Source organism: Natrix helvetica (assembly GCF_964273705.1).
Source record: "Natrix helvetica genome assembly, chromosome: 6".
In the NCBI taxonomy this organism is placed as follows: domain Eukaryota; kingdom Metazoa; phylum Chordata; class Lepidosauria; order Squamata; family Natricidae; genus Natrix; species Natrix helvetica.
In genome coordinates this window covers 25029083-25317440 of record NC_138553.1, presented here as the reverse complement: position 1 = coordinate 25317440, position 288358 = coordinate 25029083, and the positions used below count along the sequence as shown (strand labels likewise).

At 38.9% G+C, this 288358-nt stretch overlaps 4 protein-coding genes across 11 annotated transcripts; 1 reads left to right on the top strand and 3 right to left on the bottom strand.

Moving 5' to 3' along the window:
- Positions 1-11780: 11780 nt before the first annotated feature.
- On the bottom strand, positions 11781-12766 carry ASCL4 (achaete-scute family bHLH transcription factor 4; the record flags this gene model as incomplete). Its single annotated transcript, XM_081956740.1, has 1 exon — positions 11781-12766. One exon carries the CDS (start codon positions 12764-12766, stop codon positions 12197-12199), a length of 570 nt encoding a protein of 189 aa, XP_081812866.1. The 3' UTR covers positions 11781-12196.
- Positions 12767-17094: 4328 nt separating this feature from the next.
- On the top strand, positions 17095-35712 carry PRDM4 (PR/SET domain 4). 5 transcript variants are annotated; one of them, XM_081957650.1, is made up of 13 exons: positions 17095-17524; positions 18893-18972; positions 20374-20507; positions 20867-21043; positions 21478-22263; positions 23700-23849; positions 28201-28248; positions 29117-29235; positions 30152-30237; positions 32854-32981; positions 33166-33480; positions 34055-34223; positions 34793-35712. In XM_081957650.1, the coding sequence occupies exons 3-13, from the start codon at positions 20375-20377 to the stop codon at positions 35100-35102; spliced, it is 2421 nt and encodes an 806-aa protein (XP_081813776.1). In that variant the 5' UTR covers positions 17095-17524; positions 18893-18972; position 20374; the 3' UTR covers positions 35103-35712. The 5 variants fall into 5 exon arrangements, with proteins under 5 accessions (XP_081813776.1, XP_081813777.1, XP_081813775.1 ...); XM_081957651.1 differs by having other exon boundaries at positions 17095-17539; XM_081957652.1 differs by lacking the exon at positions 17095-17524 and adding an exon at positions 17600-17618.
- On the bottom strand, positions 35345-56910 carry PWP1 (PWP1 homolog, endonuclein). Its single transcript, XM_081957654.1, has 15 exons — positions 56717-56910; positions 54507-54565; positions 53227-53405; positions 53008-53093; positions 52071-52167; positions 50563-50673; positions 49295-49422; positions 46670-46740; positions 44374-44470; positions 41739-41800; positions 40578-40689; positions 39558-39648; positions 37556-37677; positions 36628-36733; positions 35345-36524 (listed from the first exon to the last, which is right to left on the bottom strand). The coding sequence occupies exons 1-15, from the start codon at positions 56780-56782 to the stop codon at positions 36412-36414; spliced, it is 1500 nt and encodes a 499-aa protein (XP_081813780.1). The 5' UTR covers positions 56783-56910; the 3' UTR covers positions 35345-36411.
- A 15391-nt stretch (positions 56911-72301) lies between these two features.
- Positions 72302-288144, bottom strand: ABTB3 (ankyrin repeat and BTB domain containing 3). Of its 4 annotated transcripts, none has more exons than XM_081958354.1 (18): positions 286600-288144; positions 133740-133889; positions 125715-125919; positions 114091-114243; positions 106671-106836; positions 103626-103715; positions 99318-99419; positions 95653-95746; positions 95417-95552; positions 93146-93184; positions 92597-92817; positions 88863-89041; positions 84372-84477; positions 82528-82630; positions 81354-81435; positions 78930-78998; positions 78368-78481; positions 72302-73174 (listed from the first exon to the last, which is right to left on the bottom strand). In XM_081958354.1, exons 1-18 carry the CDS (start codon positions 287783-287785, stop codon positions 72965-72967), a joined length of 3405 nt encoding a protein of 1134 aa, XP_081814480.1. In that variant the 5' UTR covers positions 287786-288144; the 3' UTR covers positions 72302-72964. The 4 variants fall into 4 exon arrangements, with proteins under 4 accessions (XP_081814480.1, XP_081814483.1, XP_081814481.1 ...); XM_081958357.1 differs by lacking the exon at positions 286600-288144 and adding an exon at positions 134903-134987; XM_081958355.1 differs by lacking the exon at positions 93146-93184 and having other exon boundaries at positions 95408-95552.
- Between the last annotated feature and the right edge of the window lie 214 nt (positions 288145-288358).

The window sequence follows — 288358 nt, the reverse complement described above, 5'->3', positions numbered from 1 at the left end:
AAAGCAAGCAAATATTTTATAAAATTCATATGTTTGGTCATCTCCTTCCTATTTAATAATACAAAATGGAGAAAACTATAAACTCCATTCCTGAAACTTACTCCAGCCAATATGGTTGAATTCAGTGATGTGGTTTCTCAGTATTTCAAGACAAGAAATACTGTGATAAAAGTCCTAAAGAAGCCAAGTCCATTCTGAACTATGGCAGTATATAAATAAAATAGTAAAACAAACCTATCATTGTTTAACTATAGGAATATATTGAAAACTACCTACAGAACTACAATTAATGGAGCAATAAAAATCCTAGCCCAACTATGTTTATAGCATGGGTCCATAACTTTGTATCATCAACCTATCTTGGTTCTTTTTGTTTCCTTTTTGGCTGGTGTCCATTGCTCCATACTCCCAGGGTAAGTGTGGCTTTTGGCCTACTAAGATGTACCCTGGTTTACTTTCTCATTACCAATATTGTTCTTAACCACCTGAGGACTAGTTTTATATAGCAGATAAAGCCGCAGGCGAAAAAGCAGGAAACTGTGAGTTCTAGTCCCATTTTACAAAGCCAGTTAAGTGACCTTTAGTCAATCATTCTCTCCCAGGCCTAGAAAGAAAGGACAAGCCACTTCTGAAAATCTTCTGAAGGCTCAATTCTTTTTTTTTCCCCCTTAACTATCTTCCGTCATCACTGATGATTGTAGATAAATACATTATACTACCAATGCAGTAGCTTTTATTATCTGAAAGGCATACAAAAATTGGGGAGGGGAAAATGATTTGATGTGCTTTTGGAGAAAGGCTTTCTGCTGAGAAGGTACTTCACCTTTGCTTTGAGTTCTCAATAGATCAAATGGAAATTTTCTTTTTTGAAGTGAAATTTCTTTTTATCTTCCCCTTCTGAAAGGAAGATGTGGGGGTGGGGTGGGGTGGGGAATCCCAAGAACTAAGTTCACTTTCATTTGTGTGTAAATGATCTGTTACTGTTTACTGTCTAGAGTTGGCAAAGGTTGTTCTCCATTTCTTCTTCAAATAGTATGTTTGTGGTAGGCCACCACTGTTTCTGAACTTTTAAAGTATTCTCATGATAGCTTCTAATGAAATCCAACTTAAATGCTATTTGTCTATGTTGGACTTTGCTCTTTCCCTTGCTCTCTCCTCATCATTAGTGTTTAAATTCTGTCAATGCACACAGTGATTGGAAAAGACCCTGATGGGAAAGTTTGAAGGCAAAAGGAGAAGGGCACAGGAGAGGATGAGATGATTAGATAGTGTCATTGGTGCAATGGACATAAGTTTGGGCAGATTCCGGGAGACAGTGGAGGAGAGGGATGCCTGATGTGCTGTGGTCCTTGGGATTGTGAAGAATCGGACACAACTTAGCAAATGAAAAACAACAACAATATACACCGAATGCATATGTCTCTGTGTTAGCATCAGTCTTGAGATCAGCTTTAATCAAGTATAACTTAATATGCAAATTACCTCTATTATACTATCATTTGTTCAAGAGGTTGGACACGTTGTAGGTTAGGAAAATGCAAAACACACCATTTCAAGGATAGACTTTTTTATCTGGGAAATTCTACAATAATCTTTCTTCTTCTTTTTTAAGTGTACCAATCTGGGTGTTCCATTATGGTCCCATAGTTATACTGAGATAAATTTTCCAGTACAGTGAATGGCTGTATTCCAAATTTACCTAAAGATGAGGTTGGGTATTAAAGGATATTATGGGAGGTCTCTGCAAGCGGATGCACTGATGGTTCAGACTGTCCCAGACTGCCTTCCCTGATCATATGTATTACTCCATAAAATTGCATAACATAATATTTGAGAATTCTAGTAGCTACAAAGCCAAGAGATTTTGAGAGTGCTTAATTAGAAATGGATGATATAAAATTAACAGAATAGTCCTCCACCGTGCTCCCTCTGGAGAGCCAATCCTGGTTCTGAGAAAACCATATTGGAGGATCAACTTTTCTTTCTCCTTTTCCAGTTTAATATTACCTCAGTTCAGCCACCAGAAAGCTAAAAGGTTGCTAAGATTTTGTCTGAAAATATGAAAGGTAATTAATTTGTTTGAAAGCAGAGAGGGGACAGACAGGAGAAGATCCAAAAATGGAGGAAAGGGGTAGCTATGTTTTAGCTTTTATTCTTGTTGATGAGATCGAAATGAACTTTAGATAGAAGTGGTTTAATAGATTTGGAAAAATGCTAATGCGCTGAAACAGAAAATGCATTGATTGAGTTCCTAAGCGGGATCAATTGCATTAGAATTCTTGCATAATTACCAATTGTGTACATGAGGAAATTTCCAAAATATTTTTTTAATGGCACAATCATCCATATTGGCACTCTACAATCAGTGCTTTCAAGCATTTAACCCATAAGGTGACCCATTTTAAGAAATCCAGAGCAGCCTTTCTTTCAATAAATGCAGTAGAAGAACTTTCACTGCTTTTCCATGGTTCCAGGAACCAATGCAAGGCAGATATTTTCCTTGAATCCTTAGCTCATATTGAAGAGTTCAGGTCAAACATTTCATGGTGTGTCCAGTGAAGAATGGCTGACTCTTTGGGGCAGCTCAAATTCTATGGTTGCCAAAGTATGTTGCTAAAGCACGTGGTATACAGGAACCTTTGCTGAATAGCTGAAGGCTGGTTCCCAGTTTATGGAATTTCAAACGGATGTAATTATGACTTGGATGAGGTTCAAGACTTAAGAGGAATTGCCAACTCTTTCATGAAGGAATAAATCCCTCCCAATGAGAAACTGTAGAAGATGAGTTTGATTTTTCTCTTGTGGGTGTTGCCTCAAAATTCTCACAGAGTAACACATCTCATTGTGCATTATTTAGCATATATTGAATAACCAGCTAATTAGCTAGTTTTTTGTCATTGATAATTTGGCTAAATCAGCATTCCATTCTTCCAAAGCTTTCATTAATCCTAGAGACTACAGTATATACCTATTGCTTCTGCCCATTTGCCTTATTGGTTAGGATTAATGTAATTTATAATTAAAAACAACTAGAAAGATGTATTGGAGAAGCTCATGGTAAACAGAGAAGAATAGACTGTTCCAAAAAAAAAATAACATTGTGGGATAATTCTAGGCATGTTTCAAAAGAAGTAATATGCCTGATCTGGCCAGAATGATAAAGATTTAAACTCATTATTAGATATTAACACAGGCCACTGTGGTTTCCACTCCAGTCCTCTGTTTATGTGGGAACAGAGATTCAATCTGATTGGTTCAGAGGTCTGACAGCTCCCTATAAAAGGACAGCTGTCAGACCTAACAGTTGCTGGATTGTACATACTTGACTGTTGAATAAAGAGCTGTTGTTGCATTAAACCTGAGTCTGCCTTCTCATTGCCCTATCTAACACTCATGTTCCAGTGTTCTTGTTATACCTATCACACTTCAATCATTGTTCCTAGCTGTTCCTACTTTGCTTTTGAAGTTTATATTGGAAATAATTTTTAAACATTGGTTTGAGTTTTGTGGTAAGCATGTGAATGCGTGAGAATAATGTTATTATATAATATAGTGTCTAAGTAGAGCTGGACTTGGTTAAATCTGAATGAAGTTAGGGATTTATTGTTGCTATTCTGTTTTGCTTTTGAAAGCCAACACTTTTATTCTCTCCTAATTGCCATGTATTCCATATCACCATAGATATATTCTTTAAATTTCAATATAACCTCAGCAAACATTTTTATTTCATTTCTTAAAAATAGGGAAGTTCTGGTCTTCATGATACAAAAAAGATGCTGAGACCCTACCCTGTTTCCCGGAAAATAAGACCTCCCTGAATAATTAGCCCAATCGGGCTTTTGAGCGCATGCGCTAAAATAAGCCCTCCCCAAAAATATTGCAATGCAGCAGCAGCCATGAGGTGACCATGCTCGCCGCCTCCTGCACCTCAAAAATAATAAGACCTCCACGAAATAAGCCAAGCACTTATTTTGGGGGTTAAAAGAAAATAAGATCCTGTCTTATTTTTGGGGAAACATGGTAAAAAGAGTGCAGAAAAAAGCAACAAAGATGATAAGGAGCCTGGAGGCTAAATCGTACAATGAATGGTTGAGAGAACTAGGTATGTCTTGTCTAACTAAGAAAAAGACCAAGAGTGATATGATATTAGTTTTTCAGTACATGAGGGGCTCTCACATAAAACAGGGGATCGACCTATTATCCAAAGCACCTGAGGGCAGGACAAGAAAGAATGGGGTGAAACACCATTAAATGAGATCCAACCTAGAACTAAGGAGAAATTTCCTGACAATGTGAACAATTAATCAGTGGAAGGGCTTGCCTCCAGAAATTGTGAGTACTCCATCATTGGTGGTTTTCCAGAAGAGATTGGACAGACATTTGTCCAAAATGGTATAAAGTCTCATGCTTGAAGAGGGGATTAGACTAAATGTCTTCCAAGTTCCTATCCAATCTTGTTACTTTATATTCTATGTTCTAAATTGAATCAATTACATCATTTCTCTTCTGTAATAATATTTTACTTTCTATGGCCACCAAGCATACTATTGAGCATTGTAATGTTTTTGTTTAATACACGATTTTTTAAGATGGGGTGTTGGTTTTAAATGTTTTTTAGTACATAACTTTCTGGAAATTGTGGCATTTGATAGTCTATGTAATACTTGCCCATCGCTGTTGGTTATTTTGGCTGCATAGGAACCAAATTTAGAAAACTGATTGTTCTCTATATAAGTAAGATGACACCATAATCTTTCCCCTAGGGAAGTATTAATGTATATATTATTAATCTGTTCTGGTTAAGGTAATTCACTTATTCTTTCCCTTGTTCTCTTGCCCAGAGTTCTGACTTAATTGTTAATCCTTAAACACAAATATGTACATTTTCTTTATACCTGGGAATTTGAAGTAGTGTGTTTTTATAATTAGCCATATATTTTAAATTGCATGTTCTCAGCTATAATCTGTTATTTTTTTGATGGAAAATTGTTGTTGGGAGCAATCTGCTCTCATGAAATTCCTGGATAGCAGGAACTGTGATACTTCTGATATAATATTGTGATGTATTATTGGAATTATGATGCCTCATGTCTTGAAGTTATCCAGAAACAGAGATTCTTCCAAATGTGAATTCATTTTCTTTTGAGCCCTTGTTCCTTAATTCTAAGGTATCAACTTTTGTGTATTTTATTTAACTTGAAAGGAACATTAGTGAAGCTATTACTGGGGGCTGGGGAAAACCAATTTAAATGAGCTATTAGGAATTTCCAAACAATCATGTGACTTGGATTATACACTTTAAAAGTAGTGATAGTATCAAAGTGCTTGTAGATTTGTAATTTAATGGATATTTTTCTTTGCCTATGTTTGTGAAGTATTTTTATAGTGATCAGTAATCATGTCACACAGGAAAACATCTCCTGGTCTTTGTATTTATTCAAACATTAATTAAAATATGTAATATTGGATCATTATCTGTTTTCAAAGTTTAATAAAATATACTCCACACTAAGTTGAAATAAACATTTGTCTAGACAAAAGAGAATATAGGCAAAGACTAAATTATATATTTATATATAATTTATATAGATATATATATTTGAAACTTGCTAACTTCGTCAGCAAACAATTTTGTGATCTCAACGTCTTCAGTTATTGAAATTTTAAGTTTTTATCCATGTTTAGTATTTCAAATAACAAAAAGTAGACATATGACAGAAATTAGAAATAGTCAACACAATATCTCTTTGAAAGCATGGGATTTTATTTAGTTAGTTAGTTAGTCAAACATTTACAAGATAACAGGTATAAATATAAATATGGACATGAACAAAGGAAATGAGTACAAATAAATGGGGACAGTAGGACAGGGATGGTAGGCACACTAATGAGCTTATGCACACACCCTTTATGGACCTCTTAGGAATGGGGTGAGGTCCACAGTAGACAGTTTAAGGTTGAAGCCGTGGGGGTTTGAGGATGTAACAACAGAATCAAGTAGAGCATTCCAGGCATTGACCACTCTGTTGCTGGTTGAGTTGTATTGAGTTGAATTGATTGATTGTTGCCATGATTCAGTTGTAGCTGTGTTCAATAGGATCAAGTGATGACTCCCAATGCTACAGCAGATTCCCAAACTAGATGCCCTCCACATATGTGGAATTTCCAGAATTTGGACCTAGCAGAGAATTTGGAACTTGCATCCAGAAATAAGGGAAATAAGGGAGATAACAATGTTTGGGGAAATTGTAATATTGTATATGAAAATTTAGTCCCAGAAAATATTAAAATGAATCCAGAACATGGATTCTGGAGTCCAGAATCCAGAACAAAACTTGTCCCATCTCGGTTTTGGGTCGCCAGATTGGGAATTGTACTACTAGGCTTCGGTATTTACATGGGTGAAAGAATGGATCAATTTGAAGCATAAAAGACTATTACCTTTAGAAGGACATAAAAGACTATTAACTTTAGAAGGACAACTAGGTTGGCTTGCTTTTTTATGATATGGGAAGAATAATATATATAGTTACTTTCAAAGACATCATGTTAGAAATGCACTGTTATCAGTATGACTTAAAATTAAAGAACAACACTATTTGAAAATACCACTCTGGCTTTGTACAATGGAAGCATTAATACATCCTAATGTTATTAACATGGAAAAAATTGTAAAATATAAAGATATTTTGAATGAAAAGGGGGAATTAAGAACTAAGCAGGAACTTAGCAGTCAAGGGATGGACATCGCATGGTGGCCACAAATGCAGATACACTCTCGATATGAGAAAGATGCTAAAACGTACGGTTTCAATAAAGAGTTAACAGAATTGGACCAGATATTAGCCAGAACGGATGAAAAACTGATAAAGAAAATATATGATACTTATTAGGGATCAAACTTGAAAGTGAGCAGGTAAAGGAGACCAATGAGTGTCTGGGCTAAAAATTTTGGATCTGCAATAGAACTAAACAAGTGACAAAAATTGTGGGATAGAAATGTTAAATTGACTATGTCAACTGCATACAAAGAAAATTTGTATAAAATGTTCTATAGATGGCATTTTGCAATAACAGGACTGGCAAAAATGAATAAGGATAGATCTGCTAAATGTTGGAAATGCAACCAAATACCTGGTTCATATTACCATATGTGGTGGACATGTCCAAAGTCCAAAAAATACTGGACAAAAATGCATACTTGGTTGGAAAAAATGATAAAACAGCATATAAACATGAAACCAGAAATATTTCTATTGGGCATTCTGCCGGAAAGATATGACAAAGGGACATTTTACATGTATTAACTGCAGCTAGAATTGTATATGCTCAACAATGGAAGTGTGATGAGATCCCGATAGATGAGAGTGTAATAAAGAAAATATTAGAATGTGCAGAAATGGATAGATTAACACTTACTATTAAGGACAAAGAAGAAACTGAATACTTTTTGACATGGAATTTATTTTATCAATGATTAGACAATAAAAACAGAAGTTAGAAACGCAGGGACATAAAATGGATAAACATTAAAATGGAAATTTGATAAAATAAACAAACAAAATATTATTGTTATTATAGCATCAATGTTATTGTGATGAATGTTATTGCAAACATTTTGATTACGGTTGCCCAAAAATATCAGACAACACACTGTTTGATTGAAATGGAATTTTTATGTTATTCAAATAAAGTAAATAAAATATGAAAAAAAAATCTTTGTCCCATCTTATCCTATCTTACCCACTTAAAAATTTCATTCCTCTTGCCTGAATTATATATGACTACTTTTCTATTGAATGAGCAACAGTCAATATATTTGGGAAACTTAAACATTTGCTTGATAACTATCTTTGGTTCTATTGTTGTCTTCTTGCTAGATGTAAATGCCTAAAGAGAAACTGAATTTCATCAGCTGGAAATATTCAGCATAAGCTTCTTAAAAATGCAAGAAACCTGAAATTGTGCTTATTTATCCAAAAGAGGAGCAATATTTTTTGAGTAGTGAAACATTTCTGCATAATATGTTAGAGGTTTTATGGTGATGGAACAAGGAGTCCTAAAAACTACAGTCAAAAGGAGGCAGTGGTTCCAATTTTCCTCTCTTCCAAGTGGTAGGCCGAAGGAAAATTAATAGTTGGAAGGGGCAGATGTTGAAATTAGGTCTAATGTCACAAGTAGCCCTCAGGCAAAGTGCTGGTTCCACCAAACTGTGTTTTAAAAGTTTATAGAAGGGCCAAAGAGTTATCTTCCTATGTTCAAGTACAAGTAATATAGACCAGGGATGGGTTCTGCTGGCATTACTGCCAGTTTAGTGCATGTCGATTTGCTCTGTGCACGTGAGCAGTTGCCTATAAATAGGTCTACGTATGGGCACAACATTAGTAATGTTTTTAAAAGATGTCATGGCATCCAGGGAACTGGTTCGGGGGCATGGCAAGCATGCTGTCCCTACCGGTTCGGCAACCCAGTCACCATTTCCACTACTGATTCCACTGAACCACTGCGAAGCGGTAGGAACCCACCTATGTGTGATATCTCCTCTTAAACTGATTTTAAAGAATTTTCATGGTCATTAAAATGGATTCAATATAAACAAGTTATAGATTTTTATGGTAGCTTCATTCTGCCTCCACCTCCCTAGAGAATATGCCAAAGAGTCAAAGGCTCTGCAAATGGACTACGTCAGGGGTGTTAAATCTGGCCCATGGGGCTGCCCTGGAAATAGCAAAGGACAGGTCCACGGAGCCTCCGGAAGCCAAAATGGGACACTTGGGGGCCTCACGCAGCACTCTGCGCAGCCAAAACAAGGCACAAAGGAGGCCACACAAAGCCCCCCCCCCCCCTGTGCTCTGTTTTTGCTGGCAGGGTGCTGCAGGAGGCCACCCAGGCTGAAAATGAGGCACGGGGTGCTTCACATGTGCCCCCACCCGCACCCTGTTTTTGTCAGCAGGGTTCTGCAGGAGGCATCCATCCCATCTCCCCCATCCCGGCCAGCCCACAGAGGAGAACTACAATGCTGATCTGGCCTCAAAGAAATTCAATTTGACACCGCTAGACTACATTGTCAAATGGAAGCAAAAGAAGACCCCAATAATTAGGAGGTTACATTATTCATTTAGCAAAGCTCTGGACAGAACAAATGCTTCAGAAACCGAATTCTTGTTTCAGAAGGATTCAGTTTCTGCCCAAACGATAACCCATTCTTAATAGAATCTCTAAAATACAATGTCAGGGGAAAGGATCAAATTAATCTGCTCTAGCTTGCTCAGTTCCACCTACCTAAATCTGGATCCATCCCATTATATTTAGCAGTTTGCTCTAGTTTCTTTTACTGTTAATAGTAATATATATTATAATTATACTTGTTTAAAGCTTTTCATCTTCATGGTGCTTTACTACCAATTTCATTTCACAGCACCCCTGTTGTGTTTCTGTGTTAATGTACATTAGTCATAGATATTACTTTTTTGAACTCTGCGTTTAAATGACTTTTATTACAAGACTACAAGGCTTGCTGCCATGTAGACCATATTACTCTTAATAGCAAGTATGTAATCATGAATATAAATTAGAATCCCTTTTTCAGATATAACACATGTGGATAATGATCAACATTTATTCTTTGGCTGCTAATTAATTACTGATAAAATTGTTGAGCATGTATCTAAGGGAATCTGTGAAATATATTTATGGCAAACGGTGATCGTGTCATATGGGGAGACATCTCCTGGTCTTGTTTTTAATTGAAACATTAATTCAAAGAGTGTAAACGTCTGATCATTAGCTGCTTTCCATAACAAGAATCCTATTCACTTGCTACTCATTATAAGGATTAAAAATAATTCCAGCATGAAGCCTACTGAAAATGAAGTTGGGGGGTTTGCTGCAGTTGTTTTATGGCAGGATATTAGCAATATTAGCCAGAATAATATTCAGTTAGCTTTCATCCTTACCTGAAAAGAATCTGTGATGGAGGTGATTGGGACAGAAGTTGTTTTCAAAACTAAATACTATTATATATAGTAGTAGTAAGGAAGCATCTACCAAAGGTAAAACATTGTGACTGAAATCTCTTCTATATTTTTAACTAAAACTAAAAGAGCATTTTTGCAGCTGCATGGAGCTCTTTCAAAGATACAGGTCTCTTGGCTATTCCAGAACTGGACTAGTCACTGGATAATATCACACAACCAGTTTAAAATGTATCAAGAGTATTAAAGTATTTTGTTCTCTTCCAAAAGTCCAAGATCAATATAAGTTGAGCTTCTGAACATTCGAAAACCCACACATACCATAGAATGCATACCTGAGTACAAAGAATAAACGTATAAAACACTCCACAAAATGTAGAAGGTAAATGCCACCACTTTCCACCCAGTGTTTGATTTGGCGCTCGTTTCTCACAGTTTTAATCCCACATCATTGGAGTTAAAATTTGTTGGATCAGAGTATTTTCCCTGAAAGCAAATCCATCCTTTTGAATCATGGGTAGACAAGGAGCTGTAGCTTCACGCTCTTGGCTTCATCCTTACACCACATCCCTTGATTAATCCTATTTTCAGCATGTATATAGCGCAAGCAATTTCAAACATTACATCTGTGTGCAAGTGTCTATGGAGAATTCTCAGTCATCCAGGTCATGGTTGTCCCAAAGGTGCTTTTCAAAAGGCAACTGGACTTTATTTTTCCAAAGCCCATTTGCCTTTTGAAAAATCACCTTTGAAACATCTGTGTGCAAGAGACAGTTGTTCTCATGTTTTCTTTTCATAAGTATTCTTTACCAGCAGCTTGGTGGACTATGATTTGCCCAATATGTGCTATTAGGGCTATTCTTCCTTCAGTGTCACATCAGTGCATGACTATATGCAAAGTAATACATGAATGCGGGTAAGGGAATTATCATGATAAATACATAGGCTTGATAAACTAATCATTTGGCTTATTTTAAATTAGCTTTCTTTGTTATGATGCCATTTGGCAAGGTTTGCAAAATAATTAATTGACAGTAACGGGAATGCATGGAGCAACACCTCCTCCCTTTTTAAGACAGACTCCGATTCCTCTCGCTTAGTAAATACAACTAAGTTTTGCACCTATTCTCTAAATCCAATCAAACATACTGTTTGCAAATCTGGGGATAAGTGCAAACTTTGTCATTCAAATCTTGTATTTTTTAGATTTTATTCCCTTCCCCATCACACTGAAATTATGTATCAGTCATTTCTTTATCCATATTTTTTCATCATTTGGCATTTTGAAGATCACCCTTTATTGTGCCTGTATTTATTTTGCTCCTTTCATTTTGACCCATTAGTATGTATACACATGAAACCTACATATATCATCACCCAAATGCCATAGTAATTAAGTTTATATGAACATATAAGTTGGTTATTAACAAGCAAGACAAGAACATCAGAAAAAATGTGTTTCATTCTTACATTAGAGCTACCTAAAATGAAATTACAGCTAAACACATTTCATTTATTTTAGCCATTATCTGGCACATATTAACATCACATATTAAAATCACATATTAACAAAAAATGAAGGTCTGTTCACATTTTTCAATCTAGCACATCCTAAATGCAAACCCTAAAATATGATGACAATAATCTCATTGTAAACTGTTAAACAATTTCAAAACAATTTAATTTAAATCCCATTAAAGTCAAGATAATTGTGACTTAATCCCAAGTTTCAAAACATTCCCAGGGGTGTAAATATAATTCACTTTATTTAGAGATAATGCTCTACTAATTATTAATATTAATTATAGCATTATTGCCCAGTGTCCACTAAACCTGGACAGTGTCTTAATAAGCAGCGTTATTACAAGAGGGGGGGAAAACCCATTTGATTGTATTATTATCTTCAACTAAACCAAAACAAGACAAAAATTACAAGTCAATAATGTTTCCAATTTTATGACTGATAGCTCAGTCATAAAATATTCAATAACATAAATACGGAAATGTTAGGAACTATGTTATATTTTTCTTACATAAACACCTGAAGATTGCCAAGAATGACTTATACTGGAAACAGTCTTCTCAATATCTTTTTCTACCGTTTTGCTAGAGATGAATTTTTGTCTTCCAGGTGATCCATGAAAGATTGGAAACTTTTGGCTTTTTTTTTTTTGGAAAGAGATTGATGGTCTTCGTGTCGTTTGTTTCTATGGACTGTTTTCCTAACCACAAACGTCCTCAAATTCACTGTAAGGAGATGACGCCAATGAAGTTTTAGATTCTCCATCACTGTTGCATTCTCTTCTTAAACTAGGACCAGAAACTCCCGATGCATCTGTAGCTGGAATGGCTGTCTTATTATTTGTTCCTAAAGGGTGATATTCCAGCAAATTCTGGAGGTGTTTGATGTAAGTGATGGCAGCTCTCAAAGTCTCCACTTTGCTGAGACGCTTCTCAGCAAGCTCTTTGGGAAGATGGTCTCTGAGGCGTGCATAGCCTTCATTTACACAACGAACCCTCTGCCTTTCCCTCTCATTTCTTTTCCGAATGAAAGCAGGCTCAAATGAGTAGTCATAAACTCCCACATACCCAGAAAAGGGTAAATAAGAGAATCTTCCTGAATATCCATTGTAAGGTTGATGGTCCCAGTACGTTTGTCCAAAAGGAAGAGGGATGCCAAATGGTTCTCGGAGTGGTAAACCATGAGAGCTGGTAACATGACTGCTTCCAAGAGATGCTGGTCCAGAACATGAGATCCTGTTCAAGAGCCCATCATCTTTCTTACTTCCCATCTTAGAAGCAATTCAGAGTCTAATTCCAGAATAGGCTTTCTGGAATATATCCATTGAAAGAGAGGTCAAATAGGCCAGATGTTCTGCTCCACAATTGGTGGTGATCAGAGAAGTTGGCATTGGCTTAAGGTCCATGGCAGTAAAAATGACCCCGAGATTCCGCTCTTCTATCCAAGTATCAGTTCAGTTCCTTAGTCTGTTATTAGTGAATCAGGATGCCTTCTAATTTATAAGCAGGCTTCTAGGAGCATCACTCCACACTTTAAACCCAGGTTTTCCTCTGATCTTCATATTTCAAAAGATAATGAGAGGGTTCCCGTGTTTCTTTTCTTCAAGCTTGGATGTGTGACTATAGAGATAAAACCAAACGTAAATAATCTTCTAGGCTGTAAACACTTCTCACATATTGTAATCCTCAGTGCCCTTTGATATTACCTGCCTCCAAAAGGATGGATAACTTGAAAAGTTTGCAGGCATTTGACAAGAGTTGCCAAAGCTCCACCTCTTTCTCAAGAATCGAGGATCTCCTGTCAGCTGAAAAAATTAGCCAAGGGCTTTCTTTATGGAAATCCAAAGCACAAGGGCAGATTTTGCAGCTTCCGCTGTCCTAAAATAATGGCATCAGTCAGTTAATAGAGGTTTGCAGACTTAAACTGCATCTGACAAGTTGTGATGCGATGCGTCTGTGTGTGTGTGTGTGTGTGTGTGTGTGTGTGTGTGCAGAAATGTGAGATATAGACTGTTAAGGGAAAGAGTGCTCCCTTGTGGTTGAGAGTATGACAGATGAGGGGTGTTTTCAAACATGGTTGGTAGGAATTGTCTAGCATTCTTTAAGATGTGTGCAGCAGCAAAAGAAGGTACTTGTTAAATTCAATATATGCTACTGTAATAAGGGCATTTTATTCATCTTCCATTTAACCATTTTCCAACCCTTTCTCCCTTGTTCTCTCTGGTGAATTATAGATATAATGAGTCTTGGAGCAATCATCTTTACTTCGAATTATACTATATAAATTATGTGCACCATTGTCACTACTAAATTGATCATTTTAGTTCCACTATAATTATTCCTTGTTTTATATGCATCCCTTATGGCAGAGTTCTACCCCACATTTAAAAATACACTTTTCCTAGTTTTTTTTTTTAAAGCGATTTCAATCTTTTCAGGTAAAGAAATGAATTCTGTTTGAAAATGTTGTAACTTGGGAGACTTTAAGAATGGTACTGTTCATGAAATAAAAGGAGATGTAAACATTTTCCACTTCAAAACAAATGTATTTCACAGAATAAAGTATCCTATTGCACATGTCCTATCTTGCTTACGAAAAAGCAATAGGATTTGTTCTTCAAACTGTAATATAAGAAAATATGATAAATGTAATTGTGTTTGATACTAACCTAAGCAAGTTGATTCCGTTTCTAGGTAGGTATTTTTTTAAAATTCCTTTTTAAAAAGATATCCTTTAGGTTTCCCCCAAGCCATTCCTATTTCTCTTTTCTCCACATGGAAATGAATATAGAACTGGAAGAATAAATTTTTATTTCCTTGTTCCAATGCTGCCAATGCTTCATTCACAGTTTTTTAATGGATTACTCTATTTTTTTCGTTTTTGGGTGAAATCCTTGTAGTGTTTAACAAAAAAAAAGTGTTTTATGAGTCCAACTGAAATTTCTGCTACTTGGATCTACAGAAAAGGCATGGTATCCACAGAAAGGGCAGGACAGACGAATGGTAAAATTATCATGAAAACATATGCATGCCCTCATTTTGGGGTCATCATTTTATGCAGATGCTGCTGACTACAAAGTTAATATTATCAAGTATATTTAATGTATTTTGTCCCTTCTTTTTCTCCATGTAGAAAATTATGACTTCTCCTTTGCAATGTTTGGGGTACAGCTTTATTTGTCCCAAGAAAATATTTATTTAAAAAGCTCTTTACAGTAGCATTGTGTTTCTCCATTTTATGCACATGGATGCCTTTATATTATTTACCCATTTTTCATAGTGTTTAAATATTGTCCTTATAAGAAAGAAGCAGTAGAGCTGACCATGTTTGGAATTTGTGAAAAAGTCTTGATTTCCTGAACCGCCTGCAGTTCAGCAGTACAGTAAAATAACTTTATTTTTTACATATCTACACTGGGCAATTTACAATAATGTACCTCAAAAGAAACTGGTCATTTAGGAATGAAAAAAAAGTTGGATTTTAAAAAATGAATCTCTTTGAAAGGATTGATACCAGGAGTCAATGCTTGCTGGTCTCTTCCTGCAAGCACATTTTTCTCTGGCATTTGCCTTTTGCCGGTTTGACAGCCGCGGATAGAAAAACATTAGAGAGGGTGGTGAGCAGAGCACAAAATATACCACTAGATGAGATCGCTAGGACTTGCTGCCTTAAAAGAATGAGGAAAATCCTCAGGGACAACTCACTTCTTTACCCTCCTTCCATCGGATAGGAGCATAGGCTGGCTATATAGAAGCGTAGCCAGCTGCACGAACAGGCTGCAGAACAGTTTTTATCCGTGGGCTGTCAGACTCCTGAATGTGAAATAACATAACGAAACTACGTGGTACAATGGACTTTCAGGGCTGGTGCAATGTGTAACATGTTCATGCTGGTGCAATTGGACTGGGTGTTTGTTAATATAATGTATTGGGTTAGGGATTTTCTGTCTTCACTGTGAATTGTATTGTGTTGTGGGGTGCACTGAGAGAGCTCAACCAATCCCATTGTACATATGTTGTGCTCTATCTATCTATCTATCTATCTATCTATCTATCTATCATCTATCTATATGTCTAATCTATCTATTTAATCTATCTATTTGTCTGTCTGTCTGTCTATCATCTATCTATCTATTTAATCTGTCTATCTATCTATCTATCTATCTATCTATCTATCTATCTATCTATCATCTATCTATATATCTAATCTATTTAATCTGTCTGTCTGTCTGTCTGTCTGTGTCTATCTATCTATCTATCTATCTATCTATCTATCTATCATCTATCTATCTACCCTCTATCTATTTGAAACTTCAAGGACAAGCCGGACCAGATTACAACAGGACAAAACCATGTTCAGGGAGAAACTGCTGTTTGATTCTGACTGAAATGTGCAGATTTTGTAAATAAAGCATGCAGCTTGTATGCATGTGAGATAATTGCTCATAATATGCAAAGAAACTCAACTCCAGGAAGGTTGACTCATTATACATTGCTGAGAAATCCACTATCCTTTCAGCTATCAGAAGAGAGAGATATAGACATTTTGTCATGCCCTCTTGTAGTGGATTTTTTTTCCTGACAACCACATACTCTTTTTGGAGGAAGAAGGGAACTGTTTTTCCTATCCTGGGTGGTGATTTCAGTTACAACTGGCGGTCAAGGTAGCTAGTTATACTATTGTAATCTTTGTAAAATATTTCTGCAAGAAACCGTTGGGTTGTGGCTTTCTGATCTGGCCTTTTAGTTTGACTGCACTCTGGATCTAAAAAGCACATTCAGCACCTGATTTTCCCGGTTCTATGTCAGGAGACTATAACATAACACTATCCAATGTAAGTATTTTTTCTGAAATGTGTAAGAATGTATTTGCCTAAATGTCTTGTAAAATTCAAAAAAAGTATTTTTTTAAAAAAAAAAGTCCTCTTAAGTTGAAGCCATCCTTTGTTATTATAACTGAATTTGGTACAAAAACAACACATAATTGTAAAAAAATAGCTTTCTTTAATTGCAATCAGGCTTTGCTATAACAATTAACATAGCATATAAACTAAATGAAATTGAGCTAAGGTGTCCTGGGGTCTTATGTGATAGAAAAACCATAGAAACCATTTTAATTACATCATAGACCTAAGAGTTTCATGTCTTTAAAACAACATATAACTTTGATTTGTACTTTAAAGCAGTGTTTCTCAATCTTGGCAATCTTAAACTGTGTGGACTTCAACTCCCAGAATTCCCCAGCCAGCCAAGCTGGCTGGGGAATCCTGGAAATTGAAGTCCACACATCTTAAAACCGCCAAGTTTTAGAAACTCTGCTGTAAAGAACACACCAGACTGCCGGTTTCACTCCCATTAACTTTCAGTGGAACTTAAACCGTAGTATTACATTGCGCAGATTTCGTCAGATTTTTCCGTATTTTCCGTATTCTAGGCAACGCCGATCACGTTGGAAACGAAGATCTGAGGAGAAAACCCAGCAGAAATCAGCCGGCCAGCATAACACAAAAGTTTACGCGAGCGGCGGGCAGGACGTCGCGTCTGCGTTTACAGCAAAGGGAAGATGGGCTAGTTAGTAGCGAGAAGAGCAGCGGCAGGGGGCGTTTCCAGTTTCAGGACACAAACCGGAAGTGATCTCTGTACCGCTTTTGATCCCGCCCCCTCCCTCTCCAGAGGACGAGCCCGTCCACAGCTGCACAACCGCCCCTTCCGGAGGGGGGCGCTCTGCGCGGCTGGTGCTCTAATTCTTTCTGTCCCCCGCCTCTCCTTTTTTTCTTCTCTCTCCGAGGTCCGCCGGGTACCTGATGAGGCGATTCTGGTTCCGGCGGTGGGCGGTGGCGTGTCCGGGGCCTGGGCTCAGGTGCTGCGGAAGGTGGCTGGGTCCGCCTTAGACTGATGCTGGAAGCTCGGCGGTGGAAGGTGCTTGGAGGACAAAAGCTGGAAAAGGAGAACCAGATGTGGAGGAGGAAAAGAAGGCCGTCGCCACTCGGGCCCTCTTAGGCCCTGCCTCGCCGGCTGATGCATCCCAGGTGGGATCATTGCATGTGGGTATGACTTCGTATAAATGACCAAATGATTCGGGGGCTTATCCCAGGAATCTATTTCTGATGCCTTAGTTTTTAGGTGAGTGTCTCTGAACATGTCTAGAGTTCTGTCATGAATGACTACACTCTGAGGGGAAACAGGAATTTATGCAGATCATAAATTATTCTGCATCTAAACAGCAGAAGTCTTTAAAGGTAACCATTTGGCATCAACAATGTCATAGTGGCAATAGGCTTTGATGAACCAGTTTTCTTCAAAGATTAAGCAGCTGCTGTTATTTTGTAAATAAATCATATATATCTATATATCTATATATGCCAAAGTATATGTAAATTGAAAAGACCTGTAGCCAGTAGAAACACAGTCAGATTTTATTGAACTGTCATATAAAATATGATTGACTAATCCTTTTTTATTGTGGATATTGATGTATAAATACCTCATGAGGATACTGATAAAGACAGTGTAGACTGGAGCAGTGATGCTATTCAATGTATTAACTCTTCCATTTCACTGTAAGTGAAGTGATCTGTCTGTCCCCATACTAAAAATGCTAAAAACGTCGTAAGAAGGCACTGTTGAGATTGGGAAATATAAAATCTTCATATTCTATCTGCAAGCATTATTCCCTTTGTAAATGAAAGCTGTAGTGGAAAGAAGATTTAGTCACAAACTCAGGTCTAAGAAAGTGAGTTGATAAATTGTTTCCCCCCCCCCCCCCCCCCAAGTATGTTTCTCACAGCAAAGAAGAACATCCTTCATGTGTGGGCGGAGCAGGATAATGCTAGTTGTCATTTCTCTTTACTACTGTTATATAGTTGCCACAAACTCTGACTTCATTTTGGCATGATGTGTGGCCATCAAGTTCCTCCCTGGTAGGAAAGGGCCTGGGACAATTGAGATTTCTCTAGCGTTATGGTACACAACAAGGGGCTCTTACTCATATCCGGTGCACAAATGATGGCAAAATATGTCCATTGTACAGCTTAGGCCTGGACTGAAGTTCTTTTTCTAAACTATAGCTCTCGGAGCCTGTGCTTCTCTGTATTCAATAAAAGGACAAGTCCTTTTTAAGAAAAGAAATAAGGGGGGGGGGAGAAAATAATCTGTCCCTGAGAGTGGTTAATCTCGGGGATGTTGGGAGTGGGATCCTGCCTCTGAGAAAATTTGGGGGTACATCTCTACTGGTTTACTGTTTGTTAGCTTTGGCTGGATGAATCTACATTGCTGTATTTAATTTGGTCAAATTATAATACTGATTCATGCTTGTTGCAACAAAATTATCTGTCTTTGGAAGAGGTCCATTTTTGCCTGAGGGAATCACTGCTGTTAATTTGCTTTCTTTCAAATAGGAGGTATGCTCAAAAAAGGGACTGGTTCAGAGTATAGTTCTTGTGTTTCTGTTGTGTGAATCCAGGCAATGTTGATCAGAGTAAGTGTCAATTAAAAGCCTAAATGAGTTAAATATTCATTAAATGAACAAAGACAGGGGAAGAAAAAACATGTTCTGTATGCTTAACTCTGATTAGATCAGGGTTACAAGTGTTTTGCTGACTTACAACTAATTTGCAGTGGGTTCTAATGTGTGGCACTAATAAGGATAAAATTCATGAATATCTTTTCCTTCTAAAATAATTATAGTTCCAATCAGTCTAAAAAGTATGTGATTTTTATTTGTGCTTAGTTATTTAAATAATCAAGTGACATTTTAAAGATGGCAGTTAACATGTAAGAATTAGAAGCATGAAACTGCTTTTGGAATTGCTGTGATTTGGTGAATTAATGCCTGCAGTATTTTGAAAATTACAGATTTAACAGATAATTCAGGGGTGGAGTGTTAATTCCCAAATATCCGTTTAACTTGAACAATGTCAATCACAGTGATGTACAGTATTTGTATGATAATATAATGACATGAATTGTGTAAAACCATGTCACAATGTACATCATGTAGATTTAAGTATCTTATCTGAACTGTTTGGATTAATGAACTTGTCTATTATGTTGAGGAATGCCCTGATAAAATGTTCATTGCATCCGGTACCCATTAAATGATTTTTCTTTAAATCAATGATTTATATTTAATACAGAATTTATTACGGGTACAGGTATTACTGGTACTGAATTTATTACAGTTTAGTTTTGGTAAACTTTAAAGAAGCACACAGAAACATGAGAAATTAAAACGTTAGCAAACTCTTAAAGGTTTTAACTTATGGGAACTTCCACATTTAGCTGATTTGGAATTCCAGATTGCTTTTATAGAGTATGAGGATATTTTAAAATCTCAGTCAATTTTTTCTTGTCCCATTGCACTTTATTTGAAATCGGAATACAGCTATTTTTTTTCTTTGCTGTGTTGTAATACTACAGCATTTGTGTGGCAGTCTGGTTTCCCATCGAACCACCCTGTTTCTCAGTTCTTTGACTCTATCCCAGTTTCACCTCAGCTTCTTTGGAGTCTTTTATTAAATGTGCTGAAGGGATAGAAAAGATAAAGGGAGGGGAAGAAGAAAAGCAAAACAGCATGATCTGTTTTTGTATACCAGATGTACATTCCCTAAAACCTCTCCAGAAATTTCCAGAGAATGTTAATTTTTATTATATGAAGAGATATTAAACTCATGACATTGATTATATTTATTAATAGTATTGAAATTACTTATTTAAATAAATTTAGTTTTTTCCCTTGACTTTCCATGTTAGAGTGCAGCCCCTTGTCATCATTCAAAAGTGGTAGGAACCTGTTACAGTGTTCTGTATGTTTGTTAAATGCCAAACTCATGCTTGTCTGAACTATTGTGTACATTTTAAACATCCTTTTTTTGTCTAGGATGAATGAAATGAGTCTGAGCCCTGTGGGGATGGAACAGCTGGCAGCTTCTTCTGTGAGCAATGCCCTGGCTGTTGCAGGAAATCACATAGCTTTGACCTCCTCACCCACCCATAGTGCTATATCAGCACCAGGTAACGTATCAAGTTAGGATAAAGAGACATTTTGTTGATGTCTTTCTTTTTGTGCTCAACTCGTTTTGCTTTAATACTTTTTCCTCAGTGTTTTGCTATTGCCTACAACCTGGCTCTTAGATGTAATTTTCAAGAACCGAACATCTTTCCATTATTACAAAAAAGTCAGTGTCAACTTGCAATATAAATGTGACACAGTAAGAATATTGTGAACAAAAGTGATTGTATGCTTTAAGTCGTGTTTACTCCATTTAAGTTGAAATCGAATTCTCTAACGACCTTTCCAGATTTAATCTCTGTGCATCCAGTCTCCCCAAATGTTTGATCAGTTGTAGACTAATTATTTTGTTTTTTATTAGGATTACCAGTTGCAATTCCAAATTTGGGGCCCTCATTACCGTCTGCTTTGTCTCTGATGCTTCCAATGGGCATTGGAGATCGAGGAGTGATGTGTGGTATACCAGAAAGAAATTATACCCTACCTCCACCACCTTACCCTCATCTAGAAAGCAGCTACTTTAGACACATTCTACCTGGTATGTAGCATGACACAATAGACTTTGTTTAAATCTTGGGATCAGTAATATAGGGCAATTGTTAACACTTTACTGTAAGTTACAAAACCTTAATTGAATAGGTAACAGTATATACATTTTACAGGTAAATAGTGTTGAACATTCTCTTCCAGATATATAATTATGTTTTATTTATTGGACAATTATTACAAGAATAGATATGATCTGGAATTGTTTGGGTGAACTTGTGCATTTCTTTTTCTTGTGCCTTAATAATTGTTTACATTACAATAACTCTTTATTTGCAAATCATGAGAGGTGTAAAATACTGAGCCTTAGGTTTATTGGATGCACTAGTACAAATTGATTTTCCTTGTGTTCAGCAATTTAAAACTTGACTTGTTAGTATGAGACAATGTGTTTATTTTTCCCTTTCTTTCATTTTTCCTCTTCAGGTCTCATATCTTACTTAGCTGACAGACCTCCACCTCAGTGTATTCACCCCAACAATATCAACGTTGATAGTAACTCAGCTTTATCTGTCTCCAATAATCCTTCAGACTTAGATCCCTACCAGCCCAATGGATCTGTGGGTCTTGAAGCAGGCATTGTCTCCATGGATTCTCGTTCAGTGAACGCACATAACACTCAAAGTTTGCATCCCAGTGATGGCCATGATGTAGCTCTGGATACAACAATTACCATAGAAAGTGTTTCAAGAGTTACCAGTCCAATCTCAAGTGACAGAATGGCTGAAGAGCTTAGGATGACTGATGTAGGTGGGGATCATTCACAAATTGCAAATGGCAGCCGTAATCATGAGCCTCTAGCAGTGGATGGTGGTTTAGCCTCAGAAACTGTGGGGCATAATGGTGTCATGCCTATCCATGGTAGCAGTTTGGAACTTCCTGTTGTTATGGAGACCGACCACATTTCAGGCCGGGTCAATGGGATGCCTGACCGAACACTTGGGGACTCTATTCATACAGTGGCCATGAGCAGCAATTCTGTGAGTGTTGCGCTTTCTACCTCACATAATCTCACTTCCCTGGAATCTGTCTCATTACATGAAGTGGGTCTCAGCTTGGAGCCTGTGACAGTATCCTCCATTAACCAGGAAGTAGCCATGGGACAAAATCATGTGGATGTCTCTTCAGACAATCTTGCTTTTGTGCCATCATCATTGCAGATGGAAGATTCCAATTCCAATAAGGAGAATATGGCTACATTGTTTACAATATGTGAGTATGTGTCACAGTATGTCTTTCCAGCTAATTCAAAAAGTTTAACTTATCCTGCTTTTAAATGTATATACTTATGACAAAATCCAGTGGAGTTATAGAAAAAGTTTCTAGAAGGTGCAGAAAACTGGAGCTAAGCTTTTAACCAATCACTGAATTTACACAGGACTGTAAGCCATTATTTAACCCTGATTAAATCCCAATTGGCATAACTCATTAAGCCAAAAATGAACCAATTATAATTTGACTTAATATAGAGAGGAAACCCATTCTGGATGCAAGGGGAAAGCAATGCTTCTTCTGCATGGTTTTAGTGAGACTTAAACATCAGTCATTATAATGAATGGTAACAATTAAAATGCAAGACATTTGAAAGGTACTAATTGTCTGTTCCTGTTACATATAATAAATATCCCAGTTAGGCTTTCTCTTTTCTGACTACAAAGGAAGATTTTTTTTTCATTTAGGATGGATACAGATAAACAAAAACTAAAGAGGCTGGGGATTGTTTCAGTCATTGAATAGATCAATTTTCACTTCTTTCCTTTCAGTTCACAGAAATTGGCATGTATATAAGCCTCTGTTTTTCACATGTCTTGAATGCTTTTACATTCAATGTTTAATTATAATGATTCAAAATACATACACCAATTTTCATTTATTTACTTGTAAATAAGTAAAATGAGAAAATAAGAAATAAAATAAGAAAGGCTGAGCACCAAAGAATTGTCCACACCTTTCATCAATCAGTACTGCATGTAAATGAGAGAAAATTATGGTTGTAACAGCTGGACTGTCATAGTGGATGTTTCCTATAAAACTACTTGTTTCTTACTTGCAAGTTAAATGTGCAGAAGAATATATTTGTATAAGAAAATTCCCCTGCAATTACGTGACCTGTTTTCCTCATGAAGGAATCCATATCTCAATTTTGCAAATAAATTTTCTTCCCATAATATATGGATTATACTCAATATAGTCCATAAAAATATTTAACCAGTTTTAGTTGTCCACTCATGCCCATATTATAATATGTCTCTAACCCTGTTCCCCATCAAAAGCTAACATTTGTACATTTTCTTTATCATGTCAAGGCAATTTTTATTTGACACTGGCATCAAACATTTTATAAGCATAGGTCTAATAAATATTATTGTGTGAGGTTTTTGTTTTTGTACCCTCATCATGCATGTATGTTATAGCAGCATTCCCAAATTTTTCTGGCTTGGCGGGCCTGCGGAGATGTGGCGGTAGGGGAAGAGGGGATGGTTTCATGTGCATGCGTTGCCACTTTCACAAATGGTCATCCACCATTCCTGCGGCCTGGTCCCAAATGAGTTGTAGCCAGGCAAAGGGCCGTGAACCAGAGGTTGGGGACCCCTGTGTTATAGTAACTGACAGAAACAATTCTCTCATTCTTTTTTCCTTATCCTCAGGGTGCACCCTCTGCGACAAGGCTTACCCATCAGATTGCCCAGATCATGGGCCAGTGACTTTTGTTTCTGACACGCCAATAGAGAGCAGGGCCAGACTTTCTCTCCCAAAACAGCTTAATATCCGCCATGCTGTCATGGGGCCTGAAGTTGGTAAGTTGTTGTTTATTTCTTATTGTATATCCTCATCTTGAAACACAATTTGATAGAAGAGCTGGATAATAAAAGCCACTATTGTACTGGGGAAAGAATGTGAATCTGGACAGATCTTTATTATTAAGCATACAGTACAATGCAATATGTGTGTGGCAAAACACATCATTTTTTGAATTTGTATGCAATTACGGAGCAATTTTTACACATTCAAAAAAAAACAAACCCAGTGAATATTGCAGATGCAGATGTTTTGGAGTTTTTTCATTCAGTATTTTGTATAACACTTTTGTTGTGATCTGCCAGCAGAGCTGGCGGCAGACACGGATGATGAGGAGGTTGGGGATGAACCTGGGGCAGTCCTGGAGTCTGGGGAAGGCTCTGATGGATGCTCTGTGTCGGAAGCAGAGATAGAGCCAGGATCCTCCGACATTACCCAGTTGCCTTCGGAGTCGGAGATAAGTGGGGAAGAAGAGCAGCAGGGGCCTGTTACAGATGCGCGTATGTGCAAGAGTTGTCAGGAGAGGAGAACAACTGAGGAACAGGGGCCGACTCGGGAAGAAAGGCACACGAGGATGCTGAATGGCCCCTCCCTGGCTGGGGAATAAATAGAAGCTTGCCAGGAATTAATTTACAACTTTGTGACTGGAAACTCTCAGCCTGGCAATTATCCAAGGAATGATAAGGTCTGTTACTGCAATTAACTCTTGGAAGGATTATTGCCTGGACTTCTGTGTATGAATGCCATGAATTCACAGTAGCTAAATAAAGAGGGAGTTTATAACTTGGGGATTGTGGCTATTCCAGAACTCATACCTTCTCTGTTATGTACTTTATGATCAGTTTGGAGGTAGGTTTTGAATTATTGATTTACTGAAACATCCAATCTCTTCACGACTCTTCGCTGACCTTATTTAGTGTCTATACAATACATAATACAATACAATAGCAGAGTTGGAAGGGACCTTAGAGGTCTTCTAGTCCAACCCCCTGCTTAGGCAGGAAACCCTATACCATTCCAGACAGATGGCTATCCAACATCTTCTTAAAGACTTCCAGTGTTGGGGCATTCACAACTTCTGGAGGCAAGCTGTCCCACTGATTAATTGTTCCAACTGTCAGGAAATTTCTCCTCAGTTCTAAGTTGCTTCTCTCCTTGATTAGTTTCCACCCATTGCTTCTTGTTCTACCCTCAGGTGCCTTGGAGAATAGTTGGACCCCCTCTTTTTTGTGGCAACCCCTGAGATATTGGAACACTGCTATCATGTCTCCCCTAGTCCTTCTTTCTATTAAACTAGACATACCCAGTTCCTGCAACCATATGTTCTTCATATGTTTTAGTCTCCAGTCCCCTAATCATCTTTGTTGCTCTTCTCTGCACTCTTTATAGAGTCTCCACATCTTTTCTACATCGTGGCGACCAAAACTGAATGCAGTATTCCAGGTGTGGCCTTATCAAGGCATTATAAAGTGGTATTAAGACTTCACGTGATCTTGATTCTATCCCTCTGTTGATGCAGCCTAGAACTGTGTTGGCTTTTTTGGCAGCTGCTGCACACTGCTGGCTCATATTTAAATGGTTGTCCACTAGGACTCCAAGATCCCTCTCACAGTTACTACTATTGAGGAAGGTTCCACTATACTGTACCTGTGCATTTCGTTTTTCTTGCCTAAATGTAGAGCTGTACTCTTTTCACAATTGAATTTCATTTTATTAGATAGTGCCCAATGTTCAAGTTTGTCAAGATCCTTCTGCATCTTAAGCCTGTCTTCTGGAGTGTTGGCTATTCCTGCCAGCTTGGTGTCATCTGCAAATTTGATGAGTTCCCCATTTATTCCCTCATCCGAATCATTGATGAAGATGTTGAAGAGTACTAGGCCTAAAACAGAGCCTTGGGGTACTCCACTGCATACTTCTCTCCATGTAGATGCAGTTCCATTGAGGACTACACGTTGAGTGCGGTTGGTCAGCCAGTTACAAATCCATCTGGTGGTGATGCTGTCCAACCCAGATTCTTCTACTTTACTTAGTAGTAGGTTATGATCTACCTTATCAAATGCCTTACTGAAGTCCAAGTAAACTATATCAACGGCATTCTTCTGGTCCACTAATTTTGTCACTTTGTCAAAGAATGCAATAAGATTAGTCTGGCATGATCTGTTTTTGACAAACCCATGTTGGCTTTTGGCTATTACTGTGTTTACTTCTAGGTGTTCACTAATTCGTTGCTTGATTATCTTTTCCAGAATCTTTCCTGGTATTGAGGTCAGGTTGATAGGTCTAGTTTCTTGGATCTATTTTTTTTCCTTTTTTCAAGATGGGAACCACATCAGCTCTTTTTCAGTCCTCTGGCAGTTCCACAGTGCTCCAGGATCTCTGAAAGATATAGTTCAGTGGTTCTGAGATCTCATCTGTCAGTACCTTCAGAACCCTGGGTGTAATCCGTCCGGTCCTGGTGATTTGAACTCGTCTAGGGTAGACAGTGCTCACTTACCATTTTCTTCCCTATTGCAATTTGTGTTCCTAATCTGATTTTTGTGGTGCTGTTTTTGATTGGTTGGACTGTTTTATCTCTTTGTGTAAAGACAGATGCAAAAAATGAGTTAAATAGTTCTGCTTTCTCTCTGTTACTTGTTACCTTGCCACTTTCTCTCAGCAATGGACCAATTGTTTCCTTAATCATTTTCTTGTTTTTAACATGTTGGAAGAAGCTTTTTTTGTTATTTTTTACTTTTGTGGCAAGCCTTTCTTCATTGTGAGCCTTAGCTTTCCTTACTTCATCTTTACAGGCTCGGGCTATTTGCTGATATTCTGCCTTAGTTATGTCTCCCTCTTTCCATTTTTTATACTTAACTTTTTTGTCTTTCAATTTGTCAGAGAGTTCTGTATGCAGCCATGCTGGTTTCTTTTGGGAGCTGTTATTTTTCTTCTTCATTGGTATTGTGCTAGACTGAGCTTTTGTAATCTCATTTTTCAAGCTTCTTGAGTTGTTTTCCCCTTGAGGATTCTTATCCATGGAATTTTTCCCAAGCTCTCTCTAAATTTATTGAAATTAGCTCTCTTAAAATCCAAGACTCTAGTTTGACTTTGTTCTACTACTTGTGTTTGCATGTTGAATTCCAATATTGCATGGTCACTTGCCCCCAGGGTTTATGGCTTCAACACCTTCTATCATTTCCTCTCTGTTAGTGAGAATTAAGTCTAATATGGCCGATCCCCTTGTTCCTTTCTCTACATTTTGGGAAACAAAGTTGCCTGCTAGATTCGTTAGGAACCTGTTGGATCTTCCACTTGGTGCAGAGTTTGTTTCCCAGTTGATGTCAGGGTACTTAAAATCCCCCATTACTATTGTGGTGTGCTTCCTACATACCTTAGTTAGTTGACTAGCAAAAAGTTCATCTACTTCCTCTGCTTGGTTGGGTGGCCTGTAGTATAGACCTATGGCAATGTCCCCCCAACCTTTAATATTGACCCAAATGCATTCAAGATAGTTCTCATCATTGTTGTGCTCTATTTCTGTAGAGACGTAGTTATTTCTTATATATAGTCCAACTCCACCTCCTCTTTTATTTGGTCTATTTCTTTTAAATAATTGAAATCCTTCTAGCTGTATGTTCCATTTGTGGGTTTCATCCCACCAAGTTTCTGTAATGGCAACAATATTGTATCTGCTCTCATTTACTTGAATTTCTAAGTCACCCTGTTTATTCCTTATACTCTGTACATAGGTGTATAGACATTTGAGTCCATTTTGATTGACCATGTGTTTACTTTACTTACTGCTATATGTGCTGAAGTACAGTTGAATGCATTCTTCCTTCTACCAACACAGTATTTCCTGTCCCACTTACAGATGTTCATATATAGAATTGTCTTATTCTGATTATAGACTGCATAGATTTTACAAATAATTTTACAATAAAAAATAGCTGTGAATTAACTGAGAATTCAAAGTTTTGCACCTGCTATACCCACTGTTTTCTTATTTAAAAGCAACTACACATAAATCGTAAATATGCATTCAAATTTCCTGAAATACATTGTACTTAATTCATTACCATGTTGAAGTTGTGTTGCCTTTTGTTCACTTGGGAATTCATTGAAACATAATGCTTGAATGGGAATGTCTAACCTTTGCAGGTAACTTTATTCTTATGAAAACAGGTATTAGAGTCATAGCAGTTATGTTAAAATATTTTCGTAAATTTGAAAAGCCTAACAGTTTCTGAAAAAAAGAGATGCTTTGAAAAAGAAAGTTGAAATTCTAACACCATGTTTTATCTCCCAATCTAATAGCAACATTTCCTATGTGCAAATTAATGGTAATGGAGAATTATTGCTTTCTTTTAGGTGGACAATATTGTCAATTATCAACTTGCCTTGGAACTCCTTCCTTAGGTATGACTATTACCTTTACTTCAGTAATGATTCTTGGGTTAGCAGTGAATGGAAATAGGCTTAGGTCAGGGGTGTCCAAACTTGGGGACTTTAAGACTTGTGGACTTCAACTCCCAGAATTCCCCAGCCAGCCATGCTGGCTGGGGAATTCTGGGAGTTGAAGTCCACAAGTCTTAAAGTTCCCAAGTTTGGACACTCCTGGCTTAGGTATTCATAGAAAATAATATACAGTTGTGCTTGAGTTTTTATATATGTTTACTATATATTATTTTATATATTATTTATAGTCTATTACATTTTACTTCGCTAGATTGGTTTTCAGAAATACCCTTTTCTTTCAGTTACTCTTATTTAGTTATTTTTGGTATTATTTCTATTTTTAGATGAAGCTTGAATATAATGTGATTTCATGACTGCTTAATCAAACATTGTTACTGGGGCACTATTCATAAGAAGCTTGAAGCCTTTGTTTTAGTTACATATTAATTTTAAGCACTGCCTATCTCACTATTTGTCATTTATTGGGTTTCTTAGAGCACTACTTTCTGAAGATGAGAATGTTATAACAAAATAGTATGGAGTTCTTTTTTTTCTGTTTTTGCCAAAAGCAGTATGAAAGCAGTATGAAGTGCAAGAAATCCCAATCTCACTTTCACAAGTCATTTTAGTTACCTCAAATGAATTGATATTAGAATAAAGTTGATCAATGCAATATCATTTATAGGTTTATCCACAAAAATATAATAGCTTCTGTGATTTCCATTTTGTTTTTGCTTAAGCAGTGAAACTTATGCTATATTGCTTGTTATAACTGGATTTGATTAAGTGTAATCAGAGGACTACAATTGTTTCCCCCAATTGCTTATAGGTGTGTGGACTCGGGAAACTATTCCTGTCCGTACCTGCTTTGGACCACTCATTGGTCAACAAAGTCACTCCATAGAAGTAGCTGACTGGACAGACAAAGCAGCCAATCACATTTGGAAGGTCAGTTTATATAATACTTTTTAAAAATAATTCCCAAGCAAAAAAAACCCCACAACTTGTTGCACTAGGCTCTTCTTCACATACAAAATTGGAACACTACATTTATTACAATAAGTGATAAAAGTATTTTGTTAATAAATATGATTATGAATAAAATGATTATGGATTTACTATCCTGTTCTTATACAGACAAATATTTTCCAAAGACAGATGAAAAATAAATAGTGCTTGGGATAGTAATGTTATCTTAAGCATTGCAGAGCAAAATTAGATTTACCACTGTGGGCTTTGCTGCTGGTGTCCTCCTTCCATCAACTCATTACCAAGTACCAGGGTTCAGAGGATGCCCTTTGGAAATTGAGGGCAGAAGAGAATGTACCTTGTTACAAAGTACATAATCCCCTGGCACAAAAGTTCATCCAAATGTCTATATGCATTGCTCTGATTTTTTAAGTGATAGTGAGTGGAGACCAGTGGTGGGTTCCGGGTGGCTGTACCGGTGGTAGCTGCAAGCAGCGGCCACTGTACCGGAATGGTGGCTCATTTGGCCCACCCACCCGCCTTCATTCTTTACTGGTTTTTGACGGAAACGGCCCAATTGCGCATGCACGCACAGCATGCAGCACCTGCATGACCTCCGCCAAGCAGCTGAGTGTCGCGGGGGGGGGGGAGCGGCGTGTGCATGTGTGAGCAGCGTGTGTGCCCAATGAGAACGCCCGGCTCCGTGCGCAGCATACCGGTTGTGATGGGATCCGGAACCCACGACTGGTGGAGACTGTTACCATATGTTTTGTGCTTATGTAATTTGCCTGAAGGAAGTGATGACTAATCAAAACAACTTCATGTTAAGGTGCTCTCTTCACTTAGTAGGAAGATTTTTTAACCATCTGAGATGGCTCTGATTATCTTCTTTCAGATGTATCACAATAATGTCCTGGAATTCTACATCATCACAACGGATGAAAATGAATGTAACTGGATGATGTTTGTGCGAAAGGCCAGGTGAGAAAAGGATAAAACTACAACAACAAAAACCAACAACAAAGATTTCTAAGTAATTACATGATAATCCTACTATATCTCACTAGATATTTTATAACATAATATTGTCTTTTTTTAAAAAAAAAAGATTAAATATTTATTCCTCAATATTCTGGATTTGAAATGGGTGGCCTAGCGATGAACATGCTGGCCTCCTACTCAGAAGGTTGATAGTTCAATCCTAGGTAGTGGCAGATGTTTCTCTCTTAGGGCGCAGAGAAAAGATATCTGCGGAAAACTCTCTGTAGGCGTCAGGAAGGCCAGTAAATGCTCATCTAGTCGCCCCAACTTTAACCCAAATTAAGGGACTATAGAATCGTAAAAACAAAATAAAAAGTCTGGACTTGGAATAGGGTTGAGGTTTTTTGGTTTTAATTGCATTCAAGTCAGCATTGATTCCTAGTGACTGCCTGGACAAGTCCCTGCAGTTTTCTTGGCAAGATTTTCAGAAATGGTTTGCCACAACCTGCTTTTTAGGGCTGAGAGGAAGTAACTGACCAATCTGGCTTCAAGCCTAAGGTGGAAGTAGAACTCATGGTCTTCCTAGCCTGATGCATTTAACTACTACACTAAACTAGTTCTCTGGAATGGTTTTAAGAAAAATCATTTTATATTTCAACAAAATCTACTATTGCAGGATTGGATTAACAGTCAGATGTTTTGTGAAACTGATTCAGCGTGTGTTTGCATTATTATTTTGCTAGATCATTAGGTAGATTGAATGTATTATAATTAGAAAAAGGCATCTGTGCAGTCTTCAGGTATCTTAATATCTTCATGATATTTTCTTGATTTAGCAACTTATCTGGAGCCATTTCAGTAGAATTTTTTGCAGCTAAGATGCCTGGCTCATAGACCTGTAGAATTGGAAGACATCTTGGAGGTCTTTTAGTCCAATGCTCTGCCCAGGAGAAGAGTTTTCATACCATCCCAAACAAACCTTTGCTTGAAAACCTCCTATGACGGAACCTCCAGAACTCCAGGAGGAAGTGCTTAATAACTGCCTGAGTCAGGACCTTCATTCTTCTTTTGAGTTGGTATCTGGGCAAAGCTTCAACCCATTGTTTTTCACCCTATCCTTGGGAGCCACAGGAATAAATGCACATTCTCTTCCTTGTGACGGCCCTTGAATTGTATTGGACAACTTGAGATTTGAAAAGCATTTTAAAGCTAAACTTGAACGTACAGATCTCTTTTTAAAAATTTGCCTAAGGTGATCTTTTTAATATTGTCATTCTTAACTGTACCTCGTTATATTTTGAAAAATCCTTTAGGTGCCCTTTGTAAAGAGATGGTAGATCATCTATTCTATACTGTGAGACAGAATGGCTTCATCTGGAACAGGGATGTGCGGTCAATTGTATGCTTTGGCCTGCACTCTAAAAAGTGGGTGGAGTTAGACAAAAAAGTAAAATAATTTATATATAGTTGATGTCATTTTTCCACATTCATGTAAAATATTTTCCACTCAGCCATATTAAAATTACAATTGTCAGCAATGATGTTGGTATTTTGAAGCTACACATGACTCTTGGGTCTTAGATTAAGATTTAAAATTCAGAAACTTAAATATTTCATTCAAAGAGCAAAAGAACTGAGTAGATTCTTTTTATTTTTGTGAATATTTGATACTTCGTGTGGAAGACATTTTGTTCATCTTTCGTTGAAATTATAAAGACAAGTAATGCAGCATGAATGCTGATTAGCATCTTCAGAGGAAGAGAGTATGGCCTACCAAAACTAAAGTGTTGTTTGTTTTAGTAATAGTCTCTGGAACAAGTTTTAATATTCACATATAATATATGTGCACACAATAAGACTAAATAACCACTAGAGTACTTTAGCAATTCAAGAACAGAACATCAGACCTTTAGCAAAATAGAAAAAAGTGACAAAAAAAGAAAGAAATGCAGGTCTGGTAGCTGATCAAATACTAAAATCTACAAGTTCATAATGAAGGTAAAATAAGAATGGTCTCTAGGAAGAATTTTTTTAAAAAAACCCTATCATTTCAGCCCCCATCAAAGTTGATGATTGCTTTCTTCTACCTGAACAATAAAATAGTTTTAACTGTCAGTCCCTTCAATTGAAAATAAATTGTTTCCGATAAGTAAAAGATGAGTGAACCTTGTAGTTCATTTGTTCAGGCCTTTTTGATTCTTTGCAGCGCGAAGGACCTAATATCAGGATTCTCTTCCAGTAACTGCTTTGAATTCTTACAACCTTGTGCTTGTGTAACCAGGGAGTGTCTAGCCACTTTGTCTTTTCGGCTTCTTTTTCAGTCTTCTCCAAAGACTCTTGCTGCCACATGACGTGTGCAGAATATTTTTGTTTCAGTGTTACTGTTCTCCGTCTACAGTACGGCTTTACATCATCTGGTTGGTTCTTATCGTTCCAATGTTTTCAGCAGTTTTCTCCAGCACCACAGTACAAAAGCATCAGTTTAGTTTTATTCAGTGATGTTGCTGCAAATTGTTTTAGCATTGGCTTCAGTGAAGAATATTAAATGATTTAGAGATATTTGTGATAAAAATCATATAGATGATACATTTTAAGATTTTCCTCTCTGTGAAATAGGAACCGGGAAGAACAGAATCTGGTAGCCTACCCTCATGATGGAAAGATTTACTTCTGCACCTCACGTGACATCCCTCCAGACCAGGAGCTCCTTTTTTACTATAGTCGTGACTATGCCCGGCAGCTTGGTAAGCAGTTAATTTAAGCATTCTCCAAAAGTAGTAGTAGAAAGTATATTCCCTTTCTTCATATTTCAACAAGTACAAGATTGAAGCTTATACCTTTTAAATTTATAATGCTTATTGTTATCTTCCTATTTATTTGGGAGCTTCATACTTTCTGCTGCATCATAAACAATTACCTCTCTTAAAGGTGTTCCTGAGCATCCTGATGTGCACACTTGTCACTGTGGAAAAGAATGTGCCTCCTATGCAGAGTTTAAGGTCCATCTGAGTAGTCATCTCCACAGCCACTTCCCCAGTCAGGGACACAGCAGTAGCCCTGGATCAGGACACAGTAAGGAAAGGAAATGGAAATGTTCTATGTGTCCTCAAGCTTTTATATCACCTTCTAAGCTTCATGTTCACTTCATGGGACATATAGGTATGAAGCCACACAAGTGTGATTTCTGTAGCAAGGCCTTCAGCGATCCTAGCAATCTGCGTACCCATCTTAAAATTCATACAGGTAAGTGAGGAAGAACAATGTTTAAAATTCTTTTTCCAAACAAATATTTAGAACCAATTGCACTATTTTGTCAGTGAAGATTGGTCTTGTTTGTTCCTTCTTAGAATGGAATATTGTGTTGCCTTGTTACTTGCATGTTTATTTGCATATATATGACATACAATATTTTAGAGACCAATTGGATTTTGATTTTGGATGAGTTCCCAAATTTTTAGGTGATTGTTTATCACTAGGAAACTATTTTTCTTTCATTCTTTCCCTAGAGATAAAACAGTTGAAGAAGTATGAAATTAAAAGAACCTAATAAAGAGCATAGAATCTTTAGCAATTTCAGAAAAGCAACTTGGGAAATCTTTAGAAATTTGTAGTGTTGTGTGTAGTTTGTTGTCTATAGCAGAACACGAGATTCATTCATATTCCATGCCATTAGTTACTTGTAGCATTAAAATCTATTATATAGCCCTACTGTAATATCAAACTTGTTTGATAGCTTGGAATTTCAATCTATATTTACTATTCTGTGGATGGGATGGGATGAAATAATCTTATGTAAATCTTTTTGTCTTATTTTCAGGTCAAAAAAATTATCGCTGTGCACTCTGTGAAAAATCTTTTACTCAGAAGGCACACCTAGAGACACACATGGTTATCCACACCGGAGAAAAAAATCTGAAATGTGATTATTGCGATAAACTATTTATGCGGCGTCAAGATCTCAAGCAGCATGTGCTCACCCATACACAGTGAGTCATTCAGGAGACATTCCAAATTATTTCTGTGTGTGTGTTTAATTTATTGCCCACAAACTAAAGAGGTCCATATTTAGAAGACTCATGATAGTGATAGGACAGTTCTCAGAAGAAACCCAGTTTTATCAGAAGAAAAATGTATTATGGTGAATAGTGTCAAGATGAAGGCTGATAAGCTGATATTTAATTCTCTTATCTTATTTAAAAAAAGCATATGAGGCATAACCCATGATGAGTGGTAGAGATTAATGTTGACTACTGCGTATATAAGATTATTTGGAACAGAAGATAGGAATTCTTCCAGGATGAATCTGTAACACTGAAATTCTAAGTATGTGATGTTGAACAAAGAGCACTTCTAGGTTATTTCCCACCGAGTGTTGATTGGATGATGGCAAAGCCTATGCATGCAAAAGTGTTTGCTAAATGGGAAATTTAAGATTAGAACTGTGTGAAATCTATGTCTCACAAGCCTTCAAATTCAAAAAAACTCTCAAATATTAAAAAATTGTTTTCATGTTCTCATGACTAAAATGCCCTCTCTCTTCTCCATTCTTGTTTAGAGAGCGTCAAATCAAATGTCCACAATGTGAGAAGCTATTCTTAAGGACAAATCATCTAAAGAAACATTTAAACTCTCACGAAGGAAAAAGGGATTATGTGTGTGAAAAATGTTCCAAGGCTTATTTAACAAAATACCACCTTACTCGCCATCTAAAAATTTGTAAAGGACCAATCTTTAGTCTCTCAGCCCAAGAAGAAGAGGAGGAAGATTCTTCAGAGGAAGAAGAATTGATAAATTCTACAACAAATGAAAATTGCCAACTCAGAACCACCATGTATGTGACAACTGATACACTTTGTCACAAATAAGACAATTCCTAAAATTATTGTTTGTTTAAATTTATACTCAGTGGCCAAATTCTCATCTATAATGAAAATGGCTTATCTGTTTTCAGAGTGATTGCCAGGAACATTAAAATAATATAATTATTATGTTCATCCATTGAAATGGTATCATTGGTAACTTGATTGATGCATGATGGATACAGCTGAAACAGCATCAGTTGTCTCTGTTAAAGATATACTTAATGTGAAAGTATGCACAAACCAAATTTTTTTCATTACAGTAAAGTGTTTTTTTATTGGAAAAAAGTTTGTAGCTTAACTTAGTTCATTAAATTGATATTTGTTGTATATCAATGAAATATTTGCTCATTTGTTGACAACTGAGCATTCCAAAAGAATTAGAAAACAAAAATATAGTATGGGAATCAGAGTAAGGCATGCTAATGCTTGTGTTTGAAATGCAAGCTTAGTTTTAGCATGAATTTTACATGTAAAGGTTATTCATGTAACTCTGTCTATACTGCAATCGATAACCACTTATTTTGAAAGGGAAATTCTGCTGCTAATATATTTATGGAATGAAGGTATCATTAAGATTTGTTTTCTTACAGAAAATTAAAATACTGCTTTTTAATGTGTGTACTCTTTTTTTTCTCCTTTGAATTTTTCCCCAGTATATAAAAATTGTTTTTTCACCATAGCATTTTTGCTTTATTAAACCATTCGTTTATCTATACGTTATGAACTTCAGCCAATATTAACTATGCTGACATTGATAGTTCTCCTAGGTAAGAAGTATATTAAATGAATGGTCTGAATCAGAGAGCCGAGAGCCGTGGTGTAACAAGGCATCAGAAACTGGGAGACCATGAATTCTAGTCCCACTTTGGGCATGAAGCCAGATGGGTGACCTTGAGCCAGTCTCTTTCTCTTATTATACTTATATAAGACCAGCGAATCATGCTCTCACAAGTTATCAAATCCTGGTTAATAACAACAACACACTTTAAACCTTCCACAATATAGAGAGCTTCCTTTAGATTCTCAGAAAATTGTTTTTTAAATAGTAGCTTTTTAAGCCAATGTCAAAGGATTTAAGTAGATGCATCAGAATGCCTACATTTATCTTTCTTAATACAAATGAACAAATTAAGAGTAATTTGTTATATTATTGCTAGTGATTTTGTGTTTTGGCATATTCCAATTTCTAGCTGGTTAACACCTCAGAAAATGTTTAAGATCAAGACCAAATGTCATGGTAACATGACCTTAAAAGCAAGTTTTAAAAAATTGGTTTACTTAGAATGTTAATTTTTAAAAAAATAAGCTTATTTCATGATTCCATTGTAACTCCTCCACAGCTGCTACTGCTATTTGCAGAATTACTTGCTTCAGAACTTGACGTGGTAACTGCTAGCCTCTGTCGAGTTCCAAAAACATCCTTCACTGTAATGCCAAAAAGAGAGAGAAGTTAAAAACTCTAATTTTAAAGAAGAAATTGACCTTTTTCTTAGGACTATGTAACTAGTAAATGAATGAGAATAGTCACCTGCGGAAATTGTGCTTATGTCCCAGAGTTGTAGTCCCTGCTTTTCTCCTCCAAAGGCATAAACAAATGGCAGATCTGGACAGCAACCTGCACAAAACAGGGCACCCTGTGGGCAGAAGACACATTCTCTTCTGATTTTCTGCTGACTCAATACAATACATCTCAACAACACATTTCTAATTCAAATCAGTGAACTAAAATCAAAATTAGCAGAGGTGGTGCATATCCAATGTCTTTAGACTTTTATGTAATTAGAGCAGTGATGGCTAATCTTTTTGTCCTCGCATGCCGAAAGGGTGCTCACACCCATAATGCAATGTGTGTGCAACAAACACACCCCACGCACCCAACCCCCTGTGCATATGTGTGCGCCCCACCCCCCGTGAATGCGTGTGTGGCCACCCCCATGTGCTCCATTTTGGGCCTAGCAGGCCTCCCTGCAGCCTCCTGGGACCAAAAACAGGTCACCGGGGGGCACACCGTACCCTCCACGCCCTGTTTTGGGCCTAGCAGGCCTCCCGGGACCAAAAGGGGGCACGGGGAGGGCATGCAACTCCAGATCACCGCACAACTGGCTCTAACATGCGCGGCAGAGACCCGAAAATGAGTTGGCCGGCGAGAGGCATGCACACATGTACAGTGGAACTGAGCTGGGCAACAGCTTGCGTGCCTGCAGAGGGCTCCGCATGCCATAAGTTCGCCATCACACTATTAGAGGAAATACAGTTCATAAAATGCAGGCCATTTGTCTCACGTAAGTATTAATGTAACCAGTATACTCACAAAATAAATATTACACACAATATTAATTTACTAACCCTCAATACTAAACAGACCAGGATTCCCACCAATTTTATTCTGCACTCACCCACCCACCCCAAAAATAAGGCTCTATAGGTATAGCTGCAGAAAAAAAGACTAAAATTACCATTTTCATATCTCTGGAATAGACTAAAGAAGGCTTGTTTCCTAGGATGTCCCAAATTTTCACAGATTTATCAGAAGACGTTGTGACAAGACATCCTTTGATTTGGCTACTTAACTGTAGTCCTGGAAAACATAAGCAGGTGCTTTTAGTATTAAGTCGGGAAGAAAACAGAAGAACACTCTTGCTTACAGGCCTCATTCTTTTAGGTTAAGGGGTCTCTGATTTAAAGGAATCCCACATCCATGGTGCAGGAAAGCCAATTGAAACGCATCTTCTTCCATTGCCATTGGTAAAGATAAGGATACTTACAAATCTTTCATTTGTCAAAAATACTCAAAAACAAGATCTCCATTTAAGTTATTAATTGATATAGTCACTAGGCTCATGAAATATAATTTTGGGTGGTCTACCAACATAATAACAATTAAAACCATATAACACACACACCCCAAATTGCAAAAACAAGAATATGGAAGAACAACAACCAGTTGACATTATATAATCATCTTGCAGGCTCATGGGATTCCAAAGTCAATGGAAAGTATTAAGGGCCTTCTGAAAAGTAAGACAGGGATGGGGCCAATCTCATCTCAAGGAGAATGATGTTCCAGAGGGCAGGGCCTACAGTAGAAAAGGCACACCATCTGGGTCCTACCAGTTGGGATTTCTTTGCCGATGACACCCAAAGCGCGCGTGCGCGCGTGCGCGCGCGCACACACACACACACTGTTTGATATGATAGGTTTGGTAGCTATAATCAGGGAGAGGTGGTCCATCAATTAACTTGATCCCATGCAATGTAGAGCTTTAAAGATGAAAAGCAACACCTAAAATTGTGACTAAAACAAACTGGCCATCAGTACATCTTGCAGAATAAAGGTATAAATGTTCATCTTCCCGGAGTGGGGGGCATGTAACTGTCCATGCAGCTGCGCTCGCTGCACTTTGCAGCGGTTGAAGCTTCCAGATGATCTTCAAAGGCAGCACTGAGTTACCGTGATCCAATTTGGAGATGAGCAGAGGATGTGTGACTAAGCAAAGGCTTATAGTCCAGGGACAGGCAAAACGGGGGCACAATACAAAGCTGTGCAAAGGTCCTCCTAGATACGACGTAACCTGCTTCTCAGGCAGGACAGGAGTTGTGGTTATAGGAGGAGCCCCAGATTGAACACAGGGTCTCTCTGGAGTATCACAGCCCCATCCAGAACCAAAGATGGTAAAGTTCCAAATCCAGGAGGCTCCAAAAATCTAATGTCGCTCAATCTTGTTCAACTGAAGCCTATTGTTCCCCAGCCAGACCTCAACAGCCTCAGACATTGGAACAAGGCATTAGTAGTACTGCTGAGAGATATGGATATCATCAGCATACAGATGACATCATGGCAATGAATGATCTCACCCAGTGACTTCATTTAGAAGTTAAATAGAAATGAAGAGAATACCAAGCCCTGTTAAACCCGCAGAACCTCTCCTCTCTCAATCACCACCAACCCAGAAGGATACCACAGTTGATGATATCAAAGGTTGCCAAGAAGTCAAGAAGAGCAAGAACATATGCACTTCTGTCCTGCGGCCACTTAGAGATAATTCAGAAGTTTGGCCAATGCCATCTCTAGCCAATGACCAGTCTGAATACTGACTGAAAAGGGTCAGATAATCAACTTTATCCATGGCCCATGGAAGCTGCTGCACATCCACGTTCTCCACAACCTTCTCTAGAAAAGGGAAGTTAGATACTGGGTGAAAATAGTCCATCATGGTGGGATCCAGCAATGGCTTCTTGAGGAGAGGGCAAGACAATGCCTCCTTAAAGGGCAGCAGAACAACCTATCTCTCAAAGGCTTAACTATCCCTAGGATACAACCAAATAAGGCATGCTCTTTATGCACTGTAGAATGGCAAATATACGTTTGCCTCAAAAATATGATATACGAGAACTATATAAGATACCTGACTAGAATGGGATTTCCTTGGGATCTTGACTGGGAAAAGAAATGCTTACCAGATACTTCTTCATCATGAGCTTTCATTGTGAATACTGGTTTATGGGAACGAGCATCAAGACAGTATACAAATCCATCTTCCGTGCTAGCCTACAACAAATTATTTCCAGAGATTTTAAAAACAAAATCAAAAGGCAGGCCACCTTTCTCAATCTGATGATCTTTCAGAGGTATGAACTTGAAATCCCCTCCAGCCTGAAGGGTCATTGTAGAAAATTCTGGAAGCTGAAAGGACGGTGCCGAAGTTGGGAAAGACTGCACACAGAACTAGCAGATGGATGTTTGATGGCCAACTCTAGCTACACAGGTGCCGTCATTCCTGATTTGATAGCAAGCAACAGATCAGAATGATCCATTATCTATGGCAGCATAACTTGCCATATATGAGTAAATTTTAGACTTCACTACATTACCAAAGCATTTCTTAATGAAATAAAGGTAGCACTATCAAAGTGCAAAGCAGCAAGACTTCCACTTATTAGGAAGTATTTTAATGTACATAGACTATTTTATATCTTAAAATATGCTGGCTGCCTTGGAAAATCTTGGATGATATATTAGGGCTATGCAACAGATTATAAACGAAAAAGATGTACCAAGATGTCCAAGAGTACACAGGGACACCTGTTGCTAGGGCCACTTACTGGAAAATGCTATAATCAACTTTTTCCAAGAATCGCCCTGCAGTTATAGCAATAGCACTTAGACATATATATCGCTCCATAGTGCTTCATTCCATAGAATTAGCCTGCAATGCTGCATTCTAACCACTATGCCACCACAGTTCAGCAGAGGGTAGATGATGCCGTTAGGAAAAGGTGCAAATGCAATGCACCTCACCCCTGTTCCTGTGAAGCATTTTCTTTCTATCTTACTTACTTAACAGGTTTTCGGGCTGCCTAACTCAAACAATGTGACTCTGATGGCATACAACGAATTGAATTGAAATGCTGCATAGCCTGCATAAATGCATACAATAGATTGGAACAGACAAAACGCAAAAGCGCTACTGTACTTACTAAGAAGTGGTGGGGTGAAAAATGATTCCAAGTCACTCTTTCAACTTGTCCACTAAATCTCCAGGTTCTATGGTTCTGCTGTGGACTTCTGCAGTCATATAAAATGGCTGATCTGAAAAGTATCAATAGATGTTTATTCAAATTTGGCCCCCGAATTTTAAACATTATAAACTAAAATTAATTTACCCATGAGACACAGAGAAGTCTTTTTTTTTTCTAACCTAATAAAATACTCCTCTACTCCAGCTGAGTCATTAGTAAAAGTCACAGCAATCTCACTGGTTATAAAAGTAATAAACAGTGAATGCATGCCTATTAAGTGGAATTACTGGCTTCAAATGGTCCTGTTTCTAATTAAGTCTGCATAGAAAGCTAATGCAACCTGATGCTAAAATCAGGTTGACCATTCCTGTTGAGGATACACAAGAAAGCACTTCCATAAATCATACCAAAAGTATATAATATGCTTTAAAGAAAACATCATTAACAAAATATTATCTTTGTCAAACACCTTGTGAAGAAAATACAGGTAGCCCTTGACTTATAACTGTAATGGAACCTACTTATAACAGTGATAAGTCCTAATAGTTATAAAATGGGTCACCTATACAATGATGTAAATTGTGGTCTTGTGACTACAGGCTGCTGAAAAGGGCCATAATGCAAGTTGAGTGTTTGAAATGCTATCACATGACTGGTGTGTGTGGGGGGGCATTGAAGGTTATTAAGTATCTTTTTGGGGGGGTTGTTATAAAAGACTTTGAGGACTACCTGTATTACATTTTATTATTTATCTCTGCATTCATATGGTTTATATATCACCTGTACTTTTATATCTATGGAGATTCTCAGTCATCCAGGTCATAATTGTCCCAAAGGTGCTTTTTTTCAAGAGGCAACTGGACTTTCTTGTTTTTCTTTGAAGACACAGATAAACATCCAGGTGACCTTAACGGCCCACTAAAAGGATGCAAATGACCAGCTGTCTGCAAGGAGTATAAATCCTTCCATTCCCCACCATCCAGTCAGAGCTGAAGAAGCTTCTTGGATGAGAAGAAAAAATGTCTTCAAAGAAAAACAAAGTCCAGTTGCCTCTTGAAAAAGCAATTTGGGACTATACTTTTATAGTGTGATAGAAGCAATAAACAAGCTTGTACTTACTTGTCATAAGAGCCAGAAATTAGAGTCTGTGTTTCAAATGGATGAAACTGCAGTGTTTGCACCTAAAAATAATAAATTAGATTTGAAATATTTTTGCATCAAAATGGTAGTTATACAGTGTACATGATTTTAAATAATTCCTACTATAATTCTTTTTATTTTTTTATTTTTATTAAAAGAGTTTTGTACAAACAAATTTTCCCCCTTTTCACCCCCCCTCCACACAATATAAATCTCATACAACCTACTATAATTCTTTTCACAAACAGAAAGGAGTGTTCAATGATCTATTTAACTACCTTAACTAATTTAAGGTAGAGTAGCTTACAACCATCAGCATGTAAAATTTATGTTAGCTAAAACTTCATTATGTAGAACAAAAAGTCTGGAATTTCTAATTGGTTTTAACATTTATAATTAGATGTTATTTCTACAGAGCTCACTTCACTAGAATGTAAACATCTAAAGTAATAGCCATGGAAAATGAAGATCAAATCTTATTTGAATAATTATGTTAACTAGGAGTTGACATTAATTTCTCCCACTGGGCTATGATTGCATAACTTTTCACAAAATTAGCCAGAGTTAGATCTAAAATTTAAGAGTGTTTTTCTCTATAGATTTACTTGGCTCATCAAACTAGCACTCTAATACTGCTAAGCCTGTACTTAATAGAGCTAATGAATGGTAAGTTGTAGAAACATAAAGTGGGGGGATCACAAATGCAGTTTTTCATCCCTAAAGCTGCCTATCAGAACTTTTTTAATAGAGTCTATAAAAAAGTCCATCCTTCTTAGTACTTAATCATTTGGTCTCTTAGAATTCAAAAACAATTTAAATTGAGTTTTTGAACCTAGATTTGCTTTGATTTATACATACATGCATGCATGCATGCATACATACATGTTTTTAAATTCAAAGTCCAACACTATTTTAGTTATTTATGTATTTATAAGTATCACATTTAACAAAGCTCTGGGATGGCTGCATATTACAATGCTCAATCAATGCAATGTCCATATCTCAACAAACCCCTACAAGTCTACAGAGCTGTGGTTATCCCTTCATTTCTATATGGTCTACAGATGACACATCAAACAACATTAGAAATTTCATATACATACTCCCTGGTCCATTCTTGGCATTCATTGGGAAGACCATGTCTCCAGCCTCAAGGTTCCACCAAAGTCCACCAGCATTGAGTCTCTGATTATCAGAGCCCAGTTGTGGTGATGGGATACATCATCAGAATGGGCAAGCAATAATGTGCCTCACCAGTTGCTCTCTGGTGTACTAGAGACTGAGAAGAGACCCCGAGGTTGTTTACGCAAGCACTACAAAGTCACTGCAAAGGAAACCCTACACCACTGTAACATCCAAACGGGAGAACTAGAAACTTGATAGATAGAAACCTCTGGTGAGCCTGCGTTACAAAGTTTCTACCAGCTTCCGGATAGCCAAAAACTGATAGAAAACTGTGAAGGGTGTTACATTGTTATTGCAACAATGAATTTCTAGTGCCCCCAATGGTGCTAGACAAGTTGAGATTGCAGCACTATCTCCATGTTCACACATGAACTGCGCAACAGCATGGCAATGATTTGTTGCTTCATAAATCCTCATTTAGTAAGGCTCTCAGATCCCCATTCTCTCTTTTTCCTAGCTTATTAAAGAGTAATGACCATCTGAGGGAATGTAAAGGTTTCTTAAAAAATCATATACAGATTAAATGACTTAAAATACTTTTTCTTATATGGCTTATACATGGAATAGGAAGATGATGTTCCTGAAATTAACACTGAAGTATTGAAGGTCTTCCAGGGAGGGGTAAGGAAAATGAGAAGTTAATTTTTCTAGTGGCAAGTAGAATAGATACAAACTCTCTGACTGAAATTGGCTTTTTTATATTTCACCACCACCCCCAAAAAACAACCAGTATCAATCAATCAATCTTTATTGATTAGCCCTTGGGCCATATCAAAGTACTAAGTTCTAGAGACAAAAACTACAGTTTAAAATAAGATTGAAATAAACCACAATTTAAAATGTAAATGGAATAAAATACAATTTAAAATATAAACAGAGTAGAGTGCAATAATTTAAATTACAAATTAAATATGCTTAAAATTATATCACAATGTCACCCCTACGTCTACCCCGTCAAGTGATCTTTCCTACAATCTACCACGTTCTGCTGCACCAACTTTGTCCTTGTTTCCATCAACTTTACAGTAAATTTGGCAATCCATTTCACCAACTGCAAATTAGTACCTAACAAACAATCTTGCAAAAAGTGCTCTTTGGACTTAGGAGTACTGGTATAAAAGATCCCACCCAACTGGTGTTCCCTCAAATCTGAGTACAGGGAGAAATCAAAAATTATGCGGGATAAAAAACAATAACAAGCACCCAGTATTAGAGAGAGAAAAACAAATTGTATTTGTTGCAATACATCTGTATGATATTCTATTGCAGGGGTGTCCAAACTTGGGAACTTTAAGACTTGTGGACTTCAACTCCCAGAATTCCCCAGAAGTCCACAAGTCTTAAAGTTCCCAAGTTTGGACACCCCTGTTCTATTGTTACTTTGCTGCAATAGATGAATGGGGCTATGCTTTCAGAATCATCAACATACCTTGTCTGTGTGAAGAGAAAGTACTGCTGCTGTTGTGCTCCTGGACATGTCCCAGAGAATTACAGAATGGTCAGCTGAGGCACTTGCCAAGACAGATCTAAAAGAAACAAGCATATTGATTTGCAAACAGCATCAATGGCAGGTCTTAGATCAGGGGTGTCCAAACTTGGCAACTTTAAGACTTGTGGACTTCAACTCCTAGAATTCCCCAGCCAGCCATGCTGGCTGGGGAATTCTGGGAGTTGAAGTCCACAAGTCTTAAAGTTGCCAAGTTTGGACACCCCTGTCTTAGATCAAGTCATTTTTTACCCTTCTTGTCCAAAGAATAGTGATGAATACCTGAAACAAATATGTTGCTGAGAGAGAGAGAGAGAGAGAGAGAGAGAGAGAAAGACAGAGAGAGAAGGAGGGAGGGAGAATTATTGCTTTTAAATAAAATCTAGTGACTTTCTAACTGCTTAGACATTTTTGTTTTAATTGAGTGACAGATAGACTGCCCAATGAATTAAATGAATAAATATAAGGTAAATAACCAAAGAGTTTCTGAAAAAGTATTTGCTCTTTTGAATTTTCTGACATTTTGCATGTCCTTGCTATGGATTGTTATTGAACCTTGAAATGGTCCCACTGAATGAAAAGCTATCCCTAGGATTGGTGCCTGTTTCATTCATGTCACAGATGAAGTCACCTCATGGGTTGTGCCAGTGTAATCCCACTGCCCCTTTAAGATTCCGTAACTGGTTGCATCATCTTTAGCTGCAAGAACTGTAGCCAAACACTTCCTGATCATCAGTACCTCCGATTGCTGTATAGGAATTTTTGTCCAATCTTTCAACTTAGTCACCTGCTGGTTTCAACCCATGTCACATTTCTCTGGGATTTAGGTTTGGACTTAATTTGCAACATGTTTTCTTCTGAATAATATATTATTCATGATCCATTCTCCTGATTGTATATTTGGATTCTCTTTCAACATGACCTGCTTGATTTCAACTGATACACTGATGGCATGATATTGTCCTGCAGAAGTGTCTCATCCAGTGTGAATTCTTCCTTCCTTCAATAATGTAACAACTTAATTGTAGCTTGAAAAGTTTCATTTTTGATTGATCTGCCTATAGAATATTGCTTGAGAAGCCTATAAAATCAGGTGGGGTTTTTGTAAACTTGAGGCAAACATCAAACTTCTTGTGAGCCACTGTTTCCAGAGTTGTTTTTGTGAGCCAATGCTTTCACTTTGGTACACTTGGCTTCTATGAATCTGAATTTTCCCAAAGTGCTTTCCTGAAATCATTTCCTTCAACCAAGGTAAGAGAAGCCTGTAGATCAGGGGTCCCCAACCCCTGATCTGCGGCTGATACCTCTTAGGAAAATTAACTGCTGCCCAAAATCTTTACTTCAAGATATGTCCCTGACTCAGTGGTGGGATTCAGTCAGTTCGCACCACTTCGGGAGAACTGGCTGTTAACTTTCTGAGCAGTTAGGTGAACTGGTTGTTGGAAGAAATCATTACGGCCGAGAACCGGTTGTTAAATTACTTGAATCCCACCACTGCCCTGACTGGCCCTTGAGGTTTACAGCCTTTTTTGTCCTGATAGATCTCAATTATTTTTCTGTAGAGATCTTCAAAAAATTATTTCGAGTTGGGGCACAACATGCTTCAAGATTCGGTGTGACACAAAATATCACTGTGACGAGAAAAGCCAAAGTTTGTGAGGCTATCCCAAATCAGCCCTGTTTAACTGCTTACATAACTGCCTGAAGATCACGCTACACATTTGCACATCTGCTAGTTTAGTCATGAAATAAATAAAACAAGCACCACGCTTATTTCAAAACTGTATACTTAGATACTGTCTAATATAAGTGTTTGTGTTTCCACGTGAAGTCTTGGTTACATTCAGCAGCAAAGATATGCAAGGCTTTATAAAATCCAAAAAGTAACAAGTATTTAGAACTGCATTTTTGAAATATGCAATGACTGCCTTTAAGCCAAGATTGAGAAATAGGTATTCTGCTATCTAAAATCAATTTTGTGGCTTCCAACAGTAGTTAAATTAAGCCACACAAATGAATAAACCTGCATAAGTGAAAAGCATATTTCAAAAATACGTCTTCAGAAAGTTAAATAAGATGAAATAAAGACCAAATTTCACTATCTATGGCAATTGCCCTACAGGTATCTATAATTATGACTTACTTCGATGTAGTGGAACACAACTTTCATTGTGAGCTATAGAAATATTTTTAATAAAACATAATTCATACTAATTTATCTTTAAATAAATATTTTTACCTGAGATTTTTATTCCATGAAAGATCAAGCACTGCATCAGTATGCCCCTGGTGGTCTTCTTTGGATAAATTCTTTATGTAAAAAGATTAAGAACTTTTTAGTTTCTAAATATAATAATAAAAGATTGTAAATTCTATAACCCTTGCACAGGTTTCCAAACGTGAAAGGCAATCTTTTGCCCTTGCTCCTTTACTCTACTGTCTTAAATAGTCTCAAACCTCTAGGGTCATTCTAGTCCAATATTTTCCACAACAGCTGGCAACAACTGTTCTGAGAATCTTAATCCACTGATATTTTTTAGCAATTAAAATATTTGTAAATATTAAACAGAAAATGAATTTGAAGATGTGCTATGTAAAAAAGAATAGCCAATCTTTCTATCTCCGAAAACCACGTTGCAACTATCCAGATCAGCTTTGGACCATGCGCAGACACATCGACAGAGAAGCCTTTCTGCGTGCACTTATAGTTTTCTGGAGGCAACTTACAACATTCTGCAACCAAACAAGACAGACACAGAGTTCAGAGAATAATCAGAACTGGAGAAAAAACAATTACTACCAACCTTGCCTTCCACTGAGGACCTGTAAACTGCACGAGTCAAAAAGAGGGCCGTGAAAATATTTACAGATCCCTCGCATCCTGGACATAAATTGTTTCAACTCCTACCCTCAAAGTGACACTATAGAGCACTGCACACCAAGACAACTGAACACAAGAACAGTTTTTTCCCAAATGCCATCACTCTGCTAAACAAATAATTCCCTCAACTTGGTCAAACCATTCGCTAAGTCTGTCTTGTCTTTTTATGTACACTGAGAGCATATGCATCAAAGACAAATTCCGTGTGTGTCCAATCAGACTTGGCCAATAAAGAATTCTATTCTATTCTAATTTCCAAGAGTAACATGATTAGCTCATGTACAGTTGCAAGAAAAAGTATGTGAACCCTTTGGGATTACGTGGAGTTTTGCATGAATTGGTCATAAAATGTGCTCTGAACATCATCTAAGTCACAACAATAGTAAAACACAGTCTGCTGAAAATAATACTACACAAACATTAGATGTTGCCATGGTTTAATTGAACATAACATGTAAACATTCACAGTGCAGGCAGGAAAAAGTATGTGAGCCCCTAGCCTAATGACTCCTCCAAGAGCTAATTGGAGCCAGGAGTGAGCCAACCTTGACTCCAATCAGTGTGATGATATTGGATTTGTTGCTGACAGCTGTCCTGCCCTTTAAAAACACACACCTGTTTTGGGTTTACTGGTTTCAAGAAGCACTGTCTAATGTGAACCACGCCTAGCAGAAAAGAGCTCTCAGAAGACCTACGATGAATTGTTGACTTGCATGAAGCTGGAAAGGGTTACAAAAGTATCTCCAAAAGCCTTGATGTTCATGTGTCCACGGTAAGACAGACTGTTTACAAATGGAGAAAGTTTAGCACTGTTGCTACTCTCCCTAGACGTGTTCATCCTGTAAAAATGACTGCAAGAGCACAGCACAGAATGCTCCATGAGGTAAAGAAGAATCCTAGAGTGTCAGCTAAAGACCTACAGAAATCTCTGGCACATGCTAACATTTTTGTTGACACATCTACAATAAGGAAAACATTAAACAAGAATGGAGTACATGGGAGGACACCACGGAGGAAGCCATTGCTGTCCAAAAAAAATATTGCAGCACGTTTGAAGTTTGCAAAAGAGCACCCGGATGTTCCACAGCACTACTGGCAAAATATACTGTGGACAGATGAAATCAAAATTGAGTTGTTTGGGAAAAACACAACACTGTTTGGAGAAAAAAAGGCACAGCATACCAACATCAAAACCTCATCCCCACTGTAAAACATGTCGGAGGGAGCATCATGGTTTGGGGCTGTTTTGCTGCCTCAGGGCCTGGACCGATTGTTGTCACTGATGGGAAAATGAATTCCAGAGTTTATCAAGACATTTTGCAAGAAAATGTATGACCATCTGTCCGCCAACTGAAGCTCCGCAGAGGATGGGTGATGCAACAGGACAATGACCCAAAGCATACAAGTAATTCAACAAAAAAAATGGCTTCAACATCACAGAATACGCCTTCTGGAGTGGTCCAGAGTCCTGACCTCAACCCGATTGAAATGCTGTGGCATGACCTTAAGAGAGCGATTCACACCAGACATCCCAAGAATATTGCTACACTGAAACAGTTTTGTGAAGAGGAGTGGTCCAAAATTACTCCAGATCGTTGTGCAGGTCTGATCTACAACTACAGGAAACGTTTGGTTGAGGTTATTGCTGCCAAAGGAGGGTCAACCAGTTATTAAGTCCAACGGTTCACATACTTTTTCCTGCCTGCACTGTGAATGTTTACATGTTATGTTCAATTAAACCATGGCAACATCTAATGTTTGTGTAGTATTATGTTCAGCAGACTGTGTTTTACTATTGTTGTGACTTAGATGACGTTCAGAGCACATTTTACCAATTCATGCAAAACTCCACGTAATCCCAAGGGGTTTGCATACTTTTTCTTGCAACTGTATATATGACAGAGACTGAAAAGGCAAGCAACTTTCTGCTATTATTATTGAGAAAGTTTAAACTTTATTAATATGAAATTTGCTCATACTTACCTTCTTTTGTTTCTTTTTCTTTACTTTACCCTTATGTCCTAGTGAAAAAACTGGCTCTAAAGAGTCCACTATGTCAAGATCCCATATTTCAATAACAGGATTCATCGTGCCAACAGCAATATAATTTCCTAAAGAAATATCCAAGTTAATCATGTGTAATCTCATATATATAATGGCATATATATATATTAAAAACTGCTTGCCATTACCTAACATGTAGAGATGTGTAGTAGCTCCAAAGTAGGCAAGGGAGCCTTGGATCAGGGATGGACACCCTTACTAAACCTGCTATTCTTAGAAGCAGATATTACTGTTTCATTATTGTCATAACCATGAATGGTCATTAAATGAGGCAGTTACTAAATAATGTATTGAGTTGAGCCAGCTCAAACATATATTTTCTCAGGCCCAGGAACAAGTTGCTCATGGCAGATCCAAAACTATGCATACTCTTCTAATGTGAATTTCTACTAAATTTATGTTATCATGACTCTTTAAAGAATACATTTTATTTTGTTACTTTAACCTTTTTTGAATTAGAAAAGGTCTTCCTGTTTATTGCAAGGTGTGAGGTTGAGCACATAGAAGCATATGAATCTGGAAGGGGAGCCCATTCAGCTACATTCAATACTGGATGAATACCTATTTGATTAAGCTTCACTTTGGTCATCTTCAGCAATTTAATTATCAAAAATCTCTCACAATGTTTTAACTTTATCGGTTTTCCTTGGATTCAGATGGAAAGGAGATGTTGTGTGCTTAGGCACCGAAGCTACGCATAACTTCTCCCATTACATAATAAGGAACACAATGATAGCCTGAGAGACTTTATTTCCTCAGGAAAAACATCAGAAAACAGTGCCCTGAAATCTATTTAGCCAGTTGTTCTAAAAGGTTATCACAACAATTGGAAAAACAATATGATCATTATCATTAATGCTGGATACTAAGATTCCCTAGTTTACTATAACATTTAATCTCTTTCCCACAATCCTACAGGGCAATGCTTAGAAAAATCTACTTCTAAGTTACACACTTTTAGAAGAAAAACAATCCAGAATGAAAACAGGAAAGGAAAGAGTGGTCACTGAGGTAAAAATATAAATGCTCAAACAAAAAAAAAAGAAAAAGGAGAAGGACAATGTGGTAGAAAATAAGAAAAAAAATTGTCCTCAACATTTGTTCCCATCTGTCTCTCTTTGCACTTTCATACCAATGTCCGCTTACAATGTTAGTATCATTAGAAATAAAATAGTACACTAACTTACCAGCAGAATCATTGGAACTAGGATCAAAGTTCATCCATTCCACGCTTAAGGGATATGCAGATAAAATAAGATCATGATGGACATAAAAGGAATCTTCTTCATGATTATAAACTGAAAGAATTAAATAACTTCCTTTAAGTAAATTTTAAAAAATCATACTCCCACTGCAAAAGCATACAGAACATATGCATACGCTTGTAGAGAGAAGAATAAAATTAACATTACCACTATACTATATCACAAATCAAAAAACGAAATATGGGAAGATATTTCTGAGTTCCTTTATAGAGGCTATATTTTTAATCACAAAAACGTTGTCAAACACATATTGTAATCTTCCCTCTCTCCTACAGTTTACTGAGTTCTAGACAAGCAGAACTCAATAAAAAAAATGCAAGTTGAACAAGTCCCCCACAGGTTGACAATATTAATACTAATCATATTTGATCTACTTATTTACACCTCTGCATTTATTAATCTTATGCTATAAAAGAGAGCATCCAATAAGCAATACAAGAAACAGTAGAGCTCAATGATGGTAATAAAACATGTGAAGACTCCAAGGAACTGGTGGTCAAAGCAAACACAATTCAACCAAATGGATAAATAGCCTGATCTAATATAAGCAATATTTCAATGTTATCCCAAAGGTGCTTTTTTCAAGAGGCAACTGGACATTCTTAGCTTTTTTTCTGTTTGAAGACATTTCGTTTCTCATCCAAGAAGCTTTTTCAGCTCTGACAGGATAGTGGGGAATGGAAGGATTTATAGACCTTGCAGATAGCTGGTCATTTGCATCCTTTTAGAGGGTCATTGAAGCACTTGGAGGTTTATCTGTGGCCTCAGGGTCACTTGAGCAGTGCTCCTGATTCCTGTAGTCTGCAATTTTTTCTCTCTGAAAATCCATTCCCAAAGAAAACACCTATGGGGCAACTATGGCCTAAATGACTGAATCTCTACAGATTTTGATATTATGTTTCAATATTATGGAGGATATATAAATTATTCCAAAATATTGACAAGAAATTGTGAGGAAGTACAAGGCTATAAAAGTGAGTTTTATTTTCCCACCAAATGCATTAAGAGACTATGGAGAAGTGATTTACAAGAAACGTCATGATTCTATGAAACAGATTATAAACAAATGTCGCTTTACACAATACTAACTGATCAGTCTGTAATAATAAAAATATTATAACAAAGCATTCATGTTCTTATTTTTAGGGAAGGGTATGAATCACATGATCAGGAAAAAAGAATCTGACAATAACACATAATACATCAAGCTCAAAATGTAGCACCTCAAAACAAATACAAAACAAACACTTGAAATTGTGCTTTTACAGCAATTCATATCCTGTAGAAAAACTCCTTTTTGGAAAGAGGGAGAATTCAAGCATAGAGTTGACCATTATGAATAAATGCAATACAGGAAATCAACTTAATGAATAAACCATCCATATCTTCCATTATTCTTTTTTAAAAGCCAAAAGGATTTTAATACCTACCATGAACTTCTAGGCTGCAGTGGTCCTTATCAACTCTGCCACATATAACAAGACTGTCACTTGACTTAATCACAAAGTCTTCTTTCTCATATTGATCCTGAAAGAATACAAGCTTGAATATGATTTTTAGTCCAATTTTCAAATCCTTATTTTATCACTGCACTTAACAGATACCATGAAACAATTTTAGACGCATAAAAATATTTGGGAATGCTTCATCTTTTAAAAACTAACTGAAACCAGTCGTACTTTAAAAGACAATTTGTCTTGTCACCTAAAAAAATAACATTTTTAAAAAACATTTTCTTAATGTTTAAGAAAAACCATTTGTGCACTTCTTCCAATCTCAGACTAAACTTTCACAAATGTGAAAACAAAAGGTATTCAAACACAGTACATGAGAATAACTGAATGTGTGAGGGTACAATTAAAATAATTATAATGAAAAGACAACTGGAAAAAGTACTAAATTATGACGATGCATTCTTGTGCTTAAAAGAGAATCTTCAATATTAAGATAGCCAAAATTAATATATATTACCAAAGTAGTTTATATCAAGTATGTTGTTGAAACAGAAGCCTAGATATACAATATAAAAAGACAGATGTTAATCAAATCATTTTTTTTCAAATTGATTAATTGAAACACTTCTTCAAATAACACTTATCATTAAGTGTTATTAAGAAGTGACTATCACTAAGTGTTGTACCTTATGATTCTTGACAAATGTATCTTGTCTTTTTATGTACAGAGAGCATATGCACCAAAGACAAATTCCTTGTGTGTCCAATCATACTTGGCCAATAAGGAATTCTATTCTATTCTTTATGCCTACAATCCCAAACCATTACAGAACGTTATCTTTAGCCAATATCAAAATTATGCATTTAAACAATGCAGTGTTAAGAAACAAAGCAACTATGCTTTAATACTCACAGTATCTTTAATAGTGATATATGGATCATTTTCATTTGTTCCATATACGGCAAGCCCTGCAAAGATTTCTCCAAGGCCCTCAGTACCTATCATATGACAAAAATTGTTCTTGAGCAGACTCATAATTGTGAAACAAGTAGCATATTTTGTAAAGAGACACAATTGCACATCCTTGAATAGAGAAGCTGTTTATGTACAGCAGGAAGGAGAGATAAATACCTGCATTTTCTTCATCATAGTTATCCAAGTCATATTCTGCCAATTCATCATCATCATCATTTAGCTTATCAGTGTCCTCATCTTTGGGAGCAGAGGTGGCTACCTCACCATCAACAACATCCATGGCACCTGAGGTTTCTTCTTGTCCACTTCCATCATCCTCATCATCATCCCCTGTCCTTCATGTAAAAAAGAAGTTAACAATAATGCCACTAATCTTTCATCGCTTATACAATTCCAAACGGTTTCTGTGCCAATAACTTTGCAGGTTCCACTTATCTCACTGTATGGTAAAGGTAAAGGTTCCCCTCTCACATATGTGCTAGTCGTTCCTGATTCTAGGGGGCGGTGCTCATCTCTGTTTCAAAGCCAAAGAGCCAGCGCTGTCTGAAGATGTCTCTGTGGCCAGCATGACTAAAACACCAAAGGCACATGGAACACTGTTACCTTCCCACCAAGGGTGGTTCCTATTTTCTTTTACATGCTTTTGAACTGCTAGGTTGGCAGAAGCTGGGACAAGTAACGGGAGCTCACTCTGTTATGCGGCACTAGGGATTCGAACCGCTGAACTGCCGACCCTCTGATCAACAAGCTCAGCATCTTAGCCACTGAGCCACCGTGTCCCTCACTGTATAGAACCCCAGATAAATATGAAGATGAGTTGTAAATCTGACATTTTTATGTACTTGGGAGATAAATTTAGAGCAATGACACAGTTGCAATTCCATAAAGATTTATCAACAACCTATCTCTTTTAGCTGGAAAATACTTATTTGTGGAAAAAACAAATCACATTCTGTAGCAGTCTCATCCTCACAAAAAATATAGTTTCAATGTATTGAATGTATGTTAATGCATGTTAGTACAATTATAACACTTTATTAGACATCAGCATTTTAAATATGTAATGACTTTATTATTTTCTATTCAAAAATTCTACTATACAGTATTCCAGTTTTAATTCTTTTTTTTTCTCCCAAACCTGAACTAGTCTGTTTACTTTTGGCAGTTTATGTCAATAGAATGTATTTAATCACAAATATTTTTCCATTACTACTTCTATGCTAAAAATTTCTTATATCATTTTCATATATCACTAACACAATTCCCACCTATTAGACTTATGCTTTAGATCACTCAATCCAGTTTATATATTTTCATTGGACAACATTAGACATAAACTAGATTTTCGCTTGACTAATTATTTTTAAATTGAAGAAATGCAGGTGTTTTGCTGTAAATTGACTTTTCACTCTTGTTCAAATGCAATCCAAACATACTGCAATCTCTCTTTAGCTTCAGTAATTAAACGCTTCAGTTCTTCCTTGTCAAGTTGTACCTGCAAGATAAACATGGAAAATAAAACCACCTATAATTAAATCATGACTGACTATTTGAAAAACAAAGTCATTTTTAAGCAAGTTTTATCCAACATATTTTAATTAGGACTATTATATCTAAGTTGTAAAACAAAATAAGAGTAGAGCTGGAGGTTTTTTAAAATATCGCTTTAATATTGTCTCATGGTTGCCCACATTCTTGGTTCTAAGTTATGGCAGCTCTACTCCAATCAACAATCCATTTTTGACAGAAAATAAGTTGTAAAACTCTATATAAAGTCAACTATTAAATACAAAAATTGTGCCCAGGAAACGTAAATGAAGATACTTAAATGCAAGAGGGACTATAGAAACAAACTTAAATTGAATAGTTAAAGTATCACGTATAAAGTAATCCTGGTACATTATAAATTAAGGGAACATCTTTCAGAGATGACAAACCTAACAATTCTATATAAAGTAAAACGCAGAGAATTACATATAAGTATTATATTGAAACATGGATACTACACTGGAAAAAGTAATGTGCGCCATGAAAACTCAAATCCAACCTTATTACTGTTCTATACTGTTACATTACTGAATTCAAAATTGTTTTGCAAGGTCGCTCGATTCACTCCACATAAGATACCATTAGCTGGCTTGATGAACGGGGATAAAATATTATTCCTTTGCAAAATGCAGAAGAGCAATGTGTACTCTACCTTGCAAAATTTAGTATTACCAGAAACTGACAGCGTGTCATTTTTTTCCTGATTTTCAAAGGAAAATACGCAACCCGTTTTCTTAATTTAAAAGCCTTAAATTTAAATCTCCTCCCACTTATGACTGCATGACTGTAACTTTGCTGCTTGTGCCCTTAGGATTTATATTGATAATGATTGTTTGCTGATTGCTTATTTGTACCCTATGACTATCATTAAGTGTTGTACCTTATGATTCTTTATGAATGTATCTTGTATTTTTATGTACACTGAGAGCATATGCACCAAAGACAAATTCCTTGGGTGTCCAATCACACTTGGCCAATAAAGAATTCTATTCTATTCTAAATTAGCATGTGTGTGTGTGTGTGTGTGTGTGTGTGTGTGTGTAAGGGTGAGCAAATACTTTTGGCACTATAGTGTGTGTATGTGTGTGTGCGCGCGCGCATGTGTATGTGTGTGTGTGTGTATGTATGTATGTATGTATGTATGTATTTATTTATTATTATTTATTTATTTATTTATTATTTATTTATTTATTGTGATAAAGGAGGAGAGCCTGTGGCTAACACATCTCCCTAATATGTAATACAGCCCAGGTTCAAATCCCAGTAAGGGTATGGCTAGCTGATGAGAGCTAAATAGCTTGAAATAGATCTATACTAGTCTCCCTTTATTTATTTATCAGCACAAATACAACACACACACACACACACACACACATATGTACCCTATTTATTTATCAGCACAAATACAACACACACACACATACCATATATATATGCTGGTCTTGTTGTATTCCGGTCTTTTCCCATGAAAGATTGAGATTGTCTTCACATTTCAGCGAGGTCTCACTCGCCATCTTCAAGAAGATGGCGAGTGAGACCTCGCTGAAACGTTGCCAAGACAATCTCAAACGGGAAAAGACCCGAATACAACAAGATCAGCATACCTATACCCGTGAAAATCTACGAAAACAAATATATATATATATATATATATATATATATATATATATATATATATATATATATATATATATATATATATATATATATATATACATATACATATACATATACATATACATATACATATACATACACACATACACACATACACACATACACACATACACACACATACATACATATATATACACACACACACACACACACACATATACACATACACATATACACACATACATACATACATACACACATGAAATATACCCTCTTGAACTTGGTTGGCCTCATTTCAGAGATGAGAAAAAGTGGAAATTTATTCAATTACCTCCCCTTTTTTTCGCTTTCCACATTGCCTTTCTTTTGCATAAGCGACTAATTTAGCGGAAAGCATCCACTGCTTTGCTACCCGAAATGTCTGGTAGGAGCTCAGAAACGAGGGGGGACTCTCTGGAAAGAAGAGGGACGCGTCTCTCACCTTGTCGGGCGTCTCCTTGGCAACACCTTGGGGCACCCAGGCAACACAAGTTACGGGACGACTCATGGCTCCAAGCGGGGTACGGAGCAGCTGAAGGCGGCTTCCCCGTACGCAGACACGTGCGTTGCCGACTTCCTCTTCCGCCCATAGAGTCTCCCTGCTGACGTCTCCATGAAGGCCAAACACCCGCCCTATTGCTGGTCAAGGGCGTTACAAAAGGCCCTGGGGGACTGAGGTCATCAAGGAGCGACACGCGAGTCTCCGCCCCTTCGCTATCAAAGAAGAGATCGCGGCAACACCCCTCCCACTCCGCGACGTCACTGGTAGACATTTGAGCGGCCGGAGGGAAATCCCTTCAAGTCCAACCTGAGCGGGCAAATGTCTAGGGAGCGACTCGCCTGCTCCTTTGTGTATTGTGCACGTTTCGACTTCTTACCAGATTGAATGTTACTCCAATTCAGGGGTCCCCAAATTTGGTAACTTTAAGACTTGGGGACTTCAACTCCCAGAATTCCTCAGCCAGCTTTGCTGAAGTCTGGGAGTTGAAGTCCTCAAGTCTTAAAGTTGCCGAGTTTGAAGACCTCTGCTCCAATTCTTACACCCCCACCCCCACAAAGGGAAGGAATTAAATAAAACTCGTGGGAAATCTCATGTCTAGATTACCACTATACTTGGGGCTGGTTTCCGTTTCGCTTTCTGACCTATAGGAAGATTGTTTTTACACTTACTTGTTTTCTTATTAAAGCATTTATGTGGCCACCCAACTCAAATATGACCTGACAGGTGGAAACATAATATAACAACAAAAAATACTGTATAAGGCCAACTAAAAACAGTTGCAAGAATTGGTGAGTGATTAGGGACTTCAGTACTTGGCGATCTTTGGGGTTTTTTAATTTAATTTGAAGTTGCCGTTGAACCGATTCTTAATTACAGGTAGACTTCGACTTACAACAATTCATTTAGTGACCAAAGTTACAATGGCACTAAAAAAAAGTGACTTAAGACTATTTTTCACACTACAGTTGCAGCATCCCCATGGCCATGTGAATTATATTTGGATGTTTTGACAAGTGGCTCACCTGATGATTGCAGGGTCCCAGAGTCAAGTCCTCACTTTCTGCAACCTTCTGACAAGCAAAATCAACGGAGAAACCAGACTCACTTAACTGTTGCTAATTTAACAACTGCAGTGATTCAGTTAACAAATATGACAAGAAATGTCTTAAAATGGGGCAAAACTCACCAAATTTCTCAATTAACAACATAAATTTTGGCCTCCACTGTCGTAAGTTGAGGACCACCTGTATTTATATGTGTGCAGTATTGTAGTTTTATTGGCATTTTTCATAAGAAAGTTTTGTCCCCACCTTTTAGCTAAGATGTTTGTTTCTAATAAAGGCACTGCACAATCTTGAATGCTGAAATCTGATCTGACTTCCCGGGAGACTGTAAATGTCATGCAACTACTGTATCTAATTCAGAAACCGAAGAGGTACAATATAGTTTATATGCAGAACATTGTTATGGCAAACCCAGCAAAGGGTCTAATTTTGCGGAATGTTAGTCATGGAGTTGCAGCAAAGGTAGTCATGGAGGTCTGTTGCAGACACTTATGGTTCGTTAGAAATTGTGGTGAATAAGATTTCAACTTACCATAGCATATCTCATACTAATATGCATGGTGGTGTGAACAGACATAAAGTGGTTTCTTCCTGAAACTGATATTTAGCTTACTGTGCACTGCAAAGTCAGCCAATTATACCACAAACCAAGGCTTTAAAAATGGCTGTGTCTGTTTTCCTGCTTCTCTTTCTTACTTTTTCTTCCTTCCTTGTGTTTTCCCATTGTTCATGTCTCCTTTTGTGACTTCCCTTAAAAGAGTTCTGAATCATGAGAATGTGTTCCAATTCCTTTCACTCATTGGGTTAGCCTGTGTTTTGTTAAATTATAATTTAACCATGATATCTAGGATTGACATGGCACACTAAAGTCACAAGCCAATGTAAAATGTGTCTACAGATCCAATGAAAATGAAAATATTTTCTATCTTTTGTGAAACTGTAAAATCAATAGCTAACATTGAATATAGGGTTTTGCTGTCTGAACACACAAGACAAGTTTATCCATAAAAACATATTTTAATTCCACAATTAATTAAAGATCATATATCATTGTTGCTCACAACAGTAATATACAATTCGCACAAAACATGGCTAATCTGACAAGAATGTTTTGCAGGCTGACTATATGTGTATGTGTGTGTGTGCGTGTATAAACAGATATATGGTAAGAGATAGATATCTTTCTTAAGGAATTTAATATAGCATGTCATGCAAATAATTTTAGAGCAGTAAACACAATAGGAGCAATCACTTGTTGACACTACCAAAATCATTCAATACAGAAACTGTTAGATTGGGTAATGGATAGGCACACACAGGCTTAACGGTAACAACAGCTCTTTATTAAGTACAAGAAGTGAGAACAATCCAGCGAAGGTTGTCTGACAGCAACCCTTTTATAGGGAGCTGTCAGACTCTTTGACCAATAGGATTAAACCTCTGTTCCCGCCAGAACAGAGGACCTTAGTGGAAACCACTGAAGTTAGAGCAAGTATCTAACACCTCTCCCCTCTTGGATGGAACAATTCTACTTGTTACGTAGTTACGCAGGTAGGTGGGCTTTTGGGTAGCTCTGCCTGACCTGCGCAGTTCAGTAGGAGGAGTTTCCTTGGACAGGTTGGACGAAACTGTTTGCTCCGCAGCTCCGCTTGGTGGAAGCTCCTGGAACCTTTCACAGGCCGCGGCTGGAGCTTCTAGAGCCAGTTCACTCGGAGCTCGCTGCTGGCCTGCAACAAAACCAGATAAGTTTCCCAATACCCTCGAGCTTGAGCTGGCCGTGGAAGGAGTGAGTGTTTGCTCCATTTGGGTAGGGCTTTGGCTAACTCGTGCAGGAATTACCTCTGGTTGTCTAAGAGTGGAGTTGGAGAAGCAGCCACGGAGTTGGTCAATATGACTTCTCCAATTCCTACCATCCTCAAGCTCTAGGAGGTAAGAGTGAGGGCCAGTGATGCCTATCACTGTGGCAGGAATCCACAGAGTTCCCCCAGCGTAGTTGTGGGCATATACCAAATCCCCTACGCTAAATGTCCGAATCTTGCTTATGGAGTCTGGGGGCGATGAGGCAGAATAATTGGGGTGTAGCCGGTCTAAGTGGGACCTTAGCTGGCGACCCATGAGAAGCTCGGAGGGGCTTCTCCCTGTAGTGGCACTGGGTGTGATGTGCTGAATTAGCAAATAGTGGTAAGCCCGTGTTTGCCAATTTCTCGGGCCCATCTAACCATTTTGAGTAGGCGTCCACAACTATGAGAAATGTCTGGCCATGAACTGGGCCAGCAAAGTCAATGTGCACCCTAGACCATGGTGCTTGAGGTCGCTCCCACTCCTTAGCGGGCACCTCTGGGGGAACTGTCTGGACTCCTGGCACGGTGTGCAGGTAGCCACCCATACTTCGATCTCCCTGTCCAGGTTAGGCCACCACACATAACTCCTAGCCAAAGACTTCATTCATCCTGACAATTCCAGGATGCCCTACGTGTAAAGCCTCTAATACTGCAATGCGCAGTTTGGGTGGAACAACAACCGGGTCCCCGCACAGTAAATAGCCATTTACAACCGATAACTCATTGCATTTGGCAAAATACATTTTGAAATCACCACATAAAACCTTCCTGTTGCATTCATATTTTAAACAGCCATAAAAATTATGAGTTTAATCTGTGTTACAGGAAATGCTAACATTACAGGAGAGCATAAGATACATTCGGGGGGAACAAATCAGTTCTTGTGCAGTTTTTCACCTCTATAAGCACCAGGCTGCTCTGAAGCTTTTGAGTTCTCCTATAATTATTTCTTTGCAGAAGATAAGACTTCAGAGTAAACCATCAGGTCCTGTGCAGCAAAGAAACTGATTAGAAAAGGCTCTCATCACTACAAAAGTTGAAAGGCATCAATTTAGAAGCATTCCCTCAAGGATCTGGAACTCCTTCTGTAGCGCACAGCACCACCAACAATCAATTCAAACAGGACAGAGGATGCATATTAATATAAGCAAGGCGGTTTTTTTTTTAAAAAAAAAATATCAAGATTCAATGTATTTTATTCTTTTATTACCCTGGTGTGTTCCAAACAATTTTTTGTTCTCTGCTAACTTTTATTGCAAAATCAGTATATGTAAGATCTATACAGCAATTAAGCCATCATGCTAAAACTTGAAGCCGACAAAAAAATAACACTTTTGAGGACAGCTATAAAAGCTTAACTCCTTTGTGCCACAACACCATTGACATAAAACAAACAGCTAACTATTGACCTAGATATCAGTGCAATCCTTGGCAACAAACCCCATAGTTACAACTAATACTATTTTTTTTTACATGGGAGGTTGCATTGACAGAACAACAGGTGTCACTAAAACCACTCATTTGATTTGCTGATGTAGGTTAACTAAAATGAAAGGAAACAAAAATATTTGTGGTTAGAAGGAAATGGATTTTCATGCTGCTTTGCTACAAATAAGATTGGAAAGAAACGGGTTTATATAATCCTTACATATCAATTTAAATTTCAGTCAAGAGGTGGATCAAATTCTATTATATGTCTTATCAGTGATACAATTTAGAACTGATCTTCTCTTTCATTTTCACTCACAAGTTACATGTACGTAACGTTGTTAGTTGATCTGAATTCATTAAAAATAATTCAGTCAAAATACCAACATACTCTGAATCAAGCACTGTATTTCTTTTAAAATCCGTTTGTTTTAAAATTCATTCCCCTCCTTCAACATCTCTCTAATCTTCCACAAGTGCTATTCCCCCACTGTTTCCCATAACTTTTAATAAGTGGGATGTTGATTTCTCAAAAGTCAGTATTTCTCAATCTCAACAACTTTTAAGATTTGTGGACTTCAATTTTCCAATTCTGATTGGGGAATTCTGGGCATCTTAAACTTACTAAGGTTTAGAAATATTGCTCTAAGCCATAGGTGTCAAACTCAAGGCATACAGACCAGATTCAGCCTGAGGGGTCCTTAGATCTGGCCCACAGGACCACCATGGAAACAGCAAAGAACTGGCCCATGGTGCCTCTGTCAGAGAAAACAGAGCTCAGGAGAGCAAATTCTGTTTTTGCCGGCAGAGGGTTGCAGGAGGCCATTGCAGCCAGAAACGGAGCTCAGGAGCCTGTTTTTGCTGGCAGAGCACTCAGGCCACTACACGAGTGATGTTGAGCTGGCCATGCCCACCTCAACCATGCCCATCCCAGCCCCCCAAGGTCATACACAACCCTGATGCAGCCCTCAATGAAATTGAGTTTGACGCCCTGTTCTAAGCTGTTAAAATATGCCTAAGTCTGCCCTTTTACCCATCCCCAACAAGCAATGAATAGGCTCAATGCACTAAATCTGCAGGTTCTCTGAAAAGTTCTAGTAGCTTCAATCTGTAACATTTAGTCAGCTTCAAACCTCATCACTAACCCCATGGCTAGTTCAGAATAAGTTTATTTATAGACGGAAAATGAATACAAAGTCAGAGCTTTTTTTCACCATTATTTGCTGGACTGACTTGGCAATTCAAGTTTAAACCTCTGCTCATGTTTTTTCTCCAGAGCAGGATTACCACATTCTTATCTTGCTATTCCCATACCATAGTACCTAACAGAACAAAAGTGCATAAAAAGAATAAGGAGAATCAGGACAACAAATCATTTTGGGCTCTGATCAAAGCAAAGGTCATATTTTGCTGTGTATTGCTGGTGAAGAAAAAATGTCTGGTAATATATAGCTTTACTCTATCAATTTAGATAAAGACTATATACTATAACAATATTTCTAAACCCTCTTTTGATCATATAAAATTAGGGAAGGAGTGAATGAATTATTTTCAAGTGTTTTTTGTTGTGCTTTCTGGAGTGCAAAGGATAGAGTGATACAAGATTTCAGCACTGGAAGTAGTGGGGGAGAATCTGACATATTTGGAGTTGAGGGAATTTAACTGAAATGCACTGAATTGAGGCTTTTGGATGCCTGTATTGTTCTTTTTGGTGAAAAAAATAATAACAGAAAATACCATGCAATCGCCCTTCAAATTATTATGCCTGCTGGAATATAATGTTATTGGTACCATATTAATTGGCAACTGTCTGGTTCAGAACAAGGGCAATAAGCCAGATGAAATCTTTGCGTGAAGAATTTAAAGTATAGTTTGTTTGTTTTTTCAAAAGAAAACAAAGTATCTCTGATAAAGATCTTCACTGAGATCATAATGTTGTAAATAAGTCAAATATACTTTCCAGTTCCTAGTCAATTTGCTTTGTCATTTTTCTGTTGGTATTGTAAGCAGATTTATCTTGGAAATACGCTGTAGCAATGTTAGGAGCGTCTTCTCCACAATCACTCAAAGCATCAGAGGAGTATGCTAAAGATGTTAAATCACATTATATATGCTTACTAATAAGGAGTTTGAATAAACACCTGCTAGATCTCAAGGGAATATAATCCTAGTTTTATTGGTTTGCTGTCACAGTGAGCTATTTTGAAAGTTGCAAGATCCCATTTTGAAATTGAATTTTTAAAAAATCTATTTTTTTAAAAAAAATCTATTAAGGCATTATTTTAAAAGGGTACACATTTTAGAAAAGGAAGCATTCCACATGTGCTTTCAATTTTTAACTTTAGATCAGGAGTCCTCAACCCCCAATGTGTTGCTCTTCATCGGTCCACAGCATGCCAGAAACCAGTCCACGCAAACAAATGAAGCCCCATCCGTGGGATGCAGGCAGCATGAAAAACCACTCCCCTTCAGTCCACAGAAAAACTTCTCTCCATGGAAATGGTCCCTGGTGCTCAAACGTTTGGGAGCCACTGTTTTAGATCCTTCATTAGAATCATATATTCCCTTTGCAGTATATTGCGTGATTCATGAGTTTATTGGAATACTAGATGAGCCAACCCACTTTAAAGCTTTAACATCTGCAAAGTAGGTTAACATGCTTACTCGTTGGGGGGGGGGAAGCATTTTAGACTCAATTGAGAAAACGCTGTGTTTAATGTTTCCCTTTTTCTTTTTCTTCACAGATGACACTTTTTTTTTTAAGGAAAAAGTTCATCATCTACTGCTTGGCCTCTATCACAACATTTGAGTTTTATATGACTGCCTTACATTGATTGCATTAGCACATTATAGCAACCTGTAATCTAATGTTGATTATATCAATTTAGCCAATGGCTGTAAAAAAAAATCTTAAAGAATATCTCAGTGAGATGTGTACAGTAAATTGATAAAACAACAGACTACTGGTCCATCTATTTGGCCCTCTCTACTTTAATCTCCCCCAGCCTCTTGCCTCTCAATGTGGAGCCTGCTTCCACTAATCCCAGTCAGTATGGCATATAGACAGTGCAGGAATTGGAGGGCAAGTGGTTCTCCATGATCTTAGGCAAGTCTTTTTAACTTAGCCTCAATTTGCCAACTTCAAAGGAGGCAGCCAAGATGATCTGCTCGACGACTCAGGATGCAAGGGTGATAGTGTATTTTACTGAACTGCATCTGCTTAAGAGGGACCTCCAGGTCCTCGCTGTCTGTAGAAAACAATTATTCAATGTTAGACCATATTCCTTTTTGTTTGCTGTACTCTCAAACTCTAAATTTTATGGTTTGAGCTCATTGTAGGGCGTTGACATTTGAATCCTAGACTGATAGAGACCACTCTGCCCTATTTCCCCCAAATTTGCAGATATTCTAGGCCTGTTTCTAGACTCTAATGGCTATGGCTGAATTCCGCAGACCTTGGGCTCAAGATCACTGAACTATTGGCTTTAACAATACAATGCAATAGCAGAGTTAGAAGGGACCTTGGAGGTCTTCTAGTCCAACCCCCTGCCTAGGCAGGAAACCCTATACCATTTCAGACAAATGGCTATCCAACATCTTCTTAAAGACTTCCAGTGTTGGGGCATTCAAAACTTCTAGAGGCAAGCTGTTCCACTGATTAATTGTTCTGTCAGGAAATTTCTCCTCTTCAGTTCTAAGTTGCTTCTCTCCTTGATTAGTTTCTTGTCCTACCTTCAGGTGCTTTGGAGAATAGTTTGACTCCCTCTTCTTTGTGGCAACCCCTGAGATATTGGAACACTGTTACCATGTCTCCCCTACTCCTTCTTTTCATTAAACTAGACATACCCAGTTCCTGCAACCGTTCTTCATATGTTTTAGTCTCCAGTCCCCTAATCATCTTAGTTGCTCTTCTCTGCACTCTTTATAGAGTCTCCACATCTTTTTTACATCGTGGCGACCAGAACTGAATGCAGTATTCCAAGTGTGGCCTTACCAAGGCATTATAAAGTGGTATTAACACTTCACGTGATCTTGATTCTGTCCCTCTGTTGATGCAGCCTAGAACTGTGTTGGCTTTTTTGGCAGCTACTGCACACTGCTGGCTCATATTTAAATGGTTGTCCACTAGGACTTCAAGATCCCTAGTGGACAACCATTTAAATATGACCTCTAATTAAATATTAATCTCTAATGCTACCTTAGCTACCAGGCAAGATCTCACCTTCCCTTTACTTCTCCTGATCATTTGACTATTCTAACTGTCTTCTTAATTGTTTTAATTATAACTGGTTCAAAAGACTAAGAAAAAAAACCTTACAAAACTTGCGGTGTGATTGCTCAATCTAGGACAGGACAGAAACACAGCTGAAAGTGGCCCTTTTGTTTGATGAGGGTCAATGATGTTATAATGGCATTCCAGAGAGATATGCTGGAGGTTTTTTTTTAAAAAAAAATCCAACCAAATATAATGCTATCAGCCTGGTGCTATTTCTACACTACTGACAAGTTTGATTTTTCTATTAATGTGAACATAAAAAAGACAAAAATACTTTTATCTGCATTTTTCTCTCATCCAAAAGAAAATATGGCTTTTAAAAGGCAATCACAGAATGCTTCTACTACAAAAATAAAATAAAACAGAGCGTTGCATAACTGTTTTCAACTTTTCCTTCATAATAGATTTTGTTGATAACAGAGGATGGATGTCTTGGTGGAAAAACTTTGAGGCACCCAAATAAAGGATGACATCATCAGAATCCTGCACACAGTTCAAAAGACAAGAAAATTACAGTTTTATGCTGTACATTCATGCTCCTGTCATGAATATAATTTACATGAACTTTCAAGGGGGAGAGGGAATAACATTTTTTATATGTGCTCTCAGTTTATATTCTGGAATTTAATGACACACCTGTACACCGCCCCGAGTCCCTTCGGGGAGAGGGGGCGGTCTAGAAATACTGAAAATAAATAAATAAAATAAGATATCACAACAGAAAAAACACTTCCTGGTTCTGAATAAATGTCACTGTTTAATTAAAGGGACCCAAAGTGTGGGTCTTCTCTTCATCTCATTGGGCAGAGGCTAAACCACACCAACACAACAGTAGTTTGGGGGATATCTGCTTACAATTATTGTTTGTTTATTGTGGCACTTCTTTAATATGGTTGACACTGTGCACACTTATCAGAAAGATTGGCCCCAAATGCATTAGGTCTATTACATTTTTAATATGAGAAGAAGATTGGCCAGGAAAAGTGCAATGCACCATTATTGATAATAGCATGTAATACCCAATTTCATTTTGCCATAACAATTTGCAATCAAGAATGCATGTATTTGTGATTGGCCTTGTTATAATTGAGCTTAGCAGAGAAAAATCCAGTCTAGGACATACAAATTCCAGGATCTTGGTGCTCTCTGAGTTTGGTTGTTTTCTTGTAGAAAATTTCATTACCCAACTAGATAACATCATCAGTGCACTCTGTTCTGTGCAGGTAAGCAACCTAGAACTAAGGAGAAATTTCCTAACACTGAGAACAATTAATCAATGGAATGGCTTGCCTTCAGTTGCGGTGCTCCATCACTGGAGGCTTTTAAGAAAAGACTGGACAGAAACTTGTCTGAAATTGTATAGGGTCTCCTACTTCAGCAGGTGATTGGACTAGAAGTCCTCCAAGGTCCCTTCCAATCTGTTTTTCTGTTATTCTGATCTATGTATTCTACATACAGTACATAGAATTGTAGACATCTAATATGATAATCGTTTAATATTTTAGATTGCAATGTATTGGAGAAAATCTCAGTTTATTCAAAGAGTATCCAAATATCCAAGGAAAAGATCTTTAGCATTCTTCCTAAAGATACAGTATAGTCACTTCCTAAGATACTTCGTAAAGATACACTATAGTGTATTTATACACTATAAATACACTATTGCTATAGTGTATTTTTGGAGCTTTAAGACTAGACTGTACGTAACTTCAGAGAACAGGGACAGAAAAACAAGGAGCGAGATCTACCCAGTCAGCAGATTTGAGGTATCATTACCTCAAATATTTCAAAGTGTTTATTCTATTTTTACTGCCAGGAAAAGGGAGAGCTTTGGATAACACGGACCTTTACCAAATTACTTCACCCTCAAAACTATACTTTGAATGTAGCCAAAACTGTATTTTGAATACAGCCACAATGAGGGTTTCAATATTCTACAGCATCATACTGTAGTATGAGATAGGAAATAGATAGAATCTTAAGTATGGTGTGACAGCTATGACTGGAGTTTAGTCTTATTTTGATTACTTTATTCTCATCAGTTCTTTAGTGTGCCATTTCCAGTCATCTCTATTCTAACCCAGCAAAAAAGATATCTCAGAAATGTACAATATGTGTGTGTGACATTTTAAATGTGTACATAGCCTGTAATGGCTGGCTAATATCAGTTTCTGAAGAAAGGAAATCAGATATCCCACCTTTACACATTACTTGTATTGTGAAGATATGTCATGGGTGTTTTAAACTGCAGGCGTTTGAGCTATTGAAAAATCTGAATGCTGGATTTTAAAGTCTATTTCGAAATGGCAGAACTGATACCTGTAGCCACACCAAACAGAAGGTGCTGCAGAAAATATGAAACATCCATTTCATTGTCTATCAAAAGGCAGCTCAACGAAAATAGATAAAATTCATTTAATTACATGCAGATTAAATTCCCTACCAGGAAATTAAATTTCGTAGGAAAGGGGAAGAATGAATAAACATTGCTTTGACCAAAAAATGGCAGTTGATAAATTTTTAGAAGCTTGAAGACTTAGGAAGAATTCACACGTTACTCAAAGGCAAACGTAACTTTGCTACTCAACATAGATACAGCCGCAAGCTTCAACTTATCCCGATACATGTGTTAAATGTCACATGAAGAGGCACTGGGTGTCAAAAATGTCAAAATGGTGACTAGGATTGTAGAAGCAAAGCTTCATCTTTTTTTACTTGTGTCATGTGGTACAAATAATTTGATCGAGGTTTTCTTGACTTTATAGGCATATCCAAGTCACATTTCATATTTTATATGCGTAGTTCAGATAGATTTAGCGTGTTCCTAAATATCCGACCTTGTGAACTGGGGTTCAACTTATCGAACGTGTTTATCACCAACTATTCTGCAGGGTTTCATTGCTTAGGCTTTTTCCTACTTGACTGTGACTTCTGCTTTCATTCTTAAAAAATAAGTACATGCCTTTTTTTTTTCTCCTCAGTACAAACTCTTTCTCAATGTGCCATATTCTTTGAAGTCCCATCTTACAAAAACAGCCAAAGGGATGATTTCAGAACAGGAAGGAAAGAAGCTGAATAAATGAAGCTATTCACTAGGCATTTGGACAAATCCACTTTTTCGGTGGTGATGAGATGATAAACTGAGTTTTCATTTAATATTGGGAGTTTGTGGGTGAGAATAAATAACATATTTATGTGACTGGAGACAAGCAAAAGCCAGCCACAGTTCTTTGTAAGAGGATGTAGGTTCCTGCCCATGTAAGTTTTGTATTTAATTTCAGAGAAACCTTTCCTGTTAATTGTGCCAACTCTCTATCAGATCTATGACAGAGAATGTTTGAGTTTGAAAATTGTGCTTAGAAATTACAATTGTTGTGTCATAAAATGGATAACGACATGGTCATCCCACTTGTATGTCCTTTTTCGAAGTGGTCATTAAGCTAACATGGTGGTGATTGCTAAGCAAATCGTTATCCACTATGTGCTGGATTTTGCCAGAAACCACAAGTAAAATGCTGGTTTCTGGCAAAAGTGTTGTACATTGCAGTTAGATGACCATGGTCATATTTGGGCTAGTGGTAGAGTGCCCAAAATGCAGTCATTTGATTATAGGGGGACGCAATGCCAGAACTTTGAAGCCTAGTTTTAAGTAGATTTTTTTGGGGGGGGGTCTATCATAACTTTGAATGGTTATTAAGTGGTCATTAAGTCAAGAACTAACTATACTATACCAAAATATGACTATTATCCTCTCCAACTATTTTACTCTTCTAACTTGTAATACTGTCCCATCTGTATGTATGGACTTACTTTTATCTCTACTAGCCTTCCTACAATAGGATGATTAACGGTAACATACAACTGATGAGTGAAAATTCAATATTGGGAATTCTTTTTTGTAGAAAGTAGTCAAAGACAAAGATAAGGTATCATGTATGGCTGGCTTGTTTGATTAATACATATCTTTTTAAAAGATACTGTACAAATGTCTCCTGTTGGAACTGTACAGCAAAAGCATATACAACAAGAGTAACAGCAGATGTTAAATCATTATTAGTTAGATGATCTGATCTAGGTCGTCTTTTTAGTTATCGAGTTATTTATTTAATAATATGTAGGTTGCATGGTTAGCACACAGATGGTTCCAGAAGCTTGTTATTCAACACTTGAGTCTTTGCAGAATGATAGGAAATAGGAACTTGGATGAAAACAATCTCTCAATTAGGAAATTGCAGGCACAATGTTATCTTAATAGTAAACCAATACTATCTTGATTCTAAATCCATCAGTCACTTTGCAACTTCAATAAAACGGTAAGTATACTTTAAATTTCAAAGACATGTAAATGTGGACAATAGAAATCTGACACTGGAACATGACATCAATTTTGGAAGAATAATCCAAATAGTTGTTGCTATTAATTTGCACTGAAAAGAAATAAATAGAAAACGTCACCGTCTCTCTCTTTCCAGCAGATAACTGGGAGTCCCAGATCCTAGGAATTTATGTGATAATAAGACAGTGGCAGAACACCGAAAAGCCGCAGTAATATAGGTGGACAAACCCTCCTCTAATTGTAGCTATGCAATTTTAACTTGCTTGGTCTTGCAGCATGCTCTTCCTCTCAGAAAAGGATGAAAGAATGTAATTGCTGCAATCCATGTCTAAGTAGCCCAGAAAGGATCTCACTTGGCCCCCTTAAACATGGCAGCACTTTTGAAATCTCTCCAAGGCCCTGGGTCAATAAGAGGGGAGAAGCCATTGGCAGCCACACTGGAAAAAGCAGAGAAGCACAGGTAGTCCTCAACTTATGACCACAATTGCACTCACAATTTCTGTTGCTAAGTGAGACAGTGAGCTTTGCGCCATTTTAATGACGTTACTTGCCACACTTGTGAAGTGAATTACTGCAGTTCTTAAGTTACAATACTTTGTTAAGTGACTCTGGCTGCCTCATTGTCTTTGTCAGAAGTTCACAAGAAGTGATCGCATCATCCTGGAACACTGCACCTGTCATAAATATGAGTCAGTTGCCAAGCATCTGACCATAGGGATGCTGCAAACGGTGGTAAGTGTGAAAAATGGGCATAAGACACTTTTTTCCAATGCTGTTGTAACTTTGAACAGTCACTAAATGAACCGTTGTAAGTCGAGAACTGCCTGTAGCTTTTGTCCCTTTATATGAGAATCCAAGATTTGTGCAACAGTCTCTGTGATTCTGGATTTTTACATTTCTTATCAAGAGGATCCATCTACAAGCTTTTTTTCTTCCCTGCCCCAGGTCCTCCTTTGGTATTTATAGGCCAGTATCGCTAAGATGGACATACATCCTTAACTGTTTTCACAAATGCCATTTAACTTTCCTTTTTCCTTTCAAAACAGAACAAGCCCTCACGGTTGAACAGAACATGCACAGAGTTCAAAAACCATTTGTTTTGTTTCTTATATTCATAAACGTTACGTCACAATAACTGTTTAGATTAAATTAGATTCCCGTTACAAGCTTAGCTCTAAACCTGACATCACAAAATAAATGGCTGGGTTCTTATAACATGCTATGCCCAGACAAACCACATTGTGGCTCATTGTGTTGGTCTGGTTCTAGCATGTTGTGGGAAGTTGGCTTTAGGATGCAGTTTGTATAAAAAAAAACAAAAAAACCATTCATACACTTTTAGTGCTGCATGGTCCTACATTCTGCACCACTGTTTGGCAACTTGGCAATTAACGCATACAGGACTTTCAGGTGTGATGTTATAACAGCCCACCTGCTGTCTTACTAGGAAGCACAGCCATAAGGGAAGGACTGCAAGCAGACAGTCACAACAGTGGTCAATTTCCTGCCCCTATAATAAGCATTGCAACATTCAGTGAAGGGAAGATGCTAATTACAGACCACACAGCAGGGGTGGGCGAGACTGATAAGTCACTATTCAGTCACCAACCGTGTCTCTAGAATATTAAGGTAGTTCAGGCACCTTTGCTTACAATGGTTTAAGTAGCAACTAAGGAGGATTGTCCAGAGCTTTCTTTTGTTACCTTCTGTTACAAAAATTGGATTCCTGTATATTCCTGTATATATATATTTATATATTTAAAAAATCTTTAAACGAGAAGTAGCACCTTTATAAAAGAATATAATTGTTCTTTTGCGCCATCATCATCACAAATATCTCAAAGCTTATGAACCAGCCATAATTCATTTCTATCAAAGGAAAGTTAGCATGATAAACAATTCTGATGGAATCTAGTGTACCTGCAGCCCACAAAATAACAGCTGATCCAATCAACGTTGTTGAGTTTGTGTGGCACTTATTAAAGTTGTCTTAAAAATATTTATCACTGAATAATCCAAGACCTGGTACAGGCTCTATAAGCATATAGTTGACTCATTCTGAATTTATGGCAAGAAATCACTCTATAGCATATATTTAATATATAATTAAAATAAATCATCTTGATCATAACCTCTGCCTAGTAACAAAATACCATCCTTTCCCTTAATAAAGACCCAGGATTGAACTAGAAATCTTCATCTTTAAAACGCTACTCTGTGGGAACTGTGTGCATCCAGAAAATAAACCCTGAAATTATATAACTTCACAAATGGAATTGACAGTGAACTAACATTGCATTGTCATTTTTTCTTGGAAAAATTAAGCACAAGCATAACATTTCACAAGTACCATTACCATGCAAATGCATGTTGAATTTCATTGCTGTTTTAAGTCCCAAACCACAACTAGCATGCAGATTTTCCCCCTACCCCAAATATTAAATTCTTGGTAATTGCACCTCTTTGGTGTAATCAGAACATTTGGGCAAGATTATATCAGTTTTAAAGAAAGCATATGAACTGAACCATTTTCATATATATGTTTACACAGTGCATGTTTCACCAATAAAAACAAAAGAGTAACCAAACGTAACGTATTACATTCAATTTTAAATATATCTTTTGGGGAAAACAATTTAGAGCCATCCAATTTATTTAGGAACCATTAAAAAAAAACCCACCACTAACAAATTGTGAAAATACATTTTCACATTTTTAACAGTCTTATCATTTTTTTTAAAATTTTGCTAATATGCAAGTAATCCTGTCCTATATTTCTTAAATGTGTAATACAATGGACTTTGAAAGTGGGAAGTATTACAGGGCTCTTCCCAAACAAGAAAATAACAAACAGAACAGAACATTGTGTAATAAAAACCTGATGTGTTGGTTTTGTCAAAAAATTGTTCCATGGCATTCTTTTTTTTTTTCCAGGGCGTCTGCTGTTTACCAGCACTTAGTCCATCTTCTGCTGGCGTTAGCTACACAACAGCACTTCTGCATCCAGAATGTGAACAACATTCATTGGACACCAATGCACCCTTGTAGTTCCAAAAATGCCCAGGAGTCACTTGTACCACAACATCTTGCCCAAAAGAAGATTCAAGTAAGTGGCAGCACCTTTGGCCCATAACCGCAATGTAATATTCCAGTAGGAAAAGAATTATATATTTGCTCAAGATAATACAACAGCAATATTTCACGTGCAGCGTCTCTGATGAAACTTCAAACACTTCCAGAACTTTATACAATGGAGCCTTTTGAGGATGATAAATGAATCGACTGGATCCGTGTTGCCAACGTCCTCTGTAAATCTTTTAGAACATTTTGGCTGGGTGAATCTCCATTTTTGTCATACAGCAACTGTTTGAAAGCTTCGTTTTCAATTAAGACCATCATATTTTTTAGAAAGTAACCCTCACAAAAAGAAGCTAGTTCGGTGACTCCAAGAAACTGAAGATGGATAATGAAGGGTAGGAAGAGAAAAAGAAACACAAATAAATATACAAATTTATACGGCAATTGCTCACTGAAGCTAATTCTTCAGCCCACAGTGCTCTAGGCTTATACAATAGTATCCAATATCTCTTGGCAATATAAGGTAGAATTAGATGGATAATACTGTCTATGTACGACCATGGTATCCTGTTGCACCGGCTAGAGGGGCTGGGAGTCAGGGGCACCGTTTTACGGTGGTTTGGCTCCTACCTCTCTGGCCGGACGCAACGTGTGTTGGCAGGGGAGCAGAGATCGACCCGGAGCCCCCTCACATGTGGGGTGCCACAGGGGTCGGTGCTCTCGCCTCTCCTGTTCAACACATACATGAAACCGCTGGGCGAGATCATCCGTGGTTTTGGGGTGGGATATCATCTGTATGCTGATGATACTCAGCTATACATTTCCACCCCGGACCACCCCAATGAGGCCGTTGAAATGATATCCCGGTGTTTGGAGGCCGTACGGGTCTGGATGGATGGCAACCAACTAAAACTCAACCCTTCCAAGACGGAGTGGCTGTGGCTTCCGGCCTCCCGGTTCAACCAGTTGCTTCCATCTCTGGCCATCGGGGGCGTGCAACTGGCCCCCATGGAACAGGTGCGCAATTTGGGCGTCCTCCTGGATGCCCGGCTGTCCATGGATGACCATGTAACAGCCGTGGCAAGGGGGGCGTTCCATCAGGTTCGCCTGATGCGCCAATTGCGCCCCTTATTGGACCGGGATGCCCTACGCACAGTCACCCATGCGCTAGTGACGTCTCGCCTGGACTACTGCAATGCTCTCTACATGGGGCTTCCCTTGAGATGCACTCGGAGACTGCAGTTGGTCCAGAAAGCGGCCGCGCGGGTGATTATGGGGAGGACTAGATACTCCCCTGTAACACCTCTCCTGCGCGAGCTGCACTGGCTTCCTGTAGTCTACCGAGTGCGTTTCAAGGTTTTGATTATGATCTTTAAAGCGCTTCATGGCACAGGACCTAGTTACATGCAGGATCGCATCCTGCCCCATACATCCCTACGACCAATCCGCTCACACAGAGAGGGACTTCTTCGGGTGCCGTCCGCTAAACAGTGTCGGGGGGCGACACCCAGGATCAGAGCCTTCTCTGTGATGGGCCCAGCCCTGTGGAATGACCTCCCCCGTGACATCAGGATTATTTCCGATCTCCGCTCCTTCCGTGTACAGCTGAAGACCCACCTCTTTCAATTATCTGGCCTGGCTCAACCGTAAATTTTTTCTTATTCCTCCTGACAGTCCTTTTAAATTTTTTAAATTTTAAATTGTGTTATTATAATTGGGGTATTTTAATGGTGATTTTTAACTGTCTAAATGTGATGTAATTTATTACCTCCTCCGTGCATCTATGTCTTTGTATGTGTGTATGTTTATGTGTTTGTACATATGTTTTATGTTTTATATGTTTTACTGTACGCCGCCCCGAGTCCTGCCTGGAAAGGGAGCGGCTAATAAATTCAAATTTATTATTATTTATTATTTATTATGTGACAAATATCTCACTTAGAACAAACAACATGGAATTTAATTTGCCCTCCTGATACTAATTTACCAGGGGAAAAAAGCATTTTTATCTTTCCTTCTTGGTATTAAATACTTCTGAAAGGGAAAAAATTATTCTGAGGATTTAAGAAGTCCCAATACAGTAATGATAATTTGGACCAAGTTTGTGTCCAATAGATTTTGTCTGTTAAACCCAAAATCTGATAGACTAGGATTTAGTTGTATTAACAATATCTAATGTTTGTCTCTTGTTATACAGAACATTAAAGGGCTGAGTGTTCTTCCTAAAATTGAACAGAACTGAATTTAAAAAAAAAGACAATGAAAAAAATCTGGAAATGGCTTTGGACACAGCAATAAGAATTGTATTGTAGATTGACTCACAAATGTGTGGAACTAACTAATGGGAAATATGAAAAAGGATGCTTTCTGAATTATGAAGTGAAAGAAATAATGGATAAGAAAAATATGTAAGACAATGATACCTCAAAAAATGAAGCTGGATGATACTGTACTGATGGATGGAATGTACATGGAATACTTGTGGCATTACAGCAATGTGTCCTTTGGGGAATGCATGTATGCATATTATTGTATGCAAACAATGTCATGCTGTAAGCTTAGAACCAAACTATTTATGATCGTTATTAAGAAGACTATGTGATCCAGTCAGTTTGATATAGTGATTAAGGTAGCAGACTAGAAACCAGAGACGGTGAGTTCTAGTACTGCCTTAGGCACAAACCCAACTGGGTGATTTGGGCAGGTCACTTTCTCTCAGCTCTATAAAGCAGCTAAGTGCAAACCACTTCTGAAATATGGTCAAGAAAACTGCAAGGGCTAGTCCACCATCAAAGGCACCAAATAATATTAATAATGTACTGAAGCTAGTATACCAGGAAGGCTGACTGAGTACTGAAAATACCAAACTGATCTACAATAAAGACCAAATGAAGAACATAAAAGAGGCATGGGAAGACAAAGCATTACATGGCCAGTACATTAAAAAAAAGGCAGGGAAAACTGATAATAACAAGACCTAGCAATGGTTAAAAGCAGGAAAGTTGAAGAAAGAGATAGATGAGCTAATTCTGGTGGCATAAGACCAAGCCTTAAGAACAAATGCATAGAATTCCAGAATTGAGAAGATAGCAACAGTTAGCAAGTGCTACCTTTGCAAAAAAGCTGAAGTAACAATGGGCTGCCTGTTGCAGAAAGCTACTGCAAGATCACACAGACTGACGGCAAACAATGTCATGACTGAGTAGCAGCAAAAGGACGGGAAGATCTGCAAGAAATACCATTTGCCTAAAAACAAGAACTGGTGGGACTGTAAAATAGCAATAATCATAGAAAATGAAGAAGCTGAAGAGCTCCAGGACTTTAGAATTCAAACAGAGGCACCTGCCATAAAACACCTCAGACATAATTGTCAATAAGAAAGACAAAAAAGTCTTTGTTGCATCATTTGGATAGTGGACATGACAGTACCTGAAGCAAGAAGAAGAAAAAAGAAAAAAAAACTGGAGAAGATAACAAAGTACAAAAAACTGCAAACAGAATTAGAATAATTGTGGCATAGGAAAGCAAAGGTAAAAAGCAAAGGCACCCAAAGCACCATCAGTAATGATAGTCACTTTGGGTGCAATCCCAAAACAACTGGAGCACCATTTGAACATCATAGGCATTGACAAATTCACCATCAAGTACGGTAGTTGTAAAAGGCAGCTCTGCTTGGAACAGCTTACAGCCTGGGACAATACCTCTAATATCTGCCTATCCCAGGTCTTTGGAAATGATTCAATAGGTAGATAAAAATGCCAAATCCAGTCTGAACATCTGACTGACTGCGTAATAAACAACAACAAAAATGATGATGACGATGATGAAAATGATGCAATGAAAAGCACAGACCTTGTTTAACAGAGAAAATGGACAACTGCAACTTACAAATTCAGTAAATAGAGTTTTATCAAAAATCTATAATGCTTTCATTTTGCATACCTTGATAGAAACTTTACTAAAGCAGGGAAGATGGAAAAACATTAAGATGAATATTGCTAGAAAAATAATGGGTAGTATCTGGTCTATTTGGTCTAAGCAACTGAAAATATCTGTATAGAAGTATATGTTCCTGCCAAACTGTTTTATATGTAAATGAAAATAAGAGTGTCTCAGGGAAAAAAGAAAATAGCTTTAGCACTTAGACTTATACACAACTTCATAGTGCTTTACAGCCCTCTCTAAATATAAATGGGTTATTAAAGAAGACCTATGGAATTAATGAATAGCAAATTAAATCAAACTGACAAACTAGTATAAACAGTACCCTTATATGATTGATCAAAATGGGCAACTCTTTTCATTAGAAATACTGCCAAAGTATTAGTGGGTCAATGCTATCTTGTTATCTGCCCAGAATCTTATCCTTTTTATTTATTTATTTTTTATGGGAAATTTCTATTAAACACTGTCTGTAATTTTAGCACCACTGTAATTTTTCCTGCTGCTGATTGTCTCTGCATGTAAACACCTAAAGTTATGACTGGTTTATGTCTCTTCTCTTCCTTATTTTTAACTGATTTTTTAAAATATGTCACTTGTGAAATTACTTAATTTTTCAAAGAAGCAGGGACTGTTTTTTCTAGTCACATACTTGAAAACTAAAATAAGAGAGGAAATGGCCCTTTAGAATTCCTTTTATCATCTTTTGTTCCTGCTCTTTGCTGGAAGGCAAGGCATCTGTTTTATAGGTTGGGGTTAGGAGGCCACCAGGTAGAGCCATTCTCCAAGGAGGGCAGGTGGTGACAGTGATAAACTATGACAGGCTGGTAGAAGGTGGGCCACAAGGTCTTCTGCGAGATGGGCTTTGAAATTACATCCCTTCACTCTATATGTTCAACTTTGCCACTGCTATACCCAAAAAAGAATAGTGCAATGGATATGCATGTAGGTAGGCATTTTGTTTGTTCACCAATTTTAGTGGTATTTTTTTTAATGCAATCATAATTGAAAAAAGCGAGAAGCAGTTTTACCTGCATAGAATACTAATCCTAACCCTAACCCTATTCCCTGACTGCATTTCTTCAGGATTAAATGGGCTAAATTACCATATGGATTATGATATACGCAATATTAATAGCCATGTCATGTACAGGTAGAGTAGCGAAATCCTACTGCTATTCACTACAATTTCAGTACTCTTCTCCTCCCTATTTATGTAGGTCCCAGTATAGTTATGAACTGCCCATAAGAATGCCTTTGGGAAGGATGGGAAGAATTTTTACAACTGGACCTGGCTTATTGTAATGGCACAGGAAGATGCAACAAAGCAGGCAAAAATTAGGCCAGAATTGCAACAATTAGATCTTGACACCTGTCCAAGGACATGTTCTATTGGGGCTGGGGCATGGATATATGTACCAATGAAAATATGTGTGTGTGTGTGTGTTGTATTTGTGCTGATAAATAAATAAAGGGAGACTAGTATAGATCTATTTCAACCTATTTAGGTCTCATCAGCTAGCCATACCCTTACTGGGAATCGAACGAGGGCTGTATTGCATATTAGGCCGATGTAATTGCCACTAAGCCATATATATATATATATGAGCAACAATATTGGTTTACCTTGGCATGATTATAAATATCCACACAATTTTCTGTGTTGATACTCTTTGCACAGATGATCTCACAGTGACGTTGCAATGCTTCAAGTTGGAAAAATTTAGCAGCAGATAGAAGCTGAAAAATGAGAAAAGGATTATTACAGGTTGGGGGACAGTGATGATTTTTGTGGGCACCAAAAGGAATATTTCTTTTTCATCTTCTTGGTCCATCTTTGTCCATATTGTATTTCCAATAGTAGCTAATGAAACTGAAAACTATGGGTGCTGTCTTGTTCCCTTTCCCCCCCCCCCAAAGTTACCAGGTGATTGCAAAGTTTTACAGCACTTTACAAATGAAAAGAAAATCCATGGGTCAAAACAAATCTACATGTAAGGAAGATTTTTATTAATTTATTTATCACATTTATACAGACACCCATCTCATCAAAAGCAAGTCCAGGCAGTTGAATAAATTCAGGTAATTTATCATTGATGTCACCTCCAAATATTTTCATTCAGCCAAATCTAGTAATTTAGTACACTTGTAATAATAATAGCAGTTTTCAGTATAAGATGTTTCTTACCTCCATAACTTCATTGTTTTTAATGAGAAGTGACTCTGAACCTCCACAGTAGAGATACTGCATAATAAGCTGAAACAAAAAAAAACAAAAAACCCATAAATTACAAAAATACATTTGTTTCTGAAGTTCTTGAAAAATAAGGGAAAAGTGATAAATCAATGTTATTCCAAAATAATTCCAAAACAAGGGATGCTGTCACCTGGTAAATCTCTGCCAGTCATAATCCTATGAAAGGCAAGCTAAACCGGGCAACTTTTCTTTAGCACACTTCTTTCAGAATAATCAAGGAACACTTAATTATTCACACTTCTGAAAACCTCAGTATGAGAAAATTAAAAAAGAAATGTGTAATACCAGTAATTGAAGGAGCTCACTTCTGAAATAAAATGTTCATTTACAATACAATACAATAGTAGAGTTGGAAGGGACCTTGGAGGTCTTCTAGTCCAACCCCCTGCCTAGGCAGGAAACCCTATACCGTTCCAGACAAATGGCTATCCAACATCTTCTTAAAGACTTCCAGTGTTGGGGCATTCACAACTTCTGGAGGCAAGCTGTTCCACTGATTAATTGTTCTAACTGTCAGGAAGTTTCTCCTCAGTTCTAAGTTGCTTCTCTCCTTGATTAGTTTCCACCCATTGCTTCTTGTTCTGTCCTCAGGTGCCTTGGAGAATAGCTTGACTCCCTCTTCTTTGTGGCAACCCCTGAGATATTGGAACACTGCTATCATGTCTCCCCTAGTCCTTCTTTCTCTTAAGCTAGACATACCTAGTTCCTGACCTACATACCTACATTTGATGGATGTATGATTGCTAAAGGCAGTAAAACAAATTTAAAAAGCAAAATATAAAAACTAAAAACATAAATTGAAATAAACACTAGAAGTGGCATAAAACCAATCAACAATTAAAAGTCTATGAAAGAGTTGCATTTTTATATGGTCTTGAACTACTGACTGAGTGAGAGCCAAATGGAGCTTATGAGAGAAGGCACGAAAGCAACACGGAGAAAGGCAGAAGGTATCTTCAAAAGAGCCTCTCTTGGGTTTCAGATATGTTCCTGACGGGAGAGATACTCCCCAGCCCCACCCCAGATACTTAAGAAATTCCTGAAAAGCATTTATGGTGGCCAGACAAAGAGTGCAGTTTGGTGTAGTGTTTAAGCTGTTGGTGTGGAAACCAGGAGAGTGTAAGTTCTAGTCTTGCCTTAGGCATGGAACAATGGCTGGGTGATTTTGGGTTAGTCACTCTCTCTCAGCCTCAACCTCACAGGGTGGTTTTTGTGGGGGAAATAGGATGAAAAAGAAATAGAAAATAGGACGAAAAAGGGGTATAGTGCAGTGATGGGATTCAAATTTTTTTACTATCAGTTCTATGGGCGTGGCTTGGTGGGTGGGGCGTGGCTTGATGGGTGTGGCAGGGGAAGGATACTGCAAAATCTCCATTCCCACCTTACTCCAGGGGAAGGATACTGCAAAATCTCCATTCCCACCTTACTCCAGGGGAAGGTAATTGCAAAATCCCCCGATCAGCTGGGACTCGGGAGGCAGAGAATAGATAGGGGCAGGGGCAGGCAGTCAGAGGTAGTATTTACCGGTTCTTGAACTACTCAAAATTTCCACTACTGGCTCTCCAGAACTGGTCAGAACCTGCTGAATACCACCTCTGGTATTGTGCAACTTCACTGCCTTGAATTATAGGTAATCCAGACTTACAACAACAGGTAATCCTTCACTTACAACAGACCATTCAAAATTACAACGCCACTGAAAAAAGTGACTTTTGACCATTTTTCATACTTAAGACTGTTTCAGCATCCCCATTGTCACATGATTTAAAAAAAAATTCTGATGCTTGGCAACTGGTTCATATTTGTGATGGTTGCAGTGTCCTGGGGTCATGTGATCACATTTTGCAACTTTCTAATAAGCAAAGTCAACGGGGAAGCCAGATTCACTTAAGAACCATGTTACTAATTTAACAAGTGCAGTGACTCACTTCACCACTGAGGCAAGAAAGGTCATAAAATGGGGCAAAACTCACTTAACAAATGCCTCGCTTAGCAATGTAAATCTCAATTGTGGTTGTAAGACAAGGACCACCTGTATTTACAAAATAATTAAGGTCTAATAAAAGTCAAACAAACAAATAAAACCATTGTTCTAACTGACCTCGGAATTCAAACTTTGCTAATAATTCCACTTTTTAAACCTCATTACCATTCCTACATAAATGTTACAATATTTAATTCTATGGCCAGGCCACATAAAAGTAGATCAATGTCATTCATATGCAGTTTGATTCCAATGAATAGTAAAGCTGAAATGCTGCTATTAGAAAACAGTGATTAGAGTCCATATTTCAGGAATTTTCTCTGGTTCTACTTATTAGTTATACAGAGATTTCTTGAGACATTCCACCTTACCTGGAAAATGGGATACTTCACATAGCTGATCTCAATGAAAGTGCTATCAGAGGGAGATTTGCTGGACAACAAGGCTTTAAACCTACAGAGAAACATCCAAATACATTTGCTATTTCAAAACAATTTGTAATGTGTAAATTTGTAAAAAAATAATAATACACCAACCATGAAGGAAAGGGGAAAAAAAAGATTTGGGGTAAAAAAACTAGCCTTTGCATTAGCAAAAAGTTCACACATAAGGACAATACTTATCCATTGAAGACTCATATATTCAACTTTTTTTTAATACAGAAAATATATGCTCCAGGATCTGTCAGGAGCAGCCAAAACTACGAACTGCTTAAGTTCAGAATGCCAGATCACAAGTTGTACTAGCCAGCCTTGTTCAAATAATCAATTTTTGTGCTGAGTAAAAATTCTGGGAGCTTATTTTGAAGGCAGAAGGCTTGGGAAGGCCAAATTAGATATTAAAGTAGTATCTAATTTCTTCACTTCCATCACCCTTTTTAAGGAGAACTGAAGTATTTCAGAGAAGGATAGGGTAATAGCAATTATCAATAGGTTCTTGAAGTCATCTCAAGTGCTTTCTTTCAGCAACAGCCAACCCACCACTCCTGCTTCAGAGAAGAAAAGGCCTTGGCAAAGAGAAAAATTTATGTTTGGCTCCCAATACCTTATATTCAGTTGTGGAAATGACAGGAATTGCTGGAGCGCTGTCCAGAAAAGGCTACCTTTATTCCGCTCCAAAGCTAGTAGAAAAACTAGTGTCTAATCATACATACCACAATGACTCTAGATTCACAATGGCAAGCAAATTTCTCTAACTTTAATCTGCAGATGTATTGTAATATTGACCCTTAGTGTAAGACTTTAGCATTAGAGCAGAAATGTATTTTGGCTGATGAACATAGTTTTCCTAAAAAGACTACCAAACTCTTGATTGATCTCTATCGTTTCTCCTTATGTTTTGATGTGCCTTTCTGAATTCTATCACACTTTTCAACTAGTCACATTTATTGCAGTGAGATATGCAGTAATCGGTGGCAATTTCTTCAGCCAATGAAGAAATATAATCTTAATTGCAAATTCCTCTTGGGTAACCTATAAATCTGCCTGCCTTTTGTGATCCAAAATACTAAAATTAAGTTTATGCCATATTCATATGTATAAATACCTAGGAGATGCAGTAAATAGTAATACTCTGTGAGCATAAAATGGCCTTCCTTCCACAAGGAATGTAACATCTGACATCTCTTTGTTGTTGAGGAAATGAGGATCTGAAATGACAAAAGACAACAGATCAAATTTTAAAAGAAACCACCTCCCAAACAAAAAAGCAAACAAAAACAAAAACAAAACAAGAGGAAAATACTTTAAGTGGAATAAATTAAAACATCAATATATTTGATCTTCATTGTAAAAGATCGTAATTTAATATGAATAGACCTTTGAAGTTATTTTGACGAACATAGAACGGGACAGTGGTGGGATTCAAATTTTTTTACTACTGGTTCTGAGGGTGTGGCTTGGTGGGCGTGGCATGGCTTTGTGGGTGTGGCAGGGAAAGGATACTATAAAATCTCCATTCCCACCCTACTCCAGGGGAAGGATACTGCCAAGCATCCTATTTTTTTTTATAATAACATTTTTATTGGTTTTTAAAAAAAGATTTCAGGGAAAAAAGGTTATAGGGTATAAAACATTTTGACAGCTACATCGTGCGGGGAGGAGAAGCCCCCCCAGGTCTTGCAACTTACAAACAATGATAGAAAAATATCAACATTTACCTAAGTATTAGCAGTTTCAAATTTGACACAAAATCATCAGTTTGTTTCAATCATTTGTTTTGTATCACTTCCATAAAAATACATTGTAGCAACAATTGCAATAGTATTCCAAATCACTTTTGTGATCTCAGTCTTCTAGCTGTTGCATCCGCTCTCCCATCCACCGGCTGAGCCTCAGCCCCTCCCTCCCTTGTTTCTTGTGTGACATCCCCCATTTCACCTAAAAGAGCACTATGTTTTTTAGCGAAAGCCTCTGCTTCAGCTGGTGTGTGAATTCTAATTCTGCTGCCCTCCCAAAAAATCAGCATGCCTTCTGGAAAAAGCCATCTGAACCAGACCCCATTATTATATAATTTTTTTGCTAAGAAGGAATATTTCCTTCTATTATCTCTTACTTTTTTGGGGATCTGTTTAAGAATGGTTATCTGTTTATCTTTATATTTTAGTGGTCCTCCCCTGCCAAGCATCCAAATTTTGATCACATAACCATGGGCATGCTGCAACAGTCATAATTGTGAAACAGCCATAAGTCACTTTTTTCAGTGCTGTTGTGAATGGCCAATCAATGACTACCTATACATTGCAGAAATTTGAACTAATGCAGATGAAATTTCCAAGCTGCACCTATACAAACATACAAATATTTTGCTTGTTACTTATTAAAATACTCTAAAGGAGAAGGTGGCTAGTAAACACTGATACAACTGCCAGTAATATCACTGTTGTGAATGCAAGTTCTTCTAAACAGAGTGAATAATGTGTTTTAGTTTGATCTCTGGGAGAAAAATGGTCATAAATTCATTATTAAAGTCTGCACACCCATATTCCAAACTGGAAAATTGGTAAAATAAATGACTGGCATTTGATTGGAAAATAGAAAGGAAAAATAGTAACGTTGAGCTTTCCAACGGGTTTTAATGAATGGTATATATTGTTTGCTTTCATCTGCTGACTGTATTTTTGTTTTGTATTTGAATTTAGGGTGGTCATACACTTTTTGCATTTATTTATATTCTTTATTTTTATAATTATTTTTAATGGTTGTGAGCCACCTAGGGTCACAAATGTGAGATGGGCAGCTACACAAGTTGAATAAATAAATAAATAACTTTGACCCTGATTAGGATATTCTATGATCTCTTCTGATTTTGGATTACATGAAAAGTCTACCAAGACTAAATGTCTACATATCTTTTAAACTGAAACCAAAGATCTCATGCAGCATACTTACCTAAACGAGATGTCTGTTTGCGCTTGATTTCAGTAAGCTTGGGAATAGGATAAGGTCCATAGCAATGAGTGAAAATGACAGCCAGCTGTTGACTAATCACTTCATTCTGAAACAAAAGAAAATGCAGTAAAATAAAGTTCCTTCACTCAAAGGTTTTATGGCTTCGAGGATCTAAAATGTGAGCAGATATTGTCTTACTTTCCTTGAGCAGTTCCTCTACTGCAGGGGTGTCCAAACTTGAGAACTTTAAGACTTGTGGACTTCAATTCCCAGAATTCCCCAGCCAGCATGGCTGGCTGGGGAATTCTGGGAGTTGAAGTCCACAAGTCTTAAAGTTCTCAAGTTTGGACACCCCTGCTCTACTGCATTAGAAGCTGATAAATCAACATTGTGGAGATATCCTATATCAGTGGTTCTCGACATCTTCTTTACAACAGACCCCCTTTAAATACCTTTTGTGGCCACAGACCACGGCCACAGACCACCAAGGCTTCAAACTTAAATCAAGCCTTCGTAGGCCCTCTGTGATGATATTGCTCCCCCCCCCCCGAGGTGGACCACAAGTGAGGACCACCACTACAGGTAATTATGGCTCTCATCAGACAGAATGATACTCTGATAAAACCACATAATGCAAACCTGTTTTTATTCCTTTCAGCTGAAAATTAAGAGGAAAATTAAGTCAACTTCACAGCTCAATAAAACTGTAAATGTATATGTTTATTTTCTGGCAACTCTAGTAAAAATAGGATTAAAAACATATATCCATGCATCAGGCACTGGAGGCTGGCTGCCAAGGAGAGACACAAAAGTGCTATGCCATACTTCAAATTGCTAGGAAAAACAGTGCTGTGAAGCATTTGAGAACATGCATGTATCACATGTGATTCCTTAAAACAGGTGCATCTTTTCCCAGGACTCTGTGTCTCTCCTCCACTGCTGCAGCACAACCCCAGGAAAATATGCATTTGGTTAAGAAATTGGTACCACTTCATCTGGTAGCCTATTTCATTAGTTCACTGGGTCCTACAGTTAAGAGGTTTTCCTTGATAATATAGTGAAGCTATTCCTCATAGGTTTTAACCCATTGGTACTGATGTTTTCTTCTAGGGCGCTCCTCTGAAATTGATCCAATCCCCCCCTCTCTCTGTGTGTGCCTGTCTTGGTCTCTCTGTGTGTGTCTCTCTGTCTCTGTCTCCCTTTCCTCCTCCCTCCCTCCCCACTCTCTCTCTTCCTAGTAGAGGAAGGAGCAAAGGTTGTAGCAAGATGGATGAAAAAACACTCTATTGCTGAATAGTTCATTGAAGTTATGAACTTGAAAACTTCTGGTCTATAAATGAGGCATTCTTACTGCAAGAACTAGAATCCAAATGCAAAACTCAATCCAAATAATAAAAGTATAGTTTTCACCCTACTTTTGTCCTAACTAACAATAAAGACAGCCATTGTCATCCAAAGCAAATTGCTTTTCAGTTCTTTTAGCTTTGGTGACCATGAATTGATGAAGCTAGAGTAGAACAAAAGTCTGGAAAAAATGTTCTATTTCTGTTAAAACTAAACTATTTTTTTTCAAAAATGGCAGAAAGACAGATGATAAACTAAAGAAGTATGAGCCATCTAATATTAAAATGAATGGATGATAGGATGATGATGATGATGATATCAGTAGAACCTTTTTAAATATTGTTCAGATGAACATGCTTTCAGTCTTTGAGCAATTGCTGAATTTTTATAAGAAAATTGCATTATGTACTTGAATGAGATTTGTATTTTTTTCTTCCTGTCTCTGAAAAATCCATTCATATGTGAATAAAAACTAACTGGGAAAGAGAGATTACTAATTAAAAGATCACTATGATTCTAGGAGTTTGTCATAAGTCACACAGATAGGATTATCATCTTCTTCTAGCCACACCCAGAGGATTATGAAGGTGGCTTTGAAGAAAGATCTCAACAGCTTTTACAAATATATAACTTTAGATCCAGAAGTGAGGAGGGATTAAGCCAGAAATTCAAGTTTGCCCTATCTTGACTCTCATCGGTATAAGAGGAAGAAAAAGAATCTCTGTCAGGCGTTCAAGATTCTGTTATTATGCCATATAATTAATAAAGTAGATTTCCAGAAGACGTTATTGAGTCTGTTCTGCCTCAAAGGACTGACCTCATATGGTATTGTTAGCACAAAAAGGAGCACTGACCCAAATTGATCAAACTGTCTTTGGGGAAAATCTCCAGTATCAGTGTTTCATGATTAAATAATACTTTGAAAGATTGCTATCAGAAGATTTGAAATTCAATACTTCATTAATACTAGTCAACATATGTAAGTAGTGAATCTAAGATGTTGAAGTGAACAGCCAAAGGCAATGTCAACTTTGAGGAAAAATAGGTTTTTATTTTGACAAAACTAAAGTATAGCTCTTCCAAAGAGAATACCATTAATCAAATGAGACACATAAAATGTCTTTCAGTGGTTACTGGAAATAATGCCAAGACTTGATTTTTAAAAGTTTTTTTAAAAATTTGTGCCTCAAAAACTTAGGTCCAGGAAAATATTTATAGGTGTCAGATCAAAAGAGGGCACACAAGATACAGAATCAATACTTCTTAGTTCTTCAGGAAATTTCAGCAAATATTTCCTTTCCGTAAAAGCAACAACAACCAGAAGGGGTCTTTGTAAACCCATTGATGAAATATGTTTTAGAAGGAATTGTTTGTAAGGATTTAAATGCAAATTCATCAAATCCAAGGTTAGTTTCTAGACAACGCCATGCTAATCAATCATTTTATATGACACTGGTTAATTATGAGTATATTGGCATGCCACACTAGTGTACCTGATATTTGTCTCTCATATGGAGAATGCAAGATGCACATTTATGAAGATTGTGGATCCTGGCTTTTCTGAACTGTTTAGATACAGAAGTACTGACATTGATGACAAGTAATATATAGATTACAATAGTCACTAGACCATAAAAAAATCTATCTGGTTGAGAGAGAAAGGAGACATGAATAATCTAGTTAAAAGTTGATTTAATTTCAAATAATAACAGGTCTGCATTAGGCTACTTCCCAAAATATATGAGATATTTCCTTGTCTATTGAAACAGTATTTGTCTATTAACAACCAAAATCTTTTATTCCTCTGAATAATGCATGTCTAATTATCATAGTGTTTTATATTGCAAATGGCATTTTTAAAATCAAAATTATACTACGAAACTAAATATGCACTTTAATTATTATTATTTGCCTTTTAAGAAATTAAACCACAGTGATATAGACTGCTATATCTTCCAGATCTGATCTAGTGCTCTAGTCTGGAAGTTAAAACTTTTTAAAATAATTACAATTTTTACATATTATTGAGAATTTGATTTTCTTCAATCAAATTATTAATATTAATTGCTTTTACTATACACAGTTCATTTAAAGGCATGTTTGTTCACACCCACTAAATGTCATGCATGTTAGATTAATTTTCAGAGGTTTGGCATATGGAAGAAAGCCACGAATGATTAAATGTTAGCTTCTGGTGTTGTGTGAATCGATCCAATAGTTGCTTGTACAGTAATCCATGGTTATCCAAACAGGATAGCATCCAATGTGAAGCCATTAATGGAGTAGTGCTTCCATGATCCCCCTAACTTTTCTTCTTGTACAATATTCTTCATTATTCATTTTTTGTGATATCACAAATTGCTTTCCATTACATCCAAACTGGCAACCAATTGCGTTTGCTTTCCCTCTACACTAATATTGCAGATCACAGAGTGAAACTAATTTGCAATTTCAGTTTGAAGGTGTATTACACAAATAAGTGTTACTAACAAAATAAGTGTTACTTAAGAAGGGAGAGAAGGAGGAGTTAATGGAATGCCATTATGTGGTTTTGCTTTAAATTGGAATATTTCATATAAATGGATGTAAAAACAATTACAGTCGAATGAAGGCTGAGGTATGATGAAAGCAATGTATATAAATACTGCATAATTGATTTAAAAATATGTGATTCAATATGAATTATAGGTGATGACTGTGGAAGGGACGCACGGAGGTTTTTGTAACCAACCGTCACACTTTCTACAATTTGTAATGGAAGATGGTTTTGTGGGGGGTTTTTTTTGTCTGTTTGTGTTCATTTAAAAAATAAAAAAAACTTTAAATAAAAAAAGAAGGGAGAGAACGGGAGAGGATAGCAAGACAAGGCAGTGTAGTCTGAAACACAAAAGCATGAATATTTCTTTTGAATACATTGTCTAATCTGCTTCTGATTAAAATACTTATTTTCACTGGATTGTAGATTGTAGATGGTTTGCTGCTATAAAGACTGCTTTACCTCAAATATTTTGGTGAAAGCTTTACTGTTACACATAATCCTTTCTTTGCATTTGTAATGCTTCTGTTTTGCCTTATAAGCAGAAAAGCCCATTACAAATAGTTGTTATTATCTGAGCTGCAAAATGACAAGTCTGTAGTGTCACCTACCTTACTTGCTTTCAAGATTTCAATCATCAAAGGCAATCCTTGTGTGATGAGTTCTTCAGTATATTCTTCCTCCTGGATAGATTTAAATTCTTTCAACAAGCACTGGATGAGGGGCCTTCTATGTTGTTGAAAAGCAATTCGCAAAGATTCTAACCATGTATGGAGAGTCCATGGAACACCTATTTAAAACAAAAAGTATCCCAAAAATGTCTACTGAGAAAAAAAATCAGAAACAATATTATAACATGAAGGCTTTTGACTTATGAGTATGATTCTACATATAATATTTCATTTCCTAAGAGTCATTATCAGGTCTAATAGCATTGTACATTGGTTATTAGTCAATAACCAATAAGTTATTTTCATGTGCTTTTCCTTTTGGATACAATTACCATCCCATCTGCCTTTGTTAAGCAAGCAGCCTGTGAAAAGAACAATGAGTAGTAGTAACAATGGCTTCATGGTAGACACTGAAATCCAAAAGCAGAGCCAAATGGCTAGACAGAGCAATAGTGGTGAGAAGATGGTTTGGAGAGAGTGAATATCCAGCTGAAGCACCTTGCTTTAAAGACTAGAATTGAAAGCTGGAACCATCATGACCAATATTTTCTCAGTGTGTGTGTGCGCGTGTGTGTGTGTACACACATACATATATATTTTTATAAATCTTGGGGTGTGTGTATGTGGAGTGCTGGCTTTGTTTCAGTAAGTGGAATGATTGGTTGTGTGGTTGTATCATGATTGGTAGATTGGTGCTGGCTGTGTGTCGGTTGTTGTTTCGTGTTCTAACGGCCTGGATGGTGGGTGGGGCTCGTTTGTTGACTAGGGCTGGTTTCCAGATGTCTGGTAGGCGGGAGGTATTGTCATGTTTATTCATGTTGTGGGGGTGTTTCTCTATTTTGATAGCTTCCATAATTATTCTCTTGTTGAAGTGTTCAGTTTTGGAGATTAAGCTGGTTCCTTCAAAATTAATTTCATATCCTGTAACTGGAAAAGGGAGGAAGATTTTTCTTTTTTTCTTACTGCGTTCTTGTGTTCTGCAATGTGTGCATTTATTCTCCTGTTCATTTGTTCTATGTATGTTGCAGGGCAGATTTTGCATAGTATTTCGTAGACTCCTTGGTTTTCTAGCTGGATTTTGGGGTTTCTTAAGATGTTGGCTATTTTTTGGTCAGTATTGAAGGCTGTCTTGATACTGTGTTTGTGGAGAATTTTGCTGATTTCATCTGTGGTGCCTTTGATGTAAGGGAGCAGGGCGATGCCATTGTCCTGTTCTGTGTCTCAGTTTTTGAGGGGAGTCTCCCTTTGGATTACATTGGTAATTGTTTTTCTTTGGAATCCGTTGGGGATTAATACGTTTGTGAGAGTGTGTAATTCAGTTTTCTGGTGGTCTTTGTCGGCTAGGCGTTTGGTTCTAGAGATGAGGGTCTTAGCTACAGAGTTGATCTGTGCAGCGTGGTGATGGGATTTTGCATTTAAGTAGCGGTTGGTGTGTATTTTTTCCTGGTAGATGGTGTGTCCTAGGGAGCTATTGGGTTTTTTGTAGATTAGGACGTCCAGAAAGGGAAGTTGGTTGTTTGCTTCTATTTCCATGGTAAATTGTATTTTGGGGTGTAGGCTGTTGAGATCCGTTGGAGATTAACGGATTACAAAGAAAAACAATTACCAACCTAATTGTTGAACTTAGAACTAAGGAGAAATTTCCTGACAGTTAGAACATTTAATCAGTGGAACAACTTGCCTCCAGAAGTTGTGAATGCTCCAACACTGGCAGTTTTTAAGAAGAGATTGGACAACCATTTGCCTAAAATGGTATAGAGTTTCCTTCCTGAGCAGGGAGTTGGATTAGAAGACCTCCAAGTTTCCTTCCAATCTGTTATTCTATTCTATTTCTATTCCTATTCCGTTCCATTCTGTTCTATTTTGGTGGGATGTCACAGTTCGGAATTCCAAATGATCAAGGTTCCAAATGGCATCATGATCCTCCCCATTTTAAGAACCTTCCTTCTGACAAATAGGAGGAACCCCAGAATCAGCAACAGCAGAACTAGAATAACATTTCAGGCAGGACTAAAGGTGCAGAGCTCCATTTTCCTTTCTGCTACCAGTTTCCTGTTCACCGAAATAACTCATGAATTCAACTCTCTAATAGAAATTCTGAGATGCTGATATTCAGAAAGCTGATTTTAGACCAGCATCCGCAGCATGTTCTCTGATGATAATAAGAGAAGATGTTTAATGTTGATCTTCTTTTGACCTATTCAGTATTCAGTGCAAAAATAACTGTAATTTATGTTAGGCATGCAATTTAGGGTACTTATTGAGGCTTTGGATAATGTATGCATTTAACAAATCCTATATATGGATATTTCTGAATTGCTCATATATCGTTTCTTTTGAAAAAAGCATTGCTCTGAAAATGGGCATATACTATTTTTCTTCCTACCAGCTGTCTTCTTTGTATTTCTGAGACATATGCAGCATCTGTTTTTGTCCAAGCATCCAGCCTGCCCATTCAAGCTTTTCGTTTTTTCATAAGCAGTTCCTAGTCAATTTCATTTTTAGGGTTAAAATCGGCTTCTTTGCTCTTCAAAAATGAACTGGGTTGAACCAGAATTGCTACTTGTGGAAAGAGTCTACACTGTAAAGTATCCTCCCTTCCAGAAATTTACTACCTACTAAGCACCCCAGTTTGTCATCTGTTAGGATAGGCTGGGGCATTTGCTCAAAAGAAGGATGCTATGTAGTACTACTGAAACCAGTATGATCTTTTTCAAAAATATGCATGCCTGTTTGGTTTAAAATACTTTTAATTAGGGAAGGGTTGAGTAGCTAGAAGCCCTTCATATGCTGCTGAGCTACAATCTACGGGATACACAACCAACATGGTGAAGAAAGCTGGGAGGTGTAGTTCAGTGACCTATTGAGGACCACAATTCTTTACTCGATTTATTAATGGGACTGGTGGCACAGTGGTTAGAATGTAGTACTGCAGGCCACTTCTGTTGTCTGCCGGCTGCCAGCAATTTGGCAGTTTGAATCTCCCAAGGCTCAAGGTTGACTCAGCCTTCCATCCTTCCGAGGTTGCTAAAATGAGGAGTCAGATTGTTGGGGGCAATATGCTGACTCTGTAAACCACTTAGAGAAGGCTGTAAAGCACTGTGAAGCGGTATGTAAGTCTAAGTGCTATTGCTATTGCCATTAAATTCATTTGATTTCTGTCTTTTCAGAAAATAAATGTCAGGGCAAGCCAAAACCTATTGTGATTATTTCCAGATGTACAGATTTCAAACCAGAGAACCAGCAGCTCTATTTGAGCTGAAAGTTTTGGGGGGCAGAGAGAAGAAATTAGCAGTCTAGATCAACTCCTTTATCTACTGGGTGGGACCGAACGCCTTCCCCCTTGCCATGGTCATGATTGTAAAAATGTTCCCAGCCACTCTTGGATTCTTGGCCAAGAGCAAAATGTATTTCACTTCGGCTCGCAACATTATAAATATTTACAAATTTATGGAATGGGCACTGTACTTTTTCTCATATAATAAATCCATAATAATTAAAAATACTTGTTTTGAATTTCCAGCATGCCTAGACACGTTTATCAGTTGCCTGATTTCTGTTTTGACAAGAATCCAGGAGCAGTCAAAAACTGTCAGTTCAAGAGACAAGGGTCTCTTACATTAAACCATTTCTCTGAAGAATCATTTCTCATGAGAGAGGAAACCCAAACTGACCTATACTCCTGATGTCAATGGTTACATCCACATAACCATGTTCAGCGCTGTGATACATTGCCTCTTTCAGAGCTTTGAGTCTGGCCTTGCTGTTGCGGCTTGCACATAAAGGAGCAGGCGTGCTGTCTGCTAAGTCAGTTCCTTCAGCCAATATCTCCTCCAGGGACAAGATATCACTCTTCTCCTTCTCGGGTTGAGCAAGAAGCTTACGAAACACATTCCTGTCAATCACACACCAAAAGACAGAAAAGGGAAGGGCAGAGGCCACCATATGGGAATTGTTAACAGTGAAACAGAAGACAACTAGCCATCTGGCTAATACTAATTCTGCTTCATTCATCCAACAAGATCTATTAAACAAAGTATTTTCTTTTCTTGGTACATGAGGCTGTAGTAGCAAGTCAAAAATTCAAAAAAAAACCTATCCTGTCCATCAACAGGCTTTCATCCAAAGGCCATTAATGTTCAATGGAGCTGCTCCCAATGAACAAATAATTAGAAACAAGCAATGAAACCCAGCATGTAACCTCTCCCTTACCTCCCACCTACCTGATACGCTTACATCTTGCTAGCTGCACATGTTCAGTCCTGTGGGGGATAGAATAAGCAATGTATCCGAAGCAAGTGGGCTGAGTGTATGTATCTCTGTGTTTGTTTAGACGGGAGGAAGGTGTTTATTTTGCTATCTGCAATACTGTGTCTATTGTGCTGTGCAATAAGAGGAGAAAACATTTGATACCTCTGATAATTGCAATTCAGAATTCTCCAGGTTATGACAGGCATAAGCTAAATGTCTCATAGCTCATAGCAACTGAGTTCTACAATGAGTTCTTTATTCAATATCTGGCTGACTTGATTTATGACAGATGTATCAAGTGGAAGACTGAGCTGGCCCCAGATCTAACCTTTTCTCCATCCAAACTTCAGGTGAGATATGATTTCCCAATTTGAATAGAATCCATCCCATTCATCCATCCATCTTTATTTCTTTAATGGAAATATAAATCTATTTGCAAAAGAATTCTGGGGTTGTTGAAATTATGAGAGTTGTGATTGATCTTATCTGGATGGAATTAATCATTGGAAGGTAATGCTAAGCTATCTATATCCCAATTGAGTAGGTGTCCAAGTGCATTCCATTCAAAGGAACATACATCCCTATAGTTATATTAGTATAAATTTCTATGTAAATCTCTATAGTTATATTAAATCTACATAAATATCTATAAGGATATTACTCATAAATCTCTATAAGGATATTACTATAACTAATGACCTTTTAAATTTATAGTCAATTGAAATAAGTTACTGGATTTCTTTCAAAGGTAAAGGATATAAGGGCATAATAGAAAAAGATCTTGGTAAATTAAAAACATTAGAAGTGGTGGCAAAGACAACTTTCAATCCTTTGACAGTTGACTTTCAATGGGTGCTTTTTTTTTTGCACGTTCATTTCATGTATTTTCTTGGCCCTAATACAGAAAAGTTAACCTTTCCTCTCTAATTCTACACATGATTATTTATAATACAATGACTGCACCATCAAGGGATGATTGATAAGGGTACAGAAGATGTCTGGGTTTAGCAGCACAGACAGAAATTCTGTATGACTTAATGGCATTTTAGACACCTCATTCACTAAGCGCTTAGTAACAAGGTGATTTACAATGATGTGTTTGTGCCTTTCTGATTCATATATACTGTACATATGCTTATTCTCTGCCTTAAACCTGTCTTATTTTCTCACAAGCCGCCTCTTATTTTTTTCCCTTTTGTTACTAGCCTAATGGTTCATTAGTTCTGTATACTGCCAGGGAAATAAAATTGGCAGCTCTGTTGTTTTTCCTTGTGATTCCACCAGATCTTTATGCTGAAGAACATCTGGAATATCTATTTCTCAAACAAACCTTGTATCTCATATTCCTTTCCTGATGTTTTACATAAGTTGTACATCCATGAACTAGGACTATATTTGAGACTTCTCTCTACAGCAATGGTCCTGACTCCAGAAATACTTCTGTCTTTGCCTTTCATTGAAATCTCATTGAAAGGTGCTTCTGCAAGTCTGTTTCAATTGATAGAGCAGCTGAGTTATAAAGCTAAAACAAATATCAAGTGATGGAAAATTATGTTCATCAAGATTTGTTTGTCTCGTAACCCGTCAGCCCGACACAAGTTGCAGTCTGTTAAAATCTGGACAGCTAAACAGGCCTGTCCTAAATAGATCCTGCTTTGAGATGGCCTACAAGTCAATTTTGTCTTTGTCCCCAGTCTGATAGCCTCAGAATTGATATCAAAATAAAACAAGAGTGAGCAGCCAAATTTGGGTGGGGGGGGGCTGTATTTGATTTGTAGATAATGTAAGCAGCAAAATTAATACCTTACATTTAAAAAAACTGATCTTGCCCCTCAAACCTCCCCCAAATGGGACATGTAATCTGATTTGGCAAGAAGATTAAAGGGCAAAATAGATATTTTAAGCATTTGCCAGGACAATAATATTTTTCCTGACTCTACCCTACCCTGATTTTTAACTTGCTTTAATACCAACATCCAGCTTGTAACTTGTTGCCTGCATCTCAGCAGTGTTTTTTCCTGCATTATTACTGTTATATATACTGCCTCTTTATTTTTGTTTAGTTTTCATGGACAATAGCAAATAGAATGTATTCTTTACCTATTTTGTTAAAAATAATTTTAAAAACCGACTGTAAATGTATATGCGAATGAATATTAATGTACAAGAATTGCAGGTCAAATGCTTTAAGCATCCCATTCAAACAGTGTTTTATCACTTAACTAAAAGCATACCAAATATACCTGTGTCCATGTGCAGCAGCCTGGCTGAAGGAGTTCATATCACCTTGTGGAGTCATGGAAATTCCATTCCTGTACATTGTTCCAATCATAGGATCAGCACCTCGCTCCAAAAGCAGACTAACTAGTTCAAAATTTCCTACAAATGAGCAACAATGAAAGCCTTTTTTAAAAGCCTGCTTCTTATTCTCTTCAATCAAACAACATTAACTAAGATATTATGATAAGATAATCCTTACCAGCAGCTGCTGCCAGTTGCAAGGGTGTTTCTGAATAGTTTTCCTCACCATGTTCCAAAGAACCTTCTACTTTGGCTCCTGCATCCAGTAGTAGCTACAAAAGAAATCCATTGTTTGTTTGTTTTTTAAAAAAAAAATTCTACACAAGAACTAAAATGCTCATCCAACACAGAAGAGCAATCTTCTTCAACCCACTGCTGAGATCCATTCTATTGCAAGCCCCATCATTCTGAGCCAGAATCTGCTTCCCAAAACCTGTGCAAGCTAAAGCAGATGCCTGCTGAAAAATACATAAATACTAGCTATCGCAAATGGGATGCAAAAATCCAGATGACCAACAGACAACCAACAAAGTGATGTAGTTCTTTGCCACCACTCAGTGCATACTCCAGCCTAGATCTGGTAACAGCAAATTAATAAGTAGAGATGTCCAAGGTTAAGGGCGATCAAATTAGGAGCCAGGCCACAAAACAAGATGTTTGTCATCTTTAGTTGCCACCAAGAAAGCATTAAATATCAAGGGAAAAGGTGATAAGAACAGCTGAGTTTTAATGCTGTGTGTCAAATGAATTGTAGAATCCTACACGCGCATGCAGTTATCCAACTTGTTTGCAGTTTCCCCCCACTCCCTTTTTATTTGTACCATTGCTGAGACAGGACTACTGCACACCAGTACATTTGCAATATTTTGGTGCTAGAAGAGTAAAGACATAGTCATTCCAAATAATGGCCTTTAAAGGATCAGCCCTTTTCTTTTCCACCCAAAATGTCCCAAACACTGAATGGTCAATTCCCCGCTTTTTCTTATGACTGCCTTCTTAATCCACCAATTTGATTTATATTTGCTTCAGCAGATTGGCTTCCCAAGAGTTTTCTGTTGTGTTTTCACAGTGAAGGTAAAGTCGATGGACAACTGCCCTTCTTGACGGTTCTTAGGAACTGCAGCTCAGCTATACATCTTCTGTTTTCACCTAGCCTAATACTCCACTGTCACACAACAAGTGGAATTTTATGTTACGAGAAACCGAAAAGATTTCAGAATGACATATTCTTCAGAGATTGGGGATGTTTGGAAGGGACTGTACATTAAAGCAAATACCAAAGGTGAGAAGTTCAAGGATTTCAGAGGTAGAACATCCTTAGTGTCTCTAAATCTTGGAAGGAGAAGACACATGAGGATTCTATCATGAAAATAAACAGTAATTTGCAATACAACCACAAATTACCCTAAAGTGGTTTGAGAAAGCAACATACCAAATGGTAGCAACTGAACATTCTTTTCACCACCACAGAAATGTCAGCTCAGATTATGATGATAGTGGAAAGATTGAGGGAACTAAATATGTTTAGGCTTGAGGTGGGGGGGGGGGGAACCAGCTGAAGAATATGACAGCACTCTGCAAAAACCTGAAATGGTATCATAGATGTAGGGCACCATATATCCTCTACCATTGCAACTTTAATCCATTCAAAACAATCCAAAGATTCAGAAATATAACTATCCAGTCTAAAACCAATCTTCTGCTTATATTCTTATTGGGGCGGATGCCAAAGGAATTATTCACCCATTCCATGTTGTTGTTGCCAAAGGAACTGTCCCATCCCAACAACTCTGATTTAATAGAAGAACCTATTTGTAGCTTAGGGTTGAACTGTGGGGTCCTTGGTGCTCTCTGAACTTGTTTTCTTACAGATGTTTCATTATCCAACTAGGTAACATCATCAGTATTAGAAGAGGATAGGGTTTGCTCCTTATTTATATAACCCACAACCTGGTCTTTCCAATACTAGTTTCACAATCTATAACATTTCAAGGATTCAACAAAAGCAACATTTCAACAAACAATGGGTTTAGTTTGTTGTAGACTAAGGTATGCTAATTATTACCATTATATCATATATACATTGATGTACATTATCTATCATAGGTAAAGACCTCTAACTTGTAAATGTAACCATTTTTAAATGGATAATGTCCATTTCTTTATTTCAGTAGTCTTGTGCTGGATTTAAATCACTTGAGTAGGAGCCATGAATGCACAATGTGCTTGACACTTCATTGTTAAAGGAATCCTGTTATTGAAAGAGAGAGCAGTAATAAACGGGAGTGAAGAGTGATCAGTCATAAGCATCTTATCATGGTCTTGCAGTTGGCCTTCCTTGTCGGTTCCATCAAAAACAGCACTGCCATTAGGCAATGTGAGACAACAGATGCTGAGAAGTAGCAGATGTTCTGCTTGAACTTGAATTCCATTCTCTCCTATTAGAGGCTAGAATGATTTTGTATTCAGATGCAGTTGAGGGCACTAGATTGCTGTCTTCCAATGAGATGGAAGACACTGTTCTGTCACCAACAATGAAGTAATGCCAGTTGCTGGTTCAATTCATTCTATATGTGCAAAAGCGGTGAAAAGCATAACTGTCCACTGCTTCAGTATTTATTGTGTTCTAAATTACAAAAAAAATACAGGAAAACAAGAAAGGCTGAAAAATATCTAGAATGCAGACCACTGACCTTTATATAATGCCACACTGATATTTAACCTACAAATAATGTAAGAACTTTCTTCCTGGATCTCGCTAATAGAAAGTAACCAATAACATACTATTTTCAGTTTCAGAAAGCAGGATATCATAGAGTTTATTAAGTTTCGAGTTTATTAAATTTATAAACCGCCCCCTCTCCCCGCAGGGACTCGGGGCGGTGTACAGACAGTACCTATATCAAAACAACAAACACAACACGAAAAACCCGGACAAACAACGTAAACATACAGTCTGTATATTAGCCCAAACTAATTTATAGTTAAAAACAATCTAAAACCAATTAAAACCCCAAAATTTAAAATTTAAAAAGCCATCCAGGGAGGTCAGTAATAAATGTTACTTATGAGTTTTATTTTGCTTCTCTCCAAATTAGAGATAAAGCAAACTTCCTTTCCAATTTTTCTAATAGCCACTGATAAACTTATCCTCTATGAAATTGTCATCACTTTAAATGTCTTAGGAACTTGGAGCTGGAATTGATAGCCATGAGTATCATTAATTAATGAATCTGTTCTATATAGCATGAAGAAATTATAAAGTTTTAATCAATGAAACTCATTGGAGACCCAAAACCACTCTATGTGGTCCTTAAACTCCTACCGTATTATTCTTTCTATTTCTATTTATTGTTTTATGTCTATTCTTTTTGGCTGTGGTTTTTTAACACAAGGTTGGACAAAAGGAGGAAAAGAAAGGAAGCTTTCTTTTATAATATATTATAATGTGACATGATAATATATTATTAAATAATAAATAAATGGATACATCAAACATATGGTTAAAATTATTCAAAAGTGCCAATAGGATATTATTGGTATGATTTCTTTTTTAATTGCCCTACTTACAATTCACAATGATTTAGCCCTTAATATCATGCAAATTTCTCAGAGTTAATTCTGGCTATCCGGTGAGGATTACTTCCTAATAGGTATACTTAAGATTGCAGCTTATACTTGTAGTTGTATATAATAGAGTTATTATATATCTACAGAGCAAAGAAAGAAGTAGCAAAAATAAATAAATATGAAAATGGCTGCCAAGTGTGGAATGATTGCCAATTAAAAGCTAACCATGAGAAATAAACTATGAGATGGAGCAAAAGGGAAATACAGTAATACCTGGACTACAGGAATATGTCCATGCAACACAGCAAATGTCAGGGCGGTCCAATGACGGGTCTCAGGATGGACGGATGGATATTTATGAGGAGTATTGACAACCTATAAACAGATAAAGTAGGTTTCTTTTATATGTGACTCTTCAGCAAAAGCCATTGTATGTGTAATCAAAACAAACTTGCCAGAATGCTTGGCACGTTAAGGTATAGAGAAAAAAAAGAAAGCATGCAAAAGAAACTCTTTAAAAAAATCCTTTAAAAAAAAAACACTGGAAGTTTTTAAGAAGATGTTGGATGTTGGATAACCATTTGTCTGAAGTGGTGAAGGACCTCCAAGGTCCCTTCCAACTCTGTTATTGTATTCTATTCTAATATGATGCTGAAACAATTCCATGAGAACATATTGTTGGGGTGGGGGAAGTGTCATGATCCATACAATCTATAATTTTTTTCTTGCTCTGCTGCCATCCCAAACAACAGAGTCGACTTCAGGAGATTTAGATTAAGTTTAGAATCTTGAATTAACCGTCCCAATTCTTTTTCTGAAATCTTCGCTATTTCACTGCTGACGGGAAAACACTCTGATATCTTTTACTATCTAGTCAATCATCAGTTGTAAACTTGTCAAACACAGCACTGTACTAGCTTTAATTGATTATTTGTTAGAACACGTAAAAAAGAATGCCTACAAATGTCAGCTTCACATAGGAACAGTCTCATGCTAGGCTACTTAAGAGAGTTTTAAGGTTAGACCAGTAAATTAAATAGACACCATAATATTTAGTGTCTATATATTGGAAATTAGTTCTCACATGAAATTCTCACCAGTTCAAAATGAAAACATTTAAATAATAGTAGCAGAAATAATGTATGTTATCTGCACTTCAGTCTATTCCAAGACAAGAAGTAACATCATAATGCAGAGGTATCTGAAATTCCGAATAGACAAATTGCTGTATCTCATTAAGACATAAAAAAGCTATAAATTGCTACATCTTAAATCTCACAATTTTAGAAACCCTAATCCACAACCAACCAACCAAAACATATAAAAACCTTTTATCATATAATACACAGCCCAGGTTTTAAAAATAGAACTTTGACTTCATGCAATAATATTCATTGAACTTTCCTGCATATCAATAAAGAGATAGTCCAATTTAAAAAAAACTAGGTAGCACTGTCTTCTTTATTAAAATATATTTTTGACTGCATTCCAGATTTATTTTTTCAAATTCTGATTTTGCCACCTTGTAACTTCATACCATGTGAACAAAGATTAAAATTATACATCTATTCTATCACTTTCCAAATCCCACATGTTCCAGAATAACCTTGAGGGAGTGACTGGCCCAAAGGCACCCAGCTGGTTTTCATGCCTAAGGTAGGACTAGAATTCACAGTTCCTGGTTTCTAGCCTGGTGCCTTAACTATTAGATCAAACTGGCTCTTTTTCTTCTCTCTTTCAGAATCCACTGTCTCTTTTTTGGTACAAATAAAGAAGACTTTATAACTAGTACTTAGTATCACCCAGCTCTAGGATTTTTGTCCCTTCTTTTATAACTAGCCCTAAGGAAACACAAATGCCCCCTCAATCCCTTCTATGATATAGTTTGCTAATAAGCATTTGATGGCTTGAAGGTTACAAATGAATGTTGACCTATTACAGATATCCCACCACAGTCAATGACAAGGTTTTTTTTATATCAACATGCTGCTTCAGCATAGATTGCAATGCAACACTATAGGAAGTTTGAAAGGTGATGGTTTTCAGATTGCTATAGCAATTTTTCACACTAGAGAAAATCTTGTCTATTTTTAAAAGGCACTCTTCTTCCTATCCCAATTTGACTCCATTTCCCAATGAAGCATTCCTCCCAGAGACTCTGTTGTGCAAACATCATGAAAAACCAATTTTAAGTATTTCAACAAATGCCAAACCAGATTGCATCAATTTTCAATCGCTAACAAATCAAAGACATTTATCAGAGCAACAGGAAAGTCCAGTACTGGGTCTATTTTAGAATTTTGTGGCTACATTTACCTTATCTTAATCTATCCCAATTCTCCATCAAAATTTCTGCAAGTAGCAAAACATGATTTACAACAAAGAATGATTAAATCATCTTCAACAACCTTTTCCTCCATTCTCCTCTGCTTTTCAGTATCCTCTTGTATGATGGAAATTATGTTTACACCCTATTTAGTTATCTTCAATTGGCTCTCAATATATATATTACTTTAATATGGAGATAGTCACTTGTCTACAATGGTTCACAAAGTTTGTGAAGCCATCAAAGATTAATAAATCTCCCATTATTAAGTCTTGCTGTTTTCACTGCACTATCAGCAATAGAAAGCATAATATTTTCCCTGAAACAAGCTACTATTCATTCATTGTATTGTGGGTAGCCTTAAGCAAACTAAAAAGTAAACAAAAACGCTGCATCATGTTTTTCATCCTGGACCAATAATTCTGGACTTTTAGACATATAAATCTTACAAAGAACTGATTCTGCAAGATTTGTCCCAAATTATATCCTGTAAATGTAATCAAGAGTTCTATAAGTACAATGGTGGGCAACTCAGATAAAGGAAAAGTAATTACGTTATCAGTACATCTTCATATGGTTTTCTTTTTATTATATTACCAAAGAGCCTTGTGAACAAGGACACAAAAATATTAGATTGTAAAAAAGATCACTGTTCTACAGTATGCAGCAAAAGAGACAAAAATATGATTGCAAAAGAAAGAGCATCTCAGTTCAGCTGGATGTTGAAAAGAGGCTGAATAGTGTGCCCTTTTCCCACATATCGACCTTCCTCCTACTCCTCTTCTTCACGTCCTCTTTTACTGCTTCAGGTGCTGAGGAAATAAAATATTCTTGTTCTTGCCCTTCTGACAGCCTCAATCTTTGTTAATTGATGTTGTTATAGTGTGTCTTTGATGTTGTTTCTCCATCTTTTTTTCTTCTCTACCTCATATTCTTTGACCATCTCCCCTTTCTGTATATGTCTTGTATGGCATGGAATCCGATGACCGCCTCTCCAGGTGATCAAACCACTTTATTTGCTGTTTTTCTATGTAGCTTAAGATTGGTTCTATGCAAATTCTTTCTCTTCTGGCAGTTTTCTTCAAACGTACAGCAGGGATGAATATGCTTTGTACGAGATGCTTGTCTATTGTTTATTCTTCTTTGTTCTTTATTGACTGACTGCCCGGCTAGTTCAGTCAACTCTCTGCCTGCATTAAATGTCATAGTTTTGTTGACTGATTTACTGATATATAAGCCACCTTTTGTTCAGGAGCTCAAAGTGGGTTTAAGCCACTTTAAGCCAGGGTTTAAATACAAGTCTATAGGAAAGAAATGTGTATACCAGACCATATACATGCAGCTATTACTCTATAAAAATATTGATGCAGACAAATTCTGTACTTTGTCACCACAGTTCCACCAGCAAGATTTTTGTTGGCTTACTTCTTAGTGAACTGATCAAGCTTAAAATTTCTAGACTTAAAATTTCAATGAAGCACCCAGTTAAAGAGAAGGATAATCTAAAGCCCAAATTAGGTTGGATTGATTTGCATAGCATGCTAAGATGCAAGGTGACTTGTTTGGTTTTGGCTTACAATAAAACTATCAAAAAATCTTGGTAGATGATAGTGCAGTAAATTTAAAACATTAAATTAAATGGATGAATCTAGTCATGTTTAACAAATCAGGCACTACAATGTTAAGATCGTTAAATAATAATACTGATAATATGAAGTGATATATTTGGAAGATAACATAGAGCAGTGGTTCTCAACCTTTTCTTCACCATAGACCCCCTTAAAATCCACCTTTGTGGCCACAGACCATGTCCAAAGACCCCCCAAGACTTAACTCAAGATTTAAATCATAGCATTTCTTAAAGTCTTCGCAGACGCCCTGTGATGACATCATGGACCCCGAGGGATCCATAGACCACAGGTGGAAAACTACTGCGATAGAGGCCTGGGTTTAGCACCAGGAAGTACTAGGCCTTGATGTCTTTGTTGGATAAGCATTGCTGTTTTGCTCAATAACCTTTGGCTTTCAAGGATTCTATTTTTCATTCCTGTATGCAGAAACCATTATTAAAGAGAGGGAGTGCTACATGCATCAGAAGGTAAAAATGTTCCTGAAAGATGGTTAAAAAAAAGATTAAATCTGGATTTGACATTTTAGCTGTTCTAACAAAGTCATGCAGCATTTTAAAACATGAGTGCCCTTGTCTTTGGCTTCCTGCCTTCCCAGAACAGATGCAATCATAAGAATAGTCTCACCTCAGCATTTAGATCTGCTCCAGCATCCAGTAACATCTGGACCATGGCCTCATCACCCCGCACACAAGCATACATCAATGGAGTCATACCCTGTGTGGACAGCAGTATTCATAATCATTTATTTATAGTCTTTGATTTATGATCTTTCATTCAGGGTCACAAGGTGATGTCTTAGTGACCAGACCAGGGCTCAAATACAAGTAGCAGGACACTAAACCATGTGCAAACACCTATCAATCCCCAAATATTATTTAATTCAGACAGGTTTTATTTGATTCAGACAAGTTTGATATTATTTGATATGTGAGGGAAAATGGAAAGAAGACAACTATACAGCTAAACTTATCAATAGTGTTAGAGACAGAAAAAAATCCCACAAGAAATGCCCTTGAGGTGCATTATCAAATGATAACTGTATGAAAAATTAGGTTGATTTACATGTCTGGGTTTGCCCATTTATTTCATCAAACTTCCCCCTCCCCAGATTTTATTTAGAAAAACAGATGTGAGATGTTCAACATGTAGATGGACTCAGGTAGACCTCAACATGCAGCCACAATTCGGATCAGAATTTCCATTGCTAAGTAAGGCAGTTGTTAAGTGAGTCGCAGCTGATTTTACAACCTTTTTTTGGTATAGTTGTTAAAAGAATTGTGTGGTCGTTAAGTGAATCTTGGTTTCCCTATTGACTTTACTTGTCAGAAGCTGTGAAGTCACAAATGGCAATCATATGACTCCAGCACTCTGCAAACATTATAAATATATGGCAATTGCCAAGTGCCTGAATTTTGCTGTTCATGGGAACATGGAGATGTTGCAATGGTTATGCATGAGGACTAATTGCAAGTTACTTTTTCAGTGCCATTGTAACTTTGAATGGTCACTAAATGAGTAGCTGTAAATCAAGGACTGCCAGTAAAGCATACTTTGTACAAAGCTGTTTATTAAATTTTGATCAATGCTTCTTTGCCAAGATGAAGGTTTTAATCTCAAGAACTTTATGGAGACTGGACTCCACTCTACTGTTACCTACAAAGAATAAAATATTGGGCATTTATTTTGCAGAGCAGTCCTTCATCAATTTTATGTTGTTATTTTATTTTAACAGGTTAGACTTTAACAGGTTAGACTGGAACTTTATATTAATTGCCAAAAGTACTAACTGCAATTGGAGGAGCAGCATCCTTTATATGCATGCCTTTAATATATATTGATTTAATTTGAAATGAAATGCCAGGCAACTCTGTTGAGAGTACCTAGCTCTAGGGAAATACTGCTCTGTTTGGAGGAAAACTAGATCAACTGACTCTTCATTACAGAGACTTCTAGTTGCAAATTTATATTAATCTGAAATACTTTGTCTGGCTGATCAAGATATCCTTTGTTATTAATGTTTCTTTGACAATATTAGGCACAAATGTAGTCAAGAAGGGAAAGTTACCATATTTTTCGGAGTATAAGACGCACCGGAGTATAAGATGCACCAAGGTTTTGAAGAGGCAAATTTTTAAAAAGTAGGTAGGTAGATAGATGGATAGAGGGGGAGAAAAAGAGAGAGAAATACAATAGGGAGGGAGGGAGGGAGAGAGAGAGAGAGAGAGAGAGAGAGAGAGAAAGAGAGAATAGATAGGTAGGTAGGTAGATAAAGGGAGAGAGAGAGAGAGAGAGAGAAAGAGAGAGAGAGAGAGAGAGAGAGAAATGCAGTAGGTAGGTAGGGAGAGAGTGAGTGTGTGTAGGTAGGTAGGTAGGTAGAGGGATAGAGAGAGAGAAAGAAATACAGTAGATAGGTAGGAGAGAGAGAGAGTGTGTGTAGGTAGGTTGGTAGATAGAGAGATAGAAAAAAACAGTAGGTAGGTAGGGAGAGAGAGAGAGCAGGTAGGTAGGTAGATGTTTTCATGTGTATTGATCCATGTGCTAGAGAAGGAAATCGCTGACAATCTGCAGCACCTAAGACTTTGTTTCTGCTGGCACAGCACTTGATCAATCTAATTCTCATCAATCAGTTAAAGAGCGCTCCAAAAGGGGGGAAAAAGTTTTTGCACTCTACAAACCTCCCAAAAATGGCCTGTTTTTTGTGAAAACGGGCCCGTTTTTTTAGAAAAAGCATGAATAGCCTTGGGGGCGGGGGCTTGCAGAGTGCTCGGGGGGGGGGGCAAAACGAGCAACAAATGGTCCATTTTTCATGAAAATGGGCCCATTTTTTGTCAAAAAAATTGCATGCATAGCTTTATGGAGGCTTATAGAGTGCTGCTGGGAGTTGGGGGGGGGGGCAAAAAACGGCCTGTTTTTTGCTCATTTCTGCGCTCCCCAGCCCCCAGGAACTCTCTGAAAGCTTCCATAAGGGTATGCACGGCCATTTTGGTGAAAGGGTGGGGCTTTGGGAGGCAAAAAATGCTGTATTCAGTGTATAAGATGCACCCAGCTTTTCAGCTTCTTTTTTGAGGAAAAAAGGTGTGTCTTATACTCTGAAAAATACAGTAATCATTACACAAAAATGTGAATGAAGAAAAAAAAGATTTTTATTTGTTTGTTTGAATTAGAGAGAGGGGCATGCTCCAAAGAGAGAACAAATGGATGGAGCAAGAAAAACTAATTTGCCTCCATTCTGCGAAGAGACCTCTCTTTTTTGGTAGGGCTACGTTTTCCTAAATGTTTCAGTATTCTTACAGTTTTAGTTTTGCTTCTTTAGAAATTTTAAAAGCAAATAGGAATGGTATATATCATTTTATTATTGGTGAAAATAGAACAGGGAATCTTGCCTTTCTTATTTGGCTGTGAGATTCCTCAAGTTTCAGTGATCACAAAGGGATGTACAGTTGTTCCCAAGCGTTATTTTAAGTAGGCATTCCATCTATGTTACCACTTACTCATCATAAAAATGTCTATAATAAACTCCCCACATAAGCAACTCATCCGAGTAAAAGAAACTCAGTCTCCTTAAAGCACTTTGTTTCAAGCTGTTCAGAAAACTAATATTTAATTTCAAACTTTTTTTCAAAAAGCAAAGTTCGGGTTTTTTTCTACATGGTTTATAATTTTTTATACCTGTTCACTCATGCTGTTAATTCCATCAGGTCCCAGCAAAGATATGGCCTGCTTGACCAGATCTGTTCGGCCACAGGTCAACATCCGGAACCCTAGGTCTTGCTTGAATTTTGCTTCTGTGGCCACTGCGTCCAGTTTTCGAGAAGCACAGAAGCAGTCATCAATTCTGTGAATCGAAGAAAAGAGTTAGAAAATTCTTTCCAAAGAGGTTTTTTCCATTCATTTTTTTCCCACTGCCACATTTTGCCTTTGAATGACATACACTGCCATTGCAACAAACAACCTGAATAATGAACTGTCAAGGAGGATTTACTTAGGGGAAATCTCACCCCAAAACCATAACTATTGCTACCAGGTTCTTCTAGACGGGTGTGCCACATTTTTTCCTTCAGTTTCTTGCCCTTAATATAGAATTTCAGTTATGACATTTGATGGTTACTTAAATTTTAAAGGAGGCCAGTAATTGTCAGGAAAACGCAGGAACTCAGATAGATTAGAGCTAATAGACAGAGACTATGGTCAAATAGATTTGGGCTGAAGGCGAGGCTCTCCGTCATAAAATACTGGTTCCCAGAGCTGGAAAAAAATCTCCCTCCCCCCCCTTTTTTTTTGACCTGATGAGAAGAAAGTAAACTATAGGATGGTAGTACTTAAAGGATAGACTGGAGGAAAATCTCCAACCTGTAATTCTCTAGAGCAGAGCAGAGGTGTCAAACTCGATTTCACTGAGGGCCACATCACGGTTGTGTTTGACCTCGGGGTGTGTGGTGGGTGGAGGGGGCATAGCCAGGGTGGTGTGGCCAGGGTGGGTATGGCCAGCTTGACATCACTCATGTCGGGGGCATCTCTGGTGGCCAATTGCTAAGTAGGGTCCTACTGAGGGACCCTCAGACCCTCCCTCCCTCTCAATATAATCTCCTGCCTTTCTTCCTTCCTCCATTCCTTCCTCCTTTCCTTCCCTTTCCCTCTCCTTTCTTCTTTCTTCCCCTCTTTTCTTCATTTTCCTTCCTTGTTCTCTTCCCATCTTCCCTTCTTTTTCTTTTTCTTTTCTCGTTTCCTTTCTCCTTTCCTGCCCCTTCTTGGATGCTCAAATATAAAAGGAGAAACATTTCTCCTTTTGTTTTGTTTTGCTTTTAGTTTGTTTCACTAGTCCTCTGCCAGCGAAAACGGAGCGGGGGGGGGGGACACATGTGAGTCTTGAGTTAGACACCCTTGCTCTAAAGATGTGCAACTGCTATTTTCTTTAATTTGTAATGACGGTTCTAGATCTGGCCTCTATTAACAATTCTTTCCTAATAAACATAATAATTTACATCAAATCTGTTAACATAAAGTCTGCCTGGTTGCTGTCACTTTTGTTTTCTATCTCTTACGGAAGGAAGGAAACAGGATGGATACAGGTAAACGTTAACAGCTAGGTTTTATTATACCAAACATGGGATCCAGCAATTTTGTTATTGTTCCATCTTCTTTACAGCATGACTTTGGAAAGCCCTTGAGGCACCTTAATATTACTTTGGCACTTGCAGTTCTACAGACTTCCTACAGCAGGGCTGTCCAAACTTGGGAACTTTAAGACTTGTGGACTTCAACCCCAAGAATTCCCCAGCCAGCATGGCTGGCTGGGGAATTCTGGGAGTTGAAGTCCACAAGTCTTAAAGTTCCCAAGTTTGGACACCCCTGTCCTACAGTTTATCAAAGACTGTAATTTAGGGCCATTTTTGTCTTTCCCTTTTTTAAGATGTTGCAAAAAGCATTTTGACTGATGGACTGTTGATGTAAAACTGTAATTTTGCAAATCACTTCATAAGCCCTTAATTGGTCTAATTAAATCATTGTCTTTAAACCGCTCTCTCTTTCCTTTTCTAAATAGCTACGTTTGCATTTTATCCCTGATCATTTTCAAAATCAGACCATCTATAATATATCGGGATGTAGGATTGCTTTCTACCTTAATTTGAATTCCTAGAGCATCCATTTTGTGATTATATGTTGCTAAATATAAATAGTTCTGTACCTGCCTTGACATTTCAGAGGGCCTTTCCATACCATGAACAATTTTTATCTTGTGAATCCTCACAAAGCTCTTTGAAACAGGATTGCAATTATTGTCACTGTAAATCTCAGCCACCCTTGAAAGGCAGATCATATCGATATATGAAGGGTAGCTATGTGGGGGAAGGTTGATTGCAAAAATGTAAATAAAAGTGCTGAAGTCTGAAAATGGTTTCTTGGTTGCTCTCTGGCGTTAAAAAGCCTCTGTGACTTCCAAAGGTGAAATAAGAGCATATAGGTTATTTTTTCCCCCAATCATTAAAACCATAATTGTGTGTTAGTATAGTAGCTGGAACTAGGGAAAAGAAATGTAATTTCTGAACAATCCATACACATTGGGCACTCCAGCAATAAAATATTAACCTTCTACAGAGGTGAAGGGATAATACGTTGGTTTGAAGATGTTTCATATACATATACATATACACATACACATACACACACACACACACACACACACGTATGTATGTATGTATGTATGTATGTATGTATGTATGTTTTGTATTTGTGCTGATAAATAAATAAATAAGCACAAATATCAGCACAAATACAACACAAATATAAAAAGGCAACATTAAAAATTAAAATATGGTTTTCTGCCTGGATGGTTTTCTGTAATGAGCCGAGTACTGAGCTCCCTCCCATATTTGAGCATACCAGGAGTTGTAACACAAATAGATAGATAGATAGATAGATAGATAGATAGATAGATAGATAGATAGATAGATAGATAGATAGATAGATATAGAGAGAGATGGTCTGCTTTATGATGACTTATAACTGTAATGGGCAGGCTCAGTTAAAGTTGTAAATCAAGGATTATTACAATAATTATCTGTGGCAGCATAGCTATTATGTTGGAGATATTGCAGAGAAGGACTGAACTACTGTAGATCAGGAATGTAGAAAGGGAGATGAATAAAGCTTGTGTCCATTGCTAGCTAAATTCTAAGCAATACTGGAGGGCCTGAACTAACAATTTGGGTAGGTGTCTGTCAATGGTGGGATTCATTATTTTTTTTTACTACCAGTTCTGTGGGCATGGCTTTGTGGGGTGTGGCAAAGGAAGGATACTGCAAAATCCCCATTCCCTCCCCACTCTCAAAATTTCCGCTACCGGTTCTCCAGAACCTGTCAGAACTGGCTGAATACCACCTCTGGTGCCTGTAGGATAGGACAACCTGGGCAAGAAACATGCAGCTAAGATAACATTTAGATTAATTCTTACAATGACTATAATTGACCTATACATGGAAATTGCAACAGAATCATCTTGAAAGTAAATTCACCTTTATTATTTTTAAGAGCCCAGATGACCTACAAGATGATGCACAGTTCATACATCTGATTGCTTCCATACAACATTTTTCCAACTTGGTGGCTTCCAGGTGCATTGAACATAATTTCTAGTAAGTTAATACATCTAATACAAACTACATAAAAGTTAAGGAAATATATTGGCATTTTGCTTCTTCTGGTAGGACAAAACTGTTTGGGGAAGCAAATTATATTTGGGAGTCTGTGCAACAGCTTCAATTCACCACTCTTCTGCTATACTGATTAAATTCAGAAAGTCTTAAAACTGCATGTCAGGCTGGGCAATGAAACATAAGAATATCTAGACAAATTTCCTATCAAGGAAGTTTTCAAATCCTATTCATCCTCTGGAATCATCAGCATCAGAGACTGCTGGACTGTCAAGGAGTTTGTTTACAGCCGCACGCTGGGGTGATATTTTTGTCCCTAATTATTGCAGCTCTCACAGCTGAAATTAGAGAATTAGTAAAAATTCGAGACACTGATAAGGACGCTCAAGGAGAGAAGCATAGGAAGGGGATATTGAAACTAATTTGTAGAAAACTATATTGTTTTACTGTATATTATTTGGCTCTGTGTTATTTTACCTTATTGTTCTTCCTAGTTTATTTAAATACAGTAGGGTTAATAATGCTTTCTCCAAGTCACTTTCAGCTTGCTCATTATATCTACCCAAACGATACTCTCAGGAAGTGTGGAAGGCATAAAGGAATCAGGCACATATGAGTTTTTTCATAAATATATAGCAATTATAGTCTATTCTCTTTCCATTCTTGAGTCACCCAACTACATGCCATCCTTAGAATCTAAAATATGATCCATCGCCTTCAAATCCTACTAAATGATTGTGCTATCTGGGGCTTATGACATCATGGTGTTGGAAGAAATGTCCATCTGGGTTCAGTTCCAAAAGACAGGGGAAAAAGACATTGGATTCATGGAAGTTGCTTGGCAACAAGGTTTATTGATGATGGACAGGATCACATGGTTTGAGGTCCTGTGGGGGGGGGAAGGGAAGAGATGCTGAGAGAGCCCTAGTTTTATGCCCCATCTGGGCTTTTGAATTTGAGCTTGCATTCTGATTGGTTGTCAGACTCCCATGGGGCCATGCAGGGGCAGCTCTGTAAACTGTCCTGAGTCCCAGGCTTGGTTGACTCTTGCTGAACGATGTAATCTTCCCAGGTGCCATGTGGTGGAGTTGAGTAGAGAGCTAATTCTATCATGTCCTGAGGCTTAATCCCATCACCCTGGAGCTGAAGGGGAGGCAGGGAGCTGCAGGGAGCTGCTTTGTCTTCAAAAACATGTTTCTCCTTTTCTCATCGAGGAAAATATAATATTCTGCATTTTTATTATTTCCTAGAATATTTCATTCTTCTAGGAGGGGTGGGTAGGTGCTAACCTCCTACAATGGTAACTCCTCTATAAACTATTCAACCACTCAAGACTTGGTCTTCTTGGTCAATACCCAAGCATAGACAACTGCCGGACAATCAGTATTTAGCCACCAGTGACAACTGTTTTGATCCAACCCTTTGTGCCTAAACACAAACATCTGTTCACCAAGTTAAGAGGGGGGAAAAGATGAAAAAGAGAGGATATGTGCAAGCATGGTGGCAATTGTGTATTATTTTAAAACTGCTGGCAGGCGAGTACTACAACATTTGGACTTCTTTATCAAACCAGCATGCTTTCAATAGGATAACAGCTGGGAGGGAAGAGCAAGAAACACAGACTGTCTCTTCAAACCAAGGCAATGTTACATTCCTGATTGAGGAGTGGCAAATCTCCCTTGAAACAGTTTCCTTTCATTTGTCAGAACGAACAAAGAAACGTGGAATTTATTGCAATGGTCAGCCTCTGGCTACAACATCATCATGATTAGTGGGAGAGAAGTTCATCTCATTCTAGTAAAAGAACTAAATTTGAACAAGGGATTTCTGGAATATGAACATGACACCAAGCTCTCATAAGTAATTGCATATAGTAGGAATAAGCAAAATTCTGGCAAATTTCTGTTTATTCTACAGGAACTGAGACTGCCCAATAAACATTAGAGTTTAAACTTTTTAACTGAAATATAAATAAAATCTGACATTGACTATTTATGTAGCTTCACAGTTCACCACTTATAAGCTATGAGTATTAGACTGCTGACTCTGTTTTTTTTTTCAGGGTAGCTATACTGGTTTTTACCAAGATTTACAGTACACACACACACACACACACACACACACACGTGTGTATATTTGTATGTACGTGGAGACAAAATAGGAATGACAAATTGTGGCCTGCAGTCTCAATCCAAGCTCCACACGTCTTTCTTGCTGACCCCAAACACCATGGCACTGGACACTGACAAGCTATTGAGAATGATTTCCCTTCCCTTTTCAATGGAAAATGACCATTAAAATGATATAAATCATCTTTTAAGCCCAACATGTAAAAATAATAAAATAAACCAAAGCAGGATTATTCCTCAAAAGAGAAATCAATCCACTGTCCTGGATCCAGTCTTGCCCACTTTGGTGACATCACAGATTCACTCAACGCAATGCAATCCACAACCTCCTGCTTTAAGGGCAGCTCTCAACTGAAGAGTCATTTCGGTGCAATGGTTAATACACCAGGCTAAAAACTGGGCATCCGTGAGTTCTAGGCTTACTTTAGACCCCAAGCCAGATGGGTGGCCTTAGGCTAGTCTCCCTCTCTCTCTCTCTCTCCCTCTCTCTCTCTCTCTCCCTCTCTCTCTCTCTCTCTCTCTCTCTCTCTCTCTCTCTCTCCCTCCCTCCCTCCCTCCCTCCCTCCCTCCCTCCCTCCCTCCCTCCCCTGGGAAGAAGGCAATGGCCAGCCTCTTCCAAGAAAATTGCAGGTATTAGTCCAGGCAGTCAACACTGACTTAAAGGCACAAAAATCAACAAGAATTCTCAACCACTGTATACTACGATACAATACATTGTTGACATTATTGTTTCCCTTACTTTGTATCTAGTTGTCAGTTGGTGACTTAAGGAATATCAAGGTTACAGAAAAAACAATAACAACATACTAACACCCATAATCCAAACACTCATTTTTTCATATATTATGTCTTATGCTTTAAAACCTCATTAGAAGTCTTTTTCCTCCCCATTGATACAAGAAATGTTGAAATCTGCTAATATATACACAGTAGACAATCCTTTTCTCGTAACAGTGAAGGGAGATCTTGTAATAGACTGTGAAGATCTTGACAAAAATATCCATGTTTGTTTTTGGTTGAAATCACTGGTCTCCAAAGACCACCTCCAAATTGTCATTTCTGTTTTGCTCTGAGGGTCTTCAGCAACCCCATGATAATTCCTGCCTTCACAGATTATTAAAGACAAACACCAGGTCATCTTGTGTAAGGGGGGCAGGGGGTAAAATCTCTCAAAATGCAAAATACATCAACTTTTATGGGTTTTTTTAAAAAAAACTTCCACATATGTGAGAACCATGGCAACAGCCTTCCTTATAAAACCCAACGTATAAAATGTACAATGGCATGATGAAATTATTAGACGCGATGCTGCCTTTTATTTATTACATTAAAAATAAGTCAAACTAATAGCAACACTGCATCTTTTCAGAAAGACATCACCACGAAAAGCAAATTCCTATCGCAGGAGCTAAGTGCAAATTGGGCCGTAGCTTTAGCAAGGAAGAGGAAGAAGGTGATTTTACAACCTTTGAAGCAGCAAGCTCCAAATTTTGCAAACAGGCACAGCGAGATTGAGCTAAATTAGATGAACATTTCAGTCCCTCGGAAGAAGGAGGCCATCTGATAACACAGGAGAAAAACAAACAAGAACTCAAACAGAAAGGCTTAAGGCTTGATCCAGGTAAACATGCAAGCACATCAGTCTCACAGATTCAGTTGCTCTATGGAAAGAAATGCATTTTTTGCAATGGCTAAAAAAATAAATGTAAAAAGATTCGGATCTGCATTTGCAATTGACCTCTTGTCCTGGGTTGTTAACGGCACAGCAATTTCTTCATCGTATCATGCCGCTGCTTTGCAGAGACTTACTTTAACTGCCGAGGTTCACAGTCAACTCCTGGAAGCAACAGCCGGGCTGCTTGGCGTACATCATCACTATCCACGGAGAAACTGCGGCGGTGCCCGGCATGAGCCAGAGCAACTCTTATCCATTCCATCAGAGGGGGCAGCACAATAAACGGCCTGCAAAGCAAAAACAAAGAAGCTGGTTTCCCTGGGCAAAAGACGATCTGTCCATGATTCTCAGGCACGCTGAAAGCTCTTAACAATGCAGTTAAGCAAACAGTGCAATAACAGCAATGATAATCTACTGCTACATTATAACAATAAGTATTATTGTTCTCATGGTCACATGGTCAACCAGATGTTTAGACTGGATCTGGTATTTTTATCCACCTATCCAATATTTCCCAAGAACCTGGGATCATTATAATTATTATTCTATAGTGGACTAGCACCAATAATTTATTCAACCTGTACACCACCCAACTTTCAATGACTGGTTATTGTAAAATAATAGTATATAATTAAATTATAAAAAATACAAAAAGTATGGTTTTTCTTCTACGGAAGTTGGCTTCCTTTCCCTGTAATAACATTTCCCAAATGTTTGCACACGAATCTCTGTTTTATTTTCCAATCCATCTGTATTTCCTTTGAGATTTGCACACTTTTACTCCAATCCCACTCACAGTCAAAATAGCTACTCATTTACTTTACAGTCAGAGAGGTAGTATTTATCAAAGTTTCTTTTTCAGATATAAACACAGAACCAGAGTAATAGGATAGCCCCCTCTTTCCTCTCAACCAATCTAATAGAAAGAATGATGGAATATTAACTCTGAAAGCTGAGTAATCTCAATATTCAGTGTCCCAAATATAACATCTGCCTGATACTAAAAATCCAATGATCTTGAGAAGGTTGGAATATTTTCCATGAATAAACTGATATCTTGCTTTTGAAGTTGCAATTCAGAGCAAGTTCTCTGGAATAAAATAAATTTCAGAATGATAGCCACTAGTTTCCTTTGTCAGAATTCAGCAATCTCTTCTTTTAATCCCCAAACTGCAACCTGTCCTGCCTCTGGCAGGAGGACAAGAGTTACACTCTCTCATTACAAATACAGGAGGATTTGGGAGCAGGGCAGAAAATACAAGCAGAATTCAAAAGAAAGGCTTAGGGCTTGATCTAGCTACTTAAAAGGGAGGCACACAGACATATCTTGCAGACTCCAAAGAGGCAGTTTATTAAACTCTGCCTATTCAGCCTGTATAAAAAACATCTGGTGATATGGCATGAGAGTAATATACAATACTCTCTGGGGATCACAATAAATATGTGATGACAAATGATGCAAAGGAAAGCAGCTGAATAGTTAGCAGCATAATCTGCAGTTAGAAATGTCCAGACTAATTATGAGCTGAGTCAATACCTCTTATTAGCTCACTCTCTAATTAATCATGCTGAAATTTCCTGTTGAAACTTAGCTAGTGAAGGCAAAGGCAATGCAGACGTGATAGGATTCACTGGTAGGAGCTGCACCGTAGGAATTAAGTACTGTAGATACTACAATATGCATTACTCAGAAAGGATTCCCTTACCAGAATCTCTTAGCAGCATCACAGCTTGCATAATCCTTGGGAAATTTTGTTTTTCTGGACCAAAGTACCAGTATTTACACTGAACTGCATAATGTTTTTCATCACTCAGTACTGCATATTTTCTCCATGTTTTTTCCTGGTCTTGCCTAAAACACAATTAGCAAGAGATCCCTAATTTTCCAGTCTATTCAAACTGCACCTCTCACAATGGCATTGCTTGCTGAGTTTTATGTCTGAGCCCTGAGCACATTTAAAATAAATTATAGTTTTCCTCAATAAACCCAACCACTCACTCTTCCCCATTCAAATCCTTTCACTGTTTCCTCCCATCTTGGACATAATGGCTTACATACTTTATTACAAGATACTGTGGTTACTTTGGATTTCTTTTAGTGTGCTATGAAACATCTCTATAAATCATGGTTTGGCATGCAACCTGACATAAATCAGTAAAGTAAGACTGATTCATGACTGATTGCTGTGTTCTATCATGATTAACATTAATTAATTATTTCCCCACTATGGACTGTCATATTCAACTTCCTATTGTTATTCCTGTTTTTCACCAGCTCCATCAATTAGCTAGACTACATCTAGAACACTGCAGCTCACTTCCCATTCCAGAAGATTTCACTTCCAGAAATGGGGAGTCATTCCCAGACCATTCAGAGATGCCTATTCAAAGAGAAAAAAAGAAGGAAGGAAGGAAGGAAGGAAGGAAGGAAGGAAGGAAGGAAGGAAGGAAGGAAGGAAGGAAGGATTGATTCAGGCAACACCAGCAAGTGAATCAAACATCATACAACAAAGCCCAAACTTTCAGTATTTTCTTCCAAGATTCAGAAATAAAAATTTTCTATTTGGGCAAAAACTGAATAGCGTGATACACAGTGTGTATCCATTAACTATTTCCTAACAGCATTAAGATATTTGAAATCTTCATTTCTTGGGCTAATAATAATTTTATAAATTTACAGGGAAGTAAAGAAAAAAAGAAACATGAGAATGCTAAAAATAAAAAAAAATGTAACTCCTATGTCTAATATATTGGAGAGTCTGACTGAACTACATCTGTAAATTATTTAGCAAGCAACAAGATTAAATCAAGTTTATATTTTTATTTAAAGTTTTAAACTGCAAGGCTCATAACATATGTGGTTATCTTTCTTCAAAAGGTTTGGCTCATATAATCTGTAATCTATGTAATCTATTTGCAAATCTCAAACTACCTTTAAAACCAACATATATTTTCCACACCTTGATCTCACCATTTGGAGATCTTAGATTAGAGCATAGAGTTAAACTTCTAGAGCATGGGTGTCAAACTGGCAGCCCATGGGTCGGATGTGTCCATCCCAGCTCCGTGAATGGAAAGTCATAAATGTCACGTGACAGCAACATGATGTGGTGAGTTTGACACTTGTGTACTAGAGAGTATCTTCACTACATCCTCTCTCTAACTAAGAGGAATGTTTCCAAAGCATGGTCACAAAACTCAAGACGGTGCCCTCAACAATGCAAACACCATCCATTTTTATGTGCCCTGAATGTGGCCACTATCTTAACTTTTGTCTTGTCATATCTTGTGACTATCTCTGATTACTGAGCTTGTTCTTACGCAGCTATTCAATCAATGCTGCTAGTCGCTAAGTTCACACCTTCCCACAATCACACTCTAGTGCTCTGTGAACAACAATTGACCCTCTCCTTGTCCTTCACAAAGACAGAAGCAGCAAAGCCAAAGAAAAGAAAAAAACAAAAAAACCTCCCACCATTTTCATTTCAGGAAGATTTTAAAATGTATTAGCCCAACAAAAATTTCAAGGGAATAAATGTGCCTTTTTCCCCTCTTTTAATTCAGTGTAATCATGATGGATATTAGCTTGGTCAGGTAGGCAGTTTGTCCAATGAAAAAGCCCTCAGCCACAAGAACGGAATGACTTTGCTTTGGTCTATCTCTAGGGAAGGAGAAGCAGGAGTTTCAAAGGATGAGACGCAGCTGGTTTGGGAGGATTTTTGAAGTTTGTGACTGCTGTTAAGAACAATGAGAAAATTGTGTGGTAGAGCTCAGCCATCAAATGAGATTGGCCAATTGAAAACCTTTTAAGATTATTCATAAATACATATATTTTATGCAAAGTTGCAAAGTAATTTGCTTGTCTACTGAAGCAAAAAAAGAAGAGAATATGTTGAAAGAGATAAAAGTAAAAGTTCAACTTCTCAACTTCTTGGCAATAATACAAAAGTGTTCTGTTACTCCCTTTTTCCAGAATCCAGTTTTCTGGCCTAAAAATGTGGGATTTCCTAACAGTCTCTTATCCAAGAACTACCTTGCATAGGTACTTTGAGATTAAGCAAGAACATTTAAGTGCTACCTTAAAGCTGGGTCAGGAAGCCTATTGTACAAAGCAAATTAGAAGCATCCACTACAGAAAATTTAAAAACTTGAGGATCCATCTGCCCATTTTCATAGCAGGAAGAAATGTATCTTTATTCAGTCTCCAACATCTTGGGTGTATTTGAGAAGGGCTTCTGTCTGACTGAGGTGAAGATTTGCTACTAGTCGATGTAAAGAACACTGAATTAGATATATCAATCATGTGTCTTGGTATAAAGCAGGGGTGTCCAACATTTGGCTAAATGTCTATGGAGATTTTCAGTCATCCAGGTCATGGTGGTCCCAAAGGTGCTTCTCCCCCCTCCCCCCAAGAGGCAACTGGACTGTATGGCTTTTTCTTTGAAGATGATTTGCTTCTCATCCAAGAAGCTTCTTCAGCTCTGACTGGATGGTGGGGAATGGAAGGATTTATACTCCTTGCAGATAATGGGTCTTTTAGCAGGTTGTTAAGGTCACCTGGAGGTTTATCTGTGTCATCAGGGTCAAACTGGTGTGAAGTTTTCTTAGTATTGTTGAAAGGACTATGTTGTAGATTGGAGATAGATGATGCTGTATCCCTCCCCCTCTGTTGAGAGAGGGCTGTTCAATTTTGACATAGATTCTTTAACCCCTCTTTGAAACCAGCAATCCTCTCTGTCCAAATATGAGCTTTGTTGTCTTCTGAACAAACACATCACGACTAGATTCAGCAGTCCATCTGCATTTAAGAGACATAGGCTATTGAGGGATGGCTGGCTGGGAGACTCTGCGAGTTGATGTCCACAGATCTTAAAGTTGCCATGGTTGGACACCATTGACATAAAGCATCTTCTAAATTTAAGCCATAGTAGCATAGTGATGAAAAGGCAGTATTGCAGGCTAACTCTACTCACTGCCGGGAGGTCAATCCTTACCAGCTTAAGGTTGACTCAGCCTTTCATCCTTCCAAGGTTGTTAAAATGAGGACCTAGATTATTGGGGGGAATGTGATGACTTTGTAAAACACTTAGAAAGGGCTGTAAAGCATTATGAAGTGGTATACAAGTCTACGTGCTATTGCTATTTTGTCAAGTGCTCATTTGCTTTCTATATATTTCCTTTTTTTTCCTGTTCCTGTGATCCCTTTTTCTCTTTCATTTCTCCAAACCTTGTTTTAGTTTTCTTCCTGCTCTTTTTCATTCTTTTTTCTTTCTTCAAGAAGTTATGAGGAAATAGATGATTGTGGTGGTTAAGTTTGGGTGTGTTTGAAGGCGATAAGAACAGCGTCTTCTCTCTCTATTGTATAAGCAGATTTGTTTATGTTCATTAAAATGTCCAAGGAGAAATTAATCATTTCCAATATATTCACAGCATAAACATATTATTATATTTGTATGCATTATGTATAGACCAGCTTTCCAACCAGGTGCCTGCCAGATGTCTTGGATTTTGGCCATGCATCCCCAACACATCTGAAAAGAAAGCTGGTATGTGTGTGGTTGTCTCTTTATCTCTCTATGTGTCTCTCACTATCTTTATCTTCAGACTCTGTCACCATGATTTGCTGATAATTAAATTTTCTCCCAATATTATTGCCCTTTAACTTATGAACTGCTCAACATCTTGTTCCCATATTTTACAGTGTATACTGTAGTGGAGACTAAAGAACATTAATGCAATATATATGCTTGCAATATATGTTAAGGCTTTACATGGAGTTAGTCAATATTCACACACTCCCATAAATTCCCTACACATTAATCCTTGGGCTGAAAATTAAAAGTCAGGGACAAACTGAAGGGTGAGTCAATTAAACCTTGAGCAGCAAATTCAAAGCCTGCAGAATAATATATTTTTTGCACAAGGACTTTGGGGTTAGATCTCTAGAGAGAAAGTACCTTATGTAGCCTTGTAAAATTAACACTGATACAGGAACTACTAAAGTACATTTTCATTGAGACATTAACAGGAAAAGAATTCTATAGAATGAATTAACAGAACAGAACAAGAGAGTTGGAAAGGACCATGGAGGTCTTCTAGTCCAACCCCCTGCTGAGGCAGGAAACCCTATACTATTTCAGACAAATGGTTGCCCCATCTGTTCTTAAGAATTTCCAGCGTTAGGTGATAAAAGATTTTGTTAGTACAATTACCTCATAAAAGGTGGCTGAGGGATCTCAGAAGAAGAAGAAGAAGCAAATGGATATCCACTAGGCTTCACAGCTCTTTAAGGAACCTCTATATTCTTTTGAGGGAACTTTGCTATATTACCACGTTAGAGTGACAACCAAAATTTGATTTTAGTCATATTGACATTCTATAAAAATAATCGATATACTACTAAAATTCTCCTGTATGGTTATCTATTCGTATTAAGCCAAAACAATGCATCATATGGGCAACAATTTTTGAATCAAAGAACCTCAAATGGGCTAATTTAAAGAATGAGTATATAATCCAGGACCCATTACTCCCATGGAATTTCAAATTTCAGGAATTTCAAATCTGTTTTATTTGTAAATGTTTGACTGCTGCAATGCTGCCACAATTGGCTACAGTCATGCAATGGTGATTTCCGATGTTCCCTATCAGCTTCCCACAAGCAAAGTCAATGGGGAAGCCAGCAGGAAGTCAAAGGTCACTTCCACTCCCATTTTTTTGCCAGCCTGTGGTCATTTTGCTTATCTCTAGGTAATTTAATATTAATAAAAGGTGACCTAATGGTCGTAAGGTCTCATTTCAATTAAAATGACTATAAATGGTCCTAGGAATGAATGCTTACAACTGTTAATATTCAACCTTAAAAAAAACCACTGTTCCACTGAATAAACTTCCAAAAATAGATTTTCACTGAGCAGATTAAGATTGAATTAATTTACCTTTCAAAAGAATCTATTTGCCCAGTGGAAATGGTTAGACTCCTTGGCGGAAAGATTACAATAAGATCAACTGTAATAAAAGTTCAATTTTCAGGCCAAAAATTGAACTTTTCTATGAGGATCAGAAGTGGAAAAAAGTGAAAATAATGAATTAACTGAACAATAAAAATGTTTCAGACTGCATTTCTAACCATCACTATTTTTGCTTACATATTAGGAAAAATGATTTTTTAAATTACATGATTTTTATCGATTTGTATTAAGGCTCTGCAAATCTTCTCTGCTTGAATGTATTTTTTTGTCTTTCCACTATTAAGTGAATGGAAAGGAGAAACACGCACAAAGCAGGAAAAAAGTAAAGAGATTAAATATCCTGAGACTAGTTAATCCATATAAGGTAAACTGTAAGTGAAATCACAGGGAACAGGAAATTTCCACCCTAGCATTTTGCCGCAGCATCTTTCAAAAAGAAAGAACGTCTACCGAGCACTGATTGTTCACTAAGATTACACTGTTCTACTTCTAACTTTTCCATGGGGCCAATAATAGACTGATAATTGCAGAATTAAGAATAAACTTGAGAACAGCTAATTGTGGGAAAAGGTCACACCAGATTCTAGACCAAGTGTGTCGAACATAAAGCCCAGAGGCCAAATGTGGCCCTGAACAGCTAGTAACGTGGCCCCACACGATTGTAATCTTTTAACACTATTATGTTATTTATGTACATTAATATATTATGTATTTTAAATGCACCCCAAGATGATTCCTCATCACTCAATGCAGCCCAGGCAATCCAAAAGGTTGCACACCCATGTTCTAGACCAGTGGTTCCCAACGTGGAGCCACCATGGGGGCAATTCGAACCTTGTTTAAACCAAGTTAATGGTCTTTTAGGCTTTCTCCGCGTAAGTAGAATTCATTTTTTGAGTAAAGTAAGAATTGTATGTCACAGGGGAGGCATCAGGATTTCAGAGATGCTTAGGTGGGGCATTGCCAACAAAAGGTTGGGAACCACTATTCTAGACTCTTTTATGAGGGAATTCAGCATTAATTCTCAAGGGTTCTCAAGAGTTGAGCTTCAAAGTGAACACAATGGAAAGCTTTACGCATGCAAACCGAATCCAGAAATCCGCTATAAGAACTCCAGAACACGCAAGCACTGGATATAGAAAAGCGATAGATACTGTACAAATCAAGCAATTGCCAAGGCAAAGGAGAAACAGAATCATTAACAGATTGTAGGGAAATGTCTGAAGATTCTCAGTCATGGTTGTCCCAAAGACAGTAGTAGTAACTGTGAAAGGGATCTTGGAGTCCTAGTGGACAACCATTTAAATATGAGCCAGCAGTGTGCAGCAGCTGCCAAAAAAGCCAACACAGTTCTAGGCTGCATAAACAGAGGGATAGAATCAAGATCACGTGAAGTGTTAATACCACTTTATAATGCCTTGGTAAGGCCACACTTGGAATACTACATTCAGTTTTGGTCACCATGATGTAAAAAAGATGTGGAGACTCTAGAGAGAGTGCAGAGAAGAGCAACAAAGATGATTAGGGGACTGGAGACTAAAACATATGAAGAACGGTTGCAGGAACTGGGTATGTCTAGCTTAATAGAAAGAAGGACTAGGGGAGACATGATAGCAGTGTTCCAATATCTCAGGGGTTGCCACAAAGAAGAGGGAGTCAAACTATTCTCCAAGGCACCTGAGGGTAGAACAAGAAGCAATGGGTGGAAACTAATCAAGGAGAGAAGCAACTTAGAACTGAGGAGAAATTTCCTGACAGTTAGAACAATTAATCAGTGGAACAGCTTGCCTCCAGAAGTTGTGAATGCCCCAACACTGGAAGTCTTTAAGAAGATGTTGGATAGCCAACATCTGTCTGAAATGGTATAGGGTTCCCTGCCTAGGCAGGAGGTTGGACTAGAAGACCTCCAAGGTCCCTTCCAACTCTACTATTGTATTGTATTGTATAAAGATGCTTTTTTCAAATGGCAACTGGACTTTGTTTTTTTCTTGAAGACATTTCGCTTCTCATCCAAGAAGCTTCTTCAGAAGAAACTGAAGAAAAACCAAAGTCCAGTTGCCTTTTGAAAAAGCACCCTTGGGATCGGAGGGAAAGGAAACATTTTGCATGAACTTGTTGTACCCTTCAATGGTTATGGGCATCAGCAGCCAAGAGATGCAGATGTGCATCTTTCACATTCATTCTTCAGAACTTAAATAGAGGAGGAGCTGAATCTATTCCTCTCTTGGGTGAAACAGAAAAGCAATCCACATATGGAAAACAACCAGACTAGCAGCTGTATTGAACTTTGATGTTGGGGATGAGACATTGTCCTGTCTTCTTCCTTTTCCTTCCTTCCTCCCTTATTTCCTTTCTAATATAAAATCAGGAATATAAAACTAAAAACAATTCCATCTTCTGAACATCCCCCCACATTAAAAAAAAAGAAATAAACGAAAGAAATGAGCTGTCCAGAAAGGAAAGTGTGACCATATGAAAGTAAATCATATGCTAGAAAGAATGATATCTCTTTGGAGAAACTAAAACACAAAAGGAACTTTGGAAAGTACTAATAGAAACCACTTTAACCAATCACATTTGTGAGGCTGAATGAGAACTGAAGCTAAAAAGGAAAGCATTAAAAAGAGATCTGGGCATCTCCAATCCTCTGCACTCCAGATTTCTGGTGCTGAAGACCAAGGCACATCTGATTAAGCGGCAGAAAGAATCTTTGCTCTTTCCAAATCAACCACAAGTTCCTGGCAACCATACAGAAAGCTTATCCTGGCTTTAACCGCATTACCACAGTTCCTAAAGTGGTTTTCCAGGGAAAGGGAATTTGTCAAATAGGTTTAAAAAGGAACAGACCTTCCTCTGGTTTTAATATAGTTCCAATTACTTCATAACTGCTAAAATTGTAATAATCTGCAGTAAAATATAACTAGATTATGGAATAAGGTCGCTGTCTGTCTTTTTTTTTTTACTTACCTGGCCAGAATTTTTTTGGGAGGTGGTGTTGTGTTGTAAAATTGGTATAAAAATAGAGATGGCAATTTGAAATATACCGTATTTTTCGCAGTATAAGACGCACCCTTTCCCTCAAAAAAAAGAGGCTGAAAACTGGGTGCGTCTTATACACTGACATATTTTTTTTTGCCTCCCGAAGCCCTGCCCCTTCACCAAAATGGCCATGCAGAGCCTGTAGGAGGCTTTCAGAGAGCTCCTAGGGGGTGGGGAGGGCAGATATGAGTGAACAATGGGCCACTTTTTGCTCAATTTTGCCCCCTCCCAGTCCCCAGGAGCACTCTATAAGCCTCCTACAGGCTATGCATGCAATTTGTTTCACAAAAAACGGGCCCGTTTTTGCGAAAAATTGGTGATTTTTTGCTTGTTTTTGCCCCCACCACCCCAGGAACACTCTGCTAGCCCCCTAAAGGCTATTTATGCCTTTGGGGGGGGAATGGGCCAGTTTTTGTGAAAATGGGCCATTTTTGGGAGGTCTGCAGAGTGCAATAACTTTTTTTTTAATTTGCCTCTTCAAAATTTTGGTGCGCCTTATATTCCGGTGCATCTTATACTCTGAAAAATACAGTAATATATGCAAATTAAATGTCCCTACATGTCCAATCTAGATTTCTTAGATCACTTCTGTGCTTTATACATTACTTAGTATACTTTACAATCACTAAATATATAGTAGATAGTAGCAATATATATTGAAGTTTAATATACTATGTTAGTATTAACATTTCTTATCTTGAGTATTACTCTGATGACCACTTTATATAAGGTGTGAAATCACTGTAATTCAGGCATTCTCAATGCAATGTACTATCACAGTATGTTTACTGAAGTCTAACTACTAGGATGAAGTTACATCAGGACATTATAGAGAACTTCAAGAAGGAGGCAATCATATTGATATTCCCATGTGTTAAAATAAAAAACTCTATTACTAAGAAAAATATACCAAGAAATAACAAGGAAAGATGCAAAACTGCTAAGTAATTAGGAATGTTTCAATGGATAGTTTTCAGTAGATCCTTTAAAGGCACAATAATAGATTCTTGTAATTGAGAAAAAAAGAAATCCCTGCAGAAAACATATATTGGAAAACAGTTTTGCTGAATGAACAAATTTGTCATCATAGATTTGGATTTTGTGATATAATCAGACAAAAATTATGAATTATGCTTGTTCAATGTCACTTCTATGTTTCAACAGACTTCATTAGCTATCTACTGCTCTCTGACACTTATTCTTTTGATGATTATTCAGGTGCTATTCCCAAATTACAATGACAGAAGTCCATTAAATTTGTAAAAAAAATATATGTTTAAGACCAAACCTGTTAAACCTGTTAAAAACTACAAACAGAACCAGTAATTTTCTTTTCCAATTCAGAGACTCAGCCAAGCAACCAAATATATAGAGAAGATCACTCCAAAAGACACATCTGGAACCAATCTGCAGCCTGTGGCCGCTTGGTGTCATTTTTGATATATCCTGTATCAGCCACAGAGGGCTTTATGGCAAACAAAATATATTCCAGTAAGAAGAAGCAACTCCAACCAAAATAGATGGAGTCAAGAAACCTACAGTACTTAGCCAGCATTTGGTAGCTACTATATTTACTTAAAAGACTAGATTTACTTTCTAAATGAGGTACCCTTAAAATGAAAGTATTGTCTTAGAGTTACTAGGAGTATATTTATTTAATTAATCTTTTTTAAAAAAAACCTTAAAGAAAAGTGTCTGAGTAAATACAGTAATTAAGAAATTGTGGGTCCATTCAACATAAGTATTACCTTTCTGTTTGTAGTGTGACTTTGGAAGGCTCCACATTGGGGTTCTCCCATTCCATTTGTGGGCAGTGCATAAAATAACACAGAGTGTACAAGGCCTCCGGTTCCCAGTAGAGCGACCCCTGCCGATGATGCAAAGGAGTGGTGTTGCCATGTTGCTTTGCGCTGAGCGGCTGCAGGTGGTGCATTGCCCGAGACACCAGGTCACCTGAAAAGGAGCAAACAAGTCACTAAGTGGCTTTTCTTATTCAACTTATTCAATATATAGAAGCAGAGAATGCATGAACTGCATTAAAGTTATAGTCAGCATGAGATTTAAGAGGCAGAAATACTACCCTATTATTATGGTTGATCACATAGTCAGCCAGATGTTTACATTGGATTTAGCATTATTGTCCACCTGTTGAGTCCTTCTGAAAGAACCTAAGATAAGGAATTGTTGTTTGTGATGTTAAAGGTATTGTGGCAGGATGCAACTGTTCCAAGTAAAGTTGCCTTTCTCAATTGACAGATGATGATTTTGTCAATGCCAGCGGTGTTCAGGTGGTGCTTCAGATTACTATTCAAATTTCCATGTCACCCAATTCCCAAAAAACTCTGGGTGGTTCAAAAGTAAAAAAAAAAACATTAAATAAGAAAATAAAACACTAAGACACAAAAATAGGAAAATAAGAGAAAGCAAAGTTGGCAAGAGTTGGATAGAAACAATAAAGAAACACATACAATGCAAGGGGGCATCACTCAACCTGGGTCAAAGAGTTCTGGGCAAACAACCAAGTTTTCAAGCTCTTTCGAAACAACAGCAGGATATCCCTAACCCCACCACAAATATAAATAAAGAAATCTGTTGTTCTCTCCCAGCCCTTGACTGCATCATTCAGAACATGCAAATGTACTCCAGAAGCATCTCAGCAGGTATGGTTGGCATTGGCTGAATTTGTTTGTACTTACAAACAATCCTGTATCTCCACACATATGAGACATACATGGTGTTCTGAAAATCACTTAAGACTTGATTCTGTACCCAGGCAATGTGAATTATTTAGAGAGGTTGAGGTTAGGGTGTCAGTAGACATCCTGTTGTGTGTTTTCTTTACTGTTTTCAATGTTTGCTTGTTCAGATTGTTATATTTTGCTGTTATATTTTTAGTTCATTTAACTGTACTTCAAATATATTGTAATTTATCCAGAGTCTTTTGGAGTGGTGGCTATGATCTAAATAACAACAATACTTTGGTAGATGAAAGCAATGACAATGGCAAAGGACCTCTGCACTGTTGCTGGAAAAACCTGTACAATTGGGTTGGAGTAGTCACTAAAGGCGCCCCAACTCAAAGAAGACATTGCCTTTTGCCTTTATTTTGTTTTCCACTTAGGAAACAATCCTTTTCTCTACAATGGATTAACCCAAACTAGGTCATTCTGGGACACGTGGAATGGACTCTATCTAGATAACATATCATTTATTGCTGCAGAATTATGTTATTGCTGCCCTCCTAAATTACGGCTCTCAGAAAGTAGAGGCTTTTCATTCCTAGTATTTTCTAGCTTGCATTGAAAGATGTGAAATTGCTTCGATACCCATATAGAAATTATGATTTGGTTCTTTATCTATGATGCTAAATATAACTGGATGTTATTTTTAAAATGGAGACATAGTTACTCCTAAATAGAACTTCTGTTGGCTCTAATCACTTATCTATTGCCAAGAACTAGTTAAAATATTATATTATTCTGGGGTTAATTAAATGGCCCTATTCTTAATCAATTTGTTATCAGTTAGTTTTTTGACCCAATTGAAAATGTTGTTTTTGCCTTGAAATCCTAATCTCAGATCTAGATAGATAGCTATTTTAGGTGAATCTGTGTGTCATCTCCTCTGCGTTATAAATATCTCACTGCCTTGATCTCTGTACCTGTCCAGCGTGAAGTAAAAGAAATGAGATATTTTCAGTTGTGAACAATAGCATGGACAATGCCTTTAACAAATAACCATGCCTACTCATTGCTAATATTGTCGTTTTCCACTCCTGCCCAAGTCACTGTTCTTTTCCAGAGGCCTTTGAGGCAGAAAAGCTTTTATGCTGCTGTTTATTGGGTTATGCATTATTGGGGGTCTTAAAGTTGATGTACTGATCAAATTTGTTATTTTTTGCCAACTGGGTCTTCCCCCCCCCCCCCCCCCCCCGTTATGCTGACAGTCCTTGATCATTTTCTTACTTCTTGTGTTAGATGATTACTTTGGAGGATTGGTTTGTTTTTAAGAGAAAGAATGTAGTAAACTATAGAATGAAAATACATACAGTATATGACATCAAGCAAACATGCTGAGAAATCTACCAAGTCAACACACTCCACTACAAAATATGTTTTAAATCAGGGATGAGGAATGATGGCCCCTTTACAACCAGTGGACTTGGCTGGCTCAGGAATTCTGGGAGTTGAAGTCCACACATGGAAAAGGAACCACCCCTGTTCAAAGTAGTCTTGCCAAACTGGAAAATAAAACCCCACCGTTTTCTTAACAAAAAATAATGGCATTATTCATAAAACACATTTTCAGAGGCAGATGATTTTCTTTAGCAAAAGCAGCCAGACACATTCCAACATGCTGTGCCTGGCAAGAAATTCATTGCGGCACATAATATTTGCTTTGCTTGTGACAAAAAGCATGTGGCCAAGTTCCCCCTCTTTATTTTAAGAGAGTCTCCTCTTTCTTTCTGTGTCTGCTAACTGTCGAAAATTAGGATTGCATAACTGAGATTTCTGGAGATTCCTGAAATGTTTAACAGGCATTCTATTCCATGCAACGTGGCATGGGTTTTCGAATAATAGCGATGCTAATACAAATAACTGCAAGTGAAAAAGCTATGAGGGACAACAATTTAAGCACCATTGGCTATCGTACAATATCAAGGATTTGATTCTCCATCCTATATTGGGTTTGAATCTCAGGCCCAAATTTTCTAAACAGCCTAATAAATGGTAAAAAAAAATGTTCAGGTCCACATATTTCTCAATGTTTTCTTTTTTTTCTTTCCTTTGGTTTCTGTGTGTCACAGCATACTTCAGAACAAACGTGGACTGTAACCACTCATCTATTTTATTTTTTTAATATCTCTGGGATATTTTAATGCAAATCAACAAAAATCTTCCTCTCCTTATGCCTTCTGGTTTGGTTGGTACTGCAGCTCAGAGGAATTTGAGCAAGAATGTAAAATTCTTCTTTGAGCCTGGTAGCTGCCAGAATAGGGAAGGTCGGTCTAATGAACAACAGTCTCTATGTAGCTGTGGAAAAGCTTGATAATGTATAGACAGATTGCTACTGCTAGCTCTTTGTGAAATATGTAGCAAGGATATGAAAAGGGAGGGAACACTAGAGAAGAAAAAGCAAACAGAGGCTGTAATTCCAGCGTACTGTAATTTCTGCTCGCTCCCTAATATCTTACGACTCAAACCTTTCATTTTAAAGAATTCCTTTTTCTTTTCCTACTGGTAGGAAATCACTATGCTCAGAATGAATCCTATATTTCTTAGAAGTCTGTAATTCTCAATGGGTTGTTGAGCACAAAGTCAATCCTATAGACTGCCAACCTATAACTCCAAATGGATGTGTTTCTCACTGCCTAACAATTCCCTGAAAGTCAATAGCATTTTCACAAACTTATATAAAACTTTCAGAAAAACATAGGACAACCTAGAGTTAATGGTTCTTCCACCAGGACCAAAGCCCAGCTCATTAAATTCTCAGGTACCTTGGCTCCCTGCTGCTGATAGTCAACAGGTCTACGCATGATAGGCTTGAATTCATATATGACATGGTGACAGGCAAGTGTGCAGATCTGACATGTGTTACTGAGAGAAGGATGTTGTCCTATTGGAAACATGCTCAATTATATTTCAGGCCCTAAGTGCAGCAGTCACCTAGTCAAGGACAAGTAGGAGACCTTGTAATGATGAGGAGCTCTGCACCAGACAAGAATGGATGCTCGTCATGGAGTTGAGCTGGATTGACAAGCAAGATTTGCTGCTGATATATCAACTAATTGCATGCCCCACAGTTGCCTTTATTGAGCCTTTGGAACTCAACTGAGTTGGTGGTCAAGTTCATAAGTTTACTAGTTTTCATTTCTTCAACGTCCATACTGTGGGGAACTGAATTAGTGCTGTTCATAGATTCCACAATGACCTTTGGCTTACTACAAATGTAGCCACAACTCATATTGGAAGGTACCCACTGAACTTGCTCTTTACTCTATTGCAGAGAAATCGTGATCTGAAAATTAAGGATATCAACAACTGTCCTTTTCACAATGAGTTGCTTTCATTACCCTTCCTCATCAAATTGTACATCGCAGAGGCTCCAAAACTCCACAGGGTGAACCTGTTAAAATGATCCACCCCAGCATCAAATAAGTAAGGAGGCTTTCCTGAGGGTGCTTCTAAAACCTCCTCCATGCACTTGGTGGACAGTTCCATCCTGTGCCTGGTTAATGAAATATGGGGAAAGGCAGAAGGATGATATTGCGCCCATGAAACTTCATCCCACTTCGCAATCCCTAAGTGACTCCTAGGGTTACTAAGGACCTGAGGGACAGGAAGTGACTGAAAAGAAATATACAGAAATTTTTCTACAATGCAAAAGTCAGGTTAATAAGTGAATAGCTACAGGTTAGAGCTCATCTTTGATCCTACTGAGTGGTGCCCACCCCATAGTGGAATGTACCCCGCCCACCTGTGCATGTGTGTGTGACACACACACACACAGCACATGCACACACAACCCCCCCAGGGGGGGAGTTTTCACCCTCTCCAGGCTCCGGAGGTTTTCCTGAAGCCTGGGGAAGGTGAAAACAGCCTCCACTAGCCCCCTGGATGCCCTATGGAAGGCAGAAACAGATCATTTCTGAACTTCCTGGGGGCCGGGGGAAGTCGTTTTCACCCTCCCCAGGCTTCAGAAAAGCCTCTGGAGCCTGGGAAAGGAAGAAAATAGGCCCAATAGACCAACCAGAAGTTTGTTTCTGAACTTCCGGTTGGCCCGTTGGCCCTACTTTTTCTCTCCCCAGGCTCCAAAGGCTTTCCTGAAGCCTGGGGCAGGCGAAAACGGCCTCCCCCGTCCCTCCGGAAAGCTGAAAATCAACTGAGGGCTGGAGTGCTGGCAAATATAGCTCTGTGTGCCCCCTGTGACATGCATGCCATAGGTTCGCCATCACGGATCTAGAACACTGAAAGAGATAATATTTTCTCTCCCTTTGAATAACTCTAGAACTTGGTTCATTTCTAAATACAATTTCTAATTAACCTGACAGATTTGGTTTCGCACATCATACTAAACCATAATGCATGTTGTTTTCATATGCTGTATAAACCCAGCCATTATCATTCATTAAACATGTTTATGGTTTAACATGTTGAATAAATTTAGTTAATAAATCACTGTTAAAGAAAACAGTGCTTTAGCATTTTTATCTAAACTGTCTGAAGAATCTATACTGAAAAATGTGCCCACTTTTGAACTTCATAACTGGGTTAGTTTTTTCAGATTTTTTTCTTATGTTGAAATCCAACAATATGTGCATTTCATAAAATCTTCTAGATGTTGTGCAAATTGCTGAAATACAGTGAAACTTCCTTGTGATTTTTACATATAGATTTAGCAATGATTTATGCTCAGTTGTTTCCCGTGCCAGATCCTAATGTTTCCTTTTTTCTAAGGATTCAAACAAACATCAATTTTGAAAACAAACACAAATCAGTATCGTAACCATTTTAGGTGTTAAGTTTCTTTTTTATCTTTATAACATTGCGCTCTTGACAGCATATTGTCTAAGGCCCTAAGAATTCTGGTCCCTATTCTTTCGTGATCCATATCATGTTTCTTTGTTCCCCTTTCTATCATTGTCTTGCTTTGCTTTTTAACACCAAAGTAATCTCAACAAGGGACCATTTCCTACTATGGGTTGCCTAGCAACAGCAGGTCCTCAATCAAGGATACACCATTTACAGAACAAAATTCCAAAGTAGGGAAAGCAAATTATTATTGCTGTGTATCTTTTTTGAAGCATATCAGTTACTCTGATTACTACTTCCAATGATAACATGAGAGGTTGAAGCACAAACAAAGTCCGTCTTTGCAATACAGTAGCAAAAATGGGGGGCACAGCTGGGATTAAATGTGAAGTTAAGTTGAAGTAAAGAAAAACTAGAAAAAATGGCCCAGATCAAAATACTGAGCATTTGTAACCTGCAGAGAACTGACACTGAGCTGAGAGATAAAGTCTACACTCCAAATTAGAAGCCTCTGTATCCAATAAAATCTGCAGATCCCAAGACAGCATCTAGAGAAGAGTAAGGGTTAGAAGGCAGATCTTTTTAGTGGTTGCCCCCTTACTCCTGAACGCACATCAGTTCTTAAGATCAGTTTTTTTCATTTAACCATTGCCATGGTGGCGCAGTAATTAGAATGCAGTATTGCAGGCTGACCCGGTTCACTGCCTGACCAGCTTAAGGTTCACTCAGCATTCCATTCTTCTGCGGTCGGTAAAATGAGGACCCAGGTTGTTGGGGGCAATATGCTGACTCTATAAACCGCTTAGAAAGGGCAGGCAGTCATTACCGTATTTTTTGGAGTATAAAATACACCTTCCCCCCCTAAAAGAGCGTGGAAATGTTGGTGCATCTTATACACCGAATACAGCCATTTTTGGCCTCCCGAGGCCCCACCCCGCATCCCATTTTTGTGAAAAATGGGCAAAAAACGGTCTGCTTTTCGCAAAAATGTTTTTGCCTTTCCCCACCGCCCCAGAAGCAGTCTGCAGTCTTCAGTAGGGCTGGGGGAAGGGAAAAATGCCCCCGTTTTGGTGAAAAACAGGCCATCTTTCACCAAAACGGGGGTGTTTTTGCCTTCCCCCATCCCCCAGAAGCACTCTGCAGGCTTCAGCAGGGCTAGGGGAAATGAAAAATGTCCCCATTTTGGTGAAAAACAGGAGCCTTTTTGCCTTACCCCATCCCTGCTGAAACCTGCAGAGTGCTCCTGGGGGGAGGGGGGAGAACAAAACCTTTTTTTCCTTACTTACCTCTTCGAAATCTTGGTGTGTTTTATAGTCTGAAAAATGTGGTAAGTAATTTCGATTTTTCCCATTGACTTTGCTTGCCGAAAGATGATTGAGAAGCTTGCAAATGACTATCACATGACCCCAATCTGTAACTGTTGTAAATTCATGCCAGATACCAAGCACCCAAATGTTGATCACATGATTGTGGGGATGCTACAAGGGTTGTAAGTACGAGGACCAGCTGCACCTTTTTCAATACCATTATACCTTTGAACAGTCACTAGTTGAATAGATGTAAATCAAGGACTACCTTTATCCACATATCTATACATAAACAATTTGATGTGTGCTTTTCAAGGCTGAATGCAAAAATCCTACTTTCTGTGATACACACATAACTCTTTCCTTACCTGCCATCTTCCTATCCTCAAACATACTGTATGCAGCTCCATGACCTTGAAGCAGAAGGCAATGTTCACTAATGTTTAATTTGATCTTAATATTCTAATCTTAATATTCTTAATATTTTCATCTTAATATTTTAGAAAATGAAAAATACATATGCACTGTTTCTGTTTCTGTTTATTTGGATTTATATGCCGCCCTTCTCCAAAAGGACTCAGGGTGGTGTACAACATTAAAAAAAAACACATTTCAAAAGTTTTTTAAAAAATTATATACATATCCAAAAAAACAACCGAATTTAAAAGATGATACATTTAAAATAAGTTAAAATTAACAGGCCAGGCACTGTTCAGGTTCAGCCTGGGCTTTATTTTTTCACATAGCAAAAAGGTTCATCATGATTCAAAACAATCATCTTCTGAACAACTTCACCAAGAGAATATGAACTGATGTTACAAGTAGCTACTCACCACAAACCTGCTCTCTGGGGGTATGTGTTTACAAAATGGGATGTGGTTACTCAAAAACCCAAAGGAGAAAAGAGTTAGAAAACATTATGTGCACTTACTAAGTTCTGCAATGCTTCCCACGCGTGTAGCTAGCAGTGACTGCTCGATGGTTCGCAATTCTGATTGGCTAAACATCTGGACATCTCCTGGCTTATTTGACCTTTGCTGTTCTTTGTGAAGATTCAGATTCTCTGGCAGGCAAGGAACACCTGGTGTTAAAAAAGAAAGAAAAGAAGACAAAAAGTTCAATGTGGTTATAAAATCCAGACAACCGCAGGTTTTCAGTTTAACAGACTAAAATCTACCATGCTGTCCTACAATAGGAGACCAAGCATTGATCAGTCAAGTTTAATAGTATTTTGGTTGCCAGTAATGCTAACAGTGGTGGGTCCTACTGATTCGGACCGGTTTGGCTGAACCGGTTGTGGTTTGGCGGCCTGGGTCGCTGGAACCAGCAGCGACTCAGGCCTGCCACATCCCCGAACTGGTTTTCCAGGTGGCGCCATAGATGCCACCATCTTGTTTTTGGCTCCTGCACATGCGCAGAACAATTTTTATTGCACTGTGCATGCACGCACAGTGCGCATCAAACACACACATGCAGCGTGCCCATGAGCGAGCCGGCAGTAGTGCTTGCCGAAACCCACCCCTGGATTCTAGGATGTTTAGAACTTTAAGAATAAATTTTATTCTTATTCTTTAAGGTCTTCAGCTCAACTTCAACCCTGCTGTCCAGACATTGTTTCAAACTGGAAATGATAGAAAATCAAGTCAGGCACCTGATATGGGGAAAACATGTGCTCTGACACCAATCCATGATTCCTTCCCAGTCATAGCTACTTGTTCCTAACCAGGATAATACCCAAGTGATGAAATGAGAGCTGCCCATTTTTGTAGATATCTGTGATGTCAGGTGCAAGTACATAGTTTATATTGGGGCACATATTTTGCCATTTGTCCCCCTTGTGGACCTCAATGTTCCCAGTATATGTCATTGTTTCTCATTGAATGTGCTTGACTAAAGAATAGTTCAAAAGACTATCTTCCAAATCATAAGCAAAGTTGACTATTCCATCCTAAAACAACTGTTTCAACATACTGTAGCTAGACAAACATGGCTGAGAAATGTTTGAGTGACCCTATTTTTCATAATTACAAAGCAAAGCTTAACAGAGCTATAACAAAGACACCTGCAAAATCAATTCCACACAAGATAATTCACCTCTTTTTCTCTTAAGATATTCTTGTTCTGGGTCAATAGAAGAACAACACATTTTCTTCTAACTCATAAGCAGTTAGCCTTCCTTGATGAAAGTGCAAATACCACTGCCTGTGAAAAGCCGTCTGCACTTATAGCAATTATCCAGGTTAATCTCTAAAAATAAAGTAACTGCCAATTCTCTTGCATAGTAGATAATAGATAAGCATGTGGTGCCTTTGCTAGCCTTGGAAGCAGTTATCAGAAGTTAAATATACTAACCCAGCATCATCACGACATCTCCTAATGCTGACAGGCTGGTACAAGCATAATTGCACATCAGAAAACTGATTCTATTCATTACGCTTAGTCATTCCGGACAGTACATAGGAATCAAACCTGCCTTCAATAAATCTTGATATTGAGAATGAATCCCTGTCCATCCATCAATTACAGTATATCACAGAAGTGAGTACACCCCCCCCTCACATTTTGTAAATATTTAAGTATATCTTTTCATGTGATAGCACTGAAGAAATGACACTTGGTTATAATGTAAAGTAGTGAGCATACAGTTTGTATAACAGTGTAAATGTGCTGTCCCCTCAAAATAACACAACACACAGCCATTGATGTCTAAACTGCTGGCAAAAAAAGTGAGTAATGTCCAAATGGGGCCCAAGTAGCCGTTTTATAAAATGTGAGGGGGTGTACTCGCTTCTGTGATATGTTGTACATATTCTGAAGGATACAAGGAAACTTCGTATAGTGAAGTATATTAAAAAATCATTCTGAGAAGTATTCAAAAATGAACATAATGATTATAGTATAAGCTTTTATGGATGCCTCTGGAGAATTAATAGAAAAGCTTTTAAGGGGAGATGAAACTTTTCATTTCTTTTGCTACAGTGGGCCACCTAACTTCTCTGATAATTGTTTTTTTTTTAAATATTCAGCTAACAAGCAAGAGATTCACAGAACTGGTGATAATGTGCATATTTTATTACTACTAAAAACTGGGTTTTTATGAGTACAAGAAATGCTGCAGAGAAGTTACAACTAAATAGATTTAATCACAGTACTGCTTAATTAATACATTTTAAAAGACTATAAATATAGAACCCTAGGGTCTTAGCCCACTGTGCCACATAAATTTATATACTTGAAACAGCTCGTCCAATCCATAGTGAGTTCCTAAAACACTTATTTCCAGACTAGTTTCTATGGGAGAAACGGCAAACGTTTTAGTCCCTTGATCATTAATTACCTCACAAAATCCCATTAAAAAAATATTGATTGTGTATGGCAGCTCTCTGTTATTCTGCTCTAACTAGCTGCCAGTGACTAACTTCATGAGCCATGCACATTATGAGCTCATCATATGCACCAGCTGCTATAAGTGCAAAAATTATAACTTGCATGTTATGAATTATAAGGAATGCAGGGTAGTGGTTTATGATCTCGGAGGCTATTCCAAATGGTTAGTTTTTCCTCTTTATAATTAGGCATATGTAAGAAATTGGTCAGGACATAGCTTTTACACACACAAAAACTAATTTCCAATCTGTCAAATAAATAGAAAAACCCAAAATACATATGCACATTAAAAAAGCACAATCAGGAAAAACAAACAAACGGTTGGCAAATGCCACATATAACAACTGTTTAGTAGACTGTCCCAACTTAGGTGACTCACTAAATTTCAGTTCAGTTGGGAAAAAGAAATAGTTGCTTAAACTGAAATAAGGTCAGAACGGTTGTGTAAGCAATGAGGAGACATAGTCAGTTCCATTTCTCTTAACAGATGACAGCAAGAATATAAGTGAGATACTGTAAACCCATACATTCACACTGAGATTGCATGATATACATGAGCTCGGTCCACAAAATACTGACTCAAGGTGACCTATTTGAACTGAAAAGTTAGCAACCCTGAGGGAAGTGATTACTGACTATGTCTGCTCTCTATTCCAAGGTTTTGTTTCAGCATAATTTTAATAAACTGCATATTTTTTCTGCTTCAACCTGTGGAAAGTTATCACCCAGCCCTCTCCCAGAAAAATGAAATATCCTAGGAAATATTGAAAAGGCAGAATATTATATTTCCTTGGATGTGAAAAGGAAGAAACATGTTTTAAATTGAGAATAGCTCCCTGTAGCTTCCTGCCTCCAACCGCTTTGTCAATGGGCCATTAAGTTGGCCAAGCCAGTCCCTTTACATAATAAAGTGTTCTCCTCTTCAGATCCAGGGGGATAGGATTAAGGCATGATAATATTGGCCCTTTACCCAACTCGCCACATGGCATCTGAGAACTCAACCAAACCTGGATTCAAAACGCAGCCTAAAGAGTTGCCCCTGCATGGCCCCATGGGAGTCTGACAACCAATCAGAATACAAGCTCAAGATCAAAGGCCAGAGAGGGCATAAAACCAGGGACTCAGTCCTTCCTTCTCTTCTTCTCCCCAACATTGAAGCATGTGATCACCTTTTCTGTTCAGGACTCAGGCCATGTGGTCCTGTCCACCATTAAACCATCTTTCCAAGCAACCTCCATGTCTCCAGTGTCTTTTTCCCCACTTGGAGCCGAACTCAGAAGGACATTTCTTTCAACAAACCACACAGCTTAATCTGATAAATTTGATTTTCCCAGAGATCAAATTGGCCCTGACCCCGGCATCCTTTTGTAAGGCCTTAAAGATTGGCTTTGTCCCCAAAGGATCAGGAAGTAGGCTGAGCATGTGCATTGATTATATTGATTTGGACTGATGAGTCTGGTTTGACCCAGACTGCTGTTTCTTGTATTTTTGTTTCTTTCTTTTTACATTGTAGGCCATCCAGAGTCATTAATTTCAGATGGGTGGCCATATAAATGGAATACATAAATAATTCAAGTTTGGAAACCTTGAATGTCTACATGTTTCAAAGTGTGTGGGGGGTGTATGTGCCACAATAACAAAAGGCTCTCTTCCTGGCCCCTGATAGGTGGCATTTCTTAACAGATGGAACCTGAAGCAAGCTGTGTCTGCAGGACCCAATGGGATGGGTAGAGATAATTCTGGAAAAGCGGTCCCTCAAATAACCTGACCTCAATTCCACAAATGCTTTTTTTTATCTTATACCTAGCACCTTGAATTGTACCTGGGAGAAAACCGGCAATTGATACAGCTGCAGAATGAGAAACTTATTTTGTTTCCCTAGCCGTTATTGGTTTGTTTCTACCTGTCTTTCTAAATCAAAGATTCTGACACATCTCTATAAACTTTAATAATGGAACCAAGTGTCATTTGTCATTGGAAAATTATGTAATTGAATGATACCTTTATTACTTAGCACTGTATTTGCTGATCAGTGTCATTCACGATTAGATTACATGCTTGAGCGTCATACTTGGGCTCATGACTTATTCATCATCCATTAATTCTTGACCTTACTTTGTTTTACCACAGATATTTTTCAGAACCATATTCCCACTATATCCACTTTCAGGTTTCTTCTGATGTATCCAACTCTCACATTTATGTAACAAATTAGGCAGAAGTATGCTTGTCTACACAGATATTTCCATTTCGTTTGACAAACTTTAGTTCTCCACAACAGACCATATTCTGCCCATTGCCTTTTTCTCAGAATTTGCGTATTTTAAAATTTCTCCAATTTCACAATTTTTTTCCTTTCTGCTCTCATTTTTTACAATTCACATTTTAATTATTCACTCAAATTTCTCTGACAATCACAACTATTAATCTTTGCTACATTAATTTTGAGATCAACACTTATAGTTGTATCCTACAATCAAGCACTTGTTGTAAATCATTCAGTTCTCAGTCAACAACAAACATGGCCAACCTGCACAAATATGTAGACATTGAAGTCTCCAACCAACGTATTTTAATGTCACTATAAGTATTCCTTATATATCCACAAATACAATAAACAAAAGGAGGTAACACAAATCATTGTCCTACTACCTAGTCAATATTAAACCATCATCTAAGTACTCCAAATATGCTCATGTGGGTTTTTTTTGCATTATATACTACTCTTATCAATTCAGAAACCATATTCTCCATAGGCATGCAAAGTATTCCATATTCAAACCTATTCTTATTATATATATTTTTCTAAATCTACGTACTTTCTCACATTCATACATATCTGAATGACCAGTTGAATAGCAAAAAAAAAATCCATGTCAAGCACACAATCACACAGCACTTGTACAGCAAATTGCAACAGTAGAAGTGAAAAGGGAATGAGTGATCTGGCAGTATGTTGCACAAGATTGATACAGAAGATGTTGTACAAAGACTTGACCACAGCTTCCATCTGCTTTTTGAATAAGAGTTATGAGGCCAGGAAGATCCTTAAATCCGGAGAGTGGAAAAAAAAAACCTTGCTGTTTTTTTGTTTTGCCTTGATTCTCTTTGGTATAAAAGGGGAGAGATAGAGAACTTCAGCTTTCAAGATTCTGTTATTACAGCCTATATCCATGGTGGCAAACCTATGGCATGTGTACCACAGGTGGCACACAGAGCCCTCTCTGCGGGCATGTGAGGCGTCGGCCAGCTCAGCTTCACCACGCATCTGCGCATGCCTCCTGCTGGTCAGCTGATTTTCAGGTCTCTGCTGTGCATGTGGAAGATGTGCACATATGCAAGGGGTGGTGGGGTCATGCGTGCATGCACAGGGGGTGGGAGGAGCGTGGGAGGCAAGGCACCGCCCAAGTCCTGTTTTTGTTCCCAGGAGGCTGCAGGGAGGCATGCTAGGCTCAAAATGGGGCATGGGAGGGATCATGTGTATTTGTGTGGGGAGCACAGGTGGTCGTGACGCATTGCATTATGGGTGTCAGCATGTGTGTGCGTGTTGTTGCGCACACAATTTCGACATGCAAGGAGAAAAAGGTTAGCCATCAATTGAATGCACAGGTACAGTATAGGTGGTACCTTGCTCAGTAGTGGTAACTGTGAGAGGGATCTTGGAGTCCTAGTGGACAACCATTTAAATATGAGCCAGCAGTGTGCAGCAGCTGCCAAAAAAGCCAACACAGTTCTAGGCTGCATCAACAGAGGGATAGAATCAAGATCACATGAAGTGTTAATACCACGATGTAGAAAAGATGTGGAGACTCTAGAAAGAGTGCGGAGAAGAGCAACAAAGATGATTAGGGGACTGGAGACTAAAACATATGAAGAGCGGTTGCAGGAACTGGGTATGTTTAGCTTAGGAGAAAGAAGGACTAGGGAAGACATGATAGCATTGTTCCAATATCTCAGGGGTTGCCACAAAGAAGAGGGAGTCAAACTATTCTCCAAGGCACCTGAGGGTAGAACAAGAAGCAATGGGTGGAAACTAATCAAGGAGAGAAGCAACTTAGAACTGAGGAGAAATTTCCTGACAGTTAATTAATCAGTGGAACAACTTGCCTCCAGAAGTTGTGAATGCCCCAACACTGGAAGTCTTTAAGAAGATGTTGGATAGCTACTTGTCTGAAACGGTATAGGGTTTCCTGCTTAGGCAGGGGGTTGGACTAGAAGACCTCCAAGGTCCCTTCCAACTCTACTATTGTATTGTATTGTATCACTGGCCTATATCAATCAAATAAAATTCTTTCTGAGGTTTCTGTTACCTGATCCGACCTGTCCTGTCCTTGAACGACTGACAGTCACAATGACTTTGGATACACACAGATGTTTTTCTAAGTATCCGGGGAAAAGACCCGGATAGTGAATAGGCCAATGAGCAAGTCAACTCTCTCCATGGTGATTATGAAAAAGTCAAGTTGCCAAGCTAAGAATTTTTGAGAAAGGGATTGAAAATAAAAACTGCCAACCCTGAAAAGCCTCTCTATAGAAATATAAGCTACATCTGCACCAGGAATACTACATACAGTTCTGATCATCACATTTGGAAAAAAGATACAGCAGACTGAATAAAATTTGGAAGAGACGAAGCAAGATGATCTGGGCACACCAAAAATATTAGAATCCATTAGCTTGGGGGAAAAGTGACAAAAGTAGTATAAAATTATGCAAGGCATGAAAAAAATGAACAGGGAGAAGTGTCCTTGATGCTGACTGGAAGGTGAATTAGTGAAATATTCCTTTACAGTGCATAAATAATAAAATAAATAATTGCGAGTAGAATTGGTTGGCTGCTATGTTATTGTTAGAAATATAAATTTTGGATTAAAATGGGTCTTGACTTGCTGCAAAAGTCTTTTGTTTTCATATTTGACATGACACAGTTTGACGTATCCGAAGTATCTGTTCTCTGCTAACCTTAACCCAGACTGTTTCCTGTCTACTACCTGCCAGTTATGACAATGAAGCACGATTTTGTAGCAAACCGAACAGTAAAGACAGGTCTTTCCAATAAGGAAATGACTAATCATGAGTGAGGTTTAGAAACATCAGCTGGATAATACTAGTGAACTACTGACCTCTACATTTGAGAAATAATTTCCGAGATGTCATCAGAAGTCAAGCTTGACTCAAGCAGGCCACTTTTCTCTTATTTTACAATACACAATATTTCAGAGTTCTCAGGATTAACAACTCTTTAGCAAAAGAAGTGGGCTGGTTCCTCTTTCTGTTATTCTATTAACAGTACACAAAACATTTTTAGGCAGATCGTTGGTATGTAAATGTGTTTTGGCTGTAGAACTTCGGAAAATGTTCTGCTTTTTATATACGTTTTTAATGGTTAAGAATATATATCTGTTCGTGCCTGAAAATCCAGAGATAAAATTTAAGTTCTTTTACTTCTATTTCTAATTACACTGCTTTTATTTTTGTTATTTGCACTGAGTGTCATTTGTTGCTAGAAAGATGGGATATACATCCTATAAATAAATTAAGCTTTTAATTTTAGTGAAATCTGCCTGCAGAAACATTCTTCAATGAACTATTTCAATGGATCACTGATTAACTTTACTAACTATTTAATTATGCCTAGTAGTATGTGTATCTAAAGTGCTAAAGTGTATCTAGGCATGTTGCTTTGGTTTACAATAAGCAAATGCTGTAAAAATTAGTTGAAATTGTCTCAAACTGCTCCCAGTGTTCATATTCAGAAATGATGTTCTATGCACTTGTTAATAAATAGGAGTCCCTTACTCGTTTTGAATTCAGTATTTCCTTTTCTTCCAGTGCTATATTGTTGCTATGTGTGTTTCTTTTACGACATCACATCTCTTCAAGTAATTTGAGGTAGGAGGTGATAAAAATTCCTCACACCAGAGGGTAGTAGATTAAAGCAAAAACTCAATACTACCAGACCATGACAGCAAATAGACTCTAAGATCACAAAGTTTCTTCACTAGAAATTTTTCAGTAGAAACAATTATCATGAAGACCTAAAGAATAGCTTTATAAAAACTATAAATAATAGCTGCTTTAAAATAAACATGTTCCTCTCTAAATATAAAAGAGGAATTTGAGGGTGGAGGAAGAGGGCATTTTCTCAATAAAATGTAAGACATTTTTTTTTATTTTTCAGTAAAAACTTGTCAACACCAGAGATCTAATCCAGTATACTGCATAAAGGTTAACTTCATTGCAGCAGTAACACCCCAGGGAGAAGAGTTGTTGGAAGAGGTAAGGCAGTGATGGCTAACCTTGTTGTTGTTGTTGGGTGCCAAAAATGTGAGGGCACGTGTGCAAAGCACATGCACGTGCCAGCACCCCCCTATGTGCTTGCATGCACAAGCCACCACCACCCATGCGCACTGCACTACTACCTCCAAACCTAGCTTGGTATTTCCTCTGTGGGCCATGTGAGGCTGTTTTTGCCCTCTCCAGGCTTCAGGAAAGCTCTGGAGCCTGGGCAGGGCAAAAAACAAGCCCAATGGGCCTACTAGAACTTCCGCTTGGCCCTCTGGGCTTATTTTTCACCCTCTCCAGGCTCCAGAGGCTTTCCTGGAGCCTGGGGAGGGTGAAAACAGCCTCCCCGGCCCTCCAGAAGGCTAAAAATCAGCTGGCTGACATGCCCATGTGTGCTGGAGCTGACATTTCATGTGCTGGCAGATATGGCTAGGTGTGCCATAGGTTCGCCATCATGGAGGTAAGGTATCAGTTGTGGCATTGCAACTAAAGTCATCCCCATTTGTTGAAATGTTAAAATGGCACTGATACAAAACGACAGGGCTTCAACTATGCTGCATCAATGTGTTACCTCTTGTCTTTTTTGACCCCGACAATCCTAGAGAGGACAGCTATACCAGAGACAAAAATAGGAGTTCCAGAACTAAGCACTTTTGCCTGACAAAGAGTGTTGAAGAAAGATTATAAAAGCACGGACAATCTCAGTACATTGTAATTGGCTATCCGAGTGGCGGGTCAAGTAGGCAGCCAAGGAATCAGGGAGTGTAGTGTAGCTTAGTGGTTTAAAAAATTAATGTAGGAGTGTGCTGTTCCATGTTCAAATCCATCCTCAGTCACAGAAACACAGAACCTGGCCAGGCACTCTCAGTTCAACAGACTGTCTATTTTGGAGAAAAAGCTGAGGGACAGAATGCCTTGTATGCATCCTTGAGCTGCTAGAGGGAAACCAAAATATAAATATTAATAAATTAATGCAAAAATAAAGTAGGTAAAAAGGTGAAATCCTTGTACTATCATGGGATGGCCATGTTCTCTGACTCTATGGAAGAGATCCCAATGCTCATGTGCTACAGGTTTTATTCAGATATTGTTATGCCATCAGTTGAAGAAGGCTTTAATTAGGTGGCTATTCTGGTGCTCCAACTCTTTGGCCAATGGTTTTTGCAATGATAGGTGCCCAGAACAAGATAACAGAAAAAAACTCATTTAATCTATATTTCTTCTTTTACAACAATCCCAACACAACACTTGTTCATTGGAGCAAATAAAAAAGGAATTATTAATATATTATTTAATCAAGCATTATGATGCATGCTCCTGTGTGTTTTAGCATCATCACAAAAAGGGTATATTAATTCATTGCAAAAGCACATTCCTACATATGGGTATATGCTACTCAGGCACTCCTTTACATTAACTCTAAATAAACCCTGGAGCTTCAAAGAAATGTCTGATTGACAGCTCTTTGAAATTCTGTATAGGATAAGGGAGTCTGTAACAGTAAACATTGGTATGATTAATAATCCAGCAAATCAGGCACCCCTTTTATTCAAACCTTGTTGATTCCAACTAACAAGCAATTACAGGATAGAGAGAGATTGTTCCTTGTTAGCGTGAAAGCAATATAAGCTCATTCTCATGTCACTGAAATAAACAGCAGTAAAATTCTTGGAACTACATTTTGTATTTGGGTTGGGCCTAATGCCATGAAGCGTTGCATTAGAAAGGGGAAAACTCTCAGTTGAAATACTAACTCACTCCCACATATACACATCCACACACAAACACCTGTTTTTCATGAATGACTGCGTGCAAAAAAAAAAAGGTCCACTGTAATGCAATATATCAGTGGAACAAATGTTGGTTTGCATATTCAGGACACAATTTTCCATGTCAAATTTGGACATCATTTTGCCTATTCAGACTCATTTTGCATGAAGGGGTGTCAGGGAAAGTCATCATAATCTGAGTAACAAAACAGCATAAACACTTAAGTCATACCAGCTCCCTTAAAGCAACGATCACTTTGAATTCCAAAGAGGAAGAGTAATCCGTAGTCTTCTCAAAGGCCAGCCTCATTCTAGAAGTATAACTATATTATTAGACTTGAGGTTTTGTATGAGGCTATCATAGCGATCATTCCATTTTAATTTTTTTCTGCTTAGCAATTCCCTTCTAGTTATTTCCATCCTTGTCCAGAAAGACCATCCATGTAACTGAAGTTATTTTTAGAACTATCCAAAATGCATTGACATCTCTCAACATACAATTTTTAATCTATGCTACTGTACCTTTTTGCAGAATTACAGAGAGATGTAATGAAAAACTTCAACTGAACTTCAACTGTCTTCCTAATCCATCAAAGATGCTTCACTAAATCTCCAACAGAAAACCTCCCCCTTTGATGTTGACCTAGGGCAGTGACCACATGTGTTTCTTAGAGATGTCTGCTCTTCTGGTCTTGGCGGTTGTTTAGTTGGGGTGTTTGCTGTTAGCTTGTTCCCCCTCTCCCCATTTTTTTTTCGTGAATTTGCAAAACAGAAGCCGGACTCTCTGTCTAAAACAGGAGACTTTATACCCTCCCAGATAAATGGTTGTCCAATCTTTTCTTGAAATGTCCAGTGATGGAGCATCCACAACTCAGGGAGGCAAGCTGTTCCACTGATTAATTGTTCTTGCTATCAGGAAACTTCTCCTTAGTTACAGATGGGATCTCTCTTTGATCCATTGCTTCTTGTCCTACCCTCAGATGCCTTGCAGAATAAGTCAATCCCTTCTTCTCTGTGAGAACCCCATAAGTACTAAGACAGCTATCATATCACCCCAAATCCTTGTCTTCCTTAGACTAGGCATACCTAGTTCCTTTAACTGTTCATCAAATAATGTAGCCTCCAGATATCTTATCATCTAAGTTGCTTTTCTCAGCATCATTTTTGTATCTTGGTGACCAGAACTGGACACAGTATTCCAAATATGGCCTTACCAGTGCAGTATAAAGTAAATATTATCACTTCTTCAATCTTTTGATCCTAAAGATAGGGTTTACGGTGGGGATTAGATCCTAAAAATAGTAATGAAGGTTGATAACAACTGCAGTCTCATTCTTGTAGCAACTAATGGAGAATTTTTTGTTACACATTGTATGTATATACTCTATGTTTGTTTGTGTGATGTCTATGCATCCATATGTTGGGAGAGCAGCTGACCCTACTTCTGCAAGTATTATTCAGCTATGGTGGAACACAGCCACATTTAATTAATTGTGCATTTCCTCTATATTTTAACAGCAGGTCTTCTGAAATAATGATTTCTTGTTATTCCAAATATAAATACTGGAGAGAAACAAGATTACCAGAATATGGCAGCAATCAAGCTTGCATCATTTGCAATGGTTTTTTTTTAAATCTGTTTCCTTCCTTCCTTGTATGCAAATCTCTAGAATGACTGTGAAAAATAGAATATTTCTAGGTTTGTTTTTGCAAATCTATGTGACAACAGAGTATTGTATCTGATTATGGATGGGGAAATATCAGGGGGGAAATGCAAACAAAAATGCAAACAAACAAAAATGAAAGGCAGAAAAAGAAATTTGACTAGGCAAAAGAGAAAATGTATTTTTCACATTTAATATTTGGCTGCTAGGCTTAGATATAATAAATGATCGCTAGATTTGTCAAGAAAAAAATATATTTATTTCTAACTGATATCATCACAGGTGGACAAATGAAGAAATATGCTTTCCTTTGACTTGGTTCTTTTCTCTCTAATATTATCTCAGTATAACTAGAGGAAGGAAGAAACATACCTAATTTTAGCTTGGTGAATTTCAGCATGCCCTCCTATCTGACTTTATCCCTAATCCATGGCCAGCATCTCAGCAATGAGACCTGCAGTGTGAAAGAACTATATGGCACGAAACTGAAACAAATATTTAAAATAACTTATAGATACTCCTTATGGCAAGATGTGAATGGCTCATCTGTAGATGTAAAACACAAATCAAGCCAGGTTGCATTTCTAGGTATTGCCATTTTCCAATTTATTTATTTTTATCCCGCTTTTACTATTTTTAGAATTTTCTCAAGACAGTGAACATACCTAATATTCCTTCTTCCTTTTATTTGCCCCACAATAATTCCCCTAGGACAGGGGTGTCCAAACTTGGCAACTTTAAGACTTGTGGCCGGGGAATTCTGGGAGTTGAAGTCCACAAGTCTTAAAGTTGCCAAGTTTGGACACCCCTGCCCTAGGAAGTGGTTTGGTCTGAGAGACAGTGACTGGCTCAATGTCACTCAGCTGGCTTCCGTGGCTAAGTCAGGATTAGAACTCTCCTGTTTTCTAGTCTGATGCCTTAACCCAGGGGTATCAAACTGGCGGCCCGCAGGCCGGATAAGTCTCACGCAGGCTACACCCACTCTAGCTTCGCGAAGGGGAAAAATGTTGCGATACATCACATAACAGCAACGTGATGTTGTGAGTTTAACACTAGACCTTAACCGCTAGATTATACTGGCTCTAACACTTCTGTTTTCAATGATACTAACTACCAGAAATGATAAGTTTATTCTTGCATTAGAGAAGTTAAGAAAAAAAAGCCCTGGTTAATTGACTGTGTGGTTTGTGGATTTATTGTAGGGCAGAACACAAAAAGCTATTTGTGAATAATGGTTGAGCATCTTGTGTAACACACTAATACGGAACTGCTCAGACGTCAAGAACATGTGCTGGGCTTCCCTGTCCTAATGGAACATACAATATTGTACATTACATTACAATTTCCCCAAGATTAATAATGCAATAAAATTGATTTCCTAACAAAAGCAGTGTTCGCTGAAGCAATATTACAACGGAAGGTTCAATAGCCATGCATTTGGACCAAGGAAACAGTAGTGTTAGTGACCGAGTAATATGATGATAACAACAAATGGAAGGAAAGGAAGGCCTTTTTAAGCAAGCAATAAACTTGAAAGGGATTACAGGTAGTCCTTGACTTACGACCACAACTGAGCCCAGAATTTATGTTGCTAAGTGAGCAATTTGTTAAATGAGTTTTTACCCATTTTATGACTTTTCTTGCCACATTTGTTAATTGAATCACTGCAGTTGTTACATTAGTAACATGTTTTGTTAAGTGAATCTGGCTTCCCCATTAACTTTGCTTGTCAGAAGGTCGCAAAAGATGATCTCATGACCCTGGGACACTGCAACCGTCAAAAATATGAACCAGTTGTCAAGCATCCGGAGGTAAATCATATGACCACCGGGAGGCTGCAACAGTCATAAAGTGTGAAAAAAGGTCATAACTCACATTTCTCAATGCTGTTACAACTTTGAGGTGTCACTAAATGAACTGTTGTAAGTTGAGGACTACCTGTATTCATCTTAAAAAATTGTTTCAGTCATACTGGTATAATTAGTGTACTACTCTTTATAGAGTCTCCTAGCCCTTGGGGAAAAAAGCATAGTAGCCCTTCTTTTTATTTGCTGCCAGAAAATTTATCCTAGTCATCGGTGTTTATTTCAGTTCTGGCATACCTTTTGCACTTTTTGCGATTAAATGAAATCTCATTTAGTCCTCCTAATGGCAACTTAAAATAAAATATACAGAACTAAAAAGATGGCTATAATTCACTACGCAAAGCCTAGGGAAATAATGATAATCTGAATTAAATGTTTCTTGAAGTATTACAAAAATAATGAAATTGATGCAGTCAAGGGTAACAAACCCAAAGTATTATCTGCCACAAAACAAACAGGGTTCATGAGAAATAATCTAATTTCTTCCTGGCTCACTACTTTATCCCCCTCCCCTTTCTAAGAATGAAAATACGGGATGGAATGCATAGAGGTAGGCACAGAACCTAAGCATAATTTCCTGCCTAGACCCATTATCTATATTGATCAATTTCTCAAATGAGTGTTTCCAAATATTTAGGTTCTACATTTCCCTGCCAGCATGTTGAAATACAGTCTGTTACAGTCCTGGCACATGAATTAGCTGCACCGCTGGAATGGGAATGGCTGACCTAGATACAACTTGCATGTAGGACCATTCTGTGTAAGCTTCTCTAGGTCCATGTCGTCTCCCTCAAGAGTAGAGGTGGTATTCAATCAGTTTTAAACGGTTCCAGGGAACCGGTAGTGAAATTTCGGGTAGTCCAGAGAACCAGCAAATACCACCTCTGGCTGGCTCCTCCCCCATCTATTCACTGCCTCCCAAGTCCCAGCTGATCGGCTGGGTCTTCCTCTGTTGCCCTGCACAGGAGAATGGAGATGGAAAGCAGGTTAGTGGGATGGGGTGAAAATGGAGAGTTTACAGTATCCTTCCCCTGGAGTGGGGAGGTATGGGGATTTTGCATTATCCTTTCCCTGCCATGTCCACTACGCCATGCCACACCCATGGAACCGGTAGTAAAAAAAATTGAATCCCACCACTGCTCCAGAGGAAATAGAATATTAAAAAAAAACCCAACCCAACCCAATATCAATGCAGCTTCAAAAGGCCAAGGAATTCTTTTATTAACTTCAACATGGAATATTCAAAGGTAAGCAGCACATACTGTTTTCTGTCTAAGCCAAGATGCCTACTTGAGAAAAAGCAAACAGAAGCCGCCACATTGTTTTAATGCTTCCAAGACTTACTTAGGAGGTAGATCAATATGATGGTTTGTCTGGACGTAGTCACTTCGTTAGCTTCAGCCCTGTGGTACTGTAAGCTCTGAAAGTCTAGCTGATCCAAACTGGTGTTAACAAAAGATGCAAGTCATTCTTCACCCGTAAGATAGGCATAAACCCTTAGCTTTACATACAACTTCACCTCTCACCAAGTTGACCTGGCTGCAAACTTTTTGAATTTGTGTACCTACAGTACTAGGTCTACTCTTTCCTGCTGTATTTCTATGACTCACAGAAATTGATCTATTTCTATGGTTCGTGAGAAATTGATCGATATAGACTGTCTAGGCAGAAAATTATACTTGCGCTTTGTGCCTACCTCCATGCATTCCATTCCATATTTTTAGTGTTAGGCAAAAAAAGAAAGTAGTGAGCCAGAAAGAAATTAGATTATTTCTCATGAATCCTGTTTGTTTTGAGGCAGATAATACTTTGGATTTGTTACCCTTGACTGCATCCATTTCATTATTTTTGTAATGCTTTCCTGCTGTATTTCTATGACTCATTTCTATGACCCTAGACATCTGTGGAGCTTTGGTTCAAAAGGGCAATCTGTTGGCTAAAAATAATGTATATTTCTACAGTACCACACTGAGTAAATTTTTAGAATTTGGAAAAAAGAAATGTAAATAGGAGGAGGATGAATTTAGTCCCCTCTTTCTATCACTGTGACCCTTGATTTTTTTTAAGTAGCCCTTAAAATTCCAGGGAATTCCAAGCTGTCCTTCCATCTCTATGCAGAATATTGTTATAAATTTTCTTCATGATTCCAGGAAAACACAAAAAGCTTGTCAAAGCATAATACAGTAGCTATGGAATTCCTACTGTCTTCTGCTCCATGACCAGAAATATTCAGAACATTGAATAATATTTTCAGACCTTCATCTCCTCAACTTCATTAAATGCTTACAGTTTTCCAGTGGGGGCAGAGAGGGGAGAGGAAGGAAAATTGGATTATTTTTTGTATTATTGTACATTTATCCATGTTCTTCATAATTCTGTTGTAGGAACATAATTTTTTCAAGCCCTTGACAGTTTGCTTTGAATGTTATCCTTCTGGACAACTGGACATAATCCATAAATTCATTTCATTAGCTGACATCATAGTTGATATGTACAATTTAAATAACACAGTATTATTTTTTGGTGAAAAACAATGCAGTACCTACGGTACATAACAGGGGTGGGTTCCTGTCAGTTCTAACCTCTTCTATAGAAGAGGTTCCACAAATCTACAGTGCCGTTTAGAACCGGTTCCAGCTTCCTCCCCCCACCTGTCCGCACATCATCAAGATGAAGAGCGAGAGGAGGAATTCTGGGAATTGAAGTCCACAAGTCTTAAAGCTGTCAAGTTTGAACACCCCTGGGGTTTTTTTTCTAAAGGGTTAGGGGTGCAAGGGTCTTGAGAGCCAAGTTTCTGAGCCAATATTTTGGTTGGTAAGCAAGAGCATTGTTAAGTGAGTTTCACCACATTTTACAAGCTGGCCACACCCACCCCATCACACAACTGCCAAGCCACTCCCACTCAGTCACATGACTGGCAAGCCACTCCCACCCAGTCACATGGCCGGCAAGCCACTCCCATCCCATCACATGGCCAGCAAGCCACTCCCACAAAGCAGGCCACACCTACAGAAGAGGTTCTAAAAAAATTTGAAACCCACCACTGGTACATAACCATATAGTCATTTTTGTCCAACCTTCCTTCCAACTTAATTAGGTACCAACCCATAAAGGTAATTTTTGACAATCGTTCTGCCAAAGTTTAGCAACATATACAATGAAGGTTTCAAAGGCTACTGAAAAAGGACAAGAGGCACAGGCAGCCGATGGCTAAAAATTGCCCATCCATATGCTTTCATGACTGACAAGTTTGCTTACAGGGCAATTTTATTCATGTCAAAATTCTGTTGCATTCAATGGTTCTCAATGCTGTTATGCACAAAATTATAAAGTTTTGTATATCTCTATGTACAAAGAGAGTTATATCTCTATACACAAAGAAATCTGAAAGGTTGGCAAAGTACAACTTTTCAATGTACAATATATGTAAAGCTAATTCTTCATATATTCTTGTCTAGCTCTGAGCTGGCAAAAACTCAACATATTTCCCAGATGTTCTGTTCAGCACAGCATGACTATTATCTAAGCTCACACTTGGCTGAAGTCTTCAGACAAGATAAGAATCTTTATTGTATACTACAAAGAATTTATTGAAACACTTCATTGCCCTCTACAATTTCTTTTTTTTATATCCTCTCTTATGCTTTTTCCTAACATTCTTCCCATTGTTTAACGGACTTTTCACTCTGTGCTTTTTCAACTTGAAATTGGGCAATCATTGGTGGTTTTCATAACTAGTATCTTTCCTTTGAGAAACTCTGTCTCTCAAGTCTTACAGCTATACTTTTTCAGAGAACAGTCTAAAATTGAAGAGTTGTTGAGGGCAATCTGTTGAAAATATTCTTTGCCTGAAAGACCACCAATGATTGATTAGCACATGGACAGCAAGCTTAGTGAGCATATAGCTAATTTGATCATGGCTTTTCTCTCTATCCAAAATATATCTTATTTCAATTTAAATTACAGGAACCTTTCTAAAACGGATCTCATCTATAACGTATATCAACACACGCTAATGTGTTCTTTTTTACCTCCTTTTGATAATCATCTTTTCTGGAGATCCACAATTGGACATCTGACTTTCTCAGTTGCACTCAGTGAAAATCTTCTCAATATTTTAATTTGTAGCTTAGCTTTATAATTTCAGATTTTAGTGAAAGCTTGTACAGAGTCTTAAAATTTTTACTAGACATGTTATGGGATTATTTCCTATATCCACTTCAATATATTTAAAGTATTCCCCTCCTCCCACTTTTGATCACTTCTCAGCTTTCTTTCTGGAACTCACCAGATATATTTGTGATAGACTGTGTAGGATAGTTGTTGATTTTCCATGCAAACCATACTTGCAACACAATTCTACACATGAAAATACCAAAGGAAGTTTTCATTCAATGGCTCTTGTTTTCAAGCCTTTATTGTACAGCTGTTGTTTCAATTATACCGATAATAATATTTGTTAGGAAGACTAAATACAAATGCTTATTTTAGTGCTTTGAACTAAGGCATCAAAAGCATTCCTTTTCACTCATGAATGTACTTATGGCAAGCACCATGGTTGTCCCATCCTTTGGGTTGGCTGGGCCATATTGAATGAAGAGGAATTGTCAGGGGACGCATATAAAATATATAACATAGTTAAGCTATGTAAATAACAAACTTCCTAATTTTTGTATTCTTATTAAAACACATTACGAGTTGCCTGGGGCCACATGCAGCTCACAGGCTGCAGGTTGGATTTGTCTGACTTACACAATACAACTCCAAATAATGAAACTTCATTAATTCAGTAGTTCATAGGACAAGCCCTAAAACAAAGTGTAAGTATCACAATATAGCATACAATTTACAAAATCAGAGAACAAATCAATTGTTAACACCGATAGACTGGATATTCCCATACATCCCTATCTCTTCTTCTGTTCCTATATAAACATAACACAAAAGGTATGGCTGCAATCTAATCCATATTTAAGCCTTGGTTTTATCCCTACGGTGCTATTTTCCCTAATTTACTGTACTTCAGAAGCTTCCATATATAGAAGAGAAATACAAGATATTCTGAACTAAAGAAAATACTGCAGTATAGCTTCATCTTTTTACAAATGTATCCCTATTCAGGATTTCAGTCAATCAGCCATGCTCTTTTCTAGGATACCAATTACACCACTGCCATGTTTCCTTTTTATTTTATTTTATTGTTAACATTTGCTACCTGATTTTATTCTCACACACCCCCTTCCCCCCCCCATCCTGTTCAACCATTGCGCCATTGTAATGTACTGGAAGGATCGCTTGAGAATAATGTTAGATCCCACTTCTTTTCCAGTTGCTCCATTTTTGGTCCTATGTTTTGAACATTCACTCCTGGATTGGATACCAGAAGGAGTGATTACTAAAAACAAGAGACAGTCACGAGACCTGGGAATGGTTTCAGTATTTTGTATGCTCTGATGTTTTAAGACCTCTGGGCAGTGGTCATGGGATCTTGAGGGACGGAGAAAGCTGCAACGATATTCCTACAACTAACAGCTGTTTTCTTTTGAAGGCATTTTTGACAGTTTGCTTTTATTTATTTCCATGTTATTTTTGAGTATGAACAAATGAGCAAAATTGAGAAACATTGGTAATATGCTGACTCTGTAAATCCCTTAGGGGAGGAGCACGGTGAAGCAGTATATAAATCAAAGTGCTATTGCTATTTTCAACTCTCAGGAAACGAGGTCTGTATTGCAAGGTGTAGGAAATGTAAAATATTCACACCGAGTAGAATAGAGGTTTCTGTGGGCTACAGTACTTAGTAAATCAAGACAATACCTTCCTCTGCCTTAAGTAGGACAATTGACTAGCTGCTAAAAACTGAAAAATATTCTGAAACAGCAATTTTTCTCTCCCTTCTAGGGGTTTAAAATGAATTCTTCGAAGATGCTTAAAATTAAATGAAATTATTATAATGACAAAGCCACCTCATTATATCACATGCTTTAAGGTCAATTTGAGGCTATAATAAGCAGCAGCAAGATTCTATGAATGCTACATATTAATGTCCAGATATGCATAGAGGTTTGTCTGAAATTTATGAGGATGCTGACTGGGTGACATTTTATAAGCCATCATTAATTTTCAAAATAGGAAAGCTTTGCCTTTCATTATCATCCATCTCTCTCTATCTCTCTCTCCCTCTCTCCCTCCTCAATGTCTTTTTTAGAAAGAATTTCCCTAAATCATTTTTCAACGTTTTTTATCAGCTACTGGTATTCTTGGAATGCCATTTTAATCTCTTTTTAAAGCCAAGCAATGCATCTTGGAATTATATTCTGTAAAGATTTAATGGAGGTGGGGGGACTTATCCACAGGATAGCTGTTGAAATTCTACTGAGCTGAAGTCTGCTTAGACTCGGCAGTAAATAAACAGCTGCATTAAATGTGTACTTAAAAAGTACTTTGGTTGGAGAAAGATAATTAACATGATTGGAAAATGTGTGGAACAGGAATTCAACAGGGTTTTGGTTTTTTTGCTCACAATAGGGAAGAAAACATGTTTCCTTGAAACTCTGGAATAAACCCTCAGTTGTTGGCAAAGGAACATCATTTTAAATAATATTATTGTACAATATAAGTTTTTCAATGGAACTGTAGAGAGCATCCCAGGTGACAGCCTTCTTCAGCCCTCTGCCAATGAAAACAGCTCATGGCCTCTCACTTTTGAAGCTGGTGGGTTAACTACTAAACCAGCGACCTCCTTGGGCTCCATTTTCACTGGCAGAAGGCTGTAATAGGCCATTGTGGCTGAAAAAGGGACCACGTGCAGCCCTCCCGAGCGCCCTTTTTGCTGGCAGAGGCACCGCAGGCTGGTCATTCATTGGTTCCAGGGTGGATCTAGTGTGGGCTGGATCCGGTCCACGGTTCTTGAGTTTGAAACCCCTGCACTCGGTGAACTCTTACTGGACTCATATTTATATTGTGGCCTATGATTTGGGACTCAGGTTTTGTCTTAGTTTTACAAATCTGGAACATGAACTTTGCAAAGCTCTTATGCTTTACAGCAGAAATAATCAACAACAATTGAAGCCACACCAGCCATCAGGGTTGATTATTTTTCTATCAAAGAATCTTCAAGCTTTGTTTAGCAAACACTAGGAAAAAAAAGGACAGGATGAATGACACGTAGAATGAAAAGCACTCTGCAAATACACTGTTTCAAGCAATGGGAAGAAGGATATTTCATTTTGTTTTGTTTTCCATACAGTTTTTCTCTGTGTTCTTTTGATTACCGATTGTACATAAGAAGATGTACGATTATACGATTGATTACACGTACATAAGAAGATGTACATCTTCTTATAGTAAAAGTACATATCAATTACTGTACAAAGGAAATCATATTTCATGCTTTCTTTTTAAAATTCAATTATGTTTCTCATTTGTTTAGACTAAAATACTTTCTTCATTGATTTTAGGGTTAATACCTTTAAGCAGCCTTAAGGGACATCTGGATTCCATATGGTTTGCAGGGCTGTTGTTCATTACTAGATAAATTTCACATATCACTGGTAATTTCGTTCAGTCCGATACAGTAAGATGATCTTATTTTAATCACTCTTATTTGTCTACTTTTTATATATTTAAACAGTTATTTAATATTGTACATTTACTGGAAATAAATGAGATAGATAGCATATTAAATATAACAGATAACCTTTGCTTGATTTTTTTCCCTTTTAAAAGGAAGTTTCTAAGTACCAAGAAAATTATATAAACTACATTTACCACTGCATCAAATAACATCATATACAATATCAGTTCTTAACTATTCACTTGGTCCACATTTTGCCTAAAAAGTGGGTTTCTGAACTTTGTGCAAATTGTCCAAATAGGCAGAAAAAGTAATCTGGCGCACACAGCTTTAAAAACTATTCATGATTTTTGTGATGTATACAGAAAAAAAGTCTTTGTGTAACCAACAATGCAAAAACATGTACATTTTTTAAAATCCCTTACATTTTTCCATATTCATAGGATAAGCTTTTGAGAGAAAAATAAATGAATATGAATAAATAAATACCTTCCTCTAGACTCAACATGTAGAATTATTAGAGGAACCTAAGGATTGTTCTAATATCAAAGAGAAAACAATATTGCTGCTATAAGAAATGAAATAAAATGAACTTTGCAATATAAAAGTCTATGTGTTTTCAAAAGGCATGCAACAAGATTAAATCATATTACATCTAAGATTTTATTTTATCTCAAAATTCATAAGAAAGTCAAATAAGGCTTTATTTCTACTACAGGTAGTCCTCGATCTACGACAATTGAGCCCCAAATTTCTGTTGCTAAGTGAGACATTTGTTAAATGAGTTTTGCTCCATTTTACGACCTTCCTTGCCATAGTCGTTAAGTGAATCACTGCTGTGATTGTTAAGTTAGTACCATGGTTGTTAAGTGAATCTGGCTTCCCCATTAAGTTTGCTTGTTAGAAGGTCACAAAAGGCGATCACATGACCCTGGGACACTACAACTGTTATAAATACATGCCAGTTGCCAAGCATCTGAATTCTGATCACACAACCATGGGGATGCTGTTGTGGTCGTAAGTGTGAAAAATGGACATAAGTCACTTTTTAAAGTACCATTTGTAACTTTGAACGGTCATTAAACAAAGTGTTGTAAGTCAAAGACTACCTGTACTATGTGTTGGAACCACATAGATGTTATATATATACTATCTACATAAAGTCTCAAAATTAAAACTAAAAAATCACTTAAAGAAGCAGTTACATGTTTCCAGTATATTAATTTCTAAATCTGTCTCAAATGGTTTAAAATAAATTATATTTTCTTTATTTCTGCCATGTATAATGCATTCGGCACCAAGGAATAAATCCTAGGTAGAATTCTGAAATCAAATGTTTAGGGTCCATTGCAATGCTACCATATAAATGCTCAATGAAGTTTTTTTGTGTTTTAAAAATACATGCAGGTATGAAAAAATGTCTTGAATGCACATCTTTTAAACATATAAATAACTTATATTTAGCTTGCCATGACCTGAACAGAAATTTGCAATAGTGACATTATTAATTATGTCTGTGTAATTGAGTGAAACAACTGCAAAATGTAAACTTGAATAGAAATATGCATGGTTGAATAAAACTTACAAACCCGTGCTATGGATTCTTATGCCAAACTTCAATTAAATTAGTCTGAACTATAATCTGCTGATATAATATTTCTTTTATACTTATATACTAAAGTTCTCTAGCCAAAAAAACAAAACAAAACCTCAGACTGTGCAGTTGTATCACTGCATCATAATCAATTGCCAGAATTACCTCATCAATCCAATTGGAAAAATAATTGTACCAGAGGTGGGTTCCTACTAGTTCAAACCGGTTCAACCGAACCGGTAATAACTTGGTGGCCTGGGTCGCTGGAACCGGCAGCGACCCAGTCCTGCCATGCCCCCAAACTGGTTCTCTCAGTGGCGCCATAGGCGGCACCATCTTGTTTTTGCCTTCTGTGTATGCACAGAGCAATTTTTGTTGCACTGTGCATGTGCGAAGTGCGTCGCGCCACACGTTCCTGAGCGAACCAGCAGTGGTGGCAGCCGGTACCCACCCCTGAATTGTACATTTAAAAATCCAGTCCAACCATGCTGAAAACTGGTATTTTCCTTTTTTTTATAGAAAGCAAGCATCAAAAACAGTGAATTAAAAAGAACACGGAGAGAGAGAAAAAATTTAATGCCTCACTCCTTTGAGCAATGTTGTTTCACCCGTCTAGAAATATTCTATAGTGGTATCATCCCTTCAAGGTAATCTGGGCCAGAAACCCAAAACTAACAGATACTGATATCATCTTTATTGTAAGGTTACACTAAGAGAATCTTACAAGTCCGAAAGCATTTTGCCAAGGGTTATTACACAACCCATTACAAGTGGAATGTAGAAATCACCTTGAAACATAAATGTTTTCAAATGTTACTACTTAAAATGGCTATAGAGGACAACTGATGTTCCCCAGTTGCTGGAAAACAAACTGATGTGCCCCTATTCTGTTTTTGAGTTTTCAATAGACACTAGTTGATCACTAAGGGAAGTTCTGGTGCAGCCTTCTGTGACTCTTTCTGTATTCTTACTTTCAATAATTTAACATAGTTTAAATCTGAAAGAAGATAAAAACTTTCTTTTGATCATTGACCAGTGGTTTAAATCTGTGTTCTTAATTTCTCATTTGACCTTGATAAATACTTATATATTTTTTTTCAGATTTCCAGTGTTCTGCCTTGACCTCAGAATAACAGAAAATGCCATTGACCAGAATATACTTGAGGGTTCACGGATCCATTTATTAGTTGCCCTTTTGACCAGGTAGATAAGAACAGAATTCACAGAAAGACAACTTTATTAACGTTTTGATTGTCAGCTTAAAAACACAATATTGTTTTTTAGTATTCATATATGAATAATAGAAACATTTCATGGTGTCTCATAGAGATACCACAATTATAAATTATGCTTTTAAAGTAGCAATGTTGCTTCTTTGTTTTGCTTAAGCAGAAATTCCATATGTAATGCAGTTGTAGAAAAGTAAGCAACTGTGAATTTTAAAAAATGAGCATGTCTTATTTTCCTGAGAGAGAAAGGGAACTAAAAAGCACTCCTGAATTTCTATTTTTTGTGTATGAGGGAAATGCCTTGATTTAGTTCTCCATTCCCATTTCCCCCCAGGAAAATTTAGGGCATTGTGTTTAATTTCCATTCACATCTTGGCTCTTGTATAAATATTATTTAAAGTTTTAAAGGGAACATAAAAACTAACACATAAAAAAACTAAGAAAGAAAGAAGAAAGAAATGACAAAAGGGTTGGGAAAAATAATAGAAGGGAAAAAGAAAGAAGCTTCCAATTTCCTTTGCAGAAAATACAAGTTTGGTCACAAAAGTTATCTCTTACTCTATATTTGCAATAAAATGCTCATATTTATTACTCAATTTTTTTCTAATCATCAAAATCACAAGTCATAAGTGCATTTTTCCTGCTTCATGCAAAAGTCTTTAAAAGATTTCCAGCCAGCCATAAATGTAGATATTATCATTCTTCTAATAAAGAAGTTATTTAACCATCTCTGCATGTTACATCATATTTACCAACCGTCCATGGGAAGGGAGTGGGAGTGAGTGCAGAACCATTCCACTTTTGAGCATATAATAATCTCACTGTAATTTATATATATGGAAACAAAGTTACATGAATTTTTTTTTCTACTTCCCTGTCCATAAGTCCCAAAAGAAAAACTCTGCTTTCAATTGTACGTCATTCTTTTAAATCTTCTGGATTAATACATGTGTATCCAAAATGTTTTAGCTTTTCTACATGTCAGATTTTGGGCCCTGAGCTAAAATCAAACTTAGTATTTTCATTCATTGGTCAGGATCAGATAGAGAGACTGACTATCATCCACTGAGTTTTTCTGGATATGTAGGAATTTAAATTTAGCTTTTCCTGTTTTAGGGCAATACCTAAATCACTTTATTACCCTGAGTTTTTTTCCCTTTTGAGGTGTTATTTGTTTGTAAATCATGTGCTGATGTTCATTATTGATATCTGCTTTTATGTGTCAAACAAACAGAAGACAGCTAAAGGTGAATTGCACTCTATTTTTACAGTCTCAAAGCACATTTTACAGTCTCAAAGCACTATTTTTACAGTCTCAAAGCACATAGTAGTCAAAGACTACTATTAAACTAATTTTAAACTAAATATTTCTGATTGTGTGCATTTCTTCAAGAGAGAAAGAGGAAAAAAATGACATAATATACTGTCAAGATGAAATAAAACACTTAAAACTGCAGATTCCTTTGGCAGGAATTTCATTTCTGTCCAGCTGATCCATTCTCTTCCAAAGTCAGTGACAGTAATGACACTGGAAATAAGAAATACATCAGAGAGATGCTGCAACTGAAGAGACTTTATTGTAAAACAAGCAGCAAAATCTATCAGAACATGCTACAGGCCGAATCCCACTGGGTTGAAAGAGAACTGGACTGGATTGGACTACATAGTGATATATTTTTTTACCCACAGTCCTGTGGACTAAGGCAAGAGTGTTTCCAGACAAACTTGCTCTTTTGTTATAATTTATATTCTTTATATTTGTAAGTGTTGTTTTAAAAAGGCCCTACAAGCTGTATGAAAAGGTCCTTTCCATCAGTGATATATATCTTGGACTTGGGTGAAAAATAGCAGAAACATAAGGGATTTTGAAAACACAACTGAAAAGTATTTTCCAGTTGTAATGAAAAAAATAGTATCACAGAATGATACGTTTTTGACTTAGTAGTGGCAAAAATTGTGCTCAGGTGTAGCACTTACTCATTATAGCAAACTGTTTCTGGTTCATTAATCCACATTCAAAATTTATGTAGATTCCATCCTCCTCCTTTCAAGTGGTTTCAGAAGGTACATGCAGATTTACGTTAATCATGTGTTTGGGCCTCAGGGCCTACTTCTGATGGAGGAGTGGGTTGTATGAAGTAATATATGAGATGTAGATAGCTTAGAGAGAAAATAGATGTCTGTTATAGTCTACTGGCAGCCTGCAGAGCTGGCAGCAGAGTCAGACTGCACGGAGGTTGCAGTGGAACATGGGCCAGTCCTGGAGTCTGAGAAAGGCTTGGACGAGGGCTCTGCGTCGGAGGCAGAGAGGGAGTCAGGTCCATCTGGGAGTTATGTGCTGCCTCTGGAGCCTCCAGAATTGGACATTAGGGAGGCAATGCATTCCCAATGTGTGCATGTGCAGAGCTGCCAGAAGGCAAGAACAGTTAAGATAGAAGGGACAACTTGGGAGTAAGGCTTTGAGGTGATTGACCTCTCCCATTGGACATAAAGGAGGAGCAAAGGCACGTAAGCCTTTGCAGGAAGCAACTTGGTTCATGCTGGTCAGTTTACCTTCTGAAGCTCCGTTCTGACTCTTTGCTCCATGTGGCCTTGCCAAGGTAATTGCCAATTAAGTCTTTGGCAGTGTTTCAAGGAAGATAAAGATGGGTGTTTATCAGCCTTATCCCGAAAGACTTTGGCAGCCTACTGTAGGACTCTTTACAACTATTTGGGACTCATTACGGGCTGTGAATGAACATAATTCACAGCCTTTGAAATAAAAAGAGGGTTTTTGGGACTAAGCGTGTGCTTTTTACTGTATCAGGAAGCCTAGGTCAAAACAATGTCTACTATCTGGAATCACATAGCATATTAAGATACAATTTGCTTAATCATAGTTTTGTGACCTACATGTAGCTATAAGAAACAAATTGATAAACACAAAAATGTATCATGCTTTAGAAAACATATTGGCTAGGAACACTCAATATATTAAGCCATAATGTGGGTTTTGGATTAGCATGTTGAATGAACTCAGCTTGCTCTTACTCTTGTTCTCAAAGATACAAATCTTTTCCTAGAGAGCATTTGCTAAACAACACTGAACTAACATACTGAATGTCCCAGATCAATACGTAAGTCAGCACATCTAGGAACATTGAACTGGAAAAGGCTAAACTAATAATCAGAATGTCACATTTCTGCACTGTTTATGCAACTTCGTGTTGTGTGCCAGTTGCACCCTTCCCTGGATCATGAAGCCCTGCTCATATTTACTCATGCCTTAATCATATCTTGGTTAGTTTACTACAATGCACTCTATATGGGGCTACCTTGAAGAGTATCCAGAAGCTGCAACTAATGCAGAATGAAGTGGTGTGCACCATGCTGGACACCCTAGGGTGGCACATGTAACACAGCTATTGTATAAGTTTTTTGGCTTATCAATTTGCTTCTGGATCTAATTAAGGTGTTGGTTATTACATTTAAAGCCTATGTGGCATGGGTTCAGGGTATCTGACCCAATGGAACTAGCCTGTCCAACTCGCTCCAGTAGAAGAGACGTCCATATCCCAAAGAATTCCAGCAGAGGGGTGAAGGAGAAAAGCCTTTTCCATTGTGACCGCGGCCCTGTGGGTTAACTCTACTAGAGGACAGGAGAACTGCAGCCACCTTTTGGGTCTTCCAGGAGGGTATTAAAACTTGTCTTTGGTGGTTGGTTTGGGGCGCTAAGTGGTGCTCAATGTTAGGGATGTAACCCTAGGCTTGGCTTGGCAATGTATATAAGCTATGATTGTAACAAATGTATCTGTTACTTTAAATGCTAGAGAGATGTAATTGGCTTGTTACCTCAAGCAGCCATAAGAGGGAGCCAGAATGACTGTAAGCTCTCTGTTTGTTAGACGCTGATCGGTGTATTGTGAGGTACTGTGGTTTGCTACTGTTAGCTGTTTTAATAATAATAATAATAATAAATATTTATTTCTTAGCCGCACCCTCTCCCGAAGGACTCGGGGCGGCGTACAATAAAACATATGAAATACATATATAGACAAGACATACATATAATAAAGACGTATACCAAGACATGTACAAGGAGGAGGTCGGCTAATGAGTAAAAACAATTAAAATCACAATGTTTAAAAAACCCCTAAATAATTAAATACAATTAAAATACCCAAATTTAAAAAAAAAAAAAAACCGTCAGGAGCGATATAGTTAGATCAAAGTTGAGCCAGGCCAGCTACTTGGAATAGGTGGGTCTTGAGCTTTATACGAAAGGAGCGGAGGTCAGAGGTATTCCTAATATCTGGAGGGAGGTCATTCCACAGGGCTGGGCCCGCCACAGAGAAGGCTCTACTCCTAGGCGCCGCCACCCGACACTGTCTGGTGGACGGCACCTGGAGGAGGCCCTCTCTGTGCGAGCGGATTGGTCGCAGGGATGTATGGGACAGAATACGATCCCGCAAGTAACTAGGTCCTGAGCCATGGAGCGCTTTAAAGATTGTTATCAAAACCTTGAAACGCACCCGATAGACCACAGGAAGCCAGTGCAGCTCGCGCAGGAACGGTGTCACATGGGAGTACCTAGTACTCCCCATAATTACCCGCGCGGCTGCGTTCTGGACCAACTGTAGCCTCCGGGTGCATTTCAAGGGAAGCCCCATGTAGAGAGCGTTACAGTAGTCCAAGCGAGACGTCACCAGCGCATGAGTGACTGTGCGTAAGGCGTCCCGGTCCAGTAGGGGGCGCAATTGGCGCACCAGGCGAACCTGGTGGAATGCCCCCCTTGCCACGGCTGTCACATGGTCATCCATGGACAGCCGGGCATCCAGGAGGTCGCCCAAATTGCGCGCCCGCTCCACGGGGGCAAGTTGAATGCCCCCAATGGCCAATGATGGAATTAATTGGCTGAACCGGGGAGCTGGTACCCACAGCCACTCCGTCTTGGAGGGGTTGAGCTTGAGTCGGTTGTCATCCATCCAGATCCGTACGGCTTCCACACACCGGGACATCACTTCGATGGCCTCGTTGGGGTGGTTCGGGGTGGAAAAGTACAGCTGAGTATCATCAGCGTACAGATGATATCCCACCCCGAAACCACGGATGATCTCACCCAGCGGCTTCATATATGTGTTGAACAGGAGTGGCGAGAGGACCGACTCCTGTGGTACCCCGCAAGTAAGGGGGCATAGGGTCGACCTCTCCTCCCCTGCCAACACACGCTGCGTCCGGCCAGAAAGGTAGGAGCCGAACCACCGCAAAACGGTGCCCCGGACCCCCAACCCCTCCAGCCGGCGCAGCAGGATACCATGGTCGATGGTATCAAAAGCCGCCGAGAGGTCTAATAGGACCAGGATAGAGGAACAACCTCTATCTCTGGCCCTCCAGAGATCATCCACCAACGCGACCAAGGCCGTCTCTGTGCTGTGACCGGGGCGGAAGCCGGACTGGCGCGGGTCTAGATAATCATTTTCCTCCAGATGTCGTGGAAACTGGTAAGCCACCACACTCTCTACAACCTTCGCCAAAAAGGGGAGGTTGGAGACAGGACGGTAATTGGCCAGCTCCAAAGGGTCCAGGGAAGGCTTCTTGAGCAAGGGTCTCACCACCGCCTCTTTCAAGGCGGCCGGGAGAGACCCCTCGCTCAACGAAGCGTTCACTAGGTCCAGGAGCCAGTCTCGTGTAACCTCCCAGGATGCCAGTACAAGCCAGGAGGGGCACGGGTCCAATAAACATGTGGTGGGTTGCAGTCGTCCACGCATTCTGTCCAAATCCTCGATGGCAACCAAGTCAAACTCCTCCCAGGTCGATTCCTCAAGACTCGCCACGGACGTCTCCATTGGACCACTGACAGGGACCCAATCCTTCCGGATTTGAGCGATTTTATCCTGCAGATATTTCCCAAATTCCTCTGCTCTGCCCTGTAGGGGGGCCTCCCGCGGCCTCTGAAACAAGAGGGAGCGGGACACCCGAAACAGGGCGGCAGGGCGGTTCTCTGCGGATGCAATGAGAGTGGCACAATATTGGCGTTTGGCCACTCTCAATGCCACAAGGTACGTCCTTAAATGGGCTCTGTCATCTGTCATCAGTGTAGCTATTGTTATGCTTACTATTGTTTATAGTAATTAATTTTGACTATGGATTATGAGATAGGTCTTACTGTTGTAATTACAGTATTATGTATACTTCTACAATCCCTTCGGTGGGGGGAGGCGTACTGTCAGGCACAACATACCAGGTCCACCTGTGAAGGTTCAATTAAACACATGTATTGCTATAGCTTTTGTACAAGAATCTTTTCATCTAATGGTCAGTAGCTGCTTAGAGTTATAGAGAAGAGTCAACAGCACTCAAGGTGGGATGGCTTTAGTTTGCTTGTAGCTACGTGAGGATTCTAGGGTGATCCCTCTTTTCACCCCACTCCCAGGATTTCTCCCACTTTCTCCCACAGTGATAAAGTGAAAAATAAAACACTGGAAATAGGCTTCTTAGCAACACTTCGTACAACTTAGCTTCTTTACCAATTAATATTTTGCAATAAGCCAAGAATTGTTATATCACTGTTGTGCCATTTCATTAAGCATGTCTTTTAATTAAAGGAAAATTTAAAGTATTTTAAATTATTGTTCCTCCTTCTGCTACACTTCCCTGGGTTTGGTCGATAATATTGAGAGAACATGTATTAAGGGACTCTTTAAAGTTCTTATCGATTGAGAAATATTTATTGAAATGCCTCGTCTGTGCTTTAACACCATCACATAATAAAACAAATGCTTCTGACTAAACTTTAAGCCTGACCTTTGGTGATATTGGTACAAAGATCTGGAAATAGAACAATTGTAGCAAAAGAAAGCAAAGATATACCAATATTAATAGACATCTTGGATGCAATCCCAAAACATCTGGAGCAGCCTTGGAATACGATTGGCCATGACAAAATTGCTATCAGTCAATTGCAAAAAGCAGCTTTACTTGGAATATCTTATATCCTACAACGATACTTGTAGCACCATCAAGCAACATTTGCCTATCCCAAGTTCTTGGAAAGGACTTGATAGGCGGATAAAAATGAAAAATCCAGTTTAAATTTGGCTGACTGTGAAATGAACAACAACAACAACAATAACAACAACAACAATAATAAATAACTGTAGTGTTCTAGAGGAAAACTCTTTAGAATAGAATACTTAGAATAGAATGATTTATTATTAGGCAAAGTGTGAGTAGACACAGAAGGGATTTGTCTCCAGTGCAGAAGCTCTCAGTGTTATTATCCCCTGTCTTTATTTTATTCTTCAATTCTTTCACTGATTAATATTGCAGACCACCTAAGCTATTTTCAATAGAGGCACTGCATATTTCCTGCAGAAGAAATGAACTGCAAACCAACTCCTTCCAATAATATTTTAATTCCTGCACTGCATTGCCCACTAAACATTGCATGATGACTTTTCCAATATGAGAGCAAGAATTGGACACAGTGACAATGTAGATGCCAATTGCTTAACATTTATCAGAAGGAATTATAGGGCAATATTTTAGAGAAACAAATCTTGCCCCAGGTAGTGTTTATATCTGACTCCTAAGCAGAACACCAAAGTAAAAAGACCCTCACATGATAAAAATTCAGATGCTTGGCAACTGTCTCAATTTTTTGACGATTGCAGTGATCAGCTTTTGTGACGTTTGGACAAGCAAAGTCAATTGGGAAGCCAAATTCACTTAACAACCATGTTATTAACTTAACATTGGCAGTGATTCATTTAACATCTGTGGCAAGCAGGGTTGCAAAATGGAGCAAATCTCATTTAACTAATGTCTCACTTAGCAACAGAATTTTTGGGCTCAATTGTGGTCCGAGGACCTGTACTATCTGTCTCCCAGTTTCCAGCCTAATGCCTTAACTACTATACCAGCTGGCTCCCTCTTTTCTACAGCATTGTCCCAATAGCACTTAGACTTATATACCGCTTGACAGTGCTTTACTGCTGGCAGTCGGCAGAATTACCCTGCAATACTGCATTCTAAGAACTCCACCACTCCAGCTCCAATTATTGAATGTCCTTCCTATGTGGCTACGGTGGACAATCTCTCTCTCTCTCTTCGTGTTATTGGACTATTGGTTACTGATTATACTTAGTGAAGCTGATAAAAAATAAGAACCCAACATCAACTGTGACTACCACAGATGTAGTCTTTCTCTTCCTGCCAAATTTAAACAACTTCTTGGTGTATGTTATTAATTTTGCCTCCTGTTTCAACTGTGCAGCTGTTTATTATGTTGAATTGACTGCATATACTTTTCTTTCCTTATTAGCTGTCAGCTTGTCTTGTGACATATCTTTCATCCTTACGCATAAGAATAAAAACTAAGCTAACCACATTTTAACAAGGGATGCATTTTAACTTAGACTCGGTGATCTTTTTTCAGAATCTGCTACATCAATTCTTCTGGCCAGGACAGAAGTTTTCAATTTACTTAGATTTTGAAATGAATACTTCTTATTTCTTTCATCCCTTCTGACCTTTCGTCACTCAGTGCTAGATAATATGTACCACATTGCTTCACTCAATTAATGTGGCATTGGTTGGGTTTGTCCTATTTCTTTTGCTATATAAGACTGCCAAAAAAAAAAATAGAGGGCAAAGTCGCTGGATTTAGATTCCATGCATCTTTTCCGTCAGGATTTACTGTAGTTCAGCTCCAATATGACACTGCTTTTTATCTGCTAGATGATTTGCTTCTTTTTGGTCATCAAACTGAAAGAGCTGGAAAGGATTTGGAAGAAAGCGAAGAAAAAGACTAGGAAGCCTCTTAGTTAAAGCCTAATTAATTTTAAACAGATGGTGTCTTTGACCAGGTGGTCCAAATAACAACATACATCAATGTAAATGGAGCAGCTGGAGAGATGGGTGTGTATTAACTGGATTATTATAATAAGCTTATTCATACAAAATGCAAAAAGAAATTTGGCTAGCACTCCAAATTAAAGGACACTTTACAGCTCAGTATACAGCTTTTAGATTTTTTTCCCCTTAGGGAGCATAGCAATCTTGTGATATGCTCAGGGCTTTTAGGCACACCAAGAGGCATGAAACTACAAATATCCCTGAGTATTTATCTTTCGTGACATTCAGTCTAATATTTCAGCACATCACAAAATTTAACTCACAGTGCATTGGAGCCAAAACATACAAAACAGATTAAGGAAGGGGTCTGTAAATGAACCAGGGTAAACTAACCCTGAATATTTGAATGCAGCAAGGTCCTCTGACATCTCTGGATTCACACATTATGGTACCTAGTAGATTGGTAACTAGTTGTAATGATTAAATGCAAATTCATTATCCAGATTTTAATTCTACATCTTATTTTCACAATGAAGAATTTGGGGGATGAAGCAGCATAATGCCACAATGGAATGATCCAGCAAGAGAAAAGACCATCCTGAAAATATAATGGAAAGGGTTGTCGTTGTCGTTGTTAGTCGCGAAGTCGTGTCCGACCCATCGCAACCCCATAGAGAACGTTCCTCCAGGCCTTCCTGTCCTCTACTACCCCCTCGGGAGTCCATTTAAGCTCACGGCGACTGCTTCAGTGACTCCATTCTTATATAAATATTTTTTAAAGGTATCCTCATATAAATATTTTGATATGCTGATGATAAGGTAATAGAAACAACAGAGTCAACCGTAAACAATTGGCACTACCGTTAAACTAAACCTGCTGCAATCAGCTCGCAGCTTTAAGGCTAAGTGAGGAGCTTGCCATAATATTTAAGAAGCCCTTCTCAAACAAGTAATTCAGACTTCTAGAAAAGCTACCTGCCCTTTCTGAGAAGTAGGAAGAGGTTTGGAAAATCAAAGAAAATAGGGATATCTAGGAAATTATTCTGTCTCTTTTAAACTCTGATCCCTCACCAAACTTCAGTTCCTTTTCTCGTGGACATGCAATGCTAAACAGATTATCCCTCCAAAAATATGACCCTCACAAGAAAGATTTATTTTCTTTTCTATAACAACTAGCCGATAACCTGGCGCTGCCCAGGTATTTATTAAAGGGGGAAAATGTCCAGACGAAACATAATTTCCAATGTTGGATTTTGCCCCTTACCAAAGGGAACCCCCTTGTGGAGTACTATGAAGCCATTACCATGGCATCTCCACTGTGCTGTACAGTAGAAACCATTTAACAGCAGTACATTAGAAGCCATTGTAAGGCACAGCAGGCTGTATCTTAACAGAACACGGTGTATTAGAGGTGTCTTATCCCCACAGTATTTTTTTCCAGACAGTAAGTCATCTTTGTACCAGGTTTGCTTGAAATTGCTCAAGGTGTTCCAGAGTTATGCTGGAACATAAACACACACCGAGCCATTTTTATAGATATAGATATAGAAACAGTGATCAGATGAAACAGTGGTCTCATTCTTTATAAGACAGATACTTATGCTATGAAAGTGTACGTGTCTAGCTCAGCCTTCCACAAACTGATGATTTAAAATATCAGATTCCGCAAACTTTATGGCCATTGACCGTGCCATCTGGGAATTCTAGCACCTGTAGTCCAACACATCTGGAAGACACTAACCTGTGAAAGGTTAGTCCAGCCAATAGGAACTTTCTCCCTCCAAATTAAGAATTATCAATTGTGAAGCAAAACTGCTTGCCAACGTTAGCACACATAATTGCAACAGTTAAGATCAAATATCAATACTGAGAAAAGAATCATGAATCAGAATAGGGTATTATAGAGAATCATATTTTCAACTAGTTATGCTTTTCCCTTTTCTTGCTTTTTGTAACCAAATTATGCAGAATTCTATTTTACAGTATCGCAACTTTCACAAGAACGATTGAGAATAAAGCGACACAGTTAACAGTGAGCAGAAAAAAATGCTGCCTGCAATCATAATATCCAAAAGTTTGGTTTGTATCAATTAAAGTGTATTCTTCCTGGGATACTTATTTCTGCACCTAAATATAAAATATACAAGGCAAGCATTTTTCAAAAATAAACTGAGCAAAACCCACTTAACATCTGGAAAAATGCTCAACTGAGATATTGCCATTGAAGAAAATGGGGCGTGGGGGGGAGGATCTGAAGTCAGTGAAGAAAGCATCAATAGTAGAGCCAAAACCACCTTATATCTTACCACAATTTCTGCTTATATGTTGAAACTTTTTAAATTTGGCAGGCACATTAAATATGGCTCTTCTTATGATTCATGGAACAAGCCCAGGTAGCAATTCTTCAAATTCTCATTCAGTGCTTTTGGGGAAAACCAAAATAGGAAGTATAGTAAAGAGAATACATTAAGGAAGCAGATTTTCTTTCTCCATGTGTAGGTCGACAAAGTCTCCCACTCTCAAAATGTGTAGCAATTCCGCCACCAATTCCAGAGTATATTACGGAGAAGATCAGTTCAGCCTGAGAATCTCAGAACCATCTGAAAATGAAAGTGAAGTTTTCACTTACCTTCTTCCGATCATCTCCACGAGGTGGATCAGAAAGTCCATTACTGGCAAATAGCATTCTAACTTATGATCCTTTGTGATTAGTTGCTTTCTTTCTATCTCAGCCAATTACTTATGGTCAGGACAATGTGACACCCCATGCTCTCAGCTATCTAGATTATTGCTCTGCTTCAGCCACCAATTGATTCTGAGGTCTTACCACTTGAATCTATTTTTCTAACTTTTTTTAGTGAAACAAGCATTATAGCAAGGATAACAACAACAAATACAAAGTAATAAGAAAATGAGAAAATGTACAACTAAAAATTGTACTGTTTGGAATTCCTAGATTGTTAGGTAACGTCTGCAGATCCCATCTTTACAAATAGCAATAACAATAGCAGTTAGACTTATGTACTGGGTCCCAGTGCTTTACAGCCCTCTCTAAGTGGTTTACAGAGTCAGCATATTGCCCCCAACAATCTGGGTCCTCATTTTACCCACCTTGGAAGGATGGAAGGCTGAGTCATCCTTAAGCCTGGTGAGATTCGAACTGCCAAACTGCAGGCAGCCAGGAGTCAACAGAAGTAGCCTGCAGTACTGCATTCTAACCACTGTGCCACCGTGACTCCTCGACAAAGATAGACAAAATAGCTACAGAATCAGAGTAATAGAATAACAGAGTTGGAAGAAACCTTGGAGGTCTTCTAGTTCAACCCCCAGCTCAGGCAGGAAAACCTACACCACTTCAGACAAATGGTTGTCCAACACTTTGTAAAAAAAAAACTTCCTTCAAGTTGTTCCATTGATTAATTGTTCTAACTGTCAGTAAACTTCTCCTTAGTTCTAGGTTGCTTTTCTCCTTGATGAGTTTCCATCCATTGCTTCTTGACCTGCCTTCAGGTGTTTTGGAGAATAGCTTGACCCTTTCATCTTTGTGGCAACCCCTGAGAGGTTTGAACATTGTTATCATGTCACCCACAGTCAAGGTTGGAGGAAGGAAATCTAACAGTGTGGAGGTTCCAAAAACCAGCCCAATGAGAGCAATTCCCATGGAATAGTTATTGAAAGTATCTGCAAGTGACTCTGCATATATATGAAGAAGGCCATGACCATGAAATCTAAGCTTCTCTCCCATAGGCAACCACAACCATCATCTTCACTTTTTCAGCTCCCTTCCATTCTCCCTTGATAATGATAATTAATTGATAAGAGCGGAATTAAGATTAATGTCTTGGCTAGTTGGAAATACGTATGAACTCAAGTATTCTGCATCAGAACATTTCATTACAATTTCCACTTGGTTCTGTTCTGTTTTGTGTTTCCATCCTGCTTTTCTCCCAACATGAGGAGGCTTACAAGAGCATCAGATGCCCGAAGCAACATTTTGTAAGAGTGGGCACTTAACTTCAAAAGCATCAAGAGATGAAAGGGATATTCTCTTACCCAGCATCACCTTGGTCCACGTATTTCTGTCATTTTCAGACTTTGTGGAATGAAAGAAAAAGAAAACCTGATACTGCAGGGAGACAGAGAAGCTCAAAGCAACAGATAAAGGGGCTTGCTGGAAGTCAGAAGGTGCAGACAAAGAATGTAGCAGACTTATTAGAGCCAGGAGGAGGTCTGGGAAGGCATTATAGGAGAGAAAAATATCGGTATGGCAGAATTTACTGAGGAATGCAGGAAAAGTGGGCTAGCAGAGGGGAGGCAATGGATCAGTTCAAGAAAAATGAAGCACTATCATTAAGGCTATCATTTTTTTCAAGAGACGGAGGGATGGGAGTGAGAGAATATGAGAGAAATTCCTACTTCAAATAGTCACTCATATCCTAGTCACTTCAAAGTTGGATTGTTGCAATACACTCTATATATAGCTACCTTTGAACAGCACCTGGAACTGTAGCTGGTTCGAGGTGTGCTCATGTGTCACCACTGCTGTGTGAACTGTATTGGTTGCTGATTGGCCTCCAGGTATAATTTAAGATGCTCGGTGTGTGTGTTCTGTTAAGATACAGCCTGTTGTGCCTTAAAATGGCTTCTACCGTACTGCCATAAAATGGCTTCTACTGTACAGCACGGTGGAGTTGCCATGGTAATTGCTTCAAGTACTCCACAAGGGGGCTCCCTCTGGTAAGGGGCAAAATCCAACATTAAAATTACATTTGGTCCGGGATTATTTTTGAGGACAAATGTATGGATTAGGATAAATAAACCGGCAATGCCGGTTTATCAGCTAGTTATCTATACAACCCTATATGGCGAAGGGCATAATGCCTGGACGTTTGAGAGGTTGCTTATCTCAATCATTTCTCTCCCCACAGGGCATTCTAGTAGTCCTTTCCAGTAAATATTGCCCTAGATCTAGCCCTCTCTCTTTCAGCCCCCACCCTCTGGAACAACATCTTTCCAAAGATAAGGTTGGTGGCCTCTCTTTCTTCTGGGGTTCTGGAAATCCTTGAAAACTTGGCTTTGGTCCCAGGCCTGGAGTTGGTATTTGTCATTGTTTAATGGCTTCTGTTTTGTTAGCTGAGCATTTTAGTCTGGGCTGCCTGTTGAGTTTATTATTTCTAGCCCTTTTTATGTTTGTTTGTTTTAGTTTTATATGCCACCCAAAGTCTACTGAAGTTGGAAGCCAATACATTTTAAATAAATAAATAATATTTGTATCATATATTTACTAAGTAACTTCTGGTGAATGAAATCCCCACTGTAGCACAAAATTCAAATACAGTCCTTGGGACAGTCACTTTTCCCCAATCAACTCTACCTGAAAGATGTGCTGTGAAGATAATGTGATGTGGACATATGTCACCTTAAACCTTTGAGAGAAGGTGGGGAGAAGGCATTGTAATAACTACCAGCACTACAAAAATGAGACTATGTTGGGTCTAGAATCAGTTGTTTTTAGTCTTTTTTTCCCAATTGTGGTGACTCAGAGGCTAAAACGCTGAGCTTGTCAATCAGATGGTCGGCAGTTCAGTGGTTCGAAACCCTAGCGCCACGTAACGGAGTGAGTTCCTGTTACTTGTCCCAGCTTCTGCCAACCTAGCAGTTTGAAAGCACGTAAAAATGCAAGTAGAAAAATAGGGACCACCTTTGGTGGGAAGGTAACAGTATTCTATGTACCTTCGCTGTTTAGTCATGCTGGCCACATAACCACGGAGACGTCTTCGGACAACACTGGCTCTCCGGCTTTGAAACAGAGATAAGCACTACCCCCTAGAGTCATGAATGACTAGCACATATGTGCGAGGGGAACCTTTACCTTTAACATATTCAGTCACAATCGACATCTGTGGATAGTACCCCAGAAGCTGAGAAACTGATATCACTAGATAATCTCAGGAGTTGAGTTACTATCTTTATTTTGGCCAAGAAGATGTAAGGGCATTTGAATCAAGAAAAAAGTCAAAAAATATTTAATTCAATTAAATACTGAAATAAATAAACTGAAACAAATAAGACTGATATTAACAAAAGCCATGTTGACACAAATAACATCTAAACGAACAGCTAATTAACATGAAACAGAAACATTCCTAAAATTCTTAGGATACCACTGATTGAATACAAAAATGTTCATGGCAGGGATATCTCCAATATCTTCCATATTTTCAACAAAGCTCAAGCATTATTCTGTGTCAAAATGTACTAGTGAATAGGATAGGATAGGACAGGAAACAAAATTATCCACACTGCCACCAGCCAAGCGTAAAGTAAAGTGTAGACTAATCAACTGCCATTTAAATGCCACTTCTATTTCGTTTTTATGTTTTTTTTTAAATGAGATGAAATGCTAGATAAGATAGCATTGACATAAACTAGCCAGGCAGTTGGCTTGAACATTTCTTCCTGCAGGCATTGCCTGGTAAATACTTCCCCTCTTCCCCTTCTGAACAGTGCCTCAATCCACCCTTTTCCTGTGAGAGAGGCTGTTGAACACACTGCATTGTAAACAGTGAGATGAAATGACTTTGTGCAGTTAAGCAATGAGGAGTAGCAAGAAGCTATCAAATACATATCACTCCTTCCCCGACTCTGATTTCAGAGGTGAGGTTATGAATTTTCTGCTTGATTAATGGCACTCTGCTCTTTTAGTGTCACAGGAAAAGCTTTCTCCCTTAAGAGTAGGTCATAATAGCCCCCAGGTTTAAAATATTCTAAAGTGACCCATGTCTTCCCACACTGGAGGAGGGTTTTCTCCTAATATAAGTTCAGCTACTATGGCCTATAAATCTCAGCTTATGCATGCTGTACAAACCCAGTTATTATCATTTATTCAGTAAACCAGAAGTCAACAGTCCTTTTCAGGATCTAGGCCCGTGATAGTGAACCTATGACGCATGCGTGGGCGGTCTTGTGCACCTTGCTTTTGGCACGCAATGACAAAAAGTTTAGCCATCACTGATCTAGGCACTATAATCCAATTTTCAAAAATAAGCGCTCCTTGTTTAGCTACTACAGTTGGGGCCAGCAACCATCACTAAACAAAGCAGTCACTAAGTTAAACCATTACTGTGCTTATGATTTTACTTCAGATTTACTTTGCTTTACAGATTTGCAAAGGTTGTAAGTGTGAGGATTGGTCATAAAGTTATTTTTTCATCATTGTGGAACAAGGCAGCTGCTAAGTTAAGGCTTAGCTCTATCTTATTTATAGAAATGGACAATATCTTATAAGATTTCTTATAAGTTTCACTACTTAGGTAGGCTATTATGTTTTCACATAAAACACTAAAATCATGCCAAGACCTTGCAATATTTGAAGGCCTCACAAGATGTCAAGCAAATATATAAAGATGACTTGGGTTTCTTTGTGGTCCAGATTCACTGTGGACCTAGACTACAAACTGTGATTAAACAATTTTGTGGCTTTTAGTGTAATATGCAAATCAACCATTTAAGAAATTATTTGACATTAGCTGCTATGTCACTCCAAAGCCTCAACATTTCTTTGTAGCTTTAGTCTAAAACCAATCTAATTTTCTTCCAAGTTAAGCAAATCTTTACTGTTCTAACAATACTAAATGCACTAATGTTTATAGACAAAATCAAACCATTAGCTGATTAAAAGCTATAGATCATACTGTCTTTGACACATTCAGAACATTTTGAGCACACTGTGTCAAGAAAGATTCCAACATAACCAGTGTCTCTGAAATTGCTGTAGCTACAGTTAATAAAACTTCATGTTAAATAGTTTTTCAAGTTTGAAATGCCAACAGGCAAAAAATTGATGGCAGCCTTTAAAACTGTCTTTTTTGCAAATGAGTTATTGGCACCGACATTCACAAAAGCAAACCAAAGGAGAAGGCATTGTTCTAAGCGAGAAAAGTATATAGAGGACACACAGACTCCAATATATTTACATAATTAGAACATTTTAGCATACACTTTCTTAAGGGTAATGTCTCCTTCACATCAAGTTCAACTCCTAGTGACATTATGGATACAGATGGATACATGGCCTTTAGTGATCAACTATGAGTAACGGTAACCTTCTTTTATTGCAGGTGTTATAAAAAACCCAAGTAATTTAAGAAAACCAGTGACTGCAAAGCTCTGGATTGCCTCGCTAGATACAAATTCTAGCAGGGTGGGGGATTTTTGGTGGGTGGTGTTGTGTTTGGGGATTGTCATGTGTGTTGGGCCTGGTCTCTGGGTGTTATGTGAATTTTGTTGTATGGGAATACTGTGTGTATATGTACAATGACAGTAAAGTAATTATATAATTATATTATATTATATCTGTATCTCCCCTCACATGTCATAATGGACTAAAAGCCATTTGTCTCTCAGCTGAGAAGTAATTGGTACCTATACATTATTATTGTGACAAGCCAATCTGGTTGCTTGTTAAATATCTCTTAAACTGATTGATTATGTTCAGTCAAACCAGTATTATCTCTTACTGATCACGTAGATTGATTTTCTCCAGGAAGATCTGTCTCCAACCTAGTCCTTCAAATCTTCCAGATCTAGTCATTTGTGCCTCAAGTGAAAACTCAGAACTGATTACTTTGATGATCCATGTTTGTTTTCTTGGCTGTCCAAGGTATTATCGGATCTTCTCTAAGATCAAAGGTCAAAAGCTTATCTAGCTACTTCAAAGTCCAACTTTCACTTCCACGGAGTATCATAGGAGAAACCACTGCCTGCACCATTCCATCCTTTGTATACCCTGGCATCTGAATATTTATTCCAAGTCCTTCATGGCTACTCTACCAAACGTTAGCCACTCAGACTTCTATCTAGCTGGACAACTACTGTATTATCTACTATAGTTTTTTCCTACTCATAGTTTTCCAAATTTTTAGATTCCACCCTTCCTAATTCCCAAGCTTTCATGGATTAGAGTTGGATGTTATTCTCTTTCCACAAAATACCAGATGAGGTGTTTTTTTGATGCAGTCCTTCCTACCTGATGCCTTTATTAGAAAATGTCAGCCTTCTCTGTCTTATGTGCCCATGTTTTATGGCAGTCTTCCTCAACTTAGTGGCCTATATAGATGTACTGAGATGGCTAGCCCTGGGAATTTGAGATCTTTTAATTCCAAGTTGGAAAAGACAATCTTATTGAAATATCTTCTTCTAGTGTTCTAGTAGCTACCCAAAATGTTTCCTGAAAGTATTTAACATGCAGAGTTCAGAATTTATAATGAATATTTTTGTGTTGTCAATATATTTATCTAGTTATTTCATGTTTTATTGTTATGTATTTAATTTATTTTGTAATAGATTTTAATGCCTTGAGCATTGTGGTCACAATGAAGGGATGAGGTATATATTTTCAGTAATTAATGAATAATTTCTTTCTTCCCTTTCCTTGCCTAGGATAGAGTTTATAAAACTAGTCTCAAGTCCATGTGTTTTCTTCTGCATAAATGGGAGAAAGATATTGATATTTTAAAAATATTTTATCATAGCTATCCAGTCTGTTTCTAGGGATATGCTATCTTCTGCAGGAGATCAGACAAGGAGATGAGAGGCAGAGGAATTCAGAAAGAAATGTAATAGGATATGTGAATGTAATCCATTCCTTTGACTGAGAGATTAAGGCCAATTCTACCTTTTATTGAGAAAGGCCAAGTATTCTAAAGTCCTGTTATAGAATATGCTGCCTCCTTTTTTAAATGGAAAATTACTGCAGCAAAAATTATAAAAGGATGTCAACATTTTATTTATAAGCTTTTAACAATAAACTAGAGCAATCATATCTGGGTTATAAAACTTCGGATAGCCACTAGATACAGCCCAGAGTTTTTCTGTATTACTACGAGATAATGTGGCTGGTTACAGTTTTACAATTTCAATGTGTTGTCTCTCAAAGTAGAACTTTCAAGATGTTGTTCAGGATTGCCAGAATGAGACTTCCTATTATTAATTGGAACATTTATTATTCAACATAACAATGATGGGATTCAATTTTTTTACTACCAGTTCTGTGGCTTGGTAGGCATGGCTTGATGGGCGTGGCAAGGAAAGGATACTGCAAAATCCCCATTCCCTTCCCACCTCACCCCAGGGCAAGGCTACTGTAAAACTCCATTTCCACTCCACCCCACTAATCTGATTTCCAGCTCCGTTCTCCTGTGTAGGGCAACAGAAGAAGACCCAGCCAATCAGCTGGGACACTGATCAGCTGGGACTCAGGAGACAGCGAATGAATGGGTGCGGAGCCAGCCAGAGGTGGCATTTGCTGGTTTTCTGAGCTACTCAAAGTTTCCGCTACCGGTTCGCGAGAACCGGTCAGAACTGGCTGAATACCACCTCTGCAACATAGGCTCTTTGTACCAACCAGAAGATGATTAACATCTTCGTCTTGACTTCCCTGGTGCTACCTCCCGCTGCGGGGAGGCGGAACCGGAAAGTACCAGATGGTTCCGCCCCAGGCGCCTGATGGAACCTGATAGGTTCCAGACGGAGCTTGGGCCACCTCCTGTAACCTTGACCCGCCCCCGGGTAGAGGACCTGGTGGTTGCGTGGAATAATGCAACTACCGGGGCCTTGAACCGGGTGGCACCTTTGCGGCCTCTCCGGCGGCAACGATCCACCCTGGCCCCTTGGTTTACCGAGGAGCTAAGGGTGATGAAATGCCGCAAGAGACGTCTAGAGAGTCGTTGGAGATCCTCTCGCTCCGAATTTGATCGAACACAGGCACGAGCCCATTTAAGGACGTACCTTGTGGCATTGAGAGTGGCCAAACGCCAATATTGTGCCACTCTCATTGCATCCGCGGAGAACCGCCCTGCCGCCCTGTTTCGGGTGTCCCGCTCCCTCTTGTTTCAGAGGCCGCGGGAGGCCCCTCTACAGGGCAGGGCAGAGGAATTTGGTAAATATCTGCAGGATAAAATCGCTCAAATCTGGAGGGATTGGGTCCCTGTCAGTGGTCCAATGGAGACGTCCATGGCGAGTCTTGAGGAATCGATCTGGGAGGAGTTTGACTTGGTTGCCATCGAGGATTTGGACAGAATGCGTGGACGACTGCGACCCACCACATGTTTATTGGACCCGTGCCCCTCCTGGCTTGTACTGGCATCCTGGGAGGTTACACGAGACTGGCTCCTGGGCCTAGTGAATGCTTCGCTGAGCGAGGGGTCTCTCCCGGCCACTTTGAAAGAGGCGGTGGTGAGACCCTTGCTCAAGAAGCCTTCCCTGGACCCTTTGGAGCTGGCCAATTATCGTCCTGTCTCCAACCTTCCCTTTTTGGCGAAGGTTGTAGAGAGTGTGGTGGCCTACCAGTTTCCACGACATCTGGAGGAAAATGATTATCTAGACCTGCGCCAGTCCGGCTTCCGCCCCGGTCACAGCACGGAGACGGCCTTGGTCGCGTTGGTGGATGATCTCTGGAGGGCCAGAGATAGAGGCTGTTCCTCTATCCTGGTCCTATTAGACCTCTCGGCAGCTTTTGATACCATCGACCATGGTATCCTGCTGCGCCGGCTGGAGGGATTGGGGGTCCGGGGCACCGTTTTGCGGTGGTTCGGCTCCTACCTTTCTGGCCGGACGCAGCGTGTGTTGGCAGGAGAAGAGAGGTCGACCCTACGCCCCCTTACTTGTGGGGTGCCACAGGGGTCGGTCCTCTCGCCACTCCTGTTCAACACATATATGAAGCCGCTGGGTGAGATCATCCGTGGTTTCGGGGTGGGATACCATCTGTACGCTGATGATACTCAGCTGTACTTTTCCACCCCGAACCACCCCAACGAGGCCATCGAAGTGATGTCCCGGTATGTGGAAGCCGTACGGATCTGGATGGATGACAACCGACTCAAGCTCAACCCCTCCAAGACGGAGTGGCTGTGGGTACCAGCTCCCCGGTTCAGCCAATTAATTCCATCATTGGCCATTGGCGGCATTCAACTTGCCCCCGTGGAGCGGGCGTGCAATTTGGGCGTCCTCCTGGATGCCCGGCTGTCCATGGATGACCATGTGACAGCCGTGGCAAGGGGGGCGTTCCACCAGGTTCGCCTGGTGCGCCAATTGCGCCCCCTACTGGACCGGGACACCTTACGCACAGTCACTCATGCGCTGGTGACGTCTCGCTTGGACTACTGTAACGCTCTCTACATGGGGCTTCCCTTGAAATGCACCCGGAGGCTACAGTTGGTCCAGAACGCAGCCGCGCGGGTAATTATGGGGAGTACTAGGTACTCCCATGTGACACCGTTCCTGCGCGAGCTGCACTGGCTTCCTGTGGTCTATCGGGTGCGTTTCAAGGTTTTGATAACAATCTTTAAAGCGCTCCATGGCTCAGGACCTAGTTACTTGCGGGATCGTATTCTGCCCCATACATCCCTGCGACCAATCCGCTCGCACAGGGAGGGCCTCCTCCAGGTGCCGTCCACTAGACAGTGTCGGGGGGCGGCGCCTAGGAGTAGAGCCTTCTCTGTGGCGGGCCCAGCCCTGTGGAATGACCTCCCTCCGGATATTAGGAATACCTCTCACCTCCGCTCCTTTCGTATTAAGCTTAAGACCCACCTATTCCAAGTAGCTGGCCTGGCTCAACTTTGATCTAACCATATCGCTCCTGACGGGTTTTTAACTGGGTATTTTAATTATATTTAATTATTTAGGGGTTTTTAAATACTGTATTCTAATTGTTTTTTATTCATCAGCTGACCTCCTCCTTGTGTATGTCTCGGTATATGTCTCTGTTATATGTTTGTTTTGTCCACATATTTATTTCATATGTTTCATTGTACGCCGCCCCGAGTCCTTCGGGAGAGGGTGCGGCTAAGAAATAAATATTTATTATTATTATTATTATTATTATTATTATTATTATTATTATTATTATTATTATTATTAATAACATGTCTTCAACATGTGCAGCTAGAAATAGATTATTTAGGGCTTCTTACTTGGATATTCCTCGTTTATTTTCATCAGCTTCCCACAAGATAGAGGAGAATAAGTTAACATTTCTTAGGAGGTGCGGCTGACTGTAGCTTTGCCAAGATTAATGCTACATCTCTGTATCAAAAGATCACAAATTACTTAATGGCTAAGTTTGCCTTCCTAAAGTAAATGGTAAATGATAATGGCACAGTTCAGTTTTCACAAATTGTGTCATTGTACAAATGGAATTACATGGGTGACATTTTGGGGCAATTAAAAACTGAATTCTATTTATTTAGGTTTCTCTGCATGGAATCAATTTATGATTCTGTAACAACACCTTCCTGCAAGGATTTGTCGTATTTTTTGGTCACATATATACATTTTTCTGTGCCCAATAATTTAATCTTATTCTTACATTTTTAAGGCAAGGGATTACAAATCAATTTATAAATTAACTCTGTAAATCAGCCAAATCCTCTCTACTGAAATCTTTTGAGCGTAATCTGAAACCTTATAAATTGAAAGCTGGGGGGGGGGGGGGGAATATAAGCAATTCACCTTGCTGTAGAAATCTGCTCATACATACTTGAACAATTCTCTGAAATAATTCATACAAATGTTCAAGTTAATCAAAGAATCAATACAAATTTGATGGGGGCAACCTGCCACAAAATATAACACTCTGATTAGGTATATAAATTGCATACAATTGTAACTGTTATCAAAATCAACTAACAAAACAACAAAATCTGTAACAATGATCTAGTTAAGTAATTTTGGACATCAGACTTACATCTAATATGAAGTTCCATTGCTGGCTCACTCTTCATAAACATTTTAAAGACGTTTTAAAGGACCGGATGGATTACACCCCAGAGTTCTGAAGGAACTAGCAGACGAGATCTCAGAACCACTGAATTATATCTTTCAGAGATCCTGGAACACCGGGGAACTACCAGAGGACTGGAAAAGATGTGGTTCCCATCTTCAAAAAAGGGAAAAAATTAGATCCAGGAAACTACAGACCTATCAGCCTAACCTCAATACCAGGAAAGATTCTGGAAAAAATAATCAAGCAACGAATTTGCGAACACCTAGAAGCAAACAAAGTAATAGCCAAAAGCCAACATGGATTTGTCAAAAACAGATCATGCCAGACTAATCTTATTGCATTCTTTGATAATGTGACAAAATTAGTGGACCAGAGGAATGCCGTTGATATAGTTTACTTGGACTTCAGTAAGGCTTTTGATAAGGTAGACCATAACCTACTACTAGATAAAGTAGAAGAATGTGGGTTAGACAGCATCACCACCAGATGGATTGGTAACTGGCTGACCAACCGCACTCAACGTGTAGTTCTCAATGGAACTGCATCTACATGGAGGGAAGTATGCAGTGGAGTACCCCAAGGCTCTGTTTTAGGCCCAGTACTCTTCAACATCTTCATCAATGATTTGGATGAGGGAATAAATGGGGAACTCATCAAATTTGCAGATGATACCAAGCTGGCAGGAATAGCCAACACTCCAGAAGATAGGCTTAAGATACAGAAGGATCTTGACAAACTTGAACATTGGGCACTATCTAATAAAATGAAATTCAATGGTGAAAAGAGTAAGGTTCTACATTTAGGCAACAAAAACGGAATGCACAGGTACAGTATAGGTGATACCTTACTCAGTAGTAGTAACTGTGAAAGGGATCTTGGAGTCCTAGTGGACAACCATTTAAATATGAGCCAGCAGTGTGCAGCAGCTGCCAAAAAAGCCAACACAGTTCTAGGCTGCATCAACAGAGGGATAGAATCAAGATCACGTGAAGTGTTAATACCACTTTATAATGCCTTGGTAAGGCCACACTTGGAATACTGCATTCAGTTCTGGTCGCCACGATGTAAAAAAGATGTGGAGACTCTAGAAAGAGTGCAGAGAAGAGCAACAAAGATGATTAGGGGACTGGAGACTAAAACATATGAAGAACGGTTGCAGGAACTGGGTATGTTTAGCTTAAGAGAAAGAAGGACTAGGGGAGACATGATAGCAGTCTTCCAATATCTCAGAGGTTGCCACAAAGAAGAGGGAGTCAAACTATTCTCCAAAGCACCTGAGGGTAGAACAAGAAGCAATGGGTGGAAACTAATCAAGGAGAGAAGCAACTTAGAACTGAGGAGAAATTTCCTGACAGTGAGAACAATTAATCAGTGGAACAGCTTGCCTCCAGAAGTTGTGAATGCCCCAACACTGGAAGTCTTTAAGAAGATGTTGGATAGCTATTTGTCTGAAACGGTATAGGGTTTCCTGCCTAGGCAGGGGGTTGGACTAGAAGACCTCCAAGGTCCCTTCCAACTCTACTATTGTATTGTATTGTATTGTAATCTATGTCCTAGGACACGGGTGTCAAACTCGATCACATCATGTGATGTCACATGATCTATCACGATGTTTTTCGCCTTTGCGGAGCTGGGGTGGGCGTGGCCTGCATGTGATGCATCTGGCCCATGGGCCACCAGTTTGACACCCCTGTCCTAGGAGCAGCAACAACAAAAACCCCATAGTAATATGTGGTAACTTTAAAGGCAATATCTACTTGTCTATAACCTCTCAAAATTTAAGTTACTTAAGGTGAATATGTGCATGAATTTCCATTAAAGTTTAGATACGCTATCAGTCACTTCAGGGTGCTGCACCATTTTGTATCTATAATTCTCACCCAAAAACCTTAATTTTAGACTTAGACTTTAAGACTTAGAATAGCTTTATAGTGTACTTTGAATGTACACTAATAGGCATACATTAAAATGAAATTTCATTGCATGCAGCTCTCAAAGGGTCACCACATAAGATGACAAAATAAATAAAAACAAAATTATGCATATATCCACATATACAGTATTATATGACATGGTGAAACAACACAGTCTAGTTCTGTTACAGAATCTGGTAGTCTTGCTAGAAATACTCCGAAACCTCCTTTCAGAGGGGAGCAACAGAAACAGACCATGAAGTGGTTGTGTGGGGTCTCTAACAATGCTTTGAGCTCTAAGCACATAGCACTTATAAGCAGTATCCTGAATAACAGGAAGCGAGTTTCCTATAATCTTCTTGGCTATCCTTTACACTCTCTGAAGCGACTCAGAGCATAGAAATAGCTATTAATAATAATACAATATTATTAATAACTTAATATGTTTAATAATATTAATAAATATGTTGGTTGCACAATCAGCCACATGTTTAGACTAGGTTTGGCAATTTCGTCCATTTATTGAGTCCTCCCAAAAGCCTGGGATAGGCTGATGCTGTTTGATGATGTGACTGGTATCGTCAGAGGATAGCTGTTATTATTATCATTCATTATTATTATTATTTATATCCTTTTATTATTTTTACAAATAAGTGGCAAGCATATCTGACACACTTTCCTCCTCTATTTTCCCCACAACAACCACTCTGTGATTGGGGTGAGAGACAAAAACTGGCTCAAAGTCACTGACTTTCATGGCTAAGGTGGGATTTGAATTCACTACCTCCCACTTTCTAGTCTGGTGCTTATTGTTCCAAATATAGCTGCCTATTGCAATTGACTAAAAGTGATTTTGTCAATTACAATGGTATCCAAGTGGTTATTGTGATGGTGGGAAATAATTTCTTTATATATTTCTTTCCCCTTTCTTTGCTGCATTATTTTTGTTCTTTTCTATTTATTTATTTATTTCCCTTTCTTTTCTACAGCTTCTACTCTTTATTTTTCCATTCTTCAGTTTGCATTAGTCTTTACTTTTGTAATTACAATCTTTAATAAAATCATTATAAACGAACAAACAAGAATTATGTTACAGCATGGGAGAGATGTATGTGATCTTATACTAATGCAAAATATGAAAAGGGTGTTTGGTGGAATGAAATCAGAAGGCTGTGAATAGGAAATATAATACAATATATAAGAAAATAAAAGAGGATAGTACAAAATGAGAGGGAGGAAACATATTGTTTAAAGTGTACAAAAAGAAAAAAGGTAATTACAGAGAATGTCGGCAAAAACTAAAAGTGACAGTTGCAATCAAAAGAAGCAGAATAAATAGCTATTTGTCTGAAATGGCATAGGGTTTCCTGCCTAGGCAGGGGGTTGGACTAGAAGACCTCCAAGGTCCCTTCCAACTCTACTATTGTATTGTATTGTATTGTAAATGTGGAGCATTTTTGATGGAAATAACACATAGTTTTGTAATTGGGTAAAGAGGACTAAACAAGGAGCCTCTAGCAGAATGAATGGCATTCAAAATAAAAGTAATAAACTAATTTGGGAGGAAAGGAAACCAAACGGAGGAAACACTGGAAGAGGTCGCTTAGTGATTTCCGGGTGAATGATATACAATACAATACAATACAATAGTAGAGTTGGAAGGGACCTTGGAGGTCTTCTAGTCCAACCCCCTGCCTAGGCAGGAAACCCTATACCGTTTCAGACAAATAGCTATCCAACATCTTCTTAAAGACTTCCAGTGTTGGGGCATTCACAACTTCTGGAGGCAAGCTGTTCCACTGATTAATTGTTCTCACTGTCAGGAAATTTCTCCTCAGTTCTAAGTTGCTTCTCTCCTTGATTAGTTTCCACCCATTGCTTCTTGTTCTACCCTCAGGTGCTTTGGAGAATAGTTTGACTCAAAGACTGGAACTGAAATGAGTGCTATAAATATTACTGTCCAAACTGATGAAAAGGAAATCATTCTGTGAAAATGTTGAAAAATTGTAATGTTGAAAGTGTGGATGATATAATTAAACTAATGTTAAAATACAGATATGCTTTGTTTATGGAAGGGCTGTGTGTCAACCAAGTAGACCAGACAGAAAATACAACTGGATTTAGGCTACATTAACAGAATCTTGAAAGTCTGAAAGTATCTCCTACTGTCTCTTTCTAGAGCCTGGTAACATAGGAAGATTCCTTTCTAAGTTTCTTTCTCTGCCCGTTATGCAACTGCAGGCTTTCCCACTTACAAAGTGTGACTTTTTTTACACAGGTATGAAAAATTGTATCCATGCCTGACAGTTAAAAGAGTGTCATGATTGTTCCCCTACTGAAAAGAAAAAGTAACAAAAGCAAATGCAAAAACTACAGGAGGCTCAGGTTAATTAACATGCCTGGAAAGATATCTGGCAGAATTTTGATTAGAGGAGTGCAAGAGAAGAGAATGAGCAAAATTTGGACAGTGCAGTCAGGGATTGTATAAACTAGATCCATGATGGCGAACCTATGGCACGCATGCCACAGGTGACACGTGGAGCCATTTGTTAGGGCACGTGAGCTGACTTCGGCCTTCTTTTGAGAACATTTTTCACCCTCCTTCAAGGAAGCCTCCGGAGTGCGAAAAACCGCTCCTATGGGCAAACCGGAAGTTCGGGAACTGACTTCTGGTTTGCTCGCACCATTTTTTGCCCTCCAGAGCTTTCAGGAGGCTTCCCTGAAGGCTCCGGAGGGCAAAAAAATGGCCTTACGAGCAAACCGGAAGTGACTTCCGGTTTGACCATAGACCTGTTTTTCGCCCTACGGAGCCTTCAGGGAAGCCTCCTGAAGGTTCCGCAGGTGGAAAAACAGCCCTATGGACAAACCAGAAGTCACCATTCCTGAACTTATGGGTTCCCTATAGCACCATTTTTTGCCCTCCAGGGGGGCGGGAGGACCGTTTTCACCCTCCCCAGGTTCCTAGAAAGCCTCTGGAGGCTGGGGAGGGCAAAAAAACAGCACTAAAAGCGGGGGCGCTGGTTGTGGGCGCATGTGCACGGGGGGGCTTGTGCGCATAGCATTATGGGTGTGGCACACCCATGAACAACCCCTTGCGCTCCCCCCACTTTTGGCATGGGAGCCAAAAAAGGTTAGCCATCACTGAACTAGATTGTTACTCTTTAGTAAATTTACTGAGTAATATGTGAATGTGATGAAGAAAATTTATTATAATGTTGATAATTTAAAAATAAATAAAATAGTATATTATATTTAAGTATAGGCTTAAAATATGGACTGTTTTATAGTAGTATAAAAGGGACGCAGTGGCTAAGATGCTGAGCTTGTCGATCAGAAGTTCGGCAGTTCGAATCCCTAGCGTTGCATAACAGAGTGAGTTCCCATTACTTGACCCAGCTTCTGCCAATCTAGCAGATTGAAAGCATGTAAAAATGCAAGTAGAAAAATAGGGACCACCTTTGGTGGGAAGGTAACAACAATTGATTCATATGTATGCATAAGGTAAGAATGTCTCATGCCCCCTTGTATGCAAACTATGCCCTATTGTTGGCTGAGAGTCTGAATTATCTGTAGCAAATTTCAGATAGATTGCATGATGTTATGAGATCCTATAAAAGAAAGATGTGAGAAGCTGAATGGGCCAAGGAATGTGTGAAATATGTTTGGATGCAGTAGAAATAAGGATAACTTGTAAGGATACAAATGTATGGAGATGTTGTGTGAATGACCTTGGTGTAAGATACTTTGGCTATGCATTATTTTATTTTTATTTTATTTTCATATCTTCAATTTCTTTGGTGTGCTATTACTTACTCTTTTTCTACACTCCTTCTTAACCCACCCCCTGGTAAAAAAAGAATTACACAATGGCTGAATATATGTATGCATTCTTAACATCAAAACATCCACTAGATCATAATTAGTGTCTCCAAGAGTGGAAAATTACCATATTTTGGGGAGTATAAAATGCACCTTCCCCCCTCTAAAAGAGGGTGAAAATTTGGGTGCGTCTTATTCTCTGAATGTAACCCCACCCACCCACCGGCCCCACCCTTTGGTCTCTGCCTCCCAGCAATTTACCTCCTTGCAGCAAATGGGAAAATGGGGCTTGCGGGGGCGGCAATAGGCTATGGCAATCTTTGAAGTCTGAATCAACTGATCATTGGGAGGCCCGTGCTGAAACTGAAATTGAAAGTGAAATGGACTGTTTGCTGTTGCTGGGGGCAAATTGCTGGGAGGTAGATATTTTTTTATTTTATTTTAATCAGGCTAAACTGTTTGCTGTTTGCTGCAAGGAGGTAAGTCAATAACTATAAATGCCTATAGAATGTTCAAATTATTAGAGTTATTTTTTAAAGACTGCTTTATTATTGTTCTAGACAACTTAACAAAATGAAGTAGTTTTTTACAGTAAATGCTTGATCTGAAGAGGCCCAGTGCTATTGTATCTTCTTTTAAATAGCAGAGAATAACGTATACTTCCAGAAAGCCACATCAATTTTAACAGCATCTGTACAAATATAGTCTGAAATGTAACAAGACAAACAGGGTATGTCGTCTGTACTGTTTGCTGTTTGCTGCAAGGAGGCAAATTGCTGGGAGGCAGAGGCAGATTTTTCCCCCTTGTCTTCCTCCCCAAAATCGAGGTGCGCATTATACTTCGGAGCATCTTATACTCCGAAAAATACAGTATACAAAATCTAAAATCTTGGGAGTACCAAACTTTCAAAAGTTTGTGTGGTTTTGCAAGGTTTTATTTCAGAAACGTTCCATGGGTCGTTGTGTAAAATAGCATCACGATAACCTTGGTGGAAAAGTGCTGCTGACTTCTGAGATGATATTTCAGTGAGACTGACAACATCACTTAACATAATACACAAGACCGAAGCGAGGTCTTCTGAGGTTAAAGCAGAGGTTGTACTTTAAAATGTGTGCATGACAAATGACATTATAACATACTGCAAGCATAGCTTTAGTAGAGAAAGAAAGATGGCTTCTATTGAGCTATGTTACCAGGGATCCAACTTGCTCCCTTAAATCCAATACTGCAATAATGTGTCATCAAAGTTTTCAGCAATGAATGACTCACTGAAATACTCCCTCAATACACTCTTCCCCAAACTGCTAGATTTCTCAGAATTCTTTCTCTACAGTTACTTTAGCAATGTGATTAAAAAGCAATCTGCAAAGCAGTTGCTGGTTAAAAGAAATACAAACATAAGTCAAATGTCTCCTTATTATGTCTTCAGGAAAACTGGCTTTTTATATCTGTCTTTTTCAGTGTAAAACTGCATATCCATTTCCTTCCCTAAACTGAATTATCATTACTATCGATCATTAAGGAAGACATTTGTATGTGGCTAAAATAGTTATTATTATTGAAAAATCTTTAAAATGTTCTTTTTAATTGAATATCAGAACATTATTCTGGGTAGCCGTGCCATGCGTTCCCGTTTTTTACCATACAGGATTGAGGAGCAGCCCAGCCCAAGTCCTGGATCAGGCGTGGATACCAAAATGGCAGCCCAACCCATGGGATTGAAAACCTCCTCCCTTTTATGTGTCATCTTGCCTTTTTTTACCCCTCTACCAGACACCCTAGATCAGTGATGGCTAACCTTTTTGTCGTTGCATGCCAAATAATGCAATGTGTGCACGACCCCCCCCCTGTATGCCCCCCATGCATGAACCCCCCATGCATGTGTGCACAACCGCCCTGTGCTCTCCCACCCGTGTGCATGCTCCCCTGCCCATTTTTTACTTCCATTTTGTGCAGAAGGCTTTCCAGGCCCAAAACAAGGCATGGGGGGGGGGCTCGCCCGGGACTCCTGCGCCTCATTTTGGCTTCCAGGTCGGTGCAGGAGGCCTTTTAGGCCCAAAATGGGGCACAGGGGGCTTACATGGGGCCCCTGCATCCCATTCTTGGTTCCTGGTTATTGCAGAAGGCTCCCAGGTCCAAAACAGGGGGGCACAAGGCCCCAATATGCAATGCGAGTGTCCCATGCATGTACCCCCCCACCTGCATGTGTGCATTCCCCACATGTACCTCCCCCCATGCATGCATGGCAGAGACCCAAAGACCAGCTGGCTGGCAGCTGGCGTACCCGCAGAGAGGGCTCTGCATGCCACCTGTGGTATGCGTGCCATAGGTTTGCCATCACGGCCTTGGATGCTATGAATAATGATATGTAACAATGCAAAATCTAAAACAAACATCTGGAAGAACCTTATTTGTTGAAGGCAATGAGAATTATAGTCTTACATAGTATGACCACCTTAGGGAAACCTTATCTAAAGTATTTTTATTTTCACACAGAATTCTTCTGTAAGTCCATTTTAACGTCCAAGAATTTATGATATTATTTTCTTTGAACTCTTAAACACTTTCCTTTTTCAGGAATAAAGTATTAAATTCAGCTTTTCCATTGAGTCCTCACAACTTCCTAAGACCTAAATAAAGCATAAAAGTTTATCTGAAACCTTATTAAATGACTGATCTTTTTGGTTCCCAGTTAAGAGAAAGCTTTTACAAGTTTTTCAGTACTTTTTGTTATATAAAAAACATGTTTGCTTACAGCTCTCTATTTATGCAAGAAGAAATCAAAATTAAGATTTTTTATCCTCCTATCAGTAAAGAAAGGGTAGTATCAACATACAAAAAAGCCAGTTTGGCGTAGTGGTTAAGGCATCAGGCTAGAAATTGGAAGACTGAGTTCTCATCCCATGAAAGCCAGCTGGATGACATTGGGCCAGTCACTCACTCTCAGCCCTAGGAAGTATGCAATGGCAAACCACTGGTCGGAAATCACCTAGATTCAACACTGACTTAAAGGCATATGTGTACTTTATGTATAAACATACATACATACCTTACATACATTGTCCTGTAAAACATACACAGAGTCATTATTTAATTCACATCTATATCTCTACACTGTGAGAGCTTGCAAGAACATAGACTGCATTCACCATTTGAAAAGAGCTTCTGAATCCCTTATTGCAACTATCGAGTGCCAAAGCTTGAATAGCTCCTGCAATGTATATATCAACTTAAAATGCAAAGACCTGCAAGTTCAATTCCTGATAGACATTTTTAACCCCGTAAAATACCAAAAGGGTATCTACGTATGTCTAAGAAGTCACAACAAAGGACAACTTGGTGGTGTGGTGCCTTCTGGTGAGCAAATAAATGTAATGTTCCCTGGTGTTGCTAATCAAATATAGTTTTTGAATTCTGCTCTTGATAGATAAAGTGTTTGGTCTTTTTCAGAATAATATTTAGTGGCATTTTATAAAACTATTGTTTACTTACAAATATGCACACCAAGCATAATTTGACAATTTAGTAAGACTCAGCTTGCTTCAAAATGGTTCAGAAGGAATGGCTTCACTGAAATGGAAGCACCTTTATGCCATTCATTAAATTGTCCTTTCTAGAGGCTTCCCTGCATTATTTAAAAATTATATTAACATTTATACATGAATTCCTTTAAGCAATGGCATTTCCTTTTCATGCTCATATGGGAACTTGAAAAAAAGTCAAGCTACTTTTAACTTGTTTATTTCTGCATCTGAATACTTGAGTTTGTTTTTAGAATGAATTATGAAAATGAATGATTGTTCTGCTCTCATCCAAAGTGCACATACCTTTTCAATATTGGGATTGGGATGTATGATGTTGCCAGTCCTAAACCTGAAGATGATTCTAATGTATTTAAAGAGATCCATTTTCCTCCCTGATAAGCCTTTCTGTTTCTCTACCTCCCAATGGTAGAAAACAAAGACACAATTATGAATCTATTCAATCTAAAACAAATCCTCTAAAGAAAGATCTGCAAACTCTATATTTATTTTACATACACTATATTGCCAAAAGTATTCGCTCACCCATCCACACAATCATTAGCAGTTGAGAGCAAATACTTTTGGCTATATAGTGTATATCCATTTTGATTGCCATTTGCCCCCAAGGAATTCAATCTTCCAGCTAGCAGCAAGTGGCGTCTTCCTTGCTTCTTAACGGAATTCTCCAAGGCAGACATATATTTTTTTGCCAGTGGCCTCCCTCCAGTCATTTCCTGCTGGGGAGGAGAGAGGAAGCTGTAAAATGTAGGGGGGCACTGTTATAATGATGAGTTTCACAGTAGAATCCAAGAATCTGACAGCTAATGGGACAAATACTGAGTCAAGGATTTTCAGATTGCTGAGAATCAGATTTTCAGGTGGTTTCTTCTGAGGAGAAGGAGACAGAAGCTCACTTTCCCTGTTATAACTCATCACCTCTTCTCATTTTCAGATGTCTCATACATGGATGTAGAACTGCAGTTTGAAGACATTAAGGACAGTTGAAAAAAACTGTCTAAGCAGAATTACAAAATGGCTAGGAAGTGTTTGGTGACTTCCTTGGAAATTGAGAATTATTGTGCGGTATACAATACAAATTCAAAGTCCTTTTTCCTAGCAGAATATGTAGCTTGTCGCTCTTAACAAAACTTTAATTGATATTAAGCTTCATTCTGAACAATGCTCCTGAGTCACTTTGTGGAAACAAACTATCTTGTGTAAAATTTGATGCCTCGTTCTGGTTTGTTTAATACTAGGAAAGTGATATGGAAGAAAAGGGGGTGTACACACATACACACACACTCAACATCTTTGACAAAATGGACTGATGTGCTATATTATCAGTGTTTGAAGAAAAATACTCTGCATCTCTCATCCTTCAAACACCTTATTTATCAGCACAGGTTCTCTGGTACTTGAAATAAGCTTTTCCTGCACAGTTAACTTATTCTATTGGAAGAAGAAACTTGTGCAGTTGATTAGGTCCTTTCTTCATGCTGGTTGTGCAATCATCCTGCCTGAAACAGGAAGTTTTAGGGAGTTGAAATTATGACCTGTTTTAGTCGTGATCCTTTTGAGTATTCCCATTGACTTTCTCTTCATAATAAAAATGAAAGGAAAAAATGCAACATTTTTTTGACTGATCTCATTAAAAGCTGTCCTTGTGGAGGTCTCTATTTCAAATACTCCCGATAAGGTGTACCATAGTACACAGCAGCAGATCTTGGCAATTTCTTCTTCAGATATTTTGATTTTTCAATGTTAGATAGTGGGTGAAGTAGGAAGATTGGCAATGCTGAAAAGTAGGAAGCAGGCAATACGTAATAGAAATAGCACGTAGACTTACATACTACTTTGTAGTGCTTTACAGCCCCTCTCTAAACAGTTTACAGAGTCAGTATCTTGCCCTCATTTTATCGACCTCAGAAGGGTTAAAGGCTGAATCAACCTTGAGCCAGTGAGAATCAAACTGCAGGCAGCCAGCAGTCAGCAGAAATATCCTGAAGTACTGTATTTTACCCACTACGCCAGTGAGGCTCTAATGGAGAGATGGCTCCGAATGACAACAACTTTTACCTTTACTTGTGTTTCAATTATAGATGTATTAAATAATCTGATTTCAAAGGTTTGCAGGAGTCACTTTAAATAGAATTTAAATTTAATGAGATGCAGAAAAAGTATCTCATTAAATCATTGCAAAATATGTGATAATAACTATTTAAACATTTAGGATGCTCTAACACTTCTGTGGTTATTCCTATAATTCCTGCTTGATCATTGTTCAGCATTTTGCCAGTTGAGCTAAAATAATTGATCATTCATAAACCGTTGCTTGCATTTGCATGCATAAAATAATACCTTATGGAAGCAACACTAGTTTTAGATTATTATATGCTAATATTGTAGCCGGCATGGTTGTATGTTCTGCCTACTCCTTACTTTTAGTAATACCTATTTTAAAACCTGTTTTAGTAATCGTGAACCTTTGAAGGTTATTACCTAATTGATTATACTTTGCAGATTTCCCCAAGAAAAAGTGTAGCTATTATCCTTGGCTTCTGACTCCAACTGGGAGAAATGAATAACATTCATATAACCATATTTTTGCATACATAAAAACATCTATATAACTGGGGAGAATTGCCATTGAGGTCAGGGGTGCCTAAGTCCTGAATAAATATACAAAGAATTGCATAATAATGTTCTTTTATGAACCAGAAAAGAATAACAGAATAACACAGTTGGAAGGAACATACCCATGTTTTAAAATGTTATTTGATAAGTAATAAATTATAGAAATCCTTGAAGAACTCTGTGTGTGTGTGTGTGTGTGCGTGCGTGCGTGCGTGCATGCGTTTCAGCATAACTCTGGAATGCCTTGAGCAATTCCAACCAAACCTGGTACACAGATGACTTACTCTCTGGAAACAAATACTGTGGGGGTAAGACACCCCTAAAACCTCTAGGGGTGTGTGTTCTATTAAGATACAGTCTGTTGTGCCTTAAAATGGCTTCTGCTCTGCTGCCATAAAATGGCTTCTAGTGTACAGCACAGTGGAGTTGCTATAGTAATGGCTTCACAGTACTCATCACGGGGGCTCCCTCTGGTAAGGGGGAAAATCCAACATTAGAAATTACATTTGGTTTGGACATTCCCCCCCTATAAATAAATACCTGGGCAACGTCAGGTTATTGGCTAGTTGGTAAATAAAAATTTATTCAGTGGTCATCTCTTATGTAATGTACTTGGGATGTACAGAGGTCAATTCAGAATTTTCTAGCTCGCAGAGTTGTTTGGTGGGAAATTGCACCCTATGCAATACGTATACCATATGACTAAGTGTATTTCTACAGAGCCCCTTCAGTTCCAAAGATGTAGATGATCAGAAGAATTTGAAACCAAGAGGAATAAAAGAGCAGATTGTATTAATCCACAGATCCTCTTGAACAGTGCAGTTATAGGTAAGTAAAACCTGGTTTGATTCATATATACTATTCATACATGGGTGAACTGCAAACTGTTTTCCTGGAGGCGGATTTACTTACAAAGGGCTGCATTTCTATTGGACTGGAGTTCCAGTCAATAATGCTGAATGAAGTTGGACGTGAAACCACAGGGGAGCCCAGCAGAAAGAGATATCATGAAGAAAAGCTGCTGAAGCTGCCATTACATTTATGGGGTGAATGAGAATCAGTGTGGTAGAGTTATTTGAGCAGCATGCAACAAGGCTTAATGTTGCCACTCATTTGGAAAAATCCGGGGTCTTGGAAGGTCCAAAATAAATGCTAATCATAGTGCTGTAGGATTTCAATAAAAGGCAAACAGCACAAGAAATTAGTATTTACAATAATGTTGAGGGATTTGGGGAGGGGGGGGGGTGGGAAGCCGCATAATCTCTTGATTTAGACTGAATTTGGAAGAAGTAAATATCTAGGTGAAGGATTATTGTGTCCATTTGAAAAAGAAAGTTAATAGAATCACTTGTAAGGCACACAATATTTCAGCTTGACAAGATGACTTACTGGTCTACCCAAAAGGCAAGCTTCTCTGAGAGGTGGTGAATCAAGGAATTAAGCCTTGGGTTGAAAAGATTTGGGGATTAATATAAGGAAAAGACTGGGAAGGCTCCAAGCTGGCAGCCACAATACATGGGTGGGTGGGAGGGAGGGAGGGAGGGAGGGAGGGAGGGAGGGAGGAAGGAAGGAAGGAAGGAAGGAAGGAAGGAAGGAAGGAAGGAAGGAAGGAAGGAAGGAAGGAAGGATATTGATATTGCAAGGGCTTAAACTGCATGTTGATGCAGAGTTCTGAGGGAAGAAGTCATGAATGGAACACCTCTGGTGGTGTTATCTCAATTCAGCCATCAGTATACAGATTCCTTGAGTCTTATACTATCTGCACCTGGAAATAGAGTGACTATTCCTGCAAGATTGGCTACCTATAGAGGAGACATCAAAAAATGGCTGAAGAGCTGAACTTGCAGCCATAATATGGATCAATAGTTAAATGGACTCTGCCCTTCTTATCAAGGAGCACTTTTGTAACAGTACGGGGTAACAGTAATGATAGGGGAACAGCTCTTCTAAAAGCATCTATCCTTATCTCTATGCATTGGACAACCTGGAAGAGAAGAAAGGAAGAACTTAGCTTCACTGACCAAAAGACAGCATTCTTGATCAGATGGACTTGAACTATGTGGAGAGAAAGCTGAGCATAGCAGTGTGCAACAGGCAATCTGAAAAAGGGGAACAGAATGATAACTAGGAAGTGGGAGAATGCAGTTATAGGTCCCATTCATTCACCAATAAAAGATAAAATACAAAATTAGTAAATGAATTAACTTACTATAATATGAAGGAAAAGGTGACTCTAGGACAGTGATGGTGAAACTTTTTGGCACCAAATGCCCAAACCGGAACGCACGTGCATGGGTTTGCACCAGAGTGCTGGAAACCCAAAGACCAGCTAGCTGGTATGCATGCCTATTTTTTGGGATGTTTTCAGGCTGTTTTTTTGGGCCAGAAAACAGCCTGGAAAACAGCCTGGTTTTGGCCATTTTCCGGGCTATTTTCAGACCGTTTCTGGCGCCCACAAAGACCAACTGGCGACGGCACATGTGCCCACAGAGAGGGCTCTGTAAGCCACCTCTGGCATGCAAGCCATAGGTTCGCCATCACAGCTCTGGGATATTATGGATATGTAAAAGTAAATGTGTATGCCTGATCCATACCTCCTTCTGTAAGACAGAAAGAATGGAATTCACGAGATCATTCTGAAGTCAGGGTACCTCGACAATAATTGATACGGGGTGAAGGTTGAATATAACTCTGAGCTTGCCAGCCTCCTCAAAAACAATACACTGCTTAGCAAAGAGGCAGGATCATCGTTTCAAAAATAACTAATGACTTTTTTGTGTGTGGAAGGAAGGAAGCCCCCTGGAGATGCCAGAAAATTAACAAAACGGTCTGGTGCCATGTTACCTTAAAACTCAGCGTGGTATCCCTATCCTATGAAATTGTCAATGGAGTCTGAAGCTCATTAGTGACAGAAGACATGTGCATACTTTGAAAGCAAGCTAGGCAGCCTCTGAACAAAATTATGTAACAGAATATCAAGGTCAACATATATATATATTGTTTTCGTAGATTTTCACGGGTATAGGTATGCAGGTCTTGGCGTATTCGGGTCTTTTCCCATGTAAGATTGACAGCTTTTGGCACGGGAGCCCAAAAAGGTTCGCCATCGCTGGTATATAGCTTTGAAGCTGGCACCTATTATTTTGTTGAAGTGTTGGATGTGTAGGTAGCATTGACGCTGTTGAGAGCCCATGCTGAGCATAGCATTACGTAAATTGGCAGCCCTCATTCTGATATTGTTCATGAATCCTATTCAAGGTTACTTTTTTTTACCACAACTGAAGGGAAGGTTTTCAGTTCTAGATTTAAGCTTTTAATGTCAGTCCAACACAATGGAGCCGGGCATGGTGATACAGAGCAATAGAAAATGCTATAACTTTAGCTGCCAAGTCACTTGCATGATGAATTGCATTTAATTCCTGCTTGGCAAAATATGCTTTCTCTCTGAAGAGCATGGACTATTTCTTCTTGTTCTCTGGCAAATGAAATGGGAATAGGGATATTTTTCCTCAACAAAAATTGTTTGTTGTGCTACACAAGCCAGATAATAGGTAATAGGAAGGAAGAGCATTCTAGAGAATCACAACTTACACCTGAACATATTAAATGTCCTGCCCTCCTTGTCTATTATTGACAATGGGAACCTGATTGTCAATACCATCTCCAATAGTTTCCAAACATGATTCTGTGTAATAGTTTATAACCCATGGTTATAAATCACAATGAAGAATAAATAATTTATTAAGCCATATTTGATGCCTTACATTTTCTACCTGTCTCAGCCAAGAATGCCAGATTTATTTGCTTGGAATGTGAGAGCTTTAAAGCATCTATCAGTATCTTTCATCCATTAATCTATTTAATATTTATGTAAAGCCAACAGAAGAGTTCATCTCCTGGCACAGGGGAAACTATCGTCACTATGCTGATAATACAGAGTTATACATCTCCAGCCACAGCTTGAAATGTTCTCTCTCTCTGCTTGGAGGCTGTTAGGCTCTGGATAGCAAAATTGGAGTCTCAGACTTAATCCATTCTCACACCTGGGATTATTGCACCTTGCCCTACAGGAGACTACTCTTGAGGACATGGAAAGTTACAGCTGGCCCACAGTGCAGTGGCCTAAATACTAAGGGGCCAAAGTTACACTTATTTCAGGAACTGCACTGATTACAGTAGATTTACAGGTGTGATCAAAGAGTAAGTTTTTATCTTTATGAATCAGGACCTTTTAAGACTCCCTCTCCAAGTGGAATCTGCCCATCAAGTTAGATCCTAGCAATGATCCTATCATCATTGGAGACACCAAGGGCAAGTTTTCTCGAAAATGTCCTTTCACTTCTGGAACAGTGTATGCCCATAGATAGGGGCATCCATTCTCTGATAATTCTTCTAGGAGCCAATTAAGACTTGCCTTTTCCAGAAGGCCTTTGAGAATGATTTGGAGAAATAAATGGCATCCAAAGGCCATACTTGGAATACTGCATCCAGTTTTGATCATCACGATATAAAATAGATGTTGAGACTCTAGAAAGAGTGCAGAGAAGGGCAACGAAGATGATTAGAGGGCTAGAGCCTAAAGCATATAAAGAATGGTGGCTGGAACTGGGTATGTCTAGTTTGATAAAAAAGAAGGACTATAGGGTGACATGATAGCAGTATTTAGATATCTTAGGGGTTGCTAGAAAGAAGAGAGAGTCAAAGCTATTCTCCAAAGCACCTGAGGTTAGGACAAGAGGCAATGGATGGAAACTAATCAAGGAAAAAGCAACTTAGAACTAAGGAGAAATTTCCTAACAGTTAGAACAATTAATCAGTGGAACAATTTGCCTCCAGAAGTTGTAAATGAAACACTGGAACTTTTTAAGAAGAGATTGGATAACCATTTGTCTGAAGTGGTGTAGGGTTTCTGCATAAGCAGGACTAGAAGGACTAGAAGACCTCCAAGGTTCCTTCCAACTCTGCTATTCTATTCTATTCTATTCTATTCCATTCTATTGCCTGATAGATGTGGTAGAATTTGAAGTTTGTCAACTCGGTGATTATGACACAGTACTGGTTTTTTCTGGTTTTATTTCCTGATAATGTATTTTAATCTGATTATTATAATAGGGTTTTTAAGCTGCTTAGAGTTATCTTTTGACTGGAGCAGCAAATAAGATGTGATAACTAAGTAAGCAGGCATAAATAAATAAATATTTTAGAAGCAGCCGTAGCAGCTCTGTTTCACTGTGATAATTCCTTCAGATCTCTCAGCCATGGGCTTTCTGCATTATAGACAGTTACAGCATCTCTCCTTGGACTGTATCTTGCAGATAAAGCAGCTAAAACTTTCTCCCATAATTTTACAGGAACAAATTAAGATTATGTCAGTGTCTTCCCAGAGGGGAAATTGGACGTGTATCTCCCAGCAGATATCCTTCTAGGCGATTCTGTCAAAAGTGCCTTGCACCAATGTCTCTGTGCCAGCTTATATATTATCACTCAGCCATCCAGCTAGAAAGTTAGAAATTCAGTTTTTTAGCATCTCAATGCAAGCGAAATAGAGAACTGTTGCATTTTCATCAGCAAAACAAAATAATCTTACCACTGGCTAGTTGATCATCAGGCATGTATACACGTTAGAACCTGGAAGTTCGCCTTTTCCAGAGCATGGCCCCTATGAGGATGTGCATATGCGCATGTGACATTTCCACAAGCAAAGGTTCGCCATCACTGATCTAACAGCTCATTTTCAAGAGCCTTTTGCATTTATTCTGGAGACACCATAGCTCTGTACAGATATTCTACTGGCATTAATCCATGGATGTCTTTATACATAATACTTAATATAGGATTTTAATAAAAACACTGTTCAGGTTCATGATGTGTTAAATGAGCCACAGTGTCCTGATACTCATATTACCCTAAGCAATCATGGAATATTTTATAAATTGCTTAATGTTAAGCCCAAAACAAAGCTCATTCTGGCTAAGCTTGATGGGCAGACGAGGTCGATTCCTGAGATTCACATATTTAATACTGGTGTCACACTATGTAGACAACTAATTTGATATAATTATTTGTACAAAATATATCACTAATGTGCTTATATTTGCACTAATTCACAAAAATATATTGAGGGTCTACCACAAAGAAGAAGGAGTCAACTTATTTTCCAAAGCACCAGAAGGCAAGACAAGAAGCAATGGTTGGAAACTAATCAAAGAGAGAAACAACCTGGAATTAAGAAGAAACTTCCTAACAGTGAGAACAATTAACCAGTGGACGCTGGGCAAAACAGGATGGCGCGGGGGCATAGTGCCCCTTCAATTTCTTTAAAAGGGCTTTCCAATTGACAGCATGCACTGGGGTGGTCGCGACTAGCGCACGGGCGGTTGCGAACATTTCAGGCCCGCAGGAGCTCAAAAAAAATCCCCTTTTTCTGTCAGGTGAGAGGGCTGCCAAATTCTGCGCCTGAAGAAAACATTCAAAACGCTCTAAGAAAGCGTCCCATGACTCGCGGTCAGGGCTGTATTCAGCGAACAAACGTGTGGTCGAGAATCCCGCCATCCTCATCACCAATTCTTTATTCGCTAAAGCTGAAGTAAGACAAACACCGTGCTGCTGTTAACTCTTTATTAATGAATCAACACTAGAAACAACAAGCAACAACAGGGGGCCGTTTGACAGCTATTTATATGACAGCTGTCAGGCGGTCAGCCAATCAGAGGGCTGCAATTCCTGCACCTGCCGACAGGCGCCCTTGAACCAATCAGGGAAGTCCCAGTTTGTTCTGTCCAATTCCGGTCGTCTGAGAACTTGACAGAAAGTACCGTATTTTTCGATCTACAAGACGCACCAGTGTATACAATGCACCAAGATTTTGAAGAGGTACGTAAGAAAAAAGGTTTTTGTCCTCCCTGGCCCCCAGAAGCCCTCTGCAGGCTTCAGCAAGGCTGGGGGAAGGCAAAAACGCCCCCGTTTTTGTGAACAAGGGCGGACAGCGGGCCTTTTTTGCAAAAATGAAGGCATTTTTGCCTTCCCTCAGTCCTGCTGAAGCCTGCAGAGTGTTGTTGGGGGCTGGGGGAAGGCAAAAACATATCCATTTTTGAAAAAAATGACCCATTTTTCGCAAAAATGAGATGCAAGTTGGGGCTTTGGGAGGCCAAAAATTCAGTGTATAAGACACACCAACATTTCCACACTCTTTTAGTGGGGGAAAGGTGCATCTTATACTCCGCAAAACATGGTAATAGTTGTAACTATCTCTAGGATCTCAGAAACCATAAACCAGTATTTTTTAAAAAGATCATATTCAAAGTAATACAGTAGTGTTTCTCAACTTTTAAGATAAGTGGGATTTTCCTCCCAGTATTCCCCAGCCAGCATGGAATACTTTGGAAAGGAAAATAAAATATTTTAATGCAAAATATGAAACATACGAATGACTGACCTCCTTCCTCAAAGCTGCAAATAATTATTGAAACTTTTAATCTAACGGACACCTGGAAATATTTAAGTTGTAAACATAAGGAAATATACTTTTTATGTGAGCTTTTTGTTCAATCTCATGATATTTCATATTGGGTACAAGAGACAGATTAGGAAAATTTGTTAGAGATCACACATACATTATTTTATACTTGAAATGGAGTGATGTCATAGGCCATACAAACAAGGGATTTCCAGATCTTTCAGAAATTTAACTATTTTTCTAAGACTGCATATTTTAAAAGGGTTCAGCATCAGAAGGCCTATGGAGAACACAAGATTGGCAGTTTTTTCTATTCATTAAAGTAACCCAAGTTTTTTTCAAGCTCTTGCATAAAACCAAAACTGATTGAAGGAATCTATTAATTTGAGTTAATGTAATTATTAAAACTCATGGAAGATTGAAATAATTGATTACTTTAATAAAACATCAAGCGGTGCTATGGTTTTACAAAACATTCTAACACTTCCAAACCATCTTGAAGTGCATCAGAATTATAATATTTTCTTCTGGATTCTCTATTTTATATAATATTAGCCGATAACCCGGAGTTCCCCGGTATTTATTTATAGGGGGGGAAATGCCTGGACCAAAAGTAATTTCTAATGTTGGATTTTCTCCCTTACCAGAGGAAGCACCCTTGTAGAGTATTGTAAATCCGTTACAATGGCAACTTCACTGCGCTGTACAGTAGAAGCCAGTATGGCACAACAGGCTGTATCTTAACAGAACATACACCCCAAAGGGATGTAATATTTTTCTCCAGAGAGTAAGACAATTGTGTACCAAGTTTGGTTGAAATTGCTCAAGGTGTTCCAGAGTTATGCTGGAACATACACACACAGAGCCACTTTTATATATATATAGACTTTTAGATTCAACTACAATTTTTCTTGGTAATTATTTCTGTAATTCTTATTGTTTCTATTATTTTAACTCTATTTTTTCCATGTCAAGAAGTTATGCATTGAAGAAGAAAATAACCCATCTCGGTTATCAAGGACAGTTACCTTTTGCTCAGTTACAGTTTTGCTCTGAAAAGATAAAGAACAAGATAAAGTACATCTGCTTTTGGAAATGGAAAACTCTGTAGTTTACAATTTGTCATTTGTTCTTTATGTTTTCAGAGCAAAACTATATATAAAAGGTAACTGTCCTTGATAACCTAGATGAGTGGTTGTTATGCATTCTGCAAAATGTAAGATTTAGTCATAGCTAAATCTATACTGCAGACATTCATAGAATATAATTTTTGTTTTAGAATTTAAATTTTGCTCTATTGTAAAATGAGAGAACTAGGTATGTCTAGTTTAACAAAGAGAATGGGACTGTCTGGTTTAACGAAGAGAATGGGATAGGGTAACATGATAGCAGTCTTCCAATAGATTGATCACTACTCAACTTCAAATATTTCTTTTTAGATGTCCATTATATAAGTGTTTGAAGTTGACACAGAATCTCTTTCTTAAGCTATAAATATATATAATTTACACTATATAGATGAGGAAAGTTTAAGAGAGGTAGGACAAATTAAGTCCCTATACAGTTCTGTCCCCAACATTTTCCAGTCTCTCAGTGCTACCTTGTATTTGCTACCTATAGAAACCATTTTACTTCAGCCTTTACAAGGCTGGTTCTAGGGGTGCACTGCTAGGGGTTCGCCTGGGTTCAGGAGAACCAGTAGCTAACGTTATATCCGGTTCAGAGAACCTACAAATCCCACCCCTGGCTGGCCCACCCACCCCACCCCTCCCAGGAGTCTCCATGTGGCCCGTCTTTGATGCGTGGTAAGTGCAGGACCCATGTGGAGGCTCTGGGAGGGGGAAAATGGCCCTCCTGGAAGTTCCGGAAGGCCTCCAGAGGGCCTCCGGAGCCCGTGGAGGCAGTTTTTACCCTCCCAGAGGATTGAGGAAAGCATTGGGAGCTTGGGAAAGGTGAAAACTGGGGTTCCACTATGGTGCAGGAGGCTGACTAGGCCATGCCCACCATGGCTACACCCACCCAGCAACTGAGCAGAGAACCGGTTGCTGAAATTTTTGAAGCCCACCCCTGGCTGGTTCCAACTCATTCTGATTCATGATTCCTTTAATTCCAACACAGAAACTTTCTAACTCTACCTTTATCAGAGAGATCACATGGGCAAGGAAACATGATAAGGATAACAAGTCCAGAGCTGACAGTGACAAATCCTTACGTAATTGCACAAATAATATATTTCTTAAATGCTGAAATTAAGGCAATGCCTACCGTTCAAATCAACACTATAGACTGCAATCATATCATCCGAGAAGCATTTGTAGCAGTTCATTTATAACTAAAACCAACTTTCTGCTTCAGGAAACATTTATTGCTTGGCCACATAACCTTATGTGTGTAAAAGAAACAATCACACTTGGGATTGCTGTATGAAACAGGCAAGCAAGAAGCACACGTCATTAGGAATTCAGCCACAGACCTGCCCTACAATTAATTTTTTTTCCATGGACCATATTGGAACTAAGAGGAAGTTCATAATTACAAATATAGTCTCTTGTGAGCTGATGCAAGCTCTAGTCTCTGTATCCCATCCCTCTCAATATGAGCAAAAGGAGAAAGATTGTGGCAATGCACACGCCCAGCTTCAGCAATCCTGAAGCACAATCAAAGATCTCCTTCATACCCTCCCTCTCCTCAGTCTTAACATCAGTATAGATCAATCAAGAGTTCCCCCTCAGAGAATTCAGCTGCTCAATAACTATTTCAAGGGTTTTGGTTCACATGCAGGACTGAACAGCTGAGCCGCACCAAAGGAGCATTTTCCACAGAGCTTGTGTTACTACTGATATATATGGGAGGAGGGAGGACATGATGTGGCAAGTACCTGAAAGCATATAAGAAAGGGGAAGTTTTTTGGATAAGAAAATGCACCAAGGTAAACATGCACCTTCAGCTTATTTTTCTTTTAAAAAATGCCTTTGAAGAGGTCACTGTAGAAAACAAACATTCGGTATTTCTTCTGTACTTTTCATTTAATTTAAAATTATGCATAGTTAATCTTAGTAATTCTCCTCCCTTCCTCACAAAACCGGAAAAGCAGTAGCAATACCAGCCAGGGTAGATTTGATTAAAATTAAGTCCATTTAAATCACGATTTAAATCATGATTTAAATCACTAATAAAAAGGTTTGATTTAAATCAACTCGATTTAAATCATAATTTTTAAAGAGCAACTGTCATCTCTGTCCCGCAGTGGTTCCTCCTCTGACCCGCTGTTGATTCATGACAGTCCCATGTGCTTTAATGGGACGGCTGGTGATGCGTCAGTGGGACAAGGTGAGGGGCGCGGTGGGCAACAGGTGAGTGGATGGCCACTAACAGGGGCTGCCGTGATGGATCTGAAATGACAGGTGCTCTTTAAATGTAAGGACACATTCTTGCTAGTCGTTAAAATCTTTAATATTATCATTTGCAATCAAAATGAAGCTTTACTTTTTAGCTTGCAGAGCTTAGATTCACTGAATGAGTTTACCAAAAATGTAAATATTGCAGAGTATACAGCCTCATGCTACGTAACTAAGCTCCATTTCATGCTGAATAAACTAAATTATTAATGTATCTTAAATAGAAAACTATCATTAGATAGATTTTTACTCCAAAAGCATTTTATTAAAATAAGTTTGACATAAATAAAAAAATCCGATTTAAATTTTTAAAAATCCGACTTTTTTATTTTAAAAAATCATCACTTTTTAATCCATCGTGGTACCAGCACAAGTATATGTGAGACAAAGCTGAAAGACAAAAAGATCTGATGCTAATGAAGTATAGTTTGAGTAAAACATAAGACTTGAGTCAAATTCAAGGCATGCATCTTTATAACGCGTGATATCAGGTTCTACTCCTTTTCAGATGTGGTAATTTGCTTAATTCCAGTTAGGTTCTTCCTGTAATATCTTACATTCTTTGCAGTTCATTTGCACCGATAGTAGATTTCTGTTCTCCATTGTTTCTTTTAAGTTTTTATGCCCCCTCACTATCTTCTTTCTATGTGTTTTAAAAATCCCATTCTTAACATTTTTTGTATACCTTCTGTTTTGAAAAAAGCAAAGAATAAGGTGTAAGAAGTGCAGAGGTCTAAAAATCACAGTTTTAATCTGTTCCAATATCGGAATGAAATGCTGATGTTTGATAGTTGATAAAGGGATACTTTAAGTGATTGAATGAAAAGATTAAACATGACGGTATATCACCAATGAGAACAGAAGCTTAGTTTCCTGGCACTGATTACTGACAAAGTAAGGTCAATAGTAACTTATTATAAGTACTGCAATATTTTATTACCTTCCATTGAACGCAAGCTCTTTGCTCGTAAGTATAAATTCTGCACAAAAGTCATTTGTGTCCTGTCAATATTGATTATAATCAGTGTGAAACTACTGGGGAAAAAATATCAGCATGTATGGATTTCCAATAAAGCAAGGGAGTTGATTAATCAAACAGGCATCTCAAGATCATTATAGTGATGAATCACAATTGTTTTTCATCGGTTTGTATTTTTCATGCCATTCTTTATATATTATAAAAATGTCTAATTGCCACATAATGCAGAAAATGAGGCTAACTTCTCTCTCTTATGTATACTAGTTTTGTGCAAGCTTCTGCTTTGGTGTGGGAAAAGAAAGATTTTTAAAATGTGATGGTGCTACTGAATTCTGATCTCCATTCTGGCCAAAAATTCCCTATGCCACCAGACTTTAAATTCTGGGCTTGGACAATCTGGAACAGCGCTGCCTGCGGTATGATCTCAGCACAGTACACAAAATTGTCTGCTACAACGTCTTACCTGTCAATGACTTCTTCAGCTTCAACTACAATAATAAACGGGCAAACAATCAATACAAACTCAAGGTAAACCGCTCCAAACTCGATTGCAGAAAATATGACTTCAGTAACAGAGTGGTCAAAGCCTGGAATGCTCTACCTGACTCTGTTGTTACATCCTTTAACCCTCACAGCTTCAACCTTAAACTGTCTACTGTGGGCCTCACCCCATTCCTAAGAGGTCTGTAAAGGGGGCGTGCATAAGCGCACCAGCGTGCCTGACGTCCCTGTCCTACTGTCCCCATTTATTTGTATTCATTTCTTTCCTTCATGTCCATGTTTATATTTAGACCTGCTATCTTGTACATGTTTGCCAAACTAATAAATACAAATTTAAAAAAAAATGGAAACCAAAGTCCAACGCATCTGGAGGGCACCAAATGTAAAAGATTGCTAAAGTATGATTTCTTGTTTCACTTATTTCAGAAATTGCTGGTGGTCATTTAGTCCTCTCAATTTTCTGTTTGAATCCTTAGATGGGAAGAATTTTACGGTCTGGCAGTTTAACAAGGACAATTCTGAATCTCAGAACAAAATGTTTGAACATCATTGTTCTTGGCATATATTCAGAACTAAATATATTATTGTTTTCCATGATAAATGACTTGGAAGACATGGCAAAAAAAATCCCATTTACTGGGTGCTTATTTAATGTTGGCATACCTACCCTATTAATTATAAAAACAAAACATAAAAGCATCCTCAGTAGGTTTGAGAAACTGGGTAGTTTCTAAACATATTTGTGTTGTTCCCCCTGTTCTGCAAAGCCAAATCTATGTATTTGAAGATGCACTTAAACCCTCCTGAAACTAACTAATTAGCAAAGTGCAACTTATGCCATGAAAAAATGGATATTTATATCACATTGGTGCCTCCCTGAGGATGGGAGGGGTGAGTCTTTCTTTGGAAAATGGCTGCAATCCATGCTTTGTGGTAGCTCCTTGCAGAATAACTTTGGAAGGGGCTTTGGAGGTCTTCTAGTTCAACCCCCTACTCAGGCAGGAAATCCTATAGTACCATTTCAGAAAAATGGATGAAGCCTTCTTGGATGGGAGAGTTTCAACTAACCTCCTCCTCCCCCTTCCCCCATGATTTTTTCAAGAATATATTCAACTCAATATAACATATAATGTGTTTTATCACATGTGGTAAAAATTTGGGTGATGCAACCAACTGATTATGAACCCTTGGCCAGAAATCCTCTCCAGATGTTCTAATTCAACATATCTGGAGAGCAGCAGGAGCTTGAAGAAGATTTTTTTTATTCTATTCATTTGAATAATTTTGATTACTCTAATAAGGCTCATGTGGCAAACCAGCTTGATGTAAAATTCTTATAGAATTTCAATGCAGAAGTGGCCTTTGAAGGTTGTGTATATCCTCTCAGTGACAGGCAGCTATGATCACATCCCAAGATTTGATAACAGTTCAGACAGAATTTTAATGGGTAGTCGGTATTACATTGGCTAAAACCCAAACACTACTTTTAGATGCCTTAGACATGTATACTCATAACATCCACATTATCTGTTTTTCCCATGTTGCATTCTCAGAATCTTTCTGTAGGATCTCAGTATAACTGTCAGTATAACACACACACACACACACAGCTTTGGCAAAAATAGCAAAGTGCCATTGCTTTATAAACCTAAACACCCAAATTCAAGTCATGAACAATGACCTTGATTTTACCATAACACCCTTGGTTAACTGAGTGACAAGTAATATTTGTTATACCGATACATACCCAGATAGACTTTTAATACAAGTTTTTAAAAAATTAAGATGCCTATTACCAACCTATTTGAAAATGTCTACAGATTCCATAACTTTCATAAAGATAAGGTTATTGATAGCTATTTTGAGAAAAGAGCTATCTAGCAACATCACCTAGGCTTTTATACCACTTCATAGTGCATTACAGCCCTCTCAAGTGGTGTATAGAGTCAGCATATTGCCCCCAATAAACTTCATTTTACTGACCTTGGAAGGATGGAAGGCTGAGTCAACTTTGAGCTGCTCAGTATCAAACTCCTGACTGAGCGGCAAATTAGCCTACAGTACTGAATTCTAACCACTGCGCCACCATGGCGCTGTATAGTGTTTCTCTATATCAGGGCTGTCAAACTCGTGGTCCATGGGCCAAATGCGTCATGCACTGGCCACACCCAGGTCTGGTTTAGCAAAAGGGGGAAAATCACAATACGTCATGTGACAATGCCATGACAATGCAAGTTTGACACCTCTGCTCTATATACTACTCTCTATATAGTGTTTCTAGTAACAGAAGCTGTGCACTTTCCAATTCCAATTATAGAAATTATGAGCCAAAGGATGCTAACATCTCACAATCAACTGTGGGCTTCCTATGGCATCTGGCTAACAAGTGGTGAACAGAATGCTAGAATAGATGGGTCCCTGGTGTGCTCCATCTTCTTGCATTCATTTCCTCTTGGATCCTGGCTTTTCTTTACTATTGCTCCCTGAGAGGAAATGCGCTTTCTCATTTTGAAAAATAGACTTTAGCTCCACAGCTTACCCAATTCTAAGTATTTGAATATTCCCGTGTTAAAACATAAAGCAAGGACAAGATTTCCATATTCCATTTGCTGAAGAATGCTAGAAGAAAACTGATGCAGAACCTGCTGTTCCTTTTAGCTCTCTCGAGTATCGAAGCATCCAGAATGAATTGACTACAAGATTATTTTACCTCTCGATCAAGGCACAATAAAGGTTGCAATCTGCAGAACAGAGAAAGTTTTGTCCTGAAATAATAATCTATTTTCATTACAGAAATTTGTGCAGTTTTTGACTGCCTTCCTAAAATGCTATTGCTGGTTCAAATTAATTACTTTATTTTAGTAAATAGGTTGGAAATGTGGTGGCTATTTTATTTGATTGGTAAATCACTTGCAAATACTGTCACAATCATTGATTCTGCCATATGATCTCAACAATGCAGTTGTGCATTCAATAGTGCTCAGACAGATCTCACAAATACATTTCAGGACTACTTTTTTTCCCTTCTGCCTTCTGTCTTTAAAACCAGAATGTAGCAACAGCCAACTATTTATGCCCTGTTGTCAAAAAAACCTGCATGATTGTGTTGGTGTAATCACCAGAAATTGGGCTCATCTAGAGATTATGTTGAAACTTATTAAGGCTCGACAATAACATAACATAACCTTTCCTAATCAGGTTTTGTCTGTATGGATTGAACTTCAACTCCCAGTAACCCCAGCCAACATGGTTGAAAATTATGATAGAAGTCCACCATATCAGGTGACCATCAGATGTAGGAGGCAGATTTATGAACAGAATGCTTGAAAATCTGATTCGTAATGATTTTCCCGTTGTAAGTAGTTGTTAGATTCAAATAAAGATGAATGTTTGTATTTTCTCTGTGTGCTGCTACCTATTGTTTAGAAAAGTGCAAACGTTTTGCCTAGTTCCATTATATTCATCTGCAAAATATGACATTAATTCATACAACACTGGCAGCATCAGTGGAACTGTATTGTTAAAAATGGATGTGAGTGAATAATGGGAAATACCAGACAGAAGAAAACAAGCCCATATGTCCATGTATGCATCTGTTCATTTCTTGAGAGGAAACTTTTTTTTCTTTTTAAGAAAGATGCAACTTACATTTTTTATTTACAATCCTTCCTGGTTAAATATGAAACAAAAAAACTAAATTACATCTTTAGATAATTGGACTAAATCCCTATTTTCAAGATCATAGATATGTGGATCAAGGATACCAGGACATGTGATTCAGCACATCCATTTCCATTTGTTTCAAGTCTTCAATTTGTTCCATAGTGTGCTTTCCCTTTTGAACAGGGCTGTCAAATGCAAATAATCAGGAGCATTCACTAAGTTCAAAATTCAAAAGGGTTTATTATTACTACCTCTAATACAAGCATCTAGTCAACTAATGATCAAAGGTAAATTGGCCCTAGATAAGGGTCAAGGGAATTCATTGGGGGGGGGACTTAGATCTTTTGTGTCAATGCAATGACTCTAAAATGATGACATGTTTAACCCTGCCTTCCAGTTCAGCCTCTTCTTCTCCCACATATGCAGATATAAAATTGCTTTCTGTTTAAATAAAGATAGAGTAATTCTGTACAGAATCCCCACTTACCCACTGCAGGATTTTAAAGCTCCTTCATGAGTGTCCCCAAGACTTGTAAGAACTGGTTCCCAGACAGATAAGAATTCAAAAGACCATTATTAAACAGCCAGCTGCAAGCCTCTCCATTAAAAGTGAGAGACCCACCTCCACCACAGATCATAGGCAGGTGGAAATAAAGTGAGGCAGTCTCTGCCCTCATGTACACAGGAATGAACCGACTGAACAATGGAATGTATTTTAGAGTCTTCTAGCGCCATTCACTGATCTCAATAAATCCAGCTACAAAGAACTCACTGAGCATTGTGATTGGCAAACAATTGCTTGCAGTTTCAGGCAGCTGTCAAAGAGCCTGACACTGCTGCTGTTTGGGTGAGAAGGGAGAGAACAGGAAGGCTGCCCAGTTCATCAACCAAGGAGCAGAGCAATCAGCACTCCAGACAATTCCTTACCTCCACCCACATCTTCATTTCTTCACTGAGTTTGCTTTTGCCAAAAGGAGGGAATAATCATGGAGAAGCAACAAGGCTGTTCCTTTGATTACTCCTTACCACTCATCCAGCAATTGTTCAAAGTCATAATGGCACTGAACAAGGACTACCTGTGCTTGATGTGTAATCAATGTATTGTCAGGTCTGAACTCAGTCAACTGCGACTCACTCATTCATTCATTCATTTCAGTTTATATGGCCACCCATCTCAAGTTCATGACTTTGGGAGGCTAATAATAGTTTTAAACCCCACAAAACACATAACAATAAATGTAATGCACACCTAATCAGCAGCCAACATAAGAAGCAAAACAACCTATACCAAATCAATAGTCATTGCACAGGTTCTGCTACATGTCCGGATCCCCAAACTTGGTGACACAACCATGTCTTGGTGACAAACCAAGGCTTTACTAAAGGCCATCAGGACTGAGGCCAATTTAATCTCCAGGGGGGGAAATGATGTTCCAAAGGTGAGTGCCACACCCGAAAAGGCTCTCTTCCTGGACCTTGCTTGATAGACCTCCCAAACAGATGGGAGCATCCTGACACTTTAACTACAGGACTAAAACTAATGTTAAGAATTTAGAATTTGTTAAATATTGATTTATGAAGACACCTTTTCTCCCCGCACCCAGTGAACTAGTGCAATGTGTTTTACAGGCAGTTACCCTTAAACAATATCCAGAAGCTGCAGCTAGTATAGTGTACAGTGTAGCGGCCCAGGCTGTGTTCTACTCAATCCGTACACATTAAAATACAAAATCTATAAGCTGCAGTGGTTACTTTATGCTTCTGGATTCAAATCAGGTTATGGTAGTTACCAACACCGCAACACCTTTCAAGGTTATTTGGGGGACTGCATCTTCCCAATTATGGCTACCCATGCCATTAGGAAGGGCGTACTCCAGTTCTATTGTATACATAGCTTGTAGGTCTCTTTCACCTAAATTTGAGTATAGGTAAACTCTGACTTCCAGGAGTTCATTTAGTGACCATTCAAAATTACAACAGCACTGAAAAAAGTGACTTATGGCCATTTTTCACACTTACGACCATTGCAGCATCCCCATAAGTCGTGTGATCAAAATTCAGATGCTTGGCAACTGACTCATATTTATGACAGTTATAATGTCCTAGAGTCATGTGATCACTTTTTGCGATCTTCTGACAAGCAGTCAATGGGGAAGCCAGATTCAATTAACAACTGTGTTACTAATTTAATAACTGCAGCGATGCACCTAATAACTGTGGTAAGAACGGTTGTAAAATGGGGCAAAATTCACTTAGCAAATGTCTCACTTAACCACAGAAAGTTTGGGCTCAGTTCCGATTGTAAATTGAGGACTACCTGTAGTCTCATTGTAATTTTCCTCTTTTCCATAAACATATCAAAAATACACAAGAGAAATAATAGTGTTGACAGGTATATCTATAGAAACTCAAAGGAGAAGGGAGTGGAAGCAACAGCCACGGTAATAGTTTAAGTCAGTGGTGAAATTCAAATTTTTTACTACCGATTCTGTGGTTGTGGCTTGGTGGGCACAGTGTGGAGAGGTGGGCGTGGTTTGGTGGGTATAGCAGGGGAAGGATACTGCAACATCTCCATTCCCTCCCCACTCTGGGGCCAGCCAGAGGTGGCATTTGCTGGTTCTCCGAACTACTCAAAATTTCCGCTACCGGTTCTCCAGAACCTGTAGTGTTTTTCAAATGTCCAAAGCATTCCACAATCTTTATAAAATTTCAATCCCCATAAGATCCTGGTTAATGTTATTATTCATTGTATTTCACTAGAGTATAATTGCAGGCAAAAGACCTGACTAGGGCGTGTTCTGATTCAGTATTTGAGCACTAAACCTAAAGAAAAGCAGAAATGTTGAGGCATGGTCCACATCAGTCTTCAGATGAAGCACCTTGCTATGGTAACCTGACCAAAACCTTGCTTTCAGGGAGTTTAAATGGATCAGCTGACCTGCAAAAGTGTTGCTTCCCCAGAAAAAGGTGGAGCTGCCACTCCGCCACCTTTCACTTCAGCAAACCTTGAGGCAAGGTTTTCACCCAAATACTTCTGGAGATAATTACATTACATAGCAGGCTTGGTGGAAAACAATTCACTATGTCATATAATTATTTATGGACATATGCTTAAAGTTTACAGAGCTGGGCCATCATAAATTCTAGTTTACTACAATGTGTCTTAGGAGCATGTACAAAACCTACTGTGAATTCATATGAATTCAGCCAACAAGGTGTTGCAATGTGCAGAGAATTTTTCCATTAGCAGAGGATATTTGCAAACATTAGCACAGCAAGTGAAGAAAACAGCATTCAGAAAAACGCATGGAGCCTTACTGTAAAACTGCATCAGCCTGAGCTGAATGTAAATAATATCAAAACAAAATACAGGCATGCAGTATCTGAACCGCATAGAAAAGAAAGAGAAAAGGGGATCTTTGGGAACAATCCACAACATTGGAACCTAGAGAAATTGTAACACAAGCTCCTAAACCATGAAAGACAGAACCGGTAATAAGGATGAAATATTGGTCAAATCTTTCCCATTTGAATATATTTAGCTGCTAGACTCATGCTGAATTCATTTTCATTCCTATTGATTTATGACATCTCGTGGTGGTTGTATTCCACTAGTCTTGGCCATTAATTTAGACTTAGTGTATTCATTGTTTTATTATTCTATTTGCAAATGCATCATTGTATACAGAACACTTTAATACTGTATGTTGCTAGATGCAACAAATGATAAATATATATAGTAAAATGGTAAAGAAATAATATCCAGCTTTCTAATATAACTGCTAATGCGAGGAGACAAGGAAAGAATTTCCATGCAATAGTTTTCATCATCCAGTTCCAATGTCTGTTATTTCATAAACTCCAGTTCCAATGTCTGTTATTTCATAAACTCATTTCATAAACTCAGAAGTCATTTTTCTTTTTCTTTTTAAAAACTACTTTAAATTGATGAGGTTATGGATGAAAATAACTGCATCAATTCTGTATCCTCTCTCTCTCTCTCTCTCTCTCTCTCTCTCTCTCTCTCTCTCTCTCTCTCTCTCTCTCTCAGAGGGAAAGGGAGGGAGGAGGGAGGGAGGGAGGGAGAGAGAGAGAGAGAGAGAATACAGAATTGATGCAGTTCTCTCTCTCAGAGGGAAAGGGAGGGAGGAGGGAGGGAGGGAGGGAGAGAGAGAGAGAGAGAGAGAGAGAGAGAGAGAGAGAGAGAGAGAGAGAGGAGGGAGGGAGGGAGAGAGAGAGAGAGAGAGAGAGAGAGAGAGAGAGAGAGAGAGAGAGAGAGAGAGAGAGAGAGAGAGAGAGAGAGAGAGAGAGAGAGAGAGATCCTTGAAGTGGATCTGCTTAGATATAGGGGGGAAAGGCTAAACCCAACACAGTGAATGAAAAGAAAGGAAACATAACAAGAATTATTTGTCTGCATCCATGTTTTATTCAAAAAGACATTTTTCATAAATGATAAATGCCTAATATTTGCTTTACTTTCACAATCTCCACCTATGGTTTCCAATCTGATCTATGCAGAACAGGGCACTAAACTAACAATATTGGCAAGGGATAATGAGAGAATACACGTCAAAGACTCCAAGAAGCATGTCTGGTTTTGACCCGAGGACCTTGCTTTCAAATTCTGACTAAATTATTTAGTACTTAACTTGGCTGTGGTAAACCTCTATCACCTCACTTACAACTCTTCATGCATAAAATGCAAATACAAATAGATGCATTAATTGGAAAATAGACAAGTAGCTCAGAAAACTCTGCTGGTTTAGGTGTTGCACTACTTATCTTGTGGAGTTTTATGTATTTGTGTTATATGTTATTAAACTGCCATATAGATGTTTTCAAGTCAAGTTGTGAAGTAGCAGAAACAAAAAAACTGGTGGTACTTTATCAAATCTATTTATCTGCACATACGCTTATGTAGACTACCATGATTTCTTGTTTATAACCAGGAAAAATCAAAGTTCAAAAGTTCATACAGTCATAATGGCCTGTTTGATAGAGCAATTCACAAAATAGTTGTTTAGTGGTGACACAGACAGTCTTACACAAATAAGCTGAATGGTAACAGAGATAGATATAACACACTCTATAAATCATAAGAATCTGAATATATAAAACAATTTCATTTATATATTAGTTACTTGTTATATTAATTTTTTGAAACTAGTATTAAAAGTTACTCAAAGACCCAAGTTTGACATAAGGATGAAGATTTGCAGCAGGTTGATTCTATTTAATGTCACAACAGTTGCATGAAAAATAATATCTTCACCTTTATGAATTTAGTTTAAATAGAGATGTTTCAATGAATGAAACAAAAATAATCCATGAGATGGAGCTGTTTTGTTATCTGATTTTGCTTCTCTGAACAATCACCGCCATTTACTGCACACTTCTGACAACAATGGACAATTACTTGAAGACATCACAAATGAAGTCCATGCTTTGCCTGTTCCATTAGGTCCTGACAGTCCTTTCCACTTCTTAATTTGAGTCAAACCAATGCCTTCAATTTTGGGAAAAGGTCAGATCAAGTCTGGACTGCATGGTGAATGAGGGAAACCTGTGAAACACAACTTTGCAATTATCTTTTGATTAGTTCATAAGAGGCCATGTTTGGTGTTCTTGTTTCACAGCAAATTTTCTTCTTGCGCTTCTGAATTCTGCTTAATCACAGTTTCAAAGCATTGAGTCAGGCAATGTAGTGTTCTAAGTTGGAATCATTGAAAGATTCAAAAGAATCCATGTAAATTACACCATCTTCATCCCAGGAAACATTAACCATGAGTTGTCCTACAAATCCTTAGTTTGGATTCGTCACACACATACAGATGAAACTCTGTGATGATATTCTGTGGTCTAAAATTTGGTTTCTGGGTTATAATTATGTGTCCATATTACATCGGTTGTCATGATGCTGTGAAGAAATTTTTCACTTCCATTCTTGTAGCATGGCAAATTCCTGCTTCTGAAGCTTTCATCTCTGCTTTCCGAATGCAAAGCTTTCAACTTGCACAAACCTTTGGATATTGAAGAACATTAATAATGTAATCCACATGTTCCTGTGATATGCCAGGCTTTACATTAACTTCCCTTTGAGTGATGCACCGATTGTCTTTAATCAGTTCATCAACCCTTCTAATGTAAAACACATCAGTCGCTGTCACAGCTTATTTACTTATTTACTTTGTTCTTAGATGTTTGTTCTTAGATATTCTCTTCTGTTGGAACTTTGTTTTTAATCACATAAATAAGCACTTCCTATTTTACCATCTTGACATTTTTTGGCACAGTGATGCACAATATTCACTGTTAACACTGTCATTACTGTGAACAAGGGACTCTTAATAGTGAAATTTCAATTAAAGGGACTCCTTTGGCAGCTAAAGGCTCAATCATGGTGCATCACTTAAACAGCATTGATCAGAATCACTAAAGTCTTCTTTGGCATGAATAGCAACACAACATTTTCTCATAGAAACTTCACACCAACCGAACATAAAGAACTGATGCTAAACAACATGTTAGAGCAGGGGTGTTAAGCCCAAGGCTGTGGGCTGGATTTGGCCTCTGATGTGATTGGATCCGACCTGCAGGGCTATCCTGGAAAATGAAAGGGGCTGGCCCATGTCACTTCAGCCCTGTTTACCCAGTGCGAAGAGGCAACATCGGGCCAGCATGGCTTCAGCCCGGCCTACCCAATGCAAAGGGGAAACATGCCAGCAGTTTGGGGAGTGGCGTCAAGTTGGCCACACTCAGCCAGTCGGCCATACCCACCCAGCTGGCCACGCCCAGTGAGTGGTATTAAGCTGGCCACACCCAGTCAGACACGCCTTTATGATGCCTTTATGACCCCACCCCACCCCCCCGAGGTCAACCACAGCCCTGACACTGCCCTCAATGAAATTGAGTTTGACACCCCTGTGTTAGAACGTCCAGCACTTAAAAACTAACATTTGTTAATGACATTATATAACTTTGGAGACATTACTCCATTATAACATTGGAGGTATTACTTGTATTCAATTGTCATGTATTCTGGGCTAGTTATTATGGGATATTTTATTTGTAAGGGATGCCATAGAAGTAGGAGCTGCAAAAGTCAACCCCCCCCCAAAAAACCCAAATAATAATAATAATAATAATAATAATAAATTTGAATTTATTAGCCGCTCCCTTTCCAGACAGGACTCGGATAAATAAACAAATAAAACTTAACCTGAAGTTATAGCCCTAATATTGGTATCGATATAAGTGGTTTTTTATAGAAAAATAGTTTAGTTCTTTGCAACTGCACAAAAAAAACCTTCATTACACTTTCCATGTTTACTTGAAATAAAATCAGAAAGTGAAGAAACTGAGGTATAATCTTGGTAAAATGGAATTTATGTGTCCATTTATTTGTTTATTAATCCAATTTTGCTGCTAAACAAGAAACATAAAATCAGGTATAAAATATAAAAGTCCATATTAATAAATATAATAAAACCAATTAAAGCCAACTACTGCTTCTTATGTATAAAGTCTTTAGTAACTTGACTGTACCACAGTCAGTAAAAGAAGTACGGTGAATTTTATGATAATCCTGAATGACTATAAAGGTCATCAGAAACGTTTTTGCTTAGCATAAGCTTGAGGACTGACTAGCTGCTTCACTTCCTGGGAAAAAGAAATCTGACCACAAGACACAGAATAATTATTGTATTTTTACATCAGTTTCATGATTTAGGCGTTCCTGTTGTTTTTTTCCCCCAAAGTTTCTGGAATTCTCATCTTTTAGAAATCATTTTAAATGAACAACACTGGGTTCCAGGTTAATCAAAACACTATTTCTAATGTGCAAAGTCTTAAACAACTTGTAGCCAGATAATTTGAAAGACAATTTATCCCTATACGACTCTATCCATAACTTGCATTCATCAATTTATAGCAGGGGTCTCCAACCATGACAACTTTAAGACTTGTGAACTTCAACTCCCCGCATTCCTCAGCAAGCTGGCTGAGGAACTGGAGACCCCTGATTTAGAGAGTGCAGACTCCAGTTCCCCAAAGCCTGGTGTTCAACCCTCCAAAGTCCTTTCCAAATGTAATCTTCAGTATTATGAAAATTAATGAATATACAGGAAGTAAACTATTGGCGGTAATTAATTAATTAATTTCACTTGCATTCCATTTCAATTAATTAGATTTTGTTCTTCCTTACCCCTAACATATTGCTCAAAATTCAATTGAAGCCATCAGCACAGCAGAGTTGTACATCACATTCTTAAACAAGAGTTGGTTGTTTCGTGCTCAAGAGAGAGTCTTTCACATTTAACTCCAAGGGGATTTGGCTAACATGCTGTGCATCATTTTGCATAGCTTTGCACAATTAATAACACTTTATAAGTTATACAATTCATTCCCCCTTATTATGCAAGAAATTATTCAGTTTATTATACTTGATACATTTTCATTATTGGTACTTTGCCTACAGTAGTCATTGACTGGAAGAGCAATGTCAGATTACTTTAAATGAATGAATATGTTCCAATGTGCGAAAAATGTGCAGATAATAAAAAGTTGTAAATGTAGGGGGAGAGAAGTTACCTTGAGATAATTAAAAATACACTTATTAATTCTTCAAATCTCCCTTGGGGCAAACATACATCCCTTCTACTGATTCTGTGCTCTGAATCTGAAAGTGAACATCAATTATTTTAGTTGGCTTTGTTTTGTATTGATTTTAGAAAGATGTTGAACATTTCAATTATTGATTGATGTAAGAGTTGATTTAATAAAATTACATTTTGGTCTTCCGCATAAAAGATTTTCAGAATGAATTGTAAATCAGCAATAAAATTAAATTCATGGACTAATGAAAATAACAACAGAGTAACTCCAACCTAATTAAAAGCCTGTTCATAGTCTGCCGCCATCAAAGTGGGCTTGTAAAAGAATTTAGAACTGACTTTGGAGAAGTTAGGGAAGAGCCATTATGATGGGAAAGACGAAGTAAATTGTTAAGAGAGGACTTGCTGAAAAGTAATGCTAGAAAGTGGAAGGCTGTGAGTGCAAATTTGGTCTTAGTTATGAAAGCCAGCTGGGTGACTTTAAGCTAGTTACTCTCTCTCAATGCATCCCACCTCACAGGATTATTGTTGTGGGCAAAATAAGAAGAGGAGGTAAGTCAATGGGGGTAGCCGGATTTATTGTCTGTCTGCGTGATTCATTTAACAACTGTAATGATTCACTTCTGTGGTGATTCACTTCATAATCATAGCAACAACAACAACAACAACAACAAACTTCCTAAAATTGTGCGCAACTCATTTAACCGCCTTGCTTTGTAACAGAAATCCTGGCCCCAATTGTGGTCGTAAGTTGAGGATGACCTGTAAATTGCTCAGCCTAGCAAGGTTTTGGCTATAGGTGTGAAACAATAAAGAACTCAGCTTGGAAGTATCACCCTGTGTCTTTCTTGATTTGGAACCTGACATGACAAGCTATGAGCTGTAGGTGACAATCAGTAATTGTTCAGTGTCTGTCTTTTAATAGATCCTTGCTGGGAACTTATCTGGCTCTACTGATTTGTCCTATTGATATTTTGGGGCAAATGGTTTAGTATCCTAAATGCCTGGTTTAATTCCATCAGTTGAGCATTCCTGCCAAATGGGTCAGAACAAGTGTAGTTGTAACACAGAGACTGGCTATAGAATATACGTTTGATGGTGCATTCTGAGTAGAAGTTGGATGTATATAGTTAAACACGACGATCCATACATTTCCTGTATAAATATGACATTTATATGTACATTGCAAAGTTTTATTGTGACTTCAGAGAAATAAACTTGTTCCATAGATTGGTCTAGGCCAGTGGTTCTCAACCTTCCCAATGCCGTGACCCTTTAATACAGTTCCTCATGTTGTGGTGACCCCCAACCATACAATTGGTGTCTCGGTTCCTAAGATCATTGAAAATATGCGCTTTCCAATGGTCTTAGGCGACCCCTGTGAAAGGGTCATTCAACCCCCAAAGCGGTCCCAACCCACAGGTTGAGAACCACTGCTCTAGGCCATGGGTGCCAAACTCAATGACATCATGACATTTTTTTTGCTTTTTGTGTGACGCATCCAGCCCGCTGGCCACCAGTTTGACAGGCCTGGTCTAGACTAAGGCTGCTGCTGCTGGTGAAGTTGTTTAAGACACTCATGATGAAATTTGACAAGAGATGAATTTCCATAAAGTTGATGATTTTGGAACAACAGGTCAACAACCGCACATTAATACTGGAATAGCAAATTCAGGAACAGAGGAGTCAAGCTCAAATATATGGATGAGGAGTATCCTGTAGCAAAGCATGAGTAGCCTGGACAACAGAACAGGCAAAAACGCCATTATATAGAAAACTCAAATGGCTTTATTGTTGCTGTTTGATGTGCAAGATGTACTGCTAAATTGCATTTGCTGCTTTTATCATATTCCACATGTAACGGCATGATTGACTCATTTATGGAAGTAAAAAGTCTGTACCTAAAAACAGCTTCTTCAGGTCACCTTGACTTAAAGAAACTACTAAACTGCATAATAATTGAAACTGGAGAGACTGAAGAATCCCTGAGAAAAAAGAATACTTTTTATGACAACAGCCACAAATTTTCCAAATACATTGAAATTTCTGGAAATGCTGAAAATTATGGTCCCAATATATTTGAAGGACCTCAAGTTGGGAAAGACGGATATAAAACATGAGCCGCTCAGGGGACCCCCTGCTATATTTCTCCATAATTCAGCTCATAGTATTTAGGAGTGATGAGCAGCAGAATCAAGAACTTTCTTCCTATAATATATGGGAACTATTTTATCAATGGTTAGAGAATAAATATGAAAAGTGGAAAAAAGCAGAAGAGTGAAATAAAGAAAATGTTTTAACAAAATTAAATAAGTTAAGAAGAAGATTGTTATAGAATTATGGTATATATTAGTATTAGTATTAGGTTAAGAATAGAAAAAATAATAAATATATCTGTACATTGTAATTGTTATTAAAAGAGGGCATTGGTACGATAGGGGCTAGAAAATAGAAATAACTGGGATGTACAAACTGCCTTCTTTTGATAGAAATGAAGTCATCAACCAATATAGGACTTTGATATGTAAAACTTAGCCAAGAATAATTTTATATAACTTTTATCCTGCTTTGTTTCCTTTCATAGAACCCACAGTAGTGTCAGTATAACTCAATACAAATTTCCTGACAGTTAGAACAATTATTCAGTGGAACAACTTGCCTCCAGAAATTGTGAATGCCCCAACACTGGAAGTCTTTAAGAAGATGTTGGATAGTCATTTGTCTGAAAAAGTATAGGGATGGGACAGCAAACCTATGGCACGCGGAGCCATTTGTCAGGACACGCAAGGCGTTGCCCTGTCAGCTGGCCAGCGTACATGCACACGCTGGCCAGCTGAATTCAGCCTTTTTTTAAAGCCATTTTTCGCCCTCCCCAGGCTCCAGGGGCTTTATAGGAGCCTGGAGAGGGTGAAAAGAGCCTCTCCCCCCCCCCCCCCGAGGCTCTCTGGAGGCTTCAGGAGCTTTCCTGAAGCCTCCAGAGTGCAAAAAAAAGGCCCTGTGGCAAACTAGAAGTTCAGGAATGGACTTCCGGTTTGCTCCCATGGTCGGTTTAAGCCCTCCGGAGACGTCGGGGACCTTCAGGAGGCTTCCCTGAAGCCTCCGAAGGACTAAAAATGGCCCTACGAGCAAACCGGAAATCCAGTTTGCTCGTAGGGTCATTTTTGCACTTTGGAGGCTTCAGGGAAGCCTCCTGAAGGTCCCTGAAGCCTCCGGAGGGCCTCGGGGGGGGCGGAGGCTGTTTTCGCCCTCCCAAAGTTCCTATAAAGCCTCTGGAGCCTGGGGAGGGCGAAAAAAGCATGCAAAAAATGGGGGGAGTGCCTCTCATGCGCGCACGTGCACTGGGGGGGTCACGCATTGCATTATGGGTGCAGCACACCCACGCATGACCCTCCTGCGCTCCCCCCCTTAAGGCATGCAAGCCAAAAAAGATTTGCCATCACTGTTATAGGGTTTCCTGCCTTAGGCAGGAGGGGGTTGGACTAGAAGACCTCCAAGGTCCCTTCCAACTCTGCTATTGTATTGTATTGTAACTCCTACCCAGAAATCTACTAAGTCCCAGTCTCGCTTATTTCAGCCAAGTGACTCTTTGATACTATTTGGAACCAAACAATCAAAGGTACCTTGGCAGATACCATTGACTGCTGTTATTTAGTTTTGATTTATTCCAACAATTCTTGTATTGGAGTATACAATTAGCATTTTTTTTTCTAAACCTGCTCCCTGTTGCAACAGATTAAAAGAACTTTCTTTGACAATCATCATCATTAAAGCCTTCTCTTTCCATAAGAGTGGGGATACACAAGTAAAGTTTATTTTTACATTCTGTTGAATGTTTAAGCCTCAATCAGTAAGGTGGCAGCATTCTTATTGTTTTTCATTATCAACCCCTCCCATCTCCTACCCAAATAAAAAGGCCCTTGATTAGCAAATTAGTTCTTTAGATAATGCAGTTATATTTGGATGTTTCCTGAAAAATAAAATCCTCTAATGAGAGAAACATGAGCTATGAGTTACGGTGTACAAATCTACATTTTGACAGACCTTCCCTCACACTAATTACTCTGAAACTTCATCCAACAGTTCAATGCATATTTAATAGTGTCAGGAGCTTTTCTGTATGTGACAATCATCAGTTGAAACAGCAAATTTTTAATTTTATCAAAACAAATCTTCTGTGAAATATATTCATGAGATTGAAGATCATGACTTGTTTGGGGGTCTCCCTCTCTCCCACTGAAGTCAGGTTCTGGGTTTTTCTCTACTGTTTTTTTATTTCCTGTAATATTCTGTCTAAATTTCCTACAGTGTTGTACTACTAGGAGATCACTGCTCTGGTTCAGATAAAGCCTCAAGAGAGGATATGGTTGCTTTATATCACCCTGCAAGAGCCTTAGGTTAAACTGCATCTGATGCTGTTCTGAAGGTCAGAATGGTTTTTCCAATGTCATGCTTAATTTCATAGTTAATCATGTCTCGCTCTCCTCCTCCTCGGGCAAGAACAAATCTCTTAAGGTACTAAATGACTTCTAAAAGTCTATATTATTCCATATTACTAATACAGCTCAGATGCACACTTTCTAATAGCTATTCAACTATCTCTGCTTTGCTATGCTGGCTGGGGAATTCTGGGAGTTGAAGTCTGCAGGTCTTAAAGTTGCAAAGGTTAGATTCTTAATCCATATGTTCTGCTCTATAGAAGATTCATTCACTTCTTATTGTCCAGGCAACAAGAGGTAGAATATTTATTCACTGTTCTGGAAGGATGTTTTCCTGTAGCTTTCATTAGCACACCTGGACTTTCCCATTCAGAATCTATCCTTTAATTCTTTAAGTGTCAAAACCAGCTCATGTGCACAGCACTGCTTCCTTCTGCTGATGACAGAGGAATGCAAAAAGTAGAAGATACTCTCAACACCCCAACTCTGCATTACATTTCTTTCATAGTGAGGAAAAGGATACCATAGCATTTAAACCCCAACAGGAAGGAGAGAAGAACCAGAGGGTGGGGTGTTGTAGAAGTACATTGCAGTAGAAAAATACCTTCCAGTATGTTCTAGCAGTTCAGTTTGCAAAACTGCATTTGCTGTCAGAACTTCATCCAGAGCAAAGCATTTACATTCTAAAAATGTATTCCACTCTCAGGAGCCAACAGCAAAAGATAGACATATTGCTTGTATTGCAGCTATCAAAACCCTAAAGATAACAAAGATGAGCTGCTACAAAATCAAGCAAACCACCCTTTCAATTAAAATAGTCCCAGGATTTAAACCTTAGCTCTTTTTCTTCCACCCTTATGAAATAATGAACTTCTTGCCACTAATTTTTCAACCCTTCAATATGAACGGTAAAAATTCACATGGACCTTTTAATCCATTTATAACTTTCTTAGATAAAAATCATATTTAGCTTCTAGCTGATTATTTCAAATTCTTTAACCTTGTAATTAATTTTTCTTTTGCTCAGAGTTGAAGGCGAATTCATCCAACAATGATTTTTCAAAAATTTCCAATAGCTCTAGAATAGTTTATAGATAATTTCTAAAAAAAATGATTAGAAAGTGTGGTTTGCAAATTTAGTATCCCTTAGAAGTCTGCTGCCAGAGTGAGCAAGATGGCTGATCCCTTCATCTCGTGGCATTCAAACCTGTAGAAAACCATTGTCCTGCAATCTCCTTGTGAGAAGCAACCATTCAGACCACATGTGGGCAATCTCGTATCCTCTCCTTATCTGGTGAGGTTTCAAGGAACCAGCTTACTCACCAATTGCTTGGTCTTTGTCATGGATGTTGGCTCCACTTTCATGGAAAGATATGAAGCCTTATTTTTCCTGCAATTTCTGCTCTGCTACATGTAAGTCAAAATTAACTGGCTCACCTGACAAATGCCAACAACCATATGTGATCATGTGAACAGTGAGCCAATCTGGATACAGATAAGCCCTATGTTTAACTGCAGCTTGGTATTACCAACTTGTCACTACTAGTACTTTGCGGGGTGAAACACTCAGATAAATGAAATCCAGATGTTATCTGTAAAAGAAAGTTCCTGAGTTGAGGGCAAAGTCTCTCAAAGATTTTGTTTGACTTGGATCCATTCCACAATTTGATCTTCTCATTAACCTTGATCAAGGAATGATCTATATGATGGTGTGGATACACTATGATATATTTCTTCCCACAATATTCCCATTAATTTCCATAACTGGAAATGATAAGGCAATATCTCAAATGTGACATATTTCATCACATGTTCTTCTTTCTTTGCAGTGAAAAACAAGGATAAGGTATAGCATGATCGGTTCCGGGATATTGAAGAAGAAAATCCAGAGAAGTTGCCCCATACTACTGTCAGCAACAAATGAAATACATTACATCTTATTTAATTTCTTTGCCATTGTTTAAACACGATGTACTTCTGAAACACTTTCAATAGTAAAATAATGCAATTAAAATATCAGGCAATAATAGAGTATATAACAAATAAATTAAAATATTTATTCATATAGAAGGGCAAGAAAAACCTTTCACCTGGCTTTGTAGTACTGCACATTTTACATTCCTACTTGAAGAAAATTATATTCTATTTAGTGTGATTTCTGAATAACCCTGTCTGTTATTCTGTTATAGTTTTCCTAGAAAGAAACAGACCAACAAGTCAGGTGCCTTGAAAAACCACAGAAAATAACAGTATAAAATATATGTAAATATCAGCAGTAGTATATAGTATAACAGCATTGAAGGTCTGAATTTAAATATTTTCTCAATAATTGCTGATACCCTGGAGCAAATTGTTCTCTTTTAGCCTAACCTGTTTTACAGGATCTTGTAAACTAAGCATTATAAAATATTCTGAATGCTGAAATGTACTTGATACAAGCATAACAGAGATACAAAAGTTTGCTAGTACCCAAGTTAACTATCACACTAAAAACATGGCATGCACAAAATACCAGAAAAACAGCAATATGGTAATTCAGCCTTACCCAATTTCACATAATTCAAATGTATTGGATTTCAATCCGTACCTAGCCAACAGGACCAATAATTGCACCAGGTGGTAGTTCTATGAGCCAGCATAGCTGGAAGATACAGTTTCTTTATTTGCAATGTTTATGACCTACTTTTCACTGGAAAAAAAACCAAAGCCAACAAGTTCCACATATTTTCAAATCATTTCTGAAAAGTTCCAACCTCAGATCTTGGGTTCATGGCTCCAAGGGAAATGGGTGGTTAAGAAGTATGAAATATAAAAAAATAAATATTAATCATTTGAAAAAATGCAATATTTTAATATCTGTTGTTAAGACTGCACTCTCTTTTGCTTTTGTTTATTTATTATTTGATTTATAGGCTGCCTGACTTGATGCTAATAAATCCCAATTTACACTCCCAAAGCCAAATCCCTCATCTAAACAGATGATTAATTATGTAATATTACAAATAAATCTTTTTCAAAAATTAGGACACCCTCTACTAATTTAAATCAAAACATTTGATTGTTGCATGACACAAAAACAAAGAATTCCTGTTTGTTTGTTGCTCCATTCATTTTATGTTTGATGGAAATCTCCAATATTCTATTCTATTCTATTCTTCTGAGATGAAAGAAAGAGGAATTAGTAGCTCCTGGTTTCACCAGGGATCTCTTTCAGTTTAGCTTCTGCTTTCCTACTGATGTAAAAGCAGAAAAAAAAAGTTTAGGGAATATTTGGGACAGCAAATCTACCTAGAAAACCTTCAGGACTGGACCTCTCTTCTGGAGTGAGCCTGGCACTTTGATCATGCCAGGAAAAGCAGTTGGTTATGCCCCACTTAGGATGGAGAGGGGGCTGGCTGAAACCAAGAAATATTATTTTTCTATAATCAACCCAGATCTCTGGAATGGCTTCCAATTAGAAGTTCAATTGATCCAATTTTAGTTGTCTTCTGGAAACAGCTAAAATGGTGCTTTTCTGGCAGGTATTTGGATCAATCCCAGATTCTGTTTGGGCTGTAAATTTTAATATTCCTGTTTTTCATTATTATATATTGTTCCGTTGTATGCTGTGAGCCACAGTCTATTCATGTTTCTGGTGGGATATAAATGTGATAAATGAGGAAATAAAAAAAACACTTACAGAAAATGGTGCTAGCTTCAGGCTAACTTCTCATTGTTTCACACCCCAAATTAATGTGGCAGTATCTCATTTCAGATAAAATATATTTAATGCTTTTCAGTGTCATTTTTTTTAAAGATATTGGCATTCTTTACAAGTTCATTAGCATTTTGTAATGAGAGAGAGAGAGAGAGAGAGAGGGAGGGAGGGAGGGAGGGAGGGAGAGAGAGAGAGAGAGAGAGAGAGAGAATGAATATCAGAATTTTCTTCCTTATGTGCATCTCTGACTGAGAAGATAACCACTTCAAGTAGATGGTACTGGGCTGCACAGAGCAATAAATTGCCTCATTAAAAGCAAGTTCTTATGTTTTTATGAACGGAAGACCAAAATCTGCAGTACAATCAACCATTCAGCTCTTCAAAAGAGCACATGGCAGTCAAATCCACTCCACTATTTTATCACCAGCTCATTTTGTGTGGCATTTAAAATATTTTATTCTAATACTCTTCCTCTAGAATCCTCTAAATCTCTGAATTAGACCATTCAAATATTCTATATTATCTATGGTACATGAAGAAATATTTTAATAACTGATGATCTGCCTCTGATATTTAGAGCTTCCTTTACACAAAGTTTTCATTATTTTCAAAACTATTTATTAAGCTTTGGGAAGATGTGCTTTCGGAGAATAATCATCAGCCCCTCCTTGCACTGACATTTAGAATGTTTATTTCTTCAAATGTTTTGAACTCTCCGAAGGTTTAGTACCACTGTCAAGCCACTGATTTAGATTTGTACATGAATGTAATTAACTTGTACATTTTTTGCATTCTGAATTTAGTTCTAAAACAGTCTCCTCCAACTTGGCATCTTCCAGATATGTTCACTGGGTGTGTTTACAACAGCCAATGCATCTCAAGTGTGCCAAATTGGAGAAGGTTAACATTACATATGCAGTAACATATAGAAGTTATACCCTCATCATTAACTAGTTCTCCACTTCTGTGAAGAACTTGGATGGCCACCACATTTTCTTCAAATTCCCTGAAATAGGAGTAGAAAGAATTTTAATGTTGGAGAAAGAAGTACTGCAGAAGCCTCAGATTCGGTTTTTTTTCATTCAGCATAATATCTAACCTGTTGAAGCCCAGTATCTGGAACCACTTGGGGGCTCTCAAATTTGAGTTACATTGAAGGACCCTGAGTGCTCTCTGAGCTTGGTTGTTTTCTTCCAGAGGTTTCATTACCTAAACTAAGTTACATCATCAGCACTGGAAACAGAGAAAAATTTGCCTGTAAGCAAACTTTCACCAAGGAACAACTTTTCTTCTTTCCATGAATGCCTAATGCCAACATGCCCTACCTACCATTGTCAAATGCAAACCTCCAACAAACTGCACAGCTGGATGGGAAATAACCTAATAAGGTAGGTGAAAAAGGACATGGCTCATGATCACAGATGTGTACCTTAGATGAAACAAATACCAGCAGGCCATGGCAAACCTCCAGGAACATCTGGAACAGACCATCACTAGCATTGATGATGTTACCTACCCTGTTTCCCCCAAAATAAGACCTCCCTGGATAATAAGCCCAATCGGGCTTTTGAACGCATGCGCTAAAATAAGCCCTTCCCTGAAAATAAGCACTCCGCAAAAATATTGCAACACAGCAGCAGCCATGAGGTGACCACACTCGCTGCCTCCTCCTCAAAAATAATAAGACCTCTCTGAAAATAAAGCCAAGTGCTCATTTTGGGGGTCCAAATAAAATAAGACAGTGTCTTATTTTCAGGGAAACACAGTAGTTTGGGTAATGAAACATCTGCAAGAAAACAACCAAGGTCAGAGAGCATCAAGGACCTCTCATTTCAACCCTAGGTTACAAATAGTCTCCGTTATTGGTGAGTTATATCTGGTTTACACCACTGGAACCAGACAGCCTTTGCAAGGAAGAGAGAAAAAATTATAAATCAAAAGTAGTAGTATCAGACCACAAAAAACATATTTATATTTTCAGAAAATCCTGTTTCAAAGCAGAAGACATTTTTAAAGAAATTCTCATTGGCAGAGTGTGGCATTATGGCTTCTGTTTAATTACTAAGCAGCCAAGAGATGAGTGTGAATATCCCTCATTAACCTAAGTATCTTCTCTACATTCATCTGCAACCTCTCTGACTTCTCATGCTTTTATTAAATCCCAAAGGAAGATCTCAACAGGCAATTGATTTATTTGGCTTCTTTCAGCAAGAAGTTACCATCCCTACTAAGAAGAAGAGCTGCTCTTGGGGAATTGCTGGTAAATTTCTCCTTTCCTGAGGAAATTCTGAGAAACCATCCATCCAATTTCTCTGGCTATAATTGGATGTATATGTTTGGAAAGTCATATGTGCTTTTACCCTTTTTTTTAAAAAAAAAAAAGCCTACACACTTTTATAACTAAGCACAGCCAACCAGAAAGGAAGCTCTGCATAATCTAATTATCTCTGCAGAACTACAACAGTAATCACTGAAAAGATGGTTCTGCAATGATAACAGTTGAGCATGGATAGAAGCAATTTCCACTGGCAGAATGTTCTTCCTCCTCCCTGCTCCTCCCTTTCCTCCTTCTTCCACGCTGAAGTCCAGATATCTTGTTGCAATTAAACTGCTTCTCCTCACTTTTCCAAATGAGCAGAAGAATGGTTTTTACACAGAAATTGGCCATTTCTCTTCCCCCCCCCCCCTCTCATTTCCACCAACTGAGGACGATATAGTTCATGGCATTGGTTGGGGGGCAATTTCTGTATTATTTCATCAGTCAACTTAAGTAGTGCATGTCCGCGCAGCCACCACTCTTTTCAGATCTAGAGCAGAAATGTTCAACTGGTGTTGCTGTGTGTGGATTGGTTAAGATTTGGGGATGATCTGAAGTTCATTAAATTATCAATGTGTTAAATTGACAGAAGGGAAAAACTGTTTTTCTAATATGGTCTTATTTCTAAAATGTTTCCTTCTGCCTATTATGGGGTTGTTGCTTGCCTTAGGAATGCACTGCCAAGAGTTAACTCCCTGGGTGAAAGAATGAAAGAAAAATATCTTCCTAGAAGGGTGTGTGAGGAATGTTAGTCAGATGATGCTGATAAAAGATGACTAAGTCACTTAATGAGAAACTGTGTTTTGATAGCACACACTGAGAAACTTTCTGCAAATTAAATCTGATATTGGCAGCTTCATTTGAGGTAAAACTAAAATCCCATTTTTTATCTATCAATAAAGACCGACCATCCGCTGCAAAATCATGGAAACAATCAAAGGAACGAATATTTCACTATTTTTACATTTTTAAAAGATTTCTTATTGTACATCAACAGGGAGCTAAATATGTAGAACAGTTGTGTTAGATCAGGTGAATGGAAGAGGCAGACTCAGGCTTCAGCAACAACAGCTCTTTATTAAGTGACAACTATGTACAATCCAGCAAAGACTCTGTCTGGCAGCAGCCCTTTTATAGGGAGCTGTCAAACATCTTAACCAATCACCTTTGAGTATTTTCCCGCCGAATCAGAGGACCTTGGTGGAATCTACCATACTGTCTGTCAGTATGTAACAAGTTGGTTTGAATATTTGCCCATAGACAATAACAATTTATATTTGGCTTTATAAGGAAAAGAAGCAGGTCATTCATAGGCTCTTGTAAAGATCAAAACATTTCAATTCTGCCAGTTAGGGCTAGAAGAGTGTAAGACAACATCCAGAAAATTCTATGAATGTGGAAGGAAGAGACTCACCCTGCCTATGATAAGACTTCATCCCAATATTTTAAAACCGGCTACCTTATCTAAGGACTGTTTCCCCAACTGCTATTTTTCCAAGGGAATTTTGCTGTTGTTCTAGTGGCAATTTTCACCTGGATCACACAGCAGTTACAAAAGGGAGATTTTGACTAGAACCACAGCATGTTCAACACTCTATCTACCCTTACAAGGCTCCAAATCTGCTCGCCCAGACAAGGATAGGTGGGGCCAGGAAGCCAAAGCAGCTCAAAAAGTTCAAAAAGAGTCTTTAAAATCACCCATGAGTCATCTGCCTAACATCATGTCTAAGTCTGGCCCGAAGGATCTTGAGCAATATGCTCAGACAATTTTTCTGTGAGCAATATGCTCAGACAACGTTGTGATGTCGAGAGACAATGTGGAGATATATTTATTTACTAGAGATGTCTTATGGCCAAAAGGCAACTGCATATTATTAGAGCCAAACGTATTTTAATTTTGGGAATGTAATTTTTTAAAAATACCAAAATGTATTTGTGGCTATGCATATGATAAGAAGAAAATTTTCAACGATCAATGGTGTTTGCCAATGCATTTGATTTTTTTTCTTTTTATGACCCTTTAATCCCTGGAGTTGGGGCTACTGAATGTAACTAAGCATTTACTGGCCAGATACCCTTCCTGATGCCTACACAGAGTTCACAGCGCATGTTTTCTCTTTATGCCTTGATAGAGAAACCTAGAATTGAACTCTCAACCTTCCAAGTGGGAGATGAGCTCTGCTCTGCCAATGGATTTAATACTGATTTGAAATCAGAATCATGATGTTTATCTGTCAGCACAACAACAACAAAAAGGAACAGGTTTCAATTTTTCTAGAGTATCTTGTAGTACATATGCTATAGGATAAATTAATACAGACTGTTTCACTTCTGCTTTGGTGAATGCAGGGACATCAGTCACCAAGAGCAACATTTTGTCCATAATGACACTGCATAAATGTACAGAAACCATCACTTGTAATTCAAAGATCAAATTTGCTCCTTTCATTAGATAAACATAAACTGAAATGCCATTTAACTTCATCTTTAAGTACAGCACATTGGAGAAATGTGTCAGCACACTGACTGAACATGTCAGGAAGCCGTTAAAAAGTGTATCAAGGATTTGGAAGCCCAATCAGACCTGATTTTCATACTTAAAAATGGCTTCTTTGTGGGGGGAGGGGTCACTCACTTTTTTCAATCCAATTAGATTCTATGCCAAACAATGATTCTGAAATTAAGAAAAAATCCTAACCCGGACAAGATTTAATGCCCTCTGACAGCTGCTCCTCAGCAGAAATTATGAAGTAGTCTATTCGAACAACTTTGGCCCTGGGACTAAGGAGTTCCTGAAACATTACCCCCACTTTCTATACAATGTTTCTCAACCTTGGCCACTTGAAGAGGGGAGGACTTCAAGTCCCAGAATTCTCCAGCCAGCACAGCTGCATCTAATAAAACATCTACTCAGATTTTCAAGTCAACAGATCTACATATGTTACTGGCCAATCAATGCAGAGGTGGTATTAAGCCAGTTTCGACAGGTTCTGGAGAACCGGTAACAGAAATTTTGAGAGTGTAGAGGGAATGGGGAGTTTGCAGTATTCTTCCCCTCCCATGCCCAGAAAGCCATGCCCACAGAACCGGTAGTAAAAAAAACCTGAATCCCACCAATGAATCAATATAATTTTATTTCTCTTAGAGTGGCTATAAAACACCAGTTTTATCATTATTGTCTCACATTCTGTTTTCTTTTTTTTTCCTGAATTGGTTTATAACTGTTTATAACTTTATAATAAAAATATCTATCTATCCATTCATCCATCTATTTGTAATACAGTATTATAGCACAAGAAAGCAATGAATTGATGGGATCATGGATTCATGAATAGCCTTCTGATTCAGATGGGTGCTTTAAGGAAAGGGAGACTTCTACATGAATGTGTATGTTACTGTGAAAGTCCGAAATCTGGTGAATGTCGACATTCACCGGTGAATGTCGACATTCACATAGTTGCTTGGTGTATGTTCGAAATATTTGCTAAATACCCTTATCCTCTCGACACCCTTACCCTAATACCCTTACCCTAATACCTTGGCTTCTCGCTTCCTTTTAAGCGTCTTCTATTCGCGGACTTTTTTTAAAAAAAAAACTGTGATCCTGCGCGGTTAGAACGAGTAGTTTCCAGGACCGTGAATTGAAAAGCAAAAGTAAAGCGTTACGCTGACTCGTTATATATATGTCACCGTGAAAGACCGAAATTGGTATGTGTCGACATTCACCGGTGAATGTCGACATTCACCAACATTCACCGGTGAATGTCGACATTCACCAATTTCGGTCTTTCACGGTGAATATCGACATTAACCAACATTCACCGGTGAATGTCGACATTCACCAATTTCGGTCTTTCACGGTGACATGTACACAAGCACAAACACAATTACTGAGCCCAATTTCTATTCAATCAGCTTTTAACAACTAACATCAGCCTGCCACTAAAGTGAAGTTCTGCAATTTAATTATGAAATAATGCAGAAATCTGATTGAAATTAGTTGTTTAAGACAGCCCATGAAAATCATATTCTGATACACTGAAAAGAGGTTTGTCTTATGTATACAGAAACTTCTTGCCTTGTATTCTTTTATATTGATGCCTTCTTGTTTACAGCTGGCTACTTCACTGGTTTTTGCTGGACTCTGGAGTCCCAGCCAAAATGTTGAGGGAATGCATCTGGCCTAGAAACCCCAGAATATAAACTTTATCAAAGATCCTTAATGATACAGAAATGTTATTAATGGAAAACAGCTATGTCACTGGAGATTTTTCTCTTCCTGGAAAGTTTTTCAAAACTGAGACTGGAATTTCAATGACCACATAAATAAAATATATCTACCTACAATCCATGGATAGATTACATGCATTCATTTATAAATCTGTTTCATCCCGTATAAATCTCAGTGTATATTTAAGACACAAGTTTATTTTGTTTTCTTACAATAACTACTATATGCAACTCCCCCGAAAATTATATATTTTCAGGGCAGCGTAAACATTTTGTTTACATTTTTGAGTAAGAAATGTACTGCAAAATTTGGAAAAGCAAACAACCCAAAAGATACCTGTGTTCGAGCCAGCCTATTAGTGTGGCAAACACACATTAAATTTCCTTGCTGAAAACTTAAACCAAATGAAATTTGCCATTCCATACACATTTAATACGGTATGAGTAATACAGTATCAAAACCAGTTTATAATTAACTCCTGAAAACAGGTGGTAAATTAACCACAAATATTAACTTTACAGACAAGTTCTATAAGAATATGGTATTGGTAACAGAAAATAAGGTACTGCTCAACAGGAAAAAATAGACGTGTCAGGAAATGTAAAGATTTCTGCTAATTTACATTTCTAAAGAAATGATATTTCTTTTCATACCTCTTTCACTTTCCCTGCTTCACAGTAATTATCATTAAAATGTGGTGTGCTTTTCTGTTCACATTGCAATGGGACATTACCCAACAAACAAGTAAGTCGAAACTCCAGTTCCTTGCTATTTGGATAATGAAAGAGCTCCTGTTATAATAATTTTTTTCAGAAAATAATTAAGGAAAGTCATAAATTTTTAGAGATCCAACACTTCAAAATTAATCTGCTTTATGACTTTCGACTGTGGACTTACTGTGGTAACTTACAGGCACGGCAGAATGATACAGCTTAATTGTTTATTTTCTACTTAGTTTTTTTTTCTCCCTTCAAAATGAATGTTGAAAATTAATAGTGGCAGCCTAGAAATGTCTCACAGTCCTACCCAGCAGCTACTTCTAGAGGAGAAGATTGAGGGCACTGACTGCATACTGTTCAGACTGTATTTCCCTCGGTGTATTTCAGGCAGGGGAGAATGTATATGTTTTCTTAATTAAAATTATCATCCGTGCCTTCCAGAGTTCTGCAAAAACTTGACTTCTGGTTGGACTCCAACTTTTCCCCTTTTTATTTGCCTACTTAGTCTTACCTGATAACAATGACTACTGTATAATGCTTTTGAAGTAGGATTATGTTCTGCTTTCTATCTGCGGCATCTGCAAACATTAAATTTAGATTTCAGGTTCATGCACTGTAGTCTGATTAACTTTAAAAATACAAAAACCTTCTCATATAGCTTTGTTATTTATTATTATTATTGTTCTATAACAGAACACCTCAAAGAGATGCATTAAAAACATAACTATATTTCACTGTTTGGGGGCGGGAGTTGGTGGACAGAATAACCTACAGTTTCATCCTACTGAAACAGAATATCTAATAATGTCAAGCATTCAAAATGTTTGCTTTAACAGAATAACAGAGCTGGAAGGGACCTTGGAGGTCTTCTAGTCCAAATCCTTGCTCAGGCAGGAAATCCCTATACCATTTCAGACAAATGGTTGTACAATCTCTTCTTTAAAACTTCCAATGTTGGAACAAACATCCACAACTTCTGGAGGCAAGTTGTTCCATTGATTAATTGTTCTAACTCTCAGGAAATTTCTCATTAGTTCTAGGTTGCTTCTCTCCTTCATTATTTTCCATCCATTGGTTCTTGTCCTGTCTTCAGGTGCACTGGAGAGTAGGTTGACCCACTATTCTTTGCGGCAGCCCCTGAGATATCAGAACACTGCTATCATAACACACCTAATCCTCTTTTCATTAAACTTATAAGTCTTGTTGAAATCTGCTTTGCCAATCAGAGTATGATCAAGGATGCCGTAGTCCACATGGTGAACAAGAGTAGTACTGTAATATGTGTTGGCTAGAATTCCTGAGAAGTATTCTTTCAAGATATTCTGCTTTTCTCCAAGTTTGCCCCACTTTTTGAGCATTCCATAAACACCCAAAATACAGACAAGGAAGAGTAGACTATTTTTACTAGGACAGAAAGTTTCAGATACCGCAACCCATTATAACATGAGAAAGAAAAGAAGGCTATTAACCTGTTTGAAGACATTTTTGATATACAGATGAAGCTAGTTCACAGGAGCCATGTTCAACCATAGCTGAAAATGAAATAGAGTCTTTGCTTCAAAGAAATCACTTTGATGCAATTTCAGACATTATTTTCTGTACAGTCAATGAGATATGCAACTAATCATATCCCCTCATTTTCTCCCCATTCCCAAAATATGTGACACAAGAGTCATAGTTATCTACTTCACTAGTTTCCATACAGCATTAAAAACATTCCATTATCAAATGTGGCATTTTAGGGGAAAATGTTTTGGGAAACCATATGAATACTCCAATTATTTTATTTCATTTACCTACTTCCCAAATATGGTGTGACTAATTTTTAATAATGTGTGGGCATAGCCTTCTTAATTGCCAGTGATCATAATAGAAGATGAAAGCAGCAGACACAGACAAGAACAATTACAAACTCTTTTATTGCAAGTGTGGACGTTGCAAAAGGAAGTTGTCTCAGCAAGATCATTAATTCGTTTTACCATGAAGGTAATATTGTAAAGTTTTAAGCAGAACGTTTGGAGATAGATTCCTCACTTAGAGTGTTTAAAAACCACAATGACAGGATAATTTCTTAAATAGGACCAATCATAAAGGAAGGGAAGAAAAAGGCTCTAAGAAAATGGCACTGCTGCACAAATAACTATCTTATTCTCAATGGCAACATTCACTTTGTACTCCACACATTACCAAATGAAGTACATTAACAAATCCTTCCAATAGAGTGCTGCATGGCAGAAGCAGTAGCTGGAAATAGGTCATGTCACAGGAATAAACTGTTGCCCCTGACAATCAAGTTGTTTTTTTTATTGGTGCTTCTGGCAACTTTGCTTTAGCAACAATAAAAATTGAGAGACTGTAAAATCCACTCTTCAAAATGGGCATTTGATTGAGCTTAGAATAGCCAATATTTTGTACATGTAGTCCTTGATTTAAAAGGGGCGTGGTGGCTCAGTGGCTAAGACGCTGAGCTTGTCGATCAGAAAGGTCGGCAGTTTGGCGGTTTGAATCCCTAATGCCGTGTAACAGAGTGAGCTCCCATTACTTGTCCCAGCTTCTGCCAACCTAGCAGTTTGAAAGCATGTAAAAATGCAAGTAGAGAAATAGGGACCACCTTTGGTGGGAAGGTAACAGCGTTCAGTGCACCTTCGACATTTAGTCATGCTGGCCACATGACCACGGAGATATCTTCAGACAGCGCTGGCTCTTCAGCTTAGAAACTGAGATGAGCACTGCCCCCTAGAGTTGGAAACAACTAGCATATATGTGCAAGGGGAACCTTTACCTTTACTTTAGTCCTTGACTTACAAATATTCATTAAGTGACCATTTATTTAGTAACCAAGAACCATGGTGGCACAGTGCTTAGAATACAGTATTGCAGGCTATTTCTGCTGACTGCCGGATGCCTGTAATTTGGCAGATCGAATCTCACCAGGCTCATGGTTGACTCAGGTCTTCCTTCCGAAGTGGGTAAAATGAGGACCCAGGTTGTTGGGGGCAATATACTGACTCTATAAACTGCTTAGAGAAGGCTGTAAAGCCATGTGAAGCGGTATACAAATCTAAGTGCTTTTGCTAGTGCTATATAAAGTTACAATCACACTGAAAAAAGTGAGTTATGATTGTTTTTCACAATTACAACCACTGTAGCTTCCCTATGGTCACTTGATCAAAATTCAGAAGCTTGGCAACAGGCATGTATTTATGACAGTTGCAGTGTTCCACAGTCATGTGATAAGTTTTATGACCTTGTGATAAGCAAAGTCAATGGGGAAGCCAGATTTACTTAACAGCCATGTTACTAACTTAACAACTGCAGTGATTCACTTAAGAACTGTGGCAAGAAAGCTTGTAAAACTTAACAATTGTCTTGCTTAGCAATGGAAATTTTGGGCTCAATTGTGGTTTTAAGTCAATGACTACCTGTATCTATTCATACATATTGAAAATTCATACAGAAGCAGGGAACAAAACTTTCACAGTTCCTCCTTCCTAAATAAGGATCACTGATCAAACCCAGAGCTACTCAACCTTGGAAAGGATGTTTCAGAAAGCTTCAGGCCATGTCTAATACGCTGAGATTCTGCTTTCAACGTTCTCTTTTCTCTATCACCAATCTAATAAGTTACTTAAATTGTTTAAATCTAACAAAATACTTTAAGCTAAGCAATGTTTTTTTTTCTTTGCCACCATTAACAATTCTAAAAGCACCCTGAATTCTGAAAATGCCATGACATAAATTAAGCAAGTGTCAATTCTGTAAATGTGTATAATTTGTTTAAAGGACCTCAAATGAAACTGAAGATTGCAAACCTTTGTGAAAAAAATGTGGAAGGGGATTCTTAAACAAAGCAAAATACCCACACATGTATACACCATACGTATATAGGTAACATTTTGAGGAAAGGATTAGAGTAAATAAAGCTGCAACAGAAATATATAACCCTATTGGTTATGTAACAAATTATTCTGATAAAGACATGAGGAAGGCATGTATTTCACAAGTCTAAACAAGAATTTGTGTAACAAACATGTCTTCTCCTTTTGTACATATTTGGTATTGCAAAGATCTCGGTACATTGTTGCCCATAAATTATTAAATTACATAAATATGGCAACTAAGCTAACTGTTCACTTAGAAATGTACTATAATAGGTAGATATAATTGATGGCTATTTTCAAAAACACCCAAAAGACATTTGATAACCTGATTTGCACATTAAATTTAATAAGCAATCAGATTAAAAAACCCTACAAAGATCCATGAAACATTGTTCTCATGTGACAGTTTTAAAATAACCTTTTATGAGCTGCAAACAATATGTTCAGGAGATCACAATTTATTTATTAATACATGTAACACAAACAAACCCTCAGAGGTTTGTAGGATCGTATTATTACAATAAAATCAAACTTTTGAGCAAATAGTATGTATGTATGTATGTAATTTGTGAGGAAGGAAGGAAGGAAGGAAGGAGGGAGGGAGGGAGGGAGGGAGGGAAGGAAGGAAGGAAGGAAGGAAGGAAGGAAGGAAGGAAGGGAAGGAAGGAAGGGGAAGACAGACTTTTTTGGTCTATTTGTTTGACACTCAATATCCACCCATAATTTAGAACAAGCAGGAAGAAAAATCGTATATATAAATTTTCAATACAATGCATGTATTTATAATTTGCCCTGTAATAAATGAATGAAACCACCAATAAAATTTCTCTAGCAGCATCTATGGAGATTCTCGGTCATTTAGGTTGTCCCAAAGGTGCTTTTTGAAGAGGCAACTTTATTTTTCCTTGAAGACGTTTCGCTTCTCATTCAACAAACTTCTTCAGAAGCTTCTTGAATGAAAAACGAAACATCTTCAAGGAAAAACAAAGAAAGTCCAGTTGCCTTTTGAGAAAGCATTTTTGGGATTCTCTAGTGAGCTTCCTGGAATTCAGTGACCCACATCTGAATTATTTTTATATGCAAAATATTCCTGAATTGGTGTAAATAAGAAAACCATGGAAAACAATCACCCTTGGATAAATTCCACAAATTACCTATTCCTGGACAAACAAAACCCCAGAGATAATTCTTTAACACAAACACTTCTTGCTTTTGAGAATCTCATTATGGACCTGACAGCCTTAGGACTGGATTCCAACAAAGGAAGAAGCTCCCAACTGACCTACTCATGCAGTTACTAAAGCACTACCTTGAAGAAATTAAATGTAGACTTGTCCAGGGTTGGCAGAAGACATGCTGCTATTTGCAAAAGACTCACTATTTAATATGCAAAAGATAAACAGACCTGCAGTTAGATGTTCTTTTGAGAATGTTTTCACAACACCGAAGGACAGCAGTCAAGCTTAGCCGCACAGAGCAACTTTTTGTATCACACACATAATTCTGACTATTTCTTGTCTCCTAGCATCTGCTGCCTGAGATAACAGTCTCACTTTGCATAATAATAGGACTAACCTGACATGTTGTATTGATAAATGTTGAAAAATATCAGTGGAAGAGAACAGTCTTTATCCTTTCTGCTTAATTCTGCCCCTTCCCATTCATCAGTTGCTTACAGCTGCACTTACTACCAAATATGACCAAAAGGATTTTGCTAGTTCCTTGTAGTAGAGACTGTTGTGAAGGTATCTTTGGTAGCACCCTAGAGGCCATAAGTCCGGCTCCGTGTTTGCATTGGAAAGTAACCTCAAGCACTCTGGATCTCCTCCTACAAGCCATGGAAATATTTTTTCAGCTCCAATCCAAAACTTCAGATTATATAAAGTGGCCTTAAATGATTTTATATCAGAGAAAAGATACTTCAAAATCTATCTCAGCTTTCCTGGTTTAAGTGCAATATTTTAAAACTTAACCTATTGGAGAGGTCTACTGAATGTAAAATGATACAATATAATTAATAGCTACCATAACTTTCAGAGTATAAAACGCACCTTTCCCCCCCTAAAAGAGCATGGAAATGTTGCTGCGTCTTATACACCGAATACAGCCATTTTTTGCCTCCCAAAGCCCTGCCCCCGCATCCCATTTTGGCAAAAAAACGGGCCATTTTTCGCAAAAACGGACATGTTTTTGCCTTTCCCCAGCCTTGCTGAAGCCTGCAGAGTACTGCTGGGGCTGGGGGAAGGCCTCTGTGTTTGCAAAAAATGGCCCATTTTTTGTCCATTTTTCGCAAAAACTGAGGCATTTTTGCCTTCCCTCAGCCTCTAGAAGCACCCTGCAGGCTTCAGCAGGGCTAGTGGAAGACAAAAATGCCCCCATTTTTGCAAAAAAATTGCCTGTTTTCTGCCCATTTTTTTTCACAAAAACAGGGGCGTTTTTGCCTTTCTCCAACCCTACTGAAGCCTACAGCGTGCTCCTGGGGGTCGGGGAGGACAAAAACATTTTTTTCTTACTTACCTCTTCAAAATCTTGGTGTGTCTTATACACCGCTGCTTCTTATTGTCCGAAAAAATATGGTAGCTCTCATATACCAATTTCAGTCTAGATGTCAGTCTAGTCTTACAATGGTTAAAATGGCAATGGGTAATAGAGGCTACAAATATACTACAACCATGACCCCCCCTCCTCCTCATGTTGCTCCCCTTCTTGGTCCAGGTGGCTCTAACTCACTGATACTCTTGCCCTCATCACCTGCAACCCACCTCTCTAGATGAAGCTGCTCGTGAGGAGCATCCAGAAGCTTCAACTGGCACAGAATGTGAAAGCACAGACAGTTATGTGTGCCTCTAGAATGGCACATGTTATGAATATGTTCAGTAAACTACATTGGTTAGAAGTCTGCTTCTGGGTGCAATTCAAGGTGTTGTCCCAAAGGTGCTTTCCCCCCCCCCCCAAAAAGGCTACTGGACTTTCTGGTTTTTCTTTGAAGACGTTTCACTTCTCATCCAAGAAGCTTCTTCAGCGCTCCATTCAATTGTCCAATTCAAAGTGTTGGTCATTTTTTCTTTTTTCTTTAAAGCCCTACGTGAAATTGAATCGGGTCATTTGAGGGACTGTGTTTTCTCACTTACATCTACCCATCCCATCAGATCCAGTAGAAAAAGTCTGCTCCAGATCTTATCTGCTAAGGAGGGGCTCAGGAGACACAGCTTTTCTGCTGTAAACCCCACCATGTACACCGGCCATTATCACATTGAGTTAAGGCTAGCCCCATCTATTCAAGAAATCCTTGAAAGCCGCTTCCATCAACTCTGGAGATCCCCTGCAAAGAAGATGAATGAGGCTGAATGATAGTTGTCCTCACACTATATTGAGGTTCTTTTATGCATTTTTTTTAATGTTTTTATGTTTGTTGTTATATATATTTCATGTTTTTTATGTTGTGATAATTATGTTTTTATTTGTTGTTCTGTTTCTAAGCTGCCCAGAGTTAGTTTTTTGTGTGGTACAGACAGCTACCGGTATATACAGCTAAATAGTACTAAATAGTACTAAATCTATAGACTTTTGTCCTTTTTAATGTGCATTTTAAAATGTTTTGTCTATTATTTATTTATTTGTTTGTTTGTTTGAATTTGTATTTTAACTTTCTGAATAAAATAAAATAAAACAAAATAGAAAAAGAAAAAAGAAAAGAAGTCCAGCAACCTAACATTAATTAACTAATAGCATCAATGAGGCAGTTATCCTCCTTCTTCTTTTCTACAAACTACTGGATAAGATTCATTGGGCAACTTGTGCTGGCCTAAGAAAAGTTCAGCCCCACACAAATGCAAATTATTATCTAATATTCCCTTGGGGAGAGGGGAATTGTTGTAACAAACGGCTGTACCACTTTTGCACAAATATCGAACTTACTAGTAGAGTCAAAGAATACTTTTGAAACAGGACTTAATTTAATAAACTTGATGGATGCATTGATTTTTAGTATAATTTTGTTTAAATCTGCAAAGACGTAAGCCAATGTCTAAGGTATCAACAGTCTTTTTCTACTTGTTCATATTCAGAAAGCAGAATTACAAAGAGATTGCTACTTTGCAATAATACCCAACTTCAACCTGCACTGGGATTTTGATATAATTTTAAAGAAAATATTGCAAGATAATATGAGAAACCATGCTGTACTAATACTATCCTCTCAGGAATGATTCTAGTGATGCTCATATAAATATTATTAATGCACACAGAACTTGGCAGACACAAAGACTTTTCTTGTTTTGTATAGAAGAGTCTAGCATACCCTCGTCTCTTTCCACTCTAATCTGATACTGCTGCCTTTGTTAAGTGTGGGACTGGAAAGGAAATGAATTCCTTAAGAGAAATAAACCCACTGATTGTAATATGTGTTCAAAAATAGCAGATCCCATGAATTAAGAGTTCCACGACAGTATGATTCATACAGAACTATTAAAATAACATGGTGTGTGCCATTCAGCAAAAACCTAATTAGTGTTATTGGCAGGAAAGTGTGTTGAAAAGAAATGACACATTTTAAATCTGCAACTTACAGCACACACAAATCAAATGTTGCATAGCAGAGGTGCAACTTGGCTTTCCAGGGGCTTAAATGCAATCACTTCTGCAGTCCTGTTTATACAGCAAACAAAGAAATAAAAATAACATAGCGATAGGTGTGATGAAGACAATTTTGAAAAGAAAAAAAAAGCTTTGGAACCCCTGATGGAAAAGCCATTTTCCCGAGCTGAAAATTCAACTAGATGTGTCTACATGCACATTTTTCCAATCTTTGAAATGTCTAGCAATGCTCTAGTCTGAGAATGCAAGCAATTGCAGATAAAATTAGCCAGGAGGAGAGAGAAAAGATATAGATGTTTTTGGAAAGCAGAAAAGTAAATGGGAGTAAAAGGTGAGATAGATAATATGTCAAACAAATGTTTTCATGCAGTGCTTGAGCTCTGATAAAACATATATTTAATCCATAATAGTATAGCTAAATGCACCAAACAGTCTAATCTATAAACTGTTTTGACCCCTCAGGACAAGAAGCCAACCAGAATAGTCCCCAAAATTATTACTTCGCACACATAGGCACATATATTGTCTAACTTTATACAATACATGTGCACTATTTTATGTTGACATACTGCACTTTATTAATAACGCTTTTCTGCACACACTTCCCATGATTAAATACTAACAAAATAAAAATAAGAGCTTGATAAATGGCAAATTATTTCAAAGCAATGCTACTTTCTAATAGGCTCTCAGACAGCATGATTATTTAAGAATTTTTGTTATGAATTGCTATCATTTGACTAACTCATTGGGGCACAATAATTTGCACTGGGAAATAGAAGAAAGCAGAGATGCCGAGCTCTGCAAGAAACTGTATTTTTTACATATTTGTTTATTTTTAAGGAGATGAGTCACCTATGAAAGAGGTGAGGAAGAATATTTAGTTTATCATCAGGGTTGATAAAAATCAATGATTTTTTCAAAAAAATTAAAAAATGGATGTTTTAAAAATTTAAATCGGATATGTTTTGTTTTATCAAATTTATTTTAATAAAGATAGTTTTCTATATAAGTTATATTAATAATTTAGTATATTCAGCTTTAAATGGAGTTTAGTTACGTAGCATGAGGCTGTATATTCTGCAATATTTACATTTTTGGTAAACCCATTCAATGAATCCAAGCTCTGCAAGCTAAATAAGCAAGCTTCATTTTGTTTGCAAATAATAATATTAAAGATTCTAAGTAGCAGCAAGAATGTGTCCTTACATTTAAAGATCACCTGTCATTTCAGATCCATCATGGTAGCACCTGTTAGTGGGCATCCACTCACCTGCTGCCTACCACGTCCCTCACGTTTTTGTGCCACTGACGCATCACCAGCCATCCCATTAAAGCACATGGGACTGTCATGAGTCAACAGTGGGTCAGAGGAGGAACCACTGTGGGACAGAGATGACAGTTGCTCTTTAAAAAATATGATTTAAATCGAGTTGATTTAAATCCAGCCTTTTTACTAGTGGTTTAAATTGTGATTTAAATCGTGATTTACAATATAATAGCAGAGTTGGAAGGGACCTTGGAGGTCTTCTAGTCCAACCCCCTGCCTAGGCAGGAAACCCTATACCGTTTCAGACAAATGGCTATCCAACATCTTCTTAAAGACTTCCAGTGTTGGGGCATTCACAACTTCTGGAGGCAAGCTGTTCCACTGATTAATTGTTCTAACTGTCAGGAAATTTCTCCTCCCCAGTTCTAAGTTGCTTCTTTCCTTGATTAGTTTCCACCCATTACTTCTTGTCCTACCTTCAGGTGCTTTGGAGAATAGTTTGACTCCCTCTTCTTTGTGGCAACCCCCTGAGATATTGGAACACTGTTACCATGTCTCCCCTAGTCCTTCTTTTCATTAAACTAGACATACCCAGTTCCTGCAACCGTTCTTCATATGTTTTAGTCTCCAGTCCCCTAATCATCTTTGTTGCTCTTCTCTGCACTCTTTCTAGAGTCTCCACATCTTTTTTACATCGTGGCGACCAGAACTGAATGCAGTATTCAAGTGTGGCCTTACCAAGGCATTATAAAGTGGTATTAACACTTCACGTGATCTTGATTCTATCCCTCTGTTGATGCAGCCTAGAACTGTCTTGGCTTTTTTGGCAGCTACTGCACACTGCTGGCTCATATTTAAATGGTTGTCCACTAGGACTCCAAGATCCCTTTCACAGTTTCTACTGTTGAGCAATTTAAATCGACTTGATTTAAATCAAATCCACCCTGTCTATCATTATCATCGTCGTCGTCGTCATCATCATGTCTTCTTATTTGGAAACTTCAACCTTAATTCTGAAATGTCTCCATATGTGGCTTTCTGAAGTCAGTTCACAGAATATATAGCTTCATACGCTCCTTAATCATGAATAGCTTCCTCTAGGACAGTGATGGCTAACCTTTTTGTCGTCGTGTGCCTAAAGCATCCACACCCATAGTGCAATGTGCATGCAACCCACCCCCCCACGCACACACACAACCACTTCCCCATGCCCTGTTTTGGGCCTGGAAGGCCTCCTGCACCAACCTAGAAGCCAAAACAGGGCGCAGGGGTGCTGCACAAGGCTCCAAAATACAATGCAAGCAGCCACAGACACATGCGCCCCCCCTGCCCATACGCATCAGCAACCCAAAGTCCAGCTGCCTGGCAGGAAATGTGCATGCATGTGTGGAGGAGCTGGGGTGGGGCAAAGGCTGGTGTGCCCGCAGAGAGGGCTCTGCATGCCACTTGTGGCACTCCTGTCATAGGTTCGCCATCACGGCTCTCGGATTACCCCCGTGTTCTGACAAAGTTGCAATTGGAGACTGCATAAACTGGAACATGGCACAGTACAGCAAAGTACAACCCTTCATGGTGCTGGCTCAAGGGAATTATTTATCCCGGTGTTTTTCAGCAACTTTAAGACAACAGCTGGGGAATTCTGGGGGTTGAAGTCCACAAATTTTTAAGCGGGCATGGTTGACAAACACTGATTTACCCCATTTGGTTCATCAGAACCAGTTGTTAATTTTTATCAGATCTCTTCGTCTTAAATAACATTTTGTGTTGTACATCTCAGAGTAATTGAGCTTTTATTATCTTCCAAAAGCGCTTTCAGCCATTAACTATGGGAAGGGATAGGGAAAGAGAGAGTAAGCACTGTAACAAACCTTTGCTGCTTTGTAGTGGAGGGAAGAGCAATAGCACTTAGCACTTAGTATTATATACTGCTTCACAGTGCTTTACAGCCTTCTCTAAGCCCTTTACAGAGTCAGCCTATTGCCCCCAACAATCTGAGTCCTCATTTCACCGACCTCGGAAGGATGGAAGGCTGAGTCAACCTCAAGAGAGAGAATGAGAACAGATTGGTTTTGTTTAGGGAGGATTATGGCATATGTACTGATTTAGCAATAGCAGTAGCATTTAGGCTTATATGTCGACACTCCAGAGTGCTTCACAGCACTCTCTGGGTTGGTTTACAATGAAGAAGCATTGTTTGCCTATTGCTTCCAACAATCTGGGTCCTCATTTTACCAACCTTGACAGGATGGAAGGCTGAGTCAGCCTTGAACTTCATCAGGATCAAACTCCAAGCTGTGGGCAGAGTTTGCCTGCAGTGCTGCACTTAACCACTGAGGCACAAGGGCTCGCTCTTAGGAGATTGCAATTCCACTAAGGAAGGAAAAGAAGGAAAAATTGTAGCTGGTTCTTAGAATATGACGTCAACCTCAAGAGAGAGAATTTCAAAAAGGCTGCTGTGCGGTCTGCTTTGTTCTATTCTTCTTCTTGAAGGTGAAGGCCAGTTCAGGATATGTCCCTCTGATACTCTGCTAAAGAAAAATCTATAACTGCTGCACCAATCAGCTCCTCTTTTCAAGGGAACAGGGCACTGTAGTCACATGTGCCCTGTTTCCCTGAAAATAAGACCTCCCCAGATAGTAAGTCCAATCGGGCTTTTGAGTGCATGTGCTAAAATAAGCCCTTCCCTGAAAATAAGCCCTCCCTGAAAAATATTGCGGCACAGCAGCAGCCATGAGGTGACCACACTTGCTGCCTCTTGAATCTCAAAAATAATAAGACCGCCCCCAAAATAAGACTCAAGTGCTTATTTGGGGGGGGGTCAAAAGAAAATAAAACCCTGTCTTATTTTCGGGGAAACACAGTAGCAGCCACATCCAAAGCTGCCACATTACAAATCTCCTTAGCATTACCCAAAAGAATGTGAAATGGACATGACAGCATTTGCAAATATAAACAGGATCTCTTCATCTCTCTCCTAACCTTGAAAATCCAGTAATCACAAGATTGAGGGGTAAATATGCAATTCTCACAGACCAGTTTCAGTTTATCACCTTTATAAGTCTAAGGAAAATAATTGGTAATAGATAACTGACAGAATTACTGTTTGAAAGTAACGAGCCAATTTTCTCCCTGCAGTGAATCTGAAATAAAATAAATGACATACCTACATGATACAATGGATGAACTGACCCAGATACAATTAGATAGTTGCCATTCTGTCATTTTTTGTAGCTTTATGGCTTCCACTTGATTCATATTAATATATTTAGCTTACCACTCTCCATCTCATATCTTCCAAGACTGAAAGTTTTATTTTCACTTATTGTATTTTAGACAGACGACAGACAGACAGACAGATGGACAGACAGACGGACAGACAGACAGACCTATCTACTGAAGTAGGTACAATTCCGAGACAGGGATGGGAAAAACCTGGAATATAGCAGTCAGTCAGTAACTGGGTGTAAAGTAAAAATAATTGAACTCAATACTAGTAATTTCCTGGTTGCTGGGGTTTTTTTGGCAGGGGTATCAGGAAAAGATAGATAGAGAGAGAGAGAGAGAGTGTGTGCGTGTAATTAATGTACAGTATCTGATCTGAAAAGAGCAAGGAAGGATGGCCGAATATTAAGATCCTATTGAGAGTCTAATAATGCTTTAGACATTGTGTCTGATGTGCTTTGTTCAATTCCTTTGTTCCCGAACTAAACTCCACTGAACTGAATGGGATTTACTATTAATATAAAGAATTATCCTACTGTGCCACAATCCTATACCCACTTATTAGGAATGAATCAACTACATGCAGTGGGATTTATTTCTGAATAAACCTGTTCAGAATTTCACTATAAAATACCTTCCTAGCTCGATGGTGCAATTCTATACAGGGTTATTCAGAAACCTTGCAGAGATCAAGAAAATTTGTTCCCAGCAGTTCAAGGCATCTATTTATATCAATGCTTCTCAATCTTAACAACTTTAAAATCTGTGGACTTCAACTCCAGAATTCCCCAGCTAGCTAGGCTGGATCCCCATCACAAAAAGCAGCAAATAATAAAGACCAGATTCACAAACAATTATACAATAAACCAAGTTTAATAAAGACAAGTAGTACATTCATATTACATTCTTGCCCAAATATTTAAAAAATTGCAATGCAACAACATGGTTCCCACCACATGTCAAGACTGATTTCCAATAAGTACTGGATCACAAACTACTAAAATCAATTTAAAGCTTAGTTTAGAGCATGATATGAACTTTGCCTAAAGAGTCAAAATGGGGGGAGGGGGGTATGTTTGCAATGATGTACTGTATTTTTCTGTCTATAAGACGCCCCCGTATATAAGATTCCCCCATGTTTCATGTAGCTTCTTATAGTAAGCAGACTAGCAGCCATCATTGTGCAGAAGCCATCCTGTTAGAGTGAGTAATACAACAAGAACAGGAAATGCATCACAGGAACAATAGAACTGAATCCTAGAGTGGCAATGTGATCAGTGGTAGGATTCAAAAAAAATTACTACCAGTTCTGTGGGCGTGGCTTGGTGGGCATGGTAGGGGAAGGTTACTGCAAAATCCCCATTTCCTCCTGATCAGCTGGGACTCAGGAGGCAGAGAATAGATGGGGGTGGGGCCAGTCAGAGGTGGTATTTATCGGTTCTCCGAACTACTCAAAATTTCCACTCCATAACTGGTTCTCCATAATGGTCAGAACGTGCTGAATACCACCTCCAAACGTAATACAGGAAACAACTACAATAGAGAAGAATGATAGAGCTGCATATAAGATAGAGGCTCATGCAGCATGTGTGGCCTTCTCCTCTGCTTCCTGTGTATAAGACGCCCCTCCATTTTCAAGTAAATATTTTAAAGAAAAAATAGCGTCTTATACAGGGAAAAATACGGTAATTCTATTCCTTCAGGAATGACCCAAACCAAGCCTCATTGGGTCTATTCACCATAGGCAATAGGTGAAAACCTGCATATCACACGTGCATATCATACTTGCTGGGCTAAAAGAAAAACAACGCTACTCTCTTCTGCAGAATGACCAGAACTAGCCGGCACAATTTTGACTGAGTGAGTAAACCTGATTATTTTTCTACCTGTCCCTGATAACCATATTTAAGATTATTCCAAATGTTTCTCTTGCAACTAGATTGCTTGTTCTGAATTTTCTAGGTCAACCATATTTAAGATTTTAAAAGGCTTTAAACACTATTTGTCTCACCTACTTTTTAAAGGCAGGTATGAGAAAGGCATCTACACAGTATCTTGGGATGTGGCAGATACATATAGGTGACCACAATATATCGACTGGATTCACAGATAGTAAACTAGGCTTAAATATTATTAAAAAGTTAAATTAAATAACCACAGCTAGCTAGAATTACACATGTTAAATTATTGGTTTACAATCAAAAAGACGCACATACTTAACCAAAACTGAACTTATGGATAGATACACTGCATATTATGCAAACTAATCTGGAAGTCAACGTGATTAGATGTTTACATAAAATGAAGAAAGTTGTAGTTCTCAAAGAGTTAGAAGTTCAGCTCAGCAAACACCAGGCAATTACAGCAAGTATTTACTCCAACTTCCAGCTGAGCATGAACTTAGAATTATGAAAATAAATTCCTCACTATCCTAGACATTGTCTGGTTAATATTCCTCCAGGATCTTACCTATATAGCTTCAGAGCATAAGAAGATAAGAACCAGAGGGAGTTGCTTGCCTGGTAGAGCTTTTATTCAATGCCTTTGCTAACAGCCAAGAAGATAAAGTAGACACTGTTCTTTGATCAGGTTTACAGATCAGGTTTACGGATAAAGCTACGGGGATCTGCTGATGTAGTGGCACAGAAACTTAAAAGACAAACTGGCCTGAGACTCTAAGGGAATTGGGCAAATTCAAATAGTGTCCAATTTCATTAGATAAATGTACAAGTAGATCGTAACACAAGGGTAAAATGTAAGGCATTTGCTTAGACAACGGAGTTGAAAGGGATGATTGGCAAAGGTAGCAAATGAAGAACAAACTGGAATGGAGCATGCTTCATCTGCTTCTGCTGCAGCAGTGAAGCAAAAGCTTGTCTGGAATATATAAAATCCAGCCCTTGCAGGAGGGATGAGCTTAGAGATGCACAGCTTCAGGTTAGAGTACAGTGCATTAGGCATGCATACAAGTGCAATCCTGCCGCTTAAAAAGTGCAGGGTGTGATGGTGCCCCTTTACTTCACTGCAGGATATGAGATACCATCCTATGCTACTTGAAAGAAGGTGGCTAATTTAAGGGAGGCAAGACAAGACAATGACATAAACAGGACTGTCTTCCAGCACACTGAGTGCTGCTCACCCATTGCTTCATTTGTTCTGCTGCAATGCAGTCATAATGGCACCAGCATGCATCACATGAAAGGCTTCCTGCCTCTCTGCCAACTTGCTCAGTATGGATGTTCTTTCAATGGTACATTTGTGGTATGTAAACCAGAGGTGACTCAACCAAAGGGATGGACCACTTAGAACTGTAGCCAACAAACATTAATGAAAAGTGGAGTCTGATTCTAGAATGTGGGAATAGTTAATAGACAGGTCAAAAATTAAAAATAATGCTTTTTCCTATCCTTTTATTGACCAGCTATTTCTTCACAATTACACCATCTTCCTGTCTTCTCATTTGAAAAGTAGTTGGTAATTCTTACAAACCTGAGTAAAAAACCATCAGCAGATCTTTCTAGATGGAAAAAAAATGTATCTAATTACGTTAGGGCAGGGGTCAGCAAACTGTGGCTCTGGAGCCACATGTGGCTCTCTTCTCCCTCTGCTGCGGCTCCATCACTGGTCGGCGCCACAATTTTGAGAGGAGCTTCCAATGGGAGGGGTGGGGGGAGAGAAGCACAATGTGCCAGGAGAAGACTCTATGGCAAGGGGAGGGTTTTCCAGTTGTCTCCACAATTGATAGAGCTTTCGGTTATGACAGGTAGAGGAAAAAGTACGCCACGCTAGGAGGAGACTCTATGGTGGGTAACTGAACTTCCAGTCAGCTCCAGAATTGAACAGGGGGCTTCCTGTTAGGACCTTTGTGACTCCTGGTGTTTTCTTTTCTGTGGGAAACGGGTCCAAATGGCTCTTTGAGTGTTTAAGTTTGCCGATCCCTGGGTTAGGGAGAACTGCAACTTTTAGAATATCCTATCAAGACTAAGGTTTCTTTTTTTTTTAACATGATTCCAGTATTTAAAATAAGTTATTAAATATTTGATACAAAAATATAGATAGATAGATAGATAGATAGATAGATAGATAGATAGATAGATAGATAGATAGATAGATAGATAATGATAGATAGATAGATAATGATAGATAGATAGATAGATAGATAGATAGATAGATAGATAGATGAGAGAGAGAGAGAGAGAGAGAGAGAGAGAGAGAGAGAGAGAGAGAGAGATTGAGATTCCAACAAAAAGCCAAGAATTAAATTCAAAAATTTGCAGAACACAAGAGAATGTGGTGGTCTGACGACTTCAAATTGTAAACTGTTTTAAAAGGATTTCTAGTTGTTTTATGGATTTTGGAACTGGATTTCCTGTGGAGCTGCTTTCTGGTTTAATCTATCTTGTAGGGCTGACATCAGTGCTCCTCTACATTTAATTGGTTTCATTATCTTCAGCTACCCAGGAAAAGAATTACACAAATTCAATCAGAAGCTTGACCGAATTTGATAATCTCATAAGATGTAGTACAGTACCAATAATTTGTTAGGCATGATATATAAATTATTAATCAAGTATGACTAGAATTTGAACAAGCTGTACTGTGTGATAAAATACATGCAGACTAGAAATATAGTTCTGGAGATGCAACAATGGAAATGTCATGGAAGAATATTAAATTTATCTTGAACATTATACTCAAAGACAATAGATATAGTATGTGATTGTTTATCATTGGTATATCATTCCAGCGATGACTGTGAAATGTATAAACATTTTCCCCCAAAAAAATTCATTTGGTGGCAATGCTGTAAAGTCCAACAATATTGAAAATGATTCCCTTATGTAAAATAAAACAAATTTTGAAACATGCAATCCCACTACAACCAGATATCTTTTTATTTAATTTTACCAGCCATATATCCCTTCAAACTATACTGAATTGTATGTTAATAGATGCAAAGATTTCTAATTGTATGTTAATAGATGCAAAGATTTCTAAGAATCTTTGATTCCCTCTTTGGAAGAATAGCTAACTAAATTGTGGAAATATACCTCAATGTCCAAAATAACATTGCTTTTTTTTAAATAAATCTGTTGCAGGATTTCATTCTAATTGGGGGACATTTTTGGATTACAATATCTTATATGGAATTGTGCCACATCCAAAATTTGGTTTTTAGAGATATTTTAATTTTTGTATAATTTATAGCATTTTTATATAATCTTCCTTTAATAATTTGAACAATGTTAACTAAGTATTTTTCAGTTTAAAGCTAGAGAGAGATACATAGATTCTGAATAAAAATTAATATATGTCACAATATTTCCATAATATAATGCTGTATTGGAATATATTAGTTTTATGATATTTTAGACTTGTTTATTAGCCCATATTTTAATATATGTAACAAATTTTCTTCCTTGAGCTACTTCTTTTCATTCAAAATATATAATAAAGGATTGGGGAGGAAAAGCCATTGTACTGCTGCTTGTCAAAGGTATATATGAGCTGAAGCATTTTTTAAAAAAGAAAAGACATATAGACAGGTTTTCCTGAGAAATTATAATACATGTAAAACTTTAGGCAGCCCCATCAAACTGTATGCTTCAATGAAGCCCTGGGTAAACAGAAGCTGACACATCTGCTGGCATCTGAATGCATTCCAACTATTTATGAGCAGTTGTTTATTGAATATGGTGGAAAGGTTTGTACATATATCTGTCAATATAAACCCCATTTTGCACAAATAAACATTTCCATTTTCTGTAGTTAAGTAAGAGTCTTTCTATTCTTTCTTTTTTATTTTTTTCCCACTCTTCCTTTCAGAATGCCTCTGGCTCATAAATATTCTTAGCCTACCTTGCAGGCACTGGTTATTTGAAATCTCCTCCAAACTTCTGGGAACTATGAAAACCATTCCAAAATCTTTTTTTTTTTTAAATCTGTAAGTACTTTTTAGATGATTTGGAAATATGTTTCTGATCATTATCTTCCCGGAATCTCCAAAAACTTTGAAAGTTTCCAGTGGCCCATTTCCTTCTCTTCCTTGGCCATAGCTTGGATTGCAGCAAAACTGGTTTCTTTTCCCCAGGATTGTACTGCACAAATTACTATTTACTTGCTTCCAAAGTGACTGCTGCTTTGTTGCAGAGAAACCAGTGTCCACAATTTTATATGTAGGGTTCAATATATTTCAGAGGACAGTTTTTCCTTGCCAATGGAAGTTTTTAATAACATCAACAAATTAAATGAGAAAAAAGCAGAAAAACAAGTCATGGCAATGTATCTGTTAGAAAATCAAAAACAAGATATTTCAGATGGTACATCTTGTCTTCCAATCTTGGATTACTTTATTATTATTTTGGTGAAACCAGGTCTGGGAAATAAGCTTCTCCTCTGTTACATCCTGGGCAGGTGAAACATGGCTCTTCTGCAAATATTTTGGAGAGTGAGTGCTAACATTATTTCGGAAAGAACGTTGGTCTTACCTGAACGTTTTTTTCAGGAGATGTGGAGGGAGGGGTCACAGAAGGGTTATTACAGCCTGATTGGTCCATTTGACTGAGAGAAAACTTCTTAACCTTCGGCTTCTCCCGTTGGTTCCCAGTTTCCGCGATGTCGTTGCATGCATCTGTAACAACAAACAAAAACAAGGGAAAGCCCCCCCGGGGCCACCCGATCCTACACCTCCCGGACCCTGTCTATCTAACTAGGGCGGGAATGTGACCCCTCCCTCCACATCTCCTGAAAAAAACGTTCAGGTAAGACCAACGTTCTTTTTCCAGTAGAGTGGAGGGAGGGGTCACAGAAGGGACATACCCAAGCTACGTCCCCGGGCGGGTAGACTGGGTCCCAGGTGAAGGATCGGCCACCACCCTCTGGAGGACCCGCCGCCCAAAGGATGCCTCAGCCGAGGCATACGCATCCAAACGGTAGTGCCTAATGAAAGGCGTAGGAGAGGCCCAAGTGGCCGCCCTGCAAATATCCTCGAAGGGTGCTCTGGTAGCCCAGGCCGCAGTGGTAGCGGCACTGCGGGTGGAATGGGCAGTGATACCTGACGGGGGAGTTTTCCCGGAAGCACTGTAGGCCTCAACTATGGCCAACCTAATCCATCTCCCGATAGTGGAAGAGGACACCTTACGTCCCAACGAGCCCGGCCGAAAAGAGACGAACAACGCCTTGGTCCTCCTAACGCCCTCCGTCCGTTTCAGGTATATGCGGACGGCGCGGCGGACATCCAGCCTGTGCCACACGCACTCCTGCTCCCTTGCTGGATTGGGACAAAAATTTGGAAGCACAATCTCTTGGGCCCTGTGAAATTGAGAATTCACCTTCGGAATAAACGAAGGATCCAAACGCAGGACCACCCTGTTCTGGTGGATTATACACAGATCACTGCGAGAAGAAAGAGCCCCCAATCCTGAAATGCGCCTGGCTGATGTAATGGCCACTAAAAACACCACCTTAAGGGTGAGGAGGCGCATGTGTACCGTCCTAAGAGGTTCGAAGGGGGAGCCTGTCAGAGCCTTGAGGACCAGAGTGAGGTCCCAGGTCGGGAATCTATGAACCGGGGGTGGGCGGATGTTAGCCGCCCCTTTAAGAAAACGCTTAATCAAGGGAGAACGAGAAAGGGTGGGGGAACCCTCCCCCCCCAGAATGGTGGCCAAAGCCGCCACCTGTCGCCGGAGCGTATTATGCGACAGACCGTCCTCTAACCCCTTCTGAAGGAACTCCAATACGTCTGGGACGGTAGCCCTAGAGGGATCCAACCCCAACGGAATACACCACTTTGCAAACGCCCTCCAAGTGGCATTGTAAATCCTAACCGTAGATGGCCTCCTGGACGCCTCTAAGGTGGCTATAACTCCCGACGATAGTCTCCTCCCCCTCAGGATCCCCCGTTCAATAGCCAGGCGGTCAGATGAAGCCACTGAGGCCCTGGGTGATGCAAAGCCCCTTGACTCAGAACGACCTCCCCTGGGGGAATCCTCCAGGGGTCTGCTACCGACAGCTGGACCAGGTCCGCGAACCATGGTCTCCTCGGCCAGTACGGGGCTAACAGGATAACGAGAACCCTCTCTGTGACTACCTTCCTGATCGTACGGGGAACGAGGGGAAGGGGAGGAAAGGCATAAAGAAGGCCCGGGGGCCACCGGCTCCTGAGGGCATCCGCTCCTTCCGCTGACGGAGACTGGAAACGGGTGAAGAAACGCAGCAGCTGGGCGTTGTCGGGGGAGGCAAACAGGTCCACCAGGGGTGTGCCGAATCTGCTGCATATCTTCCGAAACAACTCCGACCCCAGTTGCCACTCGCCATCGTCTAGGGTCGTGCGACTCAACCAATCCGCCTGAAGATTGGACACCCCCGAGATGTGCTCCGCTACTATCGAAGCCAAGTGTCTCTCTGCCCACAAGCCCAACGCCTGCGCCTCTCGCCAAAGGGAGCGGGAGTGAGTGCCCCCCTGGCGATTGACATGGGCCTTTGTCGCCACATTGTCCGTGAGCAGGAGGACATGGCGCCCCCGCAGGTGATGACGAAAAGTCCTGAGGGCAAGTCTCGTGGCCTTCAGCTCCAGCCAATTGATGTTGTGGCGGAGATCCGAGGCAGACCAACGTCCCTGGGTCATGTCGGAGTCCATCACGGCCCCCCAGCCGAAGAGGCTGGCATCCGTCGTCACGGTGACTCTCTCGGGCTCCCAAAAGCAAGCCCCCTGTCGCAGCGCCGGGGACATCCACCACTGAATAGAGAGCCTCACCTCCGCTGGTAGAGGAACTGGCCGCAAGGAGTTGCTCATCATCCTTCTCTGGACTGGAATCAAGGTCCACTGGAGAGGTCGCAGATGGAGCCGGGCCCAGGGCACAATCCCTATACAAGAGACCATCTTCCCCAGCAGTTGAGTCAAGGTCAGGATGGAAACAGACCTTTTTCTTACGGAGGAGACCAGTTGACGTAGGCTGGTCAAGCGGTCTGGGGACAGGCGAACCCTCCCTGACTCGGAGTTTATCACTGTCCCTAAGTGGAGAATCTGTTTGGACGGGGACAGGTGGCTCTTGGGAAAGTTCACTGAAAACCCTAACTCCTGAAGCCAACGGATCGTCAGCCGAAGATCCGACGTGGCTCTGGGGAGGGACTCCGCCTGGACCAGGACGTCGTCCAAGTAGCACTGAAGTCTCACCGGAATGGAACGTAGGTAGGCCGCCAGTGCTGCCAGGACCTTGTTGAACGTCTGCGGCGCTGAGGCCAGACCAAACGGGAGGGCCCGGTACTGGTAATGCCTGCCCTGGTGAGAAAACCTGAGATAGCGCCGGTGAGACTGGAGAATGGGGATGTGGAGGTAGGCCTCTGTCAAGTCTACCGAGGCCATGTAATCTCCCTTCCGAATGCCCTGCAGGATTGATTTCAGGGACGCCATCTTGAACCGCCTGTAGACTAGGTAGCGGTTGAGACGTTTCAGGTTGAGGATTGCCCTCCAACCCCCCGAGGATTTTGGGACTACGAACAGATGTGAGTAGTAGCCCTGACCCCTCTCCCGCCCCGGAACCACCTCCACCGCCCTGATGTCTAGGAGATGGGCGACAGCGAGGTCCATGAGACGACGACGTCCCGGATCTCGAGCCGGGGGGAAGGCCTTGAAAAAACTCGGAGGCTTGGAGAGGAACTCTAACCTTAGGCCGTGGCGAACGGTCGCCCTGACCCAACCGTCTGATGTGATCTGATCCCACTTGTCCGCATACAGTGCCAGGCGGCCTCCGATGGGATGACTCGGGTTCGAGTCATTTCCCCCTGCGGAAGGGACGGCCGCCCCCCCCTCGAAAGGGCCGCTTGGACTGCGGCTGGTACCTAGAACGATCCTGAAAGTTCTGCCTATTGAACTGTCTGTCCTGCCTGTAAGGTTGGTAACGCTGATCCAGATCCCTGTCATAGGATTTGAACTGGGCCCTGTGATAGGGGTGACTACGGGACTCCGCCTTCTTGGTGGATGTAGGCATAACCCTCTTTTTATCTTTGTTCTCCACCAAAATTGGGTCTAAGGAGGCCCCGAACAAATTTGGACCTGCAAAGGGGGCGGCCACCAGGTCCCACTTGGCTTTATAGTCCATCTGCCAGTTCCTGAGCCACAGGAGCCGACGGGAGGCCACAGAGGTGGCCAAGGCACTAGAACCAAACCTAACAGCGTCTAGGGTCGCATCAGCCGAGTACTGACACGCTGCCATAATTTTAGCTAAATCCTGGTGAACCCGCTCATCTTGGATCGGAATGCGATCCTGAAGCTGGCGGAGCCACATGACCGTAGTTCGGTTAAAGTACGAGGTGGCAGCCGCCGCCCGCACCGCCCATGCTGAGGCCTTATAATTCTTACGTAAAGTGAGCTCCGCCCTCTTGTCCTCTGGCTTAAGTTTGTCTGCCGCGTCCCCCGAGACCACTGGGGAAGAGGAGACTAGGGCTGCAATGGGCTGATCTATAGCTGGAAGCTGAATAGCCTGCACAAAAGACTTTTCCATGTTGTAGGCGCGACGGTCGTTGCTGCCTGGGGGGGAAAAATTTGAAGGACGGGCCCATTGGCTAGTAGCCACCTCTAAGAAAAGAGGAGGAGCAGGAATCTCCTCCTTATTAGTGGCCGTCGCTGAGAACATGACCATGTCTGGATCCGTGGGCGGTGGGACCGTGGGGTCCCCCGTGCCCACCTTGGTGGTCCTCCTAGCCTTCTTGAGTAATGGTTTGAACATGGCCTGGAGGAAAAGGTTGGAAGAACGAGGCGGCTCAGGAGCCGCATCTTCCTCCTCAGAGAACCCCCAGTCATCCCTCCGTGCCTCCCCCCTAGAGGAAACCTCACTCATGAGAGAAGGAGAAGAAGCCCTAGATATGGACCTACTAAAGGGAGTAACTCGACTGTGGTGGTAGGGCCTGTCCCGTTGAGAAATGCCTCTAGAGATGGCTGCCGAAATAAGCCTTTTGAGATTCTCAGGGAGGTGTTCTAAATCCTCCTCATCACCTTCAGTATCATAATCTGGTGCCACATAGGCCCTGCTGGATCTCCTACCCCTAACGGGACCTGCAGAGGTACCTTCCAACGGGTCCCCCCTATCTGCCTCTCTAGTCCCCAGGGAAACAGAAGGAGAGCGAGGGCCCCCCCGCTGCTGACTCCTATCAGATCTGCATGAGGAAGCAGAGGAAGAAGAAGAAGGGCTGAACCCCCTGGCCACAGGTGGGGAAGGGCAGGAAGCCACAGGGCGTGGAGATCTGGATCTAGGCCCAGGATCCCGGGCCTGTCTTTTCTCAGCTCTTTCGATGACCTTCTCTATAGCCCTGGATCGCCTGAGCTCATCCCTTTGCAGAGCTCTGGAAGGCCTGTCCTCTGCCGAAGGCCTAGGAGCCCGAGGCCTAACAGGGGGAGTGGGTTCAGCCTTATCATCGCCTGCCTGAGACGGCGCGGCCTGCTGAGCCTCTGTTCTATCAGCCATCGCCCCACTCACGTGCACCAAAAGAACTTTGAAGTCGAAACAGCCCTTCAGCTGGTGGGAATCGCCTGCTCCGGGCCTCCGGTAAGACTATAAACTGCACGGCCACGTTGTATCCAGCCTCTCCGTGCTGCAATGCCCAGACACGTGATCCAAAATGGCTGCCGGCTTCTTTGGGCGGTCCCTGGCAAAAGCGCGCCTAAAAATGGCCGCTGACCTCGCCCTTAGCTTCCTCAGTCTGCGGGCGGCCTCTGGTATGCTCGCCGCCCCCAACGGCACCCAGGAAAGACACCGGAGCTCCTAATCAACAGGAGACCTCCAAATTCCAGAAAAAAACGGCCCTGCGCCGCCGCCGCGGGCTGTAACCGGCCCCGGACTGCAAGAAATTCAAATATGAAGCCGATCTGTCGCTTTCGCGCTGAAAAGCCCCGGCGCGCTGCGACTTTCTTTTAACAACATTTGCAGAGCACGTAGGATCGCCCGGCACGCCCGAGACACCAGGCATCAGTCCGGAGCGACCTTCGAGACGGGGGAAGGAAGCCAGCGCCCCCCCCCCCGAGTCTCCTAGCCTTCCGAGGGCAGCAAACAACAGCCCTGCAAGGCAGACCCACTAAAAAAAAATTAATCTCCTAAAGTAATCAAATTAAAAATTCCAATTTTACTAAGATCAATTATCATACACTGACTAACTAGAAAACCATAAACACTTCTACTAGGAACCAAACCTGAGTCTTGGACCGACTGAGAGGAAACTGGGAACCAACGGGAGAAGCCGAAGGTTAGAAGTTTTCTCTCAGTCAAATGGACCAATCAGGCTGTAATAACCCTTCTGTGACCCCTCCCTCCACTCTACTGGAAAACTATATATGTTCTCCAGTGAGTTTTATGAAAGATTCTATGTTGTAACTATTTTGTTTACAGTACTGATTATTACTCTATTGGTTTAATAATCACTGAATAGTAATATTATAGTGGTTAAAAAATGATTCTGAATTGCATTCCACTTTCATATACATCTCAACATTGTAATATAAGTAAAAAGGGAGCAGGATTTCTATCTGAAATTCTGCTTCCTTTTTACTTACATCACAATATTCACATGCATATGGAAGTGGCATGCAATTGCAGCTGCCATCTTGACTTTTTTAGCATTCCCTTTTAAAGATCTTTACTATTGCCACAACTGACTCCAAGTATTTTTTTTTTCATTTTTCAAATGGGATGCTGCAATGTTACCTAAGAATATCTTTGCAAAACAATCCTTCAACTGCCAGACCAACACTCTGCTTCAACCAAATTTTCCCCTGCAAGTATCTAAACATAAAATGCAAAATTCACTATAAAAAAATTATCCATGACAAACCACATCACAGATTTTGCAAATAAATTTTTCAATCACCTCCAGTGCTGGCATATCTGTTGTGGCCTGCCAGTGGCCAGTGGAGCTGGCAGTATACTCAGACAGTGAGGAGGTTAGGGAGGAACATGGGCCAATCCTGGAGTCTAGGGAAGATTCCGATGGGTGTTATGTATCAGAGGCAGAGATGGGGCTAGGGCCGTCTGAAACTCTAACCCTTTGGAGTCAGAGATAAGTGGGGCAGAAGAACAGCTGGAGCCTCTTCCCGTTAAGAGAAGAGAACAATTGAGGAACAGGAGTCGACTTGGGAGTAAGGGCACAAGTGGGCGCTGAATGTTCCTCTCATAGGGAATAAATAGGAGCAAAGGGGGAGTGTTGTTTGCAGGAGAGAATTAGTTCGCTTATTATTGTGAAGATTTACTTATCTGAGTTTGTGCCTCAGAGAGACTCTTTGCCAGGTATTTCATTGTACAGCGTTGCAAGTAGAAGCTTGTGGCCTGGCAACTATCCAAGGATTGATAAGGTCTGTTGTTGCAATTAAACCTTGAAAGACTTATTGCCGGGACTTTTCTGGATGTGAATGCTAGCAATTCACATTAACCAAATAAAAAGGGGGTTTGCGGGACAAGAAGTCTGTTTCGTGATTCTGTGAAGCCTAGGTCAGAACAATATCTTCCATCTTTTACCCATCTAAGAAAGAAGCCATAACAATATTTGCATCATACTGTGGATAAGCAGGTTGTTCAAACAATTGCCAGCATCTAGGCTCCTGTCGTCTCTTCTCTTTAAGTCCTCTCCCCAATGTCAGCATGGCAGAGTTGCCTATCAAAGCTTTGCCAGAAGCAGCCCAATTTGTATGGGTGAAGTAAAACAGGCAGCAAGTGATGCTTTTGTTCACAGACCTAAAAAGACAGCAGGGATCCGAACAAGGTTTGGAATTAGGAGGCAGCTTGCAGACCTCGGGTGTGGCATGGTCCTTACTTTGTTTGTGAAGAGTTCAGAGCCCACGTTACTCATAAGGAATAAGTCAGGGGTGGTATTTGCAGGGGAAGGCGAGGCATTCCTTTGAGTGAACCTGCGGAGATTGGGAGTGGACTGGTCAGCCATTTCGGAGGCGCAAGCCTCATCCACGGCGATTATTAAAGAGAGTTCAGACCAAGCTAGAAGGCGCCGGTGGAGGTGGAGGTCCTTGAGACCGTAGATGAATTGCTCGAGGAGAGCCTCACCCAAATCAAGGAATTTGCAGTGTATGGCGGCAGCTCTGAGGGAAGCGATGTAGTGGCTGATTGACTCCCCCTCAGCTTGAATACACTTGTGGAAAAACTGTCGCCGAGCGAAACGGGAGGGCGTGGGAGCATAATGGGTTTTAAGTTTAGTGAGGAGCAAGTCCCACGGCATCGTGTGGACAGGAGTGGGCGAGAAGAGCGCCCGAGCAGTGGCGAACATTTTGGGGGCCACAGTAGTTTAAGAAAACCCCGTTTGTGGTCAAGGGAGAGCTTGGTGAGGTTGTGTGCTTGAAGGAAACACTCGAAGCGCTCAAGGAAAGCGTCCCAGGATTCTACCTCAGGCCGAAAAGCGGCAAACACCGACACTGTGGCCATGGCCGGTACTTGTGTTGGGTCCGAGTCCAACACCTTCGTCGTCAGTTTTAAGTCCCTGTGAACCGCGAATAACTGAAGCAGTGAAAGGTTCAACTATTTATTTAACAACAAACGCTACAAGGTATAGGCAGAACAGAATAGAACAGAACAGCAGCTAGCCCGTCTGACAGCTGTTTATACTTGGAGCTGTCAGGCAAGGAGCCAATGAGAGAGGTGTGATTGTCCCGCCAGCCGGCAGGTGCGCCTTGGCCAATCACGGCCTAGCAGTATCTCTCGGCTGCTGCCAGTCATATCTCCGAGGACACAACAGTATTCATTTACCTTCCCTACTGGTTGGCAAATGTGAGCATGTGTACCTTCCTTGCATGCGCTCAGCCTTCTGCGCATGCGCTTTGGCTAAAAAAAAGTACCTAAATGGAATGCTATAGAGCCGGGGCAGGTGGGCAGGACCACCTGCGATTTCTGCTACCAGTTCAGGCGAACTGGTCCAAACCGGCAGAATACCATCCCTGTAAATAAGTAGTACATGAATGCTTGTGAATGTTGTCTAGAGACTGGTGCTACTTTTGGCTCTTCTGTGTCTTGAGCTCACCAAATTGGGTATAGTTTAAAAGAACCCATGACACTAGTTGTAATCTTTTGTTAAAAAAAGCAAATCCACATTCATTCCTGTATCTATTCATCTTCCTTCTCTCTTGCCTATGATCAAAGTTGTGAATCGACACAATAAAAAATGTGTACTTTCACAGCACACTCAACAACAGAAAACAAGACTATGGTATACAGTAGGGACAAATGTTACTACCTGCTAAAGTCTGCAGGCTGAACTGATGAGAAATAGAGGAACAAGAACTGGTTTTAAAAAGAAAAAGAAGGCAACTCTTCCTGAGATAAGACAGCTTTTGTGTAGAAATGCCAGAACATCCCTGGGATCAAGTTGATGAATCAGAGGTTAGATGTTAGTAATTTTCCACACCCAAGTCTGCATATTGTTCAAAGGGACAAAAAGACTGAGCAGGGTTAGGTGGTAGATAAAGACAAAAGGTTTACTTTTCAAGTTAATGCTTCCTCTAAGGAACTCATCCTGAAAGTAAATTTTATGAGATTTTCACAATCTGAGTTTGGCAAGGAGATTAATAGTAACTTGAAAGGCGGATTATATACAATGGTTGGTGGGGGTAGGTGTCCGTGAGTTACTGACCATCCATCTTGACTCCTTGTGACTACTTGGATAAGTCCGTCCAGTTTTACTGGCAAAATTTGGGGAGTAGTTTGCCTTCTTTCTAGGGCTGAGAGAGAATGATTGGCCCAACATCACCCAGCTAGCTTCATGCCTAAGCGGGGTTAAAATTTAGTTCCCTAATTTAGATTACAATTCTAGCCTGTGCTTTAACTATTACATGAAACTGGCCAGGGGTGGTATTCACTTACTTTCCCTACCGGTTTGCAAATGTGACCCCGTCCTCGCATGCACTCAGCCTTCCGCGCATGCGCTTTGGCTTAAAAAGGGTCCTAAATGGGATGCCATAGAGCCAGCAATTTTTGTATGCCCATAATAGTAGCCTGGCAACCTCCTGGTATCATCTTGGAAAGAACCATAGATGAAGATTTTTTTATTTAGTTAGTTTCAATTTATTTGCCACCCATCTAGCAGTTCGAGGTGGAGAATAACTAAAAAAAAAAGCTACAAGAAGGAAAAGAGGGGGGATTTCGAAACATCCCAGCTCCAACTTCATTCAGGGAATTATCCAGCAGTTTCCCAAGGCTAAAAGAGAATATTTCTTTCTCCTGTATAAAACAACTGAAGCAAATAGTGTTTAATTTCCATTTGGTTTCCATTACCCGCTCTGCTCCAGCACTCGGGAATCTGGTTTTTCTCTTAGTACAAAACAGTACAATAAATTGCCACAATAAAGTAAATTGATCCAAGGTTTTTCCCAGTATCAACAGAGTAGCGGCATATTACCATGCTTTTCATTTATTGCTCAGATAGCCTAATTTTACATTTAAGTAATTATTTAGCATCATTGCATAGATACTGCGTACAATCATCTGAATTGGCTACATTCAGATTCAGCACTTGCCCATATGCTAATAAGGTCAGAGACTGCATCAGACCAAGTGTCCAAAAATGTATTTAATGGATTCGTGCAAAAACAAAGTAAGGAAACACCGTTTTTAAGGAGAAAAAGATTGGCAAAGCCTGGGAGCTCAAATCGGAATGGTCATTCCAGTTTATGATTGACATTTTGCCAAAATAACCAGACTTGACCGAATTTAAAAAGCCAGAATAGCATAAAACGTGTTTTGATTATTTTAATATATTTGACTCTTGGCTGATAACAAAAAACAGATCAAACATAATACCCGCCTAATCTTATATCCAACCAACCAACAGTCTTCCAATTTGTAGCTTGGCACCTAACTGGCTCTCATAATAATAGTGATTAAGAACAACTAAAAACAAATGTATGTGCATGGAGCAAAACACAACAATAACTATTATAGCAAAATGGGCTTGACCAATCCCCAGATCCAAGTATAATATCAGGAACAAACATACCCAGCTACTGTATTTATAAAACCCAAGTTCGATCATACATTATCAAGGTCTTCAGTGACCTTCCTTTCCCTGATTCAGTTTGACACAATCTGACCATAATTAAACATTGATGCTTTCCTCATTTTAAATATAGATACCACCTACCATAAAAATGGTGGCTGGCCTACATTGCCTTATGACTGTCTCCTGATTCATTTCTGCTATGATAAGTTACTGCTTAGCAGTCAGTGAATTCATGCACTCCACAGATCATAGTTTAATCACTTGGATTTTGGCAAAGCATAATGTGGGATTTTAGCAATGTTTTTTTTCCTAAGCCAAGCTTTATGGCTTATAATATTGTTACATGTAAACCAGGTTTGGGTTCCTGCCGGCATTACTACTGGTTCGGTGCCAGAAAAAAATTGGCTATATATGACCATGATCACGAAACTGGAAAAAGAATCAGAAAGGACAACTAAACCACATATGTGATTAAATAATATGGTACTATTGTATGAAGAAAACGGGTGAAAATCCCCTCCCCACAACTACTCTTCTGAAGTGTAAAATGTTGTGGCTCACTTTGCACACAACACATTTAACTGTTAATTAGGGTTAAAGAGGTCTGGAAACACCAAGGATGGCTTAATTGACCCAGATAAATTCTAGACGATTAAATTTAACTCAGTCATGCAGAATTAATTTAACTCATTTCTGTTGAAACATTGCCTTACCCGGTCATTTTACTCTAGCCCTCCAAGAGGAACTATAGAAAAAGAGCAACTGAAAAAGCAAGACTCTCCATTACAGAACTCACTGCCAAGGTTTGGCAGCACAGAAATATCTCCAAAATACTAATTGGTAGCATGATTTGCCAAGGCATGCCTAAGGCTGCCTGCCTAAACCAGTGAATCTTAACCTCAGCAACCTGCCTATACCAGTGTTTGTCAGTCTCAGCAAATTTGACTTCAACTTCTAGAATTCCCTAAATCTTAATTTTACTAAGTTAATTATTAAATTTAGTAAAAAAAAACTGTAAATCTTAAATTGGCTAAATTCCATTGATGTGGACTAGGGGTGTCAAACTCAAGGCCTGCGGGCCAGATCCAACCTGCGGGATGCTTAGATGTGGCCCACGGGGCTGCCCTGGAAACAGTGAAGGACCAGCCTATAGTGTACATAGGGCCCTCCTGAGTTCCGTTTTTGGCTGCGACTGCCTCCTGCAACCCTCTGCCAGAAAAAACAGACTGCGCACAACCCTCCTCAACACCATTTTCATTGGCAGAGTACTCGGGCCACCACAGATGCCCGCCAACACGAGTGACATTGAGCTGGTCATGCCCACCCTGGCCATGTCCACCTGCCCCCCCCCAGGTCAAACACAACCCTGATGTGGCCCTCAGTGAAATAGAGTTTGACACCCCTGATGTAGACAATGGAATGGTAGAAGATTGACATGAAGCCTTGTCAATACTTTTCTTGGAGCCAAGTCTCACTGGATATAAGCACTTCCTGTAGAAAATGGGTAGGAACTGTGTTTTCCAAATACCTGACCCAGTTAATGAGACTGGGAGCTGCCACATCAATTGTAAGGGGAGCTGGCTGGATCGGTGGCTGAGAAATTAAAGTGTTATAGGAAAAAACTCATAAGAAAACTGTAAAAAAGAAAGGAGATTGCTGTGAATAGACTACAAAAGCAAGTTGTTAAGAAAAGTAATGGAATTAAGAACTTGAAGAATGGAGCATTAGAATCTTGTACACAGAGTAACAGGCTAGTCAAATAATTCAGCCCAAAGATACTCCCCTCTAACTATATTATTATTGTGTTGTCTCTGCTATTAAAAAAAATAAGGAATGGGTGGAAATGTAAAGTAGAAGAAATGTTCGTATGCTTCATGTTTTATTATATTCTGCTAACACAAAAGAAAGATATATATATATATATATATATATATATATATATATATATATATATATATATATATATATATATATATATATATATATATATATATATATATATATATATATATATATATATATATATATACACCCTCTTTGCTTTCTTATGCAAAGAATATTGCTAAATCCAGACTAATGGAATTCATTGATAGATAATTTTGCCTTTAAACAATCCGGACTCTTCTCCTAATAACAAATAGGCTGAAAATACAATACAATACAATACAATACAATACAATACAATAGTAGAGTTGGAAGGGACCTTGGAGGTCTTCTAGTCCAACCCCCTGCCTAGGCAGGAAACCCTATACCGTTTCAGACAAATAGCTATCCAACATCTTCTTAAAGACTTCCAGTGTTGGGGCATTCACAACTTCTGGAGGCAAGCTGTTCCACTGATTAATTGTTCTCACTGTCAGGAAATTTCTCCTCAGTTCTAAGTTGCTTCTCTCCTTGATTAGTTTCCACCCATTGCTTCTTGTTCTACCCTCAGGTGCTTTGGAGAATAGTTTGACTCCCTCTTCTTTGTGGCAACCTCTGAGATATTGGAATAATGCTATCATGTCTCCCCTAGTCCTTCTTTCTCTTAAGCTAAACATACCCAGTTCCTGCAACCGTTCTTCATATGTTTTAGTCTCCAGTCCCCTAATCATCTTTGTTGCTCTTCTCTGCACTCTTTCTAGAGTCTCCACATCTTTTTTACATCGTGGCGACCAGAACTGAATGCAGTATTCCAAGTGTGGCCTTACCAAGGCATTATAAAGTGGTATTAACACTTCACGTGATCTTGATTCTATCCCTCTGTTGATGCAGCCTAGAACTGTGTTGGCTTTTTTGGCAGCTGCTGCACACTGCTGGCTCATATTTAAATGGTTGTCCACTAGGACTCCAAGATCCCTTTCACAGTTACTACTACTGAGTAAGGTATCACCTATACTGTACCTGTGCATTCCGTTTTTGTTGCCTAAATGTAGAACCTTACTCTTTTCACCATTGAATTTCATTTTATTAGATAGTGCCCAATGTTCAAGTTTGTCAAGATCCTTCTGTATCTTAAGCCTATCTTCTGGAGTGTTGGCTATTCCTGCCAGCTTGGTATCATCTGCAAATTTGATGAGTTCCCCATTTATTCCCTCATCCAAATCATTGATGAAGATGTTGAAGAGTACTGGGCCTAAAACAGAGCCTTGGGGTACTCCACTGCATACTTCCCTCCATGTAGATGCAGTTCCATTGAGAACTACACGTTGAGTGCGGTTGGTCAGCCAGTTACCAATCCATCTGGTGGTGATGCTGTCTAACCCACATTCTTCTACTTTATCTAGTAGTAGGTTATGGTCTACCTTATCAAAAGCCTTACTGAAGTCCAAGTAAACTATATCAACGGCATTCCTCTGGTCCACTAATTTTGTCACATTATCAAAGAATGCAATAAGATTAGTCTGGCATGATCTGTTTTTGACAAATCCATGTTGGCTTTTGGCTATTACTTTGTTTGCTTCTAGGTGTTCGCAAATTCGTTGCTTGATTATTTTTTCCAGAATCTTTCCTGGTATTGAGGTTAGGCTGATAGGTCTGTAGTTTCCTGGATCTAATTTTTTCCCTTTTTTGAAGATGGGAACCACATCAGCTCTTTTCCAGTCCTCTGGTAGTTCCCCGGTGTTCCAGGATCTCTGAAAGATATAATTCAGTGGTTCTGAGATCTCGTCTGCTAGTTCCTTCAGAACTCTGGGGTGTAATCCATCCGGTCCTGGTGATTTGAACTCATCTAGGGTAGACAGGTGCTCACTTACCATTTTCTTCCCTATTTCAATTTGTGTTCCTAATTTTGTGGTGCTGCTTTTGATAGGTTGGACTGTTTTATCCCTTTGTGTAAAGACAGATGTAAAACATGAGTTAAATAGTTCTGCTTTCTCCCTGTTGCTTGTCACCTTCTTGCCACTTTCTCCTAGCAATGGACCAATTGTTTCCTTAACTTTTTTCTTGTTTTTAACATGTTGGAAGAAGCTTTTTTTGTTAATTTTTACTTTTGTGGCAAGCCTTTCTTCATTGTGAGCCTTAGCTTTCCTCACTTCATCTTTACAGGCTCGGGCTATTTGCTGATATTCTGCCTTAGTTATGTCCCCCTCCTTCCACTTTTTATACTTACTTTTTTTGTCTTTCAGTTTGTCAGATAGTTGTTTATGCAGCCATGCTGGTTTCTTTTGGGAGCTGTTGTTTTTCTTCTTCATTGGTATTGTGTTAGACTGGGCTTTTCTAATCTCATTTTTCAAAATTTCCCAAGCTTCTTGAGTTGTTTTCCCCTCGAGGATTCTCATCCATGGAATTTTTCCCAAGCTCTCTCTAAGTTTATTGAAATTAGCTTTCTTAAAGTCCAAGACTCTAGTTTGACTTTGTTCTACTACTTGTGTTTGGATAATGTTGAATTCTAATATTGCATGGTCACTTGCCCCCAGGGTTCCTATGACTTCAACACCTTCTATCATTTCCTCTCTGTTAGTGAGAATTAAGTCCAGTATGGCTGATCCCCTTGTTTCCTTCTCTACTTTTTGGAAAACAAAGTTGTCTGCTAGGTTTGTTAGGAACCTGTTGGATCTTCCACTTGGTGCAGAGTTTGTTTCCCAGTTGATGTCAGGGTAGTTAAAATCTCCCATTACTATTGTGGTGTGCTTCCTACATACCTTAGTTAGCTGACTAGCAAAAAGTTCATCTTCTTCCTCTGCTTGGTTGGGTGGCCTGTAGTATAGACCTATGGCAATGTCATTTCCCCCACAACCTTTAATATTGACCCAAATGCATTCAAGATAGTTCTCATTATTGTTGTGCTCTATTTCTGTAGAGACATAGTTATTTCTTATATATAGTGCAACTCCACCTCCTATATATATGTTGAGCCCCATCTTCTGATGACACTATCTCTGCCCAGCCATGCTCTTATGGCCCTCAGAAACTAAGGGACTTCTAGGTGAGGAAAATTGTGAACCAAAAAAGGGAAGACGATGTAAAATGACAACCAAGGTCAGTCTAAAAGACCCTCTTGGGACAAAGAGAAGATAACAATTTCCCCATTTGTGCTCTAGAAAGCTGCTCCTTGTGAGGAGCCCACAGGACAGTAGTCCCCCCCCACACACAGGTTTGAACACCATGGGAGAAGGAAAGCCATCAAGCACTCAACCACAGTTAAGCCTTTAGGTACACTGAATTGGTCCACATCACTTTCTAATAACTTTTGGATTCACAATTATTTTACAGGTGAAAATGGTCTTCCAAATCGGGGGTTGCCAAACCCAAGTCGCAGCTTGGTTGGAACCGGGCTGTGGAAGTGGTGGGCGAGAGTGCAGGTGCACAAAGCTGCATTTGTAAAAGCAGCGCATGCAAAATCATTCCCTTCTCTTCCCTCCTCCCCCCCCCCCACCCTCGTCGCCTCCGCCTGACAAGCCAGAAAAGGTTGGGGACTTTTGTTCCAAATAACAAGTTTGAACAACTACTTGCTGAGTAGCACTTCCTGCAATAAATGAAAGGCTGGCAGGTTAAAGAATATAAAACCAATGGCAAAAAGCTAAATAAAAATGTAATAGAAAAAAAATTGAAACAGATTAAGAGACGAGACAAATTTGGATTATTAGGACTTTTGCTAACTATTCTGAAAAATTTAGTAAATACAATAATATTTTCATGGAAACACAAATTGTTTTAATCTATTAAGAAACAGATCTTTGACTGAAAGTTAAAAGTGAAACAAGGATCCCTGAGACTTTGTGAATATATAAATGGGAGACTAGAGGGGATGAAAGTTCCAGGCAGGAAAAAGAAAAGTGAAATTTGCAAAATAACAAAGGTTATTTTCAAAGGGTTTTTGTAGAAACCTACAACTAAATAGCAATATTATTAGCAATATATTGCAATATTATTACGGAATAGCAATAATTTCTGCACCTATAAATGTAATTTTGAAAAAGATTATAAAAAAGTGAAAGATGTAACAGACATCAATATGAAAGAATTTATGGACAGATGCCATGAAGAGAGGATACAAATCCTAGCTGATATAGAAATATTGAAACATAAAGTGTGGATTTATGAAACAGAATTGACAGCAAGCCCTCTGAGAAATATGCTCTAGAACAGGGGTCTCCAACCGTGACAACTTTAAGCCTGGCGGACTTCAACTCCCAGAATCCCCTAGCCCAGCTGGCTGGAGAATTCTGGGAGTTGAAGTCCTTCAGGCTTAAAGTTGCTAAGGTTGGAGACCCCTGCTCTAGAACATGAATGTTGGCATGTTCCTTTGATAGTAAGACACCAAGCAATCCAAGACCAAAAGGCTACCGTGAAGCCACAGATAAGTGTACATGGTTAAAACGGACCAGACATGTCATCGTTATACCATTCCAGAGCTATCTTCCTTTGATCGCTTTTTTCTTCTGTTCAACTGTGTCCAGTTTTCAGAGATTGCCTGGACAAATCCTACAATTTTCCTGGCAAGGTTTTCCATAAGTGGTTTTGCCTTTGCTTCCTTCCTAGGGCTGAAATTCCAAGGTCATCCAGCTGTTTTGTTCCTAACGGAGGACTAAAACTCACAATCTCCCAGCTTCTAATCTGATGCCTTAATCACTACATCCAATTGTTTTTTTCTTCCTTTGATAGTAAAATACAAGAAACAAAAAGTCACTGAAGATATTATGGAAATGCAAAAATCCAAAATATCAAGCAAACTTTTTGGCCTTAAAAGTGTCACTCTTGTGGAGCGCCCAAATGCAATAACAGGACATCACTTCAATTATCAAAATTAAAACAATGTTTGTTTTTATTCTAAGACACAGCTGCTTATGTGATTAGAGAATGTCCCTGAGTCAACAGTTTTTTTTTTTTAGGTACCAATGCATACGCAAAATATTCCTATTAATTCCAATGGAGAAATGACATCTGGCTACACACACACACACACACACACACACACACACACACACTATGTATCCCACAGACACAACTCTAGATAGTAGTTAAAATGCCAGACTAGAACTGGGGAGAGCACAGTTCAAAGCCCCACTTAATCCGGTCACTCCCTTGGTAAAATTAAGTATTCTGCTTTTGTCTTAAGTAACTCAGTACTGATCTAAATAGAATAAATATAATAAAACTATATTGAGGGAACACCATGCATGACAGTTCCATTGTCTATCTGTTAGTTTGCTAAATGGCACAGCCCAAGAAGATAACACTATCAATGGAAACTATGCAGGAATTGAGGAGAAGAAAGGCGTGTAAACAGCTGAGTTTCATACCTGACATGCACATCAGAGACCAAATATGGTCTGAGTCAGACCAGCAGCCTAGTAGAGATTGGCACAACCTCAGAAAGACTACATCCTTTGGAATTAACACAGTGGTCATGAAGATGCAACAACAACAGATAAACAAATAGTCTAATATTAGGCCATTTCCTTAATCCAAGATGGAAAATCCAGTTCCATTTATTTCACATACTGCAATTTCTTGCATAGTTCATTCTTTTTAGGCTGTGCAAAGCAGCTATTCTTGGCTTTTGGAAGCTTTCTCTGTCACAGGAGCAGTATAATTCTACCTGGAGAGATAAGGAGATAATGTGATTCTTCTCGTGAAGACACTGGGCTTCCTGTCTAACAATTCCAAAAGCCGAGAGAGGGGGGGGGAGGGAGGGAGGGAGAGAGAGAATTTTGAACATACCCAACTTTTGCCCAGAAACCTCTTCTGATGCTTTCAGAAGATAGCTAGAACAGAAAGAAGATGTTTTGTTCATGCCCAATATAGTACAGTGCAGAAGTCTCCTGTGGCTGCTAAAATTCCAGAATGTGAGGCAAGTGAAGCACTGCAATAATATCTATAGAGATGCTCAGTCATCCAAGTGGTGGTTGTCCCAAAGATGCTTTTTCAAGAGGCAACTGGACTTTGTTTTTCCTTGAAGACATTTTGCTGGGGTCAGAACTGAAGCTACTTCTTGGATGAGAAGCAAAACGCCTTCAATTAAAAAAAAATCCATCTGCCTCTTGAAAAAGTACTTTTGGGATAAGCATTGCAGTAGTTTCACTTCAGTTTTTGAAAAGGGAAGGAAGGGTTGCCTTGTTTTGCTAACTTTGAAGGGGTGCCTTCGTCAAAGGAAAACACCTCTTCAGAGATTTCTTCCCCTTCCTTCATTCATTCCTATATTAGTTTTATGACCAATCTTACCAGTGGTGGGATTCAACAATTTTTACTACTGGTTCTGTGGGTGTGGCTCGGTGGGCTTGGCATGGCTTGGTAGGACTGGCTTGGTGGGCATGGCAGGAGAAGGACACTATAAAATCTCCATTCCCTCCCCACTCCAGGGGAAGGCTACCGCAAAATCCCCATTTCCTCCCGATCAGCTAGGACTCGGGAGGCAGAAAATAGATGGGGGTGGCGCCAGTCAGAGGTGGTATTTACTGATTCTCTGAACTACTCAAAATTTCCGCTACCACTTCTCCAGAACTGGTCAGAATCTGCTGAATACCACCTCTGGTTCTTACTTTCTTTTTCCTTCTGTTTTTTTTTTTTTTTGGTTATAAGAAGAAACTGAAGTCAGGAAATAAGCATCTGATCCAAAGAAAGCCTCTGAGTCTTATGCTAAGAGGTTGTTGTGTACCAAACAGAGACGGGGGGGGGGGAGAGACCCTATCCTACATAATGTTCCTAAGTGTGTCACATTTGCTTTCAAAATAAATTTAAAAAACTAAAAATCAGCTATTTCAGCATCAAAGAAAGAAGAAAAAACTTTTTTCCCCTCCAAGAGATTTGTGACACTTGAATTCTCTTTGAAAGTGACTGATCTGTTTTCAAAGTGCAATTTTTAAAAGGGTCATCTCAAACTATTGTGTTACAAAAAGTATTCAAAAGTCGCTTCTTTATTCAAGCTGGGAATGAAAAAGATATCTTAGGGCAATCAGCATGGGTTTTGCCCGGTTAAATTTTAAAAATCTAATTCTTGATGCCACCCTGAGGTATCAATATCACATTAAGAGATTTCACAGTGAAGTCTGTGCGAGGCAGACCGAATGAATTAGTAAGATATAAAACACGTGCCCGTATCATTGCTGATCAAAGCTAAGAGGCGCATATAGCTTAACTGTGCCTAACTGTTTAGCAAATGAGAACATGAGGCCCAAAGAGAAAAAAAAAGCATTGATTTTCTACAGACTGCAGTTGTTTCTGCTTCCAGCCATGCTGTATCCAAGAGGGAGATAAAATTTAGGTGGTTTCCCATAGCCAAACAACCCCAACCTCTTCTCTCTCCCAAACTGTTACACGTTTCTGCTACTTATCCCATCTATGGAAGGAATGTTACAACTTCAAGCAAGACTGAAAGTTCTAACAGGTTTTCATCGTCTCCCTGGGGATGACACTTAGCCCTTGGTTTCTCTCTATGTCGCTTGCTTTGCCTTTCTTTTCCTTTCTGGCAGCTAGAAAAACAAAGCAAAAAAGAAGTTGATTTTCTACAAATGCCTGATGCCCTTCAGATGCCCTGCTGCAACCTGGAAAAGAGACTCAATTCTTTCTCAACCCCACCTTTTAATGTGAATGGATTTCTATACTATTGGGATCTAGGAAATTGATTTGAAATGAATTATATGATAGACACTGTGCAGCCATATGTCCCTTGGTGATGTTCAGTCATACCAACCATAGATGTTATACTTAAGCCTAAAACAGTACACAGTATTATTGTGTCCACAAGTGCAAATGTAATTGTGATTATTCTTATTTGGTAAAACAATTTTAACTTTATTAAATTCCCATAGATACTTTCCTTAGCATCCAATAGACACTGAACCATAAGAAGAAGAAACAGTAGTGCACTCTTTCCCTGAAAATAAGACCTTCTCAGATAATAAGCCTAATCGGACTTTTGAGCGCATGCACTAAAATAAGCCCTCCCCGAAAATATTGCAACACAACAGCAGCCATGAGGTGACCACACTCACCACTTCCTGCACCTCAAAAATAATAAGACCTCTCTGAAACTAAGGCCAAGTGCTTATTTCGGGGGTCAAAAGAAAATAAGACCCAGGGAAACATGGTAGCAGTGGGATACAATGTAATTCTGGATTGCATTAAATGACGCATTATATTTAAGTCTTTCCATCTACTCTACATTGTGAGACTATGTTTAGAATACAATATACAGTTCTGGGCACTATATTTCTAGAAGGGTATTGACATGTTACAACAGGTTCAGGAAAGCAACAAAAAAGATACAGAAAGATGCCCAGGAAAACAGGATGAAGTAATTTGAAGTCTTGATTACAGAAAACAAAAACTGAGGGGAGATATGATATTAATGTTTGGATGCATAAAAGGGCCGTAAGTAAGGTGATCAGGAAATAATAGATACGTTGAAGTGCTTAGGTGGCAAGGTTTGTACTGTGTTTCCCTAAAAATAACATCAGGTCTTATATTAATTTTTGCTCCGAAAGATGCATTTGGGCTTATTTTCCAGGAAATAGGGTACTAAATGCATCCATCTGGCTGATGATCTTAAATGGGTCTCATTTTGAGGTTAGGGCTTATATTATGAGCATCCTGAAAAAAATCATGTTAGGGCTTCTTTTCCAGTTGGGTCTTATTTTGGGGGAAACATGGTAGAACAGGGGAACATTCTACCTATGAAGAACTTGTGGGTTCTCCATTTCTGAAAGTCTTTTAAAAAAAAACATGGTTATCCAACTCACAAGGATGAATTTCCGGCAGATAGCAGAGGAATGGAAAACATTGTTGCATTCTCTTCTGACTCCGCAACTCTGTGATTCTATGCTCCAAAACAAAGCATCAACTAGAACTTGCAAGAATTCTTGTGATCTTATATATGATTTTCGATTAGATTTCTAAAAGAGGAAAGTAAGCTAGCATGGTAACGAATGTTTTAAGGACTTATCTTCTGATTACTCTTTTATATCTAGTTTTTACTTCGCACACATCCATTTTATATCTTTTAGCTTTATGCTGCCATGTAAAATTTTGGCAAGTTCTCAACAAAAGAAGAGTTGCCCAATGCCACCCAACCTATTTTCCAACCCACTCTCGGGGTTCTGCTCAGCAGGTTTTTATTTTAATTGCTAATTATCCACCTTTTTATTTTTTTAGGTCTGTTAAAAGCAGAGAAGTAACATTATGCCAGGGGTGTCCAAACTTGGGAACTTTAAGACTTGTGGACTTCAACTCCCAGAATCCCCTAGCCAGCATGGGCTGGCTGGGGAATTCTGGGAGTTGAAGTCCACAAGTCTTAAAGTTCCCAAGTTTGGACACCCCTGCATTATGCTAACTTTAAACAAAGCCAGATATGGTTGAATAGGGGTTTAAACCTATTGTTATTGCTGCCATTACCACTGTTTACTTCTCCATCTGCTATCAACATGGCTTAATTAAAAAAAGGGTTTAGAAATAACATTTTCATTTTCTTTCTTTTTTTAAGTCACACAAGGAGTTATCTAAGAGTGTCTTTGTAAAGGCCTCTCATGATAATTTTGTCCAGGAGTCATTATCTACCTTATTTCTTATTTGAACTGTCAAATCAGGTTACCCCCCCAAAAAAAAACGAATATAAAATTATCCCTATTGTTATTTTGAAAAAGCAGGACAGGAAAAGTATTGACACTTTTGAACTCTGGTGTTGTAGAAGACTCCTGAGAGTACTATATAGAGCAGTCATGGCGAACCTATGGCATGCGTGCCACAGGTGGCACATGGAGCCATTTGTCAGGGCACACGAGGCAGCTGAGTTCATCCTTTTTAAAAGCCATTTTTCGCGCTCCCCAGGCTCCAGAGGCTTTATAGGAGCCTGGGGAGGGTGAAAAGAGCCTCCTCTGCCCCCCCCCCGTGAGGCCCTCCGGAGGCTTCATGAGCTTCCGTGAAAACTCCGGAGCGCAAAAAACCGGCCCTACGGGCAAACCGGAAATTCGGGAACGGACTTCCGGTTTGCTTGGAGGGTCTTTTTGACTGCTCCGGGGGCTTCAGGGAAGCCTCCTGAAGCCTTCAGAATGCTTAAAACGACCCTCCGAGCAAACCAGAAGTCACTTCCAGTTTGCTCGGAGGGTCGTTTTGAGCGCTCTGAAGGCGTCAGGGAAGCCTCCTGACTGTCCCTGAAGCCTCCGGAGGGCGTCCGGGGGGCGGGGGAGGCTGTTTTCACCCTTCCCAGGCTCCTATAAAGTTCTGGAGCATGGAGAGGGCAAAAAAAGCATATAAAAATCGGCAGTCGTGCCTGTAGTGCGCGTATGCGCACTGGGGGGTCACGCATTGCATTATACATTGATGTTATTATACATTCTACTGAAAAATTACCCCCCTCTCATATCTTCTCTCCTGCCATTTCCCTTGCATGCACTCTCTATGCAGTCATTCACTCTGTCATGCTTGCTCTCTCTTGTTGATCTGTAACTTACATGAAAGTTAAGGTTTAATATTTTTTAAAAAGTATTTTAAGGATGGGATATAAGTTTATAACATCACAAAGTAACCCTAACCCAAAGTAACAGAAGCAATTACAAGAGCTTTACACAGGTTTCACATATGCTTCTATCCTAAGCCAAATTCCAATATATCTCTAGGAAGTAAGCTATTCCCAAGCAAATCAGAGCAGCACTTAAATTCCTTCCTTAGATGACTTTTCAATCTGGAAAACCCAAAGACAAAACCCAGGTCTTTCCACTCCCTCAAAATATACATTTATCAGCAAGGGAACAAAAATACCGACCCAAAAGCAAAAATCAACACACGGGGGTTTTTAGTTTATAGAAAGAAAACTAAGAACCCATTAATCCAAAATAGTGTTTATTTCCTTTATCTCAGTGTATATTCCGTAATAGAATTTATTTAAAAATAAAACAGGGAAAGTGAGAGGGCAGGTTAAAGCACAATCTATTTTGGTGAAATATTTCACAAATAAATCAGGGATCCTCAGAATCCATGTATGTATAAGGGAGCATTTCAGTGTTCTCATTGAACAGATGGAAAATATTTAATTTATTGGGTATACTAATGGTTTGAACTTCTTTCAGGCCAGCCATGATTCCAGTGAGAATAGCATTGAAGGTAGAGCTGCTTTATTATAGTTTGCCCCAATCCATCATTTCTCTAGTTTATTCAAAGATGACAGCAACTGCATTCTTGCTTCTTGATTATGTTACGTGGAAGCAGAGATTTTAAAATTTAGAACAGATTTTTATCCTTTTCTATCCCATGGCTTGTATGGAAAAATCTAAAAGCTACTTAAATACTTTTTCTTCTTCAACCATGAATATTTTTAAAAGAAGAAGTCCCATTGCTTCTAAATGTCAGTAAACCAGTCTTGTTATCTTTTGAGATGGCTTGTCCTAAACTGCTTCTTGAAATGTGTTCCTGGCATCAGGAAGAACCGTTTCCTCCTAACCTAATGTAACATATAATTTTTCACAATTGAAAAATGCAGTAGAAGCAGATCACTTTTTCCAAGGAATAGATCAGTAATGGCTAACCATTTATGTCACTGCATGCCAACCTGCGTGCCAGAAATGGACTACGTGAGGTCAGTGGCCTTCGCGAGTGCAGGAGCACTGAAACCTGGAACAGCAGTGTTCTAGCACACATGTGCACACCAGCACCTGAACTTACTGTTTACAGTACATGTGCGCACCTGAGAAACAACTAGCCAGAACGCAAGTGCATGACGGAAACCTAGAAGTTTGGGTGCCGATGCATGCATGCAAGCTGGAATGCCACTCTTCCGGATTTCAGCACTCCCACATGCACAAAAGCCAGCTGACCGGCACGCGTGTGTGCACAGGAATGCAAAAGAGGAGCCAGCGAGGCCACGTGTCCTGTGCGGGATGGCTCTGCATGCTGCTTGTGGCACGCGTGCCATAGGTTCACTACCATGGCATGTTAGGGGACCTTACAGCTTTTGGACTGACCGATGCTACTGTGACTGCTACTCTTATAGTCCAAGCAAAGTATATGTGGTCCTCAACTTACAACAATTCACTTAGTGACCATTCAAAGTTACAACGGCATTTTAAAAAAGGGACTTATGACCTTTTTTTACACTTATGAGCATTGCAGCATCCCTACGAACATGTGATTTACGTTTGGATGCTGGACAACTGACTCACGTTTATGACGGTTGCATTGCCCCAGGGTCATGTGATGGCCTTTGGCAACCTACTAACAAGCAAAGTCAACGGGGAATTAGATTCACTTAACATCCGTGTTACTAATTTAACAACTGCAGTGACGCCTTTAACAAATGCGGCAAGAAAAGTCCTAGAATGGGGCAAAAAACTCACTTAACAAATTTTTCACTTAGCAACATAAATTTTGAGCTCAACTGTGGTCGTAAGTTGAGGGCTAGAGCATTTCTTTAACTAAGTCCCCTGTGCCTGAACTCCCTGCCTCTGAAAAATCGATTTGGTTCTATCAAGCTGAAGGCATCATTTCGGTGACTGTTTTATTTATGATGAGGTAATTAATGAGAGTTGTTGAGAGGGGGGAATAATTAATCAATTAAGGGCAGTATCAGTGGGATTTTCCTCTCCAATTCAGACAGGATCTGGGGGTGGTGCTGATCATAGTTAAATCCCTGATAATTTGTACTTTTCTTTCAAACGGGCTGTATCACAGTTCAAACCTTATTTATTTTCTGCTTTTGTAAACCATCACAATCACATTGTTTTTTGGCACATAATGACAATCACAGAATGCAATCTCACAGTATGGTTAGTCCCTGGTTTACAGCAGTTTGTTTAATGACTGTTTAAAGTTACAATGGCGCTGGGAAAAAGTGACATATGACCGTTTTTTCACATAACCGTTGCAGCACCCCTCCCCCAATGGTCACATGATCAAAATTCAAATGCTTGGCAACTGACTCTTATTTATGACAGTTGCAGTGTCCCGGAGTCATGTGGTCACCATTTGCAAACTTCTGACAAGCAAACTCAATGGGGAAGCCAGGTTCACTTAACAACTGTGTTCCCAGGTTAACAACTGCAGTGGTTTACGTTAACAACTGTGGCGAAGAAAAATGGGGCAAAACTCAATTAACAACTGCCTCGTTTAACAACAGGAATTCTGCTTCAATTATGGCCATAAGTCGAGGACTACCTGTAAAAAGCACATTGTAAAATAGTTAAAACTAAATAACATTCCAACTGTGAAATCCTCCCGGTTCAGCTGAACCGATAGGGACAATTGTCCCTGGTTCTGTGAACCAGTAGTAAAAAAAAAAAAAGCTTCCAGGGATCGTGCAGCTCACAGCTGAACCGCAAGATCATCAGAAGCTTTTTTTCACTTTTTAAAGCATTTTTTTCCTGCCATTTGCTCGAACCGGCAGGAAAAAAATGCTTTAAAAAGTGAAAAAAAAAGTTGGCCACGCCCACCCAGTCACATGACCCCCACCGCCACCAAGCCACACCCACAGAACCGGTGGCGGGGGGAATAGATTTTACCACTGATCCCAACAATATAGTACCAAAGTAAATATGTAACTTACAGATTGTAATAACTACAGTATTTCATTGATAGTATCTATTAAATCCCAAATGCTTTCCAGAACAGTTCCTTTTTTAAAAGGTTCAAGAAAGATGGCAACATGGATGCCAAAATAATGAGAGAGCTGTTCCATAAGGTGGACGCTTCTACAAAAAAAAAAAAAAAACTCTGCTTATAAGTTCCTCATTTTAGAAAAGTAAGAGAACCAACAGCAGCTTCCCCTGAATAAACAAGATAGGTCAATTCTATTTGGGGGATGTGATCCTGAGAAGACCTCAAACCATATTAGATTAAAGTAGGCTACCCAGTGACTACTCTGAATTTTCAAAAAAAAAAAAAAAGCTATTCATCCCTTCATTTGACTTATCAAATATTTCTTCGTCATTGTTTAAAGAAGTTATGTATGAAAAACATTATGCAATGTGCTCCTGAACATTTCTGATTTAGTTCTCTCTGCATCTTGAGTGCAAACTGGACACCACAACCTCTTTACCTCTAATCCTTGATCAAGCAATAGCAATAGCACTTAGACTTATATACCACTTTACTGTGCTTTACAGCCCTCTCTAAGAGGTTTTAAAGAGTCAGCCTGTTGCCCGCAACAATTTGGGTCCTCGTTTTACCCTCTCGGAAGGATGGAAGGATGAATCGACCTTGAGCCTGGTGAGATTTGAACTGTCTTATTGCAGATCAGCCGGCAGGCAGCAGAAGTAACCTGCAGCACTGCATTCTAGCCACTGTGGCTCATTAGCAGAGTAAAATAAAAATACTTCTTGAACATAAACCCTCACATTTCAGTGCGGAATTGTGCAAGATAACTCACCCATGTGAATTTTACCTGCTGTCTTTGCCTTTGGATTAAGTCTCATAAATGAATAGATGTGATAACCGATTTAGATCATGCACAAGACAGGCAAGCAAGAACCAGCTCTCTCTCTCACAATGCTGAAAGTGCATTCTTACTTCACCAGAGATTGCCTCAATCCAAATAAGGTTTTTTAAGTTCAACTGCATCTCAAGAAAATTGTTCCTTTGATAGCCATTCCTTAGGGCTCCAGGAGCAGCAGAATGAAACTGTCTATAATGATCACTCTATTAATGTCAGAAGATTAAAGAATGGAAAATATGAACAAAGAACAGAACAGGTAAAAGTCAATCATTCCCCAGAAGCGAAAAATCTAATTGCAAGACCTTCAACTATTGGATTCAGGGAGAAGAGTAATCATCATTATTCAGTTTGTATTTTCCTATATTGCAACAGGAGTGAACTACTTACAAAATACTATGCTTATTAGTTCAGAGTAAACTCAACAGAACAATCTCAACTCAACTCTCATGTGTAGGGAACATCAAGAGAAAGATTCTGTTGGACTCTAGTAGTACACTCAGTTTTCTGAAACAGAGATCCTAGGAAACAATGAAAAAATGTCACCAAAGTCCAATAGTCTCTATTTCTACCAAATGAAGGAAGATAACCACGTAGCTAATATCTAAATACAAATTAACTATTGGCTAATTAGCAGCACAGTTCTGATGCTGCTCACCCTGAAGCAACCACATGAAAATCAATTGTTTACAAATAAAATCAGTCAAATTCCAAAGATTTATAGACTCTGCCAAAATGTGGTGGACGTGTCCGAAAGCCAAAGAATTCTGGACGAAAATGGTTAGAAGAAAATAATAGAACATAACATTGACGTGAACCCTGAGCTGTTTCTTCTAGGAATAATAAAAAAATATTAGTAAGGGTATCCAATATATAATGCTTCATATAATTACTGCTGCCAGAATCTCATTTGCTCAAAGTTGGAAACAAAACACCAATTCCCTCAAATGCAGAAATCATTTTAAAAATAGGTGCTAGAATTCTCGGAAATGGACAAACTAACAATGGAACTAAGAGATAGAGAGGAAACAGAGTTCTACAAGATATGGAGCAGGTGGTATAACTGGCTCGAAAAGAGACGTAAAATCAATGCATAAGGAACACATAGTAAACACAATGAAAAGAGATGGCATATACCAGGGGTGTCCAAACTTGGGAACTTTAAGACTTGTGGACTTCAACTCCCAGAATTCCCCAGCCAGCATGGCTGGCTGGGGAATTCTGGGAGTTGAAGTCCACAAGTCTTAAAGTTCCCAAGTTTGGACACCCCTGGCATATACTTAGAAGGCAACAGAGATGGAAATATTGTATATAGATGTATATATTGTAAAAATGAGAAAGTATGAAACAAAGAAGAATATGTGTAAGATAACAGAATGGATGACCTCCCCCCCGACATTAGAACCACCACCGACTTCCGTTCCTTCCGACAAAAACTAAAGACTCACCTGTTTCGATTAGCTGGCCTGGCACACCCATAGTTTTTACCTCCTGGCAGATATATTTTAATTGGTATTTTTGGGGAACCATTTTAAATTTAACTCTTTGGGGTATTTTTTAGGGGTCTTTTTAAAGATTGTATTTTAAATACTTTACTTTAATGTACAGTTCTTTTAACCTCCTCCATCTAAGTATCTAACTATTTATGTATTTAAATATCTAAGTATTGATCTATCTATGTATCTTTTATGTATTGACTGTACACCGCCCCGAGTCCCTTTTGGGAGAGGGGGCTGTCTATAAATATGAATAAAAGTAAAAGTAAAGTAAAGTAAAAATGAAAAACCCAAAATCAGAAAAAAGAAACCAATAACAGAAAGCTATAAAAGTGTAATTGTGATTTTAATGTTTGGAAAATGTCAAATAAAAAAACACTTTTAAAAAATCAGTCAAATTCCAAGATTTATAGATTCTGCCAAAATAAAAAATTATGTCTTTCTGGCCAATAAATGCTACCATGTTGGCTGAAGAAAGCAAAAGAACTTAAAGAGACATGCTGCACAAACTCTTGTGTACCTAATTTTAGACCTGAGTAAAAACATTCTTTAGGGACTTCTGTCACAATTAAGCAGTTTCTTTTGTGATCCAAGACGAAGGAAACTAGAACAAGTTTACATTTGTTTAGTCAGAAGTAAGTTTCACTGATCTTAACAGGAATTTATCATACTGCAAGCTAATATGTAACAGATTGATATATTAAAGTACTTTCCAGTGTTAGGTTTCTCCAAATTACTCTAGTTGCATAATTATAATGAATAGCAGCCATACAAAAATTACACAAAAAGAAAGACCCCAACAAAGTCACACATGTTAAGCAAATATGCAAAACCACTGCATATTGGAAAATCCCATTTGAAGGGTAATTTATTGGGGTACAAACCTTGAGTTCAATCAGAATTCTTTGGCTGACAGGCTCCACAATATACTTTCCCTGTCTGACCTGGTGGGACAGGCTGATGTTACAGGATGAAGACAGATCTGTAGTAATTTGGTTCTACTGTATGCCCTGTAGGGCTTTCAAGGTCATACCAACATCTTGAATTGGACCTGGAAGCAAACCAATATCCAATGCAGGACATGGGGCAGAGGTATTCTCTGGGTGCCTAAGATTACCCACACAGCCACATTTTGTGCCAGCTGAAGCTTCCAGATATTTTTCAAGGATAGCCCCATCTACAGTGCATGGCAACAGACCAGGGCATGAATGATTGAGTGGAGAACCTCCCTACCCAGGAATGGGTTTTAACCCAATGGAAAGTTGACCAAAGTCCTTTCAAGCCATGACTTCCACCTGCTCTTTAAGAAGGAGTCACTACTCAAGGAAGATTCTGAGATTATGTCCCAGGTCTGTCTGGGTAGTCCAACCCCATCCAAAACTAAAGATGATAACTTCCAGATGCAAAGGGGGCTCCTATCCACAGCCACTCCTTACCAGGGTTCAATTGAAATCTGTGATTCTCCATCCAAGCCCCTTACAGCCTCCAGGCATCACAAAAGAACATCCAGGAATAGCGATGTACAGCTGGGTATCATCAGCATACTTGTGATACGTCATCCCATGGATGATCTCAGACAGGGGTTTCATGTAGATGTTAAACAGAAGCAGAGAAAGCATCAAGCTGGAGTTATTGCTCCTTAATAACACCAACTGCGATCAACCTTGGAGGAAGGAAGTGAACCAGCATAGAACTGTGCCACTCATCCCCAACTCCTAAATTGGCCCAGAAGAATACCATGGTCGATGGTACTGAAAGCCATCAAGAGGTCAAGAAGAGCAAGGATGGATGCATCACCTCCATCCTGCCCCCACCAGAGACCATCTATGAGCACGACCAATGATTCCATGATTCTTCAAACTTGAATTACCAAATATAATCCCTCACTAAAATATATCTAAATATTGCAGAACACAAAGGAACCAAGAAACAAAGCAAAAGCCAAGTGTTGAATGTAATCCCCGTTCAAACAATAATTCTCTGTTCTTGACAAGTATTCTGATAGGTAACATGACATGCTCTTTAGGCTATCCCCAAAAGATTCTAGCCAATGGCTTTGGCTCCTTAAATTTTTCTCAAGCTTGCTTTGATTCTGGTTTTACTGTATCTCTGTGGTTGTAAAGGAGCACGGATCTCCCAGAGAAGGAGACGCACATAATAACATCGAGTTGAATGTCCTTGAACATTAACAAGATACTGCAGCTCTGCTCCATTTTTATCTATGCTGTGCATGCATCTGAACAATGCTAGGCATTGCAGATTGAAGATTTCCAGACCTGACAGTGGGAAGGGGGAGATACTGTCATGTTTTGGATACCTTACTGCTTTTAAAGGAAGGGAAAAGAAACTATCCGAGGAAAGCTGGTGAACTTGGATGCACCTTCCGCCTCCAGCTTTTGGTAAACAAGCAGAGACATGAACACAGCTTCCCCAGCAAAAGACTGTATATCTCAGTGGTCTGATCAGGCAGGCTCTGGCTGGCCAAACCGCTGCACATATAACAAAGTTTTGTTTCTTCTCTTCTGTCTCTCTCCCAGAGCTTCAGTTACATTTCTGCCATTTCCTGTGGAAAAATGAAATCTTTTGAAGCCTGTGTGTCTATAATATAGGCAGCTCAAACGTACACAAGGCTGACACAAAAAGAATTGAAAAGGGAGAGAAAGATAAAGCAGAACAATTCCACCAAAAAAGTCACTTAGGAGGTTCAGGGCAGAGGTTAGGGAGAATATGTCCCTTAATCCATTTTCAGGGCCCTTAAAATCCCCTTTTGACTTTATTGGTTTTTGGTGTCTTTATTCACAGATACACATACCAAAAGCAAAAATCAGAAATATATTTCAAAAATCTCCTTTCCCGATCAGTTCCTTCAAGTCTTTTAAATGCACATTTTAATAGATGCACAAAAGCCAGTTCAGTATAGTGGTTAAGGCACCAGAATAGAAACCAGGAGACTGAGTTCTAGTTCTACCTTAGGCATGAAGCCAGCTGGGTGACTTTGAGCCAGTCACTCACTCTCAGTCTCAAGAAAAAGACAATGGTAAGACATTTCTTTAGAAAAAAAATGCCAAGAAAACTATAGGGACTTGTCAAGGCAGTCACCAAACGTCAACACTGACTTGGATGATTTTTTTTATTTTATTTACATAAAATAATGCTACCGTTTACTTTTTCCCCCCTTCATTCTCAGCCGGTCGATTTGCACGTGAATATCTGGAACTCCATAGGAAAGAAAGATGTCAGACTAGAAGAAGGAACAAGTCATGAGAAGGAAGGACATGAATCATGCAGTCTTGTCATGTTCTTCTGAAATTGGGTAAAGACAAACCAAGAAAACCAAAGACTTGGAATTCAAAGATTGCCATGCAAAGAATAACTTTTAAACGCATGATTCCCACCACCCAACAAAACACAGCCTACTTAATTTTAGCAGTCTCAAAAGAAGAAAGACTTGGAAATCTTGGGAACCCAAATTATCAAAGAAACAAAGTGCCTCAAGCACAAACCTGAAGCAAATCAGAATCCTACATAGTAAAAACTACTACCACCAACCAAAAAAGGAGGATGAGGAAAAGGAAATAGGCCTTTTTAAAAAAAAACAAAAAAAACAAAGAGATTTGTGAATATTACTGCTCTTGTAATTTGTGTGTGCATATAAAAGACCACAATGCAGTTTTGAATATCCAGGGATCCAGATTTTAGAATCCACAGAGGGCTACATTTCTATTCCACATATCATGTGCATTCTGTGTCAAGAAAATCATTTTGCCTGAAATATAGTATTTGCCCTTCATCTGTCACTGTAATATCAAGAGCTGCACATTTGTAAGATGAGGCAAGCCTGGGAGTGTTAGCTTTCAACAGGTTAGTGAAGGAATATGGTTACCATTATAGGAGGACCAAAAAATTAATCCCAAAATGTCAAAACAGCATTCTGTGGCAGACGTCCAGGAATCTATTCAGGAAAAGCAGTAGGAAACCTCTCAAATACACGACTGTTGGTTAACCACCAAATGTTTAGTATCTAAATATTCCTTCTAATTGAAACAAACAAGTCCGCAGTTCAAACCAACCAGTGAATAGAATGTGTAGACTTTAAATCCCATAATTCCTCAGCCACCTAGAATAGAAGAATCACAAATATACTTACAAAATAATGAATTAGGCACCTGTGATAGTTAATATTGTTTTTGGAAACACTTATACAAAAGCACTAATAAGCTGAAGTTCGGACCTTACAGTCCTAAACTGTCCTACTCCTTTATACCATTCAAAATTTGATGCACTCCTGCTTAGCCTTGGCACATCTGGAAGACATGCAAATTTCATGGGCTATGCTGCTCATCTCCACAACTGTTGCTTCTATGACATACTAATGACTACATATTGTGTGGACAGGAGGTTGATTCATCCTGATGCACAGATTTGAGGACAAATGGAGTTTACCAATGTAAGTAAAATGATGCAAGGAATATAGGAAGAAGGAGTTGATACATGAAACAAGTGCTGTCTTCAGAGATGGATAAGTGAGCAGAAGCCAGTTGCAGAGATTCTCAGAAATAGCTTGCACATGCTTCAAGACAAATACTAATTTTCTTCCATGGGGGAAGAAAAGAACATCTCTGCTCCATATCTCTGCAAAGAGGCTCAGATACAATGGAGTATAATTGTTTTCAATGCTTCAAGAGAACAATGTTGATGTGGGCTAAAATGTGATCAATTCGTTTGCAGTTCTGGATGCCATGCATATGTTTTTAATTTATAATACCAACCCAACCAACAGATTCCATTAATCAACATATAGAGTGCCAATATAGTCAATATCTAGTTGACACTCAGGAAACAAAATAACCTTACAGGGCTAATAGATTTGTAGCTCTTACTACCTGCAGGATACTGCAAGATATAATCTTTGCCCCCAAAGCAATCCAATCACATTTATCATGGGGAGGCAGAAAGGCAACAGATGCATCCTTCATACCTTTTGTCAGCATTAAGTGACAGGTCCGTAAACACAATTTATACTCTCCAACCCCTCCTGAATCCAAACCATGAGAGGAAGCAGAATTGAGCTTCCCCTGGGATCCTGTGGCTTAGGATAGTAACATTTCTGAAGCATGGACAGACTTCTCCAAGTTAACCACATCATACAGCTCTCTTCTAAAAATGGATACAAAGTACAGCTGTCACCAACACTTCTAGGAACATCAGACAAAAGCTGCAGCCTTCTCAAACACTACATAGAGGACGGGCTACCGTTTGGTAACTTGACAGAATCAGGAGTAGGAATCCAGCAAGTGGGGCCAGGAATTAAGGGTACACAGGAAAATAGGTAGCAACCTTCAGAATACAATTCACTTTAAAAGTTAGAATAACTTTATGATGGTCAGTGTGTTGTAACAATAAGAATATGAGGCCATCGGAAGCAACAATGAGAAGTAATATTGCAACAACTGCACAGAGAACTTCAACACAGTGAATGACATCAAAGCAGTCAGGTTGATTTGAAAGTCAACCTTGAGTTCATTGGTTACACAATCCAAGCAGAATTAACATAAGTGTCCTACATCAACATTCTTAGTTAAAAGTTTCCAAAGACAGGTGTCCATCTCATTGAATACATACCCAAGGTCTTTCTGATGGCCAACACATCTAACAAGCTACTACTGCTATCTTCCCTTGCCATGCTAGCTGAGGATCATGGGGTTTGCAGTCTAACAGACCAGAACAACATTAATGAGGTCTTGGGCTAATCAATTACTCTGGGAAATGATCAACATACACAGCTGGTTTCACTGCCAGGGGCTCAAGTGCTTATCCCTGTGGATACTAACACAGTAAGCCTGCCTAGAGCAGTCAGCTGAATTCAACAGGGCCAAGATATTCTGATGATCCTGCCTTCCTAACACCTTCCATCCAGAGCCACTTAAACGTTAGCAATAAAACAGACGCCCCCTTCTTTTGCAAAGCCCCGGCATCCTTTCCCTCTCTGGTCGCTCGGGGGTGGCAGGGAGAAGAATCCTCATCTCTGTGGGGCGGTCCGGCGCGCCAAGCTTGCAGGTTTCTCCTTCCCCCCCCCCCCCAAATTCCCGCCACAACAAGTGGGCAGGGCCCCAGACTCACCGCTGGCGTTTTTCCCGCAGATCAGGTGCTGGTACGGCTGCAGCAGCCCCCACAGCTCCGAGTCGTTGTTGACGGTCTGCTCCAGAGACTCGAGCGTAAACTTTGGCGCTTCGTTAGCAGCCAGGCTGCCGCCGCCGCTGTTCGTCTCTCGCTCCTTGTTGGTGGCGGCGGCGGAAGGGGGCAGACTGGCGGCGGCGGCGGCGGCACAGGTCCCGCCAGAGCCGGCGCTGGAGCAGGGGCCCCTGTGGTGCAGCTGAGACTGTTGCGGCTGAGGCGGCGGGTTGTTTTGGTGGGGCTGAGCCTGGGGCTGCTGGTGCGGCGCCGAGGCGGCGAGCTGCAGGACTCTGGCGTAAACCTCTCGGAAGAGGTTCTCCATGCAGGCGGTCAAGTAGATGGCGGCGTGCTCGTGGATGCGCACGGCCACCCGGCTGTCCACCATCCAGCGGTAGAACTTGCCCACCGAGAAGGTGAGGCCGCAGCGGGTCGACTTGCCCCGGCTGAAGCGGTCGCCGCCGCCGCTGCTCATGTTGTAGAGGGACAAGGCGCCGAGGGCGGCCGCCGTGCCGCTGGAGGCCAGGCTCCAACCCAGGACGATCTCCATGGCGCTCTGGATCTCGTACTTGGTGCATTTGGCGAAGCGCAGGCTGAGCCGCTGAGCCTCCCTGGCCAGCCGGATCAGCGCTCGGCTGACCAAGGTGGAAAGTCTACCCAAGGCGTCTTTGCAAAGGGGGCCGCCGCCATCGCCGCCTCCTCCGCCGCCTCCGCTGCTGCTGCTGACGGTGGTGGAGCTGGCGGCGCTGCTGGAGCTGGCGGCGGGGGCCACGCCGAGCCCTCGGGCCTCTTTGCGCTGCGGGAGGAGGACGGCTTCCACCTCGTCGAGGCTCCAGGGAACCTCCTCAAGGTCAGGCAACAGCCTGGAGCAGTGCTGCCCGGAGCAGTCCAGCCCTTCGGAGTCTTCCACCAGGACAGTGTTGACGGTGTCGAAGCTGTTGTGCCGACTGTGCATGGAGTCAGTTAGACGCTGCTGCTGCCAGCCGTTTCCTCCATAGGGGTAAGCCGAGTGAGGGGAATCGGAGCAGCAAAGGGATAAGTTGGAGGACCTGACGGAGTCTGCGGCGCCACCATAGCCCGAGTCCAGCGTCAGATCTTCCAGCGTCCTCACCACCGTCTTACCTCTCCTTGCCATCGCTGCACTTCATGCTGCACCAGCAGGAAACTTTAAAAAGAGAAAAGGCGGCGGCGGCGCCCGGAGAGACTCCGCTCCTCTCTCCAACTTCGCAGCTCCCAACGTCTGGCTTGACTTTCCACCAGGTCCGCCGGGCAAAACGCCGTCCCTCTTTTCCCCCCCGCCGGAATGCGATCCGCATTGGCAGAAGGACGCGCAGCGAAAGAAGCGCCACGAAACGCCCCTCCCGTGGCTTCCCAGTTAGGAAAAAGCGGCAGCCGCGTTCCGCTCTTGCCCGACTCCGGCACTGCACTAGCCCCGCACGCTCAAGCCACTCGAGGAGGCAGGAAAGGGGATGGGGGCGGGGGGGGAGACACGGGAGGCGTGGTTATGCAAAACGCTTCAAAAGGGAACCAATGGGAACGCTTTCCTTGCTACCTTCTGGGACTTGCCCCCCCCCCGCTCTCCTCTCCCCTGGCAGCTGCGACGGCGGAGAAGTGTCACTTTCTCCCCCCCCCTTTTGAAAAATCCGTATTTTCTCCAACGGGCTCTCCTAAATTCGCTGTTTTCGGGAATTAGCAACGCGGGTTTTTG

Coding starts and splice junctions, on each gene's coding strand:
- PWP1 (XM_081957654.1), bottom strand. CDS start 56,782: ATGAGTCGTCCCGTAACTTGTGTTGCCTGGGTGCCCCAAGGTGTTGCC. Junction 52,168..53,007: donor ATATCACTATTAAAGATACT/GTGAGTATTAAA, acceptor GTATTCTTTCAG/GATCAATATGAGAAAGAAGA. Junction 44,471..46,669: donor TCATGGAATAAAAATCTCAG/GTAAAAATATTT, acceptor TGTTTCTTTTAG/ATCTGTCTTGGCAAGTGCCT.
- PRDM4 (XM_081957648.1), top strand. CDS start 17,514: ATGCATCCCAGGTGGGATCATTGCAT. Junction 21,044..21,477: donor CTTTAGACACATTCTACCTG/GTATGTAGCATG, acceptor TTTCCTCTTCAG/GTCTCATATCTTACTTAGCT. Junction 32,982..33,165: donor TGACTATGCCCGGCAGCTTG/GTAAGCAGTTAA, acceptor CCTCTCTTAAAG/GTGTTCCTGAGCATCCTGAT.
- ABTB3 (XM_081958354.1), bottom strand. CDS start 287,785: ATGGCAAGGAGAGGTAAGACGGTGGTGAGGACGCTGGAAGATCTGACG. Junction 95,553..95,652: donor GCAACTGGCAGCAGCTGCTG/GTAAGGATTATC, acceptor GCTCATTTGTAG/GAAATTTTGAACTAGTTAGT. Junction 73,175..78,367: donor ATATTTATAATCATGCCAAG/GTAAACCAATAT, acceptor ATCCATCTTCAG/TTTCTTGGAGTCACCGAACT.